This window comes from Dama dama, chromosome 19 (assembly GCF_033118175.1).
Source record: "Dama dama isolate Ldn47 chromosome 19, ASM3311817v1, whole genome shotgun sequence".
NCBI classification, from domain to species: domain Eukaryota; kingdom Metazoa; phylum Chordata; class Mammalia; order Artiodactyla; family Cervidae; genus Dama; species Dama dama.
Window position 1 is genome coordinate 66,068,119 of NC_083699.1, and position 244,076 is coordinate 66,312,194.

At 46.2% G+C, this 244,076-nt stretch overlaps 6 protein-coding genes across 14 annotated transcripts in view; 4 read left to right on the plus strand and 2 right to left on the minus strand.

Moving 5' to 3' along the window:
- EAF1 (ELL associated factor 1) overlaps positions 1-9,722 on the minus strand; it is a 14,133-nt gene extending 4,411 nt beyond the window's left edge. Inside the window, exons 1-5 of the mRNA XM_061167291.1 lie at positions 9,350-9,722; positions 7,333-7,427; positions 5,268-5,404; positions 3,504-3,694; positions 1,686-1,910 (exon numbers count right to left, since the gene is read on the minus strand). Of these exons, the coding sequence (XP_061023274.1) occupies positions 1,686-1,910; positions 3,504-3,694; positions 5,268-5,404; positions 7,333-7,427; positions 9,350-9,722 (1,021 nt within the window). The remainder of the gene's footprint in view (positions 1-1,685; positions 1,911-3,503; positions 3,695-5,267; positions 5,405-7,332; positions 7,428-9,349) is intronic.
- On the plus strand, positions 9,702-32,011 carry METTL6 (methyltransferase 6, tRNA N3-cytidine). Of its 8 annotated transcripts, XM_061167286.1 has the most exons (7): positions 9,702-9,781; positions 10,625-11,011; positions 11,736-11,870; positions 16,431-16,601; positions 21,692-21,833; positions 24,957-25,058; positions 30,689-32,011. In XM_061167286.1, exons 2-7 carry the CDS (start codon positions 10,787-10,789, stop codon positions 31,036-31,038), a joined length of 1,125 nt encoding a protein of 374 aa, XP_061023269.1. In that variant the 5' UTR covers positions 9,702-9,781; positions 10,625-10,786; the 3' UTR covers positions 31,039-32,011. The 8 variants fall into 8 exon arrangements, 5 of the variants coding, with proteins under 5 accessions (XP_061023269.1, XP_061023272.1, XP_061023270.1 ...); XR_009697010.1 differs by lacking the exons at positions 9,702-9,781; positions 30,689-32,011 and adding an exon at positions 20,104-20,245 and having other exon boundaries at positions 9,788-11,011; positions 24,957-24,976; XR_009697008.1 differs by lacking the exons at positions 9,702-9,781; positions 24,957-25,058; positions 30,689-32,011 and adding exons at positions 20,104-20,245; positions 23,831-23,924 and having other exon boundaries at positions 9,788-11,011.
- A 7,469-nt stretch (positions 32,012-39,480) lies between these two features.
- On the plus strand, positions 39,481-39,964 carry LOC133073980 (large ribosomal subunit protein eL27-like). The gene has a single exon (XM_061167960.1). The coding sequence runs from the start codon at positions 39,534-39,536 to the stop codon at positions 39,942-39,944; it is 411 nt and encodes a 136-aa protein (XP_061023943.1). The 5' UTR covers positions 39,481-39,533; the 3' UTR covers positions 39,945-39,964.
- Positions 39,965-63,260: 23,296 nt separating this feature from the next.
- On the plus strand, positions 63,261-64,493 carry LOC133073981 (KH domain-containing protein 3-like). Its single transcript, XM_061167961.1, has 2 exons — positions 63,261-63,892; positions 64,424-64,493. The coding sequence occupies exons 1-2, from the start codon at positions 63,403-63,405 to the stop codon at positions 64,435-64,437; spliced, it is 504 nt and encodes a 167-aa protein (XP_061023944.1). The 5' UTR covers positions 63,261-63,402; the 3' UTR covers positions 64,438-64,493.
- A 31,128-nt stretch (positions 64,494-95,621) lies between these two features.
- SH3BP5 (SH3 domain binding protein 5) lies at positions 95,622-171,851 on the plus strand. The gene is made up of 9 exons (XM_061167294.1): positions 95,622-95,802; positions 97,470-97,532; positions 124,777-124,905; positions 157,733-157,897; positions 164,913-165,043; positions 166,576-166,618; positions 167,229-167,448; positions 169,796-170,056; positions 170,421-171,851. Exons 1-9 carry the CDS (start codon positions 95,659-95,661, stop codon positions 170,618-170,620), a joined length of 1,356 nt encoding a protein of 451 aa, XP_061023277.1. The 5' UTR covers positions 95,622-95,658; the 3' UTR covers positions 170,621-171,851.
- A 781-nt stretch (positions 171,852-172,632) lies between these two features.
- CAPN7 (calpain 7) lies at positions 172,633-217,639 on the minus strand. Of its 2 annotated transcripts, XM_061167292.1 has the most exons (21): positions 217,391-217,630; positions 215,134-215,242; positions 211,548-211,705; positions 209,911-209,978; positions 207,686-207,886; positions 205,883-205,969; positions 200,543-200,669; positions 199,677-199,762; positions 198,341-198,434; positions 196,463-196,609; positions 194,984-195,090; positions 194,153-194,273; positions 182,439-182,583; positions 182,229-182,328; positions 181,279-181,414; positions 180,621-180,696; positions 177,405-177,550; positions 176,642-176,704; positions 175,966-176,096; positions 173,980-174,072; positions 172,633-173,890 (listed from the first exon to the last, which is right to left on the minus strand). In XM_061167292.1, exons 1-21 carry the CDS (start codon positions 217,490-217,492, stop codon positions 173,746-173,748), a joined length of 2,442 nt encoding a protein of 813 aa, XP_061023275.1. In that variant the 5' UTR covers positions 217,493-217,630; the 3' UTR covers positions 172,633-173,745. The 2 variants fall into 2 exon arrangements, with proteins under 2 accessions (XP_061023275.1, XP_061023276.1); XM_061167293.1 differs by lacking the exons at positions 177,405-177,550; positions 181,279-181,414 and having other exon boundaries at positions 217,391-217,639.
- Positions 217,640-244,076: the final 26,437 nt, after the last annotated feature.

The window sequence follows — 244,076 nt, forward strand, 5'->3', positions numbered from 1 at the left end:
TCATATGGCTGATTGTCATTTTTTTCAGATGAATTACTGAGTATTTTAAGCATTTCTCAGTTTTAATTTCTAATGTGGTAAACACTGACACAAGCTACAAACATAAAAGCTCCTCGGGGTCCTCAATAATTTTTATGACATAAAGAGGTCTGAGACCAGTCAAGGGGACCTCTGCTGTTCCAGACATGGGGAAGGAGCCCCAGGACCAGCAAGTAATCCCAATCAGAAGAGCCGAGCACCGTCACTTACGAAGAAGGCGACGTGCATGTGAACGGCTCAGCGTGACAGAGCTGAAGACTCAGTTCTGAGATTTCTTAACAGTTTATTTGACCCAGGTTCAAACTGATCCATTTGTTTTTTGGGGGAAAAGATATAATGCATGCTACCATCGAGGAAAACAATATTATCACTCTGTATGTTTTCACATTAGGGTTTAAGAGATTTGTGCTATTTACTGTGACTTTACGGTTTGTGAGTTGGTTCTGGTTGACGATCCTGGTTTAAGTAACTTCAGTACTTAATTGTATATGTGGTATGCAAAGATTAAGGTCTTGCCATTGGAAAAGATGCAAGCCGGGAAAGCTGATAAAGAGCCATAAAGAGCTAAATAAGAGTTTAAGGCACTGGTAGGTTAAGTAACATGCACTGAGCCATTTTTGGCTCTTACTTTCTGGAAGGAAAGGAAGTTTAGCACTGACTGGGTAAAACGAAGAGCTGAGTTACACAGTCACAGGAGCTGTGGTCATTCTCCAGTATGAATACCAGATGCCCAGTGTAAAAGATAGTATCCTGAACCAACGGGGAAGAGTGCTAAGTATACCTGAAATCCAGAAGCTCAGCTTGTACCGTGAGATGGCAGAAGACAGCCTTCACTGGCGTCACAACAGTGCTGAACTCACTTAGGTAGGAGAGTAGGGCCCAGCACATACGGGAGTGTGTGTGTGCGTTGGGGTGGGCAGGGGAGTGCTCTGGCCCCTAGCAGGCAGAGGCCACAAGGCCGGCCCCACACAAGGGGTCTGTTAGACGTCTACACTGTGGAGCTGAGAGCGACTCTGCCCTGCGCCACAGAAGCAGGGTTAGGACACCTCCCGAAGTCAGCCCAGGAGGACACCCAGCTCCAGGGACTCTGGCAAGAGGACAGCGAACAGACCCACGTCATCCCACCTCCAAGACTAAGACGGTTGCTCTCGGTGTCCTCTGCCTTACCACCACCAACTGTGCCAAAGGCCACCAGACACCACAGTGTCCCTTCCTTCCCTCCTGCCCAAGGTCGGCTGGTTCCAAACACATCCTAAGGGCACCCGCTCCCCTCTGTGGTGGTGGGACCCTGCAGTGTGCTGGCACTGGGCTTTCAGGACCAGACAAAGACCTGCATGGGGGCAGGCAGGGCCCTTAAAACCTGGGATACACAAAAACAGAGAACCCTGCCGCTCACACATCAGCACTTCCCAGAATCCACAAAATGTAAACTGTGCCAAGAGAAGGAACCGATTTTTAGTTTTGCACTTCCTGTTTTTTACTGCTTGGGGACTTGCTCCTTTCTGCTTTAAACTGTCTTTGCAGGACCCTTTCTTACGCCGTAAATATCTTCAGGTTTACAGACTCTGGCGTAAGACAGACAGAAGCCACCAATCCGACCAGCCCTCCCAGCTCCGCCCCAGCCGACAGCGGGAAGGCGCACTTACTGAGGGTGCTCATGAGCTGCGTGCTCCCTGGCGGCCGCGGGGCTCCAGTCCCGTTAGCCACCGCTGGCCGGCTGCCATAGGGCTGCGGGGGCGACGCGGGGCCGCTGTCCTCGCCGCCGCTGCTGGAGCTGTCGTCGTCACTCCCCGAGGAGCTCTCGGAGTCTGAGGAGCTACTCCCACTGCTGCTACTCATCTGCTCGATGATGTCCACCTCGGCCCTCAGCTCTAGAACAGACGACAGGGCGGGGTCAGCGCGTCGAGCTTGCCACACGCAGGGCAGGAGCAAAACCCAGAGCAACGATGGTACCTGAGATGAGCTCCCACCTCTCCAGCCCTCAAAAGCAAACAAAACGACCCAAACCCACAAACAAAAACACCTAACAATGGAAACACTTAATTCACCCAAAGTACTCAAAACGCACACTGGTTCAAGCTAACGATTCTTTTAAGAAACTAAGTTAAGTCTGTTTGGCCTTATCCACTTAAAAAAAAGAAAAAGAAAAAGAAAAAAAAAAAGATTGTGAATGACAGGATTAAACACCAAGTAGGAGAAGAGCAATATTCTGCTCAGGGGCTGAGAAGTATCTGAACAGGAACTGGAAGGTCTGAGCACTTGCTCTGGATTCATGTCTAGTCAGCTGGGAGACCCAGGTGGAAGGCAATGAATTTTCCAGGACACTCTGGAAAGAGGAAGGGCCAGAGCAGATGGCCTCTGGGGTCCTTTCCAGCTCGCATGGCCCACGAGGCTCACAGGAGGGGCCAAGGCTGCTGAAGAATGTCTTTCTCTTCCTCCTCTGTCCTCTTTACACATTTGACGGACAGCCATGCCTTTAGGTGCTGCGTTTGTATTAAACATAAAGGAGGGAAGGAACACGTTTTACCCGACCACTTCAGTGTCCGTGAGCATATTAAGAATCCACCACAGAACACATGGAGGAAGATGCCAGATTCACCTGTCCAAACACACCACGAGACCTTAAATGACTATGGCTCCTTTAAGCATAAATGGCAACAACCAACCACTCATGGCCCAATTCCTATTCAGCTAAATTGAAAACTTCCACAGAGAACATACCAATCTCCACGAGGAAAAACAAAATCTAGATGCTTAACAACTGTGCCCCACAGAGTGATCTCATTTGCAAAAAGACAGTATTTCCACAAGGTGGAAAAGGCAAATTTCCCAAGGCCAACTTTGTATCTTTTCCTGTTTACTGCTGTTATGGGTTTAATTTTATTTCATAAAACTTCACAAATATGAAATACAACACTTACCTTCATAACTTCCTAACAGTCTGGACAACTAAAACCATCCACCGTGTGGGGGAGAAAACCATGGTGAGCTCTGCCTCAGGCGTGCACTGGAGAGAGCCTGACCAGACAGCTAAGTCCTCGGAGGCCACTGGTCAAGGAGCTCTCCCACGTCACACCTGGTGTCAGTGCAAAGCAGTGGCTGAGGAATCTGACCTGCACACGGTATTTACATCGGCACACTTGGTTCTCACCCCCAGCACTGGGAATTCTCTTCTCCCAAAGGCTTAAAGGTCTGCCATATGGACCTTCAGATGGTAGTCAGGCTCGTTTACACCCCGGGCCTCTAAGCAGACCGCTGCAAAGACAGCCAGAGCTCAAGCCACTGAACTCCCTCTTATCAAATGAGGTGAGTGGTAACCCCTGCACACCCATCACCTCTGGAACGGTGACCCCTGCAGAAACTGCTACAGTGGCAGAACGCCCATGCTGCCAGCCCTGTGCCTCCACAGAAACATCAATGCCCTCCTCCAAGCTGCTACTGGGGCTCCAGAAACTGCTCTCTACCTCTTTTGATGTCATCCAGCTGAGGTTCAGGTGAGGGGTTATCCTTCAAGGGAGAGGTTTTGGGTCCAGCCGGAGGCTTCGTTGGTGCTCTGAACGGTATAGGAGGTGGTGGTGGCGGCGGCTGGGATGGCTGTGGGGGTCGTGGGGGCTGCTGCTCCATCCGGGCTTGGATTTTACTGCTCCCCTCAGCTCTGAAATGAGAAGCAGTCTGTAAATTAGAGGGGCAAAAACAGTGGTTCTCAGATCTGCCCCAGTTACCAAGCTCCTGGAAGCACCTGCAGAGCCCCAGGCCTCAGAAGACTGAATTTTATCACACAAACTACTCATTCTACTGCATTCCAGTTCTGCATCGTGCACCAGAGACAGATGGATACCACACTTGCCACCCTCAAGGAGCTCATGTTTTTTTATTGCGCAGCAGCTAAGGCACTGAGGTAGGATATACTGTGATTATGATAACAGAATAATGTAACTACTCAACTTCTGCACACTATAAAGTTATAACCACACGCAAATGTGTTATTAAAGAAAACTAGCTCTGGAAATACTGGCCTGTTCGAAGTTTTTTTCCCATTCTCTATTTACCACTCATTTTGTCACATGCCAGCTCTTGCTGGCAGACAGGCAGAGCATTCCACCCCAGACCAAGGAAGTACCATCAACAATTTATTTTGTAAATGGACTAGCTCAGCACTTTTCAAACTTTGGGGAATCTCATTAAAGTGCAGACTCTGACTTAATAGGTCCTGAAATCTTGTATTTTTAACAAACACTTAAGTGATAAAACACTGCTGTTCCCCAGAGGACACTGAGTAGTAACAGAAACGCCCACAACCAACAGCTTCCAGGAGGATAACCGCAGCCCCTGGCTGGAGGAGGTAATCTACCCACACACTGCACAGCAGGAGGGGGCTCCCCGCCAGCCCTGAACTTAGGGAGGCACCGGCGCACTGACCCCATCTCTCCATCTGTGTGCGTGTGTTCACAAGGATAACAACACCACCTTTCCAAAAGTTACTTGTAAAGGTTAGATAATGCATGTAAAACATCTAGCACAGTGCCTGGCCTGTGATAAGACCTCAATAAATGGTGGGTACGTTTACTTTTTGTGGAATGAGTAAAGAAAAACGGCTTGAGGAAGCATACACAGAAAAACATTGAACTAACACTCTCTTTAAAATTTATTTACTCTATTACAATAATTACTGTATCACAATAATATAACCACTGGGTTACTTCTATTTATAGAATAGAATTTGACTTTAAAGTAAAATCTAATTGGCCTCATATGACACATGTAATGCCTGTCAAATTAAAAATTAAAAGAGCTCACTATTCAAAAGAAATTAGATAAAGCTTTGATAATGATCTCAAATGTCTCTTGTAAAAATTTAATGTTGTCACTCTAAAAAATAATATATATTACTCAATTATTCTTTCATAATTTTAAGTCTGTAAACTTAAATCTTATCCCTTGGGTGGTACTGCATCAACTACCATGAGATTAATAAAATTGACTTAATCATAAAGTTCACCCCTCTCACCAGTGACTTCTATATTTCAAGTCTTAACAACATTATTTATTTTCATTGCCTTTGAAGAAAATATATTTTATTGACTTGTCTGAGAAGACACAGGTGGGAGTTGCTGAGACTGTCAACAGGACACTAAGTTCCCAGACATGCACATTCTTATAAAATAACTGAATAGACAAGGTAAGTCTACAGAAATGGCACAGCAACCTTTATCTGCTTTTTCACATACCGTGTCTTCTTGACCTGGATGCTGCTGCTGAGCTTTTCCAGCACATATTCTCCAGTGTCGTGATTGATGATCAGCACACAGTCCTTCTGGTAAGGCCGCTTGTTCCCCTTGAACACAGTCATCGGTGGTGTGGATCCCTTTTCCGCCACAAAAGAACAATTCAGACAATCAAACCAAATACTCCAGTTACGAATATCAAGACTGAATTTAGAGCTGGCTTTATCTCATCAAATCTTTTATCAGAACTACCCAAACAGGAATAGAAAGGGGACTTCCTTGGTGGTCCAGTGGCTAAGACTCTGTGCTCAATGCCAGGGGCCCAGGTTCGCTTCCTGGTCAGGGAACGAGATCCCACCTGCTGCAACCAAGATTCAGCACAGTCAAATAAACATTTTTTTTTTTTTTTAAAGAAACAGAATAAACTGATTTGTATTTTATTTTTGCTTGGGAAGCCAGGAGTTAAAGAGGAAGTAATATAACAAGACTCTGTAACTGTGCAACTAGCTCTAAGTAATCAAGAAATATACATAAAATTTTAAAATTACTGTACATTTTCCAGAGATTTGGGAAATGTACAAATAACAGTAAAGTGTGAACTGAGAACAGAAATGACACGTTCATGTCTGACACTGAATAGAGCTCTCACTATGAGCAGTAAAGCTAGTGAGTGATCTCTGCACTTCCTTGTAATAGGAGAGTCCGGGCTTCCCCTTCATGCTAAGTAACCACACACCTTCTCCAAGCTCACTGTTCTAGCTGGTTCAAGTACCTCAAGCCACTATCCTGCTTAAGGCCTTCCAAGACTGCCCAGTGCTTAAGACCCAAGAAGAAAACCTTCAAACCAGCCACCTGGCCCCTCCATTGCACCCGGCTCCTCTCACCCCGGGCTCTGCGGGTCCCAGAGAAGAAGGCACCAGTCCTCTCTCAGAACCGCAAGTTCTGTCTTGAAGGGATTTAACAAGGATTCTGTCTGCAACATCCCAACCCCTCCCTCCCTTTCAATTATTCAACCTTCAAATCTGCTTAAAGGTCACTTCCTCAGGGAAGTCTCCCTAGATTTTCTAAAGTAAGTGCTATGTTTTTCTACAGTTATTGAAACTCCCTAAAGGCAAGAAACACGCTTGTTTTCTTCAAGACTATATTCTCAGTACCTAGTAATGAGCCAGCATCACGGTGGGTGGATGTTAATATTTGTTGAATATATCATTTAATCCCCTTGATGGAATCAGAAATTGGTTGGCTCCTTGACTCCTGGTTCAGACAGTAAAAATTAAGAGCTGGAAGGGACCTTAGGGACCACTTATCTAACCTCTTTATTTTACATTTGGGAAACTAAGGTCCAAAGGGAGATGATGTAACCTGCCAAAGACAACTAATGAGACAGCAGTTTAAACTGGCAGACAGTTTTTTGTTAGCACAAAGCTTCCCAGGTCTCTGTCTAGAGCCTTTTCTTTCTCTCACTGGTTACCAAGAACTTATCATGTTCCAGGACAGGCCTCAGACATGCACTGACACATGTTCATTAAAGACTATTCTGTCTGATCCTTGAGATCACAGAGGTGCCTTGGTAAGGCTTCAGCAGTGTCTCTCTCTGGGAGGGTTCTCCACTCAGCTTTTAACCTGGGGCTCTGAACCGAGGCCCTGCCTGAAACCACCAGCCTGCATATCACCCCCTGCCAGATTCACAAACCACGCTGATCCTGCCCCTGCCTCTCCACGCTCCTAAGCTGTTGCTGTTTTATACCCATAGGGCACTTAGGCCTCTTTTTCTTCAGCTGTTGGGGGAGGCTACATATGTCTAAGGGAGGAGCCAGGTTCCACCATGCCTTCTTTGGAACAAAAGGGAAAAAGGGAGTTTGGGAAAAACGACAAAGAATTTTTTTGCTCAGGAGCCTAGGAAGCATGAATTCCATCCCATCCACTCCCCAGAGTTCCTTTTCTCCTTATGTTGCCACTTTGGAAATCTAGAAGTTTTTAAAAAGGAGGAAATCAAACTGCAGTAACAGAATATGAAGATTTACTGTGATTCCATATTGAAAAACAACAATGATGGAATAAAACCTACAGGGATGTGTGGCAGTGTAATCGTGACTTCATCGCCTTTGCCAACCTGAAGCTCTCCTTCACAGGAAGTGTCTATAGATGCCGGCTTAAAGTCATCTAAAGGGAAAGAAACAAAGCATTTATTCACCAGGTTACTTGTACCAAGTGCTTGCAGGGCATTTGCGTGTAAGAATGGAAATTTTTTGCAACTCAGATAAAAAAAAATACAAACCACTTAGAATTTCTTAAAATGTTATCTCACTGTGGAAAACTTCTCATATACAACAGCAAAGAGAATACTACAATGAGTCCTGCGTACCATCACCCAGCTTCATTATCAGTTCTGGGACAATATTGTTTCATCTATACCTCCATATACTTTCCCTCTTATCCCCACTGGATAATTTTGAAGGAAAAAGGCTAGACTTCAGATAACATTTCATTAAGCAAAGATACTCCCTTCCCCCAAGTGACAGATGAAAATTCATGCCTTATTACCCACAATGAGGTGTTTTATTAGGGTTATTATAAAGATGAAAAGCAACAGAATATGTTTTTAAAACGCTGTGATTGTAAAACACAATATGAAACATGAAAGGTCACAGCATGATATAAGTTGATTTCATTTTGATAAGAACTGTCAAAGTTAGGATTTGCCACACTCAAGTTCCATAGCTCTAATAAGAATATTCCTATAGATATCTGGAGTAGAAGGTTGAACTGTATTTCCAAAGGTTAATCCTGCCCATGTTTCTGAATTGCAGTTAAGGCACAGTGTGAACAGCCACGTTACTCCCTTTTAACACAAACCTGCCTCAAACAGCAGGCCAGGCACTTCTGTCAAGCGTCTGATTTAAACTGCACATTGCCCTTCATTCTGCTAACACATCAGCTTAGTAAACTGCTCAGGAAATGATGCTGCTCTTATGCCATTCCCAAAACCCAGCCCCTCAGAGGGTGATCTGCTGTCAGCAGGAAGCAGACTAATGGCCTGGCAAGTGACCACAGGAAAACAGAAGTTCATTATCTACTACGCCCTGTTTCAAGGTGTTGAGTCACATCTAAGAGCTCCTCGGACAAAAACAAGTCTTAACCAGTACTGGGGCTACCAGGACTCGAAACCAGGAGTCTGTGAATCACAGTGGGATGCGCCGGCGGCCAATTCTTCACCCAGGATACAGAGTGGAAAGGCCCTCCCTCAACAGAGTCTGTAATCATGTAGAAAAAAAGATGTCCAGCATAATGACTATTTGCACATTCCTTACGCCTGCTGGCTTTTGCTTCCAAACATAGATCGAGCTCTAACTTATTCCTGGCTCTCTAATTTTACTTTCCACCCACAAGAGACTGGGTCCGGAAGAAAAGTCAGGGATAGTCTGGTGACCTCAAAAAGACATCAAAGCATGAGACAAGCTGGCACAGATATATGGAGGAAAAGAAGACGGATGAGGTGCAGAGCTGCGGATTCTGGGGCTGCAGCGGGGCGTAGGGGAGAATAGAACCAAAGCGGGCAAGGAAAGAAAAGGAAAGAAGACAGGAAGGGAATGGAACAGGAGGGAGTGGAGGCCAACCCCGAGGAAAACGAGAAAACCTCCTGAAGCGTGGAGATCCCCAGTGGGGATCGGTGTGTGTGGGTGGGGGGGGGGCGGCGGGGGGCGGTGGGGGTGGGAGGCTGGAATACAAAGAAGCTGGAAACTGATGTGGGGTCGCAACCCTTCGGTAATAAGAGGGGAAGGTGGAGGATGCCAGCCCCGAGGAAAGAAGAAAAGCTCCTGAAGCGTGGAGATTGGGGTGTGTAGGGGGCGGTGGGGGCGAGGAGGGGGACTTGGAGGTTCAGGGCGCAAGAGGGTCCAATGACCTTCGGAAGAAGCATTTGGTAGCGCAAGGCGGAGAAATCCTGTGAGCTGCGGGAAGAGTCTGGTCTGAGAAGAGGGAGCTGGGAAAAAACCAAAGGGAAAACCCGAGGTCCCCCAAGGGAGGGAACGCCGGCAAGGCCCCCTGGCCTTTTGCGGGGCCGAGGGCGGCCGGTGCGGACTCACAGCGGATGGTGTGGAAGGAGGCCCGCGGCCGCTTCTCGAAGCTCTCCCCGAGCCGCAGGCAGTGCTCCTCGCGGTCCAGCAGCGGGTTGACCGTCCCGTTCATGGCCCCGCACGTGCCTCGCGCCCGCCCGGGCGCCCTCCTGGCGCGGCCCCGGCCCGAGCCGCCGACGCCGGCGTCCGGGGGAGCCGCGCTCCCGGGACAGCGCTCGGGGGCGCGCGGGTAGCCGAGCCGGCGCCCACTCGCGCAGGCCGGAAACGAGCTCGGGCCTGCGCGTCTGGGCGAGGGACGACTCTGAGGAGACCCGCCAGCGGAACTTCCGGCGCCGAGGAGGGACTTCCGGGCCCGCAACGGAAGTAGCGGGGGCGGTACCATGGCCGAAAGTCTACTCTGCCTGGAGAATCCGGATTCGAGGTCTCTCCGCGGGGCGGGGGGTGAGTGTTGACCTGTCGAAGGGTTTTGGTTGGTGATTTGTGTTTTTTTTTCCGCGGGGGCTCCCAAATTCTGCTTTTGAGGCAGCGCCTGGCTGGGGGCTCAGCGCGCCCGCCCCCACCCTTCAGGGGAACCTAAGAACTGCTGACGGGGGCGCCCAGCGCGCGGTGGACTAGGCTCACGCGGGTCGCCGCCGCCCCTCGCGGCTGGGCGGCCCGGCTCATCCGCAGGGTACTGGCGGCCCCACTCTCCGCGTCCCTGAGCCTCTTCTTCGTCCCTTTCGCGCGCCCAGGGCGGTGCGAGGGCCTCCGTTCCCAGAAAGGGACGCCCCCTCGGGTTCATGAGACAGATTCAGGCCACCCGGGCGTAGTAGCTCCGTTTTCCCCGGAAAACGCCGTGTCTCAAGTCCTTGGCGACGGTGACCGACCGCCTCCGGCTCGGACAGCAGTCGTGGTTGTTTTTAAAGACACCCCTGTTTGACGGACACCGAACCCTGAGGAACCGTAAGGTTTCTCTGTCAGTTCTGGAGAATGACTTTTTTCCCTGACTAAAGCGGCTTACTGACTGTTCCGGTTGGAATTAAGCCTTTCTTTGCGTGAGAGCCCTGGCCGCTGCATGTCAGCCCCCTGACGGCGGGGTCTATGTCTTGCTCTTTGTGACCTCTCTCCTGTAGTGGGACAGGGCTTTGTGTAGGGTCAGCATCTAGTAAATGTCTGCGGAATTGAAATGTTAAGTGAAAGAACTATTCTGGAACCGCTAACTCAGCATCTTAAAAAAAAGAAAAAACTGTTCTAGAACCGCCAACCGGAATTTTTTTTTTCTTTCCTGCGAATTATCTGCTTCAGTATCTGCGAAGATGCTGCTTCAGGCTTGAACCCAGCCTGAGGGACCACTTCTGAGAGGACCCTGCCTGTGTCTGTGGTATCCGCTTGAATTCCTCAGGTTGTTGAGGAATGGAGAATCTCCAGCAGTGTTAAATGTTCAATATATGACCGTCCACGTAGGAGATGGCTGCTTTGCAAAGGAGAGGACTGCAGACAAGGATTCTCAGCTCTGAAGAAGAGGAGAAACTGAAGCGAGACCAAGCTTTAGTGTCTGATTTTAAACAGCAGAAACTGGAAAAAGAGGCTCAGAAGAACTGGGACCTTTTTTACAAAAGAAATAGCACTAATTTTTTCAAAGATAGACACTGGACTACCAGGGAGTTTGAGGAGCTCAGATCATGTAGAGAGGTAAACTAATATTGCACCTTATTTGAGCGAGTCTTCATTTAAAATGTGTAGAAGAGGGGTGTTTTATTGCATTTCTAGGGCGAGTGTGAGGTAAAATTTATGAAACCTGTCAAATGTTTCCTGAATTTTTGTAGCTTAGATATACACTGTCTCAAATAGTTTTAGCAGTTGCTGAGTTGTAAAATACAGAGGAGAGAGGACTTTAGTGGGCATTTTCTGTTTCTTTAAAGCTAATCTGAAAGTTGTAAATATTAAGTTCATACGGAATGATTTCAGTGACAGGTTCATAATGATAATAATGATGAATACTTCACCACACCCCTTTACATGAACTTAACAGTAGTGTTCTGTAATTTAAACCTTAAAGTAACATGTTGAAGTTTGGCATTAGTGTTATTCCCACTTGCTGATGAAATTGAGGGACAAAGCTGTTTAAGTGATTTGTTCAGTGACGGAACATGGGGTGAGGGGAAGAGTTCAGATTTGAGTGCAGGCAATTTAACCTCAGAGCCTGTTTTGTTAGCCATTATGCTGTGTTTTCGCCACACCAGATTACCCAGTGTTGGGACAACAGACGAGGCATCAGTTGCTTTGGGTTATCAGTTCACTGGTTAATTGTCTACTCCATGGGGGCAGAGAGTTTTGTTTCATGTTCTGGACTTTTTAGTTTGTTTCTTCATTATGTGGATGTTGTGAACTGTAACTTTGGGTTCTCTTTCCTCAGTTTGAAGATCAAAAATTGACTATGCTTGAAGCTGGCTGTGGGGTTGGGAACTGTTTATTCCCACTTTTAGAAGAAGATCCAGATATCTTTGCCTATGCCTGTGATTTTTCTCCAAGAGCTGTTGAATATGTCAAGGTTGGTGCACCATCCATGTGTTGTTATGTTTCTATTTTCCTAGACTTGTTGTACCTAACTTCCACAACCGTTTTCCCAATTCGGTCCTCCTCCTGAAGGACCAGCTCTGATCACTGTATTCCTATTCCTGTGTATGTGCCTGTATAATACATACAGAAACATAACATTATTTAGAAAAGTAGAAAGAAATACCGGACAACATCCATAAACTTGTGTCCAGATTTAATGATTGCTAGCATTTCGCTTCTTTTGCTTTATAAACTTTGATAGTGTCGTTTATAGCTGTATTTAGTTAAGGACTGCATCTTACACTTTATTATGTACGTTAAATCTTCTTAGCCTAAAACATTCCTGCCCTTCCCCTTGACTTTTTCCCCAGTGACATTGAGTTTTGGGAGAACAAGCAAATTTATGTAATGAGGTCCCACATTCCAAATTGGCTGATGGTTTCTTTCTATCATTGTTTAACTTGTTGCTTTATGCCTTGTATTTTCTGTAAACCAGAAGTTAGATTTAAATCAGGTAAAATATTTTGAGCAAAAACACTTTAGTAGGTGATGATGTAGCTTTCATATTGCATCCTGTCAGGAGGCAGTGATCTAATCTCACTGTAAGTGATGCTAGTTTTGGCCACTGGGTTAAGGTGGCTTCCTAATTCCCCTGTTTCACAGGTGTCTTCTTTTTGTCATTAGCAGATATGTGAGGGATTCTTTGGCAACATGCAGATACCTATTTTTCCATCAACCTTTCACAATTTTAGCACCTATTAGACTTTTTTAATAGTGATATTACATTGTACTATAACCTACCTTCTTCGCTCTATATTATATCTTGCCAAGTTTTTTCATCCCAGTACATGTAGGTCTACTGCATTTCATTTACCTCTTATAGTATTTCACAGAATGGATATGCCATATAGTAATATTTGCATTGTTGATGATTGTTCAAATTGCTTCTAATTTTTGCTCTCACAAGTAGGATTGATGTAATCAGAATTATACACATGCCCCAAAACACATGTGTACATGTCTCTGTGGTGACTAATAGGAGAAATAGAATTCCTTGGAGGAAGCATACACATTAAAATTTAAATAGATAATGCCAGCTATCCATCCAGAAAATTATACCAATTTATAATTTCACCAATAATATAAAGATTTTTTTTTCCTCTGTGCCATCAACATTTAACATCAGTCCTTTTTTTTGGCTGCACTGTACAGCATGTGGGATCCTAGTTCCTCATTCAGGGATCAAACCCACTCCCCCATGCATTGAAAGCACAGAATCTTATCTCCTGGACCACCTGGGAAGTCCCACCATCAGTCTTTTCTATATCTCCCAATCTTATAGGCCAAAAGTACTGTCTGCATATTTTAAATTGTTTATTCTTTATAACAAATAAGGTTGAAGATTTTGTGATATGTAAATAAGCATTAGTTTTTCTTCTGCTTGTTTTTCTTCCTTTATTCTACATATGTTTATCCGGAGCCTAATGTAGGCCAATCACTGTTCTAAGCATTGGGATGAAGTAATAAACAAAACAAACAAAATCCTCACCCACATTGGGCTTAGACAGTAGTATGAATTGTCTATTCATACCTTTGCCCATTTTTCTGTCATTTTGTTTCCTATTTTGAGGATATATTCTGTTATATCTGTTGCAAACATTTCTTCCAGTTTATCAGGTATTGTTTTATTATAGAATTTAAGTGATCACATCAAATTAATAATCATTTCCTTTTGAGGTACTAAGGTTTTATGTCTTTTTGGAGTTCTATAATCACATAGATATGCCTTCTATAATTTTGGTTATGAGGATTTTTAATTAATCTGGAAAAGTTTGGCCATTATTTTTCGAGTATTTCTTGAGTTCTTGTTTTCTCCGAGGATTCCAGTTATCTCTCTTATACCATTTGCTATTGTTTCACAGCTCTTGGATGCTGGCTTTTTGGTTTGTTTTTTTTTTAATACTGGAGTGGGTAGCCTATCCCTTCTCCAGCAGATCTTCCTGGCCCAGGAATCAAACCAGGGTCTCCTGCATTGCAGGCAGATTCTTTACCAACTGAGCTATCAGGGAAGACCTGGTTTTTTTTTTTTTTTAACTTTTTTGCCCTTTGCATTTTCAGTTTGTGTATTTTCTGATGTCTTCACTATTCCTTTTAGGCAGTATTTCCTATTGATGAGCCTGTCAGAAGCATTTTTCATTTCTGTTACTATGTTTTTGGTTTTTAGCATTTCCCATTGACTTGTAGTTTCTATATCTCTGAAATTACCTATTTGATCTTGCGTGTTGTCCGCCTTTTTCATTAAAACCTATAATACGTTAATCATAATTTTTTGTTTTTTAATGTCCAAACCTGTAGTTCCAGTGTCTGTGTCCTATTTGAATCTGGTTTTCATGATTGTCTCTTCAGACCATGTTTTTTTCTTGCCTTATGGTGTGCCGTGTTCTTTTTTTGTTGAAAGCTAGGTATGTTACCCAGGGCAGTGGATAGGTAATAAGGATTTGTGATCATCTAGACAGGAGTTAGATGTTAGCAGTCTGTGTTAAAGTCTGTTGTTGTTATAGTTACCTGTGAGGTTTGTTGTTGCTATGGGCCCGTGAGACTTACTCCTCTGGTGACTTTGTTGCTCCTGTTGGCTTCGGGTCTTCCCTCTGTGCTCCTCCCCGTGACGAGCCTGTCTCTTGCAGCTTTCCCACAAGTGTTTCTGCCTCTCCAGGAATAGAGCTTTTCTTTCTCATCCCTTCCCCTCCTCTGTCATCCTCTATGGTCATGAGGCCATTCTCTCTGCAGATTAAGACAAAGTTTGGGCAGAGCAGTGCCCTCCCCCAGGGGCAGTGATAGTCCACCAGTGCCCCAAGGACCCAAGTCTCAGATGGCTTTTCCCCTGCGTATTAAACCTTTTCTCCCTTAAAGGAGCTGAGAAAGTCCAGCCCCAGAAAGAGCCCCGTTCTTTCTGTGAGTCTAAGCGATGTCCCTGGGGAAAACACCTGCAAGGGCGGGCCTCCCGATGGCTTCAGCCCTGGGAGCTTCGTGCTGTTTGTCACATTGCTAGTTTTCTCTCTCCAGACTGGAGGCTCCTGCCTCAGGTAAGCAAATGCTTGGGTCCTGCATCTTCCTGAAAGCACCGCTCCTTCTCCAGATCTGGGGGTGGCTGGTGGTTCTTTGACCTCTGCTCTCTCGTGGGTTCACATGAAGTTGCTGTCTGTCCCGCTCATGGGCCTGTAAGGATAGGCTCTTCGTCTCTCCACCTCTGCACTGGAGCTGAATTCTTTTATTTCTCCTAGCAGTCTGCTGTCCTTTAACACAAGTGGATAGAGCTAGCTGTTCAAACAGTGAATTGAGGGAGAAATTCATTTTCCATTCCTGGTGATTGTAACCTTTGTTCTCTATCTTTTTAAAAAAGTTAATGTCATTTTTGTCACCTATCTTCTGTCATATACACTACTGATCCCTCTAAATACATGGGTCTGTTTGGGGACACTCTTTAGTCTCACTGATATGTTGGCCCCCATTCTCAAACCACACTGTTTAGTACTACATTTTGTAATGTGTTTTGATGTCCTGTGGTATGCCTCCTCCTCCATTGCTTTTCATCTAAAAATTGTCTTGGCTGTTCTAAAGGTTTTTACTTCCAGATGAATAAAATTCACCTTATCAAATTTCTTGAAATCTGTGAGGATTCGGTTGAGATTGCAATAAACTCCAATTTATAAGCAGAGTTATAGGTAGAACTGACCCGTCCTATAACTTTATATATCTGCTTATTAAGGTCCTTATTTACATTAAATACAAGTTTATTATTTTTCTCTATAATGCTGTTATATATGTGTTGAAACCCATTACCAGAATATACCAGGAACACACTTGTATTTTAAAAGGGGGGTTTTCTTAGCTCGCTGCATCAAGGGAAAATATACCCAGAAGACGTGTGGGAGCATCTCAGTAAAGGGAGTTGGAAGGCCTTCATAGGATTCAGGGTTATAGTGGATGATTCAGAGGAGGGCTGAGGGAGCAGAGGCAGATTTTGATTTATCATCCCTCTGGAGTTACATGCTTCTGAAATGCTCAGTTTGGAATATGTGATAGACAGTATACGCAGTTAAAAATAATTCGTTGATGTGTTTAAAAGAGATCCATCAACAAGGACCTACTGTATAGCACAGGGAACTCAGCCCAATACTCTAATAACATAAATGGGAAAAGAATTTGAAAAGAAGATACATGTATACGTATAACTGAATCACTCTACACCTGAAACTAAGGCAATAGACGTTGTTAATCAACTATACTCCAATATAAAATTTAAAAATTTAAAAAAAAAAAAAAAGGAACAAAATTATTTGTTAAACTGAGATCTTGCCCCTCGTAGCAGTATTGAATGTTACATGCTTTAATGTGAAAATGACCTGTTCCTCAATTTACCCTGTAACAGTGACTGTTGAGTTCTCTGCAGCAGTGTGCACATGGAAATAGCATCTCCATGTGCGTTGTGTTTTTCTGTATGTATCAGCATGGATGTTGTGTTTAAGTTATTTTGTGTTTTTCTCCTCTCTAGCAAAATCCTCTTTATGACACAGAAAGATGCAAGGTGTTCCAGTGTGATCTGACCAAAGATGACCTTCTGGAGCACGTGCCCCCAGAGTCTGTGGATGTTGTCACCTTGATATTTGTGCTCTCTGCAGTTCACCCTGATAAGATGCACCTTGTCTTACAAAACATTTACAAGGTTAGTGATTGCGAGCCTGCATTTGAGGGTTCGACATCCTGACTTTTCACTTACCTTCCCTCTGAGGCTCACATGCCATCTTAATTCACAGTCTCCCTGTTCTTACAAGGTGGGCTGTGTAGTCAGTGTATGAAAAGAAGTTCTCCTGCGTAAAACATCCACCTTAAGTTCTGATTGGCTTAGTGGCCATAGCTGCACTTCAGAGCTTGGCCGGCCTTGGAGCAGCTGCCTGGGATCTGTGGAGCCCTGCGGTAAAGCCAGAGGGAGCAGGGGCCAGCGCACAGAGCACACAGGCTGGAGTCAGCGTGCCTCGAGTTAAGCCTTACTTCCCTCCGCAGGCCGCTGCCTTTACCTCTCTGAGCCTCCGTTTCATTATCTGTGGAATGTTGAGATAATGGTTCCTAGATCTTGGGATTTGGGGCAGATTATATGAGATGTTTTTGCAGTACCTAGTAATGGTGAGTGCTCTTAAAAGTCAGCCATGGTCATTGTTGCCTCTCCCATCGTTGCTGTTAGAACCTAAGCTACTGTGACTACCAGCAGGCTGCTGCAGCACTCAGGGAGTGAAGTCGCACTTCCAAATAATGGGACTTGAGACAGGCCACCTTATCGTCCTTCCCTTTGACGGTTCAGGTGAACGTGAAGGATTGAGAAAGCTGGGGATTAGACCGATGGAAAAATGGTGAGGGTGGTCAGAGGGTGACTTGTGTGACATTGAGAGTATGAAGGGGTTATCACACTTCATGGTGTGGGAAGACTTTAGAACATTACTGTGGGAGTGAGTGATTAAGGTAAGGTGAAGGATGAAATCTTTGAAAAAGAGAAGCTCAAATCATTGAATCCAGCATATTTGGAAGGGTAATTCATGTGTATGTTCATATTAATTGGAGTTAAAAATGGAGTAGTGTACGGATAAAAGCATAAACCAGAAGAAACATTAATCATGAAATCGAGGGAAACGACCCTGGAACTAATAGATGCCCTCGTGGCTCAGTGGTAAAGAATCCATCTGCCAGTGCAGGAGATGTGAGTTCGATCCCTGGTTTGGGAACATCTCCTGGAGCAGGAAATGGCAACCCACTCCAGTACTCTCACCTGGGAAATCCCATGGGCAAAGGAGCCTGGCAAGCTACAGTCTATAGCAAAGAGTGTCGCAAAGAGTCAGACATGACTTAGTGACTAAACAACAGCAATGATAAGGGGTAGTGGGTGGTGGTATGAGCTGACGACAGGAGGTTCAGAGCTGAAACTTGAGGGGAGAAACAGGGATGCACAGAAAGAAGCAGTGGGGGCAAGGAGGACCCTGTCCCATCCCCGCACTCGGTGATACTTGGGCCATGGGCGAAAACACTGACTGCATGAGAGGTGGCAGGGAAAACTGTCCTCAGGGGACAGTCAGGTTGTTAGCACAGGAATGTGAAGGGAGCATTCAGGATACCAGTGATTTCACTGATGAAGGGTCCAGGGACTAGGAAGGAGCGGGAGACAGGAGTAAGGAATGTCTGGGACTTCGTGGGGAGGACAGTGCCCACTGTCAGTACTGTTCATCGTTGTGCTAGAGATCCCAGTCAGCGGGAAAACACCAGAAAGAAGAATGAGAAAGAAATACATTGTTTTCAGATAGTATAATTGTCTATTGAGAAAATATTAAAGAATATTAATATTAAATAATTACACAGGTATAAGATGAATGCCACAGAATTGTATGCTTTATTTAAAAAAGTAACATGCACTGTGTAATCATGTTCCACTTCATGATATATTTTACCCTGTTGTTTAAGTTTGAGGTTTTTGGTAGACTTTTTCTTTTTTTTTTTTTTGAGGAAATTGACAAGTTGATTCTAAATTTACATCAAGGAATAGAGTCAAAACATTCCTGAAGAAGGAGATGGGCAGATTTATACCTTACCAGATATAAAGGCTCATTACAGCTATAGTTACTAAGACAGATGGTATTTGCAGAGGGACAGAAAAATTGACAAATGAAATATGATAGCTTAGAAGAAGATCCATGTATGTATGGAAATTTGATAGTTGATAGAGGTGACATTGGAAGATGACTGGGAAAAGGACTGCTCAGGAAGTGATTCTGGGACCATTGGTGGTCCATGTGGGAAAAATCCAGAATTGTTTTCCTGCTTCACATCCTTATGCAAAAGTCATTTTGTATGGATTTAAAGGTGGATTTAAAGACTTACCTGGAAAAGACAAAAAATTTAAGCCTTTCAGAAGAAACTGTAAGAAAGAAATCTTTGACTTCAGAGTGGGGAAAATTTTCTCAAAGACTGAAAAGCATCTGTGCATAAAGATGATATAATAAAATTAGGAGTTTGTTTTCTTCAAATGATAAAATGATACAAAGAAATTAGAGAGACCAGGTGGGAAAAGTAACTTAAAATCTACTCAACTGAGAGCCTTCTCTGGTAGTCCAGTGATTAAGACTCCTTCCTTCCACTGCAGAGGGGCATGGGTTTGATCCCTGGTCCTCTGTTTGGGGAACTAAGATCCCACATGCCACTCACTGTGGCAAAAAAAAACCCCAAAAAACTATTCAGCTGACAAAGATTAGTATTTCAGAATGTATAAAGAGTTCTTGGGTAACGGTAAGAATGACAATGGAAAAACAGTCTTTTTATAGATGAGAATATACAGATAGTAAGTTAACATATGAACAGATAACCTCAGTAACCCAGGAAATGGAAAATAAAGCCTTAATGAGACACCATTAGATTATAATAAAGTCCAACAGAGCCTGGTATTAATGAGGAAATCCCTCTTCTTGATTTAAATGAAAACATATAGCATGTTGTGTGTATTTTAGTAATAATGAAATGTTATGTTAAAAAAAACAAAAATGCTGACTTGAGCTGTCTCAGTCCACACCTGGCCTCTGTTGTAACCTTTCTTAGGCTAATAAGTTCCATTTCAGCCTCCTCCTGTTTTAGCCCTCAATAGAATTCCTTTTTCAGCTGACCTGGAATGAGTTCATAACAGCAGTGTGAGGCCCCCATACACGGTGACTGGTTCATTAATTGGATATCATGTGCTTCATCAGAAAGTTAGCGGAAGAAGCAGCCTCTCAGCCTCTGACAGTCAGACACCCTTTGGGCAGCTCTCCAGTCCTGTATGAGCAACCACAGTAACATGGTTTTCCATGGTAGAGCTAATTACACTAGGATGGTAACACCAGAGGAATTTTAAAACCACTTAATTTTAAACTGAAAGGGAACCTTAAAGTTGGGTTCCCTCATTTTTGGAATGAAATGGTGGAGTAAAAATCAACCAAATCTGTCGTCAGAAGACAGGATTTTGGTTTTCCCTGTGCCACTGACTTGCCCTGAAAGTCTGAGCAAATCACTTGTACTCTGAACCTCACTCACCAAGAGTGGGTCTGACTGATCTCACCTGCCGTCTTCATGGAGCTGTTGGGAGGATGAGAAACCCAGCAAAGGCACAATCCTGCCTCAGAGGAGGTGTTAGTACCGTAATTTCTGTTTTACAGACGAGAAAACACATTCAGAGGGATGGAGTAATTTGTCTAGGGTCATTCAGCCAGTTAACAGAAGAGCTGGCCTATGGATCAGGAGTTCCCAGATTCCTGAGCGAGAGTCCCATGCGGCCTTCCCTTCCTTCTGAAAATAAGAGTGAGTCTCATACAAATTAAAGTTTTCAGATTGTTTTCTTCTCAGTTAGTCACATTTTAAAATTTAGCATTTCTGACCAAAGTAAGAATGTTTTTATCCAAGAGGCTCTTTATTGACAGTATTTTAAATGCATGCTAGTGTTGATAAGAATTCGCTAAGTGAGAAAATCTGCAGCACACTTGGAAGTATTATGGACTCTTTCATACTCTATTCAGGAAGAGGAAATATCAAATTACCTCAGATATCTACTGTAATAGGTAGTATATGTCATACGTTGTAAAGATTATCTTGCAGATGTGATGAGTCAGAATATACTTAGTAGTAAAATCAATGCCCCCTTTTGAAGACCACTTTCACTTGGTAATGTTACACAGTTTGAAAGAATACCCACTTAAAAAACAAGTGTCACAGCAAGTACCTTGTTCTTTTCATTCTGGAAAGCATATGGCTGTTTGCTTTGTAGGAGAGGAGCTGTTATACGATGCTCTGCAGATTTTACCTTCCAGTTTTTGAAACGCCTGCTCTGTGACAACTGTTTCTAAAACCTGGGGTAAGGGACTCCCACCGGGGCCTGACACTTGTCCCTTCTCTACACACTGCGCTGGCCTGAGGGTGCTCCACCTCAAAGCAAGAAGTGCAGCAGTAGGGGGAGAATGGGTAGTGTTAGCCCTTCCCTCCCAGCCTCTCTGGTCTTGGTAGGAGTGAGGACAGAATTGGACTGACACTCCCCCTCCCCATTGCTGCCCGGGACTAACAAACATCCCTGATCTTCTAGTGTGATGCCATTTGACCCAAGTATGAGCTCGGACTCTGCTGTTTAACAGCTGCTGTATGATTGTGGGCACATCACTTCCTTTTTCTGCTACCAGTTTCTTAGTCTCAGGGGATAATCACACTTTTCCTCCCAGAATTGTTTGAAGACTTAGTGAGAAAATGTCTGGTCAGCTGTAAAGGGCTTAGCATGGTGTTAGCATGGTGGGCAAGCCATACAGAACTGCAGTGCAGGAGACCAGAACTGACACTCAGGATGAGGAAGGCCAAAACATGACTTCGTATTGATTATATATATATATTTAAAGAAGCAGTTTGACTTACAGGGTCATGGATTAGGAGATGGCTGATAAAGTGATGGGAGAATAATATATTAGTGAGGGTACGTGTTTTTTCCTCTGATGTCTTTAGCGTTTTGATTATGGCACTGGACCTTCGAGAGTGCTCTCCTCAGAGCTCAGGAAGTACCCCCACAGCACATGGGACTCTGCCAGGCCTTACCACACCTTTGCTTGGCAGGCCCTTTTCCTTTGTAGTACGGGTATTTCAGTCTGGCCCTTTTCATCTTGTCACAAATGTAAGCTATTCTCATCCGTAAAATAATCAGGTTTTAATTTATAATAAGTTCTGTCTGAGTGGGTCCCTGAGTTATGTGCAGCCTGTTTTGTTTTGTAGGTATTAAAACCAGGCAAAAGTGTCTTGTTTCGCGACTATGGGCTGTATGATCATGCCATGCTTAGGTTTAAAGCCGGGAGCAAACTTGCAGAAAACTTCTATGTTAGACAAGATGGAACCAGATCATATTTTTTCACTGATGGTAAGATTGCTGGAATTGGTCATGATTTCTGTTTCCTTGATTGCGTTGTCACTGTAGTACTGCTTGGGGTTGGGGGCGACTGGACTCCACACACAGGCGCACTCATCAATGGTGAATGAACACACCAGTGGTATGTGAACCAAACCCATTCACACACATCACTTACCGCATCAGCCGTGAGCTCACAGGCTCTCTAGTGAGGGTGTTCATTTAGTGACCCGGGTCAGTAGACAGGCTGTGATGCGCCATGTGGATGAGGCCAGGAGCAGTGTTGGGAAGGCTGGGGGGGCAAACCAGAATCTTCACTTTATTCCCTCAGAAATCAAGCAAATAGGACAGGATAGTGCCTTGAGATTACTAGAGTCTCACAAAGGTAAGAGGCCTTTTTCTATAAAAGTGATTGAAACTTAAGTACATAAACTTGCTAATAGGGTGGTCTTTAAAAGGTCATTTTTGATAAGAAAACAATCCAAATGTTGAATATGACTTTAGTACTTTGAACATTAGTTTTAAGCCTATTTTATACAGGCATACCTTGTTTTATTGTGCTTAGCAAACACTCCAGTTTTCACAGATGGGAGGTTTGTTGCAACCCTGTGTTGAGCAAGCCTATTGGCGCCATTTTTCCAATAGCATTTGCTCACTTAATGTCTTGCAGTATTTCAGACTTTTTCATTAGTATTATATTTGCTATGGTGGTCTGTGGTCAGTGATCTTTAATATTACTACTAAGATTCACTGAAGACTCAAATGGTGGTTAGCAGTAAAGTATTTTTTAATTAAGGTATGTGCATTGTTTTTTTAGACACAATGCTCTTGCATTGTGTCTACACCACAGTATAGTGTAAACATAATTTATATATACTGGAGAACCAGAAAATTCGTGATGCTTACTTTATTGCTTTTTTCGCCTTTTTTGCGGTGAACTGAACCCACAGTATCTCTCAGGTATGCCTGTAATATGAACTGTAATATAATTACCTTCTTAAGCTCTAATTTTTATATTTGTTACACACACACACTGAGCACACACAATGAGTGAACACACACTGTATGAGTGAACATACACTGTATGAGTGAGCACACACACTGTATGAACACACACACTGTTTGAGTGAGCACACACACTGTATGAACACACACACTATATGAGTGAGCACACACTGTATGAAGACACACACTGTATGAGTGAGCGCACACACTGAGTGAGCACACACACACTGAACGAGCACACACACTGTATGAACACACACACTATATGAACACACACTGTATGAGTGAGCACACACACTATGAGTGAGCGCACAGAGTGAGCGCACACACTATGAGTGAGCACACACACTGAGCACACACACTGTATGAACGAGCACACACACTTTATGAACACACACACTGTATGAACACACACTGTATGAGTGAGTGCACACACTGTATGAGTGAGCACACTGTATGAGTGAGCACACACACTGTATGAACACACTATATGAGTGAGCACACTGAATGAGTGCACACACTGTATGAGTGAGCACACACACTGAGTGAGCACACACTGAGTGAGCACACACACTGTATGAGTGAGCACACACACTGTATGAACGAGCACACGCACTTTATGAACACACTGTATGAGTGAGCACACACACTGAGCGCACACTGTATGAACACACACACTATGAGTGAACACACACACTGTATGAGTGAGCACACACACTGTATGAACACACACACTGTGAGTGAGCACACACACTGAGTGCAGGGTCTGGGGCTGTGCTGCTGGTGGGGAATCCTGATGGGACAAGGAGCGTGTGATCCAGGTTGGTTAGCCTCTTGGTGATCATTTGGGAGTTTCTGCTGACAGGGAGAAGTGTGTTCACTCCCAGAGCAGAGCCTTCTCACCTCCTCACGGTGAGGTTCCCTCAGCCTCCCACTATACTGACTGTTGCTCTGGGTGCAGTGCCATCCAGACTGCAAGCGCTGCTGATCTGCTTGTCTTCCAGAATTCCTGGCGCGGCTCTTTCTGGACACAGGTTACAAAGAAGAGGTGAATGAGTATGTGTTTCGTGAGACGGTGAATAAAAAAGAAGGACTGTGTGTGCCGAGGGTTTTCCTTCAGAGCAAGTTCCGAAAGCCTCAGAATACCCAAGCTCCTGTTACCCCAGACCTGGGCCATGAGTCCTGACCTTTCACAAGGTTGATCTCTGTGCCTTTCCTTGACAAGCAGAATTTAAACTCACTCTTTATTTTGTGTATTTTTGTATTTTAACTTTTTTAAAGGGATGTGTATACAAGTAAAAATACAAATAGCAGTGCCTGAAAAGGAAAGTTTTATGGTATAACATAATATTCCACGTAGAAATGCAGAAGGGCCCTGAGCACTTAAGCACCCCTGTTATTCATTGTTCCTGCAAGTCTAAGTGTGTCTCCAAGCAGCGTGTCAGACAATGTTGTGGAAAAATGAGGCCAAATAGACCAACATAACACCTCCAAATGTATTTTTAGCTTGAAGGAGTGCTCTTTTTCCACTGCCTCATATTTGCCCATTTTCCTCTGCTTTGACTCATTTGTGTGCCACCTCAAGACCAGTGTCTACAAATTCCCTTTCTGCTATGTCTCAAGAACACCCCCTGGCTCCCTGCCTCGTTCTCAAGACCCTTCACCCATCCCTGAGGGAGAGGGGGAGGTCGTCCCCTGTCCCCGCATTCCACTGGGACATGAGGCGGTGGCCGCTAGGCCGTCAGGACCGCCTGGCCCAGTGCTGAGGTGGCCCATGTGACTGTCCATAACCTGTTGCCCAAGGGCTCCTGTGTAACAACGTTTACTTTACATAATCGGAGTTCTTTTGGTCTGCCAACAAAAGTTGATCCTGGAAGCCTTTATGTTTCCCTTTTTGCAGAAAGCTCTTGATGAGAACATGTGTCTCAAGTGTAATGTCTGGGCTGTCCACACAGTCAACCAAGGCCCTAAAACCCCAGTCACCTCTGAGAGGGGGTGGCCCCCACGGGGAGGGGCTGGACACAGTCATAAGTATTCTGTGCAATGAGCTCTTAGAGGGGAGAAGGACACAGTGGGCTCAGACTGTGCTCACCAGGGGTCCTCCGTCTGCCGTCTCCCCCTGACTGGAAGGATCTGAGCAGCAGCGGAAACAAGAGGAACTGCTGACTGACTGCTCTGTGGCTCTACGTATTCTCTCCCTTTCCCTTGAAGGCTGGAAGATGGCTCGCCCAGGTAAGCGCAAAACTGAGGAGGGCTTTGAAATCAGAGTTGTACTTTGAAATCAACCTGTAAAGAAACCAAGGGGAGAGCGCTCACGGGCCTTCTCGTTAAGCAGGCCCAGCCCCGGAGAAGCTGGTTAGCAGAGCATCTCCACTAGCCCCAGGCTCCCCCACCCCAGTCCAGGCTCTTTCCCCTTTATCCCACACCCTGTTTCAGCCCTGGCACACCTCTCAACATCTGCTCCTTAGAGCCCCTTTCACCCTTTTCCTCCACTGCTTCTGACCAACGTCCCTTGGCTTTTAATGGCTGAGCTAGATAAAAACAGGATATTTAAAGTAGGAAGTGGAGAGCAGTGGTGGAAGGGTAAGGTTGGGTTTTTGTTATCGGAAGTCAGTTGTGGCCTTACTCTGTTAGAACCTCGGATTCCTTGTAAGGCATGGGTAACTGTCTTGAGACCTACTGGAGGTTGCTGACCTGGCCCAGCACGTGCCCTGGAGTCAGGAGTGGATCTAAAGCATGCTGAGCAGGCTGACAAGGACCTGGCTCTAAGACCAGGCCCCTCTGCTGGTGGTTGGCCTGTGAACAAGGCACACGGTTTCCTCCAAGCACAACTTGGAGTTGTCTCCATCCTCAGGAGCATTAATGGCCCCAAACTCCTGCCCTGTAAACGAAAGGCTGCAGATTTTTCACTTGGAATGTTTAAAGCTGGCCTAAGGACATGTGCGGCTCTGACGCTGAGCCAGGTAACCTCAGTGACCCCAGTTTAAAATACATTGGTTGTAAAATATACTTAGAGTTGAATGAGGTCCCATAGTTTGTCACGGTTTGGGCCAGTAGACTGGTGTAAGAGACAATAAAAGCTGGCCTTGGTTCTCTTGCCTCGGTGTCCCATGTCCCTTCTCCCTGGGACCCCCCCCCCCCCATTACTGCACCCCAAACTGACAGAGATGCAGGGTCTACTGCAGGTAGGGTGCCCAGAGGATCCAGGAAAAGAAGCCACAGTTGGTTTAGTAGCGAAACTCTGTAACAACATTTGCTAAATCATAGACTGCCAAGAGTCAGCCAATATTGCCCTGTCTTCACAGGCAGGAAATAGCCCCAGAAAGGTAGTGAATCCTGGTTTATAGTGCTATAATAAAAAATAACACAGGTGTTATCACCTTCTCGAGTAAGGTTTATACTATATATAGTATAGGGTATTTATTATACTACATGTGTTTGCTAAGTTGGTTCAGTTGTGTTTGACTCTGCAATCCTACGGACCATAGCTCACCAGCCTGTTATGTCCATGGGATTCTCCAGGCAAGAATACTCAAGAGGGTTGTCATTTCCTCCTCCACGGGATATTCCCAAACCAAGGGTCAAACCCACGTCTTTCATGTCGCCTGTATTGGCAGACAGGTTCTTTACCACTAGTCCTACCTGGGCAGCCCATTATATTACATACATACATACACTGTATACCATATACAGTGTTTGCTGTACACAGTCAGCAAAAAGAATGCCGAGAGCTGACTGTGTCAGAACATGAACTTATCGCAAAATTCAGACTGAAACTAAAGAAAGTAAGGAAAACCATTAGGCCATTCAGTTATGACCTAAATCAAATTCCTTGTGATTATTCAGTGGAAGTGACAAATAGATTCAAGGGATTAGATCTGATAGAGTGCCTAAAGAATTATGCACGGAGGTTCATGACATTGTAAAGGAAACAGTGATCAAAACCATCACTCAGAATAAGAAATGCAGGAAGGCAAAATGGTTATCTGAGAAGGCCTTACAAATAGATGAAAAAAGAAGAGAAGCAAAAGGCAAAGGAGAAAAGGAAAGATATACCCATCTGAATGCAGAGTTCCAAAGAATAGCAAGGAGAGATAAGAAAGGCTTCCTAAGTGATCAATGCAAAGAAATAGAGGAAAACAATAGAATGGGAAAGACTAGAGATCTCTTCAAAAAATTAGAGACATCAAGGGAACATTTCATGCAAAGATGGGCTCAATAAAGGACAGAAATGGTGTGGACCTAACAGAAGCAGAAGATACTAAGAAGAGGTGGAAGAATACACGAAGAACAATACAAAAAAAATCTTCATGACCCAGATAACCATGATGGTGTGATCATTCAGCTAGAGTCATACATCCTGGAACACGAAGTCAAGTGGGCCTTAGGAAGCATACTATGAACGAAGCTAGTGGAGGTGATGGAATTCCAGTTGAGCTATTTCAAATCCTGAAAGATGATGCTGTGAAAGTGCTGCACTCAATATGCCAGCAAATTTGGAAAACTCAGCAGTGGCTACAGGACTGGAAAAAGTCAGTTTTCATTCCAATCCCAAAGAAAGGCAATGCTAAAGAATGTTCACACTACCGCACAATTGTACTCATTTCACATACTAGCAAAGTAATGCTCAAAATTCTCCAAGCTAGGCTTCAACAGTATATAAATTGAGAACTCGTAGATGTACAAGCTGGGTTTAGGAAAGGCAGAGGAACCAGAGAACAAATTGCCAACATCAGTTGGATCACAGAGAAAGGAAGAGAATTCCAGAAAAGCAGCGACTTCTGCTTCATTGACTACGCTAAAGCCTTTGACTGTGGATCACAACAAACTGCAGAAAATCCTTAAAGAGATGGGAATACCAGACCACCTGACCTGCCTCCTGAGAAATCTGTATGCAGGTCAAGAAACAACAGTTAGAACTGGACATGGAGCAACAGATTGCTTCCAAATTGGGAAAGGAGTAGGTCAAGGCTGTATATTGTTACCCTGCACATTTAACTTATATGCAGAGTACATCACAGGAAATGCTGAGCTGGATGAAACACAAGCTGGAATCAAGATTGCCGGGAGAAATATCAATAACCTCAGATATGCAGATGACACCACCCTTCTGGCAGAAAGCAAAAAGGAACTAAAGAGCCTCTTGATGAAGGTGAAAGAGGAGAGTGAAAAAGCTGACTCAAAACTCAACATTCAAAAAACTAAGATGGTGGCATCTGGTCCCATCACTTCTTGGCAAATAGATGGGGAAACAATGGAAACTGTGACAGACTTTATTTTCTTGGGCTCCAAAATCACTGCAGACGGTGACTGCAGCCATGAAATTAAGATGCTTGCTTCTTGGAAGAAAAGCTATGACCAACCTAGACAGACATATTAGAAAGCAGAGACATCACTTTACCAACAAAGCTCCATCTCGTCAAAGCTATGGTTTTTCCAGTAGTCACGTAAGGATATGAGAGTTGGACCATAAAGAAAGCTGAGCTCCGAGGAATTGATACTTTTGAACTGTGGTGTTGGAGAAGACTCTTGAGAGTCCCTTGGACTTCAAGAAGATCCAACGAGTCCATCCTAAAGGAGATCAGTCCTGAATATTCATCAGAAGGACTGATGCTGAAGCTGAAGTTCCAGTACTTTGGCCACCTGATGTGAAGAGTCAACTCATTAGGAAAGGCCCTGATGCTGGGAAAGATTGAAGGCAGAGGAGAAGGGGACAACAGATGATGGGATGGATGGATGGCATCACCAACTCAATGAACATGAGTGAGCAAACTCCGGGAGATGGGTGAAGGATAGGGAAGCCTAGCGTGCTGCAGAGGTTGCAGGGTTGGACGCGACTGAGCGACTGAGCAACAACATACCATATGTGCTGGAAGCCGTTGTGGGAGATCCCACCCATGACGAGGTCATGAGGAGAAGACCTGACACGCAAGGCCTTTCAGGACACAAGGGACCCTCCAGGTTGGCCTCGGCCTCTACCCCACCCTGTATCCTCCCCGCCTTTCTGCTGTTGTTCTTGTTCGCCCTGCTGCAGATTCTTGTGTTGCCTGCAGGAGAGCAGGAGAGCTCTCCTGCTGCTCTTTCACTGAATAAAGACCAACTTAAAACCCTAATTAATAAATCTCCTAGACGCTGGTACCCTATGAAGGGGCCAGGGATGAAAGAAATGCTTCAATTCAAACCCTTTTGCTGGCATTCTGGCTTGTTTGATAAATGTGTGCTCCCATTGCAAAAAATGCTCATGATTGTTCTAAACATCCTAAGCACAGTACGCTAACAAAAGAAACCATTAAGGATAGGCCCCTCTGCGGGGTGAGAAAGGCTCCACAAATAAAATAGCCACAAATGTGCCTAGTAGAAAATACTTGAGATAGAGATTAGCTGGTGATTTCTTGGAGGTAGTTAACTTTTAGACTAAGAGCCTGTTTTGTGCTATATCTGCTGTTTTTGCAATCCTTCACATTTCTGTTCCATAAAAATGTAATCCTATCTGGTTCCCATAGAGATGACACCTATCGAAAAGAAAATAGACTAACCACAAGAGAAACAAGGTCAGCTACTGAGGCTGCTTAAGTCACACCTGGAGCAAGCCATAAAATGTTAACAGGCCTGAAGGCCAAATGATAAAAAAGACTCTTGTAAACGAGAAGTATGTGGATGACATCCTGTTTCTGTTGAAGGTCAAGTTGCTGTAATGTTTTGAGCTGATCCTTGTGTAAGCAATATGCACTTCCCCCAAAACAGATGTTGTTAAGGGTATAAAGGGGGAGTGCAAAAATAAACTTCAGACTTAGCCCCGAGCTTTGTCTCACTGTGTCCTTTGTCGCCGACGCCGTTCATCCTGAGGGTTCCCCTGGATCCTGCTGGGGCTGGACCCTGGCACATATGCAATACAATATGGTACTATTAATTTCTTTTGTGTTTTTATGTATACTACATGCAACAATCCTAACTGTGTTACGCTATTTAGAATATGAACATCTGGGTTCAAGTCCAGGACACCCCATGCAAGTAGCCAACCTCTTCCAGCCTTGGTCTTGATGTTTCTAGGACTGAGATCCTACTACTTGCAGCATGGGACTGCTACCAGGACTAAATGAGTGCTTTGTTTACTGTATAATTACACTTAAGTTTTAGTTATTTCTGTTAGTTTTTATCGCCTAAGAAAAGGACTGTCAATCCTCGGTCCTACAGGACCCTTTGAAAGGGCCTGGGATTTGAATGAGCCACCACAAGGTGGCGCTAGAAGCCAAATAGTCCCCCTGGCCTTCCCCAGCCCCAATCTTAATTGCATTTAAAGTGTGTCCACTTTTGTTGGCTTTGAAGAGGAAGGGCAAATCTTACAAATAGGGCAACTTTAGCTCGTAAGATAAATTTTTGCCTCACTGTGGGGATGAGAAAGCAAGGGTGCTTCTATCCAGCATTCACCCTCCTTTGCCTACTGAAGACAACATCTTTAGGCAATGGACTCTGCAGTGGTCTGCAAGTCCTCTTCCTCATCCTCAGATGGTTCTGTGGATTGGCTTTTATGATTGTCTGGGTTTAAAGCAAGAGAGAGAACCACAGCGTGGACCCTTGTTTGCCTCCCACGTTATTCAGTTAAACGTTGACAGCCTTTGGCTCCGTATTTCACAGTCATCCATCAAGGGAGGGGAAATCGTGAAATGAATTATGTCCACCAAGAGAGTAAAACAGTTCAGGACCAAGTTTGCTGTTGAGGAACAAATATTTAACAGAAACTTAAGTAGGCTCCACTACCGAAAGCAAAAGTAAAATTAGCTGTTTTTTTTTTTTTTTTTTCTTTCATTTTTGCTTTCTGCCCCTCTCTGATGTGTGACATTTCATTGGATGGTGTTCTGTAGGTGCCAGCTGGACAGAGAAGTCCGTGGGGTCCCTGTGGCTGAAGCACAGGGTTGGAAGGGAGGAGATGCAGGCACGTGCTGAGGGGCAGCCCTGCCATGTCTTCAGTAAGCCAGAGCAACACAGAGAGGAACCCAAACCCCCACAACACCAGAGGCAAGAGGAACAGGAAGACAGACTACCGGAAACCCGAGTGCGGCAACTGGCATCGCTTAGAAAGAGCATTTCCACACGTTCACAGCAGAAGCATTGTAGGCTGCAGTCTGGGATGGCCGTAGAGATGAGAAGGTGGCACACAGCTCCTCTAGGATATCTTACCAAGCACATCGAGAAAAATATCGAAACTAGATGATTCCCAGAGGAATTATAACTGCTAAAAATACAGTCAACTCTATTGAATCACAGCAAGATCCTCTATGACTCACCTTCCAAAGTAATGGAAATAAAGAGAAAAATAAACAAGTGGAACCTAATTAGTTTTGCACAGCCTAGGAAACTACAAACAAGGTGAAAAGACAACCCTCAGAATGGGAGAAAATGAATAATGAATGAAACAACTGACAAAGGATTAATTTCTAAAATATGCAAGCAGCTCATAAAACTGAATTCCAGAAAAACAGCCCAACATAAAGTGGGCAAAGACCTAAACAGACTTTTCTCCCAAGAAGACATACAAATGGCTAATAAACACACGAGAAGATGCTCAACGTGGCTCATTAGAGAAATGCAAATCAAAACCACAAACAGAAATCACCCACACCGGTCAGAATGGCCAGCATCAAAAGAAGCACAAATAATAAATACTGGAGAGGGTGTGGAGAAAAGGGAACCCTCTTGGACTGTTGGTGGGAATGTAAATTGATACAGCCACTATGAAAGACAGTATGGAGATTCCTGAAAAAACTGGGAGGAGAACCACCCTATGACCCAGCAATCCCACTCCTTGGCATATACCCTGAGGAAACCAAAACTGAAAAAGGCGCGTGTACCCCAATGTTCATTGCAGCACTGTTTACAATAGCTAGGACATGGAAGCAACCTAGATGTCCATCGACAGATGACTGGATAAAGAAGTTGTGGTGTTTACACAATGAAATATTACTCAGCCACAAAAAGGAACACATTAAAAAAAAAAGGGAACACATTTGAGTCAGTTCTAATGAGGTAGATGAACCTGGAGCCTATTATACAGAGTGAAGTAAGTCAGAAAGAGAAGAACTAATATCCTGTATAAATGCATGTGTATGGAATCTAGAAAGATGGTACTGATGAACCTGTTTACGGAGCAGCAATGGAGACACAAAACAAAGAACTTACAGACACGGGAGAGGGGGAGGGAAGGAGGGGGAGGGATGAATGGAGACAGTAACATGGACGCACACACACACCACATGTAAAACAGATAGCCAACGGGAGTTTTGTGTGTGACTCGGGGAGCTCAAACCAGGGCTCTGCAACAACCTAGAGGGGTGGGAAGGGGTGGGTGGTGGGAGGGAGGGTCAAGAGGGAGGGGACACGTGTACACCTTTGGCTGACTCACGTTGATGTATGGCAGAGGCCAACACAATATTGTGAAGCAGTTCTCCTTCAGTTAAAAATGAGTGTTTGGAAACAAAAAAATACATAGTCAACTCTAATTAGAAATAGTCATAAATAAATTGAGACTCCTTTTTCCTATGAAAGGAATAAAGCTTGAGAAAGAAAGTTCCATGCTGGTAAAGAAATAAATGTTCAGATTTTTTTTTTTTTTTTCAATTAGAGCTGATGCTTTTTCTTCTTTATACTTTTCTGAAATGTCCATGTTTTCTGTAATGAGCATATATGGCTTCTACAGTAAGGGAAAATGTGATCTAGTCCTCAGAACTCCTTTCAAAACCTCTTGGGTTAAGTGAGCTGAAATCCTCGTGACAAATCTGCTAGAATAAACCTTTTCAGCCTTTGAGATTCTTACAGACCAGGAGCTGGAAGACACCTCCCAGGAGTAAGAGAATGGGTGTCTCAGAACTGTCTTTTTGCTCCCCGTGCTCTGGAGTCTTGGGGAGGTGCCTTGGAACGGGGTTTCATTTGCTGGTCTCAGCTCTCCCTGGCTGCTTTGAGTTTGGAAATGCATATTCTTCAGTCCCTTGGAGAAATTTACTCAAATTATTCATTTAATTATTCTTCACCACTAAAACAAACACACACATACCCCACCTGTGTTTTCTCTCTTTCTGGAACTTTCATTAATAAAATGTTGAGCTTCCTGAACTGATGCCATAATTTTCCAATCTGTCCTCTCCTTCTCTGCCATCTTCTTTCTAAACATTTTGCTTGCTGGGAGATTTTGTTCACAATCCTTTCGTTGAGTTTTTTAATTTCTGCTTTTATAATTTTAATTTCCAAGAATGCTTTTTTATTCTTTCAATGTCCATTTTTAAAATAGCAACTGAGTCTTATTTCACAGAAGTAATGTCCTCTCTGATTTAAGGCATACACTTTGCACAGGGGCAGTATTGTCTCCCAAAGGAGCAAAAATCAGTTCTTTGAAGGCTGGTCAAAAATGTTAGATATTGCAATAACTTATGACTCTCCAAAACTCAACCCTTTTCATACTGTTCATGGGGTTCTCAAGGCAAGAATACTGAAGGGTTTGCCATTCCCTTCTCCAGGGGATCACGTTTTGTCAGAACTCTCCACCATGACCTGTCCGTCTTGGGTGGCCCTACACCATGACTCATAGTTTCACTGAATTAGAGAAGGCTATGGTTCATGTGATCAGATTAGCTAGTTCTCTGTGATTGTTGTTTTCTCAACCATATTTGACAAAATCATATTCTTTAATATTTAACTTTTCATTGGGAAAAAATATTTTGATTCTCATTTTTCCCCTTAGAGGTGAGGTTTAGGTTTTCCTCTCCCTGTATAGTCTCTGTATTAGTCTGGATTCTCTGGAGAAAGAGAACCAATATATATAGTTATATATAATATATATTGTATGTATAATATATATATTTATAATTATATAAATATATTTTTTTTATTTAGTCCGTGTTTTATTATAATTTTGTTATTTAATTTCATCCACACAGTTAGATGTTCTTTATCTTCTCAAACAAGTGAAGACATTTAACAGACAAATGGATGGATTTGGGGAGTTTATTAAGGATAATGTAAACTGTTAGCAAAACAAGTAAATGTCTGACATTTAAGAGGAAAAAGCAGGAGGGGAATAGAGAAATTCACAACAAAGCAAAGAGATGGGTAATTTAAAAATAAATGAGAGAGAGAGGTTGGTTTACTATAAGGAGTTGGCTTACACAGTTATGGAGGCTGGGAAGTCCAGGGTCTATAGTTTTCAAGCTGGGGACCCAGGGGAGCAAACAGGATAATTCCAGTCTGCATCTGACAGCCCGAGATGCAAGACTGTTGATGTTTAAGTTCAAGTCTGAGTCTGAAAGTGGGAGGAGATCAATGACCCAGATACAGACAGGCAGAGAGAAGAATTCTTTCTTATTCAGGCTTTCATCCTGTGCAGGCCCTCAGCAGATTGGGTGAGGCCCACCCACCGGGGGAGGGCAATCTGCTTTACTCAGTCTGCTGATTCAAACGTTAGCCTCATCCAGAAACACCCTCACAGACACACTTAGAAATAACATTTAACCTATCTGGATGTTCAGAGGCCCAGTCATCACACTCCATTTCCTTTTTTTTTTTTTTCCCCTTTCCTGTTTTGGTCTCTACCTTGATTGTTAGGGGCTTTTCCCAGATTTGTGGTGATCCTTGGTTTTCCATTCATATTTTAAAATGGGGAGCTAAAAAACTGCTGAGAACTTTGAGCATCAGGGGGAGTTGACAATGTGGGCTTCTCTGTATGGCAATCCACCTGTTGCCTTACGTAACCCACATTTTTATATCTTTAGGTCTCTGCAGAAAGTATCTTCCAGTATGTGCCTGGAAGATACCGTCCTAGCTAACCATGGTCTGGGAGCCAAGCCAGCGAAGAGTGGGGAGGCTCTGAGCCCTTGGCACGTAAGCTTTCTCTCGGTTCACTGTGCGAATCTTTAATATCTTGCTGTCTTCAGTCTGGTGGGCCATCCTCACGGCAGCCTGCTCTGCCTTTATCCAGAGACCTGTGTTTTCAGCCATTTGGTCTTGTCGTGGGCTTGGGGACATGCAGTGGTCTGGCTGTGTGACCATGCGGAGGAGCTTGGGGGTACAGACACTCTCTAATGACTTTCAACCAGTCCTTCTGTTTTCAGTCCCATCTGCACTCACACTTCTAGAAACAGGTGATACCACCAAGTCCTGGGCCACAGAGCCTGTGGGAGTTCTCAGTGCAGACCGAGCTGCTCCTTGCCTTTCCTCACCATGGGCTTCAGACAGCATCTCATCTACAAGTCAGCAGCTACTCATCCTTCTGTGTTCAAACCCCACCACGTTTATTGTCTCTGTGTAGTTCCATGCAGTACAGGATCCTTTTGCTGTTGTTTAGAGGGGTTTCCAGAAGGAGCTGGAGTAAGTCCCTGTGTGTAGTCTGCACATGAGGACTGATTGACTTGTTGGGCTGGGAAGGAAAAGGTAGCACACGGGCTGGTGGACAGTGTAAGCAGGAGGTAGATGGCATGCTGGCTGAGGGTAAAGGGCCTGGCCGACCTGGAGGAGCAGAGACAACGCGGGGGAGCTGAGCTGGGTGCTGCAGCCTTAGGACTTAGGAGAGCTTCGTTCCACGTACTGCCTCGGCAGAGCCCAAAGGTGTTGCTGAATCAGGATCAGAAAGCTGCCTCAAGCCATATCCAAGGGTGTGCATCAAGGACCTTAGAAATAGCCATAATTTTCTTCTATTAACTTCGTTTGTAGAATTCTTTCCTAAGAAGAGAAAGCATATAATACATATATACTTTCCTAAGATAAGTTACTATATATACATAGTATTACTGTATATATGGTATATATAATATACAGGCTATTATATCTAGGCTTATTTCACTTAGCATAATGTCCTCAAGCTTCATCCATGTTGTAGCATGTGACAGAATTTCCTTCCTACTTAAGGAAGGAAATAAAATAAAATTCCATTTTATGTATATGCCACACTTTGTTCATCTGTCTATCTATCTATATATTGTTATTGTTGTTCAGTCACTAAGTTGTGTCTGACTCTTTGTGACCCCATAGACAGCAGCACGCCAGGCTTCTCTGTCCTTCACTATCTCTCTGAGTTTGCTCAAACTCATGTTCATTGAGTCAGTGATGCCATCCAGCCATCTCATCCTCCGTCACCCCCTTCTCCTCTTGCCCTCAATCTTTCCCAGCATCAGGGTCTTTTCAAATGAGTCAGCTCTTCACATCAGGTGGCCAAAGTATTGGAGCTTCAGCTTCAGCATCAGTCCTTCCAATGAATATTCAGGGTTGATTTCCTTTAGGATTGACTGGTTTGATCTCTTTGTAGTCCAAGGGACTCTCAAGAGTCTTCTTGAGCACCACAGATCGAAAGCATCGTTTTTTCAGGGCTCAGCTTTCTTTACGGTCCAACTCTCACATCCATATATAATTACTGGAAAAACCATAGCTTTGACTATATGGATTTTTGTTGGAAAAGTGATGTCTCTGCTTTTTAATTCACTGTCTAGGTTTGTCATAGCTATTCTTCCAAGGAGTAAGCATCTTCTCATTTTGTGGCTACCACTGTCCACAGTGAATTGGCGCCCAAGAAAATGAAATCTGACAGTTTCCACATTTTCCCCATCTATTTGCCATGATCTTCGCTTTTTGAATGTTGAGTTTTAAGCCAACTTTTTCATTCTCCTCTTTCATCTCCATCAAGAGGCTCTTTAGTTCCTCTTTACTTTCTGCCATTAAAGTGGTATCATCTGCATATCTGATGTTGTTGATATTTCTCCCAGCAATCTTGACTCCACCTTGTGCTTCATCCAGCCCAGCATTTCCCATGATGTACTCTGCGTAGAAGTTAAATAAGCAGGGTGACAATATACAGCCTTGATGTACTCCTTGCACAATTTGGAACCGGTCCATTGTTCTGTATCCAGTTCTAACTGTTGCTTCTTGACCTGCAAACAGGTTTTTCAGGAGGCAGGTAGGATGGTCTGGTATTCCCCTCCCACTAAGAATATTCCACAGTTTGTTATGATCCACACAGTCAAAGGCTTTAGTATAGTCAATGAAGCAGAAGTTGAAACCTTTTCTTAGGAAAGCATATATATTATATAAATAATAAATAATATTATAAATATAAATAATATATATAGACTTTTCCACAAGACATTCATTCACAGCATTTTTATAATATTAGAATATTAGAAATTAGAAATTTTAGAAACAGTCTAAACCCGGGCTCAACAAACGATTTGACCATTGGTCAAATCCAGCCCTCCTCCTGCTTTGCAGATGCAGTTGTACCAAAGCACAGCCACCCCCAAGGACACATTGTTCACATCTTTCCTGCTGTAACAACAGAGACTATGGCCAACAAAGCCTAAAATATTTACTCTCTGGTCCTTTAAGAAACAGTTTGCTGACTTCTGGTCTGAATGATGAGTAGAAGAATTGTTAAGCCAATTAAGGTGCATCACACCAGTTTACCAGCTTTTTTTTAACTGGTAAAGAAAAAAAATACCATTTTAACCATTTGTAAGAGTTCAGTTCAATAGTGTTAACTAGACTCACATTGTTGTAAAATAGAACTTCACCTTACAAAACTGAAACTCTCTACCCATTAAATAACATTTCCCTTTCCCCAGCCTGTGTTCTTCTTTCCTGTTTCTATGAATTTGAATACTTTAGATACCTCAGATGAGTGGAATCATACAAGTTTTGTCTTTTTGTGCCTGACTTATTTCACTAAGCATAATGCCCTCAAGCTTCATCCATATTGTAGCATGTGACAGAACTTCCTTCCTACTTGAGGAAGAAAATAAACTTCGAATTCCATTTTATGTATATACCACACTTTGTTCATCCATCAATAGATATTTGGGTTGCTTCTGCCTTTTGGTTATTGTGAATGATGCTATTGTGAACATGGTGTACAAATATTTATGTGAGAACCTGCTTTTAATTCTTTGGCTATAAACTCAGAAGTGGAGTGGCTGGATCATATGGAGTTCTGTTTTTAAGTTTTTGAGGAACCTCAGTGCTATTTCCATAGCAGTTGTACTATCTCCCCTTTTTACTGAAGTATAGTTGACGTACAGTATCTTGTTATTAGTTTCAGATGGACAGCATAGTGATTTGACATTTATATGCAATACAAATTGATCACCGCAATAAATCTAGTAACTATGCCAAGTTACTTATGCCAAGTTACTGCCAAGTCATTTCAGTCACGTCCAACTCTGTGAGACTCTATGCACTACAGCCCGCCAGGCTCCTCTGTCCATGGGATTCTCCAGGCAAGAATACTGGAGTGGGTTGCCATGCCCTCCTCCAAGAATCTTCCCAACCCAGGGATCGAGCCTGCATCACTAACATCTCTTGCTTTGGCAGGCAGGTTTTTTTCCCCACCACTAGCACCACCTGGGAAGCCCCCTAGTAACCATCTGCCACCATAAAAAGTTATTACAATTGACTATGCCCCCTGTGCTGCTACATGCATTACAGTCCCATAATTTATTTATCTTGTAAGTAGAAGTCTGTACCTCTTAATCCCTTCACCTATTTTGCCCAAATCCCCTCCTGCTCCTCTCTGGCTGCCAACAGTTTGTTCTCTGTATCTAAGAGTTTCCATTTTGTTGCGTGTGTTTATTTCTCTTTTTTTAGATTACACATATAAGTGAAACCATACAGTATTTGTCTTTCTCTGTATGACTTACTTCACTTAGAATAATACTGTTAATCCATATTGTCACAAATGGCAAGTTTTCCTTCTTTTTTTTTTTTATGGCTGGGTAATACACCCTTGTGTATACAGTTAACCCTTGAATAACCCCAGGAGTTATAGGCACCAACCCTCTGTGTGGTTGTAAATCCACGGTGGTCCGGTGGTTAAGAGTCCAGCTGCAAATGCAGGGAACACAGGTTTAGTTCCTGCACTGGGAAGATGCCGCGTGCTAAGGAGCAACTGAGCCTGTGCACCGTGATGATCCTGTTCCCTGGAGCCTGCGGCTGCAGGCCCCGAAGCCTGCATGCCTGGAGTCTGTGCCCCACAAGAAGAGATGCCTCCAGAAGGAGAACCCCGTGCCCCGCCACTAGACAGGAGCCCGCGCTCGACAGAACGAGAGAAGCGCTCTTGCAGCAAAGACCCAGCACAGCCAAAAGCAAATTTTAAAAATCTGTGTATCACTTTTGATTTGGCCCTCTACATCCACAAGTCAATCTACAGGTAAATCTACAGATTCCACCAACCGTATCCTGTAGAGTACTATAGCAGTTATTTGTTGGTGAAAAATGTGTAAGTGGACCCATGCAGTTCATACTCATGGTTTTCAAGGGTCAACTGCATATATCACCCTTTATCTATTCATGGATGGATGGACACAGGTTGTTTCCATATCTTGGCTGTTGTAAATAGTGCTGTAGTTAATGTAGAAGTGCATATATCTCTTTGAATTAGTGTTTTCATTTTTCAAATAATTTTTTTTTTTTTTCAAGTAAGTACCCAGAAGTAGAATTGCTGGGTCATATGATAGTTCTGTTTTTAATTTTTTGAGGAACCTCCATACTATTCTCCATAGTGGCTGCACTAATTTATGTTCCCACCAACAGTGCATGCAGGTTCTGTTTTCTCCACAATCTTGCCAGTACTTTGTTGTCTGTTTGATAAAAAAATAATAGATAGGCTCCCGGGGGTGAAAGGTTAGCGGAAGTGCCCTTTCTTCCTTTCTGCTGTAGTCCTGAGTGGTAGCTGCCGAAATGGGCAAGTTCATGAAACCCGGGAAGGTGGTGCTGGTCCTGGCCGGTCGCTACTCCGGACGCAAAGCGGTCATCGTGAAGAACATTGATGACGGCACCTCAGACCGACCCTACAGCCACGCTCTGGTGGCTGGAATTAATCGCTATCCCCGCAAAGTGACAGCTGCCATGGGCAAGAAGAAAATCGCCAAGAGGTCAAAGATCAAGTCTTTTATGAAAGTTTATAATTATAATCACCTCATGCCCACAAGGTACTCCGTGGATATCCCCTTGGATAAAACTGTTGTCAACAAGGATGTCTTCAGAGACCCTGCTCTCAAACGCAAGGCCCGGCGAGAGGCAAAGGTCAAGTTTGAGGAGCGGTACAAGATGGGCAAGAACAAATGGTTCTTCCAGAAGCTGCGGTTTTAGGTCTGTCTCAGTTAATAAAAATATTGAAAAAAAAATAATAATAATAGCTCTCTGACAGGTGTGAGGTGATATCTCCTTGTGGTTTTGATTTGCACTTCCTTGATGATTAGTGATGTCTATTCATATGTCTATTGACCATCTGTATAACTTCTTTGGAAAAATGTCTATTCAGGTTCTCCGCCCATTTTTTAATTATTTTTTTCTCAACGTTGAGTTGTGTGAGTTCTGTTTATAGTTTGGCCATTGAACCTTTATTGGACATATTGTTTACAAATATCTTTTCCCGTTCAGTTGGTTGCCTTTTTAATTTGTTGATGGTTTCCTTTGTTGTGCAAAAGCTTCTTAGTTTGATGCAGTCTCATTTGTTTATCTTTGTTTTTGTTTCCCTTGCCTGAGGAGACAAATCCAAAATAATATTGCTAAGATCAATGTCAAAGACATACTGACTATGTCTTGTGGTTTCAAGTCTTACATTTAAGTCTTTAATCCATTTTGAGTTTATTTTTGTATATGGTGTATGATAGTAGTACAGTTTCTTTTTTCTTTTCCTTTTTTTTATTTTTTGCATGTAGCTGTCTAATTTTTCAGCACCATTTATTAAAGAGACCGTCTCTTCCCCTCCTTCCTTTGTTGTAAATCAACTGATCATGTACATGTGGGTTTAGTTCTGAGCTGTCTATTCTGTTCCATAGATCTATGTGTTTTTGTGCCAGTACTATAATTTTGATTATTATAGCTTTGTGGTATAGTTTGAAATCAGGGAGTATGATATGCTCAGTATTGTTCTTCCTTATGATTGCTTTGGCTATTTTGGGTTCTTTCATAGCTCCATACATATTTTAAGATGATTTGTCCCACTTCTGTGAAAAAGGCCATTGGTATGTTTATAGGGGTTGCATTGAATCTGTAGATTGGTTTAGGTAGTTTGGACATTTTAACAGTATCAACTCTTCCAGTCCATGAATACAGTGTATCTTTCCATTTATTTGTGTCATCTTCAATTTCTTTCATCAATGTTCTGTAGTTTTCCAAGTATAGGCCCTTTACCTTACCGATTAAATTTATTCCTAGGTATTTTATTCTTTTTTTAAAAGATTTATTTATTTATACTGCACTAGGTCTTGGTTGCTGTGGGTGGGCTTTCTGTATGCAGTGAGCAAGGGCTACCCCGAGTTGCGGTGCGTGGGCCTCTCACTGCCGTGGCTTCTCCTGCCGTGAGCTCTGGGTGCTGAGCTCGTGTTGCTCCAGGGCCGCAGGCCCAGGGGCCGCTCCAGGGGCGCAGACTCAGGAGCCGCTCCAGGGGCGCGGGCCCAGGAGCAGTGGTGCACAGGCTTAATTGCTCCTTGGCTTGTGGGATCTTCCTGGAGCAGGGATCAAACCCATGTCCCCTGCATTGGCAGGCAGATTCTTTACTGGACCATCAGGAAAGCCTGGTGTTTTATTTCTTGATGCAATTGTAAATGGGACCGATTTTTTAATTTCTCTTTCTGACAGCTCATTATTAGTATACAGAAATGCAACAGATTCCTGTATATTGATTTTTTTTATCTCACAGCTTTACTGAATTCATTTATTAGTTCTAATAGTTTTTTTGTGTGTGGAGTCTTTGGGATTTTCTATATATAGTATCATGCCATCTGTATAATGACAGTTGTATTTTTTCTTTTCCAGTTTGGATGCCTTTTTATCTTTTTTTTTTTTTTTGGTGGTCTGATTGCCTTTGTTAAGTCTTCCAATGCTATGTTGAATAAAAATGGAAAGAATTGGTATTCTGGTCTTGTTCATGATCTTAAAGAAAAAGATTTTAGCTTTTCACTGTTGAGTATGATATTGGTGATAGATTTGTATATATGGCCTTTTTATGTTGAGGTATGGTCTCTCTATACCCACTTTGTTGAGAATTTTTAACATAAATGGGTGTTGAATTTTGTCAAATGTTTTTTCTTCTAGTGATATGATCATGTGGGTTTTATGGGCTTCTCTGGTGGCTCAGACAGTAAAGAATCCACCTACAGTGTGAGTTTTATCCTTTTTTGTTAATATGGATATCACAATGATTGATTTGTGAATACTGAACCATTCTTGCATCTCTGGAATAAATCTTGCTTATTGATAGTGTATGATTCTTTTACTGTACTGTTGAATTTGATTGATTAATATTTTATTGAGGATTTTTGCCTGTGTGTTCATCAGGAATTTTGGATTGTAATTTTTTTTGGTAGTATCTATCTTTGGTATCAGGGTGATGTTGGCCTCATAGAATGAATTTGGAAGCATTCCTTCATCTTCAGTTTTTTGGAATATAGTTGACCCTTGGAAAATGTTCAGATTAATTCACATATAACTTAGAATCAGCCCTCCATATCCAGGTTCTTCACATTTGTGGATTCAGTCAACCACAGTCCATATAGTACTGTAGTATTTACTGTTGAAAAATATCTTCAAATTAGTGGACCCATGCAGTTGAACCTGCATTGTTCAAGGGTCAACTGCAGTTTGAAAAGAATAGGTATTAAATTCTTCTTTACAAGTTTAGTAGAATTCATCTGTAAAGCCATCTTGTCCTTGGCCTTTGATTTTTTGGAATTTTTTACTTATTGATTCAGTTTCATTACTAGAGCTCACTCTTCAGATTTTCTAATTCTTCCTGATTTAGTCTTGGAAGAGTGCATGTTTCTAAGAATTTAACCATTTCTTCTAGATTTTCCAGTTCATTGGGGTATAATTGTTTGTATTAACCCTCTTATAGTCCTTCATATTTCTTGGTGTCAGTTGTAATTTCCCTTTCATTGCTGATTTTATTTATTTGAGCACTTTCTCTTTTTTCTTGAGTCTAGCTAAAAGGTTTCTCAATTCTGTTTATCTGGTGATCTTTTATTTTCTTTTTAGTCTCTAGTTCATTTATTTCCATTCTGATCTTTATTATTTCCTTCTGTTAACTTTGGGCTTTGTTTATTCTTGTTTTTCTACTTCTTTTAGGTGGAAGGTTAGATTGTCTATTTGAAATTTTTCTTGTTTCCTGTTGGAGATCTGTATCACTATAAACCCACCTCCTTCTTAGAACTGCTTTTTCCGTGTCCCATAAATTTTGGAACACTGTGTTTCCATTTTCATGAGTCTCAAGGCATTTTAAAATTTCCTTTTGATTTTCATTGATCCGTTGGTTGTTAAGAAGTATGTTGTTTAGCCTACATGTACTGGGAGGGGTGGTTTGCAGTTTTTCCCTTGTAGTTGACTTCTAGCCTCATGACATTGTGATCAGAAAAGATTCTTGATGTGATTTCAATCTTCTTAAATTCATCAGAACTTGTTTTGTAGCCTATCATGTGACCCATCCTGGAGAATGTTCCCTGTGCACTTGAAAAGAATGTGTTTTATTGTTTTCTGGTGGAATGTTCTATAGATATCTGTCAAATTCATCTGTTATAACATGTCATTTAAGGCCAATGTTTCCTTATTGATACTCCAGCTGGGTGATCTGTCCTTTGGTGTAAGTGGAGTGTTAAAATTCTCTACTATTATTGTATTGCTGTCTATTTCTCCCTTTATGTCTGTTAGTATTTGTATTTAGGTGTTCCTATGTTGGTTGCATAGATATTTACCAGTGTTATAGCCTCTTGTTGGAGTGATCCTTTTATCACTTTGTAATGCCCTCCTTTTTGATGAGTTTTTTTCTTTTATAATTTTGTTTCTAGTTTTGACCTTTCTTTTCTGTTTAAAGATGTCCCTTTAACATTTTTTTATAAGACCAGTTTAGTTGTGATGAACTCCTTTAGCTTTTGCTCATCTGGGGAACTCTAAATTTCTCTTTCAAATATGAATCATAACTTTGGTAGGTAGAGTACTCTTTGACTGTAGGTTTTTCCTTTCAGCACTTTGACTATATCATTCCAGTCCTTTCTGACCTATAAAGTCTCTACTGAAAAATTAGCTGATAGTCTTTTGGGTGTTCCCTTGTATGTAACTAGTTGTTTTTCTCTTACTGCTTTTAAGATTCTCTCTTTAACTTTTGACACTTCAATTATAATATGTCTTTATGTGGGTCTTTTGGTTCTTTTCATTTGGGTCTCTGTGATCCCTGGACTTGGATGTGTTTCCTTCCCCAGTTTAAAGAAATCTTCAGCCGTTGTTCCTTCAAATAGGTTTTCTGTCCCTTTCTGTCTCTCTTCTCCTTCTGGGGCCCCTATAATGTGAACATTAGTATGCTTGATGTTTTCCCAGAGATCCCTTAAACTATCATTTTTCTGAAGTCTTTTTTCTTTTCCAGTTGGATGATTGCCACTATTCTGTCTTCCAGACTGATGACTCATTCTTCTGTGTCCTCTAAACTGCAATTGATTCCTCTGGTGTGTGTCTCATTTCAGTTGTTATAGTCTTCATTTCTGACTACTTCTCTTTTATATTTTTACCTCCTTGTTGAAGTTCTCACTGAGCTCATCCTTTCCTCTCCCAGTTTGGTGAGCATATTTATTACTTTGAGCTCTTTAATCTGGTGAGTTGTTTGGCAGGTATCTTTCATCTCATTTTGCCTAACTTTCTGGGATTGTTCCTGTGGATCAGGTATGTCAGCTATATCTCCTGGCCTTGAAAGAGTGGCTTCATGCAGAAAGTGCGCTGTGGAGCTCAGTGGCACACTCCCCCATCACCCGAGCTGGATGCCCCCGTGGTGACCCCTGTGTGGACACCTGCGTGTGTCCTCCTGTTGTGTGTGGGCCGCAACTGATGTGGGTGTGTGGGTGTCGGGGGCTGGTCCCCAGAGCAGAAGCCACTTTGGAGGGGCTTGATTTCAGCCAGGGCCACCTGCCAGGTGGGGTGGGGTGGGAGCTGCTTTAGGTGGGACAGGTTCTTGGGGGATCACTGAAGCAGGGTGCATGGTTTTAGCTAGGTTGATGGGGAGTGATAGATACGGTGCTTGCCAGCACCAGGCCATATTGGTGATACTGTTTTCCATAAGCATTAAAAAAAAAAGGGGTGTTTTCCAGCACTTCTATCCCCAGAGAAAGTTCCACCAGATACAGGATTGCCTCTCTGCCCCACTTTCCATCTCTGTGTGGCCTTTTCTTTATAACCTTAGTCACGGGAAATCTGTTCAGTTTGCCTTTGGGTCAGTCTCAGAGATACTTGTTCTATATGTAGTTGTAGTTTTGCTGTGTCCTTGGGAGGAGGTGAGTCCACAATCTTCCTACTCTGCCATGTTGATCTGGAACTCAGTAGTTGAACCATTTTACAATCCCACCATTTGGAACAAGGATTCCGATTTCTCCACCTCCTTTGAAACACTTGTCATTTGTGTATTTTTGATAGTAGCCATCCTAATGAGTGTGAAGTGATATCTCATTGTGATTTGATTTATATTTCTCTGATGATTAGTGAAGTTGAATATTTTTCCAATACTTATTGACCATTTATGTATCACTTTTGGAAAAATGACTCTTCCAGGCTTTTTCCCATTTTTAATTGAGTTGTTTGATTTTGCTGTTGCTGAGTTATAGGAGTTACAATGGACATAAGTTTGGGCAAGCTTCGGGAGATGGTGAGGGACAGGGAAGACTGGTGTGCTGCGGTCCATGGGGTCGCAAAGAGTTGGACATGACTGAGTGATTGAACAACAATGTAATTCTAGCATCCCCTTTTTCTGGAATCCCTTCATGGTTTTACAGTGGTTTGGGTGTTGCAGCTTCTCAATTGGGTACTAGAATTCCCATGGAGGGGTTCTGGTTTATATATTCTGGTTAATTAGGTGTCTCTGTGAGGGAAGGAGGGTCTACAGCTTGCTGCTTGGAAGAAAAACTATGACAAACGTAGATAGCATATTAAAAAGCAGAGACATTCCTTTGCTGACAAAGATGCATATTATCAAAGCTATAGTTTTTCCAGTAGTCGTGAATGGATTTGAGAGTTGGACCATAAAGAAGGCTGAGGACTAAAGAATTGATGCTTTTAAACTGTGGTGTTGGGGAAAACTCTTAAGAGTCCCTTGGACTGCAAGGAGATCCAACCAGTCCATCCTAAAGGAGATCAGTCCTGGATGTTCATTGGAAGGACTGATGCTGAAGCTGAAACTCCAATACTTTGGCCACCTAATGCGAAGAGCTGACTCATTTGAAAAGACCCTGATGCTGAGAAAGATTGAGGGCAGGAGAAGAAGGGGACGGCAGAGGACAACATGGTTGGATGGCATCACCGACTCAACGGACATGAGTTTGAGCAAATTCTGGGAGATGGTAAAGGACAGGGAAGCCTGGCATGCAGCAGTCCATGGAGTCACAAAGAGTCGGACACAACAGAGCAACTGAACAACAACATAATTCTAGCATCCCCTTTTGCTGGAATCCCTTCTTGGTTTTACAGTGATTTGGGTGTTACAGCGTCTCAATTGGGCTCTAGAGTTCTCATGGAGGGATTCTGGTCTATATATATATTGTGATTAATTAGTGTCTCTGTGGGGGAAGCAGGATCTATAACTTCCCAGCCTGCTATCTTGCTGATATGACTGTCACAGGAAAATGTTTTTAGGATTTAAATAGAGTGTTCATGTTGTTAAGTTAAAAAAAGAAAATCCAAATATAAAACTATGCAGTCTGTTCTGAACTGTGTAAAAATATTCATAGAAAAATTACTGGTAAGAAATTCAGTCCCATAAAATGTTACTACTTTTCTGTGCTCTAAATATTCTACAACAAATAAACATTCTTTTTTAGTCAGGGAGGGAAGGAAGGCAACTAAATAAAGCAACCAGGAACTCAGAGGTGTACCTGGGGTCTGATTAGGAAGGGAGCCTTTTGTATTCAGCCATCAAAAGAGCAGAGAAGTAGTGCTCTGAGGGCCTGCAGGACAGAGGTAGGAAAAAAGAACAGAGTGGTGCAGAGAGGAAATGCACAGATGTTAAGCCAGCACCTTTGGGACAGAGGGATGGGAAGAAAAAGAGTGAATTTCTAAGTCAATCAGGAGGTCTGAGGCGCTGACGCCAGAGCATCCCCAGCAGAGGCACACTTTGCAGGATCGGGCTTCTTCCCTCTGTGATGTCTGTGTCCTTTAAACACAGGGGTCACCCCCAGGCAAGGAAACCACAGGGAAAGAGAAAGGGGAAACGCCAGGAATTTCACTCCATCATGAAGTGACAGTCTGAAGGTGCCCAAAGTGAAAAAGTGAAAGTGAAGTCGCTCAGTCATGTCTGACTCTTTGTGACCCCATGGACTGTAGTAGCCTACCAGGCTCCTCCATCCATGAGATTTTCCAGGCAAGAATACTGGAGTGGATTGCCATTTCTTTCTCCAGGGGATCTTCCCCACCCAGAGATCGAACCTGGGTCTCCCGCATTGTAGACAGACGCTTTTACCATCTGAGCCACCAGGAAAGTCACCCAGCTAGAGGAAATTCCCCAAAGTGGGGTGGCCAGCCATGCCAGTTTGCCCGGACTGTCCTGGTTTCAGCATCACAGTCCTGCAACACAGGGCCCTCAGACCAGGTGAAGCTGGACAATGAGTTAGCCTACAAGCCATGCCCTTACACACACACACACACACACACACACACACACGCATGCACACACATACACACACACACACACACACATGCGCGCGCGCATGCGCGCGCATGCACACACAGGGCTACCTAGCTTTGGCAGGCCTTTGAGGTAACTGAGAAGGAATTTTTCTTTTATTAGGCACTTCTCCAGTGGACAGTTTGGTGGAACCCCATTAAGGAATGAGCACTTTTGTGCAAAATTAATAAAAGTCCTGCTTAGGGCAAATGCAGCCAGAGTGTTGCGTGGTGTAGTGTGTTTGTGTAGAAGGCGCCCTCTGACTGATAAAATGTCTTGCTAGGGCCCACAGCTTGGCAAGCAGAACTCTGTCTGGTCTCAAACCCCCATCGTCTTAGCAGGTATTTTCATGTGGTGTACAAACCACACAGTCACCAGGGGCGGGCCTGCCACTCAGCCTCCACAAAGGATTTGGTTTCCGTCCTAGATGTTTCTAGCATCAGCAATGCCAGAAAAAGGGAAAACACTTTCATATTCACTGAACTATATATATATTATTTTTTTGCCTAGGAACTATGTCTGTGTGTAAAATCCAAAATAAACACTGGATTTTAAAAAATTTTCACACATCGGATAAGGACCTACTGGAAATAGATGAAAGAGAAATAAAAAGACATCCAGAGGGGAAATGCTGTAGCCGAGGATGAGACTGGAGGGGGACTCAGTCCTTTGATCTGCCTCTCTGATTCCAAGGAGAAGGGACCTGCCTGTAAGCACCGGCGTGGAGACTGTCCTTGTTTTTTCAGCCCACCTCGGCTCTGTCAGTGCCGTAAAGGCCACCTCGTCAGACCTTCTCCTGCCTCACTCTTTTCAGGCTTCTGATGAAACGTTTGGTTAGGCTTTAAAAACATTTTGTCTATGTCTCTTTTCTTCTGTATTTTCCATCTTGTTGTCTCTTGGAATGACAGTCTGGGTCATTTCTTCAAACCTGTCTCCCAGGTGTGAATTCTCTAATTCCTTCTTCGGCTGTATTTCTCTTGCTGTGAAGCTTCCATTAAAGTTAGTATGTATTAATAGGTATGTGTTTCGGTAACTGCATTTTTCTTTTGTTGTTGTTAGAAGTTCTACTTAGTTCTGGGAAGACTACTCTACATGATGGAGTTTCCGGTTCCCAAAGGTATCAATAAAACTGCCTTGTTCGTTTGCCTCATTGAATTATTTTAGGCATAAATTGAAGATTCCTTTCTTCAAGAAGTATTTGCCTTTGCTTCTGTGAGGTGTATAGAGGTACCATGAGTCTCAAAACACCTTCAACCAAATTCAAGGATTGAGATTCCCTGACCCAGACGATTAGCAGTGCCCACCGTGTGAAGGAATGAACCAAGGAAATGAGAGAAACACAGAAGATGGGAGCGCACTGTGCCAGAGGCTGTCCTGGGACTACAGGCGCCAGGATGCATTTAATCCCTCCTCTGCAGCGGCAGCGACTGTGTCAACAAGAGCAGGGAGACCAGTGAACTCTCAGGAGCATACCAATGTGGTGGGAGGCTGCCAGAAAGTAGTCAAACCGCCCCAAACAGCGGGCAGAACGCTGTCAACAGAGGAGAATTGTCAGGGCCCCCGAGTGCTCGCTCACCCGATAGGTGAGAGCCCCTGGCGAGTCCTCCAGGGCTTGTTGTGTAAAAATGCCAGCCTCGTTATGTGATTCAAACATCTCAAATATGCTCATCTATGGAAGAAAGATATTTGCAAGTTGGGGTTGGGGGCTTAGATCTGGGACTTTCTTGGTTCTAATTGCTGTGTCATCATGGAAGGATCACTTCCTCTCTCTCTGGGTCTTGGTTTCTCCAGCTCTGAACAACGGCACTGTATTTGATCAGTGTTTTCTGGTTTTTAATGCTCACACGAATCCGCTAGAGCTCTTGTTACACTACGGGTTTTGATTCAGTGAGTCTGAGATGGGCTCTGAGAGCCCCTTCTAGGTAAGAAGCTCCCAGATGATCTGCTACTCCTGATCCGTGGCCCACAGATTGAGCAGAAGCTTTTAACACGAACTCCCCTCCCAGGGGAGTAAGCTCCCCTCCCAGGTAGGTCTAGGCAAATAGGGATGCTTTGGAGGCTTGCTGTCTAAACAAGCCCCCTCCTCCTTGACGGGATGATTCTGTTGCATATTTCAGGGCTGAGTCAGAGTCACCTTCTCCAGGAAGCGGATCGCTGTCACCAGAGCCTCCGACCAGGACCCAGCTGGCTGAGTGTGGGCGTCACAGCACTGTCTCCAGCAGCTGCACAGTTCTGGGCCCAGCTGAGACCCGATTAATGTTTGAGGCATAAATGAACGGAAGGACAAAATAAATGTAATGGTGGGATAAAGTGATGGGGGCAGGGGTGACTCAGCATATTCCTGACCGGGCCTTAAGAGCCGAGTGAGTCTCTCTTTACTCTCAGAATTGGAGATATCCATCTGGCTCCTGTCATGGACTGAACTGTCTCCCCTGCCCCATCCTGACCTTAGCTGATGCAGTGAAGGCCCGTTGTTGTTGGTCTTTAGAAGCTAAGTCGTCTCTGACACTTTTAAGACCCCATAGACTGTAACCCACCAGGCTCCTCTGTCCATGGAATTTCCCAGGAAAGAAAACTGGAGTGGGATCTTCCAGGGGTTGAACCCGTGTCTCTGCATTGGCAGGAGGATTCTTTACCGCTGACCCACCAGGGAAGTACTATTATACTTTGCCACAAATGGTACACAAGTTTCCGTAATTGGTTTTCTTAATAACAGCACTTCCTCTGTGGGATCATGGAACTTCCCCAAAGAGGTCTGAATATAAAAGGCCTTGGGTGCCCTATATATTATTCACATTTGGCAATATTAATAAATTATTGAACTGTAGAAGTTACACTAAGGACTGGAGGTGATGTATCTTCTATCCCTAACTGAACTTCAGTCATAAGTGTAAGTCATATGCCCCTCTGTGCCTCTGTTTACCCATATAAAGTGTTTTAATTACATAGTATTAAGCATAATTTGGTATGGACCTAATAGAAGCAGAAGATATTAAGAAGAGGTGGCAAGAATACAGCAAAGAACTATACGAAAAAGATCTTAATGACCCAGAGAGCCATGATGGTATGATCACTCACCTAGAGCCAGACATTCTGGAATGCGAAGTCAAGTGAGCCTTAGGAAGCATCACTACGAACAAAGCTAGTGGAGGTAATGAAATTCCAGTTGAGCTATTCCTAATCCTAAAAGATGATGCTGTGAAAGTGCTGCACTCAATATGCCAGCAAATTGGGAAAACTCAGCAGTGGCCACAGGACTGGAAAAGGTCAGTTTTCATTCCAATCCCAAAGAAAGGCAATGCCAAAGTGGGCTCAAATTACCGCACAATTGCACTCATCTCACATGCTAGTAAAGTAATGCTCAAAATTCTCCAAGCCAGGCTTCAGCAATACGTGAACCATGAACTTCCAGATGTTCAAACTGGTTTTAGAAAAGGCAGAGGAACCAGAGATCAAATTGCCAACATCCACTGGATCATTGAAAAAGCAAGAGAGTTCCAGAAAAACATCTACTTCTGCTTTATTGACTATGCCAAAGCCTTTGACTGTGTGGATCACAACAAACTGTGGAAAATTCTGAAAGAGATGGGCATACCAGACCACCTGACCTGCCTCCTGAGAAATCTGTATGCAGGTCAAGAAACAACAGTTAGAACTGGAAATGGAACAACAGACTGGTTCCAAATTGGGAAAGGAGTACGTCAAGGCTGTATATTGTCACCATGGTTATTTAACTTATATGCAGAGTACATCATGTGAAATGCTGGGCTGAATGAAGCACAAGCTGGAATCAAGATTGTCGGGAGAAATATCAATAATCTCGGATATGCAGATGCCACCAACCTTATGGCAGAAAGTGAAGAGGAACTAAAGAGCCCCTTGATGAAAGTGAAAGAGGAAAGTCAAAAAGTTGGCTTAAAGCTCAACATTCAGAAAACTAAGATCATGGCATCTGGTCCCATCACTTCATGGCAAATAGATGGGAAAACAATGGAAATAGTGAGAGACTTTATTTTCTTGGGCTCCAAAGTCATTGCAGATGTGGACTGCAATCTTGATGTTAAAAGGCTTGCTCTTTGGATTAAAAGCTATGACCAACCTAGACAACATATTAAAAAGCAGAGACATTACTTTGCCAACAAAGGTCCATCTAGTCAAGGCTATGGTTTTTCCAGTAGTCATGTATGGATATGAGAGTTGGACCATAAAGAAAGCTGAGCGCCAAAGAATTGATGCTTTTGAATTGTGGCATTGGAGAAGACTCCTGAGAGTCCCTTGGACTGCAAGGAGACCCAACCAGTCCATCCTAAAGGAAATCAGTCCTGAATATTCTTTGGAAGGACTGATGCTGAAGCTGAAACTCCAATACTTTGGCCACCTGATGCGAAGAACTGACTCATTTGAAAAGACCCTGATGCTGGGAAAGACTGAAGGCAGGAGAAGGGGATGACAGAGGATGAGATGGTTGGATGGCATCACCGACTCAATGGACATGAGTTTGAGTAAGCTTCAGGAGTTGGTGATGGATGGGGAGGCCTGGCGGGCTGCAGTCCACGGGGTCACAGAGTCGGACCTGACTGAGCGACTTAACTGAACTGAACTGTAGCAGAATTCAGCTCTGAAACTGTTTCTGAGATTACCTCTTTGGTAGTGTATCTCAACAGACTCTTCTGGAGTCAAAAGCTCAACTCAAAACCAGAAAAATGGTGACTTCTCTGGTAGTCCAGTGGCTAAGAATCTGTGCTCCCAATGCAGGTTCAATCCCTGGTCAGGTAACTAGATCCCACATACCTCAGCTAAGAGATCAAGTGCTGCAACTGAGACCGCCATGCAGCCAAATAAATAAATATTAAAAAAAAACAAAACAAAACTGGAGCTTAAGGATTAGTCAGTCACAGATGTTTGTTTGATTGGAGTAATATTTTTTAAACTATTTATTTTTGAATTGCTGTAATTACAGATACAGGAGAGTTTAAAATAATGAAAGAGACCATTAAATGCCACTCTATGATAGTCAATTTGAAAACCTAGAAAAAAGACTCCTCACAAAATGTTAAATACCAAAATTGATGTAGGAAAAAATTTTAAATAAAGCATTTATAGAATGGAATAGTAACAACATTTGATGTGGAAAAGGCATCAGAATGAAATGGCTGTGTAACTGGATTTCATTTAATCTTTAAAATACAGAGGGGCTTCCCTGATGGCCCAGATGGTAAAGAATCTGCCTGCAATACAGGAAACTCAGGTTCCATCCCTGGGTCAGGAAGATCCCCTGGAGAAAGAAATGGCAACTACCCCAGTATTCATGCCTAAAAAATCCCACGGACAGAGGAGACTGGTGGGCTACAGTCCAATGAATCACAAAGAGTCGGACACGACTGAGTTTCCCTAGTGGTCCAGTGCTTAAGAATCTACCTGCCTATGCAGGGGACATGGGTTCAATCCCTGGTCTGGAAAGATTGCACATGCCACAGGGCAACGAAGCCTGTATGCTGCAATTACTGAACCCACTCTCTATACCCTAGAGCCCATGTTTCACAAGAGAAGCCACTGCAAGGAGAAGCCCACGCAGCAAAGAGTAGCCCCTCTCACCACCACTAAAGAAAGCTCACAGGCAGCAGTGAAGTCCAGTCCAGTTCAGCTGCTCAGTTGTGTCTGACTCTTTGTGACCCCATGGACTGCAGCACACCAGGCCTCCCTGTCCTTCACCAAATCCCGGAGCCTACCCAAACTCATGTCCATCGAGTCAGGAATGCCATCCAACCATCTCATCCTCTGTTGTCCCCTTCTCCTCCTGCCCTTAATCTTTCCCAGCATCAGGGTCTTTTCCAATGAGACAGTTCTTCACATCAGGTGGCCAAAGGATTGGAGTTTCAGCTTCAGCATCAATCCTTCCGAAGAATATTCAGAATTGATTTCCTTTAGAGTTGACTGGTTGGATCTTCTTGTAGTCCAAGGGACTCTCAAGAGTCTTCCCCAACACTATAATATAATTCAAAAGCATCAGTTCTTCAGCACTCAGCTTTCTTTATAGTCCAGCTCTCACATCCATACATGACTACTGAAAAAAAACCATAGCTTTGACTAGATAGACCTTTGTCAGCCAAGTAATGTCTCTGCTTTTTAATATGCTGTCTAGGTTGGCCATAGCTTTTCTTCCAAGGAGAAAGCCTCTTTTAATTTCATGGCTGCAGTCACCATCTGCAGTGATCTTGATTCCAGCTTGTGCTTCATCCAACCCAGCATTTCTCATGATGTACTGTGCATAGAAGTTAAATAAGCGGGGTGACAATATACAGCCTTGACGTACTCCTTTCCCTATTTGGAACCAGTCTGTTGCTCCATGTCTGGTTCTAACTGTTGCTTCTTGACCTGCATACAGGTATACCTGCATACAGTTATATTAAATAAATAAATTTACTTATTTGTTGGAATTATTTTATTTAAATTTTTAATTTATTTTTGGCTGTACTGGACTTCATTGTATGTATGCATTACATACAGTGTATACCTTGTATGCATTACATACAGTGAAGTCTAGTACAGCCAAAAATAAATAAATAATTTAAAATACAGATAATTACAATGTTATTCAAATCCTTGCTACTCAAAGTGTGGTCCATGGGCCAGCAGCATCAGCATCCCTGGGAATTTGTTGGCCCCCATCCTCGCTGTTAAATTAATTCTGTGTTTTAATAGGAGTTAATCTGGAGAAGGAAACGGCAATCCACTCCAGTGTTCTTGCCTAGAAAATCCCATGGACAGAGGAGCCTGGTAGGCTACAGTTCACAGGGTCGCAAAGAGTCAGACAAGACTGAGCAACTTCACTTTCAATAGGAGTTAAATCCCCTAGAAAGTGATGCATGCATATTAGTGGTCAAGAAACACTGGGCTGAGGCAGTGGTTCTCAACTTTGGCTGAATATTGGAATTATCTGAAGAGTTTTTTAAAAAATACTGACATTTGAGTCCCACCCCCAGAGATTCTGATTTAATTAATCAGGTGCATGCCCTGGGCCCCTGCATTTAAAAATATTCCCTAGATGATTGAAAATCAGAGATATAAACTGGCCTTAGAAAAATATGGAAAACTAAGAAAGAAATTTTACAAAGAATGTATCTCAAAGCAAAAAACAAAACAAAACTACAGACAAATCTCATTTATTATTAAAAATAAAATCCAGTAATGATAAAAATAGAGTAAGACCAGGCAGAGTTGATCTCAGGAATACAAGCAATAATTTGCTGGTTTAATAACCAGCTCTGGGAAAGATTTTTAAAAAGGCCTGATTTGGAGCCTTTGTCAATTCTTGTGGTGTAAATACTCCGACCTGGACTAATTTTAAGCATCGTTCATTTTAAGCTAATTTTGCTTCTAGCAAAGAATGGTGCTAATTTTAAGCTAGCAACAGGATCTTAACTGGCTTGAAAATTTCTGAAAATGAAACAACTGGCTCTCACAATCTGCTTGCTGCCTCACACCACTAGAGATTGATTCAAAATTAGGACACCCCCCCATGAGCCCATTCCGTCAGCACTTTGGAGAGGAGAGACGTGTGATGTCAGAGAGCGTCCCATCACAGGTGTGTTCAGGGGGGACTGCCTGGGGTAGGCGCCACCTCCATGCAAGCACGTGCTTCATCCCTCTATGCTGACTCTCATCCAGCAGGCTTCACTCAGGTCCTGACCCGCTCCTGAAGGCATGGGACTCTCTGACACCTGCTTGGCTGCCAGAACGAGCCTGTCCCAGACTTGCTGGGACCCCTTGGCCCCTATGGTCCTGACAAGGCCCAGGTTTGATCAGGTCCTTCAGAGGTGGGTGTCAGCATCGCCTCTGATTCTCAACAGGCAGATCTGGCAGGGCTCAGCGTGCTGCTTCGTTAATCCACAGGCATCGTTTCAGATAAGGTGGCCCTTTCCCTAACCTGAAGGGAGCCGCCGAGAGAGAGCAGGGGCCCGCCTAACGTCCTTGGGACTCGGGGTGGGTTTCCTGCCCGGGGGGCGTCCTCCGAGGTTCGTCTGCTCTGCCTTGCGCTTCCTTGCTTTCTTGGCTTAATCGTGCCAGTTCCATTTCTCTTTCTGGAACTGCGCGCCTCTTACAGGATTCCAGGAAACTCCCATTGTATTGATAACCCAGAGTCCATTCTCACTGCAGCTGAACTCTCCGGAACAACACCATCACTTTCGACCTAGGCGGCCGCCTAGAGCGGGCCTCCACCTCGGCGTTCACGCCGCTGTGGTGACGGCTGCGAGCGGTCACTCTCCCCGCCTGGTAGGAGGGCTCCGTGGCCGTGGGGCCGTCAGCAGCTTCCCGGGTTACCCTGTGGTGTCAGGGGCCCCTGAGAGCTCCTGGGAGCCCTGCCCTGTGCGGAGTCACGGCCGCCCCTGCCCAGGGGGAACACCGCCCTTCACACCGCTGTCTCCACCCTGCAGCATTGGTGGCAAGGGGTTGGCAGAGATTCTGCCGCGCGAGCTTGTCTGTTCTCCTTGGGACAGGTTTTATCTGTTATTCACCAAACCAAATGATGACTGAGCACCTCGGAGGGGCCCTTTGGGCCGGGGAGAGAGCAATGAACCACGTGGATGTAAATCCCTGAACGCTGCGTGTCATCAGGGGAAGGGAAAATGAACAAAAGCAGACCAGAAACAAATAAGGTGATCATAAGGATATGGAGAAAATAGAGTGCGGAGGCTCAGAGACAAAGGGAGGGCGCTCCCGTAGCTCAGAGTCGGGGAAGGACCCTGCGGGAACGGAACCGTTCTAGTGCAGGAAGGGTCAGCCCCGGGAGGAAGGGGTGGGGAGCCACAGAGGCCGCGAGGAGGGCATGGGCTTGGCATGTCTGTGCATGCCAGTCTTGCGGGCGGGCAGGGGCTGGGTGCTGAGTGCCGAGGGCGGCCTTTGGACTCTCACGGGAACAGGGCTGGGGGCGGTCAGAGGTGGGAGGTCAACAAGACCACATTCGGCGGGGAGAGGGCCCCGTGGCCGAGATGTGGAGAAGGGAAGGGGCTGGGGCGGTCACTGAGGCAGGACCCAGGCTGGGGGACAGGGTCACTGGCCCTCCGGACCGCGGTAATGCCTCGCCGAGCTCAGTCATCTGAGCTCGCTCGTCACAGACACCTCTGCGGTCAGAGCCTGCCACCGCGGCCCAGAAACAGCAATTACCTGTCAGAACGAAAACACAGCAACGTGTGTTTATGCCGAAACAACAGCAATCACAGCGCAACGCCTCTCCGGGCTGTGCCCGCCGACCCCGCTTGCCCTGACCGCTGACCCCTGCAGCCTCACGCTTCACGTGGCCCACCGGCTCCGGGCTTGCGGCTTCCTGACCGCGCCCCCCAGGCTCGGCCGCCTCCGCCCGCTCCCCCAGCGTGGTTGCTGCCGAGATGCTGGCAGTCAGGGTCAGAGATGCAGGGGGCAGACGTTTTTGGAGATGAGTTTGTCACATGGTACACATCATTAATATTTGATTGCTTTGACATAACTTATTCATCTCCAATCCTTTATCATTCTGGAAGAAAGTAGTCTCTTGCCTCTTTATCCATTTGTTCAGTCTACAGATATTTGTTGAATCACAACTGCAAGCCCCCTGGGTAGGAGGTGGAGATACTAAGGAAAGGTACCCTACCCCCACCACTCCCAGGGTGTATCTGCCTGCAGATATCACTGCCACTTCACAGGGCATCGAGGCCAGCCAGAGTTTCAGACCACAGAGCTGACCTCTCTCCAGTAGAAGGAAAGAAATGCAAATTCACGTTTCTTATTTACTCTGTGCCAGATACTGAATAAGGTACGTGCATCTGCAGACCTCACCTTTGTTCCTCACAGCATTCTGGAAAATGGATGTGATCGTTCCCGTGTGCCCTGATGAGTGTATCGTGGCCAGGAGCGGTGACACCGTCTGGACCCTGTTACACAGCCAGTCAACAGCGGAGCCAGGGCGACGGCCAGCTTTGCTCAGCTCAAAAACCCACGCTCTTTCCACTCCACCGAAGTTAAACCATAAGAATGCAGATCAAACTCAGATTAAAGGAAGGACTTGGGCACATGCTCAGGCCCACCTCAGTCAAGGAAAAGGGTGAGGACAAGAAGGAAGTCACGTGTCAGGGGTGATAAAGTCTCAAGAGCCACCAAAGAATCATGAAAACAAGAGTAACAAACACGAAGAAACATCATGGAAAAACCCAGCCAGCTGGTTCATGTCACAGAGTGAGTCACCCCCGAAAGACCTTGGAGGAAGATGAGAAAATGGATAGGTTTGGGGATAATTATCTGAACTTGCTGGGAGGCAGAGTCCTGCCAGATGCGGCATGTTTAGCATCCAGCTGTCTGGAGGTGGAGAGGGCGGAGGGCTCTCCTGGGCCTCCTAGTAAAACTCAGCCAAAGGGTGCCCTCATCTCTGGGTCTAGAGGAGGAGCCCTAGATCCCTGCTGTCAGCCTGGATACCGGCACCCACAGGATTATCAGAAGCAGAAGAAGACACAGGAGTAAGAGGACAGATTTTTTAAAAGAAAATGTCCATTTTACTTAAAAATTTGAGCAAAACCAGTGACATTACTTTGATAGCAAATGTTAATTTATTATGCAAGAGATAGCCAGTTTCACATGAAATTTGAAGATAACCCATTTTCAAGGAAGTTTCCTGATTTAGGTGGATCACTTGAAGCTTCATTCCTAGACATCTAACGATCCATGATTGTTTGCTGGGAAATACTGAGACAGTCCACATGGTTATCTCAAATTTGTGACAAATCAGCTACTCACATCCCACCCTCAGATCGGTTTTAACCAATGATAACTGAACTCTCATCCTGGGCTGGATGTTCTGCTGGGTCCTGTTCAAGATTAAGAAGGTATTGTTCACGTAGTAATCCCGAACACATGCCCACAGTAACCGCAACATTATCTGTTACTTAGGCTATGGTAGAGGCCTGTGTAAAGAGCTGTGTGCACTCAAAGGAATGATTAATTTTACCTGGGAGGGGGAGCCATGGGTGAAGACTTTGAAAAGAAGTTTCCTCTGAAGGGAAAGGATTCTGCCATGGGGCTCTCCCTCACTCTAGACAGAGAAAGCAGGGAATTTACTCCAGTTGAAGTGTAAAGAACACAGGAGACACTGGTCAGAGGTTATTAAGCTAAATCTTTGGGTTCAGGTGATGCAAACCTTGAATGTCACCTTGGGCATCCTAGACTTTATTGTGGAGACAATGGAAGGTCGGCATTGAAAGATTTGAGATGGGTAAGAAATACAACCAAACCTGTATTTTAGGAAGTTCATGAAGGTTGGAGGGTGACTTGGAGGGAAGAGGTCTTGTAAGTCAGATTCTGGGCCAATCATTGAGGTCTTTCCTAAAGGCATCCATCCCAGTCCCTTGGGCAGCTCGGTCCATTCCCATCACATGCAGATTTGAGACATTTATGGAGTCCATTGCATTATGTAATCACCCCTATAGGATGGATGCATATACTGCTCTGTCACAATTGTTGGTAGTATTTTGATAGATGCATTTTAATACAATTGGTTTCCTCTGTAATCTTATATGTTTTCTTTTATGCTCTTGAAAATATTGATTTGGGGACTTCCTTGGTGGCCCAGTGGTTAAGACTCCACGTTTCCACTGCAGGGGAAGCAGGTTTGATCCCTGGTTGGGGAACTAGAATCCCACATGTCTCACAGCATGGCCAAATATATATACATATACACATGGCCAAATACATATATAGTTTTGGGAAGGACTCTATGGACTTTACAGACTGCCAAAGGGTTCATGATCAAACATTTGAAGGTACTACATAGACCATCTTTCCTTTCTCCACATGCAGTAATTCCTCAGTCAAGTGCTCATTTATCAAACGCCTCTCCTGGGCTCAGGTCTGTGTCAGAGGCTATGCTTTGAGGATCTGAAACCAAGCTGCCTGGGCTGGATTCCTGCTGCTGCTTTTTTGAACCATGTGATTGTGGCCAAATTAACTTTCACCTCCCAATTTTCTCCTTTGTAGATGAGGATAATAGTAATCCTATACTTCAGGGGGCTGTTTTAAGAAGGAAATCAGCTAATGAATGTGAAGTTTTGGGCAATGTCCAGCCCCCTGAGCCCAGACCACAGTATGTTTACTGTAGAATCAGGGAGACATTGTTACAGGGAGGAGCCCATTTTGACTCCATGCAGGATCTGTTTCTTTGACTTTAACCTTTGCTTTTCATTGCCTTTGTTACTATAATCATACATAATGGCCTGCCTCAGGGAACTCTGCTGCTCTGCCTGAATGTTAAGCCAAAATTGCCTTTTTTCAGGGAAACACCCTGACTCCCTCCACCTGTGGAAGACCACAGTTCAGTTCAGTTCAGTCACTCAGTTGTGTCCGACTCTGCGACCCCGTGGACTGCAGCACGCCAGGCCTCCCTGTCCATCACCAACTCCTGGAGCTTACCCAAACTCACATCCATCAAGTCGGTGAAGCCATCCAACCATCTCAGCCTCTGTCGGCCCCTTCTCCTCCTGCCTTCAACCTTTCCCAGCATCAGGATCTTTACAATGAGTGAGTTCTTCGCATCAGGTGGTCAAAGTATTGGAATTTCAGCTTCAGCATCAGTCCTTCCAATGAATATTCAGGACTGATTTCCTTTAGGATTGACAGCTTGGATCTCCTTGCAGTCCAGGGTACTCTCAAGAGTCTTCTCCAACACCACAGTTCAAAAGCATCAATTCTTCGGTGCTCAGCTTTCTTTATGGTCCAACTCTCACATCCATACATGACCACTGGAAAAACCATAGCCTTGACTAGACGGACCTTTGTTGGCAAAGTAATGTGTCTGCTTTTTAATATGCTGGATGGCTACAGGAAGGAAGAAATTAACATATCCCATCCTGAGGCTGGCCATTCCAGGAGATATTTGCAAGACTGATGGCCTTTTACTTTACCTCCTCACCTCTTCCCCCTCTCTGTTTTATAAAAGACCCTGGCATCCAGACCCTAACAAGATGGTTATTTTGAGACGTTAGTCTGCCATCTTCTCAGTCCGCCAGCTTTCTGCATAAAGTCATGTTCCTTCCCTCAACACCTTGTCTCTCGGATTTCTTGGCCTGTTGTGTGGTGAGCAGAGTGAGTTTGGACGTGGGAACATGGTAACCTCAGGTGACACCACGCCAGAACAGAGCTGTTGTTTGCTACGACTCTCATTGCTTCGGTTTCCTGTCTTCAGGTCTTCCTAAGAAGGACCCGAAAAACTCAGTTGAAAAAGAAGTAGTCACAGAATCCCTTCAAAGTCTATACTTATCTAAAAATTTGGTAGCTGTCTTAGTTAATGTCCCCAAAAAGCAGAAACTGAGGTAAAGGATTTGTGGCAGGTTGCATTTGGGAAGTGATTCCAGCCCGCACAGTAGGGGAAGGTGGAAGTGGTGGAGAGGAGGGAGCAAAGCTACAAAGGTTAACCAGCAGGCTGCCTCCGAGGGCAGCGGGTCCCCTCTGAGAGGTCGTGCAGAACACGCCCAGCTGTCCTGCCAGGGTGAGGGGTGGTGGGCTCAACCACCAGCAACTCTCCCTCATCTCTGAGGGCTGGCCTGGGGGTCTCACGTGTGAATCCAGACAACTGCAGTGGCAGAAGCTGCCCACAGACGGGCCACGGGTGCCTGGGGAATAGCCCGTGTGTGGGGGAGAACGCTGCCTTTGAAAGCTACCCGCCCCCGCATGGTGTCGCTTCAGTGGGGATGGCAGGGGAGACACGCCATCACGGGTAAAAGAGACAGTAAACAGATGAGTCTGTCCTTTATTTGATTTTAAAATGTTACTGAAAGAGGTTTAACTCCACCCTGCATCTTTCAGCGGCTTCCGGCCCTCCCCTTCTTGTTGTAGCCTGTGATTTTCACCCCAATATTGCTTCAGCAACTTATGTGTGATTTGGTCTTTATGAGTGTGTTTATCAAAAATCCCAGCCACCCACACACTTCAGAGCCATTATTATGGTTAAACTTATCAGTGATTTGAAGGCAGGGGGTGGGGGGAGGAGGGGAGGGGTGGTTGTGTCAGAATATATTCATTATTTTGGTACCTGCTTATTAGCAAAGAAAACTGAGTTCCCAGAGTGTTTCTTCTTCTGTGTTGTTGTCTGTTAATCAAACAAACACCATGACTTGCAGTGTGAAATCTTAGGACCGTGGGATGTTAGTTTCATATGGCTGGATTTCAATGTAAGTGGAGTCGTAAGAACGCGTACTTCTTTGAACAAATGAGTGACTGTCACGCTGTTAAATTCCATAAAAAGCAGTTATGTCTGCTCAGTTTCCAGGTGAGAGAGCATGGATACTGAGGAGCAGATTTATCATCATTATTTTAAAAAGCACTCAGTAAAGGAGAAGAACTGTAGGATATCACAATTTTATCTACACTATGAGTACAATAGTGGAGGAATTATGTCACTTTATGGGCAAGACCAGGAAGGTAAAATGGAAAAATGAATATTGTTTTCCAATGCAGTCCATTTTCTTTTTAAAACAGGAGGAAAGACAGACCGTCAGTGACTTATCATCACATCCCAGTGTGACATGAAATTCTCAATGTGCTTTTATTTCCCTCAGCAACTTTTCTAAGCTCATACAAATTCTTTGAGGAATGTCCCCAAATTTCCTTCCACCCCTTTCTCTCTCCTCTAGGCTAAAACATTGGAGCTGGCCACTGGGGCCCTGCAAACATGGATAAACCTGGAAACCAATACGTTAAGAGAAAGGAACCAGACACAAAAGACCACACATTGTTTGATCCCATTTACATGAAATTTCTGCAAAGAGGAGATACTATGGCTATGGAAAGCAAATTAGTGGTTTCCTAGAGGCTGCTGGGAACAGGGATTGAGTATAAAAGAGCGTGAGGAAAATCTTCAGGGTGCTGGCATTGTCCTAAAACTGGATTGTGGTGGTGGTTGCATAGTTGTGAAAATGTATGATAAGTCAATTACACAATCATGCTTTTTGAGGGAGAAAGAAAAGGAAAGACAAGGCGGGAGGGAGAAAAGCCCTGGGAATTGTAGAAAACAACTTCTAGTTACTGTAGGGTTGATGAGCTCCCTGTTGAATGAGTTACAGCACCTTCACTCACAAGTAACATCCACCAGCCCCTGAAAATAAACCTTTGCCTCCAACACACCCTCTAGGGGAAAATAGCACCTGTTTTTGCAAAGGAACTTCAAGACGAACCTCCTCCCCTCCCCTCCAACAGACTGACCCTCAGCTGCTTCAGGACAAGCCAGTCAGCATAGCACCGTCCCCTAGAAACAGAGGGGGAGCCAAGCATTTGGGCTTCTGCATTTTCTAGCAGACACATTGAAAATGGAAGCAGAAACAGATTGCATTAACTTTAACAATATGTTTCCTTTAACCCAGTATGTCCAAAGTATGATCGTTTCAGTGTATCATCAATATAAAAATTATTGCGATATCTTCCTTTCTTTCTTTCATACGAAGCCTTCAAAGTCTGTTACAAGTCGAATGGCATGTTTCAAGTTTGACCAGCTTCATTTTCAAGTGTTGGAAAGCCACAGGTGGCTACGGCCTTGGACAGCACAGGCCTAGAGGCATCTTGTTGATACTCCAGAGACTTCAAATTGTTCGAAGAGAGAATGGTTTTCATGCACACGTCCACTGCCAACTAAACAAAAAAGAAAGGTATATATTGGATTTGTAAAATCACACTCTGTGTGATCCTCACTTTTTTAAAATTTAATTTTTCAGGGCTTCCCTGGTGGCTCAGTGATAAAGATCCCACCTGCCAATGTAGGAGACACGGGTTCGATCTCTGGTCTGGGAAGATCCCACAGGCTGCGGAGCAACTAAGCCCTTTGCCACACTCCTGAGCCTGCGCGCTGCACCCCGGGAGTCACGACTGCTGAGCCTGTGCGCTGGAGCCCGGGAGCCACGACTGATGAGTCTGCGCGCTGGAGCCCGCGAACCCCAACCACTGAGCCTGCGCGCTGGAGCCCGGGAGCCAAGACCACTGAGCCTGTGCGCCGGAGCCTGCAAACCCCAACCACTGAGCCTGCGCGCCGGAGCTCGCGAACCCCATCCACTGAGCCTGCGCGCTGGAGCCCGGGAGCCACGACTGCTGAGTCTGCGCGCTGGAGCCCGCGAACCCCAACCACTGAGCCTGCGCGCTGGAGCCATCGAACCCCAACCACTGAGCCTGCGCGCTGGAGCCCGGGAGCCACGACCACTGAGCCTGCGCGCCGGAGCCCGGGAGCCACGACCGCTGAGCCTGAGCGCTGGAGCCCGGGAGCCGCAGCTACCGAAGCCGGCGTGCTCCAGAGCTTGTGCTCCTCTGCGAGAGACGCCACTGCAGGGAGAAGCCCGCACACAGCTGGTCGCCACAGCTAGAGAAAAGCCTGAGCAGCGAGGAAGACCCAGCGCGGCCAAAAGTAAATAATAAAATTGTGTTAAAAAGTAAAGTCTCAAAAAATTAATTTTTCACATAGTCCTGAAGAATTTTTTAACGTACTCAGTGAGTTTCCTATTCCAAGTCTTGGCAGTTAAATTCCTATGGTCAGCACACATAGCTGCATTTAAAATTAACATTAAGTGGAGGCATTTTGAGACTAGGAATTATGAAGCAAGGATTTTAGTTAAGATTAAAAGGTTAATCCTTCACTAGGAAACTGCATTCTGGCCTCACAAGAGAACAACCGTGATGATCTACAGTAATAAATCTGATTATTGTCATTATGGAACTCAAATTATTTGTCTAGAAATGACAGTATCACAGACAAAGACCAATAGGTTGAGAACGTCTCAGGTGGAGTTTTTTTGGTTTGGTTCGATTGGGTGTGGGATAGAGGTTGTACAGTATTGGAAAATATAACCATTTAAAGTACTGTTAAAATTCTTACAAAATTCTTACTGTCAAAATTCCTAGATTCATGGATGGGTTCTGATCTGCTGTCTCGTTGCAGGAGAATCTGAGTAATTCTGCAATATTCACTGTCCCTACTTTGACAATGGTACTTGTAGCTGACTACCCAGCTTTCTTGTAAAAATAAAAATTATTCTGCTGCTGGAGCACCTGAAAAAAATATTTCTTTTCCCAGTAAGACTAGAACTACTTCTTCTCTGTCGACTCCAAGAGCCGAAGAATACAGCGACCTCATAGAGTCAGCCGGAAGGAAGGCAGGTGATTTTGTTTTCTCCGTTGTTGTTGACAGTTCTCGGAAATCCCCCTTTGCTAATAGTCACCTTTTGTTCTGCTCTTCCTTTCTGGGGGTGAAAACTGTACCCTTGGGCTGCAGGTGTCTCTCTCAGGCCCTGCTGGACTGTTTTTTATCCCTGCCCCCTTCTCACTTCCTGCTGTACAAAACAGCCCCGAAGCCAGGGTCAGTCTTGTCGTTGGAGCCACGAGGGGCTGACCGGCTTGCTGTTTCAGGGCCGGGCCCTCAGCAGATGGGGGGGTGGGGTAGATGTTGTCACCCTGGCCTGCAGCCCTGGTCCCTGCAGGTAACCCAGACCACCTCCCCTTCACGTGTCCACCCTGCCCACTTTCTTTCTGACCCTGGGACCTCCATCCAGGCCTCCCAGGCCTCCACGGTCCTCTCGGAACATTCATCTCTCTTTCTCAATCCACAGCTTCTCCCTTCACACCGTCTGCACTAGAACCAGCGTAGAGAAATGTGTCCCCCAAGCCCAGGATGGGCCAGACTTTCTTCCCCTCGCCGTCCACAGTCAGCTTGGTGGCCTCCCTTTGTTAGCGGCAGGCCCAGTTGAGCGCACGCTGCCACGGCCTCTGGGATTCTCCGCTTGCCAGCCAGCAGTCTCCCTCTGTGCTCTGGTTCAGCCGAGGAGCAGTTTTGTTTCTGACTGTTCAAGGAAAACAAACTGTTCACTGAGACATGTTTTAGTTCAGGTTCTCCCTGAAACAAAGCCTCAGACTGAGACCTGGATCTTGGGTGCAAGTAGCCTTTAGGGGCGGAGACCTGGGGCCAGGAGTGAGGGGACGCAAGAGGAGGAGGAGGAAAGGCCTGCAGAGGCTGTGTGCATCACTGGCTCTCCTTGTGAGCCATGGGAGCCCGCTCTTGCTGGGGACCCTCCAAGGGATGCTGTAGAATGTCTCCCAGAATTGCCCCCCTGAAGAAGCAGAGACTGAGGCCTTTGGTCCCCGACTTTCCTTCCCCCCGGGGTTGAGGACTGCCCTGGGAATGGTAACAGCCCCCTGTACGTTGGGCTGCCGGTGTAAGGGTGAAGTGAACCACCAGAGCTGCAAAACACCCCGAGGACAGGGCTTGAGGTTCCATGGCGGTGTGCACAGAGCATGCCCCCTCCTCCTGAAAGCCCAGACGGGTGGAGGGGAGGTGAGCAGAAAAGCCAGGGACCAGAAAAGTCCTGGCTTTTGTTCACGATCCTCACCCCCTCAAAAAACAAAGCCTGACTGTTAGATGGAAATGTCCGTAGGACCTGGTATAACTTCTGCAGCTGCTGCTTTGTGTCAAGAGTCTGGAAAGGGCGAAGGTGGCTGACTCACACGGTCAGGTCAGGGCCAAGGCAAGCGCCTTTCCCCCGGAGGGCCCGGCCTTCCAACTCCTGTCTGTTCTCAGGACAGACGCATTTCACAGCCACGGCCAGGCCCCAGCGAGGGTCCTCCCTAGCCCGGTTGTCACCCTTCGTCTGTCTTTAAGAGGCTGACCCAGAGTCCCACGTCGCTTGGGGACAGAACCTTCCCTCCAGAGAAAGCTGTGGCTTTGGGAACATTGAAAGCCAAGCTGCAAACTGGCCCAAACTGGGGTTTCCCTTATTTCCACCTCCCGGCAGTCCCCACGGTGACGTCCTCAGAGCTAGAGAAAACGAGGGAGAAGTTCCTCTTCATCGGGGCGACGGACGCAAGGCCAGGGGCTGCCTGGAACTTAGGGTCTGGGAAGAGGAGAGCTTGGGGCTCTTGGCAAGGAGCCCTTGGGGGCCACATAGGGGAGACACTTAAGTCAACAGGTGACTTTCCAGAGCAAGATGCTGGCTTAAAACTACACTACTAATCACAGGACTTCCCTGGTGGCTCAGATGGTGAAGCGTCTGCCTACAATGCAGGAGACCTGGGCTCAATCTCTGGGTCAGGAAGATCCCCTGGAGGAGGAAATGGCAACCAACTCCTGTATTCTTGCCTGGAAAATCCCATGGATGGAGGAGCCTGGTAGGCTACAGTCCATGGGGTTGCAAAGAGTCGGACATGACTGAGCGACTTCACTTCACTTCACTAATCACAGGCTTCCCAAAGCACAAGGTCATTCTTACACAGACAGACAAACTGGACCGTAGGATAGGATAACACAGGAGATCTGGGGTCCTTACTAGTCATGGCATAGCTTGGCCCTTTCAGTGAGGGTTGGGTGTCCTCATAGATACTAATCCTTCATGATAGCTCCTATTTATTGTGTTCAGAATGCATACAGACTGTTTCTCTGGTGGCTCAGATGGTGAAGAACCTGCCTGCGATGTAGGAGACCCGGATTTGGTCCCTGGGTTGGGAAGATCCCCTGGAGAAGGGAACCACAACCCACTCCAGTATTCTGGCCTGGGAAACCCAAGGACAGAGGAACCTGGTGGGCTACAGTCCATGGGGTTGCAAAGAGTCGGACACGACTGAGTGACCAACACGTTTATTTATATTAGCTTATGTAATACATGACAGCAGAGTAGATCTGTTATCAGTTGACAGATGAGGTCACCATGACTTTCTGAGGTTGAGTGCCCACTCAGGGTCACACGGCCTTCTAAGGAGCAGACCTGGGATTCTAAATCAGATCATGGGCCAAGATGGGAACGCGGTATGTATACGACTGTATATGCACATTTTCCATGACACAGGAAGACAGGCAGCCTAAAGCATTGGCCTGCACCTCTATAAAATAGAATTGCAAATGGTTCAGAGCTCTGACTTCGGGGCCACATCATCTCTTGGAAGTCCTGCGGGATAGAATTAGATACAAAATGATCTCCTCTACAGTCTGTGATTAAGTAGTTTTAAAAATAACAATAGGTTCTGTGTGCATGAGTGTCTGAGTGTTTTGTCCTGGATGTTCCTCATAAGAAACTAAATGTTTCCCAGGGAAAAAAAAAAAAAGAACCGAAACAAAAAGGATCCTTTGTCTCCTTCTGCAAGATACATTTGTGTCCCAGTTCCAGAAATCTGCTTATCCTTTAGGTGGCACGTTTATATTTGGCAGCAGATTTCAGAAGTTTGCATGAAGGAGCTTTCTTGGAAAAGTGAAGATGGAAGAGCTGTGTGTCCACCCAGCAGAAATGAAACTGCTGGCCTTCTGGGTTTGCAGCCTTCTGACGGCGGGAAGAAACCCTTTTGAAAATCTACGCTCATCTCTCCGTGCCTGCAAGCTTTCCTTTTTCTTGCATCTCTACGTGTGGGTTTCTGATATCTCCCGTCCAACTTCCCAGCAAACCATCAGGAAAAGAATGCCTCATCAGGGTCACAGACAAGTAATAAGCCGGCCCACAGTAGGCGCTTTGTGGGGTCAAAACTCCGCAGGAGCGAAAAGGACTGGCCGTGAGCCTACAGCCAACATGCGTGGTTTTGAGTCATTAGTCAGCAAAACTCATCAAAAGCAGCTTCTATGTATTTGCTGTCTCCACTGGCCCACATCCACATTTCCGGTGTCCATCAATCCCGTCCAGCCAGTGCCCAGGACCTACTTGCTGAAATTCCTCTGGTCAAGGTTTCAGACAGACCTCCTGTCACCAGATTTGGTGGTCACCTGTCTGTCTACCTGTCTCTGCACCAACCAGGGGCTTTCAAGCCAGTGGACCACCCCTTCCCTTCACCTCCCTGTCCCTCCTGCCTTCCCAGATAACTGTCTCAATCTCTCCATTGATTTCCCTGCCTCAAGGCCTCCGGTTTCGCCCAGCCTAGGGGTCTCTCCTTATTACCTCCCAGAGATATTTCTCCCCGGCTTCTGGCTTTTAATAGTATCTGCTCCTGCTGCTGCTGAGTCGCTCAGTTGTGTCTGACTCTTAGCGACCCCACGGACTGCAGCCCACCAGGCTCCTCCGTCCATGGGATTTTCCAGGCAAGAATACTGGAGTGGGGTGCCATTGCCTTCTCCGTTAACAATATCTATTTACCGCTTATTCTCAAACTTAGACTCCGAGCTGCAGGCTCAAGTGTTTAACTGCTTACAAGACATTGCTTCTTAGATGCCTCACAAACATCTCAAACGTAGTATGTGCAAAACAGAACTCTTGACAGCTCTTTTTCACCCAACCTGTTCCTCCTGGGGCCTTTTCTCTTTGTCGTTAATGGGACCACTGGCCCAGTTGTTTAAGCCAAAACTTGGAAGTCATGTTTGATTCCTCTTTCCCCTCATCTCTGAAGCCAATGATCCAGCAAGTCCTGTGAGCCTCCTCTTCCCCACATGTGTGCCAAATTCATCTCCTCTTGGCTTTTCGCTCTGTCCTCGCTCATCTGGATGATCCCATAGCCTGCTCCTGTTTCTCCACGTTCACGTGTAGCCTCCTGCAATCCATTCCCAGAGCAGGTCTTTTAGAATTGAAGGTCAGGTCATCTGAATCGCTGGTTTAAAATCCCCCAGTGGCTTCCCACGACTTAGAAGAAAATCCAAATCCCTCGTCATGATGTATAAGGCACCCCCTGGCTTAACCCGGGGGTCAGTCAGCAAACTTTCCTGTGAAGGGGCGGGGGGTAGTACCTGTCTGGGGCTTTGTGAACCACATGGTCTGTTTTGGACCACGATCGCAGCCACAGGAATATAAGTGTGGCTTGTTCCAAGAAAACCTCATCTACAAAACAGGCTATGGGTGGGATCTAGCTTGTGGGTCACAGTTTGCTGACCCCCGTCTAGCCTCTCCTTGCCTTTCCAACCCCGCTGCACGCTCTGTGCCTTGCTGTGACCAGACAGCCTGGCTGGAGTAGGAAGCCTCCCGAGACATCTGCCACGGTTCCTTTGGTTCCTTTGGTCTCTGGACACCGATGTCACACCCCCCGGATATGCTGACCCCACGCTGACTTGGGCCAGTGGAATGCGGTGGGAGGGATGTTCCAGGACTTCTCGAGCTGAAGATTTAAGACATTTGGCAACTTCTGCCTCCTTTCTTGGAATCCAGCCACCAAGCTATGAAAAAACAAAAGCCACATGGAGAGGCCACGTGCAGGAGAACATTGCTCTGGGCTGTCATCCCAGGGGGCCCCCAGCTGTGTGAGTGAGCTCCTTGGGAGATCCCAGCCTCCAGAAGACTACAGTCAGCTGGGATCACTCAATGCTGCCTGGTAGGACTGGACATTTCACAGACAGTGAGAAGGAAATGGTTGTCGTCTTAAGCCATTAAATTCTGATGCTTTGTCTTAGCCAGAGATCATGGATACACTGGTCTTCTTTCTGTCCTTCATACCCATGCTCATCCCTCCAACCAGCTCCAGCTGCGCTCTTTGCCTGGAATGCACCCCCCCGGACCTTCACGGGGCTGGTCCTTTGCATCACTCAGCTCGACCTCACTGTTTGTTCTGCAAAGCTGCCGTTCCTCTGCTCAGGCTGTGTGGCAAGTCCCACTCTTATCATCCCACCCTGTCTGGACTCCAGGATCAGCTCGCAGTGAAGGCCAGGCCAGCGGCTCATTCCTCTTCTCCCCGTCCCCACCCCTCAGCCTCAGTGATGGATGCAGGGATGGCCCAGGTCAGTCCAATGAGAGTCGGCACAGAAATTGTGGCTGAGAGTCGTCAGGCTGGTTCAGCCCAAGCCTGGAGCTGCTGGGGCCCAACTGTCCATGCCAGGGGCAGGCAGGTTTGGAAACAAGGCCAACAAGGTCACAGACGAGAGGTGGACGCGGTGAGAGAGACGCCCGGACTGAGCGGGACTTGATGCTAGAATTTCCTTGGATTTTTTTTTTTTTATTCTATGCTATTTTCTTATAGAGAAAAACTTTTTTTTTCTTTTTCTAGCTTACTTCCCCCGCCACAAACATTTTTTTTTAATTTTTTAAATTGAAGGATAATTGCTTAACAGAATTTTGTGGTTTTCTGTCAAACATCAGCAAGAATCAGTCATAGGTATACCCATGTCCCCTCCCTACTGAACCTCCCTCCCATCTCCCTCCCCACCCCACCCTTCTCTAATTCCCACTGGCTATTTACATGTGGTAACATAAGTTTCCATGTTACTCTTTCCATTCATCTCACCCTCTCCTCCCCTCTCCCCATGTCCATAGATCTGTTCTCTGTGTCTGCTTCTCTATTGCTGCCCTGAAAATAAATCCATCAGTGCCATCCTTCTACATTCCATATACATATGCGTCAGTATACGATATTTCTCTTTCTCTTTCTGACTTACTTCACTCTGTATAATAGGCTCTAGGTTCGTCCACCTCATTAGAACTGAATCAAATGCATTCCTTTTTATGGCTGAGTAATAGTCCATTGTGTATATGTACCACAGCTTCTTTATCCATTCACCTATCGATGGACAACTTGGCTGCTTCCATGTCCTAGCTATTGTAAATAGTTCTGCAATGAACATTGGGGTACATGTGTCTTTTTCAATTCTGGTTTCCTCAGGGTATATGCCTAGGAGTGGAATCGCTGGGTCATGGTGGTTTTATTCTTAGCTTTTTAAGGTATCTCCATATGTCTTCTATAGTGGCTGCATCAGTTTACATTCCCACCAACAGTGTAAGAGGGTTCCCTTTTCTCCACACTCTCTCCAGCATTTGTTGTTTGTAGACTTTTCAATGATGGCCATTCTGACTGGTGTGAGGTGGTATCTCACTGTAGTTTTGATTTGCATTTCTCTAATAATGAGTGATGCTGAGCATCTTTTCATGTGCTTGTTAGCCATCTGTATGTCTTCTTCAGAGAAATGTCTCTTCAGGTCCCTTTCTCACTTTTTGATTGGGTTGTTTACTTTTTTGGATTTTAGTTGCATGAGCTGCTTGTATATTTTGGAAATTAATTTTTTGTCAGTTGTTTCCTTTGTTATTATTTTCTCCTATTCTGAGGGTTGTCTTTTCACCTTGTTTGTAGTTTCCTTTACTGTGCAAAGGCTTCTAAGTTTAATTAGGTCTGCTGCTGCTGCTGCTGCTAAGTTGCTTCAGTCATGTCTGACTCTGTGCGACCCCATAGACAGCAGCCCACCAGGCTCCACTGTCCCTGGGATTCTCCAGGCAAGAACACTGGAGTGGGTTGCCATAATTAGGTCACATTTGTTTATTTTTGTTTTTATTTCCATTTCTCTAGGAGGTGGGTCATAGAAGGTCTTGCTTTGATTTATGTCACCAAGTGTCCTGTCTATATTTTCCTCTAAGAGTTTTATAGTTTCTGGTCTTACATTTAGGTCTTTAATCTATTTTGAGTTTATCTTTGTTTATGGTATTAGGAAGTGTTCTAATTTCATTCTTTTGCATGGAGCTGTCCAGTTTTCCCAGCACCACTTATTGAAGAGGCTGTCTTTGGCCCATTGTATATTCTTGCCTCCTTTGTCAAAAATAAGGTACCCATAGGTGCATGGGTTTATCTCTGGGTTTTCTGTCTTATTCCATTGGTCTATATTTCTGTTTTTGTGCCAGTACCATACTGTCTTGATGACTGTAGTTTTGTAGGATAGTCTGAAGTCAGGAAGGTTGATTCCTCCAGCTCCATTCTTCTTTCCCAAGACTGCTTTGGTTATTCGGAGTCTTTTGTGTTTCCATATGAATTGTGAATTTTTTTATTCTAGTTCTGTGAAAATGTCATTGGTAATTTGAAAGGGATTGCATTGAATCTGTAGATTGTGTTTGGTATATAGTCATTTTCACAATATTGATTCTTCCTACCCAGGAACATGGACTATCTCTCCATCTGTTTATGTCGTCTTTGATTTCTTTCATCAATGTCTTGTAATTTTCTGTGTACCGTTCTTTTGTCTCCTTAGGTACCCTGGATTTTTAAGTTACGTGAACCCTACCATTCCATGGTCATCCCTCCCTTCCTTTCTTAAGCCAATTTGAGTAGCATTTCTGTCACTTGCTCAACTGTTTGACTCACCCTCCACCATCTCCATCAAGGGTTAAGTTAAGCCATATGAAATTGCTGTCTTTATAGGTAAAAAATGACTGAACAGCAATAATTTCATCTGGATAAGTTATTTAAACACTCCAAAGACAGGGAGCTCACTATATATTATGACAGCTCAACTGACATTTAGATAAACTTAATCAACAAGAACTTCCCTGGCAGTCCACTGCTCAGTTGCGTCCAACTCTCTGCGACCCCATGAACTGTAGCCCACCAGGCTCCTCTGTCCATGGGATTCTCCAGGCAAGAATACTGGAGTGGGTTGCCATGCCCTCCTCCAGGGGATCTTTCCGACCCAGGAATCAAACCCACATCTCCTGCGGCTTCTACATTGCAGGCAGATTCTTTACCACTGAGCCACCTGGGAAGCCCAGTGGTTAAGATACCTTACTTCTAATGCAGGGGTTATGGGTTCAAACCCTGGTTAGGGAACTAAGATACCACATGTCACACAGCCAAAAAAAAAAAAAAACAAGCTAACCAACAGAAAATTATTTTTCTAAAATGAAAATCTATACCCTGGTCCCTTCACCTTGAACACACCTCATGCCCAGGCTAGCACTTGACTGCAGACTCCAGGAAGGGGTCTCCCTCCAGGGTCTTCATTCTAGACGTAATATCTTCTGTAATGCAGCCTAAACATCCAAATTATTTTTCAGATGTTCTATCTTAAGCCATGTTTCCCCATCTTGTTCTAGATTGTCTCAGACTAAGTTCAGGACCTTGTATTTAGCCCCAGTGAATTTCACTCTGTTCTCTATAGCCCACCTTCCCTGAAGGTTGTAGGGAATGATGACCATTGCCCATTAGGTCAGAGTCTTTGTCAATCACTTTCTCTATAGCACACCACTATGATGGAAATTCAATTCCAAGATCTGTATGAACCTCTTCCAGCATTGTGGACCCTGCAGGTTTGAGAAGCATGCCTTCTCTATACTCAGCTGAGTCATCCCTGCAAATGTTCAAAGGGACAGAGCTGAGAGTTCAGCCCAAAGGAGAGTGTGTGGTTGGACAGTGACTCATTAGCTGTTGGGTTTGGTTAAGTCAGTCACGACTTCTGTGTCCTGGGCTAGCACATTTCTCAGCATTTCTGTAGGAAGTCACATGACATCTGCCACGTGTCTTACTGAAACCTGTAAAGGGCTCCTCGTTACTGGGTACGCTGTATCTCATTCCTGAAGAGAAGAGGAGCAGTGTGTTATTTGGGATAAATGAAGCCACGGTAATACACAGACCCAAATATTCAATAGCTAATGGCAATGGAATTCCATCCGTAGCTTAGGTAGCCACTCAGGGCACTCAGGTTGGGACTCTCATCTAGGCAGCCCGTGGGACCCGGGTGCCATTCTTCAGGGCTTTGCTGTCACCGGCATCCAGCCCGGAGGAGCACAGCGCATAGAAGAGCACACGCAGGGAGTTCTTGTGGGTCGGGCCTGAAAACAGCCTATCACTGCTGCTCACTCAGCAAAGCCATGTCCAGCCAAGCAGGCGGCAGGAAGATGCTGTTGAGCTAAAAGCTTAAAGACAGGGAGAATGAATTTGGTGAAGAGCTGGTAGAGTGTGCTACAGGCAACTAATGGCATCATGCCACAAGATTAATCACTAAAAATCGACCTCACCCACGCACATCCCTTCCTGAAAAGCCAAGCTTCTGTGCCTGTCTCGGGGGTTGAAATCTTTGCCCAGTAGCCTCTCTAGAGTAGTCAGGCTACAAGAACACAGTGCACACACAAGGGAAATAACATCAGCATTGACGGCAATGCGGAATGTCCTTCTTGCAAAAGAAACAGGATTTCAAGATTAGGAAAGCCATTTTGGGAAACTGCCCTCGTCACTGGCAAAGTCACTGACACATGAGGAAATGGCAGTGTTAGATCAGGAGGATGGGGCCCATGAAGACACTCTGAGTGAGAAGATACTAATGTCGAAAGAGTAAGGGGCACCTGGGAAAAAATCAACAAACTCCTCAAATATTTTTGCTGAAGTTGTACCGTTTATTTTTAAAAGTTTATTTATTTTTGGATGTGCTGCGTCTTTGCTCCTGTGTGTTCTGGCAAGCAGGGGCTTCTCTTCGCTGTGGAGAATGGGCTCTAGATGCCCAGCTTCAGTAGTTCGAAGGCTCCATACGTCAGGCTCAGTAGTTGAGGCGCACAGGCTTAGTCGCCCACCCCCAGAGGGTGGGATCTTCCCAGCCCACGGGTCAAAACTGTGTCCTCTCAGTTGGCAGGCAGATTCTTAATCACTGGACCACTAGGGAAGTCCCAAGTTATACAGATTATGACTGTGCTATAAATGTCAAATCGTATTTGAAGAATTTCATATTATATGATATTAATGGTGTATCAGAAAAAAATTCTTCAACAGTCGATCATTTTTGCGGTGGTGGGTGTTGCTATTCTAACGAGCTGGTGGCAAAACTCTTCTCCAAGGCCCTTCCTCCAAAGGTTGGGGAGCCCCCAGCTTTGTCCTGGTCCTCTTCCCTCCCATGTTTTCCACGTCCTAAGTGATCCCACCCAGTCCCCTGGCTTTAAATATTATCCAGATGCTGTCGACTCTCGAATTCATATATGTGGACCTGGCCTTCAGATGGGTATCCTCCTATCTACTCGACACCTCCACTTGTGTGTTTAACAGCCTCGCGGACTTAGATGTCCACAAACACACTTCATTTTTAAAAATGTATCCTATTGAGGTATGGTTACAATGTTGTGTCAGTTTATACCATACAGCAGAGGGATTCAGTTATACACATGTGCATTCTTTTCCGTATCCTTTTCCTTTATGGGAACTGAGTTTTGCTTGATGTGCGGTACAGTAGGACCTTGCTTATTCACTCTATACGTAATAGTTTGCATCTGCCAATCCCAAACTTCCCATCCCATCCCTCCCTCACCCACCCTTGGCAACCACAGGTCTGTTCTCTATGTCTGTGAGCCTATTCCTGTTTTGTAGATAAGTTCATTTGTGTTATAGTTTAGATTCCATGTATCCGTGATATCATATTTATCGTTCTCTGTCTGACTTCACTATGGATGCTAATCTCTAGGTCCATCCACATTGCTGCAAATAGCATTATTTCGTCTTTTTTATGACCAAGTAATATTCCATTGTATAAAGGTACCACCTCTTCTTTATCCATTCATCTGTTTATGGACATTTAGGTTACAAAAACATACCTCTTAATTGCAAATTTTTTCAAGTCTTCCCTGCATCACTCAGTAAATGACACCACCTTTTAGCCACTTTTCAAGTCAAAATCTTGACAGTCATTCTTAATGCCTCTGTCTCTGCCCATTCCCACATCTAATGAAAGAGTGTCGTCGGATTTGTCTTCAAAATACGCTCTCAATCAACTCAGTCCATCTCCCCGCTGCCACTTAGCCTAGGGGCCACATCCCTTGCTTGGGCCCCTGTGACAGTCTCCTAATTCGTGTTCCTGCCCCCACTCTTGCCTTCATGGCCATCCCATTTCCACAGAGCAGCCACGATCATCTTTTGAACATATAATGGATCTTGTTCTTCCTCAACGTCAGTCCCTCCAATGGCTTCTCATATCACACTGATAATAAAATCCAAGCACTTTCCGGTGGCCCCCCAAGCCCCACATCATCTGATGTGTCACCGTGTTCATTTCAACACTGCCTCCTCCCTGTTCACCCTCTGGCCATATTGAGGGCGGGCCAGCCGGCCCCCTTCTCAGGGTCTGTGCCGTCTTGATCACTCTTTCCTGCAGATCCATCTCGATCACTCTTTCCTGCAGGGTGTGACTGCCTCACTTCTCTTCCTCCTCAAATGTCAGCTCACACACCACATTCACAGAGAGCCTTCTCCAGTTCCTGCCTGAGGCTGCCCCCACCCTCACGCCTCTTGATTATCCTATTTTTGTTGTTGTTATGTTATAGCCACGCATTCCAGGAAACAAACTCACTCAGAAGGATGATGCAGATAGTGGAGTGCAGTTTATTACACCGGTGGGCCCAAGGCAGAGTCTCCTCTTAGCCAAGGACCCCAACCAGCATTTGTGAAAATCTTTTATACCCCCGTGTATGTGTCTGAACCCACCACCTCAAATTCCTTGAGACTTACATAAACAAAGGAAGGGTAAATACAACCACAATAACCCCATCATTCATGTGTTATGTGTTCAAACAGTTAATAATCAATAAGCCCACAGTTACATTCCAAACAGTTAATAATTGATAAGCCCACAGTCACATTCCAACCAGTTAATAATCAATAAGCTTGTGGTTACATTCCGATAGATATAGAAAAAATTTATGACCTGTCCAGAGGAAGGGGTGATTAGATTATGTTTTCTCTTAGGTGATGAGTAACCTGGATATGATCTTCAAGGTTCCCCTGTGCAGAGGGGGTCTTACCCTTCTGTTGTCGTTTCCATAGGCACTAAGCACAGAGTTCAGAGTCCATTGGAGAGGTGGCCGAGCACGATCATCATGGACAGGCCTGAGATGGAGTCCAGGCCCTATGCAGTCCTTCTTCATTCCCCCCTCTTCATGCTCATAGTTTCCGTAACGAGCATCGTTCATTGAGATATATGTTGTACCTTATCCTCCTAGTCACCCACATGAGAGAACACTATCAACGTCTGGGTTACAAAATTCACAAGGCATTGTTGGAAGCAGGGCCCACAAAACAGTATGATTAAGATTACTATAACAACAGTTACAATGGTTTTCCACCAGACTCCCCTTACCCAGGATAGGACCAAAGTCCAAAAGGGAATATTTTCCTTAGACATGGCTTTCCCTTGATTTTGCATATCCTCCAAGGCAGTAGATACATTTCCAGACAGGTCAGGGATGTATACACAACATTCGGCTTTAATTATGGCGCAAGTCCCCCCTTGGGCTGCTGTGAGTATGTCTAATGCCATCTTATTTTGAATTACTGCCTTCCTCATCTGAATTTGTTCTTCGTTCAAGGCTTGAATGGCTTTTGAACTGTCTAAGAGGGCCTGTTTAGTGAAATTAGTTAAGGCCTCTACCTTAACCATGATATCCGTTGTCCCTACAGAGGGTACAAACAAGGCAGCAAGATAGTCATACCATTGGAACATGGATCATGTCCATCTTGCATGCAGATAAGGCAGGTTTACTGGAGCCTGGTGTAGGCTAGGCTTAATTCTGCCATGGGCGAAAGCAAATCCTAATGTGCAACCCCCACCCAGCCAACTGGTAACCATGGCCATAAGTTAAGCCAACAGAGCCACTGGGTCCCATTGGGGGCTACCCAATGGATTCTGGGATTATATTTCCAGTTGGAACCAGGCCACTGAGCAGACCGATTGGGGTGATAGGTAACTTCCAAGATTTGTTTACATTGTTCAGGGGATAAATAACCCATATATTTTAATTCTTTTGGGTCTAGGGGGCGGCCTCCAAATCCAACTTTGTGTTCTTTTTGTTCCCAGCAAATAGTAGCAGGAGCAATCAACTGTCCTTTCTCAGGAGTCATCCAGAAATATTCATCCCAGACCTGGTAGTATTGCTCAAGGTACCCAGAGGCCTGTCCCCCTTTTGTAAGGGAGCCCTTCACCTTTTTATTTTTCATATATGAGGTATAAGCCCTTGTTACCTTCATAAGACTAGTGTTCATGTTAAATGTAACCCTATGTCCCTGGCCCATTGATGGCTTTTTCTTACACCAGGAGAGCAAAGAAAGGTTATGATTGTTGAGAGAAAGGAAAGTTCCTTTCTGTTGTTCCAAAAAGGAGCACAGTGGTATAAAGTCTCCATTATGAAGTGGTGATACCCACCAGGGGAGTCCGTCCATTACTGACAGGGGCATGGCCCCACATACCCAAAAGTTGGAGGAGTTGTGGGATTTCGCGTTAAGAATGTGCCCACAAGATGAAGACATTGCCCTGTGCAGGGACAGTGGTCAGGTTCAGCATTGCATTGGTGAGGCCGAGCAGCAGGAGTCGTTTACCCAGCTCCATCCTGTAGAGGGCTCGTCCGGGACCTCGTTTTTTTCTTCCTCTTCAGAATGATCTTGGTTTCCTGTGGGTCAGTGGGGTCCTTCTGGGTGGTCCACTCGGCGTCTTCCAGGTCAGCGTGGTATGCTTTCTTCACTTTGGTGTGATGGATCCAAGGGGCAATGCCTGCAACGTTAACTGCGGTAGGGGTGGTTAAAAAAACAGTATAAGGACCTTTCCACCAGGGGGCTAGTGAGTCATGTTTCCAGTCTTCCATGCATACCTGGTCCCCCTCATGCATTTGCTCCCCCAAGGGGAACGGTATTCTTTCTTGCACAAACTTAGTTACTTGATTAATTACCTTACCTAGTTGTTCCATCTGCTGTGGTATCCCGTCTTCTCATACCTGAAGTATATCAGTTGTTACCTGTCTTATTATGGGAGGAGGCCTCCCATACACAATTTCATAGGGAGAGTAGCCGTGGGATCGTAGGGTCATCCTGAGTTTGAGCAAGGCCATGGGAAGTAAATCCACCCAGGAACAGTCAGTCTCTATAATCCATTTAGAAAGTGTCTCCTTTAGCGTCCGTTTAGTTCGTTCTACCATTCCAGAGCTCTGAGGCCGGTAGGCAGTGTGTAACTTCCATTTTATATTCATGGCCTTCCTTACTTGTATCAGATCCAATATGAAGGCTGGGCCGTTATCTGATCCTATGCTGATGGGGAATCCAAATCAAGTAACTATCTCCCTGAGCAGGCTCCGAGCCACTTCTGATGCTCTTTCAGTTCTGGTGGGGAAGGCCTCCACCCATCCCGAGAATGTACATGCCAAGACCAACAGGTAGTGAAAATGGCGATATGGTTTCATCTCAGCGAAGTCCACTTCCAGATGTTCAAAAGGAAGGGTACCTTTTAATTGGATGCCTGGGGGTTTTGGTCTGCACCCTGGAGCGGCGTTAATCTGAGAACAGGCGTTGCAATTTTGGGATTCCGTTCTACATTGAGAGGAGAGGCGAGGAACCAGAAAATACCTTCGGATCAAGTCCTCACGTTTGTCATGTCCTAGGTGAGTCATACGATGAGCTTGGCTCACCAGAGAGGGGGCCATCTCTTCAGGCACTAGTAGCTTACCTCCTGGTAGCTCCCACCATCCTTTCTCTGTTTTGGTGGCCCCCTCAGCTTCAGCTAGCTGGTTTTGAGCCTCAGTGTATGTAGGGGAGTCTAGGGTCAGCTCGGGTAGCTCAGCTCGGACAAATGTTCTCATGGGGATTTCCCCGGATTCCTTCCTGTCCTCGGCTGCTCGTCTGGAGGTCTCATCAGCCAGCCTATTTCCTTGAGCCTGTGGGGTGTCTTCCCTCTGGTGCCCACGGCAGTGCATGACTGCTACCTCCGTGGGGCTCCAGACAGCATCTAGCAGAGTCAGGATCTCCTCCTTATTCTCAATGTCCTTTCCATTGGCCGTTAGAAGTCCTCTCTCCCGGTATAGTGCCCCATGTACGTGGAGTGTAGCGAAAGCATACTGGGAGTCGGTGTAGACATTCACTCTCTTGCCATTTGACAACTGCAGCGCCCGGACTAAGGCCCATAACTCAGCTCATTACGCTGACCAGTGCTGTGGTAAGGGGCTGGCCTTGATAACAGTCCTCTCTGTAACTACAGCATAGCCTGACAGTTGCTGTCCTAGCTTCATCAGGCTGGTGCCATCAGTACACAGAGTCCAGTCAGGATTTGAAATTGGCCTGTCTTGGAGGTCTGGATGGCTAGCATAGACCTCCTCTAAGACTTCCTTGCAATCGTGGGTGGGTCCACCTTTTCCCATTGGGAGAAGCATTGCCGGGTTTAAACCCTGGCAAGGCTCAATATGGAGGTTGGGGTTTTCACATAGCAGTCCCTGGTATTAAATAATCCGGGAATTTGACAGCCATTTGTGGGGGTCTCCTCGAAGGAGGGTGTTGACTTCATGTGGGATCTTTATGATCAAGTCCTGGCCGAAAGTCAGCTTTGTGGTTTCACGTACCAGTAAGGCAACCGCGGCCACTGCCCGCAGCCAGCCAGGCCAACTGGTGGCAACATTATCAAGTCGCTTTGAAAGATATGCTATTTGCCTTTCCCATGTTCCCAAGGTTTGAGTCAAAACCCCCATGGCTGTTTTATCTTTCTCGGTCACATAATAAGGTGAATGGTTTGGTGAGGTCTGGCAATCCCAAGGCGGGGGCAGAGGTGATTGCTAGTCTTAGCTCCTCAAAGGCTTTCTGCTGTTTCTCAGTCCAATTTACTGGATTCTCTTCAGGCCCTGTCAGGAGCTCAAATAGGGGTTGGGCTATTTGAGAATACCTTGGAATCCAAATCCTGCAGAATCCAGTGGCCCCTAGGAACTCCCTGACTTGCCGCCGAGTCTTAGGCATGGGGAGCCTCAGAATTACTTCCTTTCTAGATTGGTCTAGCAACCTTGTGCCTTCCCTTAAGACAAACCCCAAATACCTTACCTCCTTCTGGCAGATTTGTGCATTTTTCTTCAACACTCGGTATCCCGCCTCTGCCAGCAATTGGAGGAGTGCTTGGGTCCCTTCCCAGCATTCCTCCCAGGTATCATCGGCCAGCAACAGGTCCTCCACATATTGCAGGAGCCAATATCCATACCTTTCAGGGTGGAAAGTTTCCAGGTCGGAAGCCAAGCCTTCTCCAAAGATGGTTGGGGCGTTTTTGAATCCTTGCGGGAGGCAAGCCCAAGTGAACTGCTGCTTATTGCCTCTGATGGGGTCCTCCCATTCAAAGGCAAAGATGGGCTGTGACACAGGTGCTAGGCTTATACAGAAAAAGGCATCTTTGAGGTCCAAGCAAGTATAGACCCTTGTCTTAGGTGGGAGGAGGCTAAGCAAGGTATAGGCGTTTGGGACAGTCGGGTGCAGAGTTACAGTGGCCTGATTGACCAATCTGAGATCCTGTACGGGCCTATAGTCTTGTTCTCCTTCCTTCTTTACTGGTAAGATTGATGTGTTCCAGGCTGGTTGACATTCCACCAGGATGCCTGCCTGTTTTAGCCTGCCAGTGTGAGGCAGAATCCTGATTCAGGCTTCTAAAGGTATTGGGTATTGACGCTTTCTCACCGGGGTGGCGCCAGGTTTGAGTTCTATTATTACAGGGGCTTGGTGTCTGGCTATAGCCCAGGGGGGTTTTCTTCGGCCCACACCTCAGGGAACAGCTGAGTCAGCCTTCTCTCCAACTCTGTTGCCTGGTCTTGTTTATCTCCAGGGGGCTCATGTAGCCTCCATTCGTCTTGAGGGGGCACAGAGAGGGAGAGTAAGTAGGTAGTTGTGCCCACCCGAAAAGTGGGCCTTTCTTCAGGAGAGAAAGTCACTTGTGCTCCCAGTTTGGAGAGTAAGTCTCTCCCCAGCAGGGGTACTGGGCACTCAGGGATATAGAGGAACTCATGAGTCACTTGGTGACCCCCCATCTGACATTTCCTGGGCTGGCAAAATGACTTAACCATTTCTTCTCCCGAAACCCCAGTTACGGCAGTGGTCCTTTTAGACAGTGGTGCCATGGGTTTAGTTACCACGGACAATTCTGCCCCAGTGTCCACCATAAAGTCAATGTCTTGGTCCCCAATTTTCAAAGTTACCATGGGTTCTCAGGGACCTGATGTCTTTGAGCCCCAGCATCCCTATTCAGTCTCTATGTTAGTGAGTTCTGCAACCGGGAGGGGTTTATTCTCTCTTCTTCTTTCTGGGCACTCATTCTTCTAATGACCAAACCCACGGCATCGGGCACATTGATTTGGCTGTAATGGAGCCCAAGGCCTTCGTTGGGACCGGTTGGAGGGCTGTCCTGACCTCGAAGCTGGGGGGGGTTTCTTTGCTTTGGCGGTGGAAAAGTCTTCGGAAGACGTTCCAAGTGCAGCAGCCAACATTGCAAACCTCTCATCTGTTCTCCTCTACTCGTCTTTATACCTTTTCTCGTATTTCTTTTCTATTTCTGTGTCCCTATTCCGGAACACCTTATCTGCTATTTCAATCAGCTGAGAATTAGACATGGATAGAACTCCTTCAGTCTTTTGAAGCTTTCGTTTTGTCAGGAAGTGCTTGCGAGATAAATGCCGAATTGGTAACAATCTGGGAGCCCGTAGCTTCTGGATCCATGGGTGTATAGAGTCTGTAGGCCTCACAAAGTCTCTCGTAAAATTCGGAAGGTGTCTCATTTCCCTTCTGAACTATTCCGGCCAGTTTAGACATGTCCATCGGCCTCTGGGCTCCCCTTTTAATTCGTTGTATAATTGCCGTCTGGTATCTGTCTAATTGGATTTTTCTTTCCTCTGTATTGTAGTCCCAATTAGGTCTGTCAGTGGGGAAGGCTTGCTCTATCCACCTCTCTGGGCTAGCGGTGCCCTCAGGAACCATCTCCTCTAACCATTTCCTCGCCTCAGTGTGGATCCTATATCTCTCTTCTGTACTGAAGAGGGATGCTAGTATGCATTGTATCATCCCAGGTTGGTCAATGAGTGCAGAAAATAGTCTCCATTAGTCCAGTCATGCCCTGGGGTTCCACCGAGTAAGAGGGGGTGTGTTTTTGCCAGTTCAGTATATCGGTTGATGAAAAGGGCTGATAGTCATAGGCTACAGGAGCTTGGTGATAATTACCATCTTCCCCTATCATTGGAGGTTGCTGGACTTCTCTGAGGGGCATCTGCAAGGGTATTTTTTCCTCTGGCTCTTTGGCAGAGCGGAGCCTTTGTTTAATTCCAGTGGTTCCTCCCTCTTGTCTGGGAGTACTTAGTGGGAGTTTAGGGAACGTAATGGCAGCATCCGGGGTGGTAGAGTCCGGTGGGCCCACTGTCCCTCCAGTTGAGGCTGGAGCCTGCCGGGAGGGCGGCTCTACAACCTGTGAAGCTGTCGGGACCTTTGAGGAATCCAGGAGGCTTACCGGTCTTGGGCTGGTTCCTCCACTTGGGCCTCTGGTGGCCGCAGTGATACTAGCTGGCTGATACTAGCTGATCATCATCCAATATAGCGGTGGGGGAAGCTCATCTCCTTCAGGGTCCTGTAAAATTTCCTCCTCATCCTTGGTTACCTTTTGGGCCATCAAGATTTTTCCTTCCCCACCATGAGCATAAAAACGGGCCCATCTGGGGGTGTCTTGGGCTGTTCCTAGCCAAGAGTCTATGTACGGGAACTGGTTGGGGTGTCCGGGCTTTCCCATAACTATAGCATAGACTGCCTTTATGAGATTTAAGTCCATAGTTCCCTCTGATGGCCAGCCAAATCCCACTGAAGGCCATTCGACTTCACAAAGGGTACAGAGCCGGCCGGGCATCGTTTTCTTCCCATAGTCTCCATCGAATCCTTTCTTAAAATTCTTAATCATATTCTCAAATACGGTGGCCTTAGATCCGCTTCCTCCCATTTTCTTACCTCTGGATTCCTATGTCCCAGGGCCTTCCTGAGAAGCCAATCTACCTGTCTCCACTGGCAGGGGAGATGATGGGTCACACAGCAGATGGGTACCTCCTGGGGGAGGGCAGAATACGAGCGCGCGGAAATAGATCTCCTCATTCTAAAACCCTGTGTCAACAACTCAGCACATTCCCTAGGACGGCGTGGACACACCTCCTGACTGGCTTTCTTAAACCCTAAGTTCCCTTTCTTTATCCCTGGCACAGCGTCGACCTGAGTGCCGAGCAGCTGTTGTCGCCAACCTAAACCAGTTTCCTATGCGGCTCCCTTCTGGTCCCTCCCAGGGGGGTGATCAGGCCCCCTCTTCCACCCTGCCGGGTGGGTTCCTCCTCACCTGAGCGCTCAGTTCCCTGCTGCCGTTCACTACCTGCCAAAGTGAAGAAACTGGGCGTTGAAAGGCTGAATTCTTCCAGAGGGGCGAGGCGCCTTCCCCCTCTAGGAGATTCAAGCCACAAAACCTCAGGGTGGCCTCAAAAGGGACCTGTCTCCTCAAAGTGAGGAGTTTCCCGGCCCATGCACCAATTGTTATAGCCATGCGTTCCGGGAAACAAACTCACTCAGAAGGACGATGCAGATAGTGGAGTGCAGTTTATTATAACGGCAGCCCCAAGGCAGAGTCTCCTCTTAGCCAAGGACCCCGACCAGCATTTGTGAAAATCTTTTATACCCCATGTGTGTGTGTCCAAACCCACCACCCCAAATTCCTTGAGACTTACATAAACAAAGGAAGGGAAAATACAACCACAATAACCCCATCATTCTTGTGTTATGTGTTCAAACAGTTAATAATCAATAAGCCCGTGGTTACATTCTAACCAGTTAATAATCGATAAGCCTGTGGTTACATTCCGATAGGTACAGAAAAAATTTATGACCTGTCCAGAGGCAGGGGGGATTAGATTATGTTTTCTCTTAGGCGATGAGTAACCTGGATATGTTCTTCAAGGTTCCTCTGTCCAGAGGGGGTCTTACCCTTATGTTGTCATTTCCATAGGCGCTAAGCAGAGTTCAGAGTCCATTGGAGAGATGGCCGAGCACGATCAGCATGGACAGGCCTGAGATGGAGTCCAGGCCCTATGAATTCCCTTTTCAGTTGTTCATCATAACAACTCATCATTATCACTAACTGTTAAGCATTTTGTTTACTTTTGTATTTAATTTTTTTCTTCCCTTAGACTCTCAGCCACAATGAAGGCAGGGATTTTTGTCTAATTTGTTCACCGATGTGTCTTCATTGCTGGAGGCCGTCGCATAAACGATGCTCAGTAAGTAATTGTCAATAGTGTTTCAAAGAGAAGAAAAAAAACTTGTTTTCATAATTTTAAGCTTATTTTGCCAAGTTAAGCCCCAATAAAAACCCTCTTTTCATTATTTAATGTAAAATTTTGCTTTCCTTTATAAGTGGGGTAATTTAAGTGGCCCTTTCCTGTACCATCTGTCTTGGAACAATGAAGATCTCCTGTCTGGCGCGCTTCCTTCCTTGCCTGAACTAATAAACCTGTGGAATAAGGAAGGGAGGGCAAGGCTGACGTGATTTGTTCTTGGCTAACTCAAGCCAGGTCACGGTGATCATTTTTCTTCCGTGGCACAGAAACACCCTTTCCCCTTAAAATCCACTCTGGAAGTGTGTCTGCAGTCTGTTATGCTCACTGAGTCGCAGTGTATGGAACCTCTTTCTTTTATTTATTTTTAATTGAAGGATAATTCCTTTACAATATTGGTTTGATTTCTGCCATACACTGACACGAATTAGCCAGAGGTGTACATATGTCCCCTCCTTCTTGAACCTCTCTCCTGCCTCCCACCCTTTCCTACCCCTCTAGGTTATTACAGAGCCCCAGGTTGAGTCCCCTGATTCATACATCGAATTTCTGTTGTCTCTGTGCTTCATATATGACAGTGTATATACTTCCATGCCACTCTCTCTGTTCATCTCACCCTCTTCTTCCTCTCCCCAGCCCTTGTCCATAAGTTCTGTTCTCTGTCTGCCTCTCCAATGCAAATAGGGAACCTTTGTCTTTTTAATGGAACACTTTTTTCTGTCTTCATGATTCCACCACCATTTAAAATATCTGCAGGGCCCTTTACTACCAGAGATAAACAATGGAAGTTTCTTTCCTGGGTCCTCTAAGTACTCTAGCCTTCAATTTATCCAGGTCAAGAGACTTGAGCTTAATTCCATTTAGGACACAATAAAGGTTCTCATTGGAGGGGAGCAGCCACAGTGCAAGACAGTCAGGCGAAATACCCATGTCACTGAGCCACAGAGTTAAACAGACGCTTTGTGATCCGGAGGCCCTGATCCCTTTCAAAGACCAGGCTTCTGCTGCTCCTTGAGATCCGAGAACCAGTCATCTCAGGCGTGCAAAGCATCGTTGAAGGGTTTGAGGTCTGCTTTGAAGTTCTCTTCCCCTTTGCCCTGTACCACAGTCCTTTGAAGTCGGTAGGAAGAGAAGGGAGGGCAAGAGGAAGGCAGAGGGCACCTGCATCTCTTCCTCATCTTTCGGCATCACCTTAGGCCAGGGTGTGGCTTGTGAAAGTGACGGGGGTGGCCTGCCAGGCTCTGAGGCTAACATATACTTTCCAAGTGGTCAGCCATTCCTCACATCTCTAGACTCTTGCAAACCAGAGAATGCGAATTTTCTTATTGTATTGCCTGCATTTAAATTGCTGGATTTTAACTCCAATCTAGAGAGCTCTGTGCCCATTGGACCACACGTGCTGTTGGTTTGATCCATCCAGGAGCTCCCAGCTCGCCACCTCTGACAGGTAAGGATGCAGGATGGCACGTGGACCAGGAGAAGATGCTGATGTCAGCTTCTCCCACCGCTGCCACCAGGATGAGTGCGGATACAACCCGTTCTTTAGTCTGGAAGAGCACTTTCCATTTTAAAGGGGCTAACAAGCAGACACAAATAATTTTTTAAAAAATCTGTGTTGCAGGGACTCTTCACTTAAATGACATTAACATTTAGCAGAAAGAGCCTTAATTTCACAGTAAGGAAATCTGCGGCTGCTTCCTTGGGGCACAAGTCTAGTGGTGGTGTGTCTCGCCAAGTAGAAAGACCCTATGACTTTATCATCTGCATGTTTGGGGTGCTCGAACTGGGACCTGGAATTGTGCATACATGTCAGAGGTGCTCAAAAACCTACTGAATTCGTATTGCTGACGGCTTTCAGCAAATTTCACTTTTAAACACTTTAAAAAAAAATCTCTTGCACAACATACCTGGTTTCCTCAGGTTTAAGCCATGGGGTGGAGGAAGAAAAAACACAGAAAGCCCCATGAAGTGAAGCTTTGTCGTGTGCCAGGAATTCTGTAAATGTCATTTGATTTAATGTCCACGTCTCTGACCGGTGCCCTTAGCACACAGGCGAGGACACTCAGATTCAGAGAGAACAGACAGCTTGTCCAAAGTCAGCTCAGAAAGGGTTCAGCCGGGATCTGAACCCCATGTGGATATAATTCTTGTTACTGTAAGTGTCCAAGAGCCCCACCAAAATAAACTCCACTGCATCTGTTTCCCGGAGGCCCCCAGGGTCAGGAGTCAAACCGGTGTGACCCTCGAAGACCAGGAGAGTTGTGCTCACTTGCTGTGGCAGGGAAGGGTATTGAAGCCTTCCAGAGAGTTTGGTTCAACCCTTGGGTAACTCGGATCCCTATTTCCAAATACAACAGATCGTCAAACTACCCAGGTCTTCCCTTTAAAATCAGTGAAGTGAAGTTGCTCAGTTGTGTCTGACTCTTTGTGACCCCACAGACTGACTATAACCTACCAGGCTCCTTCATCCATGGGATTTTCCAGGCAAGAATACTGGAGTGCGTTGCCATTCCCTTCTCCATAGATCCCACGAGCCACCATCAAACGCTTACACCTGCTGTTACCTGCAAGCCACACACCCCTGCTCTCCACCCCTGTGGGAACCCAGCATAACCCTAACCCTGGTGAAATCCTGTGTTCTTACAAACTTACTTCTATACCCAGAGGCTGAAGCTCGGTCGGCAAAACCACTCACCCTTGCTGACTAGTCTCCAAAGTCTCCAGCCACAGGAGGGGCATGCGCAGCCGGCCTTCTAGAACACACTGCCCCGGTTCCCACCTTCCCGCTCCACCAACAGCCACTCCCTAGTCTCTACCCTGCCTCCAGGCCTGGGCCGGCACCTCCCACGGCCTCCTTATTCATGGCTGATGACCTTGCTCACCATTTCACTGAGAAAAGGGCAGTGTCCTCATCCCCGGCCAAACTATCTTTCTTTCTCTCCTCAAGTTCCTGGGACCCCCGCACATCCTCAGGTGCTGGAGTGCTTTCTCCAAAGGGATGCAGGATTTGCACTCTCACTTCTTTGGGGTCTTGGCTTCAAGTGCCCTCCTGAGAGAGCCTTAGAACCACAATAGCACCCCCATTTCCCCTCCCCATCCATCCTCTGCTTGGACCCTTGGTCCTGATCGCCCTGACCTACTTATATTGTATACTTATCTGTTAGCCCCATGACAGCGGGGGAGGTTGTGTCTTTTGTTCATAGTGATACACTGACCTCTGGCCTATGAAGTTCTCAGTAAATATTCTTTGGATGAATAAATCCACAAATGAATGAAGGCCTCTCGCTGTCCATGGTCTAGAGTCCAGAGGTTGAACCTGGCACCCATGGCCCTCGATGACCTGCCCGACTCTGCTTTAGGATTATTTCTTCCTCCAACCACCCCACACTGTCTCCCCTGTGTCCCAGGTCTACATGGTCTCTCTTCCTGCTATTACTGACCGGTCCAGCCCCTCCATAATTTCCCCATGTATTCCCTGTCTGGAAAGCCCTTTCTTTCTTTGACAAACTCCTCCTCTCTTGTTAGGCTTCCCTGGTGGCTCAGCTGGTAAAGAATCCACCTGCAATGTGGGAGACCTGGGTTTGATCCCTGGGTTGGGAAGATCCCCTGGAGAAGGGCAAGGCTACCCACTCCAGTATTCTGGTCTGGAGAATTCCATGGACTGTACAGAGTCCATGGGGTCGCAAAGAGTCAGACACAACTGAGTGACTTTCACTTCACTTCCTCTCTTGTTTGTGGAAATACTTTTTGTCATTCAAAGCCAAATGTCGTCTTCTCCATAAAACCACCCTGGCCTTTGCAGGCAGGAGATGGATGACCTCCGTGTTCCCACAGTGGGACACGCAGGGCCCTTTGCAGCAGCCAGGAGGGAAAGGCTGCTCCTTCAGTGGCTTGAACAGCCAAGACCATCCCTCTTTCTGCCCTGATCCCCATCCAAGCTCCATGAGGTCAGCAGACCACCTTGCTTCCTCTCAGGCCTCTGGTCCCAGGTTGTTCAAGGGTTTGGGGGAAAAGGTCACTTTCTCTTTTCACAAAAAAGGCCGACAACACTTAAACACAGTTGGAGACCCTCCCTTCCCCTGAAGACAGGAGAATGAGGCCCCTTGAACACGGCAGGATTTTCCTTGAGTGTTTATTACATAAGCTGGAGTTCCTCTCCACACCCATGGAAATAGAAATATCCCTACGCACTCACTCCAGCGGGAGACGAGATGGGGAGACTGTCTCTCTCTGCTGGACACCTGCTTCCTTTATCATTCAGGGAGGAAGAGGCTGGGACGACCCCAGCGAGGAGGCAGGGTTATAAAAGGAGAGGTTGATGTTAATGCATGAAAGAAACCAGATCCTGACAAGTAAGGACCCATTCTGGAGAAATCTGTAAACCCAGGCCCACCCAGTCAGCTGCCCTTTTCCCTCTTCTTTCTAAAGGTCAGCCAACTGTCCTCAGGGGCAAATGGGATGACCCAGAGGCTGCCATTGTCACCCAGGACGGTTTTCAGCTTGAGGAAGTGGACTAACAGGGAACAGACACAATCGGCCTACTTCCCCCCAGTTTAACCAAACTGCAAGGAGATAGTGAAAGTAAATTGAATCCAGTGGCCAAAGAATGTCACCTGCCATTCCAGTGGACAAAGAATGTGGCAGCCATCAGCCATGCAGCCACCTCCCAGGCAGCCCCGAGGGGATTCGGGTGGAGAGAACCCGAGATACTGGCCCTAAGTAGTGAAGATGCTTATCTAAGGAATCATTTCAATGAACCCAGACTCTTGCATTTAAGCACTAAAGTCTTACCTCGAGAGTTCCCCTTTTGTGCTTAGCAGTCATCTTTTGATGTTTGACCACAAGGGCCACCTGCCCCCACTCCCAGCACAAACTTTTTATTGTCCCGGCTGCACCCTTACCTCTTTGCGGCAGTTCCTTCAGAGCTATCCGAGAGGCTGCCTCTCCGTCCACAGGCCTCAGTGAGCTCCCTGGGGAGAGAGCAACTTTAATAGGCTGAGCATCTTTCTTCAGAGGACAGCAGGGAGCATGTCTCCAAGTGAAGGAGTCCCTGGGGTTCTGCTCCGTTGTCAGCCATCCCCACATTTGCCCACACCATGCACCAATGTGATCAAGCTGCCCCAAATCACAGCTCTGGTTACTGTTAGGGAAACCACGGGCTGAAACTGCTCACCCTGGCCAGGCCTGATAGCAACCAGGTGCATGAGTCAGCTTAAACAGGAGATTCCGGTAAGGAAGGCGCAACTAACAAGCGATCACCAACTGAAATAATTTAAAGTGAGAAAAGAAAGTGAAGTCACTCAGTCGTGTCCGACTCTCTGTGACCCCATGGACTGTAGCCTACGAAGCTCCTCCATCCATGGAATTTTCCAGTCAAGAGGACTGGAGTGGGTTGCCGTTTCTTGAGAAAGGTCAAAAACAGAGAAGAGATGGCAGCGCATAGGTCCTACCAGCCTCCCAGGATCCTGGAATCCATCTGTGCTGAACTCCAGCTTGAATCCATCCATCTCGCCTCGGGAAGGACCCTGAGTCAGAACGACTGGCCAAAGAAAACCTGGAAACTAAGTGCCTCACAGTGAGACCCCGGACTGTGAGCCTCAGGCAGGGCAGCCCCCTGGGGTCCATTCTCCGCCTGCTCTCCACCCAGGGGCCCCTTCCCAATAGAGTCTCCTGCTTTGCCAGCCTGTGTGACTCCTCAGACGATTCATGTCCCAGTGCCAGACCAGAGCCCCCTCTTGGGTCCTGGAAGGGGTCTCCCTTCCCGCAAGAGTGCAGCGCAGGTGTTCCCCCCACCACTCCGACCCCTCCAAGCCCGGCAAGGCACAGCTGTGTCCTTGGAAACCAACGTCACACACACACAGCACTAAAAATCTGTTTTCTCCAAAGGGGGCAATGCTATAATTGGGCAATGGATTCTTCAGAGGAACTGAAAAAATGTAGATCCCAGGACCTAATCCCATATGAGCAGCACCTTATCTACTGATCACAATCACTTTAATTGCTAAGTTGTATTTAAAGGCTCTTGAAATGGGCAGAAATGTACTGTGCCCCAAATACTCCACCAATGGCCAAATTCGAGGTTTTGGGAGTGAAAATCTTTTGACAAATCTTTTGAGTGAAGGAGGCAGTGGGACACTTGAATAGAAATAAAAAAAGATAGCTCCAACCGGAGGATATGTTTCCTCTAGCTCAATGTTTCTCAAACTTTTTATTGCCAGTACTTCTTTATTTTTTTTTTTAAGTGACTGAAGACCTCAAAGAGCTGTTGTTCATGTGGTTATGTCTACAGGTGGTTGCTGTGTCAAAATGAGAACCACTTAAAAAACTTTCATGAATTCATCTAAAAATAAGAACACACTTATTACATATTAATGTGAATATAATAATTTTATTAAAGATAATGCTAGCTTTCAAAATGAAAAATAAAAGTTTCCAAAAGAAAATAAAATATAGTGACAAGGGCATTGTTTTCCATTTTTGCACATCTCTTTAACGTGTGGCTTAACAGTCGATAGCTGGATTCTCATATCTTCTGCATTTAATCTATTGTGATATCATGTGTCATGTAACTTTTAGGAAACTCTAGTGAATACTGATAAGAGAATGAGAGTGAGGAAGGCAAGTCTTGTCTTTGTATTTGTCTGAAAGTTTTGATCGCATGTGTATCCTGAAAGTTCTCAGAGACTTCCAGGGATTCTGGCCCATCCTTTATAGAGTCATTCACCCAGATCAAATATGGCAGCCAAAATAAACATTAAGCATTTATTTGGGTTCCAAGCCCCTTATAAGGCTTGCCTCCTTAGTACTCGAGGTAGACAGAAGTATACCTTTGCCCCATTCTTGTACATATTCCTGTAAAATGCTGGGAGCTTGTGACTGTGATGGGACAGCCACCCCCATGATTATGCTGTGAAGATGGCACAGTTGACTTTATCCTGTGTGGACCTGACCTACCCACACGAATCCTTAGATGGGACTGGGCTCCCCTGGAAAGGGAGACTGAAGTGTGAGATGGACTCAGCACAAGGGAGGTCCTCTGCTGCTGGCTTTGAAGATGCCGGGGGTCACATTGCAAGGAACGTAGGCGGCCTCCAGCAGCCAGGGATGTCCCTTGGCTGACAATAAGGAAACGGGCATCTCAGTCCCACAACCGCAAGGAGCTGAATGCAGCCAACAGCCTGAATGAGCTTGGAAGGACTTTTTCCTTAGAGCCTTCAGAATGGTCTGCAGCCTGGTCAACACACCCAGGTTTGGTCTGGGAGACCCTGAGCAGAGAAGCTTGTCACACTGTGCCTGATCGTCAGGCCTACACTTGTGGTTGTTCAGTTGCTAAGTTGTGGCCAACTCTTTGTGACTCCATGGACTCCACGGGGTTCTCCAGGCAAGAACACTGGAGTAGGTTGCCATTTCCTCCTCTAGGGGATCTTCCCGACCCAGGGAATGAATTTGTGTCTCCTGCTTTATTACATGGATTCTTTCCCACTGAGCCTGCAAGGGAAGCCCCCCTTCCCCGCTATAAAACTGTGAGTTAATAAACAAGCCCTGTTTTAAGCTACTAAATTTGTGGTATTTTGTTACACAGCAATAGAAAATGAATACAATATGCATTCTCTTAGAATTACACAAATAATCATACATATATCCTCCTGATAAAAATGAAAATATTACCAAGACATGAAAAGTTCCCTCTGACATCTCCAACCCCCAATCCTGGCCAGTCCTGGGCCCTTCCCTACCCCCCTTTCTAGGGCTGGCCACTCTTTGTTGGGTAGAGTCTTCCCTGCAGATCTCTCCTATGCATTGATGTGCATATAATGTATCCATAGAAGTACATAGTAATGCTGTCCTTTATTTATTTTCCTTTTTTCAAATTTCAGAACACTTATTGGGATCCTTGCTATAGCTGGCCCAGGTCTTTTAAAAATAAAGCAACAAAAGTCTACACTGATGTTCAGAAGCCGTTTCCCGTGTCCCATAGAGGCATTTGAACTACCTTATTGCATATTAAAAAGCAGAGACATTACTTTGCCAACAAAGGTCCGTCTAGTCAAGGCTATGGTTTTTCCAGTGGTCATGTATGGATGTGAGAGTTGGACTGTGAAGAAAGCTGAGCGCCAAAGAATTGATGCTTTTGAACTGTGGTGTGGAGAAGACTCTTGAGAGTCCCTTGGACTGCAAGGAGATCCAACCAGTCCATCCTAAAGGAGATCAGTCCTGGGTGTTCATTGGAAGGACTGATGTTGAAGCTGAAACTCCAATACTTTGGCCACCTGATGCCAAGAGCTGACTTGTTGGAAAAGACCCTGATGCTGGAAAAGATTGAGGGCAGGAGGAGAAGGGGATGACAGAGGAGGAGATGGTTGGATGGCATCACCGACTCGATGGACATGAGTTTGAGTAAACTCCGGGAGTTGGTGATGGACAGGGAGGCCTGGCGTGCTGCGATTCATGGGGTCGCAAAGAGTCGGATACGACTGAGCGACTGAACTGACTGACTGATTGACTGATTGCTCTTAAATCTAAACTTAAAGAGAAACGTATTCTGGAGGCTGCTGTTCGAATGGTGACGATGAGGTTCCACCACTTAGGAAGCGTTTGGATCAGGGCTGACCTCACTTTTCTTGTTTTTAGCCCCTGTCTCAGTTTGTCCACAGCTGGGGGCCGTCTGCTCAGGTACAGGCTTGATTCCAAGCTGACGAGGAAAGAGTGGTGGCTCTTGTGCCCCAAAGTGACTCTTAATGGCCATCTTGACCCTGCCTTCATCCATCACTGGGAAATGAAAAGCAACTCTGTCCTTAGCAAGGAATTTGAGAACATCTCACAAAGAACTGCTGACTCTCTCTTGATTTAAAGAGCAACGAACAGGTATGACCTGTTCAGAAACAAACCCACAACATACACCTGTATTACCTCCAGAAGACAGTGAAGCTCCCTCTGATGGGGGGACCACGGTACCAGAGTGTGTAGGGTTGAACCTTGCTCAAGGAGTAACCCCCCAACTTCGCTTCTGATAAAACCAACCATAAACAGGTTTCCCAAGGCTGGCTTTAATGACAAGCCCAGAAAGAAGCTCCTTTCTCAAGGAAGTCTGCCCTCCAAACTCAACAGAGCCCACGGGCCACAAGCCTTTGCGTATAAAGAGCGTACACTCTGCGTTTTTGTAGTGAAAGAGACATTAGCAATGGCCAGTGGCAATGTCCTTGCCTGCTTTGCTAAGGTCATCTGCCCTTCTGCTCCCCTGACATCACAGTGGCCCTGACATTTCATAAAAGCGCAGACATGACCCTTATTCTTTGGATTTTTTTGAGTTTGCTGGGCAAGTTTTGGCACCCCACTCTGTTCAGGGTGGGCAACACACCTCCTCAGTCAGTAACCCCTTGGATGGAGTGTGCCCATTAACGGGTTAACACTCGCATCTCCTGGAGAAGGCTAAACGCACACATGCAACCGCCCACAACCCTGATCAATGGATTTTCCATGCTTCCCAGCTATTCAGGCAGGGCCGTCCCACAACTCTGCAAGTGGAGCTTCTTGGGCGTGGAGCTCTGCTCAGGGCCGGCACAGCCTTTGGACAAGGAATCCACCCCTGGAGCTGGAGCCGGCTCCCCTCTGGGTCGGTTTGTGTCTATGTGAGCACATGTTTCCCTTCCCTTTTCTGGGGACATCTTCAGGGGGATACATTTCCTCAGGTTCACCCAAGGGGACAGAAGTGCTTGGAGTGTACACAGGGGTTTGAGTCTTGCAACTGGTCCAAGGTCACGGAGGACAAGCTTTTAAAGGGGACTTCAGATGGTGGAAATACCCCAAACTTTCCTTCCACCGTGCTTCCCTGGTGTCTCAGACCGTCAAGAATCCGCCTGCAATGCAGGAGACCCGCGTTCCGTCATCGGGTCAGGAAGATCCCCTGGAGGAGGGCAAGGCAACCCACCCCAGTATTCTTGCCTGGAGAATCCCCTGGACAGAGGAGCCTGGGGGCTAAATCCATGGGGTCGCAAAGAGTCGGACATGACTGAGAGATTAACAATTTCCCTCCACGGAGTCACTTCGCCTTGGCAGAGGCGGGAGGGGGAAAAGCACCCGGACACCCGGCGGCCGACCTTGGGGAGCTGGCGATCTCTTCCGGCTGCTAAGTTAAAACTGGGGTGAGGGCTCCCCCATTTCACTACCTACGGGCTTGCTGGTGGGGAGGTTTTGTGACGGAGCACGGTTCCCCCGGCGGCCGGGCCGAGCCGGAGCGGCGCGGGGCGGGCCGGGGGCGGAGCGGGCGGCGCTGACGGCCGCGGCGGAGAGGGGGCGACCGCGCCCACTTCCTCCCGAGCCCGGGGACCCGCGGCCGCCAGCGGCGCCCAGCTCCCCCGCCCGGCCGTGGCCAGGAGGCTCCGGCGCGACCTGCGGCCGCCAGCCCCGCGCGCCCCCAGCCGCCCCCGGCATGGACGCGGCGCCGAGGCGGAACCGCCCGGAGGGGCCGGCGGAGCGCCCGCCGCCTGCCCGGGACTCGGAGGAGGAGGAGGAGGAGGAAGCCGGGATGGAGCCCGGGCTGGCGGACGAGGAGGAGGTGGACCCCCGGATCCAGGTGGGGTGCGCGGGGGGCGCACGGGGGCCCTGGCCTCCGCGCTCAGCCCGCCTCGGAGCTCCGGGTGCCTGCGCGCAGGGGAGCGGCCCGGGGAGGCCCGGGGCTGCGGGGGAGAGAGGCTTCGAGCGCCGGGTTTCGCCCGGTTCCTGGGGAGGCTGCGGTGTCCGCGCGGACGCGGCCCGACTCCATCGCCGGGACCCCCGGTGGGATCCGGGGGTCGCCCGCAGCTTGCCCTGCGCTTGGGGCGGGCGTGCAACAAAGAGGAAAGGGGGCGGGGGCGCCTCGCCGGGTTCGGGGTACCCGATCTGCTTGCCGCGCCGCGGGCTCTGCGCAACCTCCGGACGCCGGGTGCCCGGCCGGTGGCGTAGCGCGCGCCCCCGGGGCGGTGGCCCCGGCCGCCCCCTACACCTGGGGCGGCCGCCTTGCCCGGGGGTCGGAGCCCTCACCTGGCAGAGGGGACCGTCCGGAGCCATCCCCCCAACCCCCGATTCATTGTTAGCAAACCGGAGGGTTTATTGTCGCCCCCGGCTGCCCTCAAATGGTTTAAAACCCAGCTTTTCCTCCTAGTGAGGTCGAGTGTGAACAGAAATCAGGGCCAACTGGTGCGCAAAGCTGACGCGCGAGAAGGCGAGAGGGTTGGCCTGCTTCCTGCGCCTCCATGTCTCCGGGAGATGATTAAAAAGCAATTTCCTAGCCGAGATCTCAAAGTGACAGCTTAACCTCTTCACCCTCTAAGCAAAAAGACACAGCACATCCCTTTGCAAGACCCATTTTTCTACTCTTCCATAAGTCACTTGTAACAAAATGCTGCTTTTCAGCATGCGCTGCGATTTCTGGAGACCTAATTGGTTTTTCAGTGCGCAGATCTATTAAAAAGCTCATTTAACTCAGCTGTTGTGTTTAACTGAATTGTTATGGCAGGTGAGCAAGATAAAAATCAGGTGGGAAAAGCTTCATATTAGGAATTCTATTAAAATCAGTTCGGTCTCCTAAATTTTGTTTTCTTGGTAGGGGAATTCTGTTAACAAGATCCTTTGTTTGCAGAGTAAAATGAGTTAACTTCATGCTGGGCGCTTTTTACAAAATGTTAGCTTGTAAATTTTTAAAGATTAGGATTAAAGCTAGTTTTAGTTGTTTTGTAAACAGCTAGGTAGATTGAATAATTGGCAGTTTGAGAAGAAAATGCTCTCTACAGAAAAATGCTCAACTATGAGTGAGTTAATGCCAGAATTCCACCCTTGGTTTGCATGATTTCATTGAGTTTATACTTTAGGCTTGGCTTTGTTTTCTTTTATTATCTTTTCTGCAAAATTCCTGCTCTAAAACAGAAAGCACTATTTTGATTTAGCCTCTAAACCATTTGTAACAGGTGGGTTTACCGGAAGGCACATACCTGCAATAAATAATTGACCTTCTAAGAAAAGACAAATTCCTGGGACCTTAAGTCATTTTCAAAAAGGCCACTATCAAGAAAAAGTTTTCAGAAATGCTGACATTCATTTGTTCTTCCAGGCAAGGCACAACTGTTTTCCTTGACAATTAGTATGGACTGGTTCCTCTTCCTACAAACTGGCCAGAGTAATTTTGCAGGTTTTGGGGCTGAGTCACAGTGGAAACCAAAGACATGCATCCCTGAAGTCTTTTTTTCTATCCCTTTTCTTCATCAGGGGGAACTGGAGAAGCTCAATCAATCCACGGATGATATCAACAGACGGGAGACTGAACTTGAGGTACAGAAAGCTGGGTTCCGAAGTGAAGGTGGCCTCTGTCCTGCTGACCCCAGGCTGGTTCACTCTGTTTTAATAACTGCAGAGTGGCTGCTGGCGTTCCCTCCTTGAAGTTGAGCAACAGCAAGCTGCCCGACAGAGTAAATTACACCACTGAGGCCAGCTAGTGGGTGGAACACATGTGGATCCAATTTCACGTGGTTTTCTTCCTGGAAGCTCAGAGGGGCCCAAACCAAGGGCTTTACACACTCTTAAGCCCTAAAGTTAACGTGGTCTGTTGCAAAGTTAGAAGGACTAAGGGGGAAAATTAGCTGTGCCCTTTAATGGATAAGAATGAATGAGCTCACAAAATCTCTTATTAAATCTTTTACGGTGACTCCTTACATTGCTACTTGGAAATATCATGTGTTTCCTCAAAAACACTTAGATCTTTTTTGACTTTTGGGCCCTAACCATTTCCCCCCCACCCCGCCCCCACCCTTCCACTCTTCTGCTTTTTTTCTTTATTGTCTGCTTGGGTGTAGAATATTAATGACCTTAATGGTAAAGAAAAGCTGTTTAGTCTCGGAAGTGCTTTCCTGCCTGGAAAAATGTGGGGAGCTGAGACCTCGATTTGAAGTTCATGGGCATCTTCCTGCCTGAATAAACAGATTAGTGCTCTTCATGGCTCCCACTTAGCTCCCATCCCTTTTCAACAGGGGTCGGTTTTCCCACCACTTCCCAGCAGATTTGACAACCCCTGCTTGTGTCTGGGAGCTGTGGGAGGGCCTGCGTCAGTAGCAGAAGGAATGGCAGGGAAGGTCAGCAGAAGGGGCGGGCCGCCGCTGGTCCCTCCAGGTGAGGGGGTGGGAGGTCTCAGGAATGTCATCCACCAGCCAGGCAACCCTGCATTGTCCCTGCATGTCGAGGCCAGAGGTGGCCCGGAGAGGCAAAGCTGGTTTGCCGAGCTGCTTCTGAAGGACTCTTGCTGTGTTCTGGTTCATCTGTGAGCCCTCTTCTCCCCCAAATGAAGTACCTTCTGTGTGTGGAAATTTTTTGCACTTATGATGAATCAGGACTGTTGGTTGGGCAGTTGAAATCTCTTAGAATCTCACATTTGGAATTCATTCAGCAGCACGACCTCTTTCATTTCTATCAGGATTTGATGTTTCCAAAAAGTTTTTTGTTTTTTTTTTTAATGTTTCCCTTTCTTTGGCTGCTGTGAATCTTGGTTACAGCATGCAGGATCTCTAGTTGTGACGTGCGAGTTCTTAGTGGCAGCGAGTAGGGTCTGGTTCTCTGACCAGGGGTGGAACCTGGACCCCTGCATTGGGAGCACAGAGTCTCAGCCCCTGGACCACCAGGGGAGTCCCCCAAGGGTCCTCCTTCCTCCTTGTCACAGCAGCCCAGAGCTATGCTGTTCATGATGGCTGCCTCTTGCCACCTGTGGCTATTTGAACTTAATTACAATTAAGTAAAATTAAAAGTTCACTTCCTCAGTCATAGTAGCCACCTTTCAGGGGCACAGTGGGCCTGGTATTGGACAGATCAGAGAAAACTCCCCTCATCATAGCCAGTTCTGCTGGGTGGCTTGGTCCTGGTAGGCAGGATGGGAGGCAGGGACCACCTGTTCTCCAGGGGAGGATGTGGAGGTTCAGTGTCCTCACAGTTCAGCCACACGGCAGAGCCTAATCATTTTTCAGATCCCCTTCCATTTCTCATGTTCTGCGATCCCAAATACCAGCAGATAAGTTAGAAATAGTTTTTTTTTTTTTTTTTTTGGCAAAGTACTGATCTATTCAGGGCTTCTCAGGTGGCCCTAGAGGTAAAGAACCCGCCTGCTAGTGCAGGAGATGTGAGAGACATGGGTTCAGTCCTTGGGTCGGGAAGATCCCCTGGAGGAGGGCATGGCAACCCACTCCAGTGTTCTTGCCTGGAGAATCCCCATGGACAGAGGAGCCTGGCGGGCTATGGTCCATGGGGTCACAGAGTCAGACACGACTGAAGCAATTCAGCACGCATGCATGATTTATTCATCCAACACATATTTATAGGGCTACTCCATGCCCGCCCCTGTCCGGGTTGTGTTCCCCTGCTGAGGGCACAGTTGTTTTATCTCAACTCTTTTCAGCCCTGATTTCCGAATCCCCTTTCTGGACACACTTAGGTCTTTGTGCGTCACAGGAAACTCTGACAGGTGTTTCCTGCCTGGCTCTGGAGAGCACTTGGCAGCTGCCGGGAGAGGGGGTCAGGGCTGACCCGTGTCACCGGCTGCCCTTTCATGGCCTTATTATAACAGGGTGTGTGTGTGTTAGGCGCTCAGTCATGTCCGACTCTCTGCGACCCCGTGGACTGCAGCCCGCCAGGCTCCTCTGTCCATGGAATTTTCCAGGCAAAGGATACTGGAGTGGGTTGCATTTCCTTCTCCAATAACCAGGGTGGACTCAGGCAATTATAGTGCAAACTCTGGACGTCATGAAAACTTCCTTAGCAGCCATGTTAAAAAGTAACAAGAAACAGCTGAAGCTAATTTCCATCCAATTTCCTTTAACCCAGAATTTTTGAGATAGAATAATTTCAGTGTGGAATCAAAACAGGAAAATCACGAATGAGATGTTTTGCATATATTTTTGTATCAAGTCTTGGAAGTATTGTGCATCTTTTATACCTAGAGCACGTCTCACTTCAGACCAACCAGGTTTAGGAGGGCAGCCCAGGTCTAATCAGTGGGGTTTCAGCCACTGTGCAGGTTCTCTGGATGCTGCTCACGCTCCCAGAGCCCACCGGGGAGCTGATGGCAGTTTCTGGCACGCTCTGTCCCTGCGGGCAGGCACTGGGCACCCACCTGGTGTCAGGCTTGCAGCCTCTGCAGATCCAAGCAGATTGGGATGTTCAAGACAGAGGCCGTGCCTCAGGGAGTTGATGTCTCAGTTGAGGCTGGGGCGTGGAGGGGTGGCTAGTAATTGCAGATTGCCGTGAGTCTAGTAGAAGAGTGACCTGACGAGGGTCTCCGGAAGACACTGAGCAGAAGGCTGCCATGCAAGGGAGCCTGTGTGCGGAGCGGCAGATGGAGGGATCAGTGGGGTGCCAGGGGAGGGTGGGCACCGAAGGGTGTGGACCAGGGAGCAGCCACCATAGCACATGGATGGTCCTCCCTGTTTGGACAAGTTTCCACTAAGCTTGCGTGAAGCCGTGGCTCCCAAGGGAAATGTCGTGACCAAAGGCTTTCAGTAACTTCAACCTCATTAGGCTCCCGTGAGCCTCTGGTCCCCCAGTGTCCACTGATCAGTACCTAACTTTGTGTTTCTGTTCAAAGACACATTCGGTTTAGTCGCTCAGTCGTGTCCGACTGTTTGTGGCCCCATGGACTGCAGCACGCCAGGCCTTCCTGTCCATCACCTGAGTTTACTCAAACTCGTGTCCATTGAGTCGGTGATGCCATCCAACCATCTCATCCTCTGTCATCCCCTTCTTCTCCCGCCTTCAATCTTTCCCAGCATCAGGGTCTTTTCAAATGAGTCAGCTCTTCGCATCAGGTGGCCAAAGTATTGGCATTTCAGCTTCAGCATCAGTCCTTCCAATGAATATTCAGGACTGATTTCTTTTAGGATGGACTGGTTGGATCTCCTTGCAGTCCAAGGGACTCTCAAGAGTCTTCTCCAACACCACAGTTCAAAAGCATCACTTCTTCAGTGCTCAGCTTTCTTTATAGTCCAACTCTCACATCCATACATGACTGTTGGAAAAACCACAGCCTTGAGTAGATGGACCTTTGTTGGCAAAGTAATGTCTCTGCTTTTTAATACGCCCATGATTTTATTGTAAAGATTTTTTTTTTTAACATGGACCATTTTTAAAGTCATTATTGAATTTGTTAAAATAGTGTTTCTGTTCTTTGTTTTGAGTTTCTGGCCTGTGGGATCTTTGTTCCCCAGCCAGGGATGGAACCTGCACCCCTGCGTTGGAAGGCAAAGTCTTAACCACTCAACCAGCACGGAGGTCCCTAAAGACACCTTATTTAATGTGTATTTTCGGTTCATTCATGTTGAGCTTGGCCATCAGCACCATGACTCAGTTTGATCAAAGCTCATTCAACACGTGTTTTCTCCGTTAGGCTCTTCACAGCTTTCCTGGGCTTAGGACACCAGCCAGCCCTTTAGCCCTAGGCTTGGGGTCCGTTTTAAGCAGGAAAGTCACGAACACAAAGCCCAGAAATGCAGAAAGTGTGGCACTAAATGGACTGTGTCGAGGATGCCTGTTTACGCATGAGAGCTGGAACGGGGCAGAGGGTGTCTGTCCCTCCTCCCCAGGAACAGGCCCCGCAGGCGACCGAAGTATCTTGCCAGTCTGAGCAGGTCCATAGGTGGCTGTAGACCAGCACAGTATTTTTTGGAATTAAGTGAGTAGACAGATTCACAGATAATGACGATTGACTGTCTATATTTCAGAGCCTCGAGGGGCGGGTCTTCGGCTGTCCGCATTTTCTTTCCTCTGCTTTTTGATTACAGTCCTCAGGGCCCAGCACCCCTCGTGGCTTGGAGCGATTCAGGTGAATTGGTGAGCCCAGTGCTCACTGACGGGTGAATGGGTAAAGAAGAGGTGGCCCAGGAGTTAATCCAGGTTTGCACTGCAAGGGGCACAGGTTTGATCCTTGGTTGGGAACTAAGATCCTGCGTGTGGTGCGGCCAAAGAATTTTTGGTACGTATACACATAATGGAATGTTACTCAGCCGTGAAAAATGAAATTCGCAGCAACATGTATGTACTTGGAGGGCATTACGTGAAAGTGAAAGAAGTCAGACAGAGAACGACGAAGATTGTATGATACTGCTTATATGTGGAGTCTGAAAACTACAACCAACTGGGGAATATGACAGAAGTGAAGCCGACTCACAGGTATAGAGAACAAGCTAGTGGTTATCAGTACAGAGTACTGGGTGTAAACTAGCCTCAAGGATGTTTGTACAACGTGGGGAATATAGCCAATAACATTTTGTATTAACTATAAGTAGAAAGTTCAGTTCAGTTCAGTCACTCAGTCGTGTCTGACTCTTTGCGACCCCATGAACTGCAGCACGCCAGGCCTCCCTGCCCATCACCAACTCCTGGAGTTTACTCAAACTCATGTCTATTGAGTCGGTGATGCCATCCAACCATCTCATCCTCTGTCGTCCCCTTCTCCTCCCGGCCTCAATATTTCCCAGCATCAGGGTCTTTTCCAATGAGTCAGCTCTTCGCATCAGGTGGCCAAAGTATTGAGTAGAAAGTAATTTTTCAAAATTGTATACAATTTTTTTTAAAGAAAAAAAAGAACTGGTGACAGTTTGTGTCATGGTTGCCTCTGGGCGTCGTAGCCGAGGCATCAGCTGGAATGTACCCCTGCATCCCATTCTGTGTCTTGGTGATTTAAATGGGAGATGATCAAAGGTGTCTGATGCCAGACTGTTGTCAGGTGACATCCGCCCCTTCCTGCGATGTTGGTTTGCCTCTGACCTTGTCTGGACAGTGTGGTAACCCCTTTGTCCTCTGATTTCTGTTGGGAGAGCCAGCCTTTTCAAGGCTGTTGAAGGGAGTAACCTTTTATCAGAAAGAAAGTGAAGTTGCTCAGTCTTGTCTGACTCTTTGCGACCCCATTGACTGTAACCTACCAGGCTTCTCCGTCCATGGGATTTTCCAGGCAAGAGTGCTGCAGTGGGTTGCCATTGCCTTCTCCAGGGGATCTTCCCGACCCAGGGATTGAACCCAGGTCTCCCACATTGCAGACAGAAGCTTTACCCTCTGAGCCACCAGGGAATCCCAGCCTTTTATCAGAGAGGCTCTCGAATATGAGCCTGATGTTTCAAGTTAAGAAAGCACACGTATTTTCCCACAGGCGCATGGGTTAATCAGCTTTAACCATTAACTCACGGAGTCTTTCTTGAGTACCCACTGTGTGCTTCCCGGAAGGCCTGTCTGAAGGGGGCGTGCCTGGGCCGGGAAGGGCACTTCAACCCCGGGGGAACAGGAGCACCGGTGCCCTGAGGGTGGGGCGAGCCGCGGCTGGAGAAAGAGAAGCAGCCCTTCTGTCCCGGCAGCCTTGCCCCGGGCTGCGGCAGGCAGGGAGACGGGCGATGCACTTGGACCTGGCCCAGTGATCTGTTCTCAGGTTTGATACAAGAGGCAGCACAGAGAACTTCTAAGTCACTGTCATCAAGATTTGTAAAACTCCACGCCCAGTTCCTTCGTTTTTCCACCGTGTGTGGTGTTTCCTTATCCCCTGCTGCTCTGAAGGTGGGCTTGTCTTGGGCTGAAACGGTCCCTGAGGAGCAGGAAGGGCCCTCCAGGCCCAGTTACTACGCACATTTTTCTGGCTCCGAACATCCATCGCTCGCTGACTTTTTCAGCCTGCCCTTCCCAGCGGGGGCAGAGGTGCTTCATTGTAAACGGCCATGCTCTTTCCCTGGGTGCTTGGGTGGAGGCGGTTTGAAAAAGCATCCAGATTCCGGACATCTGTGTTCCTCAGACTCACAGAAGGCCTGCACCCAGCATCAGCCTTCTCCTTTGCCAAAGCCTAGCAAACAATTTCTCTTTAAACAACTGTCCCAAGCTTGGAAACTTGGGGTGGGGGAGGAGAAGAGGGGGTGAATTGGGAGCAGCCTGTAGTCTCCTAATGGATTATTAGCACAAGTCAGGGGAAGAGAAATTCTTTTCTCAGAGGACAGTGTTGTAACACTTTCTCCTTTAAGATGTGTGTGTATGTGTTTGTGTGTGGGGTGTGTGTTGCATGACTGTGTGTGTGTGTCTGTGTGTGGTGTGTGTGTGTGTGTTGCATGACTGTGTGGTGTGTGTGTGTGTGTGGTGTGGTGTGTCTGTCTTGTTGCAGGGTGAGGCTGACTCTGTCCCCGGGGGGATCCAGTTGCAGGGTGCCATGTCCTGGAGGCGTCCGTGTAGCCTGCCCCGAGGCCCTCCTGTGGCTCCGTCCTGCTGGGTCCTCACCGTGCTGGAGGCGTTGGCCACAGAGTGGGGGCCCCGGGCAGGGTCTTGGGAGCTGGAGGGCGCTCTGATGTAACGGGGGCTTTGGCATCGAGGCCTGGGGGCTCAGGTTTTTGGGAGGGCCAGCCGCCGGCAGGGGAGGGTGGAGAGTGGCCGGTGCAGACGCCTCACAGTCTGGACGGCACGGCAGGGAGGGGAGCCTGGGGGGGAAGACCCTTTGGTCACTGTCTGTGTGTGAGGGCTTTTCTGGGCCTCTGGGGAACCCGGCTCTGACCCGAAGTTTGGCCATCGGACCAGTAGGACTTGGGGCTGCCTGCTTGGGTGACCGTCCCCACATTGCTGCTGGAATGTCCGTGACTTTTGACCCAGCAATTGCACTTGGAAGAATTGATCCTAAGGGGGTAACTGGGCACAGATCCAGGTCCAGCAGGGTTCACCGCAGCCTTGTTTGAAAATGTTGGAAAATTGTGACTCCACCTGACTGTCAGTAGGGGGTTGCTGAAATAGATGAATACCAAGCCCAGACGCTGGTTGAGAGAATGTGTTGACCAGCTTGTTATTAACCAAGAAATGCATCTGAATGGGAAAAGGCAGGTTCCAAGAGCATGGGTTCATGATTTAGAATCATGGTGCTATTCTAAAAAATACATTTATGTGCATAAGCAGATCTGGAAAGAATTACCTGCCAGCTATTATATCTGGTGGAGAGATGAGTGAGATGTATTCTCTATATTTTTCTATATTTTCTGAGTTATTTGCTTTGATCCCTTGTGGCTCAGCTGGTAAAGAATCTGCCTGCAGTGCAGGAGACCTGGGTTCGATCCCTGGATTAGGAAGATCCTCTGGAGAAGGGAAAGGCTACCCACTCCAGTATTCTGGCCTGGAGAATTCCATGGGGTTGCAAAGTGTTGGACACGACTGAGTGACTTTCACTTCACTTCATAGTCAGAGGGGGAAAAGAAAACCCAAAGTCACGGGAAAGGGGCGCATGGAGGGACATCTTGGCTTCAGGTGGTGTGGCTAGAACTTGAGCTCTGCTGACTTTTGGGGGCACTTGCCCCTTTGGAGCCTGAGTCACCCCGTCCGTGAATTGGAGTCGTGACTCTCCTGGGGGGTCTGGGGGGCCTGGGGGGCAGGAGGAGACACTGTGGGTGGGAGGGCTTTGCTTGCTGCCCAGCCCCAGGTGCGGGTGTGGCTTCCCACAGGCGGGGCTGGCCAGGAGCGTGGGGACCCCCTGGATGTTCAGGATGGATGCAGGGAAGGTTCCAGCGAGATGCTCCACCCTCCTCCCCGGGGCCCTGCCATGAGGACCCTGTGTCAGAGACAGGCTCCAGGCAAGGGGCCAGAGAGAGGGCTCCTAGGGCCAGGATTACAGCGGGATGGACTCTGCGGGGTCTGGAGCCGTGGACCTTGGGCTCTGGAAATCAGCTGTTTCTCCGCCTGAGCTGCGCTGTGTTAGGCTGTGTCTCCTCCTGGGATTTGCCTGGCACGTAGTGGCTGCTCAGTTGATGTACGAGCGGATGAAAGTTGTCAGAGTGCCCCTTGATGGCTGTGTGGCCTGGGGCAAGTTACTCAATGTCTCTGAACCTCAGTTTCCTCATCCCACTGATGTCGCGTAGTAAGGCATCAGTATCATTGCTGCTGTTACTGGGAGAGGGAAGGCCAGGGCTATAGCATGGCGGGTCCTTGCAGGAAGGACTTGTGTCCATCCTGGCATGTCCCTGACTCCTAGCTGCTCTTCAGTAATAACGAGAGCTCATAATAGTAATAATGGCAATAAAAAGTGCCTCCCGTGTGCTAGACCCTGTTCCAAGCACTTTGTGTAAGATCCCTGAATCCTCAGCAGGACTTTGTGTGATAGAGCCGATCATCCCTGTTCTGCTGATAAAACCGAGGCCTTGAGTATCTTGCTTTCAAGGAATTGCCCAGCTGTGCTAGTGATGTTGTTGACATTCTTTGTTGTGGGGGGCTGTCTTGTCCATTGTAGGATGTTTAGCAAGCAGCCACTCACTAACTGAGACCCCTTCTTGCGCCCCCCGCCCAGTTGTGACACCCACGCACATCTCCAGCCTTGAAAGTGTCCTGGGGAAAGGGGACAGGGTTGCCTGGCGGGGGGAACCCCTGCCCTCGAGAAATGCCATCAGGCGGTGGTCCTTGCAGAACCAAGTTAGGATTGCCCGGTCCTGGGCCCATCCAGACCTGCTGACTCAGAATCTCTGGAGGCGAGGCCCCCAGGAGTCTGTTTGAAGCAGCACTAGCCATCTCACGCGTGTCTCTCAGGCTGTATTCTGGTCATTTCTGTACCGGTCTGGCTCTCCTTGCCCTGGACTCAGCCCCTGGAAGGAAGGGCTTGGCCTCCCCATCTTTGTACCCCAGTATCTCCCACAGTGCCTACTCATGATGAGTTGGGGAATGAATGGCTGGAGTTGCATTTAGAGCCTGATGATCTGTGGACTCACTGTGGCTCCTGCCACACGCAGCATCCCGCAGAACGGGCAGGGCCCTTTTCCCTTGTGCCTGCTCTGAAACTGCATCGCCCCCTGGGCCGTGCCTGGGCAGCCTTGATGCTGGGCACAGAGGCAGCATTGGTAAAGTACAGGCTGTGACCTCTGCCCTCCCCCAAGCCCCTCAGTCCTAAAGGTCAGAGCTCATGGAGGTGTAGGACTCTGCCCTGCTTGGAGATGCTCAGGTTTTAAGAGTGTTTCACACTGGAATAGGATGACGTGTGGATATGGACAGATGGCCATAATCTATTCAGTGGGAAAAAATCTAGTGGGAAAAATGCTTGTATAAGACTATGCGTAGAGTTTATGTAAAAGCATATATACATGCAGTAAAAGAACATGGACATAAAAGAGGAAAAAAGGCCTAGGAGAGACTCATAGCCTGGTCCACAGACTCTAATCTGCTTGTTACCAATTGAGGTGAAGTACTCACAGAAATTGCGAGTAAGATTTTAGAAGTTTTTCTTTTTAGCCATTTGACATTGCTGTGACATCCCAGTGGCTTTTCACTTTTCTACTTCATTGTATTCTGCAAAAATGTTGATTCATGTTGGTTGATGGTGGAGTTGGGGGGATGCAATATCATAGTTTCAGAAGCATGTAGCCTCACAAGTTTTTAATGCTTACTGCTAAGAATGCTGCTGGGGGGTTTAATTTTTTCATTTCTCAATGTTTTCTGCATTATTTGCAATGACCATGTTTTATCATTTTCATAGGCAGGGCATGAGGGTGGAGGATGCAGCGCTATTATAAAAAGGTACCTTTATGAATCAAAGAAATGAATTTCTATGGAAGGAATTTTAGGAACGATGAGGGCTGGTTGGAAAAAAATTTCTAGATTGGTAGTCCCTGCCCTACCTGTAGATAAACCCTGATGTTGGTGGGTTTGCTTGGTGAATTATTGTATTGTTAACTTCTCACATGGTAATTCATGGAGGGTTGAAAAGAGCCTTAAAGGCCTTTTAGGATTGTTTGCAGCCAAGACACCCTCATCTATAAAAATACAAAACAGTCACCAAGATAGAACAGTGGGAAACGTTCCAAACATTAAGGATGTTTAGATATTCACACTTACTAGATGGATTTGAGTAGTAGCATCCTTTCTACGTGGATAAAGACTTGCGGGTACGTATAGCCCTTGGACAGCGCTGATACTGTAGTGTCACTTAGGGAAAATGATATTGGTGCGGGCTGTTGGCTAGAATATAGAAATAGCTGTCAGTGTTGAGATGCAGTCTGCTGCCTTAAAACAAATCAGCTGTCTTCCTTTTAAACAATTATACAGATAGTATGTAAACTTTCCTGGCACCATTGTGGGAACCTGGGCACCTGCCGTTGCAGTAAAGTGACCCGACTGTGTCCCCAGCGTTATCCTGGTACCTTCCCCCTGACTGCAGGGTGTCTCGGGGTGTCGTCACCTCAAAAGAAGACAGGATCTGAGGACTGGTGGAGCTGTCGGCCCCACGGTTGAGAGAATCTTCAGATCCCCCTATTGGCAGAGAGCTGTGGGCCCTGTGGCCTTTAAATATTGAACTATTGTTTTTCCCTCTGAGCGTTTATTGTAGAGCCTTTTAACATAGCAGTGTATTGTGTGTGTGTGTGTGTGTTGACTGGATGAATTAAACATCTCTTGAACCTCATCCTTTGGCAGGCATCCCAGTATCTTCGCCCAGAGCTTGGTCTCTGAAAGTTACTTAATCTGCCTATCACCACATAGACGCTTCTAAAGTAGAGGCTGTACCCCTTTTATGCAACACATCTTAACCAAGAGTCTCACGATCGTTTGCAGCTTTGCAAAGGTGCTCTTAAGAGAGCTCAGAGAATCAGCCTCTTTCATTTCCTTAAAGGAAGGTGGAAAACAATTTTGATCTCTTCTGGCCTGACTTTTTTCCTTTGCTGTGTTTTGCTGGATTATCTGAGAGCCAGTAGCGTTTGTTCTGACAGAAAGGAATTGCCATCAGGAAGACAATCACAGAAGCGTCAGCTGTGTATTCACACTGCAGCCAAATCCGCTTAATGTAAATGCCTGTCGTGTGGGGTCAGAGTCACCCTGCAACCTGATGACTGGAGTTTGGGTGTCTTTGTCTACCTGACCCTTTTGTTGCTAGCACACAAAAGGCTTCAGCTTCATTCTGATAAATTTGAAACTGGCAGATTTGACATTTTCTCCCTGGTTTTTAGCTTTTTTTTTTTTTGGAAGAAGAGATGGAAGAGAGATTGTCCTTCCTCATGGTTCTAGTACCTGTTTGTACCTAACAAATTACCCCCAAGCTTCTTTATCCCAAATCAAATGCTTTCTCTTGCCCATGATTTGTGGATGGGGAATTTGGAGCGAGCTCCATGGGGTGGTCCTCGCTGGAGGAGTCTCATGCACTTGTAGCCGAGATGTGAGTTGGGTGTGCCCTGCTCTCCTCGCGGTGTCTGACTGCACCCAATGGGTGTCTCAGGATGACCATGTGGAAACACCAGAGCCTTGGGGGTCCCACAGTGGCACTTCCGTGGTGATCTGCTGGTCCAGGCAGCCAGGAGCCCAGCAGATTGAGGAGGACGGGCCTACAGTCCATCTCTGGACGGGGTCAGTGCCAAGGCAATTGAGCCCCTTCAGAGCGGCCATGCTCTGGGTGGTCACACCGAGACCGAAGCCAGCATAAGTCCTTTGGCTTCAGGAACAGCCTCGTTTCACGGGACCTTGCCGAGTTGCTTTAATGGATAACCAGCCAGCAGAGCAAGGACTTTGATTATTCCTCTTGGTGGCCCTTAAACCAGCCAGCAGCAGTTAAAGCAACAGTGCACTGTTTTGAGCCGTGCCATGGATTCTGCCATAAGGGATTCTTCGCTGCTTTGCCCCATTTCTTTGAAATTTTGTCTGAGAGAATATTATGCCGTGGCTTCAACACCTATTATAAAAAATTAGTGGAGCCCAGGGGCCCGGAGTACAGTAGCTAGACAGACACTTTGTAAATTCAGGGGGAAGGTTCTTAAATCCCTTGGGCAGCTTTTGACATGCTGCGTTCTTCCCCTACCCTGGATTTTGCTAGCATTCCCACTGCAGAAATAGGATTCTGGTGTTGCATGCATTGGCTAGAAAGTGGATCCACCCCCCCGAGGTTGGCACTTGTTCAAGCAAATCGTATTTGTATGCTATGAAACTTGGGATCGAAAAAGCATAGGAAAACTTGTTTTAGAGCTGATAGAGGAAAAGTGTGGACTGGGGCCTTCAGGAAATCTGAATTTGAATCCTCCCCCTGCCTCTTTGTAAGCTGTGCAGTCTTGGCAAGGTTTTTAGCTTTTCCAGGTTTTTCCTTTCCTTCTCTCGGAAGGGGAAAGGGCAATACCTATCTTGCAGAGCTATTAAGGATTAAATAAGGTGATGATTGTAAAGTGCCTGGCCCCGTACCTAGCATGTAAAGTGTTCAGCCAGCTTTGGTCCTTTCCTGTCGAACCGTTGCTGTTTATTGAATAACACCACCTCCATAAAAATCACTACTGTTTATCGAAAGCTGATTGCATTCCAAGCATTGTCCTCAGGGGTTTATGTAGGTTAGTTCTCGCAGCAGCTCTTGAGGACATTGCTGGGACACAGAGGGGCTGAGAGACTGAGCCAGTGCTCCTGGGCCACACGGCCAGTGGGATGAGGACCCAGGATTTCAATCCAGGAGTCTGAGGCTGGAGCCCAGGCGCTGAAGTAGTTTTAAGATGTGTGTTTGTGGGTTTGGAGGGTGCATCCTCTGAGGTCCCCACCGAGGCTGGTGAGGTGGAGGAGCACTGATCTAGGACTTGGGGACCAGGTGTTCAGTCTCTGCCCTGACACTCACCAGATACACATCCTTGGGAGTGGGGGAGGCTTCACTTACCTCTCTGTGCAATGGCAGTCTCTGAGTTAGATGACGGGCAGAGGCTTTTCCATTCCTGATAGTGAATGACTGAGACTTTAAAAAATAATCTGTTTTATTGAAATATAGTTGATTTGCAATGTGGTGTTAATTTCTGCTGCATGGCAAAGTGATTCAGTTATACATATATAGATTTATGTATTCTTTTCCTTTATGGTTTATCACAGGGTATTGAACATGGTTCCCTGTGCTGCATAGCGGGACCTTGTTGTTTATCCATTATATGTAAGAGTTTGTACCTGCTCATCCCAAACTCCATCCGTCTCTACCCCACCTCCCCCTCGGCAACCATAGACCTGTTCTCTGTGCCTTTGAGTCTGTTTCTTTTTGTAGGTGAGTTCCTTTTGTCATATTTTACTTGTTTCTTTTACTCGGCCATGCTGTGTGGGATCTTTACTGCATGTGGGATCTAGTTCCCTAACCTGGGATTGAACCCTGGCCCCCTGCATTGGGAGTGTGGAAGCTTAGCCACTGGACCACCAGGGAAGTCCTTTTTATTCTTTTGTTTTTTGGCCACACTGTGTGGCATGTGGGATCATAGTTCCCCAAGCAGGGATCGAACCCATCCCCCTGCAGTGGAAGAGCAGCAGTCTTACCTGCTGGACCACCAGGGAAGACCCTGTGTTATGTTTTAGATCGCACATATAAAGGATATCACGTGGTATTTGTCTGGTTTACCTCACTTGGTATGATTATCTATAGGTCCACACATGTTGCTGCAAGTGGCATTATTTCATTTTTTATGTCTGAGTAGTATTCCACTGGGTGTGTATTTATATACATGAACACACATGTATACACACACATACACACACACACACACACACACATATTGTTTAGTCACTAAGTTGTGTCTGTCTCTTTTGCGACCTTAGGGATTATAGCCCGCCAGGCTCCTCTGTTCATGGGACTTCCCAGGCAAGAGAAGACTTTTGCCATTTCCTTCTCCAGGGGATCTTCCCAACCCAGGGATCAAACAGGCAGATTCTTTACTACTGAGCCCCCTGGGAAGTCCCCCCCATATATACACATACACAGGCGTCTTTTTCTTCCATTCCCCTGTTGATTGACATTTACGTTTCCAGGTCATAAATCGTGTGGCTATGGTCACAGGAGCGCATGCAGCTTTTTGAATTATAGTTTTCGTTTTCTCCAGATAAATGCTCAGGAGTAGGATTGCTGGGTCAGGTGGCAGCTCTGTTTTTAGTTGACTGAGGAACTTTCATACTCTTTTCCGTAGTGGCTGTCCCAGTTTACGGGCATGACAGAGATTTTGATTTGAATCTAGCAACATGCTGAATGGGCTGAGTCCTCAGTCTTGATCACGGGGAAATAAAACACCTAGGTGAATCTGAGCTGCAGCCAAACTTTGATCCTTATTGAAGCCATACTTGGGCACAGCTGAAGAAAAGCCCTTGAGAAAATGAAAGTGCTCTGCCTCGTTCCTTCCCACTTCCAGGCCTGCTGTAGCAGCCTCTTTTGACGTTTTCAGCCGTTCCTTCTGGGTTCTTCCGCGTCTCTCGCCGCAGCGGCAGTGGGTTTTGACTTTGGTTCCTTTGCATCCTCCGGCCTCCCTCCCTTCTGCTCTGTGAGGGGGTCAGAAGGAAGGTCCTCCAGGAGGAGCCAGCAGCATCTTGCCTGCAGTGCGGGGCGGGCGGTGCGTGCTTTCCGGGGAGGCTGTGCTGCCTGGCCCCTGGCGCCCCCGAGGCCGGCCCTGAACTCGCGCACCGCCCGGATGCCCGCGCGCCTGTTCATTCTGATACAGGCCTTGTGATGCAGGACCGCTTGATGCATGGCTGACGCGTCACTGATCAATGTGCACAGTAGCGTTATGATCCATCTGAGATCTGATATCTGCAAGTGTGGGGGAAAGTGGGTCTTCAGGTTGAGGAAATATGTGAAGCCTCTCAGCGTAGACATGGAAAATAGTTCACTAGTGGTTGAACTCCTGTAAAATGCCAGTTTCAGCAATTCTGCCTCCTCTCACATAAAGAATCCTGGGGGTTTAAAAACACTGGCCCGGAATGAAACAGCAGCAAGTCCTGTCAGCCGTCTCAGCTTTGTGTGTGTGTGTGTCAGTGTGTGTGTGTAAGCGTGTGAGTGTGTCTGTATGTTTGTGAGAGTGTGTGAGTGTATGTGTGTGTGTCTGTGTGTGTAAGCGTGAGAGTGTGTGAATGTGAGAGAGAGTGTGTGTCATTGTGTGTGTGTAAATGTGTGTATGTATGTTAGAGTGTGTGTATGTGTGAGAGAGGTAGTGTGTGTGTCAGTATGTGTGTGTAAGTGTGTGAGTGTGTCTGTATGTTTGTGAGAGTGTGTGTATGTGTGTGTCAGTGTGTGTGTAAGCGTGAGTGTGTGAATGTGACAGTGTGTGTGTGTAAATGTGTGTGTATGTTAGAGTGTGTGTGTATGTGTAAGTGTGTATGTGTGAGAGAGTGTGTCAGTGTGTGTATGTGTAAGTGTGTGTGTGTATGTGAGAGTGTGTGTCATTGTGTGTGTGTAAATGTGTGTGTATGTATGTTAGAGAGAGTGTGTGTGTATGTGTGTGTGTATGTGTGAGAGAGGTAGTGTGTGTGTCAGTGTTTGCGTGTAAGTGTGTGTATGTGAGAGTGTGTGTCAGTGTGTGTGTGTAAATGTGTGTGTATGTATGTTAGAGTGTGTGTGTATGTTTGTGTGAGAGAGTGTGTGTCAGTGTGTGTATGTGTATGTAAGTGTGTGTATGTGAGAGAGTGTGTGTCATTGTGTGTGTGTAAATGTGTGTGTATGTATGTTAGAGAGAGAGAGTGTATGTGTAAGTGTGTGTGTGTGTGAGAGAGGTAGTGTGTGTGTCAGTGTGTGTGTGTGTATGTGAGAGTGTGTGTGTCATTGTGTGTGTGTAAATGTGTATGTATGTTAGAGTATGTGTATGTGTGAGTGTGTGTGTATGTTTGTGAGAGAGTGTGTGTGTGTCATTGTGTGTATAAATGTGTGAGTGTATATGTGTGTTAGAGTGTGTGTGTGTGTGTGTGTGTGTGGTTATGTAACTTCTGTCCCTCTTCCAGGGCCTCAAACCACTGACCCTTGTTCCTGAAGATGAAAGGGTTTTCTCCTTTGTGGAGCTTGGACCTTAGGCTATTTAGATATATATATATGTGCATATTTAATACTTTACAATTGTTAAATATATTTATTTTAATAGTTTAAAATGTGTTTGTTTATTTTTGCCTGGGCAGGGCCCTCCTCGCTGCTTGCAGCTTCCTCCAGTTGCTGGGAACAGTGGCTTCTCTCCTCCGCAGTGTGCAGTCTTCTCGGCGGTGGCTTCTCTTTTGGGGAAGCGCAGGCTCCAGGACCACGGCTTCCGTAGCTGCAGCTTGCGGCCTCGGTAGTTGTGGCGCATGGGCTTATTCGCCTGGTGGCTTTGGGCCCTTCCCCGGCCAGGGATCGAACCCATGTCCCCTTTATTGGTGGGCGGATTCTTGTCCACCACATTGCCAGGGAGGTCCTAAACATACATATTTTTTATTGTATTGCTTTGATTCCATTCTGGTGGCTCCTGCCTGTGTAATGTCAACAAAAGTGATTTGAAATTGAGTCTTTCTCAAAGTGACATTCTATAAAATAACTGATTCATATTATTGAAAACTATCAAGGCCGTGAAAACCTGAACACTTCCAGATTTGGGAGACTAGACAGAGTTTGACAACTAGATCCTGTGTGAGTCCTGGACTGGATCCTGGACCAGGGAAAAATACCTTTTCTTCCTTTGCTATAAAAGATGTTGGCTCAGATGGTGAAGAGTCTTCCTGCAATGTAGGAGACCCAGGTTTGATCTCTGGGTCAGGAAGATTCCCCTGGAGAAGGGAATGGCTACCCACTCCAGTGGGTAGAGTGGGAAAGACTAGAGATCGCTTCAAGAAAATCAGAGACACCAAGGGAACATTTTATGCAAAGATGGGCACAATAAAGGACAGAAACAGTACAGACCTAACAGAAGCAGAAGATATTAGAAGAGGTGGCAAGAATACACAGATGAACTATACAAAAAAGATCTTAATGACCCAGATAATCACGATGGTGTGATCACTCACATTCACCTAGAGCCAGACATCCTTGAATGTGAAGTCAAGTGGGCCTTAGGAAGCATTTCTATGAACAAAGCTAGTGGAGGTGATGGAATTCCAGCTGAGCTATTTCAAATCCTAAAAGATGATGCTGTGAAAGTGCTGCACTCAATATGCCAGCAAATTTGGAAAGCTCAGCAGTGGCCACAGGACTGGAAAAGGTCAGTTTTCATTCCAATGCCAAAGAAAGGCAATGCCAAAGAATGCTCAAACTACTGCACAATTGTACTCATTTCACACTCTAGCAAAGTAATGCTCAAAATTCTCCAAGCTAGGCTTCAACAGTACGTGAACCGAGAACTTCCAGATGTATGAGCTGTACTTAGAAAAGGCAGAGGAACCAGAGACCAAATTGCCAACATCCATTGGATCATAGAAAAAGCAAGAGAATTCCAGAAAAACATCTACTTCTCTGATGTGGAGTTGGACCATAAAGAAGGCTGAGCACCGAAGAATTGATGCTTTTGAACCGTGGTGTTGGAGAAGAGTCCCTTGGACTACAAGATCAAACCAGTCAGTCCTAAAGGAAATCAGCCCTGAGTGTTCATTGGAAGGACTGATGCTGAAGCTCCAATACTTTGGCCTCTTGATGAGAAGAACTGACTCCTTAGTAAAGACCCTGATGCTGGGAAAGATTGAAGGCAGGAGAAGGGGACGACAGAGGATGAGAGGGTTGAATGGCATCACCGACTCAATGGAGATGAGTTTGAGCAAGCTCCGGGAGTTGGTGATGGACAGGGAAGCCTGGTGTGCTGTGGTTCATGGGGTCGCAAAGACACGACTGAGTGACTGAAAAGCAACAGCCCACCCCAGCATTCTTGCCTGGAGAATTCCATGGACAGAGGAGCCTGGCGGGCTAGAGTCCATAGGGTTGCAAAGAGTTGGACACAGCTGAGCGACCACTTTCACTATAAAGGATGTTGGTGGGCCAGTTGATGCAATTTGAACAAAATCACAGATCAGATTAGTGGCGTTGTATCAGTTTTAAGTTTCTGATTGTAATCATCATACTTTGGATATGTAAGAGAATGTCCTCATTTTTAGGAAATACACAGTGAAATATCTCAGGCTGAAGGCCATCATGTCTGCATCTTACCTTCATTTCCCCCAAGTCTGAACTACTTTAAATCAAAAATGTTTAAAAGAGAGCCTTTTCTGCCTTCCCAGACCTACCACCTGTCTTAACCCAGGCTCCAAATGGCAGTGGCATCTTGACTTTGGCCAAGGCTGCGTGTCCCAGGGCAGGGCCGCTGTGCTGGCGGTGTGTGTCCTGGGGATGGGAGTGGTCCTCACCTGCTTGTTTGGAAACTTCCTCGAGTCAGAGTTCTAGAGCACAGCCTTCCTGCCTGGGAGGAACTTGGTTCCGCTTAGGCCTAAAAAAAAGCTTTCAGATGCTTGAACACCTCGGAGGAGGCCAGCTTGTACAGGAAACCGTGCTAACCCGCACCATTTCTTTCCTCTTCTCTCTCGGTGGGAGGAAGTTCTTGCTGGTGCAGAACCCGAAAGAGGAAGCGGGGGTCGGCCTTGTCAGCTGCCTGGGGCCTGCCCCTGGGCCTGGCGCTGGGGCTAGAATCCCCTCCACTTTGCCCCAGGCCACTCAAACAGCTTAAATAAAAGATGGGGTTTCTGAAAGGCGGGAGGGTGGGGGACCCCCGGGAAGGGAAGGGCATTGCAGAGCCTTGAGCAGGCGCTGCGAGCGTCCCAGCACCCGTGGGCCCAGCACGGTGACTCGCCACGCTGGGGGTCTCCCCCGAAGAGGAGCCTTGGCTGGGTTGCTAAGGGATCTGGCTGGATGGCTGCAGAATCAGGGTCAGGGCCCCAGGTCATCTCCTGCGCCCTCTGTCTGCTGCCTGCTCTCCTCTGGTTTGCTTTCCCTTCCCTCTCCGTGGTCCCCTCCGTGTCCTCGTCTTGCCCTCCTCTGGCTTCTTCCATACTGGCCCCTTTGTCCCTGTCTTCCCAGGCTCCCTGGTTGGGTGGAACCTGCTGATGGTGATCGCGCCTGTGAGGTGCTGGGCGGGGGCTGCTGTGGTCCCTGTGGGGCTGGCCCTGGCTCCCTGGGGGCCCCTGCCCTCGCACCCCGTCTCTGCCCCCCTCCCAGCTCCGCAGCCCTCTTGCCTTGGCGCCCCAGACCCTGGCTCTGCCCCAGGCACAGTCTTCCCGCTTCTGCCTCTGCTGCAAAATTCCTGGAGCTGAAATCAGATCGTCCAGGCTGCCCGTCCGTCCCCCAGGGCTGTGATGGCCACTCCCTGGGGCAGGAGAGGCAAGGAGGGCAGGCAGCAGGGGGACCCGTGAGCGTGGCCGGATCCCTGCAGGCGGTGCGCAGAGCGGAATCTGGGTTGAAGAGCCGGACCCGTGCCGTCCAGAATGGCAGCCACCAGCCCTATGGGGTGACTGGAGTTCTACTTTAAAAATGACAGTTTAGTACAGTATCCAGTCAGCCGCACGAGGCACACATCCAGTTTTCATTTAGCCACGTGTGGCTGGTGGCCTCTGTCGAGCCCCACACAGATTCAGAGCATCTCCGGTGCTGCAGAAAGCTCTGCAGACAGGCTGGGGGGTGCTTGATCCTTCTCACCGAAGCCCCGGGAAAGTGGTTTCTTTGTGTTTTAGCAGCTGCCACAAGTGCACTTAAAGAATAGAGTGGAGGGGTGGGGGGCGGGAAGTAACAGGATCTTTAGTAACATTAAAAACACGTCGGTCACCTTAGAACTGGTTGGGAAGTCGGAGCCTGTCTGATGGTGCCTTGCAACATGGAATTCTGGAACGTTCCTGCTACAAGAGACTTTACATCCCAAATCTCTTGTTCTTCTGCCTCTGTCATAATTTCTGCTTTATTCTTGTTCTGTATGTACTTATTCTACACTTTTTTTTTCCCACCTGGGTTCACATTTGTCCTTTGTTTGAAAGTGAGACTTAATGACTGCAAGTGAACAGCCATCAGAGGGGAATAACTTTGTTTAAAGCAAGGTTTTTAGTGAAGAATCACGTGGATGAGCCCAGCTTGCTGACTTTGAGAGCAGCGCTCTTCTGTTTCCAGTGACTTTATCGGTTTGCTTATCAAATTCTTAGCAGATTCCCTTCTCCAGGGAACGCTCTGACCCTGACCAGCTCCCCCTTTCTTAGAAGGGAGATTAGCAAATGTGAGGAGGCAGTGAAGACATATAGTGGTTCCAAATGCAGGCTTTCTCCTTGGGAAAATCAGAAGGGGTAATGGAAGGCCTGAGAAGGAATAGCTACTTCGCTGTTACTGAACACACACCCATGTTCCCCTCCGGCGGGGTCTCTGCAGGGCAGCCCAGGGTGTGGGTGGGGCGGGTGTGATTTGGTGACACCTGCTGACCTAGTGCTTTTGGGCCCTGGGTTCCTTTCATACTCTTGTGATCACTGAGCATTTCAGAGAGATTCTGTTTTTTTGGGTAGAATCTATTACCCATTTAAAAAAACTGTATTCACTTTTACATGAATTTTACTTTTAAAACCATTCATTAAAAGTGACAATAATAAACCTATTATATGTATATCTTATCAAAATAACTTTTCCCAAAACTCCCCAAAAAATTGTGAAAAGAAAGCTGTCATTTTATGCCTTTTGCAAGTCTCTTTCCTGTCAGGCTTAACAGGAGAGCTGGATTCTCATTTCTGCTCCTGCATCCATTCATTCTCATGATGTCATGTATCAAGTAGTCTCTGGAAAACTCCACTCAACACTCATGAGAACATGATTTTGACCGTGCAGAGTCCCAGAGAAGGTCTCAGGGAACCCCTGCCCCACCCCCGTGTTCCCCGGACCAAACTTTGAGAACCACGGGTGAGGGAAAGATGGATGGGATCTGTTGATGCTCTGTAGCCTGACGCTCCCTGTGTGAGACCTCGGGCCAGCCCAGCCTGCCTCCCCGGGGCCGAGGTCTCTTATCTGGGGCCTGGGGACCAGCCTTCTTGCTGAGCCTGGCCATGCTATCCTGCAGGGTCTTTGTGAGACTCTCGGAGCATGCCTGCAATATCTTTCCGCAAACAGAGAACAGTGTATTTATAAGTGGCGTGACTCGGGACCTTTTGAAGTTTGGTGTCTTAAGTTTGTAGGACAGTTATTTTTAAAACCTGACGTCCCATCCTCGCCTCGCTAGGTTCTGGGGATGCCTTTGTGCAGGGGAGAGGCTGCCCTTCTCAGCTTCCAGGCGAGATCATTGAAGCTTAGGTGGCTGGGTTGGCCAGAAAAAAGGGCTTGTCCCCGGTGTGACCACCCTGCCTGCCGCTTCCAAGGCGCCCTGGTGCAGGCTTCGTGTGGCGCGGTTTCTTGTCTGACCCAAGGCTGAGTTTCTGACACGCTGACACATTCACACGGGGAGACTGTGCCACCTTCAGCAGTTCTTTGCTTGCATAAATTGCCCTCGGTCTGAGTCACCTAATGGACGTGACACATTTTCAGACTGGAAGCTCTGAGGTCTCCTCCAAGCTAAGGATGGCTTAGAACTCCTTCAGATGCTGATCTAAAAAAAAATCCGCGGGTAAACAGCCTTGGCGGGAGTGTGGCTTATTTTTCTTGACCGGTGAAAGGTCTGCTTATCCTCCCGAGATGTCTTCTGAACTTATCCATGGATCGCTTAGCACAGGGAAACAGTTGGCTCTCCTCCCTGGACACCCCAGGAAGCAGCCCCAACTCTGATCTTGGGAGACACATTGCTTGTAATTGTAGATGACAGAGAACCGTGGTGGAGTGCTTTCTCAAACTAGGAAATAAGGCAAAAAGTACAAGTTCAGCTGTGGCCAGCTGGCTTTAAGATGGATTGAAAAAAAAAAAAAAAAAAGAAATTCTTTCTACAGAATAGGTTGAATTAAGTTCCCTAGAAGCTCCTTGTACGAATGGCTTTACTGTCAGGGACAGAAGCCCTCCAGCAATTGCCTGTATTTAGTTACAGAACTTTGCCACCTTATAGACTGTGACTGACTTTTTCCCTCCCTGAATACATTAGTATGACTACCTTAAGGCATACAGTATTTTTCAGCCTTTTTTTTTTTAAGAGACTTAGTTCAGTTGCAAAGGACACAAATCCAGTTCCAACTAGCTTAAACCATAAAGCAGGGGTGGCAGTTGTGTGCATCTGTGTGTGTGCCATTTGGCTCTGGGGAAGTGGAGTTTAGGGTTAGACTATAAAGCACTGCTAGGTCCAAAAGTTCAAAGTGTCACTGGGACTCCTTCCCTCCCTACCTCTGGTGGACCCTCCCCTCATGGTGCCAAGACAACTGCCATCTGCTCCAGCTTTTATTCCATCTTTTCAGCCATCTCAGTGCAAAAAGTTCCTCTTAACAGTTTCAGAAAAGTCCCAGAATGAAATCTTTCTGGGTCTAATGGGTCCCATGACCTTCCTTAACAGTCACTGAAGCTCAGAGTATCCCGTACTGATGGCCAGGTGTGGGATCAGTTCTGAGACCAGGGTGAGGTCCAATAAAATCAGAGCTGTTACGTGGGGTAGGCAGGGAAGATGTTGGTTTTGTGGGCTCCCACACCTCAGGATTTTATGGTGAATTATTACTCGGACAGCCATGCCCCTCTGTGGAATGGTGGAAAGACTAGGCCCACTCTCTTTTATCAGGGAGAAGGCTGGCTTTGTGTTGAGCATTTAACATGTCTTGGATGAATAGTTGTTGTTGGTTGGCTGCCAGCCAGCCCTGCGTCATCATCCCTGGCAGCACAGCCTCTTTGATGGAGGGAGACGCTTATGTCAAATGATATCTCTTGGACTCAGCAGCCTTTGACGGTCACGCGCTCGACCAGGCTGGTGGTCCCTGAGTCTGCTCACCAGATTCATGTGGGGACCCCAACCCAGATTTGATCTGCAGATGCTTCTGCTTAAAAATCCACTGTGATAATTTCCTGCAATTTTTAAAAAGGGCAAAAAACAAGACAAAACAACCCCTCCCAACTAGTATCCCATCCTCCCACCCCAGCCCTGTATTTCTCTCTCTCAGAGGCAATTTAATTGATCTGTTTAACACATTTTAGCTGGTTATTTAGGTATTTACTTCCGTTACTCTTAAACAGCAGGCTTTGTGTGGCTGCTTCTTGACATTTTAGTTTCAGCTCTTACCCCACCACGCTGCTCTGGAAGAGGAGGCTTCAGTCTCCTTCCTCCTTTGCCCAGCCCACCTTTCTCCCGGCAGGACCAGGTTGCAATCAGCCTTCAGTGTGTACATTGTTGTGGCCCGGAAAGTTGTGTTCACAGTCCCGAGGTTTACTTTTCTGTCTTTTTTTTTAAAAAAACAAAAACAAAACTCTTTTCTGTGCATATCCATTTATTTATTTATTGGTCTTATAGTCCGTGGGGTCAGGGATCGCACGTTGCCCCTCTGCGATGTAAGTGTGGATTCTTAACCACGGGACCCCCAGGGAAGAGGCAGAGCGGTGTTCAGGCATTACTGACCGCACGCGCTTGGGAGGTAAACGGAGGCTCCCTCGAAAACCTACCCTGTCTCCTGATGCACTTAGGATCGAGGTCAGAGCCTGGGAGCGGCTCCCATGGCCTTCCTCCCGCCAGCCCTCCCACCTGCCGCCCTTGGCTCTGCTGGCCCTTCAGCTGCCATGCCCCCTTCTCTCTCTGGTGAGATCCCCCTCTCTCCACGTCCTGGCTGGGATGACTCTCTCTCTCTGGGTGTGGCCATCCTGGGTGTGTGTGTCTGCTGTGGCGTGTAGACCAAGGTCTTTAGTACTTAACGCACTACGTGGTGCTTCCTTATTTACCACTTGAGGACGTCTAAAGTGAAGTCTTAGCTCTGCCGTCCATCTCCCAGCTTTGTGAGCATGGGCAGGCTCCCTGGGCAGGCTCCTGGCCACACTCGTCCGGTGTGGAGCACACCCATGGCACTCCGGGGACTGTTCTCAGTACTTTGCAGTAACCTAGGCTGGAGAAGGATCTGGGAGGAAGAGAGAAGTGGGTACAACTCGATCTCTGTGCTATATACCTGAAGCTGGCACAACCCTGAAAGTCAACTGTCCTTCAGTTAAAAAGAGAGAGCAGCCGAAGCACCTAGCTGGTAAGGTTATTCGTGACCGCATACACGGATGGATAAAAGCATCCGTGTCTGTCCCATGGGAAACTGGCCATCTGTTCCCTGCATGCCCCCTCACGCGGGTAGGTGGCTTACATCATAGTCGTTGGTGCCAGGCGTAGCTCTGGGCAAATCGGAAGTCTCCGAGGGCTGGGTAGGGGAGGTCAGTGGGTGAAGCCGGCTGGGCGTGGCTCAGGCACAGGGCGTGGGGCCAGAAAGGACCATCTCTAAGGGGTGTCTTCTCCACTTTTACCAGTGGCTGCTAGGTAGGAACGGGGGCCCAGTGTTGCCTGATCATCTGATTAAAAAAAAAAATTGTGTTTTTTTTTCATGAGGAATTTGGAATCTAAATTAAAATATATGAGTTTTCCTGAAATGGATAAATTATGTTAATTTTTCATTTAGTATATAGCATATAGCCAAGGGCACAAAGCCTGTGGGCCCATGGGCTCCTGGTTTGGGGCCCGATTCTCACATCCCAGAGAGGACGTAGAGTGGTGGTGTGACCCACCCCCGGTCACGTGCCGACTAATTTGGGCCCTGGTTTTCCCGTCTGTGGCCTAGAGATGCAGTTGTGCATGTGGGCGCATCTGTGAAGCGGGTTTTCCTCCCTTGGGTCAGCTGCCCCTCAGAGCCACCCCCTTGTAGAATCATGAGTCTCTTTTTATGCCGGGGGGGGAAAAATTGTGTGCATTTATTGAGTACCTACTGTGTGCCCAGGAGCTAGCTGTTAGGCACCCAGCTTTTATAGTCACTGGTGCCAGGAATAGCTCCGGGCAAATCGGAAAGGACCGTCTCTAAGGGATGTCTTCTCCTCTACTTCTAGCCCCTGGTTGCCAGGTAGGAATGGGGCGCCGTGTTCCCCGATCTAGGTGTTGCCCTCCTAAGAGCTAACAGCCCTCCCTATGAGATGGAAAAGAACCATTTTATAGGTAGTAAAAACTATGCATAAAGAAGTGACTCGATCAGAGCTCGCAGAAAGAGGTTTAACCCGGTTTAGATCCATCTCTCTGCTGAAAGCCTGGAGCTGCAGCCAACATGTTGCCTCCCACGGACTGCAAGTCAAGCCCGACAGCAGCTCAGCAGGGCTTTGCTTGTCCCCGGGCGGCCCGCACGCGCGTGCGCGGCGTGTCCTCTGGAGGACAAGTCTAGCTTGTTCTGTCCTCAGCAGCTGTAGCTGAAGCACGTGACTGCAGACCTGGCCAGGGCAGGGGGAAGGCGGAGCAGCTGCTGCTGATGAGGACACAGGACTGGGGGGAGGGACCAAGGATACAGGAGGGGGCTGCTCAGGGGCTGAGACGCTCCTGTGTAAGACAGAGGCCACGTTCGTATGTTTCAAACCCTCCTAGAAAGCCCACGGCATGAAATGATGGGGGAAGAGCAAGTTAGGCGTGATCGGGGCCTTCCTGACCTCCTGTGAGCTATCCCACTCACCCACGAGGTCCATATAATCTTCTGCTTAGAAGCAGTTTTCAGATAGTGAGGCAGCCCCTTTGCAGCCAGTGTGTACCAGCGGGGGGCGGGGGGGGTGGCCGGCTGCTCCTGGTGCCCCCCACGGCTGCTGGTCATGTGCTGTTCCTCCTCCCCCAGCACCCACGTCGCCCCCCTGATGCATGCAGACTCCCCAGGCTGCGGCCGTGGCAGGCCAGCTCCCTGGGGGAGGACGGATGGAGGGGACTGGGTCTCTGAGGCCCCGACTGACCCTCCCAGTGTCCTCCTAGAGCTGGAACCAGACTGTCTTTGTGATTCTTCTCCTCGTGGCATCCGTGGACCTGGTTTCCTGACTTTCACGATGCAGTGAAGCCTGGAGCCGCCCACCCCCTTCCCCGTTCCCCTCTCCCAGACACCTGTCCAGGCCCGCGTGGCTCGTGGAGTCTCCGGAGGGAGTGGCCGCCCTTATCTCTAGCCATTCCCCACATTACAGATGTCCAGCTTCCTGCAGTCTCTGGAAGATGCCAGCCCGATCCCGCCCCTCCCCTGTGGCTGTGGCTCTGCTTCTGCCCCGGACTGGGTGTTCCCCTCCTCCCCCAGTGCCCATCCGTGCTTCAGGCCTCTGTGCAGATGGCACCCTGGGAGCTCCCCATGAGTCCCCCTCTAAGGGCGCGTCTCCCACCGCCCCTTACCTGGCCTGCTGAGGCTCTGGGTCCTGGGCCCCATGGCAGCTATGCTGGTCCCATCCTCACACACTCTCCAGGGGTGGGCTGTAGGTGACCCCCTCTCACCCACCGGACTGGAGGCGTCCTGAAGGCAGGGACCGAGCCCAGGGCGGAGCACAGGGCCTGGCCTGTCGGAAATTGGCACACGCTGTTGAGTGTTGACCGTGTCACAGGACTGGGGACATCACGGGCATGTGACGAATACTGCCATCATCATGGACTGAAACTGCCAGGGATGACCAGGTTAGACGTCTTCCTTTGGACGGAGCTTTGCGGTCTAACCCGCGCTGTCTGATACGGTAGTCATGGCCTCGTTGATTGCTTCCGCATATCTAAATAAAATGGAATAAGTGAAAAGCTCCTTCTGTCAGTCTCACTAGCCAGGGTCAAGTGCTCAGTAGCCACGTGCGGCTGGGGGCTGCCATACCAGCCGGCATTGCAGTATCATGCCAGGTTCTCGCGGGGGCCGTTGTTGTAGACACGGGCTTGTACGCACAGGCTTCATGGTTGAGTGGAGGCCCTTCTGGATGCTTCTGGGGAGGTCAAGTGGATTTCCGCAGGCTCCTTAAGCCTGAACTCTGTCCTCAATTTCCTGTCCGCAGGATATCCGTCAGAAGTTCCGCTCTGTCCTGGTCGAAGCGACGGTGAAGCTGGATGAGCTGGTGAAGAAGATCGGCAAGGCCGTGGAAGACTCGAAGCCCTACTGGGAGGCTCGGAGGGTGGCGAGGCAGGTGAGTGTGCCGGCCTGCCCGCCGCCCTGCGTGGCGCCGTGAGCACCTCTGACCTCCAGGCCCCCCTGCTGAAGGTCGGGGCGCAGGAGAGCCGTGCCCGCAGCAGGAGGCGCGTCTGGAGTTGGTGCTTGTCTCCCCACCCCACAGCCTCCCTCCACTCCCGCTCTCGGTGCTGGCACTGCCATGTCGGTGCTGGCGTTTGGACGCCCCACGGGGGGCTTCCCTGGTGGCTCAGCTGGTAAAGAATCCGCCTGCAGTGCAGGAGACCCTGGTTCGATTCCTGGCTTGGGAAGATCCCCTGGAGAAGGGATGGGCTACCCACTCCAGTATCAAAGAGTCGGACATGATTGAGCTTACAACAGTATGTAATTACTTCCCTGGTGGCTTAGATGATAAAGCGTCTGCCTACAATGTGGGAGACCCGGGTTCCATTCCTGGGTTGGGAAGATCCTCTGGAGAAGGAAACGGCAAGCCACTCCAGTACTCTTGCCTGGAAAATCCCATGGATGGAGGAGCCTGGTAGGCTACAGTCCATGGGGTCGCAAAAAGTTGGACATGACTGAGCAGACTTCACTTTCACTGGTGGCTCAGATGGTAAAGAATCTGCCTGCAATGCGGGAGACCTGGGTTCGATCCTGATCCCCTGGAGAAGGGAAAGGCTACCTACTGCAGTACTCTTGCCTGGAAAATCCCATGGACAGAGGAGCCTGGTAGGCTACAGTCCATGGGATCGCAAAGAGCCAGACACGACTGAGCAGGGTCACTGGTCACTGCTGGGTAGTGCCTTGCTGCTGGCGTTGGTACCTGGTCCACTTCCCAGACGGCCAGGCCCACTCGTGTGGACGGGAGGCTGTGATTAGAACATCCGGCTTGTCCTCTGTCTCCCTAGTGTCAGCCCCAGGAAGAACACGCCTTCCCTCGAATTCTCCTTCCAGGTTCAGGAGGAACTGACCGCTTCCCTCTCTTGAAACGTTGGTTCCTCGTCCCGAGAGCATAGATAGGCAACAGAGGACCCGAGATCAGAAAGGGGGGCGGCTGCTGGGGCTGCCGGCTTCAGAGGGTGTCTTCCGTGGGTCGTCAGTGGTGTGAGGACCTCCCGGGGTCAGGTCGAGGCCCTGGGAACAGGGGAAGAGAGCTCCCGACACATGGCAGAGAGGGCCAGCTCACCGCCGGGGCACACGTGGGCTCAGGAGTTGGTCCATACTGAGGTCTTGTCGCTGCCGTGTGTCTGCTGACGGAAGATGCTGCCTCCCCGAGTCCCTGCCTGTAAGCCGATGCTCGGTGAGGGCGGGCTCCCCTGCGAGCTCCCTCTGCGTGGGCACCGCGTGTTGTTGGGCCCGGAGGTGGGGAGGCAGCGGGCAAAGGGGAGCCCCAGGGATGCGTTAAGATTGGAGCCATGGAGGATCCGGGGCCAGGACTGGGGCATTCCTCTCCCTGGCCCTGCTCCGGGCACCCCCTCAGACATCTCATCAGGGATCCCTTTGATGTTTGGTGGTCCTGCCAGGATCCTCGCTGCTGACTTGGGTTTTGCAGCTCCACACCCTGAGCTGAGCTTTCTGCTTGGAACCTGACGCAGACGCTGCCTCGGCTCCTAAACAGAGCGGCGGCCTGAAACCCGCCCTTCCCTGGCCTGCTGCCCTGGGCTGTGTGACGTCACAGGGCCTGGGCACCTTGGCCTGCATCTCAGCCACACCGCTCTCCTCCTCCCTCTGTGCTCCACCCGGGCCTGCAGCTTTCCAGGGAGAAGAAGTCCTTCTCCAGAAGGTGCTCACCAGTCCCCAGAAGCTCCCCCGCCGAGGCATCCCCCCTCCAGGGTGCCCTTTGTCACAGCCTTCAGGGTGACCCCTGTTGGGGGCCGTGTCTCACCCACCCTAGCCCAGGGTGGTAGTGGTCTTGACCTCGTAGTGTGAAAGGTTCTGGTTCGATTGGAGGAGAGGTTTCTGATACTGTAAACATTGGGTCAGTCCTGAGGAGGGCATGAAATCTCTTCTGAAAGTCTTCATCACTTGAATCCTTGGGCCTTTTGAGGCCACAGAGGTCCCCGTGCTGTCGGGGGACTTTGCAGGGGCCTGTGAAGGCGTCCCCTTGGAGCCTTAGTAGTGACGTCCCCACTGGGAGTTTCCCCACTGGGTCCCCAGCACTGAGATTTGGGAGCAGAACTGCTGAAGGGACCTCTGTGTTTAGGGGCCTCTGGAGGTGGGCCCTTCAGGTTACCAGCCCTGGCTGACGGGCAGTGACCTCCTTTGGCTGAGCTGATGCCAAACCTGATCCCGCCTCAGGGTCTTTGAACTTGTGGGTCCCTCTGTGTGTAGTCTTAATTGCAGGATTTGCCTGGTCCATCCCATCTCCTTATGGTTTCTGTTCAGATGACACTTAATGGTGGCTCAGAGGGTAAAGTGTCTGCCTGCAATGTGGGAGACCTGGGTTCGATCCCTGGGTTGGGAAGATCCCCTGGAGAAGTAAATGACAACCCACTCCAGTACTCTTGCCTGGAGAATCCCATGGACAGAGGAGCCTGGTAGGCTATAGTCCATGGGGTCGCAAAGAGTTGGGGATGACTGAGCAACTTCCCTTTCTTTTCTTTTTATCAACGAGGCCTTCCTGGGCTCACATTGGAATGACAGCTGCCAGCCCACCATCTCCATCACCCCAACCCCCGTTCCTTGGTAGGCCTTTTCTCCATAGCGGTTCTCAGCCTATGACCTCTTACCGTTTACTTGTTTATGGTAGTGAAACCCCACTGATTTCCAGACTTAGAGAATTTGATCTGCTTGGGTCATTTCCATGTCTGCAGGGCCAGCATACAGAAGGTGTTCAAGTCATGAGGACATGAGCAAATGAACCAGTAAGTGAATGAGAGGTTGACCAGATGTTCCTCCCAGCCCTCCCTTGGCATGCTGAGCTTTCCCTTTTGATTGTTGCGTTCCTCGCAGCTTCTCCCCTGCCCTGTGGCCAGGTGAGCAGACTGGCAAATCCGGCTCCATCTGGGTTGGGTTGATTCAAATCTGATTTGGTGGGTGAGTCCCCAGTTGGCTTTGATACATCTGGAATAGATTTCACACCACTCCCTTTTCTTTGCACCCCAGTCCTCTTAGATGGAAGAAGATGGGGGGAGCTGGGTTGGGCGGGCACTCCTGCTGGGCAGTTGTGAATCCTGGCTTTGCGTTTCCCTCTCATCTCTTTGCTCTCATTGCCAGTGAGCGCAATGGTCATGCAATGATTGAGTCCCGTGGGCAAGCCGCGGAGTCGTCAGGCCTCATCACACGGTACAGACGCTGGGGCTGGGTGCGCTCCATCAGCTGGCAGAGCCCAAGATGAATGTCGAGGGAATCCTGCCCAGCCTTATGCCTGCAAACCACCCTCCCACAAATTCCTTCCTCCTTACAAGTGGGCAGGAAGAAGGGCAGAGAAGGCTCAAAGTGACCCCTGCACCTCAGCCTCCAGGGACCTTGTTGGTCTCCGGCCGAGGAGCTGACAGGGCCCTCGAAGGCCGAGGCTGGGCGCGGATGTCCCTTTTTTCCTTTCTGCAGATGGTGGGCCATCTGGGCTTGGCCAGGTGGCCAGGTCTGTCGGTGCGTCCGAGTCCTCAGACCTTCCTGGTGGCGAAGGGGGTGGGCCTGCCTCTAGCTGCGGCGAGCTGGAGCTTCCGGTTCTCTCCCTCTGCTCTTACCTCCACCCCTTCCTGTATGTGTTTACAAGCCCCTCTGACTGTGTGTAGCAGCGATGGTGTCAGAAATGCCCTCAGAGCATCTCCGCCAAGTGTGTATTATAAGGCACTGTGCTCTCAGAACCTCAGCATCCTCATTGCTGTGGGAACAGTGATCTGAAAACAGTGAAATAGTGATGGTCGTGGACCCTGAGAAGTAGGAGGTGACCTTAGGACTTCGTGAAGTGAAAGTCGCTCAGTCGTGTCTAACTCTTTGTGACCCCATGGACTATACAGTCCGTGGAATTCTTCAGGCCAGAATACTGGAGTGGGTAGCCATTCGCTTCTCCAGGGGATCTTCCCAACCCAGGGATCGAACCCAGGTCTCCCACATTGCAGGCAGATTCTTTACCAGCTGAGCTACCAGGGAAGCCCCTCTTAGGACTTAAATGAGATAGTATTTGATGACGGAATCCCTGCATGACCTTGTTATTGTTGTTTAGTCACTAAGTTGTGTCTGACTCTTTTGCAAACCCATGGACTGTAGCCCACCAGGCTCCTCTGTCCATGGGATTTCCCAGGCAAGAGTACTGGAGTGGGTTGCCATTTCTTACTCTAGAGGATCCTCCTGACCCAGTGGTCAAACCCGCATCTCTTGCATTGGCAGGCGGGTTCTTTACCACTGAGCCACCAAGGGGAGCCCCCATGTGACCTTAGGCTTCATTAAAAAATGTTTTTAGAAAATTCAGAAGAAAATAAGTCCCCTTACCTTCTGTTGATATTTATATATGTCCTTTTTCTTGGCTGGAGAATCCCATGGACAGAGGACCATGGTGAGCTACAGTCCATGGGGTCGCAAAGAGTCAGATACCACTGAGTGACTAACACACACACGCAATTTTTCTTGAAAATAAAAAAGAGATAATATTGTGGTTTGGTTTTATGATGTCTGGAATGCACATATCCATCCATCTATAGTCTCGGAAACAACAGAGATTTATAAAGGGAAAGACTTATACAGCTTGGTTTTCCAAAAAGAGTTTACAAAGATCTGTGGTTGTTGGGCCAGTAGAAATTGTGTCTGTTCATCAGTAATTTGCACTGACTTTATTGTTCCTGATGTCAACTCATTTTCCTACCATGAGTCAGATCCAGTCCTGTGATCTTGATAACCTAATCTGGGTTCTGCTAAGAGGAGGCGGGACACTTTTTTTTTTTTTTCCCTGGGTTGAGCGGGGGCAGGAAACAGACTTTGATTTATTTGAGGGTTTTTGTCTGTGAGCCAGAGCTTGTCTTTAAGGTGGCTTTGACATATCTGCCAGCCTGTCTAGCCTGCAGTGTGTGACTGGGACCTTCTGATGGTGGGTGGAGCCCTGTGACTCAGCCCTGAATGACAGTTTCCTGCTTCCTCTGCTCCTTGGGATCTAACTAGTCTAACAGTGGCCCCAAGCCTATCATATTGTCACTGCCTGTCCCAGCCCTTGTTATAGTTTTCCTTCTTGAAAAATGATGGTAAACTGCATTTAGCATAGGTTTTACCATTTTAACTATTTCCAAGTGTACAATTCAGCAACATTAAGTAGATTCTTACTGTTGGGCAGCCTCACCGCTGTCCGTCTTTAGAACTTTATCATTTTCCCAAGTTGTGACCCTGTACTTCATAATAATAACTCCCCACTCTGCCCTTTCCCCAGCCTTTGGCAAGCACCATTCTGCTTTTTCTGTCTGTGATCTTGACTCCTCCAAGTACCCCATGAAAGTAGACTTGTATAGAGTTTGTCCTTTTGTGACTGGCGTTTTTCACTTAAGCATCATGTCTTCAAGGTTTATCCATGAAGGCTGTGTTGGAATTTCATTCCTTTTTTAAGGCTGAATAATATTTCCACTGCATGTGTAGACCACATTGTGTTAGTCATTCAACTCATTTTCCTATCATGAGTCAGATCCAGTCCTGTGATCGCAAACCTTCTGGCCGCCTTTGTTATTTTTAAAATGGTTAGAGTGTGTCAGGAGACTTTGAAACTCTGAAGTGCAGCATAAATGCAAAATAGTGAGGGTCATTCAGGGCTGACAGTTGCCCGTTTTGTATTTACGGGGCCACGACCAGCCCTTTAACCTCCTTTGGGGAAGCAGTGGGAGGGGAATGTTTGAAGCTTAGGTGACTTAACTATAGGACAGCTGGCAGAGCTTGGCCTCCGAGCCAGACTGCCTGGCTTTGAATCCCAACTTACCATGTAATAGCTGTGGGACCTGGGCAGTCTGCCTAATGTTTGAGCCTCAGTGTCTTCATCTCTAAAATGGAGCTGTAGGGACTTCCCTGGTCCACTGGTTAAGATTCCCAGCTGCCAGTGGAGGTGGCTTGGGTTCACTCCCGGTTGTGGAACTAAGACCCTGCATGCTACACAGCGTGGCCAAAAAAAAGAAAAATGGAATTGTATATCAGTTAGCTTTTGCTGTGAAACAAACTAAACTCAATGGCTTTATATGTTTATTTAGCTGATGGTTTTGCTGGGCAGTTTTCTGATCTCAGGTTTTGGCTGATCTCATGAGTATACAGTCAGTTGATGGGTTAGCTGGGGGTTGGTTGTTCTGTAAAAGATTTATTTATTTTATTTTTTGGCTCTGCTGGGTTTTGCTGCAGGCAGGCTTTCTCTGGTTGTGGCCCAGTGGTGGCTGCTGCTCTTTGCACTGTACGAGCTGCTCATTGCCACGGCTTCTCTGGTTGTGGAGGACGGACTCTAGGGCTCCGGGGCTCTGGAACCCAGGCTCAGTAGCTGTGGCACATGGGCTTACTTGCTCTGTAGCATGTGGGATCTTCCTGGACTGGGGATCAAACCAGTGTCCCTTGCATTGCAAGGCAGATGTGTAACCACTGGACCATCGGGGAGGCCCCTGGGATGGCTTTATCTGCCACGGAGTTGGCTGGGTGTCAGCAGAGGTATTGGGTGGCTGGCCTACAGGCACCTCATCCAACAGGCTGGTGTAAGCTTCTTCATGTGGTGCTGGGATTCTAGGAACAGAAAGTGAGTGAGTGTGAGTGAAAGTTGCTCAGTCGTGTCTGACTCTTTGCGACCCCAGGAGCAGAAAGGGCAACCCCTTTTCAGGCCTCCGCTTGCATCACATTTGTTAATGTCCTGTTAGAGTAAGTCACATGGCCAGTCCAAATGCAAGAGGTGGGGAAAAAAGATAAACTCCATCCGCACAGCACCTGTAAAGGATTACGGCCATTCTTGCAGTTTCACACAATGATTATAAGTTAGTTCATGTAAAGTGTTGGATGAAAGAAAAGGAATGTAAGTTATTGCCCCAGATGTATTTTTCCATCAAATAATATCTTTCTAAGGTGAGTCTGCTACATTAAAAAACAAAACCAAACCACCACTGCCACCCCTAAAATGCCCATGGGTAGAAGAGGAAATAGTCCTCCGCTGGTTGGTGGGGACATAGAAGATGTAGATAGAAGGGTGACTCCAGGCAGAGCAGGTAAGAACTCAGTTGCTTGTGAAGATGAAATCTGGCAGAGGACAATAAGAGGGTAGCTCTCTATTCCTGATAGAAAGCCCTCCAAGCCCAAAGGGATGGGCAAGTGCTGGGGACCTTGAACGGCAGGGAAATCATGTTTTCAATGAGAGGAAACTGGTCAAGTACCCTGAATTCCCATGTTAATCCCTACTGTAGTCTTCTTTTTTGGGAAATCTGGACATTGGTTTTGTTTGCAGAAGATCTTCCTTAAGTGGAGAATTACCTCTTGAGAAACCTGTATGCCTGTCAAGAAGCAAGTTAGAACTGGACATGGAACAACAGACTGGTTCCAAATCAGGAAAGGAGTATGTCAAGGCTGTCTATTGTCACCCTGCTTATTTAACTTATATGCAGAGTACATCATGAAAAATGCCAGGCAGATGAAGCACAAGCTGGAATCAAGATTGCCAGGAGAAATATCAATAACCTCAGATATGCAGATGATACCACCTTTATGGCAGAAAGTGAAGAAGAACTAAAGAGCCTCTTGATGAAACTGAAAGAAGAGAGTGAAAAAGTTGGCTTAAAGCTCAACATTCAGAAAACTAAGATCATGGCATTTGGTCCCATCACTTCATGGCAAATAGATGGGAAAACAGTGGCTGACTTTATTTTTTTGGGCTCCAAAATCACTGCAGATGATGACTGCAGCCATGAAATTAAAAGACACTTACTCCTTGGAAGGAAAGTTTTGACCAATCTAGACAACATATTAAAAAGCAGAGACATCACTTTGCCAACAAAGGTCCGTCTAGTCAAGGCTATGGTTTTTCCAGTAGTCATGTATGGATGTGAGAGTTGGGCTATAAAGAAAGCTGAGCACCGAAGAATTGATGCTTTTGAACTGTGGTGTTGGAGAAGACTCTTGAGGGTCCTTTGGACAGCAAGGAGATCCAACCATTCCATCCTAAAGGAAATCAGTCCTGAATATTCATTGGAAGGACTGATGCTGAAGCTGAAACTCCAATACTTTGGCCACCTGATCCAAACAACTGACTCATTTGAAAAGACCCTGATGCAGGGAAGGATTGAAGGCGGGAGGAGAAGGGGATGACAGAGGATGAGATGGTTGGATGGTGGTGGCTGGGTGTCAGCAGCTGGGAGGGGACACTTACCTGGAGGACAGTGTGTGGTCAGAAGTCAAGGACGGTGGGAGGAGGGGAAGGAGAGTTGCAAGGCTCTTTGTACCCTAGGCCCTTTCTCAAGTGCTGCGCAAGCTCCAGGTAGCACATTTAAAAAACATTTTCCAGAGAAGGAAACAGGCTTAGAGGAGTTGGGTGAATCAAGGGGCTCCCATAGTCCCCCTTTATTAGGATCTACAGGGCTCCCAGGCCTACAGGGGTGGGTCCCTTATGGGCATGAACCCATCGGGGCCACACAGGTTTGCCAGGCAGCAGAGGAGACAGGGACTGAGGCTCTGGGAGGTAAGGGAGAGTGCCCGGACCACAGACCCCATGGAGAGGAGCCGAGATTTGAAGCCCCGTCTCCCTCCTCCTGGCGGCAGGCCACTGCTGACGCTTCGACAGCATTTAGGGATGGTTGGCAGGCCTGAGCACAGCCTGGCATGTCCTGGGGGAGCAGGTACGAGAAGTGATTGATGCGCAGGGCCATCCTTGCTGCCCTGGGGTACCTGGGGGGGTCTTGCCAACCATCGGGCCCTTTGAAACTCCCTCCCCCACCAGGACCCCAGTGTCCTTCCGTCCTGCCTCCCTGGGTCCCTGTCGCTTGTGTTTCTGCTGAGCCCGTGTCTGCCTGGGGTGGGCAGCGCTCCCCGGGGCCTGGGTGAGGAGGTCTGGGTCACTGACGTCCTTGATCACATTCCCACGGGGTGGCTGCAGGCCGGGTCCTGGGAACGGCGTCGCCCGGGCTGAGGGCTGGGTGATGGGGTTGGTGATTTACAGCAGGGAGAGGGGTGCTGTTGACCTTCCCGGGCCCGCAGGACTGGGTCCTGCCTTGCAGTCCTGGTGGGTGATTCCCGGGAAGGAGCAGCTGTGTTTGGGAAACCTCGACTCTCGTGTTGCGATGGGGTCCTGAGGCGCGGGGGGAGGAGGGGCGGCCGCTCTGACCCAGGGTGAAGACCGCTGATGGGCAGCGGGTCTCCAGCCTCCCTTGGGAAGGGTCCACCCCCTCCACCCACCTTGGAGCCGTCGCCCGTCCTGCTGGGATGGCTGGGCCTCTGATGGTTGGACGTCCTCCCCTGGCTGATGGCTGGGAGGGCGGGGGCTGATCTGAGGTTTTCTCTCCCACAGTTCGAGGGCCGTCTCTACCTGCGTTTGACTCTTTCCTGCCTGGCAGGGCAGCGGGAAGCCAGGCTCAGGGCTGGTGGCCAGTGTGATCCCAGAGCACTGTCCCCCAACGCCTGGTCGGTTGGGGGGACTTCTCGGGGACTGTCCCTTTCCCTTTAGTGGCCTTTCACTGAGGCCTGCCTCCTTCCCGTAAGTGCTGCTCGAAGCTGACGGCTGTGGTTTGTCACCGCAGACCAGCGGGGGTGGAGATCTGCGCCGAATCTGAAACCACGAGTCTCCTTGAACGTTTCTCTTTTTCTCTTCTGTCTTCTCTGCCCCCTCTTGTAAATCATGGGCCTTCCCTGGGAGGGAGCAGCAGGGTGACTGGCTTTTCAGTTGATGGATAGCAGAGTATTCTTGCTACCAGTTTTGTCAATGTGAGTAGGCCTTTTATGTTGCCAGGCAACGGGATTTGGTCCCCAGCCAATGGTAGCATTCCTCCAGAGCATTTTGACTTACCTTTCCTCACCTGGGGACACCCCCTGCCCGCTCTGCTCTGCTCCTTTCCTCTCTCCTTCCTCACCCCTCCTGGTAAGACCTCATGTCCACACTTCCCTTCTAGGAAGACTTCCCGTCAAAGACTCTGATGGACTTATTCACGCTGAGAAGTAGATGACTGATAAGGTTTCGAGGTTTATGGTCTTTGGATGTTCAAGTCCTTCTGCTTAGAAACACCCCCATGGCTTGGGATGCTCTGCTTTGGGCCTGGTGGTGCGGCTGAGTCCCAGCTTGGGGCTCATCACATAGTGGGAGCTTCTTGAAACGTGTGTGAAGGAACCACCCTGTCACAGCGAGGAGGAGATGGTGAGGCGTCTGGGCCACAGGCGAGTTTCCTTTTATGCGTGGTGGAAGGTCCTGGTGAAGTTTAAGCCCTAAAGGTAACGTCAGCAGAAAGAACACAGGACACCCAGTTCAGTCTGAATTTCAAATCGTTGTTGGTTTTTTAAGCATCATTCTGTCCGATGCGCTACTTGGGACGCACTTCACTGAAACAGATTGTTTACCTGAAATTCAAGTGGACCTGGAAGTTCGGTGTTTTTATTTGCTAAATCTGGCAGCCCTGCCAAGGAGGGAAGTTGTGGTTTGAGTCATCAGCCAGATGGAGACAGTAGTAGTTTCAGACTCAGCCTCCGTTCTCAGGGCCCCCGAAGTCACAGCACTCAGAGCCGTGGAGGCGTGTTCCCAGCTTGCCACCCAGCAGGCTCATGTGTTAGGATTCCAAATAATGAAAGCATGCCCAGCTTTTGGTGCTTCTAGGTGGAAATGGGGTTTCTCAGATAGCTGCCTGAGTCTGAGATTTTTTTCTGTCCTTTCTAAAGAAATTTTTGAATTTATCAATATTTACTTTTTCATAGTGAATTCTTGTTTTACAGTTGCAACCCGAGGCATGCAGAATCTTAGTTCCCTGACCAGGGATGGAACTCGTGAGTTCCCCAGGCAGTGAGCGTGTGGAGTCTGAACCCCGGACCCTCCAGGGAAGCCCCTCTGTCCCTTCCTGACCCTCCCTGGCTTGATCGCTGCCTTTCACGGGGGTTGGTGGGAGGCCACACCCGCTGGGTCTCTTCTGAGGGACCTTCTGGCAGGCTCCCAGCTGTTCTTCCTCCAACTTCTGCAGCCTCTGCCCGTGGTCAGCCTCCCTCCAGCTCTCTCCCCTTTCCTGTCTTTGAGTGCCTTTATTTGTTAGTTTAATCATTTATTCATTAGCTTGTTTATTCATTTTCCCATTTGGAACTTACTTAGGCCCTTGGGAGCATGCATTCTCATAGAGTAAAGAGTGCTTCTTTATTTCAACTAAGGAAGTAATCTGGGGCTTCCCGGGGGACTCATGTGGTAAAGAATCTGCCTGCAATGCAGGAGACCCAGGTTTGATCCTTGGGTCGGGAAGATCCCCGGAAGAAGGGAATGGCAGCCCACTCCAGACTTCCCGCCTGGAGAATCCCATGGACTGAGGAGCCTGGCAGGCTACAGTCCACGGGGTCGCAAAGAGTCAGACATGACTGAGCGACGAACACTTTCACTTTCAAGCTGGTGATCGGCTGACTTAGGAAGCCTCACTTCAAAGATGTATTAGCAGTTTAAATGGAAGTAAAAACCAAAAATACCACGTGTTCATCAATTCATTACTGGTCTCAAGTGTCTTCCTCAGCCTCTTGGCAAAGTGCCATATTGCAGAGACGGCGCCAGGCCTCTTTTATTTCTAAAAATCATGGTGTATCTCCCAAGATTCTCTCATTTCTTTGAATTTAGGTCTCTTGATCTCAGGCTGAAACAAATTCTCTTGATACAGAGACTACTGGGAGGTGTTTTCATACTGGCCTGGGCCCTCAAGCAGGGAAGCTGCAGGCATCTATAGTGGGCTCTCTTGAGGGCGGTTGTTGGAAGGAAATTAAGTGTACTGTATTAGTTTATATCAGTTCCTCTTCAGTCTGGCCCCATCTCCACCCCAAGCCTGTAAGAAAATACCTAGATTAACCTCTACAGCCTACAATTCTGAAATTTAAGTTGCCTTATGCACAAAATAATGGCCTCATGCTCTATCAAATGGAAACTGCATTTTGCTGCAAGTAACAGAGGACTTAAAAACAGTGGCCAAAACACACAAGAATCCTCTTTTTTTTTTTTTCCACCTGAAAAAAGACCTGAATGAGGCAATCTCGACTGATGCTGTGAGTCCAGGGTCATCTGAGATCCAGCCTCATCTTTATTGCTCAATCTTAGCACGTGAGTCCTATTCTCAAAAGTCCCTTCATGGTCCAGATAGCTCCAGCTGTCACATCCTGTGTTTCGGGACCGAAGGGGAAGGAAGGGATGCCCCTTCTAATGAAAGCATCTGCCTGAAAGTCCCAGAGAACCACGCTGCTTCCCTTTCATTGCAGGTCCGCTCATTCTTTGAACCTAAGTCTCTTAATCTCAGGCTCAAGCCAGCCAGAGCAGAGGTTCCCTTTGAACAGAGAAGGCCGAGGGGTATTTTCCCACTGAGCCTGGCCACAGCCATGGGGGCTGAATAAAGGCTTGGCCTGGAGGGTTTTAGCTAGCAGCTTGTTGCTAAGGGTGGAGGGAAGCGTGGGTCTTGGGAGGCAGCTAACCAACTCTGCCACATCTGTGCTGTGATTTATTTATCTCCTAGAGAGGCTCTGGGTTGGAAAGAGTTTGAAGTGGGTGAAGGTGACCCAGAGTCAGTGTAGTAGGACTCCTCGGAGGCGGCAAATGCCGCACGCCCTGTATCTTTCTGCTGCATCACTTCTGTCCCTTTCTGCTATGCAGAAAGCTTCCTTCCCGTTGTTTTGTGTTGGACTCCTGGGAGGAAATGCTAGTTTCTCATAAAGGGTGTGTGTGTGTGTGTGTGTGTGTGTGGTTTTGTCAAGTCACAGAACCCATTCATACTTCCTTTGAGTACATACAAATTAAAATGACTCATTGACCATCGTCACTTCTTTGGTGGAAGCCCTTGTTTCTTGCCTGGTTCTTGAAACCGCCTGTCATTTGATATTCCTGCCTCCTGGAGCCCCCTTCTCCAACTCATCCCTCCCTAACTTCCCCACTGACTCTTGACAGAGACAGTTCTGCTGATAATCCTGCTCAGAAACTATGGTGGATGTGATGGTTACTTTTGTGTGTCAACTTGGCTGGACTGCAGTGCCCAGATACATGGTCAGACATTATTCTGAATGTTTCTGTGAGGGGATTTACTGGATGAGAGTCACACTTATACCATGGAATTCCAGTAAGCAGATTGTTTTCCGTGCTGCGGTGGGCCTCACCCAATCAGCTGAAGGCCCGGACTGGAGCAGAAGACCCTCTCCCCGTGAACAAGGGGGATTTGTGCAGCAGAGACCTGTGGACTTGACCTGTAATATCTGGGAATATCAGCTGCAATATCAGCCCTTTTCTGGGTCTCCAGCATGCTGGTCCAGCCTGTAGATTTTGAACCTCTGACTTCCATCATCATGTGAGCCAGTTGCTTAAAATAAATCTCTTTATATGCACACATCTTTCTCAGTTTACAATGGGATGACATCCTGATAAATCCATCATCAGTTGAAAATATCGGTTGAAAGTGCACCTAACACGCCCAGCCTCCCGCACATCCCCGCTCAGCCCAGCCCCCCACGTGTGCCCAGAGCACGCACATTAGTCTGCCGGTGGGCAGGACCCTCTAACACAAGGCCTCAGGCAGGCAGGCAGTTCAGTCGCTCAGTCGTGTCTGACTCTCTGCGACCCCATGAACCGCAGCACGCCAGGCCTCCGTGTCCATCACCAACTCCCGGAGTTTACTCAAACTCATGTCCATTGAGTCGGTGATGCCATCCAACCATCTCATCCTCTGCCGTCCCCTTCTCCTCCTGCCTTCAATCTTTCCCAGCGTCAGGGGCTTTTCCAATAAGTCAGTTCTTCACATCAGGTGGCCAAAGTATTGGAGTTTCAGCTTCAGCATCAGTCCTTCCAATGAATATTGAGGACTGATCTCCTTTAGGATGGACTGGTTGGATCTCCTTGCAGTCCAAGGGACTCTCAAGAGTCTTCAAGGCCTAGTTTATCATAAAGGATTGACCATCTCACGGAATTTCTGAAACACTGTACTGGAACGGGAAAACCGAGCAGAGTGTGGGTGCAGATGGTTGTCAGAGCACGGGTGGTTCACCCTCGTGGTCTCGGGGCTGCGTCTGCCCTGCGTATGGTTAGAGAGAGGGCCGTGCTTCACATCTCTCGCCCCGAGAAAGGCCCACCTTCAGAGTAAGTGTCTACTGACTGTGCATCACGTTTGCCCTGTCGTGAAGCAGGTAACTTATAAGTTGAACCGTTGTGAGTCGAGGACCGGCGGTGTCTACACGGCCCGTTGGTTCTGTTTCTCCAGAGAAAGCTGCCTGACCCAGCACTTCTTCCATCCTTGGTGACCAGCCCAGATCTGACTGGAGCACGCAAGGCTTTTCCTAGCCCCTCTCACCTCCATGTCTGCTCCTGTGCGTGCTGAGCCCGCGTGGGCCCACTCCCTGCCCCGGCCACCTCTCTTAGCTGCCAGCCGTATCGTGTTGCTTCACGCACAACCTTTGGGTCCATCAAGGGGTTTCACATCCATGCCCACCCTATTCTCTTTGCCTGGGATGTTTTCCTGCCAGACTGATGACTGTGAGGTTCAAAACAGTGGCCAGTAGCCCCTTAAATATAAATCATAAAATGAAATGTAACTCAAAGGTCAGTGCTTCAGTTTTACCAGCCACATGTCACATGCTCACTCAGCACAGGTTGCCGACAGTGGCTGTTTGAGGACGTTGCAGACAGAGGGCCTTTCCATCATTGTAGACAGTTCTGCCGGAAGCTTTCACCCTTTGCCTGATGGCCTGATAAAATGAAGAGACCGGTCAGTGCACCTCCTGGAGACTTCCTGCAGGCTCCCTCCTGTACTGAGGTCTCCTTCAGCTTTGCTTTGAGAGTTTGCTGAAAGCTGTGGATGTCATTCTCTGAGAACACACACATGCGCATGGGTGCGTACATCATAAACAGCATTTCAAGGTGTAATCATCAGCTCCCCTTAGGGGTCAGGCCTGTCCCGTGGGTTAATAATAACCCACACGATAAGCTAATATTGCAGCCTGAGACCTGCTTGCTGGTATAAAAAGCTGACGCTTCTGTCCTGCTCACGTCCGCCTGTTCTGTATTTTACGTGGTGGTGGTTTTATTTTTTTTTTCCTTCACGTGTTTTAACTCACTTGCTTCTCAGAGCAACCCACGAGGTGGCTTCTGCTGTCCACGTTTTGCAGGTGAGGAAACTGAGGCCCAGAGCATTCGAATGCTCAGGGTCCCTCAGCTAGTGAGTGGCCTGGCTAGGGTTTGACCCAGGCAGCCTGAGTTCTGCATCGGGGTTCCTAACCTTTCCGACAGGGCTGAGAAAGCTGCCTGCCCCCACATGTGAGCTCCTAAGGACTCAGATTGCATCTTGCCTCCCTGGCCTTTGCGGGTCTCCGTGGTGCCTGGGGTTCCGTCGAGGGGAGACGGGTGCTGGGGGAAGGGGGTCCTGGGTCTGCTGCGGTTTCGCAGCAGCTTCAGGTAGAGTGGTCTCAGCCCCGAGACCTTGAATTCCCCTGCCGCCTGTCTTTTTCTCTCTTCCTTCCACTGGCTGTGATTTGTTCCTGAGCCCCTAGGGCTGGGAGAAACCCTGAGTCCCCGAGACCGGCTTCGCCTGGCAATCCCTGGTGGAAAGCCAGCCAGTGCCCAGCTGGCCCTCCTAAGCCGAGAGCCCCGCTGTGCCCTGTCCCGAGCCTCCTGTCTGCCCCGGAGCCCTCGGTGCTCGAAGCGGCGTGGGCTCTGGGCATGTGTGCTCCCATGTCCTCTTGTGGCGATGGCCTCCTCAGGCCAGGGGCAGCCGGCTCTCCCGTATGCTGAGCCGGGGAGGAGGGGTGTGTGTGTTTACTTTCACTTCCTTCCTTCCTTCCTTTTTCATCTGTGTCCCCCTGACCTTGAGTCCTTTGCGGGTTCATCTTGAGCTGGTAGTTAAAACTGAGCCAAGTCACGCTGACCCAGAGGCGGAAGAGGGCCTGGTGGGGAGGGGATGACCTTTGAGTGAATCAGTTGCTCCTTTGGCTGTGCTTAAGTGTCCCCGGCAACCTCTGGTGCCATACGATCCGGGGCAGGCTGAGGCCTGGAGAAGGTGGGACGGGGGCAGCCAAGGTCCCTGACTGATGAAGGGCTGGGAACAGCACCTGTTTTCATGTCGCAGTCCTGCTGGCAGGGACTCACAGACATAGAGAAAGCATCCTTGCCTTCACGGAGTTGGCTGTCTGGTCAAGAAGGCCAAGTGAAGGATGACGTCATTCAAGATGTGCTGTCAGTATATTTGGGAAATTTCCAAAGGGTTTTTCCACCTATACTACCTTATAACATGGCAAAATGCTGTAATACAAGTATAGACATTTGGTCCCATGAATTCTGAGGGGGTAAGATGTCACCCAGGACAGAATTTCTCAAAAGACGCACTGGGACCTGCATGGTATATTGTTCAGCTTGGAGGAGGTGAGGTCCAGTGGAAGGAGAACTGTTTAGATCTTGAGAGAATGGCGTTCCTGCCTTTTCACGTCATGGCAACGGACACTTCTGAGGATACGTGCGCCCAGAGAGACGTTGATTTAATAGTGGGAGACAGAAGAAAATCATAAGGTGCGTTAGGATGGCCGACCACTAGGAAGTCATTTGTGGCTTATCATTTGTACCTGAATTAAGCAGGCATTACTTTTTTTTTAGTATGGAGGATAGCGGCTTTGCAGTGTTGTGTTTCTGCTGCGTAACAACCAGCTGTTTGTATCCACACCCCATCCCACCCCCCAGGTCGTCACCCAGCCCCGAGCTGAGCCCCTGCGCCACATAGCAGCCTCCCACCAGCTGCCCGTCTTACGGTCGTGCACGCCTGCTACTCTCCCTGCTTGTCCCACCCTCTCCTTCCCCTTCACTTCACGGCAAATAGATGGGGAAACAGTGACAGACTTCATTTTTTGGGGGCTCCAAAATCACTGCAGATGGTGACTGCAGCCACAAAATTAAAAGACGTTTGCTCCATGGAAGGAAAGTTATGAGCAACCTAGACAGCTTATTAAAAAGCAGAGACATTACTTTGTCAACAAAGGTCCATCTAGTCAAGGCTATGGTTTTTCCAGTAGTCATGTACGGATGTGAGAGTTGGACTATAAAGAAAGCTGAGCACTGAAGAATTGATGCTTTTGAACTGTGGTGTTGGAGAAGACTCTTGAGAGTGCCTTGGACTGCAAGGAGATCCAACCAGTCCATCCTAAAGGAGATCAGTCCTGGGTGTTCGTTGGAAGGACTGATGTTGAAGCTGAAGCTCCAATCTTTTGGCCACCTGATGCGAAGAGCTGACTCACTGGAAAAGACCCTGATGCTGGGAAAGATTGAAGGTGAGGAGAAGGGGACGACAGAGGATGAGATGGTTGGATGGCATCACTGACTCGATGGACATGAGTTTGAGTAGGCTCCGGGAGTTGGTGATGGACAGGGAGGCCGGGCGTGCTGCATCCACAGGGTCACAAAGAGTCAGACACGACTGAGCGACTGAGCTGAACTCCTTCCCTTCCCGTGTCCATAAGTCTGTTCTCTGTGTCTGTGTCTCTATTCCTGCCCTGCAAGCAGGTTCATCGGCACCATTTTTCTAGACTCCATATACATGCGTTCATACCCACTAGTTTTCCGTTTCTGACTTCCTTCCCTCGGGTGACAGACTCTAGGTTCATCCACATCACTTACAAATGACCCGATTTTGTTCTTTTCTGTGGCTGAGTAATAAACAGGCATTTCTTAGGCGTCTGCAATGTACATTGGCTAGGTTTGGGGAATGAACCGTTCAGTAATGGTCTCTCCATCACGGAGGCTCCCTGGGTCGCTGGGTGATGCTCTGTAGAGAGATCCTGCAGCTCCCTGAGAGCTTATTTAACGCTGCAGCACCAGCTCCACAGGCCCTCGGCCTGGAGAGCTGCCCGGGTGTCTGGCCACCCAGCGTGTGTTGGGGGTCCAGGGGTTGAGGCCTCCTGCTGTTCCCCCTCCTCCTCACCTCCCTTCAGGGCCCCCCTGTGGGTGACTTCCAGGCTTTTAGGTCAAGGCTAGAAAGCTTTGAGAAGGCTTCCCAACCGTCCGTCCCGCATTGCCCAGTGAGTTAAGGGAAGTCACTTTGTCTGGATTGGGTGTGTCCCCTGCCCCTTGGGAGTGAAACCAGGCAGCTATGTGAGGGAGACACGGACTGGTGGAGGCCAGTCCCAGCCCGTGTCAGGAAGCTGTCCAGGTGATGAGCCCCTCTCTGGATCCCAGCCTGGCAGGGAAGGGGCCATCCACAGATACTCCTCTTAACAGCATCTGAGTATTTCCTATCTCAGAGGCAGGAAACCTGTTCTTGAACCCATTTCTTTTCATCGTGTAGATGCTGCAAACATCTTTGGAGCCCATTTGGTCCTTGGTATAGAGCTGGAGGTGTAACCATAAATTTACCAAAGGGTGTAACCCCCTTTGCTAACCATAAATTGGTTTTCTGTGTCTTTGTGTCTCTTTCTGCTTTGTAAATAAGTCCATTTGTATAATTTTTTAGATTCCACGTGTAAGTGATATTATGTCTTATTTCTCTCTCTGAGTTACTTCGCTTAGTATGATCATTTCCTGGTCCATACATATTGCTGCGAATGGCATTATTTCATTCTTTTGTATGGCTGAGTAATAGTCCATTGCGTATCTACACCACATTTTCTTTATCCTTTCATCACTTGATAAACATTTAGGTTGCTGCAGTCTCCTTTCTAGCTGTGTGACCTTGGATCAATTCCTTAATCACTGTTTCTTTGGGTGTCAAATGGATATGGCAATATTTAACAGCAGGGCTGCAGGCTGGATTCCGTAAGTGAATCCTGGTCCAGCAGAGGTCCGATAAACACTCCTGCGCTGGTTCCTTATGCCCTCCTGGCAACAGGAGTGAGGTGCGGGGCGGGCAGGCTTGATTACTGCCCTTTTTGTGCAATGATGTGCTTTGTCCTTGTAAGTGGGTGTTTTCCTTCCCCTGCCTCCATCTCTGCCCGGAACAGAGAGAGAGCTGAGGTTTTCAGTCATAGCAGAACAGATCAAGATTAGAGATGACAAATTCTGCACAGCTGCGGTGGTTTGGCCACTCACAGGATGTCAGGCTGCTGTAGGACTCTCCACAGTTTTGATACATTGTATTTCAAGGTTGCACAGGGGCAGGGTGGGTTTTGACAGATCTGGAGCCCCTTGGTATTGTATATCTGTCTCTTTCTTGGCCCTTTACTTCCCCTTATTGGCAATCCTATAGGTATTTTATTTTTCCTAATTTTTATTTATTTAAATTTTGTCTTTCGTGAAGACCACCCTTGACAAAATACATTTGGTTTCCCAGATTTATTATTGATAGTGAGCAGCATTTTCTGGAGTTTTATAATTACTTGGCAGGTTCAGTTCATTTGCTCAGTCGTTTCTGACTCTTTGCTACCCCATGGACTGCAGCACGTCAGGCCTCCCTGTCCATCACCAACTCCTGGAGTTTACTGAAACTCATGTCCATCGAGTTGGTGATGCCATCCAACCATCTCAGCCTCTGTCAGCCCCTTCTCCTCCTGCCTTCAATCTTTGCCAGCATCAGAGTCTTTTCAAAAAACTCAGTTCTTCGCATCAGGTGGCCAAGGTATTGGAGTTCCAGTTTCAGCATCAGTCCTTCCAATGAATATTCAGGACTGATTTCCTTTAGGATGGGCTGATTGGATCTCCTTGCAGTCCAAGGGACTCTCAAGAGTCTTCTCCAACACCACAGTTCAAACGCCTCAATTCTTCGGCGCTCAGCTTTCTTTATAGTCCAACTCTCACATCCATACATGACTACTGAAAAAAAAATTACTTGGCAGGTAAAATAGCAATAATGATAACTGATGGACCAAAGGCTTCAAAAAGTACTTTACCCCTTTCTGTTATGGAATGCTTGAAGTGTACACGAAAGTAGAGAGAGTTATCAGTGAACCCAAGCACCTCTCACCAGCGTCAGCAATGGTTAATATCTTGCAGTCTGTGTTCCCGACACTCCCCAGTTTTTATTTTAAAGCTGTTCACAGATACTGTATCACTTTACCCATAAATACTTAATTTTTTTTCTCTAACAGATAAGAAACCTTAAAAGTATCACATTTTTACATCTAACAAAATGGATAAAAGTTCTTTTTGTACCATCTCCTACCCAGTTCTTTTTCAAATTTCCCTGGCTGTTTGAACAGCGTCCTTTCTCATGGTTGGTTTAAAACATTTGACTGGAAATGGCGGTTATATTTTTCATGTGATAAATGGTGTGGGGGCCCCCCTTTTTCCCTCATGTGATGCTGTTACTCAACCCACTGACATAACTCTGAGTGTAAGGAGAGAACTGTGTGGTCGATAAATAATAAAGCAACAGCCAGTTAAGAAGTGCGTCAATAAGCAATTTTATAAGCTTTTTATTATGGAAAATTTGCCAGTGTAGACAGTAAAGATGACAGCAAAAGCGCAATAGCTCAGTGGTAGACTCACCTGCCGATGGTCCGTTTGTCCAAGGTTAAGCCAGAAAACTGCATTCTAGACTGTGGCCTCAAAAATTCCTGCTGTAATTACGCGTCTTCAGTTCTTGGAACCAGGCCCCCTGGGAGTTAGCGGTCCGGTCTGAGAAGTCCGGTGCCCTGCTCGAGGTCGAAGGCCTGAGTCCGTGGTCACTGTTGATGCCTGCTGCTCCCACTCTTTGGGCCCAGGACGCTGCCTCTCAGAGGCCCAGCTGTGTGGGGGATCAGTGCCTCTTCTGTGCGGGGCAGGAAGGCTTCTTTTGTTGGCACCGTGGTCCTTGAAGAGCCCGGGTCCCTTGGCTTGGAGAGCCGCGAGGGGCCCTGTTTGTGCACGTGGCCCTGCTGGGACCACCTTCTGGAGAGCAGGCCCCGGCAAGGTTGGCATCTCTGCTCACAGCCTGCAGGTGGAGGAGGACTGTGTGCCCCCAGAGGGCCGGCTGGCCCCCACGGGGGAGGAAGGGGAGGTAGGGGGCGCGGGCAGGGGCGGCGCATTGTCAAGGCCTCTAGTCTCTGGGGCGTGACTGGCCGTGGCTTAGCTGGGGGCGTGTGGGTCCCACCCTGGCAGATGGTGCTTTATCCAGGCTCCTCCCAGCTCCCATGCGCCCTCCTCCCACTGGGAAGCCAGCAGTGTATTCATGAGCTCGAAGGGCTATCACCAGGTGTCATTGCAGGGAGGGGGGCCCACACTCAGCATCACACTCTCCCCCCCAAATTCCCCAGTGTGACCAGGCCCCTTGTCATGTCGGGTCTGTGCTGCGTTTTCCTGGGAAGCTTCCCTGACCTTGAGGCTTGGTGGTGCTATGCTTCTTGTATTCTGGGGATGACGGCTGTGATGGGGGAGGCAGAGCTGGAAATTGGTGGGAGGACGGTATAGCCCTGCCGAGTCTGGGGAGCCCTCCACAGCAGAGAGGCTCCCTGAGTTAGCGCACATTTGCAGGAGTTAGAGGCAGCACGTGACTTGTCCCTTTGAGCAGGCCAGTTCACGTCTTCAGTTCAGTTCAGTCACTCAGTCATGTCTGACTCTTTGCAGCCCCATGAACCGCAGCATGCCAGGCCTCCCTGTCCATCACCAACTCCCAGAGTCCACCCAAACCCATGTCCATCGAGTCGGTGATGCCATCCAACCATCTCATCCTATGTCTTCCCCTTCTCCTCCGGCCCTCAATCTTTCCCAGCATCAGGGTCTTTTCAAATGAGTTGGCTCTTCGCATCAGGTGGCCAAAATATTGGAGTTTCAGCTTCAACATCAGTCCTTCCAATGAATACCCAGGACTGATCTCCTTTAGGGTGGACTGGTTGGATCTCCTTGCAGTCCAAGGGACTCTCAGGAGCCTTCTCCAACACCACAGTTCAGAAGTTCAGAAGCATCAGTTTTTTGGCGCTATCAGGCACTGAATTTCTTTTCTGTAAAATGAAAATGCTTGGTCTCCATTGTTTGTGTCTCCTTGGACCCAAAGACTTGGTGGTTTGAGCCCCCTGGGCCGGGGGTCTGGGTGTGATGGTGGCTTCCCGGGTGCTGCTGAGTCACGGGGGCCTTGGCCTCGGGCACTGTCTCCTGCCCCGGGCCTGCCCTGGGGTAACTCTTGCCGGCTTGGAGCCCGACCAGCTTGGAGCGAGGGAGGCAGAGGAAGCCCCGGGTGGGGGGTATGTGGGGGCGCCCTCCTGGCTGGGGTGGGGGTGGGAGAGGCTTGGCGTCTGTTGTTCTGAGTCGCAGCAGCGAGGCTCTGCTCGGGGAGCCCGCGTGGCTGGCAGGCTGTGTGAGCTGCCGTGATCGCGCGGGGGAGCAGCGTGTGAAGGTCGGGAACGCTGCAGCTGAACCGCTTGACCTGCTGGCTTGGCCTAAGCGCCCTGTGCCCACTCCCACCGGCACCTCTTGGCTGGACTGGGGGCCTCCTGTAGGAAGGCAGTGGTGCCCACCGGCGGCCCGGGGCAAGTGGCCCCTGAGTGGGGCAGGTGTGGACGTGCGTGCTGGTCCCAGGGGTCAGGAGCAGAGCCACGCATGGCCCAGGAAACAAGGTGCTGGGCTCCGTCCTAGGTGAACTTCCTCAAAGCTCCCAGATGAAACCGAGTCAGACCCAGCCCTGGTCAGTCCGGAGCCTTGGATGACCAGGGGAGGCGGGCATCGTCCTGCCAGAAACTGGGTCATAGCACCCTACTGGGTGTCTGGGCCTTCCTCACCCAGGGTCTCAGCACAGTGTATCCCAGGGTTCCCTTCTTACAGGTTTTTAACTGTGTGATTATTTATAATACAAAGCAAGGATGAAAATGCTGCTTTACACATTTTTATTGTATTGAAGTATAGTTGGTTTACAATGTTTTGTTAATTTCTGTGTGTGTATGTGTATGCTCAGTCATGTCTGACTCTTGGCAACCCCATGGCCTGCAGCCCGCCAGGTTCCTCTGTCCATGGAATTTTCCAGACAAGAATTCTGGAGTGGGTGGCCATTTCCTTCTGCAGGGGATCTTCCTGACCCAAGGATCTAACCCGCGTCTCTTGGGTCTCCTGTGTTGGCAGCTGGATTCTCCACCGCTGTGCCACCTGGGAATGCCCTTGTTAACTTCTGCTGTGCAGAGAAATGATACATCCCTCCTTTCTCGTGTTCTTTTCTATTATGGTTTATTACAGGGTCTGGAATATAGTTCCCTGTGCTACACAGTAGGGTCTTGTTCACCTGTGCTATCAATACATGTAATATAAATAGTTTGCATCCGCTGATCCCGGATTTCCACTCCACCCCTCCCCCACCCCTTCCCCTTCAGCCTGTGCGTCTGTTTCTGTTTTGTAAATAAGTTCGTTTGTATCATATTTTAGAGTCCACAGATAAGCGTATCACGTGCTATTTATCTTTCTGACTTTGCTCAGGATGACACTCTCTGAGTCCATCCATGTCGCTGCACATGGCATTATTTCATTCTTTCTAACGGCTGAGTAATATTCCATTGTGTGTATGTACCACATCTTCTTTTTCTATACGTCTGTCCATGGACTTTAGGTTGCTTCCTGAGCAGCGATTAGGTTGTGTATAGTGCTGTGTGGCCAGAGGGGTGCGTGTATCTTTGGGAATTAGTTTTCTCTGGATATGTGCCCGGGCTTCCCTTGTGGCTCAGCTGGTAAAGAATCCGCCTGCAGTGCAGGAGACCTGGGTTTGATCCCTGGGTTGGGAAGATCCCCTGGAGAAGGGAAAGGCTACCCACTCCAGTACTCTGGCCTGGAGAATTCCATGGACTGTATTGGTCCATGGGGTCACAAAGAATCGGACATGACTGAGCAACTTTCATTTCTGGATATATGCCCAGGAATGGAATTGCTGGATCCTATGGCAGCTCTATGTTTAGTTTTTTTTAAGGGGCCTCCATACTATTCTCCATTGGAGGAGGAAACGGCAACCCATTCCAGTATTCCCGACTGAAAATCCCCATGGACAGAGGAGCCTGGCAGGCTACCATCCATAGGGTCACAAAGAGTCGGACGTGGCTGAGCGTGCCTGCTATTCTCCTAGTGACTGCACCTACCTACGTTCTCCCCAACAGTGTAGGAGGGTTCCCTTTCCCTCCACACCCTCTCCGGCATGTATTATTTGTGGACTTTTTAATGATGGCCATTCTGACCCGTGAGAGGTGGTGCCGCCTTGTAGTTTTGATCTGCATTTCTCTAATAATTGGTGGTGATGAGCACAAAGGTACTGTTTTGATGGACACACACCAGAGCTGGTGGATGGCAGCTGAGACCTCCCACCAGCCTTCATTCATGGTGGGTCCATGTCTCGGACAGCCTGTGCAGTGGAATTTCTGTGATGTTGGAAATGTTCTGTGTCTGCGCTGACCAGGGTGGGACCACTGGCCATGCGTGACTCACGAGCACTCATCAGTCTGGATCCCCTCAGTGTGGCCGATGCAACCAGGAAAACTGAAAACTTAATTTATTTCATTGTAATTAAATATAAGTAGCCACCTGTGACCATTGGCTCCTGATGCTGCAGTTCTAGAGAATTAGTAAGTAGGTAATTGCAAGTGAGAATAGTTTTACTTTGCTATAGGAAATTTCACATATATATTGAGTAGTATGACCGCGTATACCCTTCATCCAGCTTCTGTAAAAACTAATCCATTGGCCAATCTCACTTCACCTTTACCTCCCCACCACCCCACCCCCTAGCTCTCACTTCTGTGTTACTTTGAAGCAGACAATAGCTTTTGAATTTTTGTTTTTAAACAACTCATCTTTAACCCCAGGATAGAATAAAACTATTTGACCTTGATTTTTTTCCTCATCCCTTGTGGCTTTTTTGCCATTTATTGAAGAGCTTTGTGGGCTTCCACTAAACCAGCTGCAGGCCCCGAATGATGTCTCTGAAGACTGCTCGAGGCATTCTCATATTTCTGTAATGAGAAATATGCACCACGGATCTCTTATTTAATTTGTAATAATATTGTTTAATATGTTTTATATTATACAGTTTAATATTAACTGATTATGGCTCAAACTGTACATGCTGACATTTGGGACTGATTAAAACTTGATGTCCCATATGTTCAACCAATTTTTAGATCTGCAAAAAATTGGTCCAGGAAAATTGTTTGACAGAAATAATGGAGAACTCCATGGCATAGGCTGTAATGAGTAAAGTTTGTTGATGAAACTGCTCAGTGGTTCAGATTGATTTGAAATTGAAAAGAACTGATCCAAGTGAAAATGATTTTGACAAAATAACATGAAAAAAATTAAGAACACTGGATATGAAAATGATCAAGCAACTAGAAGGGCTGCCTGGTTTAATATCCTCAGGGTCAAAGCGGCCGCTGACCATCTCCATCTACTCTTCCCTTAAGCTCAGATCCATCTGGAAGGGTGTGGAAAGGGGAAGTTTCTGCATTCGAATGTCCCAGACTCTGGCGACTGCCCATCCCTAGGATGACTCAGAACGGACGACTGGAGCTTGAGTGAAAGCAAGAACAGCCGCCCTGCCTGCTGCCTGCTTGGACCTTCCCCCTGGATGTCCCTCCCTCTCTGAGGGCCTCTCCTCTTCCTTGGGTGGCTTAGAGAAGCCTCTCGGGTTTTCTCCATGAGCCTCTAGCCTGGGGGCGAATTCTCCCAGCAGCACGTGCAACAGTCCCCGTGAAGAGGCAAGGGCAGGATGCTCCTGGTGCTCCAGTGGCTTAGGACTCTGCCGCGCTCCCAGCGCAGGGGGCCTGGGTTCAATCCCTGGTCCGGGAACTCGACCCTGTGTGCCACCACGAAGACCACGTGTGGCCAAATGAATAATTTTTTTTAAAAAAGAGGCAAGGGCGAAAAAGCAAAGACAGGGCTTCCCCCCAGCAGTTGCCTGGTGCAACGGGCACCTGGCCCTTGTCCTGAGCCCTGAGGAGCAGGAGCCGTCCCAGCTGGAGCCCTCGGGCTGCAGAAGCCAGGCCTCCCGGTGGTGTTTCCCGGAAGGCCCCACGGCCAGCAAAGGGCCAATGATGCCCTCGCACTTGGGGTGGTCTCTGCCCTCCCAGGCCAGGGACTTGCCAGGTCTCTCTGGGAGGCAGTGGGCGCCCTGTGTCCATTTCATGTCAGAGTCTCCAGAAGCCTCTTGTGGATCCGTGACTGCTCCCGTCGAGCGCTGGGAGGTGTGTACAGATGGAGCCTACTTGTTCCTTAAGTAAACCCGGAGCATCCTTTTGGGTTTCAAGTGCTACAGGCTTCAGAAGGGGATAGGGAAAGCCATCCGGAAGACGATAGATATCTTGCTGTATCCGGAGCAAGATAGAAATGGTGACGGCCTGCAGCGCAGGAGTGGGGTCCGAGGGGAGGGAGCAGTGTTGGGGTGCAGGAGAAGTCCATCTCAAGAGTGTGCAGCCTCAGCCTCTGCACACCCCACCGTCGGCTCCCCTGGTTCCTGACTGGGAAGGAGCTGGGCTCTTACACGGAGGTGGGGGGGTCCCACTCCCCCGCACTCCCACTTTGTGGAAGGGAAATGTGCTGTCCTTGGGGGCTACCATCTTTTCTCCCTGTGACCCCCAACCCGTCCCCATCTATTCAGCAGCAGCCAGTGTGGCCCCAGGATTCAGAGAAGAAGCAAGAGGGCCCTCGCTGAAGCAGTGCCGCTTGCTCAGCAGTGTGTAACCCAGCGGCTGGTTTTTTTTTTTTTTAGAAGTTTTGCATGAAGGCCCTGGGTCAGGGCTTGACTCTAGACCTACCCTTGCTCTCTGCGTGGCCTTGGGCAGTTTCTTTAACCTTTCTGAGCTGATCTCCTTCACGAGGTGGGATGCCACTTGGACTAGCTCCCAGGGTAGTTTTGAGATCCTAGTGCGGCCTGTCCCAGAACATCTCATCCTGTGCCGTCTGACTCAGAGTGGACGCTCCAACAGTAGCTGCTGTGATCTTCCTCACAGTTATCTAAACCCACACTGAGCGTTCGTCGGCAGTCAGGTACTGGGCCGGTCTCGTCTTGCAGACTCTCTCCGGGATCTGGAGCCGCCCCAGCAGGACCACGGCGTTGGGCGGCCCAGTGACCCCACCCCTAGGAGTCTTCTTCGGTTTCTGCGGCTGACTGGCTGGGGGGCATCCGGGGTGAGGTTCCCATGCGGTCTTTGGTCCTCAGCGGCCCCTCTGACTGTGTGTGATTCACGGATAGACCGTCCACTTGCCCGCGATCGTGCCGTTGGTGACACTGCCCAGGGAGCAGACACCTCATGGTAGAACGGAAACAGCCCCGCCCAGGGTCGGCGGGCTCTGGTTTCCTGGTGCTGCCCGGCTCCCAAGGAGCTCTGTGAGATTTAAAAGGTGGCCGTGCTCCTTTGGGCCCTTTTTTTTAAAATGAACGGTTGAGTTGGATGGCCCATGAACCACCTCCACTTCTGCTGCACCGAGCACGAACATCTGGTGCCCAGCTGTGGGCTGGTGTGGGGCAGAGTCAAGGCTGCGACTGCGGCCTCGGAAGAGGTTCCCTACCTCCTTTTTTCGAAGACCGGGGGAATCCACAGTTTCCAAGCTGGTGGGGCCAGTGTTTAATGAAGGTCCCTTTCAGTTCAGTTCGGTTCAGTCGCTCAGTCATGCCCGACTCTTTTCGACCCCATGGACTGCAGCACGCCAGGCCTCCCTGTCCATCATCAACTCCTGGAGTTTACTCAAACTCATGTCCATTGAGTTGGTGATGCCATCCAACCATCTCATCCTCTGTCGTCCCCTTCTCTTCCTCCTTCAATCTTTCCCGGCATCAGGGTCTTTTCAAATGAGTCAGTTCTTCACATCAGGCGGCCAAAGTATTGGAGCTTCAACTTCAGCATCAGTCCTTCCAGTGAGCACCCTGGACTGATTTCCTTGAGGATGGACTGGTTGGATCTCCTTGCAGTCCAAGGGACTCTCAAGAGTCTTCTCCAACACCACAGTTCAAAAGCATCAATTCTTCAGCACTCAGCTTTCTTTAGAGTCCAACTTTCACATCCATACATGACTACTGGAAAAACCATAGCCTTGACTAGACGGACCTTTGTTGGCAAAGTCATGTCTCTGCTTTTTAATAGGCTGTCTAGGTTGGTCATAGCTTTCCTTCCAAGGAGTAAGCATCTTTTTATTTCATGGCTGGCCCCTTACCAGATCCATTCACGGGCCGCCTTTTAATGCTCTCTGCATAGAGTGGTGTCTGTGAAAGCCGTTACGTGTTCACAGGTCGGGAAGGCCTGTCACCTTTTTCCCATGTTGCATCTTGACACCTCTGCTGGTGTTTCCTCCTCAGAGCCGTGTTGGGCGGGCCTCGCTCTGGTCCGGTTTGCTAACTGGCTTGGGCCCCCGTGCGCACCAGGGAGCCCTGAATTAGCTAATGAATTAACATCGGGACTGGAGTCCTTTGTTGGAGTTTGAAGGTAAAACTCAGTTGGTTGTGCCAAAGATTTCTAGGTGTCATGTTTCATACGATGGTGAAAACCGGATCGCCTGCTTTTTTTTTTTTTTTTAACCTTTTACATTTTTTTTTAATGAAGGGTAATTGCTTTACAGAATTTTGCTGTTTTCTGTCAAACCTCAACATGAATCAGCCACAGGTAGACATATATCCCTTCCCTTTTGAACCTCCCTCCCATCTCCCTCCCCATCCCACCCCTCTAGGTTGACACACAGCCCCTGTTTGAGTTCCCTGCATCATACAACGAATTCCCGTTGACTATCTGTTTTACATATGGTAATGTAAGTTTCCATGTTACTCCCTCCGTACATCTCACCCTCTCCTCCCCTTTCCCCATGTCCGTAAGTCTGTTCTCTATGTCTGTTTCTCCATGGCTGCCCTGTAACTAAATTCTTCAGTGCCATTTTTTCTAGATTCCGTGTATATGAGTTAGAATACCGTATTTATCTTTCTCTTTCTGACTCACTTTTGGACTCTCAGTTGGCTTCTGATTTTCGAGGTCACATGTCCTGTTAGGACGCAGGCAAGCAGTCTGAGTGAAGCCTCCTCACTCTGACGTGGGCGTGAGCTCTCAGATGCCCCCATATTTCCATGGCCGAGCCTGGTGCCTCACTCCCTCTCCATCAAGGACTCTGCCCTAAGAAAGCTTTGATTTCACTCTCTTAGCAACGGTCCCATGTGCTTTACACCTGTCACTTGTCACTGTCTGTCTGGGAATTTGTAATGAATGTGTCTGTTTTCCCAGCTGAGCTGGAACTCATTATTTTGCTGTGGGCTGCATCTCCCCTTGCCCCCAGAGCTTAGCGTCCAGGAGGTGCCTCATCGATGGCTGATGGCCCGTGTCCTGCCGGGGGGCGGGGTCTGATGCCTGCTCCCCTCCCCATGTGTGTGCCTTCCTGGCTCTTCTTCATGTATGTGAAAATGTTTACAAAATTCCCTACAAAGAGGTCAGGCACTTTGGGGTTCTTTAGGAAGCGCCCAGTTTGTCTCCTTGGACTTAAAGGTGTAACATGGGCTGTGTGCAGCTAGAAGGACGTTGAGAGAGATTAGACCGGTGTGTGCAGGCTGCTGTAGTCATGTCTATCAAGTTTGCAGAATAGCCCAGCTGTGTGGAGGGAAAGATACATTATCATGTAGGTTTAGATTTGGCTGATTATCCCTCCTCATGTGGTGGCTCAGATGGTAAAGAATCCGTCTGCAATGAAGGAGACCCGAGTTTGATCCCTGGGTTGGGAAGATGCCCTGGAGAAGGACATGGCAACCCACTCCAGTGTTCTTGCCTGGAGGATCCCATGGAGAGAGGAGCCTGGTGGACTACAGTCCATGGGGGCATAAAAAGCTGGACATTGCTGAGTGACTAACACTTTCACTTTGGTGGAATGTTAACAGAAAACCCTCAAATGACACTGGCTTAAACATGAAACTTTATGTTCTCTGTTGTGTGAAAAGTCAGGGCAGGGCCTAATTTTCTGTTTTTTTCATCCTTAAGGGAATTGCCTCATGATACAAAACGACTGTTGAAGCACCAGCCATTGTATTCATGTCACAGATGGAAAGACAATCCTGGAAGTCTCACTCCATGTCCTTTTATATCTCATTAGGTAAAAGTAACAGAGGCACTCACTATAGTGACAGCTGGGAAGAAGGGTCTTAGCTGGGACATTGCCTCACCTGGAGACAGGAAGGCTCTATTTCCAAGAAAGATGCAAAGAACAGACAGTGTGTACAGAACACAGGCCCAGCACTTAACTTGAGTGAATGAATGGATGAGGGGATAAGTGATGGAAAGATGCCGTTTGGTTTCTGTGGGTTAAATGTCGACCAAACCATCATGTTAGCAGGATCTGCGATACGACAAGGAAAACCCATTTCTGGTATCACAGGAGGGAAGGAACCTTGGGGAAAATCCCCAGGGACTTGACAGAGCTCGTGTTCTTCTGCAGGGCCACTTCAGGTGGCCTTCCTCTTTTCCTTCCTTGTAGGGTGTGGTTCCCTTATTTGGAAGGCAGCAGATAACACGGCAGCCGGTGACGATGGGCTGGACCCAGATCACAGTAACCACATTTCAGAAGGTCCCTGTGAGAGCATCATCTTTTTTTGTTTGTTTGAAGAAAGAAAAGTTTTATAACTCAAGCAGGACAACCTGGGAGAAGAGAGTTTATCCTTAAATGTTGCTGAATTGAAATACTAAAGTGAAAGTGAAAGTCGCTCAGTCGTGTCCAACTCTTTGCAACCCCATGGACTACACAGTCCATTCTGAGTCCATTCTGCAGGCCAGAATACTGCAGTGGGTAGCCTTTCCATTCTCCAGGAGATCTTACCAACCCAGAGGTTGAACCTGGGTCTTCCACACTGTAGGCAGATTCTTTACCAGCTGAGCCACCAGGGAAGCCCAAGAATACTGGAGTGGGTAGCCTATCCCTCCTCCAGCAGATCTTCCCAACCCAGGAGTTGGACCGGGGTCTCCTGCATTGCAGGCGGATACCAACTGAGCTATCAGGGAAGCCCTAAACTAAAATTTCCCTACATACAAATCCCTTCTTAGAAAAAGTCCTGCGGGGTTAATTATGGTCTGCTGGCGCTGGTTTGCAGCCTGTAGGTCGGCCTGAGGTTCGGTGTTGGGCTGCGTCTCGATGCTGCGGGCCCTCCAGCACGTCTGGGCCGGCCGTCCAGGGCTGTCCCCGCCCTGGAGGGGCACTGTGGAGCTGGGGCCCAGGCCCTGCAGCGGTGAGTCTGCTGTTGGCAGCGGACCACGCTGTCTTCTTGGGGGGTCTGTCAGCTCTCAAGGGTGGCCCCCGGCTGCTAGAGGCGCAGCGGGAGGGCCCGGGGCCACACGATGGGAGTGGGTCGCAGAAGGCAGGTCCCCTGGTAACCTGACATGCGCTCAAGGCCCCCGTTTTTTTTTTTTAAATTTTGGCCGTGCTGGGTCTTCCTTGTGGCATCTGACTCTGAATTTGCAGCACATGGGCTTAGCTCTCCGGCGGCATGTGGGATCTTAAGCTACCCCGCCAAGGACGGAACCCATGTTCCCTGCCTTGCAAGATGTCTTCTCAGTCACTGACCCCCAGGGAAGTCCCCCAAGGCCTCCGTCCTTGATTCCCCTTTAAAATCCTGATCAGGGTCTTTGTCACACCTCCTGGAGACGCTCTGTTCCCTCTCTGCTTCCTCTCAGCACACACCCCTACCCCAGCCAACTCTGAATTTTCAGATCATCCCAACTCCCAGCCCTCAGTTCAGGATTGTCCTTTAAGAAGCCATCCTGGGTCCGTGCCCCCAGGCTGGGTGTGACCTGAAGTGCAAAGTGATGGCCCCGAGGTGGGGGTCACACATCCCTCCCTCCCCGCCCCGGGGCTGATGGACTCCAAGTCTGAGTTTGCTCTTCTTAACCACCTTTGGAAAAAGGCCGGTGGTTTCCAAAGACTTGCTCTGGGTCACAGGAGGCTGACTCGGGATGGGGGAGGGCCTGGTTCCCTGACTGTGAATGAGCTAAGTAACGTTCAATTTTCTAGTCCCAGTAAAAAAAAACAAAAAACAGCAGGTGGAATTAGTTTTAATAATATATTTTAACCCAGTAGGTACAAAATACTGTCATTTCATCATGTAAGCAACACGGATGTTAGTTAAGGAGATCACTTTTCTCTCTCTGGGTTGAGACTTTAAAGGGTGGGGTGTTCACACTCATTTTAGATTAATGACGTGTTACCTTCTCAAAAGGTCCAGAGCTTGGCTGCTGTTTCTATTGATTCTCCCACTTGAGGGTCCTTGAGAGCAGGGACGGCGCTGTGACCATTAGGGTCTTCCCTGCACCCGGTCGCTGGTGTGGGTGCGTGTGATGTGAGTGGGGTCCTGTTCTGAAGCATCCCCACTCCAGGGGCCAGGACTCCGAGCGGCTGGAGTCAGGTCACAGCTGCAGTCAGGTCACAGCTGCGTGAGCTTGGGAGTCAGCCTGGGCCTCCTGGAGCCAGGGTCCCCACCCAGAATGATGCTGCTGCTGGACTGTTTTCTCCGGGGCCTTTCGGATTCTCCCGAGCTGTGAACTAGACCACGGGTCTGGGCAGGGTGTTGGGGGGTGGGGGTTGGGGACACTGCCCTGGCCCCACCGGCAAATGCGAGCATCTCTGTGAAGGCCCGCGGTCAGCACACCTGCCGCACGTGGGCTACTCTGCTGCCTCTTAACTCCGATCCAGAGCCGGCCGGTGCATCTGGGTCCGCTGGGTCCCAGGCTGGAAGACCCTCCACGCGCCCCATCTGGCGTCTGCACGCGCCTGCGGGTGCCCGGCCTGTCCCCGCCCCCGGCTGCACATGCAGAGAAGGACCGCGCCCGTGCAGACCCTCGGGACGCCCACCTCCTGGGGCGGAGGTTATAACGGGCCCCGGCCGGGTCTGCGGTCTCACGCGGTCTCTCCTGCGCAGGCGCAGCTGGAGGCTCAGCGGGCCACCCAGGACTTCCAGAGGGCCACCGAGGTGCTCCGCGCCGCCAAGGAGACCATCTCCCTGGCCGAGCAGCGGCTGCTGGAGGACGACAAGCGGCAGTTCGACTCGGCCTGGCAGGAGATGCTGAACCACGCCACCCAGAGGGTACGAGTCTCCGCGGGGCGCGCCTGTGTGCACTCACCTGCCTGTGGGCGGGCTTGCGGCGGGGAGGGGGCTGGGCTTGCCCCCGCCTGGGGTTCCTGCATCCCTGGGGTGCGTGTGCCTCTCAGACCCCCGATTTCCCGCTGGTTTCCCTGAGCAGAGCAAACAGGCATGTTGTACACCCACAGGTGGTCATCTCCGAGGTGGGGTTGGGGGGGTCTCCACGGGCCTGGTACTAAGCCGTCCTCCCTGGTGGCAGCCTCCTGATGCCAGGCGTAGCGGCCCCATCCTTGCCAGCTGAGGTCCCTCTGGTTCAGATCATCCTCGACAGTCCTGACCAGTGGGGGCTTCCTCAGGGGACCCCCGGTCCTTCTCCAGGGTCTCCTCCCTCTGAGTCCCCGGGGTCCGGCAGGGTTTGGAGCTCGGGGTGGACGATCTGGATGACCTGGCAGGCCTGGCCTTGGGGCGTGTGTGCCCTCAGTGAGAGGTGGGACGTGGCGGCTGAGGCCTGAACCCCGGGGGTGCCCAGGCTGGGTGCGGTCTGGGGAACCAGAGTGCCTGCAGGAAGCGGGCTCTACAGGCTCTGGGCTTCACTGGCTGTGCTTACTGGGTTTGAGGTCATCATGGGGCATCATTCAGCAGCTCCCGGGACCTGCTCTCTGACCACAGGCCTGAGTATCAGCAGTGATGGGTGTTGCTGGACGCCTCGCCTCTCCCTGACTCACCCAGGCTCCAAAGGGTCCTGCGGGATGTTCAGTGCTCCTCCCCCTCCTCCAGCTGGTTTGCTGAGGCCTTGGATATGGGGTGACGTAGGGGTGGGGGCTCCCGAGAGGCCGCCTGAGGGGCTAGAACAGAACTTTTTCCAGTGTCACCTGCCACTGTGGGCTGAGGTCCTGGAGGACATGGTGATTAAAGATGGCCTTGAGCTTCCCTAAGTAGAACGCCTGACTCACAAAGGGCTGGGACTTGGTGTTGAATCCACGTTGACTCCACCACCGCCACCCCCCTAAAGCCCAGACTCCCAACTGGGCTTGTGTGGCCTGGAGCTTCCTGCCCCCTGGTGGACACAAGGCCTGGACAGCCAAATGCAGGCCGGGACAGCTTTCCTGGGTCCACTGGGGAGCATCCACAGGGGAGGTCGGGAATCTTGGAAATTTACAAGTAGCCTGACAGAGTAAAAAGGATGGGGGAGGGGGGGAAAAAAACCTCCTTCCAAGAACTTCACTAAAGGCCTGACTTTTCTTCCCGCCCTCTCTTTCACCCCAACCAAGATCCATATCAGCTAGTTAGGAATCATTGCAGAAATCACTTAATGTGTTCTTTACAAAAATAACAGACCATATTTCTGCTTTTTCTCCTCCTACTTGTTAAATTCCAGGGCCGTAGTAGATTGTGATGGCAAGTCCTAGAGAGGTGTCCCCAGGACCTCCACATCCCGTGGCCGAGAACATCATTCACACCCATGTTTGGGAATGGTGCTCCTTGGGGTTGTGCAGTGCACAACCCGTGGAGCTGTCCAAGGCAGCCCTGGGCCTCCTGACATCATGTGGGAGGGCATCTGATGTGTACCCTCACTGAGGCCGCCCATGGTTTCCTGCTTGTGGGGACGACCTCTGTAGATGAGCAGACTTCCTGGGTCACGGGCCAGGATTTCCACCCTGGGGGGCTCCTGGCCCTCTTCCCTCAGTTCCTCCCCAGTTTCAGGGGGCTCAGAGGCTGCTCCTTGACCCGAGGAGAGAGAAGGAGGGTTGCAGAGTGGCACCAGCAAGAGGCAGAGCACACGGCAGAGCTGTCTGGGACCGTGTCCCTGTGTCCCTGAGAAGCGCAGCCTGGAGGGGGCACGCTCTGTGGCCGTGACGGGTGGGGCAGAAATGCTCGTGGGTGGCTTTGCTGTGAGCTGCCGTCCCGGGGCCCTGGCATACCTGGGCTTCTTGAGTGTGCTGGTGGACGAAGCAAAAGGTCTAGAATGTGTCCTTGCCCTCAGCTGACTTCTCAGTCCCCTGGGAAACCTGTTTCTTCAGGAGAAGGGACCTCTTCTGCTGAAGAAAGTGCCAAGGAAGCGTCCAGAGAAGGATGTGGAGCTCAGCAGGGTCCAGGCCATCTTGAAAAAGCGGCCCTGCTTTGGGCGGGGTGGCCCCCACCCCAGGCACGGTGGAAGGACCCTGTGGTCCCCACATCCCCTTCCCCGGAGTCCTCTGGGTGTCCCTTCTGCTCCTCCAGACTTCTAGTGACGGCCCCAGCTGTGGTCGCTGTGGGAGCCCCGGGGTCTGTATTGCTCAGCCACTTGCAGGGCCCCAGGCGGGGGCAGAGGAGCGGTCCTGCGCTCAGCACTGGGGTCAGCTGAGCTCCAGTGTGCTCGAGAGGCCTGCCTGGGGGTGCGCGGTCCCTGCTGCTCCCACTTGGGCTTTAGGCAGCCGATGCCGCCTGCCTCCCCAGCTCCACCTGGTTTTGCTGAGTGGCGGCCCTGAAAGGGAGGTGATAGGTTTCCACCATCCAGGAGGGAGCCGTTGGTCTTTCTGTTTGTGCAGACAGGCCAGAGAGGAGGAGGAGGAGGACGTGGCTTGTCGTGGGGAGGTGTGAACTGTTAGAACCAGCGGCTGCTGGGAGGAGAGGCCTGGGGTGTGCCCTGCACCCTGGGAGGCACCTGAGCCATCAGGCCTGCTTTTCTGTGCTGGTGGGCGGGTACCACCTGTCCCCAAGGCCCTGAGATGCCACCTCCTTGGGCTCACACGCCCAGGACCGCAGGAAGAATCAGAAGGCGGCCTGAATGGGCTGAGAGGCTGAGCAGGCCACGATGCTGCCTTCCTGGGAGTGGGGGGCCCTGCTCTTGGCTTTGGGATTCTCCGGTTGAGAGTGCGTGTTTCAAGAGGGCTAGGCGAGATGGACAGTGAGGTGAGGAGCCCAGTTCGGGTCGTTCTGCTGGCAGGGCCCCCAGTCCGACTGACACACCCGTTCAGTGCTCGCTGGTGTCCCGGCAGGCAGTGTCTCTCTGAGCAGCATCTGTGTGTCTCTGTGAGCAGAGGGCTTGGGCTGTCCTGTGCCTCCCGGGAGGGGGCCTGCTTGGCCCCCGTGCTCCCTGTCCTGCTGGCCCTGGAGGAGGCCTCTGGCGCCTCAGGCTCCTGAGCACCGGGGGCGGCTGCGTGGCATGCCCCCCAGGTCCCACTCGCTGCCCGCCGGGCCCGGGGCCCGGCCACTCGGGCCCCAAACCCTCCCGGTGGGTGGCAGTGGGTGGTCGGTTGTTGGGCATCTGGAACCAACCTGTAGGGGCAGGAGTGCATGTCTGTGAGTTTTGGGGAACCCCAGGGAGGCTGACTTCTTTGTTGTTAGAATCCACAGAGGTTGGTGCACCCAGGGGTCAGCCCAGGAACACAGTTCCCTTGGGGGACGTGGGAGCCAGAAAAGAGTGGTTTCTCTAGGAGTCTGTCAGCCCTGGGAAGGAGGTAGGCAGCTGCACGCTTCCCGTGGAGAGTGGATGCTTGGCTGTGCCAAGCCCCCCTAAGGGCTTCCTCACTCATGCCTTTCCACCAGCACCCTGCACCAAGTCCCCTAGCACCCTGCACTGAGCCACCCAGTACCCTGCACCGAGCTCCCCCAGCACCCTGCACTAAGCCACCCAGCACCCTGCACTGAGCCCCCCCAGCACCCTGCACTGAGCCCCCAGCACCCTGCACTGAGCCACCCAGCACCCTGCACTGAGCACCCTGCACCGAGCCCCCAGTACCCAGCACCCTGCACCGAGCCCCCCAGCACCCTGCATTGAGCACCCTGCACCGAGCACCCTGCACCAGTCCCCCAGCACCCAGCACCCTGCACCGAGCCGCCCAGCGCAGCCTGTGCTGCCTCCCCCTCGTGGCCCCCCACCCGATCCGAGGTAGCCCTAGCAGCTTGGATCTCAGCTGCCTGAGTGACGTGGTGCTGCTGAGTGTCTGCACCGTGAGGCTGGCGGCCCAGGGCTCGGTCCCCAGTTGCTCCGAGCACCCAGGACGCACTTCATCGGTGTACTTGGCCTGGAGTTGAGCTGGTTGGTGGACACTGAAAAGCAGGGTGTAGAGCGGCCACAGGAGACCGCAGTCCAGCCCGGGAGCCTGGTCTTCGTGGAGGTCTGGGCGCCGCACTGGCTCCTTGGGTCTGGGTTGCAGGTGTGTCTGGGCACCTCGAGGCCTGCAGGGACCTCTTCATTCCGTTTTCGTGGCCTCCACCTTCCCAGCACCCGCCCACTGTTTTCTCAGTCCTGGGCACACAGTTCACGCCCGAGTCCAGGTTTTAGGGGCTGCTGAGTTACCGAGGAGGTGTAACCAAGGTGCACCCCTGGTGACTTTCTCCCCGGAGGCAGGAAGCAGAGCGAGGGGCTCTCCTCTGACAGCAGGCGCTTGTGTGCACGTGGGGTTCGGGAGTTGGGACAGGGGGTGGTCGGTGTGGCCGGTGGGGGTGAGGCAGAGGGCAGCGTGCTTGCTGCTGTCTCAGTCGGCGCTGGCAGCGTTGCCAAGTGCTTGGATTCTTCCGAGGGTTTAACTTTAGAAAGCTTTTTCGCAGACTAAGGACCAAGGAAAAACGAGGGCCTGTGCGTGCAGTTGGTGGGAACCCTGCTTCTTGCAGGGGATGCTCTTTACCGTAGCCTCAAATCACAGCTTCTGTAGGTCTCTCTTTAAAATGCTTTCAGGGATTTCCCTGGCAGTCTAGTGTTTAAGACTTCACCTTCCAGGGCAGCGGGTGCAGGATCCATCCCTGGTCGGGGACCTAAGATCCCATATGCCTCGCGGCCAGAAACCAAAGGTTGAAACAGAAGCAGTATTGTACAAATTCAATAAAGACTTTAAAAACAGTTCATATCAAAAAATGATTCCAAAAAAAAAATCCTTATAAAATGCTTTCAGAGAGGTCCTTAAAGGTGAACTTTGCACTGAATCCCCTTGTAGTAGAACCAATCACCACAGCATGTCTTCATCTGTCTGATATGCTTGGGTTTTGCGTGTTCATAAAGGTTACAGCAGTAAATCCTTACAGCTTTAGACTGAAGAGTTACTGCTGTTTCCCTCAGTGACGAAGCTGGTGAGGTTCTATGTTCATTTCATGTCTCTTTGACGTCTTTGATGTGAGAAGCCAAGCGGAAGGGTTTCCCAAGCCCCCTGATCTTGATTGAGAGGTCATTTTGGCAAGCTTGTCTTGGTTCCCTATTTCCCTCTCTGACTTTGTTCTAATTCTGTTTTTAAAAGTATCTCAAGCATTAAAACCATTGTTAAAAGCATATATATATATATATATTTTTTTTTTTAGAAGAAGGTAAAGCTTTAACTCTGGTAAGTGTAAAGTGTTCTTTTATAAAAGATTTTATTTAACGCATTAATTAAGAATGGAACGAATCTGATGTTACAGCTCTTTGAAAGGAGAATTCAGAAAAAAGCACTCATGCTTAAGTTCAAGAGTGCCAAGGTGAATTTACAGACAGATACAGCATTGGTCAGTATTTACAGGGCAAGCAATGAGCAAATGCATCTCCACACACTTCCTCTTGATTTCTAGGGATAAGAATCATTTGTATTACTATCAGTTTCCCACAACTTGTAGGGCCATGAAATATCTCCAAGACAAGGAAAGGCAGAGATATCCTGGAGAAGGAGGCAATAGACAGGATGCCTAGATGTTTTCTGCTCATGTCAGAGTCTTTCAGAGTTTCTCCTGATTCTTAAAAACCACCTAATTTTAAGTGCATAAGGAAACTGCCCTGGGCTGACTGTGGCCATTTCCTGGAGCGGGTGATGGACTGCAGGCTGCCTCCTGGGTGATGTCCTCCTGAAACAGTCCTGCTTGGTCTGAGACGGTGGACCAGCAATCTGAGGGCCCTCTGGGCTCCTCCGTGCTGCTCTTTGGGTAAAATTAAAAGTTGGCCCTGTGTCCCCCTTTCTAGTTCATTCCATACTTGGGTGAGTTGTAAGTAGAAGATGGGAAGGAAGTGCTAGCCGTTTCCATGGCCCAAACTGCTTTTTCTCTCCTGCGTCCTCTCTCCTCCCAGCAAGCTTTGTTCTGATGCGTTTCTAGGTCAGTGGGGAGAAAACCAACACTGTCCCTGCTTCTGGGAATGTGCCTTTGAGCCCCCATAGAGGGCCCAGGACTCTTGGGTTTTGAATCCATTTTGAAAATGTTCCCCCTAGCATTCTAGCTGACGAGTTTTCTGGCCACAAAAATCTGTGTGAGCCCCAGAATCCATTTCTGCTTAATCCTTCTGGGTCCTGGATTCTTCTGCGTCCACCAGTTAAGCCGGAACATTTGGGAAGGTGCCGGACCGCCGAGGTCCTCATCCTCCCTCTGGCCTGCTGCATACACCTGGCTCTGGAGGGCTCCCAGGCCCCTGAGGTCCGAGTCCCTCTCGTGTCTCCTGCCCGCCCGCTGGCTCCTGACCTGCGGTGGGACCAGGAGGAGCCCACGGTGGACACTCCGTGGAAGTGGGCGCCCACTGGCTCAGAGGATGCTTCATATGGTTCTGTCCTTTTCCTGCTAGTCGCCTCAGCCGATTGGCAGTTGAGTCTTGTCTGAAATGACTTTTCCATTAGAATAGATGAGTCGGGAAGGGTGACCTTCTTCTCTTTGCAAGTTTGTTGGATCTTAAGTTTCCCCACTAATTTCCTCATTTAATTTTTACATTTTTATTTTAAAAAATTGAAGCACAGCTGATTTATAACGTATCATTTTCCGGTATACAGCATGGTGATTCAGTTGTATGTGTGTACATGTATATGTATGTTTGTGTGTATATATACACAAATATATATATATATATATTCAGATTCTTTTTTTTTTTTTTTATATTCAGATTCTTTTCTGTTATAGGTTATTACAAGATATTGGGCAGAGTTCCCTATGCCATACAGAGGTCCTTGTGGTTGATGTGCTTTACATAGTAGCGTGTATGTGTTAACCCCCGATTCCTCATCTTTTTGAAACGATGGAGTAAGTGGTCCTGCCGCAGGGGGCCGTTCTGGGTGTGGCCGCGCTGACCCCGCCCCTCTGCTGTGCGCCGCAGGTCATGGAGGCGGAGCAGACCAAGACGCGGAGCGAGCTGGTGCACAAGGAGACGGCGGCGCGCTACAACGCGGCCATGGGCCGCATGCGGCAGCTGGAGAAGAAGCTCAAGCGGGCCATCAACAAGTCCAAGTGAGCGGGGCGCGCGGGCCCCGGGGCTGGGCTGCTCTCCTCCCACACCATCTCAGCCTTTCCCGTGGCCCCAGCAGCGCCTGCGCCTGCCCCGGCTCCCTCTGCGTTCTCTGCACCCCCGGGTGGGGCGCCTCCAGGCGTGACCGAGCTGCGAGCACCGGAAGGAATCTCAAGGGCAGAGCGTTACCTGGGCCCTGGGCTGCGGTTGCGTTCTGGGGAACTCAGGGGTGTGTGCCCTTGGCGCTGTGGCTGACGGTGTGGACACGGCCCTTCCCCTCAGGTTACCTGTCCGCACGATGGGGGTGAGCTTTGTAGATAATACACATCCTTCGTAGATGCAGAGCTGATGAAGTGGCGTAAGACTGCTTTCTTCTCTGCTTTTTTGGTGACAGGATGTGTATTTCCAAAGTTTCCTACAGTGTTCAAAACTAGGAACAGTTAAACTTGTCCAACAGTAGGGTCTTTGGTTAAATACGTAGTGATACTTCCAAACATCGGACTAGTTTATACCAGTTAAAATCATGATGACATAGGTTCTGCCTTCATTACTATATGAATATGTTCGTAACATTTATATGTAATAAAGGCAGGCCACAAAACACATTGAAAGCACAATTCGTTTGACACAAATTACATGCACACACAGATGGGCCCAGAGGAATAATTTTTTAAATGTGTGCGTGTATATATGTGTGTATATATATATTTATTTGAACTGTTTGTTAGTTGATTTACAATGTTATGAAGACTGGTTGCAATGGAGCTTTTCTCCATCTCTTCTCATCACTCCTGTATTATCATCTGACAATGACCTTGGGGAAGACTCCCTGCGTCCCTCACAATTGCTGGGCCTGCAAGCAGAGACCTGGAATGGCCTCAATTGCTCAGCCACAGACAGACCCCCAAGCTTCGCTGTGGGTGAAGGGCTGCCACCTCACGGGCCGACCCCCAGGCTCCTGAATGGAGCAGGTGTGTCCCCGCCGGCTGGCCCAGAGCCCGGGGCGTGCTGGCCTCTCCCCGGCCTGTGGCCTGGGGGGTCTACGTACAATCGGCTCCCTCTAGTCCCGCAAGGAGTCCTGGAGGCCAACCCGAGCTCCCGATGGCAGCGGCCCCGCTGTGCGGGCGGCTCTCTCCCTCCCCGAGTGAGCTCGGCGGAGCTGGCGTGCGTTGGGGCAGGTTCTTCTCTGCGGTTCCTTCCTGGGAGGGGAGGTGGGACGCCCTCCCTGCCGGGCGCCCCGAGTGGCCTTAACACCCTGCAGGGAGGACGGGGCCTGGAGGTGGGGCCCCGGCCTGCGTGTGCCCACGTGTGGGGCTCCTGTGTCTGGAGACGGGCCTTCTGGCACCTCTGCCCTGTGTGAGCTTCAGTTATGGGTCAGGCCCGGGAACTGGATCTCTCCCCGCTCCCCTCACGGCCCCGTTGGAGCCGAGTAAATGCTGGAGGGCGGCTCAGTTGCTGCCCCAGAGGTCCCCATGGAGTGTATGGGGGTCACTGCTGCCCAGGCTCTCATGTCCCTTCTGTCTGCCTCCCACAGGCCTTACTTTGAACTCAAGGCAAAGTACTACCTGCAGCTGGAGGTACGTGTGGCCTTAGGCTTTGAAGCGGGTGGGTTGGCGATGTCTGTCTTCTGAGCCCCCCCCTTCTGTAGTGGGCCTTCGGACGGCCCCATGGCCGCCAGGTCGGGGGACACTGTTCTTGACCGAGGCTTTGGCTGCTTGCTCGGTGCTGTCTGCCGCCCGCGGAGCCTCTGCATCGTCTCTGGCCGAAGCGTCCTCGGTCCGTGGTCCTCCGCACAGCCCCGGGGAGCTTGCCGACAGTGTGGATTCCGGGGCTGCCCCAGACCGACCGAACTGAGGCCCAGCCCTCCGGTTTTTCACACGCCCGCCGGGGGCTTCCGACACAGCCAGGCGTGAGGTCCACGGCTCGGGGCTCAGATGGCCGCGCGGTGGGACCGTGTAGACCTGGACCCCTACCGCTGCCTTTCTGGGGGGCGGCTGGGCGTAGAGCCGGGGTTGTCACCGGACTGGCAGCTGATGTCTGTTGCGTGCAGACCTGCGGAAGGGGAACCAGGACCCCGGCTGCGTCCTGGGGGGTGAGGGACCCCGTCACTCGGGAGCCTGGGCGGGCCGGCGGGGGCGCGGCCTCGCTCACCTGCTCCCCCCCCCCCCCCCCGCTTCTCCCGAGCAGCAGCTGAAAAAGACGGTGGACGAGCTGCAGGCCAAGCTGGCCCTGGCCAAGGGCGAGTACAAGACGGCGCTGCGGAACCTGGAGACCATCTCGGACGAGATCCATGAGCGGCGGCGCTCTGGCGCCATGGGGCCCCGCGGGCGCGGCGTCGGCGCCGAGGGCGGAGCTGTGCCGGCCGAGGGCCTGGCGGGGCGCAAGCCTGAAGCCGACGCCGTTTCCGGTGAGTCTGGGGCCCCGTGTTCCCCGCGGGCGGGACACGGTTCACTGGGGAGCTGCTAGCATCCTGAGTCAGCAAGCTGTGCTTAGATAAGTTTGGGAAGGGACGCGCTTTCACCCCCGAGATTCCAAGCCCTTATCAGGGCATCCCAGGCTGTGAGAAGTCCTGCAGGGAAGGCGAGCCCTCGGGCGCGGGGACTTGGGAGAAGCTCTGACTGAGTCCTGGCCGCCCCGCCATGATCAGGACACACGTGGGCCAAGGCCTGACTTCCCGTTCCTTCCCCTGTGAAGGGGGGCACGTGAGAGTCGGTCCTCGCTGTCTGCGGCAGAGAGGGGTGCTCAGGACTAAATGAAGGCCCGATGTCCCCGGGGGTCACTCCACACGTTTTGTCTGAGCACCGGGACCTATTTACCAGGGCCATCCCTGGGAAGTAAATACAGAGGGCTGCTGTAGTTCCTTCCATGTCAGTTCAGATACCGACTGCCCCAGCCCTGTCTGTCTGCATGCCCTTCTTTGCCTTTTCTGAGGAATATTGGCTGTTGGCTTTTTCCCCATGATGTTTCCTCAGTTCAGTTCAGTCACTCAGTCGTGTCCGACTCTTCCTGACCCCATGGACTGCAGCATGCCAGGCCTCCCTGTCCATCACCAACTCCAGAGTTTACCCAAACTCATGTCCACTGAGTTGGTGATACCATCCAACCATCTCATCCTCTGTTGTCCCATTCTCCTCCCACCTTCAATCTTTCCCAGCACCAGGATCTTTTCCAATGAGTCAGCTGTCTGCATCAGGTGACCATAGTATTGGAGTTTCAGCTTTAGCATCAGTCCTTCCAATGAACACCTAGGACTGATCTCCTTTAGGATGGACTGGTTGGATCTCCTTGCAGTCCAAGGGACTCTCAAAAGTCTTCTCCAACACCACAGTTCAAAAGCATCAATTCTTCAGCACTCAGCTTTCTTTATGGTCCAACTCTCACATCCATAGATGACCACTGGAAAAACCATAGCCTTGCCGAATGGACCTTTCTTGGCAAAGTAATGTCTCTGCTTTTTAATATGCTGTCTAGGTTGGTCATAACTTTCCTTCCAAGGAGTAAGTGTCTTTTAATTTCATGGCTGCAGTCACCATCTGCAGTGATTTTGGAGCCCCCCAAAAGTAAAGTCAGCCACTGTTTTCCCATCTATTTGCCATGAAGTGATGGAACCAGATGCCATGATCTTAGTTTTCTGAATGTTGAGCTTTAAGCCAACTTTTTAACTCTCCTCTTTCACTTTCATCAAGAGGCTCTTTAGTTCTTCACTTTCTGCCATCAGGGTGGTGTCATCTGCATATCTGAGGTTATTGATATTTCTCCCGGCAATCTTGATTCCAGCTTGTGCTTCCTCCAGCCCAGCACCTTAATTCAGCCAACAAACATTCAAGCGTGAGGCCCCAGGTCAAAGAAAACTGTCATTTGAACAGCAGGGATGAGTCCTTCAGCGTACATCATCCTCTAAGTCCTGTGTGGAGAGGGACATGAAGCTCAGAGACTCTGAGTAACTTAACCAAGGGTACGCAGAAGGCAGTGAAGGTGGGCTGTGAACTCGGATCTGAGCCCATTCTCTGTGCCCAGCATTCCAGTACTTCCATGGGACGCTACAGACTGTCTTTACAGCCAGGGGAGGAGGAAACGGGACCAGGCTGTTGTTCAGAGCTGAGGTGGCCTGCAGGCTGTGCCTCTGGCCTCGGTTAGAATGAGTTCCACAAACCACGTGAGGCACGAGCCCCAGAGCGCCGCCTGGGAACTGTGTTCCTTCGCGGCAAGCGGTGATCTCAGTGGACTCTGAGCGCGTCTCATGAGACGGCGGGTTACTGAGAAGGTGACCGAGGAGGTCCCAGCCGACACCCGGCACAGGGCTGTCCGTCAGCGCTCCCGCGGCCCCTCCCGTGGGAGGAGGCATCCCCGAGTCCTGGCCGGCTCTGTCAGGACGCGTTGCGCAGGCCCGCCCTCCTCCTGGGCCTGCGGGACTCCGTTTTGGGGCCCAGGGTGGAGGAAAAAACCCGACCTGTGGCTGAACTCACCTTCCATTCCACCTTAGGCCGTGTCTGGTAGTGGCGACTCCTGGGACAGGGGCTGCAGAGTGATGTGAAGGCCCCGGGCCGCCAGTGGGTCCAGCCTCCTCCCTCCAGGGTGCTCTGGAGTCTGGGCTCGCGAGCTGAGGAGGCCCACGGCCCTTTTCTCAGGTCCGGTGGCCCGGTCCTGCAGCGGCCTGGCTCCGTCTCCGCAGCGGGGATGCCCGGAGGTGTGTCGGGGGCCAGGTGGCCCTCGGTCAGACCTGAGTGACGGCTCTTCTTTCTCTCCCCTCCCAGTGGCCTCCGAGGCCTTCGAAGATGACAACTGCAGCACCTTTGTATCTGAGGATGACTCGGAAACCCAGTCCCTGTCCAGCTTCAGCTCGGGGCCCACGAGCCCATTGGAGACGCCCGAGCAGTTCCCCGCGGCCGTGCGGCCCGCCAGCCTGGACCTGCCCAGCCCCGTGTCCCTGTCGGAGTTCGGGGTGCTGTTCCCGGGGCTGGGCCCCCGCAGCGAGTGCAGCGGGGCCTCGTCCCCGGAGTGTGAGGTGGAGCGAGGTGAGTGCAGCCCCCGGCCCCGGGGTTGGGGCGGGCGGGGACCCCAGCCTGGATGCTGCGATCAGGGCCTCTGTGGACGCGCCACGGTGTGGCTCCCGATGTGATTTGGTCTCTCACAACAGTCCTCTTGACGCGCACCCACTGGGGAGGCTTCCGTTTTCCAGCTGTTAGCGGACAGGTCTCATCTCCGAGGGTCGGGGGTGTCTGCAGCTTCTCAGGGAGGGAAAGCAGGGGGCGCTGCTGTGGCAGAGGTGCCTCTGTGCCCCCTGGGTGTTTGGAGGTGCAGGTGGCTGGCCGGCCGTGGGGGGCCTGGGGGACCCTTGGGGCTGTCAAGGCTCACTGCAGGGTCTTTCTGTTTCCACAGGGGACAGAGCAGAGGGGGCAGAGAATAAGACGGGTGACAAGGCAGGCGGCCACCGGGGGCTGGGCAGCAGCAGCGGCGATGGCAGCAGGAGCCCCCCAAAGCCCGCGGGCCAGGCCCTGGAGGAAGGGGTGCGGCGGCTGTCCCTTCGGGGCCCCGGGCGTGCGGGCCTCACAGACACACACGTGGTGCAGATCGGCTGACACGCCCTGGCCCCGGCGTGGGTCAGCATTTATACATGAACTGGACAGAGGACGTTGTGCCAATAATCACAAAATATATGCCAAATCCCAGCCCTTTCGTCTAAACCGCACGAATGACGCTTCAGTGGGCTCGCGGGCTGGAGGTCTGTCTGCGGGGTGAGTGCGTGCTCCTGTGCTGGAGTGTTTCTCGGTGCAGAGTCAGTTGCTGCAGGTGGGCTGTGACCGGGTCCACGGGCCTTTGTTCAAACGGTCCCTGTCACGGTGTCATGCAAGCAGTAACCTGTTCCCAGAAAAGACCCTGAGCCAGCTGGGGCCTGGGGAGCTGAGCCCCCAGCGGCCTCAAGGGCCCACTTGTTTGGGAAAACGGCCTTGTTCCCTCCTTTAAATCCCGGGCGGAGGGGATCTAAAGGAAAACAGGTGCATGCAAGATGAAACTCAAATATTCGCAACAACACTTTCTGATCCAGTGAAGTCTTAAAAAAAAGAAAAATCCAAGAACAGAATTCATTTGCATTATCTCCGGTTTTCAGACGGGGGCTTTAAAAAAAAAGTGTGTTTGCTGGGACGCCCGTTAAAATCTTTTTCTTTATCAAAGGTTGCCATGAGCTGCACTTTTTGGGGTGGGAAGGGTGAATGCCGCGTGGGGATGGGGGACTCGGGCAGGGGCCTGTTGTGGATGGGGTCTGTGGCTGTTGGGAGGGGAACAAGCCCTGTCGCGTAAACCTCATCCCACCAGCCAAGGGGATTTATTCTAAGACCCGTGCATGAGGAATGGTGGCCAGTGTTGTTCTAGATTGACAAGGTGTTGATTTCTCTGTAGGCTGTAACTTTTAAAAATAAACAGTTATTTAAGGGTTATGCTGCACTAGTATTTCTTAAGAGGAAGCTATTCCTTAGGCTAGGAGAGGGAGTGGGCACACGGTGGCAGAGGCTGTTAATAGAAGCAATGGTGTCTGTTATGCTAATAGTGTTAAGTGTTGTAGGACTGCTTTTCTTGTTTTCATGGCTACCCGTATTTAGAGCATTGTATTTTATTTGTCCTTTTTTGTTAAAAAAACAGCATATCTAAAAGAAAAAAAACACAGCCTGTCAGCTTATATATATGTCATTTGTAAATCTCTTCACACTGTCCTGTTCTCTCCTTTTTTAATGACTGATACACTATCCTGATTACAAGGTTATTTTGTACTTGTCTTAATACCTTGAGTGTAATAAAAATGGCTTAAGAAAATGTCTTTCTGTGAGTTCAGATAAAGAATCCTGATACTGCCCGAATCTTCTGCTCAAGGCAGCCCTCTTGCCATCAGGAAGAGCTTGGAGTGCAGTGGTCACCCATTCTTGTTTTCAGTTAAGGCCCTGGGTCCTAACAGTGTATGCCCTGATTAGCAGGTGTGAGTTAGAATTCCACTTCTGCTGCTACTGAAGCTGAGCAGTACGGAGACGCAGTGGTCGCAAAGTAAAGAGGACGCGCTTCGGTGAGGCCTGGGCGTCTCCTGGGTCTCGGCCGTAGGGGCTGGTGAGTGATGCGGGCAGCCCCAGGCACTGGGCTTTGAAAAGCTCCCCAGATGATTCTATTCTGTTTCTATGTCGGTCCAACCAAAGTTAGTCATCGTGCTCTGTTTAGAGCTCTGTTACAGAACTCAGCGTTACAACACAGTAATTGTTTATGTAGGTCTCCTCCACTGGGTTTTTTTTTCCCTTTTTTTTTTTCCCATTGGGTTTTTGAAGGCAGGGATTAGGTCTCAGTTTGAATCTAAGATAAGATCTTTAACACACAAGGCTCAAATCATGTCTATAATAAATATACCTCTTATGCTTTAGATTTTTCTTTAAAGTCACGGAAAATTAATCCACCTAAAATATGTTAAAAGTGAAAGCACTTTTCATCTTCCAAAATGAAATCTCACTAATACAACAACCTGCCATTAGCCTGAATGAAAAACAGACTTGTTTTTTTTTTTGGTAAAAATTTAATTTTCATGCAAGTAATGAGTTCTCTTTTAGATGGAACATACCACATGAAGTTCTTTAATAATTTCTCTAGGTTAAACTATGCAGTTTCCATAAGTATAAACATTTTATGCAGTTTCCATAAGTATAAACATTTTATGCAGGTTCCATAAGTATAAACATTTTATTTCGATTAAAGATAATAGAAATACAAAAGTTTTAATAGAGATGAAAAATTCCACTATTTTTAGATCTTAAGATCTTGACTGAGCATCATTCTACTCTAATGGATTTTTATGTAAACAACTGGGAATTTACACATAACAGTAGTATCTTGCAACCCAATGACCATATGTTAAATTCTTGACCATGTTTTTTAGAGTGCGCCTACCATAAGAACACTGAACTATATGGAGCGATTTAAAGAAAGACTATAGAAACTAAACTATAATGTCTTTGATGTCTCAGACTACTACTTTCCTCAACCTGATAAAGCTGCACCTCAGTCCTCTTCACATGAGCCAGGGGAGACAGGTGTCCAGCCTCAGCAGCCTTCGCTCTTAAGCATGAGCATCTCCATGCTATAAAGTGAACTGTGTCTCTTCAACGCTTTATCCTTTCATGACCTCTGGGCAACGGTAAACACTTAAAGTCATGAATAACACAGAACTAACATCTCATGGTAACACGATTCATTTGGTCATTTGTTGTCCAAGACACACAGGAGAGTTAACACCACAAGCAGGTTTACCTTATGACATGTGCTGCCAGAAGACAAACAGCGTGCATGTTCCAGAGCAGCACCCCAGCCCGCTGTTCCACTCCACGCGTCTGCACCCTCACTTCCCTCACCTGGCCTCAGGTAAGGGCTATCTCAGTGCTTGACTGCGTCTAACCTTTATAACCATCTATACTTTTTTATATAACAGGGCCCCTAAGTGCAAGCCCACTCTGTATACACACAAAACCACGTAAACAGTACTGACTGACGGAGGACAATTCTGACTACACACAGTTCTCACCACACACCCTGACTTCAGCACCAGATTCCACAGGAACGTTTATAGAGATGTCATTCTGTTCTGACTTGGGTTACAGTGTCCTGGAGATCTGTGTCCCCGGTTGAAGAGATGATGTTTGGTGAGTTTAAGATCCAGCGATCGCTGAAGTTTCTGTCACTGCAGTTGTGTTGTCTTGATGGGGATAATACTATTAAAGTCCAAGAAAAAGGGTCCTTCTTGTTTAGGCAAGAAAGTACTGGGAATGATATTGTAGATCCCAGCAGGTATATTTTCCAGTTCCAGGTAGCAAAACCCGCACCTACATTCAGGGAAAATGAGAACAAGGTTTTTAAGTGAGGATACCACAGAAAGTAGAGTATGAATTAGCAACCAAAAGGCCAACATTACCTGTAGTCACCGCTAGATTTCCTCTGGAACCCATGGGGACCAGGGTCTCCCACCACGGAAACTGCTACCACTTCAAATCCAACACTGTACTGCCTAGAAGAAAAAAAAGAGTAAATTACTGCTGTTATTAAGTTGTCTCAAACATATACCCAAAACAACTATACCTAAAGTGCCGATAGACTATTAAGTACATGCTTCTAGAGCTTCAGTAGGAGGGAACAGCACTCTGAGGCACATGCATACTATTTTTACTCTTAATTACAGAAAACATCATTTATGTTTTTAAGTTGAAGCCATAAAGGTGGACATTTTATGAAATTTAGAAGAGACTGTATTTTTATCACAGGCTCTCAGATAATAATGTTAAAATAGTATATTAGGCAAAAAAAGTGAAAAAAGCAGAGAACCCTGAAATAAAATCTAAATTTACAGAAGAATTAGCCTATGGTAGACGTAACATTGCAAATCAGTAGGGAAAGGATTATTTACACAGGTGGTGATGACAAAAACTTAGGGAAAAAATTGTTAAACTGTATTTCACAACAAATATAAAATAAAATCCATATGTATTTAAAAAAAGAAGACCATGAAAGAACTAGAAGAAAATACAGTGAAACTTTATTTAATATTAGGGCAAGACTTCCTCGCCACAGGAAAATAAACCAAAAGAAACATTTGATTACTTTATAATGAAAAAAATTTTTTTGTTATGTGAGGAAAAAAATTTTGGAAAAATACCTGCAAATATACGAAGGAGTTAATATTCTACATACCCTTCCTTATTCATGCTTACAATTAAGAAAAACGTGACAAGTACAACAGAAAAATGGGCAAAAGATATGAATAAATATGTAAAGAAAGAAAAAATACACAGTCAATAAACATTTTTCCATATTCAAGCTTCCTAGAAATGAAATACAAAAGGGCAATTATGTACCTTGTTTTGCCTATCAAACTGGTGACATTTTTAAAAATGACTGTAGAAAAATAGCTCAGTCCTAGCTAAAGGATTATTAGTTTCTTTCAAAACAGTTTGTAATTATAGGCAGGCAAAATTAAGCCTAGTTTTATTTAGAAGCTGGTACTATTTTTATTTGTATTCTCTTTTTCTAAACCTTTTAAAACTGTGAAATATAACACAATACACAAGAAATATGAGCCAATGCACATGAAACATACGTAGCTTAACAAAAGTGAAGAAATGCCCAGTCACTCCGTCAGTTGACAAAAGCCTCTCAGCACCGTGAACAGAGTCCGTGCAGCCCTCTGATCACAGCTTCTGTCCCCAGAGCCAACTTGTCTACTGATCCCCTTCCTGCTCTGTCTACAGTGTGACTACCTAAGTGTGCCTCCTTCAGCGACAGTTCAGCTCAGTTTCACCTCTTGACTTCATGCGAGTGGAATCACAGTATATTCTCTGTTGTGTGGCTTCTGTCGCTCAGCTCAGCCTCAGTCCCGAGACCCATCCAGCTGTAGGGAGCTGTAATTTATCTTCACTGTTACGTAGGACTCTACTGCACGACTTTTTTATAATCTTAAACGCCACTGATGAACCCTGGCTGTTCTAAAGTTTGGCTCTTACAATCTGTTGGCTGTTTGGATTGTGTTTCTCTTATGATATGCCTATTAAAGTTTTTATTTTTGTTATTTTTTAAAGCCTATAGACTTTTCTTACTAGCACAGGATATTTACAAATCTTTTCATGGGCTTGTTGTGTCTTGAGATGTCTTTCCTTATCCTGAGGCTATTATCTCCTGTTATCAGTAAACTACCTGGAACTGAATTTTAGACTGGATGTGAGTCAGAGGTCTGATCACCTTTCTGGTACATGGATATTAATTATTCCAGCACCTCTTCCTCACTTTTATGCAATACCGTCTTTAATCACAGATTGAGTGTCCATACAAATATATGTTTCAAAATCCTGTTCCACTAAGCTCATTTTTAACACAATACCATTAATTTAAGAAAGTTACCATCACAAACCTTGGTCCTCTTAGCTCAATCAGTAGCGGCCCAGTCTTTTCTATATGGAATTGGTAAATGGGGTTATTTTTGTGAGTCTCTTGGAAATTTCCACATCCTCCGGCACTCTGACCAATCCACTTTCCATTAATCTAATAAAACAAAGCCTTTGTATTAACAAACCTTCACATTCTAGAATTCTGCTTTAAAGACAATAAAGTTCCTCTGCGCCTTTAAAAAGAAAAAAGGCTCCACTGTGGCTCCATCAACTCTTCAGGGTAACTCTCCAAGTCAGCCCGGCCACTTTGCTATCTCAGACCTGTCTCCACCCCCAGTCTTCGAGTCCTCCCTGCCAAGAATTCTCCCTCAAATCCTCTTGCCCATGTCCAGCCCACCCTGCAGAGTCAATCTCAAATTCTGCTTAAAAGGTTCATCCACACCGCCTTCCCTGCTGACCAAGGGTTTGCATGAATCTTCTTTCTCTGAATTCACTTTTCCCCACAGAATCACTCAGTGCCCACTGAAGGTTGTGTGTTCCAACCCAGACTGGAGACTATACTGACAGTCAAATCCTAGAATGTTTTTACTTTGTAAGAAACTCTTAAATATGAAAAAAAAAGGGGGGGGGGGAGAAAAAAAGAAAGAGAATGCTAAGATTTCAATGAGACTGTGACCCAAAGAAAAAAAAATCTTTTACCTGTTTTGATACAGTGTATGGGGAAGGAATTTTTGAAAAAGTAAAGCTGCATGCTGAGTATACCTAGAGTGAAAAAAAAAATTACTATAGTGATACAATTTATACTTACAAAAACACACTTTAGAATGTTCTGGAAGACTAAGAAATCAGCCGGGGTAGTTGACAGCCCCGATTCCGCGGGCCTCCTGTATCAGGGCAGGATTAAAGGACTGTAGGTGGGCAGCCAGGGTGCTTATCTTGACTCTGCCTGCGGACTGCAGCTGAGGACACACCACACCCCCCAGGCCTTGGCTTCTACATCTTAAGAGAGCAGCTCCCCGGTGTCCCTTTCATCACTAAAAATCTATTAAAACTGAGCCTCTTTACTAAGTTACGGCAAACAAATCTATGAAGAACACAATTACAATGACCTTCCCAGTTACATGAGAGCAATAAGTCAATAAAAGTATTATGTAGACTAAAGGAGTTTTTATTGCTCTGTGAGTTTACTGGTCCAATATACCACATTACCTCAGGACTAAACCACTACTCTAAAACCTATAATATTCATTCAAAATGTTATTCAAAATAAAAACATTTCATTACTGTTCAAAAGCATTTTCTGCATGAATCATCATCATAATTCAACACAACTGTTATACAGATAAGCACACTCAGCAGTATATAAAGATCAGTCTTTATAAATGAACCTTTTTGTATATAATCTCACAAGCAGAGACGTTACGTGCTTTTTATCATTATTCTGTCGTGTTGGTTTACTTACCCGAACTGTGTAATGGATTGTGTTCTGTTTTTCATACTGGGAAACCACTAACGTAAAGGTGTGGGTCCCCGGTGTGGTTAGCTTTATCTTAGTCAAATAGTGAGGGCTGTTAATTCGAATCCCATCAATGTATGGAGGTGGGTCAGCTGCAAATAAACAAGTAGGTTTACAGAAGATGGGACTTTATTCTCAGTAGTTTTCAAGTTTTATGGCTGATGGTAGGAAAAATAATTAAATGGATGGACATTCCCTTAATTAATTCTATCTTTAAAATATAATGGTATTAAAGAATTACAATTTCAATTTAAAACTTTAAACAACTTAAAACTTGTAAATTAAATAATTTCTAATACACAGAAAGCAATCTTTTGGAATACATTCAACGAGGTATACGATAATCCCTGCTATTTGCCCTGTGTCATATTTCTCTCCTGACAGAGGATTTTAAAATCAAGATTAACTTCTTTTTTCCTTTTGAGGAAGTTTTTAAAAAGATACAAAGAAGTATATAAACATGTTATCTATATTCTCCACCACTCAGGATTCAATTATCTTTTTTTTGTCTTACTAGCTTCTTTGTAAAACAAAGTTCCTTTTAACCACCACCGTTAAGTCTTATTCCATTCCACTCTGATGGATCTGATAGGCATCTTTGCAGACTTTTACACACACACACACTCATGAGCATGTATGTAAAAAAACAAGCAGTATGTGTCTTGTTTTACACCTTATCTCTCACTCAGGATTTTGAGATCCATGTTGGTCTACACAGGTTTACTCTTTTCAAATCTGCGTGTGCAACAGCATGCCCCATCATGTGAAGCGGACACTGTATCTATGCTTCCCCATCTAGTTGTTGAGACAATGTGGAGATTTGGTTTGGTTCCAGTATTTTGCTGCTACAGGCAACGCTGCCTGAGATATTCTTTGACAGGCTCATGAATCAAGGCTGATACAATAAAGTCATTTCATGCATATCAAGTAAGTCATTTAAGATCAATGCTATATTGCTGACATTATTCGGGAACACTGAATCTATAACGTAACTTGTGGAAAAATTTTAGTATCTCAAATGTAGTAAGTCTCTTGTGTTTAGAGGTGGTGTGACCTACTGTGAGGGGAAAAGGACTGGCAAGTCTGTGATCCTGGACAGTCTGACCCGCGTCTCAGTTTACTTTTCTGTTGGATGGAGAACAGTCCAATTTACTTCTGAGTGTCGTGATCAAAATAAAAATGTGAACCACTAAGTACCCTGGAATGGCAAAGTCACTCTGTGTAAGAGAGGAAGGAAATTGTTTTTTAAAAAATCCAAGTACAAAGAGTAACAAGTTCTTCGAAATTCAAAAGCCGTGTAACATGTTAATGCTAGGAATGTAACTCACAACCTTTGTGTTCTGGATGTATAATGACCAACATGGAAAACGTGGCTCGTTTCCGTTTAACTCGATGTTTATCTCTGGACCGACTGTGTGCCGTGCCCATCCCAGAGACCCTCATGATACCCCCAGGCAGCATAATGGGGAATAAAGCCACCTTCTCCTAAGATCAAACAAAACGAAACTTGACAAGACCACTTCTGATCCCACCTTAGCCACCGGCGCCTGCTTCTCTGCACAGCCTTCTTGACAGCCTCATCTCAGGCACACCCAATCCTTTCCCCTGGGATCCCAGCCCACCTGTGGCCACTCTGTCCTCGTCAAGGTCAAAGATGCTGCCGGGGCACGAAGTCCACCTGTCTCTAACCTGACCTCAGTAGGTTACGGCAACGGGAGCGCTAACAGGGATCTCACATTTATCAAAACCCAAAAGTAACTTCTGCTTCACTCTGCAACAGATCTGCTCCCTGCCTGGTTCCCGCATCGCAGTCACCGTTACACATTTCTGTTTTCCAAGTCAAAAATTCAGGCGTGGTCCTGGACTCCTACCACCCCCCACTGACCCAGCAAGTCCTGACAATCCTAACCAAACCCAAACCTATGCCCTTCTCATCTCCACTTTACCACAAGTTCAAACCACCATCGCTTCTCACAGAAATAAAAATCACCTAATTGGGTCCTCTGCTTCCAAGTTTTGTCCCCTCCAATACATTCTGCAAAGAATTTTCTTAAAACACACACACACACACACACACACATCAGATAATGTCATTTTCCTGAGACCCTCCAAAGATTTCCATCGTGCTTGGAGCAAAATTCCAACCCTTTCCTGGGCTGGGCTGACAGCACCTCACGTGATCTGAGCCTGCATACGTCTGACACTTCTGACCCCACACTGCCCAGGCCTCCTGGTCTTCCTTCTCTTCCCAGAAAACATCCATCTTTGGCCCATGTTAGGGTCCTTGCACTGGCTGTTCCCTCTGCTTGCAATGCTCTTTCCTCCGTCTTTGCATGACTAACTCCTGTTCGTCATTCAGTTTCTCGTCTTCCTTCTCCAAAGGCCTTCCACGGCCACCCACCCAAAGTGGCCAAGCAGTCACCAATACTCTATGTTATTTCTTTCTACATGAGTGTCATTATTAAGGGTTTTTTCCCTTTTTGTCTCCCAAACTAGAACATAAACTAATAGTTCCTATCACTCAGTAAATGATAAAAAATTTTCTTTTGATATGAAAGCAAAATGGTCTCAACACAGTTAAGTTAATGCCTCAGGGAAAGATTGACTGTATCCGGCAGGAAGGCTGTCAGAGTAAATAACATAAACTGGATCTTAACCACATTCATTACAAAGAATAGAGTAAAAGGAATATGTGGGCAGAAGCCAGGGAGAAGAGACTCTTGGCGGAAGAACTGAGAGAGGAGGGCAACACGGGCGTGACGTGTTCAGAAGCAGCTAGACCTGCGCTGAGGATGCCTTAAGGAGAAGGCCAGAGTATAAAAGCCTCAGACATCTCACTCAAGAGCCTGGACTTTATCCAAGAGTCTGTAGAAAGCCACAGAATTTCTGATCAGAGAAAAAGACAGGATTTAAATTTTAGAAATAAAGCTCTGACAGCAATGTGTGAGAGTGCAGAAATTCCAAATACCTGAGGTCTCTAAATTAAAAAAAAAGAAACACATGTAGCATAAATAGCCACACATCTGTTTGAGTGGTTTCTATCAGTCTTATCAGCATAATTATTAATGTATGCTTATTACCTACATAAAATTTGTCATTTTTCAAGTTAATCACACAAATAGAATTTTAATGTTTGTTTGAATGTCTGTTTACTAAACATACCTGGGTAATAAACTTTTTTCCCATCAGTCTTGTATACAACCATTGTGATAAATTCTCGGTTATTTGCAAAATCATCCTAAAGGCACAAAGAATTCAATATGATTAGGAAAATCGACTCACAGAGTTCCTGTGTGTGTGTGTGTGTGTCTGTAGGTGGGTAGGGGAGGAGAAGGAGATTGTTTCTAAGTTTAACAGCGGTCTATTACTGTTATAAAATATGTCAATTAAACTGTAATTTCAGTAGATGAGCATGCTGTATGAAGGAATATACTACAAAAACACTCTAAAAACCATTAAAATTATGGTTACCCTTTACAAAACCAGGCCTAATGAATTAACATTTCCGAAACCCCTTTAGCATATTTTTATGTTAATATTCTTAAGATCTAAAGAGTATATAATCAACACTAAAACTCTCACTAGAAAGCATAGATTCCCTCATGCTGTTCTTCATACATGATTTCTGCAAGAGATTTGAAGTGTATAATTATAAATTCCCAATTTCCTTTGAGGAAAATATTCATTTATCTAAGAAAACACTATTTTCGAGCCACCTTTTAAAGGGAACAGGCTGGTGATCGAGTTGCGTATCTTGCTCATGTTGGTCTAATTATATTTGCAGGAATGTCTGTATGGGATGTAAGGAGGGTACCAGTACCTTGTCCGTTATGTGTCGACTAAGCAAAACCCAGACCGCGGCGCCCCCCTGCGGACACTGCACCTCCAGCTTGTACTGGGGGTTGTTGGCCAGGCTGTAGGCGTCCTTCACTGGGCCTTGCTTAGCATCCCAGGTGCTAAGAGACAACATCAGTGGGGAGGCCGTGATTAAACTTCTCACAGAGCTCAGCGGAAACGCTATTTTAAAAATCTTTGTTTCAAACACAATTAGGTTATAAGGTTTTCTTGTTTTTTAAGTTTTTGGCATGATCAAGAAGCATACAATGAAAGTGACTATTACATGATAGTCCTCTATGCATGCTGCGTGCTTAGTCGTGTCTGACTCTCTGTGACCCCATGGACTGCAGCCTGCCAGGCTCCTCTGTCCCTGAGGATTCTCTAGGCAAGAATACTGGAGTGGGCTGCCATGCCCTCCTCCAGGGGATCTTCCCAACCCAGGATCGAACCCAGGTCTCCCGCATTGCAGGCGGATTCTTTACCATCTGAGCCACCAGGGAAGCCAGCAGGGAAGCCCAAGTTGCTCAGTCGTGTCCGACTCTTTGCAACTCCATGAGCTATACAGTCCATGGAATTCTCCAGGCCAGAATACTGGAGTGGGTAGCTGTTCCCTTCTCCAGGGAATCTTCATCGACCCAGGGATTGAACCCAGGTCTCCCACATTGCGGGCAGATTCTTTACCAGCTGAGCCACCAGGGAAGCCTAAGAATACTGGAGTGGGTAGCCAGTCCCTTCTCCAGCGGATCTTCCCGACCCAGGAATTGAACCAGGGTCTCCTGCATGGCAGGCAGATTCTTTGCTAGCTGAGCTACTAGGGAAGCCTTCTATGGGCATAATAAAAAGAGGGAATACTAGTCTTCCCAAATAATTTCATTTTAAATGAAAGAAGGGATACTACTATGAAGCATATTTTGAAATGTGCAAAAAACTTACCTGTGAATACATGTTGATTCTTTAAAAAGACCTGGATTCCAACTCAAGTAAATTACATCATAATACTGGCAGAGATCGTCCCATGAAATCCAAAATATTCCTAAAAATTAGATGTCTTTGTTAGTCTAAAAAAACCTTAATGACTTGTCAGTTGAGTACATTTTACACTGGTAAGGCATGTTAAGCACATATTATTAAAAAGATATTTACCATTGTCTATTTTCTGAGCTGTTCGAGGATCAAAGTTTAAATACTTTTGCAACTCTGGGGTCCAGTTTTTTACATCATTTTCACTGTATCTTCCTTTCCAACGTAAATGACTCCAAGGATTTTTCAGTTGGATAAACCTCAGCCCCTATTAAAAAAGCCAGGAGATAACAAAGTTACAAAACAGTTTTACCACATTTTTATTAGTTATATCATTCTCCAAGTGAGGATGCAGTTGGAATACTTATCAATTCCTTTCAAATACATCTGAAATTACTATTCTTTAATCAGCACTTGCCTGAGTTCTATATCCGATCAAAAACTGTAAACGTCTACCTATCCTTAGAGCTACGCTATGCACATGTAATCACTACTCACACGTGGTTATATATAATTAAGTTTACAAATCAGCTCCTTAGTGGCAGTAGTCACATTTCAAGAGTTTAAGGACCAAGTGTCCTAGGAGCTAGATCACTGCACAGCACAGGCACAGAGCATTTTCATCCTGGCAGGAAGTGCCTCTGGGCCAGGCTGCCCTAGAGCGTTAGGTATTTCCTGTCCTCTCAAAGCCTCCTCTACTCTGGCCTCACCATCTTAAGTACCATATCCCCATATCTGGCTCTAGCTGGTCCTGTCTCTCTCAGCCCCATGAACGACCCTCACTGGTTTCCCCTCCGAATGCCTGTGCTCATCCTGCCCCTGCTCCTGGAAGGCTCCCTCTGGTCCCCTCTTCTCTGAGATGCTCTGTAGCACCTTCCTCCACTGACTGTCTCTCAGTGAAGACTGGAGCAGTGAAGAGCACACGGACTTTGGCGGCAGAATGAAATGGTACCGAATGTCAGCTCTACGGGCCCGAGTTGGTCACTGCGCTCTCTGAGCTGCCGTGAAGACTGACTGGGGGACACAGGCATATTCCCCAGCACTCAGTAACCAGACACTGCACACAGGCCTCCCCAGTTGTGGCAGGGGGGGCTACTCTCTAGCTGCACTGCACGGGCTTCTCACGGTGGAGGCCTCCCTTGGTGCGGAGCACCAGCTCTGTAGCCTGCGGGCTGCAGCAGTTGTAGTGGGTGGGCTCAGCAGTCGCGGTATCCAGGCTCCACAGCACAAGTTCAGTAGTTGCGGGGCAGGAGTTAGTTGCCCCGTGGCATGCAGAGTCTTCCCAGACCAGGGATCAAACCTGCGTCTCCTGTACTGGCAGGCGGATTCTTTACTACTGAGCCCACCAGGGAAGCCCCTTTTCATTTTAATTACTAGCTCTCCTTTAAAGTTCACAGGACTAACAATCTGTATTACGTTAGTTTACAACGAGCAATATCCTATCTTACATCATTTCCTACTTCTAATGCAGGAGCCTCGTCTCCCCAATGCGACTATAAAATCCTTGAAATGGTTAACATTATTATCCTGTTTCAGAAGTCTCTACTGAGTTTATAGAACACCATATATGCACAATAAATATTGGGTGTGTCTACAGAGTAGATCATATTGACTCAGAAAAATAAAAGAGCTTGTAAATCCAAAAGATTTGTCTTATTTCAACAAATCAACTTAGAAACCTGCATTCTTTTTCTAATGATGTCACAAACCAAACAATTTGGAAGATATTAAAAACACACACACACACACATTTCTTTGCTATTTTAAATGTGGCAAATTATGGACTGGAGTAGATGTGATTTTTGGACATAAATCAGACTTAATTCTCTAAGGCCATATTCCCGAGATGCTCATCAACACAATTTCTGTTCTCAGTCTCTTATGTATCACTTGTGCCTCACCCTGCCCCTGCCACACATCAACCAACAAATACTAAATTCCTTTCTAATTCATGAAACTTATTTCTACATGAGCAGAACATCTCTTTATTTCAGGACTTCATCACTCCTTAACGTAAGGAGTATAAAGGAGTAAAAAGTATAAAGAAGAATTGCTGCTAAGCTTTTCAGAGGAAGGTTCCAGGTATCACTAGCATTCAAGGGCATGAAGACATGGCTGCAAATTGTGTCTGGAGAGAAAACCAGCAATTCAGAGGGACCTGAATGGGGCAATAAATGCTAGAGAACTAAAAAAAATAATCAGGTTTATGATGAAACATTCCATGTGCAGTTAGTTCCAAGTGGCAACAAAGAAAAAGCCTTGGACAGCCTCAGGGATCCCTTGGTAAGATTTGTCTGAATTTAAAGACAGCAGCTTAAAATGGAGATGTATCATCAAAACAGACTATGGAATATTAACCCAAGTAGACAAAAAAAATTACTCAAACAAGAATAACTGAGACTAAAGTGAAGACTATAAAATACAAGAGAGGTTTGAGGCAGTCAAACAAAAGGATAACACTTTCACTCAAGTATTAATAAGAAAACATCACTAAGTAAAGAAAGTCACAAATGATATAAGATTAGGAGTAGTTTTAGTCAAAGATGAGGCAACTCTGTATGAAAGAGTTCTAGACAAAAAAGCCTGAATAGATCAATATGGAAATATTTTGAAATAGAAAAGGTATCTCAAAACTGATAGCACAAATGATGAACCCAGGAAATTCTTCAAATCTGTACCCGAAGATAATAAAGAAACCCTTGTAAATTTTAACACAGATGAAGAAGCGTTTAGGGCAAGATCAACCCTGACTACAAAGAGATCACATAAAGAAAAGGGAGAGGGTAACAGGCAAGAAAGCCAGAGGTTCCCAAGTGGCAGATGAAAATTAAAAGAGGCGTCTTTTAATTGTGTGTTGAGGACACCTGGTTCTGCCTTGAGCTAACCAATGTTTTCCTCATGGAAATGTTTTTCTTAAACTATGTTAATGAAACTATGTATTTGCTTTGGAAATTGCCTTTCTTCAAGATAGTTCCGCCTAAGACTAACTTTTTTCTTTTTCTCAAACTTGGGCTGATAATGGCTCAATAAGCCAGTATTCCTGTCAATTGATTGATGGCTGGGGGATGACACACCTCTGCCATCCTATCTCAAAAACGCCTACTGTGGGAGCGGGACCTGGTGAAACTCCCTCAGCCTTGAGGTGTCTCTCTTATCTGATAAATGGCTTGCTAAGAGACATAAAACACCTTGCTAACAACTAGCAAGGGGGCACGCTTTCTGTCCCCTTCTGATGTCTGTCAGAAGCTTTCTCTGCCTCTGTTATACTTTAATAAAACTCTGCTACACAAGAAGCTCCAAGTAGTCACGCTTCATCTCTGAACTCGGATGGAAATCCTCTCCTCCGCAGATCACAAGTACTGGCATGACACACGGCTCGCAGCAGCAACCTTTCAGAAGGAAACCGGCGCCAATTCCATGGTGTGAGAAACCTGCTCAGGCTGGTTTTGTTTCTGCTCAGTAACTTTCATAGAATTTTGACGTGAATGTGAGCATTATCACAGTGAAGAAACCCATCACCAGGCCACACTTCACTCCACCTTCACACGCTCTGAAGTGCCTTAATCTTGGGACACAGCCCGACCCATCAGCAGGCCAACACCAGCTCTAGGCACTCCCCCTGGGCTGCTCAGACAGCTGTTCTGGGACCTGACTGTGCACACCCGTGGCTGGCAGCCTATGCGTGAGGCAGGGCCTGGCGTCCAACTGGGCTCGCAGTGGTCAGCCCCACAGAGGGGCCCATGTAACACGTGCAGGGCACCTCTCGGGCACAGAGCTTGGGTGAGTGGAGGGGTGTGCCGCTGGGCACACAGTACGTCTCCTCCACAAGGACATCTCCACTTCTCCAAGACCAAGAAACACAAGTGACATAGTTAATACAAAAAAATAAAAACAAAACGAGGCAGAAAGAGGCAAAAGAAGAAAATGTCCCCAATGAAGGAACAAAGAAACCCCAGAAGAAGAACTAAGCAATCTACCCGATAGAGAGTTCAAGGTAATGATCATTAAGATGTTCAAAGAATTCAGGAGAATGCATGAACACAGTGAGATGTTTAATAAATAGTTAGAAAAGGCAAAGAAGAAATAAACAGCTGAGGAATACAATAGTGGAAATAAAAAATACACACTAGAAGTAATCAAAGCTAGATTAGATGATACAGAGGAATGAATCGCTGAGATGGAAGACAGAGAAGTGGAAACCACCCTAGTTGAAGAAAGAAAAGCATTTTAAAAAATGAGGATACTTTCAGAGACTTCTGGGACAACATCAAACATATTGACCTAACATTCACATCACAGGGGTCTGAGAAGGAGAATAGAGAAAGGGGTAGAGAACTTAAATGAAGAAATAATAGCTGAAACACTTCCCGAGTCTGGGGAAGAAAACAGACATTCAGGTGCAGGAAGCTCAGAAAGTCCCAAACAAGATGATCCCAAAAAGGTCCACACCAAGATACACTGCAATTAAAATAGGAAAAACTGTTAAAATCTTAAAGTCAAAAGAGAAGAGCAAGGAGATTCCTATACGACCATCAGCTGACTTCGTAGCATAAACCTTGCAGGTCAGAAGGGAAAGGCACAATATATTAAAAGTACTGAAAGGGAAAAAAGCCTATAGCCAAGAATACTCTACCAAGTAAGGTTATCATTTAGATTTGAGGAAAAGATAAGACAGTTTCACAGATAAACAAAAGCTAAGAGTTTGGCACTACTAAACCCACTTTACATCTCTAAGCACATCTCTGAGTGAAAAAGAAAAGGCCACAATTAGAAATTAGAAAATTACAAAAGGAAAAATCTTATTGGTAAATGTAGGTATACAATAAAGGGGGCTTCCCTGGTGGCTCAGATGGGAAAGAATCTGCCTGCAATGCAGGAGACCAGGGTTCGATCCCTGGGTTGGGAAGATCCCCCAGGAGAAGGAAATGGCAACCCACTCCAGCAACCCTGCCTGGAGAATCCCACGGACACGGGAGCCCAGCGGGCTACAGTCCATGGCATCACAAAGAGTCGGACATGGCTGAACAATTCACGCATGCGTGCATGCACACACACACACACACACTACACAGAGTAAAGCCAGTAGATAAATTACTGAGAAAGCTAGTAGAAAGGTTAATAAACAATAGCAGTAAAATCATCTATATCCACAATATGTACGGTTAAGGGATACATACATAAAAGTATGGTAAAGGTACATACATGCCAACAAAGGTCTGTCTAGTCAAAGCTATGGTTTTTCCAGTGGTCAGGTATGGATGTGAGTATTGGACTATAAAGAAAGCTGAGCGCCAAAAAATTGATGCTTTTGAACTGTAGTGTTTGAGAAGACTCTTAAGGGTCCCTTGGACTGCAAGGAGATCCAAACAGTCCATCCTAAAGGAAATCAGTCCTGAATATTCATTGGAAGGACTGATTCCAAAGCTGAGGCTCCAATACTTTGGCCACCTGATGCGAAGAACTGACTCATTGGAAAAGACCCTGATGCTGGGACACTGAAGGCAGGAGGAGAAGGGGACGACAGAGGGTGAGATGATTGGATGGCATCACTGACTCATCACATGAGTTTGAGCAAGCTCCCGGAGCTGGTGATGGACAGCGAAGTCTGGCATGCTGCAGTCCATGGGGTCACAGAGTCAGACACAACTAAGCGACTGAACTGAAGGGATACATAAAACAAAAAGATGTCAAATATGATACCAGAAACATGAAATGTGGACAGTGTCAGTAAAAATGCATAGTTGTTAGAATGCATTTGAACTTAAAAGGATGTGAACTTAAAATAATCATATATAAATATATGTATACACACACACATGTGTATGTATTGTTATACGCACACCTTGGGGCTTCCCAGGTGGCGCTAGTGGTAAAGAATCTGCTTGTCAATTCAGGAGACATGAGACATATGGGTTCAATCCCTGGGTCAGGAAGATCCCCTGGAGGAGGAAATGGGACCCCACTATGGTATTTTTGCCAGGAGAGTCCCATGGACAGAAGAGCCTGGCAGGCTACAGTCCATGGGGTCACAAAGAGTCAGACACGACTGAGCGTTTGAGCACAGCTTACAGCACACAAACCTCACGGTAACCACAAATCAAAACCCTCTAATAGATACACACAGAAAGGACAAGGAAAGAATCCAAACATAACACTAAAGACAGTAATCAATCACAATGAAAGAGAACAAAAGAAGAAAGGAACCAAAAAAACTACAAAAATAACCCTAAACGATGAACAAATGCCTATCAATAATTACTTTAAATGTAAACAGACTAAATCAGAAGACATACAGTGGATAAAGAAAATAATAAAAATAAATAATAAAAAAATAAAGACAACAAGACCCATATTAAGTGCTGCCTGTACAGAGACTCAGTTCAGATCTAAAGACACACACAGACTCCAAGTGAGGGTATGGAAAAAGGTATTCCATGTAAATGGAAACAAAAAGAAAGCTGGGATAGCAGTACTTTGTATCAGACAAAATAGAGTTTAAAACAAAGACTGTAATAACAGACAATGAAAAGCATTACATAATTTTAAAAGGGTCAATCCAAGGAAAAGATACAATTTTAAATATATATGCATCCAACCTAAGAGCACCCAAATACATAAAGCAAATATTAACAGACATAATGGGAAAAATGAACAGTAACACAGTATTACTAGGAGGAAGTAACATGCCACTTGTATCAATGGATAAATCACCTAGGCAGAAAAATCATCATTAAGAAAATCACTTATATTACACATTAGACCCAATGGACTTAATAGATATCTACAAAGCATCCCATCCAAAAACAGTAGAATACACATCCTTTTCAAATGCACATACAACATTCTGCAAGACAAATCACACACCAGGCCTCAAAACAAGTCTCAATAAATTTAAAAAGACTGAAACCACATCAAACATCTTTTCTGACCACAAGAATCTATGACTAGAAATCAACCACAAGAAAGAACTGCAAAAACCACAAACACATAAAAGCTAAGCAATCTGCAACTAAACAACTAATAGGTCACTGAAGAAGTCAAAGAGGAAATTTAAAAATATCCTGAGGTAAATAAAAATGGAGACACAACAATCACAATCTATGGGATGCAGCAAAGGCAATTCTAAAAGGGAAGTTTATAGTGATATAAGACTACCTCAGAAATAAAGAAAAATCTCAAACACCTAACTTCATACCTAAAGGAGCTAGGAAAAACAAACAAACAAAACCCAAAGTTAGTAGAAGGAAAGAAATCATAAAGATCAGAGCAGAAATAAATGAAATAGAAACTAAAAAAAAAAAGAAAAAAGAAAAGTGAAACTAAGACCTGGTTTGTTGAAAATATAAACAAAATTGACAAATTTTTAATTAAACTAATCAAGAAAGAGAGCCCAAATAAGTCAAATAAGAAATAAGAAGGAAGTTACAACTGACATCACAGAAGTACAAATGATCATAAGAAGTTACAACAAACAACTATACACCAGTAAAATGGACAAGCTGGAAGAAATGGATAAATTCCTAGAAACGCACAATCTCTCAAGACGGAATCAGGAAGAAACACAAGACATGAACCAATCAACTACCAGACATGAATCAATCAACTACCAGTGATGAAGTTGAACCAGTAATTTACAAACTCTCAACAAACAAGGTCCAGGACCAGATAGTTTTTGGGTGAATTCTATTGAATGTTTAAAGAAGAATGAACATCTATCTTTCTCAAAGTATTCCAAAGAGCTGAAAATGAAAGAATGTGTCCAAACTTATTCTCAAAGACCAGCATTTTTTATACCAAAACTAAAAATACTACAAGAAAAGAAAATCACAGGCCACTATCACTGATGAACATAAGATGCAAAAATCCTCAACAAAATATTAGCAAACCAAACTCAACAATACATTAATAGGGAACACACCATGATCAAGTGGGATTTATCCCATGGATGCAAGGACGATTCAACATTTGCAAATCAATCAAGGGGTAACACCACATTAACAAACTGAAGAATAAAAATCATATGGTCATTTCCACAGAGGCAGAAGAAGCTTTAACAAAATTCAGCATCTGTTTATGATAAAAACTCTCAACATAGTGGGTACAGAGGGGCCATAACATAACAAAGGCCGTATACGACAAGCCCACAGCTAACTTCCCACTCAACAGTGAAAAACCAAAAACATTCCCTCTAAGATCAGGAACAAGACAAGATACTGCCACTTTTATTCAAAGCCCTAGCCACAACAATTAGACAAGCAAAATAAATAAAGGGAATCCAAATTGTTAAGTAAGAAACAGAACTGTCACTGTTTGCACAAGACATGATACTATACACAGAAAATCCCGAAGATGCCACCAAAAAACTATTAGAACTACTAAATGAATTTGGTAAAGCTACGGGATACAAAATTAATATACAGGAATCTGTTATGCTTCTATACACTAACAATGATCAGAGAAATTAAGAAAATAGCTTCATTTCCAATTGTAACGAAAATAAAATATCGAGGAAAAAAAATAACCAAGGAAGTGGAAGATCTACACTCTGAAAACTCAGACACTGATGCAAGAAATTAAAGATGACACAAACAAATGGAAAGCTGTATCAGGTTCATGGACTGAAGAATTAATGTTGTTAAAATGACCATACAACCCAACGCAATCTACAGATTCACTACGATCCCTGTTGAAATACCAAAGACAATTCTCCCAGACCTAGAACAAATAACTAAAACTTGTACAGAAACATAAAAGACCCCAAATGGCCAAAACAATCTTGAGAAAGAAAAGCAAAGCTATGAAGTCTCACAATTCTGATTTCAAACTGTACTACAAAGCTACAGTAATCAAAACAATATGGTACTGGCACAAAAACAGGCACATATATCAATGGAACAGTACAGAGCCCAGAAATAAACCCATACTTATATCATAACTAATTTATGATAAAGGAGCCAAAAATACAGATAGGGAAAAAAAGTTTCTTCAATAAATAGTGTTAGGAAACCTGGACAGTTACACGTTAAAAAGAGGAACAGGAACAATATCTTACACCATATACAAAAATAAACTCAAAATGGATTTAAAGACTTAAATGTAAGTCCTGAAACTCCCAGAGGAAGACAGAAGACATAAGCAGTATGGTCCTTAGAAGTATTTTTTAATCTGTGTCCTCAGGCAAGGGAAACAAAAGCAAAAACAAACAAATAATGTTACATCAAACTATAAAACTTTCTAAGGTGAAGGAAATTATCAACAAAATGAAAAGGCCACCTACTGAATGGGAGAAAATATTTGCAAATAATATATCTGATGAGGGGATAATATCCAAAACATACAAAGAATTCATACAGCTCAACATGAGAAAAATAGAACCTAATTTAAAAACTGGGCAAAGGACTTGCACATTCATTTTGTCCAAAGATGATAGACAGATGGCCAACACATATATGAAAAGATACTCAACATCACTAATCAGGAAAATGTAAATGCAAACCACAATGGGATATCACTTTACACCTGTCAGAACAGCTACAGTAAAAAAGACAACAAATAACAAATGTTGGCAAGGATGTAAATAAATGCACTTTTGGTGGGAATGTAAACTGGGTGTAGGCATTATGAAAACAGTACGGTGACCCCTAAAAAAATTAAAAACACAACTGCCATATGATCAAGCAATTTCACTTCTGGGAATTTGTCCATAGAAAAATAAAAACACTAATCTGAAAAACACATATGCACACCAATGTTCACTGCAACATTATATACAAGAGCCAAAATACGGAAGCAACTTAAGTGTCCATTGATGGATGAATGGATAAAAATAAAACAAAACTGGTATACATATATACAATGAAATGTTGTATATTAAAAAAGAATGAAATCTTGCCATTTGTCACGGATCCTGGGGAATATGTATTATGCTAAGTGAAACTGTTAGAGAAAGAAAAATACCATATGATTTCAATTATGTGTGGAATCTAAAAACCAAAACAAATCAGCAAACAATAACAGATTCACACATACAGAAAAAAAATAGGTGGTTGCCTGAGTGGGATGGGGTGGGGGGACTGTGAGTAAAATAGGCGAGGGAGATAAAAAGGCAAACTGCCAGCTACAAAATAAACAGGCAATGGGGATGAAATGTTCAGCGCTGGGAAAGTGAAGTCGCTCAGTCGTATCTGACTCTTTGCGACCCGTGGACTGTAGCCCACCAGGCTCCTCCATCCATGGGATTCTCCAGGCAAGAATACTGAAGTGGGTTGCCATTTCCTACTCCATCAGCACTGGGAATGCAGTCAATAATACTGGGATAACTTCGTATGGTGACAGATGGTGACTGACTGCGGTGACTATTTTGTTATGTACGGAACTATCACATCACCATGCCGTTCACAACGCAGGACTGCACATCTGTCACACCTCAATTTAAAATAAAGTATAAAAAAAAAACAAGCAACCTTAATCACTACACAATAACTGACACATCAAACTGATACTATGTGAATAATGCTACTGATTCTTAACAAGGTTATTATTTGAGAAGCTTACTTCACTGAAATTTAGTAATTTTTTAATGCTTTGTTTTCAAGTCAAACCACAGGTACCTATTTTTCTCTTAAATATGTTATTTTTCCAGTTTCTCTTAAACAATCAGAACAAATACTTATTTCTTGAAATAAATGATGTATCTTTACAGAAATTTTCCTCACATTCAAGCTTACTTTCATACTGTTTCATTGTCTAAATTTAAATCTCTTGCCAGACATATTCATTAACAACTATCTCAAAGGATATTCTAACAGTAAAATTATTATTAAATAATATCAACTGTTATTCTCAATGTTTTACTTGGTTTTTGTGGCAAAATACATTCCTGAACAAACACAGATATCTCAGTTTATTTAATCTCACATAAATTTTTTTATTTTTTTGCTTTATACAGTCAATTTTTATGCCACTTTTAAAGGGAGAGACAATTCTATACAGAATGGTTAGTGGCATAATAGTGGCTTTAAGACTATAAATTTGTAAATGTTGCAGCACATCCCTATTGCCTTCATAATTCATACAGTTCCATGTGCCACATAAGAAAATCAATTTAAATACACAGTAGTACCCTGTTCTTGGTGATTGATCACTACTTCTTTCTGTAAGTTTAAGCAGGAAGACTGGAATATACAGCTAGTTAAACTTTTTAGTAACTAAACAGCTTAGTTTCTATACCATGAGGGAAAGAGAGCTCTTTCCTTAATGACTTTTATATTTTCTAATCCATTGTACAGACATATTTTTCAGTGAAAAATAACTAACCAGTAACACGAGAAGTAATAAAGTCAACGTGCCAATATCAGAACACAGAGAAAGGGTCTGAAACAAGGGCTCACAGCATGCAAGGGCTGCTAGGAAGACACTTGCAAATCCACTTGCATGTTTCTTATTCATAGGTATCCTCTTATTTTTTCTCTGTGCACAAGTATTCACTGAATGCTCTACAGTCTGACATTGTGACTGAGCTCCAAAGCCAACAGACAGCCCAGAACCTTGAGGGACTTGTGTTCACCTCAACCCTACTACTTTTATGGGAAAAAAAAAAAAGAGGCATACAACGTCCCTGTTCCATTGTCAATATCTGTATCCACTGTCGTTACATTTCCCACCTTTTTATTCATAATCTCCAGTGGTAGTCAAGTCATTTAATAGGTAGAATGGTTTTCAAACTTGGTCTAAATCTTGACTTATCCGTATTTAAAAAGCTCATATGTTATTTGGAATGCTTGCAATGTTTTACTAGCAAAAGAGAAAAGCAAGGGAAATGAAATGTGAGGCAGAACCTTGAATTCTCTGATGTCCAGCACAGCGTACGCGTGTGTGGGGACCAGGCCCCACTTCTCGCCTTCAGCCTCGGTCATCACTCCAGTGGATGCAGTGATGAGGACATCTCCTTTGTGAAATCTGGAATGGACCCAACAGATCAATAACCAAAGGTAAACACATCTGTATCTCAGATTACACCATCCTTCCTTTCGTCTTGTGGTTTACATGAAAATTTCCACAAAGTGGAAATCTTTTCTAATACAGGCTATTCTCAACACCCACCAGTGAAGTACATTTTATTTTACAGCAAATCAGAAAAAACTATCACATTTATTTGTTTTCCCTCCCTGTTTTAGACAAACTAATTCTCAGAAACCTATCAATGAAGAAAAATAAATGCTAAATTTTCAAATGATTTACAAATAAAGGTGAAGATGGGAAATACCAAATGCATTCTCCCAAAGCCATATCATTTTATTTATCAAATCACTGAGCTTTCTGGTTTCAAGACAGTTTTCCAGTTCTTCACATGGATGATCCATTTAAGGCTTAAGCTATATTTATGTTCTCACCCTCCTCTTTTCCCACCTTCCCTCAAATTGGTAAGTACTCAGGAAGTACAAAATAGCCTTTCCAATATTCCTTTATCCAAATGTTTTGGATTATCTACCATCTGGATTAACTCTAAGAGTCACTGAGGGCTGGCTGGAGCGAGTGCATAAAGTGAATATTTTAAAAACACAACGTCCCTAATAACTGAAAATGACAGCCTCTGCAGGATCCATTCTCAACAAGACATGAAGTTTTTAAATGGCCTCTTTTAGTACAAAAGAGAGAGAAGTGTTTACCTTTGGTAAAGCATTCGGAAAGAATTATCCTTGCTGAAAGTCTGGCTGTCTGAATGCATGGCAATCCTTTCTGGTATCCACCCAGTCAGGGCATGGAGATCAATGTTCTGCAACATAAACACAGTCAGCACTGTCACTGTGGTTTTCAAGCTCTTAAATAAGTCCCCAGGGTAAACTGTTAAATCTCACTCATCTGACACGATGATTCTGATAGGAATAAATCAGAAGGTAGTAAGTAAGTAGTAAGTAAGTAAGTAAGTAGTAAGTAAGGTTGGGAAAATCAGTATGAATCTCTTGTATGTGTATGCTCAGTCGTGTCCGCCTCTGTGACCCTGCGGACTATAGACCACGAGGCTCCTCGGTCCATGGAATTTTCCAGGCAAAAATACTGGACTGGGTTGCTATTTCCTTCTCCAGGGATAATAAATCTTTTATTACTGGTTGGGCTGCATTTTCCTTCTCCAGAAAAATAAACCTCTTACTTAACTCAAATTCCCATCTGGATTTAAGCACAAGCCTGTCTTTTCCTTACAATCTCTTCTGCTTTTCCAGAATACATTTACTGATAAATATGATGAAAACTCAAACCATTTAATAGAAAAAACTGCTTTGATGATGATGATGACAGTTGCATTTATGTTCATTCCCTCTCTAAGCTGACTCAGTAAATCAACAGGCAACGGATTAGAAAGCTAAACTAAAAACATTTGAAGGACAGAGCAATTGAACACGGAGGTTGGGAAGAAAGTTTAACATCCTTCTACCTTTAACTATGACCTATACACTCTTTGAGTAGCATTATAAGAACCAGCAGACGGAGGAGGCCAGGTACTAGGTGAGGACACTAACCAGGTATAAGAAATAGGTGATTTGGGTATACTACCTCATTTAATCTTTACAGTTCTTGAGAGGTGGGTATTATCCTCATATTACAGACAAGCAAAGAACCTAAGAAAGGGTAAATACCTTTTCTAAGGCTACAGGCTGATTAGTGTTATAATTTAAAGTCATGCTAGTCTGAATAATTTCTGGCATAGGGCAATAGTTGACAACTAAAGGACACTGGCAGATACCTTGATTTTACAGATAAAGTTGTGTTAAAGGTTGGGAAAAACTAACCCCAAACTCCTTGAACCTGAATTTATAAATAAAAAAAAAAAAATACACAAGGATGACAATATGACTCACCCATTTGATTTGCAGAGGCTTCTTTGGAAAGGGACACTACATTTATTTGGCCCTGTGTCCCACCAGAAAAGTAGACACATACACTATAGGCTTTCCTGAATACTAAATCTGTACAATGTGCAAATAATCTTACAAAAGAAAACATGCACTCCCATAATAAGTGATTGATCAATATTTTTCAGGGGCTGATAATGTCTTCATTTAAGCCAAACACATAATCTATAATCTTTCAAACTCAGAATAATCATATTAGATAGCATAAGCCTGTGTCTGGATCATCTTACTACTTACTGAATTGGATCCTGGGAAATCATATCCTCCCATGACTTTCATGTAAGCTTTTTCTATGAGAGAAACCCATAATTCACTTTTGTTGTTAGAATAAGAACAGAGCAATTCTCCCTTGTGATCAACAGGTAACTGGTCATCAATTATCACCTGGAGAAAGAGAACATTAATTTCCTTAGGTGGTACGAAATATCTTAAAATCTTTTCTATCAAAAAACTTCCACACCTCTTATACTGATAAAATACATGATAAACGGTATGCTATGTCAATTACTAAGATAATGGTAGTTTCATATTTCTGGAAACTGATCAATTATAAATGTTTTGTGATGCCTTTCTTAAGGTTTAAAATTTGATCTCCCTCTCAGGTATTAACTTTGAGCCAACGGTTGGAAAATGTTATGGATCTACCAACAAAATTATTACGGATTCTAGAAATGTACTTTATATCTAAAATAATTATAAAAGGGCCTCTCACTATTAAGGTAAATAACAACAGTACCCTAAATCTGCAAAAAGATTCATGCTGTACTTAGTAGTAAAACATTATGACTAAAAAAATACATTTAAATAATATGGAAGCATAGAAGTAATCACCACAAACATGCAGCCTCTAATTCACATTATAGAGTGATTTCGGAAACAAGAGGATAAAAAGAATTTTGATCTATTAATAGAGAAACTATGCAACTGCATTTTCAAAGATTCTTTAAACCAGAGATTATTTACAAATTATAGTTCAGAAAAACCATTCTCAACAATTTTGTTTAGATGGGAAATTGTTTAGTTCTTAAAGTCAGCTAGAGCAGTCATTCTGAAAGGTTGTTCTCAGACAACATCACCACCACTATCACCTAGAAACCTAGATATGCAAATTCTGGCCCTTCTGCAGACCTACTGAATCAGATGCTTTGGGGGTGGAGCCCAGGAATCTTTTTTAACAAGCACTCCAAACGATTTTGTGCACGCTAAAGTTTGATTCTTATTCAATTAGAGAGTAATTCTAAGCTTCCCACACTAGAATTGGTATGGAATCTTGTTTAAATGAGCATTCTGATTCAGCAGGTCCAGGATGAGGCCCAAGTTCAGAAATTCTAACAAATTCCTGTATGCATGAAGGCTAAGTCGCTTCAGTCGTGTCCGACTCTTTGCAACGCTATGGACAGTAGCACCCGGGCTCCTCTGTCCATGGGACTCTCCAGGCAAAAATACTGGAGTGGGTTGCCATGCCCTCCTCCACGGATCTTCCCGACCCAGGCATTGAACCCATGTCTCCTGTGTCTCCTACATTGGCAGGAGAGTTCTTTACCTCTAGCACCACCTGGGAAGCCCAACAAATTCCCAAGTGATACTAACATTGATCCCCAGACTTAATGAGTAGACAGGAGCTAGAGAATCCTAACAAAACAAGGCCCTTACAACATGGTTCGGAATCCTTAAAGAAAGATTTGCAATTTAAAACTATGTATCTATTTCACAAAGGAAAACAATATTAAAGGTGTCTTACATCTTGATTTACACACATAAATTGTTCTAATGGACTTAGTGTGTCTGATGTCTTTTTAATCAAAAAGGTAACTAATGACCACCAGATTAAAATTCATTTTAAGCATAAGCAATCATAAGCTCAATGCTACTTCTTGGAGCTTTCTATAAATTTTCCCAAATTCATTTTTTAAAAGACTTTATGCTTGTCATGATTTTTTATTTTTAATTATTATTGATGATGTTATTGGTAGTAACATGTATAATATCACAGAGCCAAAATCAACTAAACTGACTTTTCAAATGTTTACATAAATAACATTGCTTAATGACTCTACTCAAGATTCAAAGGCAGGGAAGAGAGAAGGGGTTGACATGGAGAGAAACGTTATTCACCTTTCTGGGGACACCATTGAGGTGAAGTTTTACCATGTACTTTCCACAAGGATTGTACTCTGGCTCACCATCCTTATTCTGAGGGTAAATTATGCTTTAGTAAAGGAAAGAAATGGTGAAATACCAACATTAATATTCAATATAAACTACTATGCAGAATATTAATTTTATTTAGACATATGCTATTGTCTTAGTAATTTTACAAAAATAAATGTAAGAATATTTGTCTATAATAGACCTGTAATAGAAAAAGAATTTCACCTCAAAGTTTTTATTTAATATAAATAAATGAAGACAGTATCTTAGGAGATCATACAGTAGGGCATACATTTCATAATATTCTGAAAAATGCTCATTTTTAATTATATCCTCTAATAAATTTTCTAGTAAGTGGATATATTTTAAACTAGTTAGAATAATCTACTATTGGCTCTAAAACATAAAGAGACCATTTCAGTTAACCACAACTAAGGAAACTATAACTCTGACACAGAGATAAAGTTAGCAGAGCACTGATAAAGTACACAAAATTATCTAGTGAGATACTTGTAGAAACTATCAGTATCAATTTTCTTTTTCAAACTGCATACTATTCATTTACATGCTCTGTTTATCCAAGATGGCAAATGATTTCAAACTAAGGTCTGTATCTATTTACCTTTCTTCTTTCAGGACTTAACATAACAAAAACAAGTCAGGAAAAGCTGTACAAAAAAATTATAATGCTTAATTTTTATAATGAATAACTTTAAGCTAATAAAACTTCCAAAAATTGAAAAAGTATTTCATGGTAACATTTCAGTACACTGTTCTGGCCAACAAAAATGTTATATATGTTGTACTATATTACAGACCCATATAATGCTGTATTACATAATGTTTTATATTAATGTCTTATTTAACCCATTAAAAACATTGTTTCAGTAAATGATATAAAAATTTGAGATATTTTCCAATAGATATGTTTTTGTGTGTTAAGTTTTCAAAATCAAAATGGATTTCAAAATCCATTTTACACTTACAGCCTATCCAAATTCAGACTAGCTCATTTCAAGTATGTAATATCCACATGAGACTTGTGGCTACTATGTAGTAAGTCAAATTATAAATGTGATTTTAATCTGACCACTCATTTATTTCATTTATATTATTCTAACTATATGTGCATATGTTCTTAGATTGTCTTAGCAAATCCTTCCACATTCACAAACCATCTGCTTAACACACAAAGGCCGTAACATTCTAAGTGATATGTGCAGACAAACCCTAAGCTTCTAATTTCCAATTAAGAGACAATTCCATGAAAAGGGCTAAATGGACAAATATAAAATCCTACCTGGTAATCAACTTCTTATTAAATCGTCTTTCATAAGCTGCACTGATAGCCAGTGATGCCACAAATGAACAATCTGATACTATTGTCTGTTAATAAGAATTATTAATACATTCATTTACTCATGCAATTTCAACATTACCAAAATATTTAAGCATTGCATCCAGAGTCTAACTTTTTATACTAAATATCTTGACTGCTGCTTGAACAGGAAAACAATAAAACAGAAATGCCATAGTGCCAACTAACACATATTTTGTTCATACAAATCCCCAGAAAAACAAGCATTTCAATTAAGTTACTTTGGAATAATTAAATACGCATGATGCATTCTTACATGAATAAAAACATATTCAATTGAATTACACTATTTAATGACAAAAAAATTACAGGCATTTTAAAAACGTTGGTTAATTACAATGACAAATTAAAATCAATACACACATCAAAAAATTTGAATTACAGTATTTCAGGAGCATTATTTTCATACTAATGTGAAAAAATCTATGACTTCAGGGCTAATGTGTCATTAATAAAGTCTACAATCAAGTCACAGAGTTGTTCTACTGCCGAAGTGTTTTAAATAAGCCCAATACCTTTCTGTCTTTTCTATTTATTCTCTCATCAAACATAATATTCAGATTCTCAGTTATTCTCATCTGCAAGCATATATCAATAGGGTGCACAAAAATCTATAACTGTTCAAGAGTCATATCTCAGTATGTCGAAGTCAAATGTGAGATGAATAATTTTTCCAATCATACTAATGCATCTGAATAAATAAAAACCTAAGAAAAAAGGCAAATGTATATTCAAATTACTTTAAGATGTTAGTTTTTCATATAAAATTATACAAAATAAATGTTTACCTGCTTTATGCTGAAACTAGACACAGTATAAATCATTGTAGGATTGTTGGTGAGGTCTTCTGGTCGTACCCATTTAGAAAATGTAGCTTTTTGTTTAGGTGATAATGGTAACTTGCCACATCTATCACTGAGGTGATAATAAAAATTAAATAATAAAATTAACCTTAAAAAATGACTTAAAAACAAGAATAAATTTCCCAGAGAATTTTTTTTTTGTATAGTGATCACAGCTATACAGCGAATTCTAAAAAACATCTCTGGTCAAATTTGGTTCTTTACACTTGACCTTGAATTCAATCTGATCATCCAACCCAATTAAAAAAAAAAAAAGTAGACAACTGACAATAGAAGAGCAACTAAACTCTTTTATATTTAAGAATATACTTTAAGAGTTAAATTGAGCATGGTTATATTCAAGAAATTCAGTTTCAATAAAATGGAGCCATTTGATTCATTCAAAAGAAGCAAGGAAGCTACAGATCTTTATGTTGGCTCTTGACAAACTCATCTCTGCAGGACTAATAATGAGAATACCTAGTTACTGAGTAATACACAGATGGCAACAGTGGTAAAGAATCTGCCTGCCAACGTAGGAGACGCAAGAGACGCGGGTTTGATACCTGGGTCAAGAATATCCCCTGGAATAGGAAACGGCAACCGACTCCAGTATTCTTGCCTGGAGCATTTCATGGACAGAGGGGCCTGGCAGGCTACAAATCCATGGCATCACAAAGAGTCAGACACGACTGAGCACGTACCCACACACGAAACATGTGCTAGGCATCACACAAAATATTTTACATATCTTATTCATTTAACCTTCAAAACGATTCCTTATTAGAGCAAATTTTTTAGAAAAAGTTTTAAGTGATCAAATAAGCTGTGACACTGTTGAGCTAAGACACAGAAGAAAGGGTATCTGATTCCTGGTCTTTGGTGCTAAATCCAGCATCTTATCCGTTACTCTCTACTCAAAATGTGTAGGGAATATATGTGAAGTATTTCTCTATAATTAATGTACAGCACAAAAGTCTGCCATTCTTCAAAGTGCTTCTAGAGCAAGGGCAACAAATCTTTGGTTTTGAAAGATTTATAGGCTAATATAAGGTGAATGATTCGCAACCTGAAAAAAATATGTTTTTTTAAAAAACAGAATGTTGACAGACATTAGGAGAAAGAGGGTTTTGTGGTGATGTGTGATCTGAAAACTCCTGGCTGAAGTATTTTTTCTTTTTTTCCATTGGAAGGACACCTCTAAACCTTTAATAAGCCAGTATTTACTGGAAATCTCTTGGAGTATAATATGGTATACAACACTTCTCAAACTTTTTTGATGATCACCTCATACATCTCATAGAACCACTAGCATTCTAGGCAGCATTTTGTACCTTTGTAGTAACAGGACCTGACTGGAAACATACAGTGAGCTGAATGAATTTAGAAGAATTTAAGAACTGCCATCACAAAAGTTTGAGAAGAAAAAATAAGGCTGACTCAAATCTATAAACACATTACTCAATATTATTAATCCACCATATGAACCATAATTCAGTAAATCCAAGACTCCTTAGTACTTGTTCTTTCAAAAGTCACCACTGAATTACCAAATTTAACATTCATTTCTTAGAACTTTGAAATATTTAAAATACTTTATAATTTATAACATGACCAGAAAAGAAAAAAAATTCGTCACCCAATCTTCCTAAAAAAGATTAAATAAAGCTCAACATTCAGAAAACTAAGATCATGGCATCCAGTCCCATCACTTCATGGGAAATAGATGGGGAAACAGTGGAAACAGTGGCTGACTTTATTTTTTTGGGCTCCAAAATCACTGCAGATGGTGATTGTAGCCATCAAATTAAAAGACTCTTACTCCTTGGAAGGAAAGTTATGACCAACCTAGGCAGCATATTAAAAAGCAGAGATTACTTTGCCAACAAAGGTCCATCTAGTCAAGGCTATGGTTTTTACAGTGGTCATGTACGGATGTGAGAGTTGGGCTATAAAGAAAGCTGAGCACCGAAGAATTGATGCTTTTGAACTGTGGTGTTGGAGAAGACTCTTGAGAGTCCCTTGGACTGCAAGGAGATCCAACCAGTCCATCCTAAAGGAGATCAGTCCTGGGTGTTCATTGGAAGGACTGATGTTGAAGCTGAAACTCCAATACTTTGGCCACCTCACGCGAAGAGCTGACTCATTGGAAAAGAACCTAATGTTGGGAAGGACTGGGGATAGGAGAAGGGGACGACAGAAGATGAGATGGCTGGATGGCATCACTGACTCGATGGACATGGGTTTGGGTGGACTCCGGGAGTTGGTGATAGACAGGGAGGCCTGGCGTGCTGCAGTCCATGGGTCACAGAGAGTCGGACCCGCCTGAGTGACTGAGCTGAACTGGACTGAGTCTTTCTAACCAAACATTCATACACTGGGGAGCTTTTTGCCATCAGTCTGCTATCTTTGAATTTTAAAATGTTTACTGTCACTATTTCTTCTGATTATTCTCACTGTAAAATAACCCAGAAAACAAGAAAGGAAAAATCTTGCCAGTTACAGCATTTAATTTTACTTGAGTTTTCTTAAAATTTAACTAACTTGGTAAGTAGTCACTGAGCACCGCCACACGGGACACCGTGTAGGCGTGCACTCTCTGTCCTCACGGCGCTCAGGGTCCCTCCCACGTGCAGGACAAGCAGAGAGCATGGGGTCAAACACAACGTAAAATCCCAGCTTTGCTAAGGGCACAGTAATTAGAAGAGTTACATTTTAACAACTGTGGTAAGACAGTTATATTTTTGTTTGGATAGTTATAAGATAGTTATATTTTTAATTACAGTGTAAGCATTTTCCTGTGTTACTTAATTTTTTGAAAACTTGATTGTTCATGAGTGTATAAAATTCTTTCCAGGGACATTCTGTTGTATCAGCACTAAAAATATGATTTATCTTCATCTGTTACACAAAGATTGGAACTACAAGTTTATATCTCTACTTGGATGTTGCCATTTAAGAGCATCCTAGAATAATTGATTTACATTTTCATAAGTATAATAATATTGCTAACTATCTTTTATATAAATCTTTGACTAGATCTGTAAATACTTTTTAAAATTGGTTTCTTGAAGTAAAATCACAGGTCAAACGTTTTTAAAGTATTTGAAATGTACAGCTAAATTATATAATTTAGTATTCTGCAAGATAGTTATTTCCTAACAGTTAATTCTTATTACAAAGTGCTTTCTAGAGAACAAGCACCACTATAAGTGCTTTACATTTCATTAACTCATTTAATCATCACAGTAACACCAGAAGGTGGATTCTGTTATTACTTTAAAGTCTGAAGCAGTTTAGAAAGCTTGCATGGTGTCACACAGGATACGACACTGGACAGCATGGGTCTGGAATCTGTGCCCTTAATGTTAGTGCTATAAGCGTCTTCAGTTCAGTTCAGTTCAGTCGCTCAGTCACGTCAGACTCTCTGCGACCCCTGAATCGCAGCACACCAGGCCTCCCTGTCCATCACCAACTCCCAGAGTCCACCCAAACCCATGTCCATCGAGTCGGTGATGCCATCCAACCATCTCCTCCCCTGTCGTCTCCTCCTCCTTCTGCCCCCGATCCCTCCCAGCATCAGGGTCTTTTCCAACGAGTCAACTCTTCGTATGAGGTGGCCAAAGTATTGGAGTTTCAGCTTCATCATCAGTCCTTCCAATGAATACCCAGGACTGATCTCCTTTAGGATGGACTGGTTGGATCTCCTTGCAGTCAAAGTGACTCTCAAGAGTCTTCAACACCACAGTTCAAAAGCATCAATTCTTTGGTACTCAGCTTTCTTTATAGTCCAACTCTCACATCCGTACATGACCACTGTAAAAACCATAGCCTTGACTAGACAGACCTTTGTTGGCAAAGTAATGTCTCTGCTTTTTAATATGCTGTCTAGGTTGGTCATAACTTTCCTTCCAAGGAGTAAGTGTCTTTTAATTTGATGGCTGCAATCACCATCTGCAGTGATTTTGGAGCCCCCAAAAATAAAGTCTGACACTGTTTCCACTGTTTCCCCATCTATTTGCCATGAAGTGATAGGACCAGATCCCATGATCTTAGTTTTCTGAATGTTGAGCTTTAAGCCAACTTTTTCACTCTCCTCTTTCACTTTCATCAAGAGGCTTTTTAGTTTCTCTTCACTTTCTGCCATAAGGGTGGTGTCATCTGCATATGAGCATTTCCTAGATCCAGATTAACCACTAGCATCACACAGGTGCCTGAGTGAAAACCTTATGCTGATAACTTACTGGCCTTGAGACATCTACCTTCTGCCCATCCAAGAACAACAAACACTAGAAGTGTGAGAGCAGGTCTTCTGTTTTTATAGTCTTTATGTATTCTGTACACAATAAGCATTTAATTCCCTAATGCTTTCTTATAATAAATATGCTGATGGCAGAAATTTTAAAAAATAAAAATGTTTTAAAAAGTAAACCACCTAATTTTGCTATTCAGAGATAATCATTGTAAACATTTTGATGTATCACTTTACATCATTTCATTCTTTATATGTATAAATACATAAAAAAATAAAATTTGGATATCATGTATTTATAATTTTCTATCTTTTAAAATTTTTATATATTACAAATATTTCCCCTATATTTTTCAGAGTTATTTTTTTATGGCTAGCATAGTATGTAACAGAATAATATGAATATGCCATTATTCAATCACTCCGATATTACTGGATACCAAGTTTGTTTCAATAATTTTTTGCTGTAACAAGCACTCTGATAAGTGCTCTTATGATAGACATCTTTGGCCCAATTTTAATTTCCTTAGGATGACTAGAACCTGGGAGTCCTGAAACAATGATTTTAGGGTTCTTGACATAAGCTGCCACTGTCCTGAAAGGCTATGCTAACACTTTCATAATGAACCCTGTTTCTGAACTGGATCTTCTTAGTAAACAACAATCCTGTCATTGTTCTCCACCTTTCCATTCAATGCCTTGGCTGACTTGCATTTCTGTGTGATCCAACCCAAAATGGACAAATATTTACTCACTGCTTACTTCTCTGGTACTAGGTACTGTGTTTAGACACTATGAGCATGACCTTAGACTAAAGAAGACCCACAAGTCCTGTCCCCAGGAAAAGGTCAGAGGCACTCTTGCCACGTTGTCCCACCTCCTTCCCTGAGCTTCGTCGCTTTTCCAATCAGAATTTTTATTACAAATTTTAATTTCAAGGCTATGGATTTAATTAGACTTCAGCAGATGGGAAAAGTACTGAAAAATTATGAAATTAATTTTGAAAAGTAAGAATTGCAATAGTGCTTACTTACCAGAAAGGCATTGGATAAGCAAAACGTTCCCTCAGATCAATGCTCATGAAAGGAACATATTCAATACCATTTATTTTTGATGTTGTCCTATAAAAAATAAGAAAGAAATCCAAAGTAAATGCTCAAGTCAACCTTAATCACCAATTTTATTTAAACTCCTTAAAATTTAAGTGACAAGATATGCTATTGTAATAAAATTAAACTGATAATCTCATGTAATGTTGATAACTTTATTTGAATACAATTTTCATTAAATAGTTGAATACCAAAAAAAATTAATCCAATTTAATCCCAAAGTTGTTCTTTTGAGACTACCATCCTTTACAACAAAACAACTGTCTCAAAATAGGCTTACACCAGAGGCAATGAAATTGTCCCCAGGACACAAAGCAAATTGTAACCTCAGCCTAAACAAAGAAAGCAGTTGCTTAATTATTTGAGGATTCAAAGGATTCTTGGAAATAAATTCTTTATATTTTTTGGTTATGAGACTAAGGAATGGGTAGTGACGAAGAAAGAGGCACAGATAACAGTTAGGGCCTCTTGACAAATTTAAGAAATGTGGCTTGTAGTAGCTTTGTATATTCTCTTCCTACTTTGTGTCACACGTTTATTTGTACATATTAGCTATTTCCTTCAGTTCCTTCCCCGCATTTTATTTAGGAGGAGTGGCAGAGTAACTTCACAATTTAGCCTCCATGTAACAATATACAGTGAGACTGTGAATTTGAGGGCTAATTAACACATGAATATAACATTTGTGTGTATCCCCATCTGGAGATGGAGAGAGCTTTTGACTTGTGTGAAGGACAGCTGCGTCCTGTTAGTAGAAACTCAGAGCTGTTCTGTAGTAGTGTGGAATTTCAAACGTGTGTAGAAGGGAACAAGTGGACGCTGAGTAGCCAAAGTGCTGGACAGTTATTAACTTGTGTCTCAGGTCCAAAACCACTCTTTTTCTCCTGCTTTGTGTTGTGTGGTTTCATAAGCATTTTTTCCTAGGCAGGCAGCGCCATTTTTTCTAGAAGCAGAATTAAAATCTTCAGCAGGAAAAGAGAGAAACGCCCTCAGGCGGCTGCTATAGAGGAAGGAACCATTCCACAACTGCAGGAAATTAACAGAAAGAGCAACTTTACAGCACACGCCGCTCTAAGCTGGCTGATTTTCAGAGCCCAAGTGAGGAGCAGCCGCGCTGGCTCAGGATGCGAGCAGAGAGTCCCACAATCTTGTTCTTTTGCATTTTTAATATCCCCTGAAGCTGCTTCCAGACACTGAGTTGGCTTCCCAGCCCAGGGGCTGGCAAGCTATTTCTGTAAAGGGCCAGACAGTATATAGTTTTGGCTTTGCAATGAGGTCTCTGTCACATATCCTGGCTCTTTCTGCTTTCTTTTTTGCAACCCTTTTAAGAAATATACAAAGGCATTCAAAGCTTAAGGCTGCCCTTTGCTGACTGGCCTAGACTGCTGTTTCAAGGTAGCAATTAGGGCTCTGGTCAGAAGGCTGCAGAGGTGACGAAAGGGCCGCCATAGTTCTACTCCGCCCCATAAAATTATTCAACTTTGAAGAGTGTTAAGATTTTCAGGGAAAAAAAAAAAAAAAAACATCTAGAGGAAATGTGAATACTAAAATACATTAGAACAGATTTCAAATATTTCAAGTTGTGACTGTGTGACAATTTACAGTCACATGATAATAGCATGACACATTACAACAAAGATGTATGACTCATCAAACCTAACGAGCATAACCTTATCTGCACTGATGTTAACAAAATTGTTCATTACAACAAAGCATAAACCAACTTACCTGAGAACTTCTATTTCTTCTGCTGTGTATCTCTGCCCCTGTGCGTCACATGACTGCGGACTTATAAACGGCTGAGGTCTTTCAAGGAAGGGATTAGTTCCTAGTGGAAAGTGTGCTCTCGTTGGAGGTGGCTTTGGCTTTATATTTGTTGCCTTGATTTTGCATGACGGCTTCGTTAAAGGCTCACTCAATGCTTCTGCTCTATAACAGAGGTATAAAAACACCATTCTAGTTTTTCTCCTCACATTTAAGCTTTTCAGCACACAGTGCTTACTTTGAGAACAGTCAAGCATCCCTAAGGTAAAATTACTATCTAAAATTCTTACATTCTAGTCAATAGTTCACTACTTAAGCTACTCCCAGAGGTAAGGTATTTTTGCAAACATTTTACTGAAACAGTAATTTAGCACTTACAGCATTATCAGATCCTACGAAAGGCAAGGGGCCTATATGAATGTAGAGAACACAATCCCTACTCTCAAGGTCCCTCTAGGTTTGCAGGGAAAGTCAGTTGCATCAAAAGTGGGACATGAGGCTGGACGCGTTCCACGCAGGTGAATGCACAGCAGAAGTTACTGACTTAATGCAGGGAAGAGGGTAAGTGAGGGAGCGTTTTTCCAAACTGACATTTGAGCTGTACTTGGCGTTGAGCTCTGAGTCGACCTGGGGAGCTAGGAAGGGTTCTAAGTAGAGAGAAGAGCGTGAGCAAACGCGCACATCTGTGAAACAGTGGAGTGAGTCACTGTGATTTCAGAAGAATGTAGGGAGCCCCTGTGAGCAGGGCACAAGCGAGGCAGCAGGAGACGAGGCCAGGGGCAGGGACAGATCATGGAAGACCTCGCTTGGTATGTAAGAGCTTCTGGACTTTGCCCTGTCAGAGAACTGACAAGCTAAAAAACAGAAGTTTTTAATCTGAAGTCCTTATATGCGATTTAGCAGTCTTGTTAACACTCTGAAATGGTATGCAGATAAAATGTCATGCTATCTTCTCCCTAGAGTGTATCCATTCTTCTGAACTAGTCCTCACAGGAAGCATTCGTGACTGAACATGTCCCTGTGCTGAGGGCGCACCCAGAGAATACGAGATGAATTACCCACAGAGGTAGCAGGGGCCATCCATGATTCTGACTGGTGACAGACATCAAAAGGGAGAAGGTAACGATATGTCAAGTGCCCACAGCTTCATGAATTTGGAGAAACAAATGATGCTAGATGATAGCAATGAAAAGGAGGGGTGACCCCTATATCTCAATGCAAAAGAAGGGCTGGGGGTATCACAGTTCCCTAGTCTGAGCCTCAGAAGGAGGTACTGTACTAATTCATGCTGTAACTATAAATGCCACTCCACTCTTTTCCTTTGTCTATAATGCTTTGTACAAGAGGTATAATTCTCTTGTGCAAATACACTCATTATCTCAACAAATGCCTGTTGAGCACATACTGGATGTCTGGCAGTCTGCTAGGTGCTTGGTTACAGCAAGGAACAAAGACAAAATTCTCTGCCCTCACAGAGCTTCTATTTGGAGGACAGGGGTTAGGAAAGACACACACATTGTTAACAAATATGATAAACTGATCAATTTTATATATCTTAGAAAATAGTAAAGAGTTATGGGAAAGAATATTACAACAGAGGAAACAGGATGGAAGTACCAGTGTAGATTTCAATTTTACACAAAAAGCCGAGCACAGGCCTTATTGAAAAGTTGACATTCGAGCAGAGTTAAGGGAGCCTCACGCACGTATGATGTGGGGTATGTGATAATGTGGGGTATGTGAATGGCTGGCTCATTCTCAACGTCTCCATTTCTAGTAGTGGCTTTGGAGGGCTCTCGCAAGCTTTCTCTTTGGAAGTTTCATATTACACAACACAAGGGAAGTATTCTGTTTTACATACCATAACCATCTTTGTTTTAGACACAGCAAAAACTAAGTGAAACGTTTCTTGACTGATTTGTTACTTTTTGAGTTTAAAGCAGGGATGAGGACACAGAGATGAATTAGCTCTCTGTTCCCCTAAGGAGTTTACCATCTAATAAGCCAAAATGACAGGGGAAAAAAAACAGCAGGGAACTAGGGAGGAGCAAATTCACTCAGAGAAAGAAGGCAGACTTGCTCTGGATGTCAGGTTTGTTACCACGAGCTCCACCATACATTCGGATAAATACGTCACACTGAAGTTACACCATACACTGTGGGGACCAAAGCTGAGGAGCCAAACTCACCTGTCTAGTGCCTGCCGAGCCAGCTGCTTCAGCTTATTTTGCAGAGTTTTATCAGCAGTTTCGTAAGACTTAAGAAAAAGAGAGACAGACATTCTAAAGCATAAGTATTAATCTGCTTGATCCATGATATTTCTAAGCAAGAAAAAAAACTTACAATGCACATTACACTTCTAAAAATTATGAGAATAAACCAGCACACTTTATTTTTATCCTTAAAGGTATCACTTAAAATTGTGTTGAAACTCATCACTGAGGTAAACCCCAAGACCACTTAATGTGGACGGGTGGTAAGTGGGACACGACTGAAAAATCACGGTGCTGCAGAAGGCTGGGCAGCAGGAGCCCCAGCAGGGCAGGGTTACTGTACTAAGTGAAACAGGCCAGGAGAAGACCTTAGGACTCCACTTATACGTGGAATCCAAAAGCAAAACAAATAAACAAAATAAACCAAATGCACAGACACAGAGAGGAGATTAGTGGATTCCAGAGGGGAAGGGGAAGGAGGCTGGGGACGGGCAAAATAGGTGAAGGGGGTCAACTGCGTGGGACAGAAGGTAACCAGACTTGCAGTGGTTATCACTCTGCTGTGTGCGCAGATGTCGAATTATAATGTGGCACTGTACATAACTAAAACTGAAAACCCCCAGCACTTACCAGCAGTCTCAGGTACCTACAGAAATGAGGCTAGACGATTTTTCTGGATAAGAGACCTGGGACAAAGAGCCGGCCCTCGTAACAGTTCTGACAACCCCACTCTCCACTACCTCACACCCTCCTATCACTTGCTCTTACGCACTAGATGACCCTTAGAGCTGACTGCTTCTCCTCAGGAAGCAGTAAAAACCAGTCACCATACAGACTCCACACTGTAAATTAACAAAACCACTAATGATTTCTTAGTGTATGAAACTGTATAAAAGGGGGAAGAGCTTTATTTATTTTCTTTTATGACGAACCAAATTTTTTCCCTTTTTTAAAAAAGTTGTAGTTGATTTACAATAGTTTCAGGTGTAGAATAGACTGATTCAGCTATATATATACATATATTCATTTTTTTTCAAATGTTTTTCCATTATAGATTATTGTAAGATATTGATCTAGTTCCCTGTGCTACACAGTAGGGTCTCTGTTGTTTATCTATCTCATGTACAGTAATGTGTATATGTTAATCCCAAACTCCTAATTCATCCCTTTCACAGGAACTTTATTTTAAATTCACAGATTGTGATGAATTCTTCCTGTAATGTTAATTTTAGTTACAGGAGTATAATATGGTCAAAAATGCTACCTGTAATTTAAAAAACAATTGCCAAGTGATTCAATTAACACTGTCAAATTTTTAACAAGGTGTTAAAAATCCATTATTAATTCTACTCTTCATTAGCTTTTTTTAAAACTTATTTTTGTATTGGGGTATAGCCAATTAACAATGTTGTGATAGTTTCATGTGAAAGTTTTGGGACTCAGCCACATATATACATATCCCGTTATCTTTTAATGAGGAGTAACTTAAGTTACATGTATAATAATAGGATTTTTTTTTTTTAACGAATTTGTTACATAAAATTCACTAGTATGGGGAGAAATTTCTTAGGACAATTCCACCAAACTTAACTTGTAAGTATTATTATACATACGGTTTTCAGACAGAGATCTACAGCTTCTGTATACAGTTCTATAGCATCTTCAACATTCCCCTTTTCATCTTCATCAAAAGCTTGTGTCACGAGGAAATGGGCACGCTCTAAGTCCAACTGATGTTTTGATTTCAAAGGATCCGCACTCTTTGACTGAACTAGGATCAGAAAAAAGCCACATACCTATATATACATCCAGGGAATAACCTGTCATTTTAATACACTCTTTACCAAAATTCTGTAATCCTTCATGTAAAAAACTTAGCAAGGTAAAAAAAGAAATCTTTAAATTTTCCCTGAACTCCTCTTTGTCCCTACTAACACTTTTCATCATTTAAAAAAATAAAATGAAAATTAGCATTCTCCCACAAAAAACAAGACCGAAACTTAGAAAACACTAAATCTAAATAAACTCAGTCATGCTCTAAAGTAATTTTTTTTATACAGACAATAATTATATAATCTACTAGGCCTTGATGATAAAATTGATGCTGTTTCCTATTCATCAGGGTCCAGAATAAGCTATATTTTTATTGCTGTTCGACATAAGTACTTCTGTTTGTTTTTAATATAAAGATACATATCCATAAGAGACTTTCATCTAGAATATATAAAGATCTCTTACAACTCAACAACAAAAAGACAAATCCAATTTAAAATGGGTGTGGTGATTATCTCATCAACTTGTGTCAATTCGACTGGCTCACAGGTTACCCAGTTGTTTAGCTAAGCAAGATTTCTGGGTAGCCTACGAGGATGTTTCTGAATGAAATGAGCATTTTGAATTGGTACTGAAAGCAGACTGCCCTCCCCAGTGTGGGTGGGCATCATCTCACCCACTGCGGGCCTGAACTGAGCAAAAGGCAGAGCGGGAGAACCTGCCCTTACTGCGGGACTGCTGGAGCCGACACACTGGTCTTCCCCGGCCCTTGGACTGCAACTCACACCACCAGGTCCCCTGCTTCTCAGGTCTTTGGACTTAGACTGAACCACACCACTGGCTTCCCTGGGTCTCCAACTTGCAGAGGGCAGACGGTGGGACGTCTTAGCATCCATAACTGCATGAGCTAATTTCTCATAATAAATCTCCTTATGTACACCCTACTGGTTCTGTTTCTCTGGAGAACCCTGACGTATATAATGGGTAAAGAATCTGTACAGTCATTTCTCCAAAGTAGATATTCAAATGGCCAACTGGCACATGAAAAGATCATCATCTGCCATCAGGGAAATGAATACCAAAACCACAATCAGATGCCATTTTATCCCCACAATGGTGTCTAAAACAAGACAGAAAATAACAAGTGTTGATAAGGATGTGAAGGAACTAGAACATTGCTGATATAACTGTAAAATGGTATAGCCACTGTGGAAAACAGTTTAGCAGTTCCTCAAAATTAGACATAAAGCTACCATGTGTGTGCATGCATGCTCAGTCACTTCAGACATGTACAACTCTTTGCGACCTTATGGACTGTAAGCTGCCAGGCTCCTCTGTCCATGGGATTCTACAGGCAAGAATACTGCAGTGGGTTGCCATGCCCTCTTCCAGGGGATCTTCCCGACCCAGCAATCAAACCTGGGTCTTCTGCAGCGCCAGTGGATTCTTTACCACTGAGCCACTGATATGTCCAAAGCTACCATGTGACCTAGCAATTCTACTTTTGGGTAGAATTCTACTTCTGGGTTTCAAGAGAACTGAAAACGTATGTCCACACAAAAACAGCATTACTCACAACAGACAAAAGGTGGAAGCAAGCCAACATCCACCAAGTGATGACTAGATAAATAAAACGTGGTATATTAATACAATGAAATATTATTCAACATAAAAAGAGACACTGATACATGCTACCACAAGGATAAATGTGAAAAATATTATGCTAAATGAAAGAAGCCAGACACAAAAGGCCACATACTGGATGACTCCATTTACAACAAATATCTAGAATTGGCAAATCCATGGAAACAGAAAATAGATTAGTAGGATTAAAGATGAGCAGGATTAGTGGCTGCTAGGGCCTAGGGGGAAATAGATGGTTAGATAGCATCACTGACTCAATAAACATGAATTTGAAAACTCCAGGAGATAGTGAAAGACAGGGAAGCCTAGCATGCTGCAGTCCGCAGGGCTGCAAAGAGTTGGACACGAGTGCAAATTGAGCAGCGACACCAGGGGGTTGGGAGGAATGGGGCGTGACTACTAAAGGCTAAGAGGTTTCTTTTAGGGTGAGGAAAATGTTCTGCAGTTAGATAGTGGTGATGGTTATACAACTCTGGGAATACACTAAAAACCACCGAACTGTACACTATAAAAAGCTGAATTTTATGATGTGTGAATTATATCTCAACAAATGTTTTTTTAAAAAGCTTTAGATTTTGTCTCAAAATTGTGCTTGATCTTTTAAAAAAAACTATAACCCTCAGTAACACCTCTCTGAACCATGTATGGCGCTTTGTTTTGCTGACAAGTTTTCATTCTTCAAGAGATTAGGGCAGTCTCATTCTGTGCCTGAGAATCATATAAACATCACATTTATAAATTTAAAAACTTCATTTACTTAGCAAGGAAAATGAAGTGTCTCTGAATTCCATGGTATTTTGAATATATGGATCAGTATAAACTTGTATCAAGTGAGAGCTTGACACATAAGCAGTTTAGTTTTCAGTGCATGCAGTTTCTGGGCACTGTCTTAAAAGGAAATACTGTGTCTGTAAGGGGACTGTCATAACGAGAAACCCAACAATTAAATCTACTTTATCTTAACTATAAGCTGGTTGGTAACTGCTCCTATCTGTTCAGAGTAAGTGGTGGAAAGTAGCACAAAGTCTGTCAGAGAAGGCTGAATAAGACCTCTCTAAGTTTGCAGCTTTATTAGATAGCCACAGGGGGAAAAAAGGTCAAAAAAGAGTCCTCAATGACATGAATACATTCTTGAAACAAAATATCGACCGATGATCATTTTCTTTCCTATCATGTAAACAACAGATTTTGCCAAGAACCCACCTACTTCTAACAGAACTATGAACATTAAGCCTGGGAACTTGTGCCACAGCATTTGCCATGCTGTTTACAAAATTAAACACAGGTTGTCCCAGGTCTCTGCTTACATGTCACTTTCCCAAGATACTGCTGGCAAACTCTCTAAAAAAAGAGTTTAACTAAGGTCTTGAGGTTGAGGCTACTGATACGGTAAAGACTATGAACCCACTGCTGAAGTCTTTAAACACTGAAGGGAAAAGAGTCATTTAATTTTAATAGCAGGAGAGGGTATGTGACAGATATTTAAAGGCAGATTTTAACAGGATTTTAATCCCGATTCTGCCAATGATACACTGTTTGAATGTCCATTTCTGGGAAATTAGGATATCACCTTACATGACCTCTGAGGTTCTTCTTCATAGATCACTTATTTTCATATTACGATTTTCAAAGATGTGATTACCAAAAGAGGAATGAGCAACAAACAAGTGAAGATCAAGAATCAAAGATGAAAACAAAAAGGAAAGAGAAACATGAGGGAAAAGTAAGATGGGATAGGAAAGAAGAAAAAAAAAAATAGTGACATGGTTAGTCTTTACCAACCTGCTGAATGTAAAGCCTGCACTCTTTCCAGATACTCATTTATTTTCTCTTGAATATGTTCTAGACTTGATCCTGCCATCTCAGCATAAATCAAAGCTTGTGCAGCTTCCTAAAAATAAAAAAAAGAATTCAAAGGAATCTAACAGATGAATTACAATTTGAATTTTCTTTACTGCTTTCTAACTCATGGTTGGGTTTCTATGAATGATAAAACAAGAATGTCTTTAAGATACTAGAAATTTTTTCATACGGTAAGTGAATAATATAGTCCTTTACTACTTCTTTCAGTTCTCGATGCTCTCAATTTTCTCAGACTGTTGAAAATTTACAAAGTCAAATAGAAGGGGTTGATTTTAAACATTTTCTTAGAATAACTGTGATTTATGTTGTTTTCCTTTTTCTCAATGCAGTAGGTCAGACGAAACTACATACTGTGAAAAGGTGATCTGAGTCCTGAAAGCATTAGAACAGACAATACTCATAAATATCAACAAAAGATTATAAAGGTTAATTGTCTCTCTGCGAAAGAAAAGTTTTTCCTCCAAAGAAAACACTGTCAAAGGGGGAGACATGTTAAGGCAGATTTCAGTTGTATGAAAGAAACTTAATTAAGAACACCGGGATTCATTTTCCAGTTATTCCATGACCTCCTCAGCCAGTCAGGACATGCTAGTGAGGAAAAGTCTCCGTTCTCGCCATCACCATTCCAGGAGGGTGGCCAGAGCTACCACAGAGACCCCTCAGGCACCACCACCTTCCCTGCAGTCATCTAAGCCTGTGCATTTCAAGGAACCTCATGCCTCATTACTTGCATCCAAAGAAGTCATCCCTTTTTGAATCCAGTTACTGGAGGAATCCTTTCTCTGAACCTACAAAATCAATAAGAAGAGTACAGCTTTGATCCAAATGGAAATTGGGGGTAGAAAACATGTGTTTTCCTCAGATCCTGCAATTCAGATATTTCAAGGGAGGAAAATACAACTGTATATGTAAATATTGCAGCCAATTTTTATAACTTTTGGTATCAACTTTATTTTGCTCATTTCATTTACACTTGAAAGTGATTAACAAGGAATCCCAAAGAGATCAGCATGAAGACCAAAAACACTAAATATCTGAAACAGTTTACGTAACAGCTCTTAGAAACACCACCACTTTTCTGATTCTCTCAAGGAAAAGAAATTCTTCATAACAACATGTATGCAATTTTACAGCAAAACAAGAGGTGCTGTACAGCATTTCCTTTCACTTTAGAAAAAGCTATTTCATATGGCACTGTTTACTTATGAACGTTTGTCATTATTTCACAAAACTAATAAAACACAGTTCTACTTTTAAAGAAATACCACCATTATGAAATTGCAAAGAAAATAAAGTTCAAAAAGAATGACTCTGAAACACAACCGAAATCTCTAAATACAGGTTATAAAATGAAGGCAATCAAACATTAATCTGAGAACAGTAAATTACACATTATTGCAGCATATAGGTTTGTGGAAGAAAAATGACTACTACTGTATTTTCAAAGTCTGACATTCTTCCTAAAAGAAAAGGTGACTGTCTCTAGAGGATACAGCTCCTTCCACCGGAGTGGGTATGGGCCAGGACTGGAGCTGGAGAGGTGTGCGTCTGCAAATCCTCAGAAGTGGGGAGCAGGCAGTGAACTGGGAGCGCCTCTAATTCTGGCCTTAGCAATTTATCCAAAAGAAATATCACAGAAACGTGTAAAGCATTAGCTACAAGGATATTATGATGCTGAAGAAACAGAATGCACGTTAAAATGGTCAGGAGAGTTTCTCAACAAACGATGGCATACCCACATAATGGGATACTATGCATCTAGCCCTTAATATTATTATTGATAACAAGATCATATCAAGAAACTTTTAAAAAATTCGTAATTTTCTTAAAAGTTCCAGAAGGACAGGTTTAAAAAAATCATAGACAATATGACCCCAGTTTGTTTTTTGAAAAAGGATGTGTACACAGACACTGGGGAGATCAAGACGTGCGGAAGTCAAGCACTAGGACGCGCAATGCTTTCTTCTTCACTGACTCGCGGCGCTCTCCCGCGTGCCTCCAGCTCGTCTGCGGCGGTGAGCCCACCTCTGTGGAGCCGAGCGCCCCGCCCCGCCGCCGCCCTCAGGAGCGCCGAGCCGGGAGATCGGCGACCCAGCCCCCGGCGGGATGGCCCCTCAGCCCCGCCCCCGGCCCGAGCGGGCCCGCCCCCCGGCCCCCGGCCCCGCCCCCGGCCCACCTTGTAGTAAAACACGGCCTCCGCGTAGCGGCCCTCCTGATCGCGCTGAACCGCCAGCCGCGCGAACTGTACCGCGTCCCGCTCCAGCGCCGCCGAGTCCATGGCCGCCCCGCGCCGGAGCCCTCCTCGCGTCGCCGACCGCCGCGCGCCCAGGGGCCGCGAGAGGTCCCGGGCCGCGCGGAAGGCGAGCCAGAGCTCACTTCCGCCGACTGAGGGAGGACGGCCAACAGCCCACCTCAGGCTCCCAGCCCGCCGGCACCCTCGCGCCGCGGCCGCCGCACTCCCAGACCGGCCCACCGGCCACACTGCGCAGGCGCAACCAGGCCCGCGCAAGTGTTCTGGGAGCCACGGCGACTGAGGGAGGCCCCGGCTCGCCGGAGGGCGCGGGCGGTGGGCGGGGCCCGGCTGCGCCGCGCCGTTTGCACGTGACCACCAGGGCTCCGGGGATTGGGCAGGCCCAAGCGGCGCCACGTCGGCGCGGCCGCGGGCTTCGCCGACTGTCTGACGGAAATGTGAGTGTGAGGGCTGTTGCTGGCCAGACTGGGTGCAGGAGCGCATGCGCCTCAGGGAACCTTGTCCCCGCTTACTATCCGGGTAAGGTGAGCCGCGCTTCCCGCCCTCATCTGAGCTGGCTTTTTTAAGTCAGGGAAGTGAAGTAAAGACATAGCGTCACATTACCGGTCTCTTCTGAGCTGACTTTTTAAAATTAGGGACGTGAAGTAAGGACAGAGAGTCCTTATGTGATACTTTTATAAGGTTTCTAACCATGTGTACCTCCCTGAGTGTATGGTATTGAGTGAATTGTCGACAAGTAAGGTAATGCGTTTTCTTGTGTACTTATCCTTAGGTTAACTTAATGCTGTTGTCATGACTCAACTAGGTGATTATTTGATTAATTTCTTTCTCTCTCAAAACTCTGACTTCAGCAATACTAATGAAGGAACTTCACATGTGGTGGAATGGATAAGAATCTGCCTGCCAGTGCAGGGGACACAGGGTGTATTGTTGTAGCCGCGCATTCCAGGAAACAAACTCACCCAGAAGGACAATGCAAATAGTGGAGTGCAATTTATTACACCAGGGGGCCCAAGGCAGAGTGTCCTCTTAGCCAAGAACCCTGACCGACTTTTGTGAAAACCTTATATACCTTAAGTATATAAGTACTGCTGAAGCCCATATCCCCAAATTCCTTAAACCTAGCCTGGAAAGTGTTAAAGGGAGATACAATCAGGTCACAGCCATGATTCATAATCAGAAGGGTCAGCTGGTTATACATTGTAGCCTACACCAATGGGTACCATAAAGATTACAAAGGTGATTGACTACATAGGGGATTATTGTATTCTTTTTGGCGACGGGAAATCTTAGTATGGAATCTGGTGTCTATCAGTCTGGGAAGCCAGTTCAGCTGTAGGTATGTTATGCCCATGGCTACCAAGCACATAGTCCAAAGCTCACTGAAAGTGCAAGATGGAGTTTCCTTTTTTTTCAAGATGGAGTCAGCATGGCCTGTTCCTCTCCTTCTTCAATATCACTGGTCGAGAAAGACCCCACGTGCTGGGGAACAACTAAGCTGGTGTGCCACAACTACTGAAACCCGGTTGGCATCTAGAGCCTGTACTCCACAGCAAGAGAAGCCACTCAATGAGAAGCCCTAGCACTGCAACTGAAGAGTAGCCCCTCCTCACTGCAACTAGAGAAAATTCTTGCAAAGCAATGACGCAGTACAGCCAAAAAACAAATAAATATATAAACAACAATAACAAAATGAAAGACACCATGATGTGAACAAAACTCAAAATTCACTGTAAGTCAAAGAAGCAAGATGTGGGAGAACAGACTTTTATTTTGTTTACAAGGAACACCGGCAAATACAAATCTTACCAATAATGTGAGAAGTTGTTAGGGAACAGTTGACCAACAACACTGCCTGCCCTGACTGCAGGGCACCATAATAACACCTTAAGTCTCGTACATCAGGATGCTTCAAAGAACATAAAGCCAAAGAAGGGCCCAAAACCAACCTGGGGAAAACCCAGGAAGGGCCAAGAAGGGGAGAAGTGTGTGTTAGTCACTTCAGTTGCATCTGACTCTTTGTGACCCCTTGGACTGTAGCCCGCCAGGCTCCTCTGTCCATGGGATTCTCCAGGTGAGAATACTGGAGTGGTTTGCCATTTCCCCCAAAGAAGGGGAGAAGAGACCAGTCCATAAAATCTCTTGCCAACCTCCCAGACTCTCTTATGCTGAAAATCATTTTGATTGAGGGATGCACATGCCACCAGGAAGGGCCCTGTGTTGGACTGAATGAAGGCATGAGCAAGATGACTGGCCAGAGACAATCCCAACTCACCTAACCCCACCCACCAGAAAACTTGAGACTGCGAACCACAAGTTAGAGCAGTTCTCCTGGTCTCCCTTATCCTGTTGCTCTCCGTTCCAGCGCCACTTTTCAATAAAGTCTTTCGCTTTGTCAGTACCGTAGCTCCTTGGACAATTCATTTGAGCCTTAGACAAGGGCCCACTCTCAGGCCCTCAAAGAGGTCCCATCCAGTGACAAAATCACATCAGTGATTGAGAATGGATAAGGGAAACTTTGGATATGATGGAAATGTTACATGTCTTACTGGTGGGTGATGTCGAAAGTTACATCCACTTGTGTAAAATCCACCACACTGTGCATTTTAAATGCGTGTTTTAGCTGTCCATGTTTACTGACGTTATTAATAATAACTATCTTACTGGACTGTTGTAAAGAGCACAGGTGGAGAATTCGACTCTGCTTGGCACAACGATGGTTCCTATCATTAGCTACAACAGTTTTATAACTGAGCAGGGATGGTTTCTGTCTTCACCAGTTTTATCCCAGAATTAAGTCCAAGCTTTTGTCCAGTGCAAGTGTTGAATGAGTATTTCAAAATGTTGAGTACTGAATATACTCTGTGCCCTTTTGCATCTTGGAGTTTGAACAATGATAGAGAAATTCCTTAGCACAGGGTAGGAGGGCCTTCAGAACAGGAGCTCAGGGTGTATTCCCAAGGTATCTGCAGCCACTGTCTTGTAGAAGCTGATCCCCAAGCTACAGCAGATGAATGCAGTTTTAACTGCTCATAAGAGGACTTCTGTGTCTAGTGTCCCCCCCCCCCCCCCCCCCCCATCTCAGCTTATAGAACTCCTAGCTCACCTTGCAGGCGGCTTTTCTAGCTTTCCCAGGCAGTTGTGATCCCTCTTGGGATCCTCTCATTTACTCCCTTATTCCTTGTTCATTTATTCACTGAACACCTGCTTGATGCCAGACACAGAGTGACACATTAAAGAGACAAAGACAGTAAGAGAGAGTAAGGTAAAGCTGGGTAAAAGGGAGTTAACGCTTAAAAGTATCTGCAGTCTCTAGCACCATTTAGACTTCCAATCCATGAACATGGTAAACCTGTTTATTCAGGTCATCTCTTACTGTTCTCGGCAGTGTTCCATATGGCACAGGTCTTACATAACCATCTTTGGACAGATTTACCGCTAAGCATTTCATATTTCTAATGCTATTTTAAATGGTGTTGTTTTTAGTCTCAATTTCCAATTGTTTTTGCTAGTATGTAGGAATAGAGTTGATATTTTTATTTTTACCATATATTCTGCACTCATGGATTGTCTCGAATGATGTGGTGGAGCCTCATGACAGCTGCCTCCAGGGAACATCTCCCAGGATGTCCTCTATCACCTCCACCTGCTCCACCAGGTCTGTTTGTGACATTTACCAGGGCAGAATTTGTTCAACGTTAAACACTCAGAAGTGCTTATCAAAATGCACTCATCCTGCAGTAGGAGCCCCCATCCCCCCAGAACTGGAGACACCCAGAGAGAGGGGTGAGCTCCAGAAGACTGGTTGCACCCCTGCTCAGGAAGCCCATGATGTTTTTGAATCCCTGGCTCCCTTCCTACACACGCTTCACAGAAGGAAGGAGCAAAGCATCCTTGTGAAATCCAGGCTTCAGTCAACAAATAGTAAGAATTCTGTTGGCCATACATTGGGGTTAAAACAAAATGACTCAAACAGCTTACCGTGGAGTGCATAAGCCAACAGTTCAGTTCAGTTCAGTCTCTCAGTTGTGTCTGATTCTTTGCAACCCCATGGACTACAGCACGCCAGGCCTCCCTGTCCATCGCCAACTCCTGGAGTTTACTCAAACTGATGTCTATTGAGTCGATGATGCCCTCCAGCCATCTCATCCTCTGTCATCCCCTTCTCCTGCTTTCAATCTTTCCCAGCATCAGGGTCTTTTCAAATGAGTCAGTTCTTTGCATCAGGTGGCCAAAGTATTGGAGGTTCAGCTTCAGCATCAGTCCTTCCAATGAATATTAAAGGTTGATCTTGCTGTTCAAGGGACTCTCAAGAGTCTTCTCCAACACCACAGTTCAAAAGCATTAATTCTTTGGCCCTCAGCTTTCTTTATGGTCCAACTCTCACATCCATACATGACTACTGAAAAAACCATAGCTTTGATGAGACAGACCTTTGTTGGTAAAGTAATGTCTCTGCTTTTTAATATGCTGTTTAGGTTGGTCATAACTTTCCTTCCAAGGAGTAAGCGTCTTTTAATTTCATGGCTGCACTCACCATCTGCAGTGATTTTGGAGCCCCCCAAAATAAAGTCTGTCACTGTTTTCACTGTTTCCCCATCTGTTTGCCATGAAGTGATGGGACCAGATACCATGATCTTAGTTTTCTGAATGTTGAGCTTTAAGCCAACTTTTTCACTCTCCTCATTCACTTTCAACAGTTCACACAGTTCACGCAGCGTTTAATAATTGCTGAGAGAGCGGTAAGTTGGGGGCTGGGCAGCACTCACATCAGCCCAGTGGACCCTCACACTGTGTCCCAGAAGAAGGGATGCTTGTCACCTGAAAAAATAATGCAGGAGGCTGTAACTGAGAACAGAGTTAATCTAGGGTTGTGTTTAGTGTGGCCACCTCTATGAAAGTCTTCGCTGGATCTTCTAGATAACGTGCTGCAGTTTCCACATCAGCTCTTGCTGTTTCTTGCACTTTTATGTTATGGAGATGGTTTCTTTACTTAAACCTCATGAACCAACCTCTGCTAACTCCAGACTTTTCTTCTGCAGCCTCCTTGCCCCTCTCAGCCTTCCCAGAATTGAGAAGAGTTGGGGCCTTTCTCTAGATCAGGCTTTGGCTGGTTTGATTTTCTATCCGGACCACTCAGACTTTCTCCATACCAGCAATAAGGCTGTTTCGCTTTCTTTTCATTGGTGTGTTCACTGGTGCAGCCCCTTTCATTTCCTTCAAGAACTTTCCATTTGTATTCATGCACAACTTGGTTAACTGTTTGGTGCCATGAAAGTGAAAGTGTTGGTCGCTGAGTCATGTATGACTCTTTGTAACCCATGGACTGTAGCCCGCCAAGCCCGTCAGGCTCCTCTGTCCATGGGATTTTCCAGGTAAGAATACTGGAGGGGATTGCTATTTCCTTCTCCAGGGGAACTTCCCGACCCAGGGATCGAATCTGGGTCTCCTGCATTGAAGGCCGACTCTTTACCATCTGAGCTACCAGGGAAGCTTTTGGCCAGTCTGGGCTGTTGACATGCTTTTCTCACTGAGCCGAATCATTTCTAGCTTTTGATTTAAAATAAAGATGTGCAATTCTTCCTTTTACTTGAACACTTAGAGGCCATTGCAGGGCTGTTATCTGGCTTAATTTCAATATTGTTGAGGCCTGAGGAGAGGAGGAGAGAGCAATCAGAACACACACAACATTTATGGATTAAGTTCACCACCTTATATGGGTAGAGTTCTTGGCACCCCCTAAATTACAATAGTAACATCAAATTTCACTGATCACAGGTCACTGTAACAAATATAATAATGAAAAAGTTCATAATATTGTGAGAATTACCTAAATGTGCCACAGAGACACCAAGTGTCTCTGTGGGAATGCTGTTGGGGAAATGGTGCTGATAGACTTGCTCAGTGCAGAGTTGTCACAAACCTTCAATTAAAAAAAAAAAATCCACTATCTGCGAAGTGTAATGAAATGAGGTCTACCTATATTGGAAAAATGAAGTAATGTCCTTTCCTACAAATAGCACCCTGTGACCTCCCACATAGGAAGAGCAGAACCATCACTGGCTCCTGTTTTCTGGCTAGAGTTGCACCCAAGTATGATCAGGGACCAGTTTTTCAAATCACTGACAGATTGAGGACACTGGAACTAGAAACAGAGAACAGAAGATTCCAGGGGAAAACTGTACAAAATGAGCTTAATTTTCCAACAAATGTGATTACTTTGGTCCATATGAAATATTAAGCTTGAGCATATAAAATTGCCATTTTTGTAGGTCAAAAACAGTTGAATATCTGCTGAAATCTTTAATTTCCTATAGTTCAACCTGAGTATACAGTTCAGTTCAGTCGCTCAGTCGTGTCCGACTCTTTGCCACCCCGTGAACCGCAGCACTCCAGGCTTCCCTGTCCATCACCAACTCCTGGAGTCCACCTAACCCATGTCCATCGAGTCGGTGATGCCATCCAACCATCTCATCCTCTGTCATCCCTTTCTCCTCCTGCCCTCAATCTTTCCCAGCATCAGGGTCTTTTCAAATGAGTCAGCTCTTCGCATGAGGTGGCCAAAGTATTGAAGTTTCAGTTTCAACACCAGTCCTTCCAATGAATATTCAGCACTGATTTCCTTTAGGATGGACTGGTTGGATCTCCTTGCAGTCCAAGGGACTCTCAAGAGTCTTCTCCAACACCACAGTTCAAAAGCATCAATTCTTTGGTGCTCAGCTTTCTTTATAGTCCAACTCTCACATCCATACATGACCACTGGAAAAACCATAGCCTTGACTAGATGGACCTTTGTTGGCAAAGTAATGTCTCTGCTTTTTAATATGCTGTCTAGGTTGGTCATAACTTTCCTTCCAAGGAGTAAGCATCTTTTAATTTCATGGCTGCAGTCACCATCTGCAGTGATTTTGGAGCCCAGAAAAATAAAGTCATTTTACATGTATATTCTAATTATTTTTATATCCCCAAATGTATATATAGCTGTTATATCTCTATAATTCAATTATATATCTTAAATATATTCCAATTATATACCCATATCTTAATTTTATACATAACCTAACTATATATAAATTATATATTAGTTGAGTATATATGTAATTTACACATTATATGTAATGTTTTATATCTTATTTATATACTCTAATCAAATATATACCTAAAACTAGAATGTATACATCTATACACACAATTAAAAGAAAGACAGTTAGAATATGTATGTATATATATATTTCATATATACAGAAGTATACAGATATCTTAATTTTGCTTTCTAATTTTTTCTTTATTCTAATTTTAAGATATATCTTCACTATATATACATGCCCTCATATCTCCTAGCTTTAGATCATCTTAATATTATACATATCCTAATTACATGCACATACACTCAGATGATCCTGAATTTGAAGTCTGGTTGGTAATGAAAATTGAGAAAGGGCTTATGTGGACACAGCAGTACCTTGCCATCTCACCAAACAAACAAGTTCATTAAGAACTGAAAACCAAAAACCAAAAAAGAAGGGTTTGTAGGACAATTTATGCTGTTAATTGCAAAGCATTACCTGCCACGATGGATTTGTGAATTTATAAGACCATACTGCCACCTTGTGTTTTCATATGGTACTGCAGCTGTTTGGAGGTGAACCACACAGATATTTTTGGTTACTGATTTATTCTTTCCTTTTTTTTTTAAATTGTTCCTGGTGTTGTTTAGTCTGTAAGTCATGTCCAACTCTTTGCAACTCCATGGACTGCAGCACACCAGATTTTCCTGACCTTCACTACCTTCAGAGTTTGCTCAAATTCGTGTCTACTGAGTCGGTGATGCTGTCCAACCATCTCATCCTCTGTTGCCCCTTCTCATTCTGCCTTCAATCTTTCCCAGCATCAGGGTCTTTTCCAATGAATCGGCCCTTCAAATCAGGTGGCCAAAGTATTGGAGCTTCAACTTCAGCATCTGTCCTTCCAATGAATATTCAGGGTTGATTTCCTTTGGGTTGACTGGTTGGATCTCCTTGTAGTCCAAGGGACTCTCAAGAGTCTTCTCCAACACCACAATTCGAAACCACACCAACAATTCGAAAGCAAAGTTCTTCTGTGCTCAGTTTTCTTTATGGTCCAACTTTCACATCCATCCATGACTACTGGGAAAACCATAGCTTTGACTAGACGGAACTTTGTCAACAAAGTAATGTCTGTTTTTTAATACGCTGTCTAGGTTGGTCATGGCTTTTCTTCCAAGGAGCAAGCGTCTTAATTTTATGGCTGCAGTCACAGTCCGCAGTGATTTTGGAGCCCAAGAAGATAAAATCTGTCACTGTTTCCACTTTTCACCCATTTATTTGCCATGAAGTGATAGGCCCAGATGCCTTGATCTCAGACTTTTAAATGTTGAATTTTAAGCCAGCTTTTCTACTCTCCTCTTTCACCCTTATCAAGAGGCTCTTTAGTTCTTCTCTTTCTGCTGTTAGAAGGGTATCTGTTAGAAGGGTATCTGCCTACCTGAGGTTGTTGATATTTCTCCCTGCAATCTTGATCCCGGCATGTGATTCATCCAGCCCAACATTTTGCACGATGTACACTGCATATAAGTTAAATAAGCAGGGTGACAATATACAACCTTGTCACCTCGTGACAGCCTTGACACACTCCTTTTCCAATTTTCAACCAGTCTGTCACTCCATGTCTTGTTCTAACTGTTGCTTCTTGACATGCATACAGGTTTCTAAGGAGACAGGTAGGGTGGTCTGGTAATCCCATCTCTTTAAGAATTTTCCACAGTTTGCTGTGATCCACACATTCAAAGTCTTTAGCATAGACAATGAATTCTTTGAATTCTCTCTCTTTTTCTATGATCCAATGGATGTTTTCAATTTGATCTTTGGTTCCTCTACCTTTACTAAATCTAGCTTGGACATCTGGAAGTTCTTGGTTCACTTACTGTTGAAGCCAGCTTGAAGGATTTTGAGCATTAGATTGCTAACATGTGAAGTGAGCACAATTGTATATGAGTTTGAATGTGCTTTGGCATTGCCTTTCTTTGCAATTGGAAAGAAAATTGACCTTTTCCAGTCCTGTGGCCCTTGCTGAGTTTTCTAAATTTGCTGGCATATTGAGTGCAACACTATCTGTGGTTCAGTTTAGTTCAGTTCAGTCACTCAGTCGTGTCCAACTCTTTGCGACCCCATGGACTGCAGCACGCCAGGCTTCCCTGTCCATCACCAACTCCTGGACCTTACTCAAAATCATGTCTATTGAGTCGGTGATGCCATCCAACCATCTCATCCTCTGTCGTCCTCTTCTCCTGCCTTCAATCTTTCCCAGCATCAGGGTCTTTTCCAATGAGTTAGTTCTTCACACCAGGTGGCCAAAGGATTGAAGTTTCAGCTTCAGCATCTGTCCTTCCAATGAATATTCAGGACTGATTTCCTTTAGAATGGACTGGCTGGACCTCCTTGCAGTCCAAGGGACTCTCAAGAGTCTTCTCCAACACTACAGTTCAAAAACATCAATTCTTTGGCACTCAGATTTCTTTATAGTCCAACTCTCACATCCATACATGACTATAGGAAAAACCATAGCCTTGACTACATGGATCTTTTTTGGCAAAGTAATGTCTCTGCTTTTTAGTATGCTGTCTAGGTTGGTCATAACTTTTCTTCCAAGGAGTAAGCATCTTTTAATTTCATGGCTGCAGTCACTCCAATCTGCAGTGATTTTGGAGCCCCAGAAAATAAAGTCTGTCACTGTTTCCATTGTTTTCCCGTCTATCTGCCATGAAGCGATGGGACCAGATGCCATGATCTTAGTTTTCTGAATGTTGAGCCTTAAGCCAACTTTTTCACTCTCCTCTTTCACTTTCATCACGAAGCTCTTTAGTTTTTCTTCATTTTCTGCCAGTAGGGTGGTGTCATCTGCATATCTGAGGTTATTGATATTTACCTGGCAATCTTGATTCCAGCTTGTGCTTCATCCAGTCCACCATTTCTCATGATGTACTCTGCATAAAAGTTAAATAAGCAGGGTGACAATATACAGTCTTGATGGATTCCTTTTCCAATTTGGAACCAATCTGTTGTTCCATGTCCAGTTCTAACTGTTTCTTATTGACCTGCATACAGATTTCTCAAGAGGCAGATCAGGTGGTCTAGTATTTCCATCTCTTTAAGAATTTTCCACAGTTTGTGGTGATCTATACAGTCAAAGTCTTAGGCATAGTCAATAAAGCAGAAGTAGATGTTTTTCTGGAACTCTCTTGCTTTTTTTGATAATCCAACAGACACTGGCAATTTGATCTCTGGTTCCTATGCCTTTTTTAAAACCAGCTTGAACATCTGGAAGTTCACGGTTCATGTACTGTTGAAGCCTGGCTTGGAGAATTTAGAGCATTACTTTACTAGTGTGTGATATGAGTGCAATTGTGTGGTAGTTTGAATATTCTTTGGCATTGCCTTTCTTTGGGATTGGAATGAAAACTGACCTTTTCCAGTCCTGTGGCCACTGCTGAGATTTCCAAATTTGCTGGCATATTGAGTGCAGCACTTTCACAGAATCGTCTTTTAGGATTTGAAATAGCACAACTGGAATTCCATCACCTCCCCTAGCTTTGTTCGTAGTGATGCTTCCTAAGGCCCACTTGACTTCACATTCCAGGATGCCTGACTCTAGGTGAGTGATCACACCATCATGATTATCTGGGTCATGAAGATCTTTTTTGCATAGTTCTTCTCTTGCCACCCCTTCTTAATATCTTCTTCTTCTGTTAGGTCCATACCATTTCTGTCCATTATTGAGCCCATCTTTGCATGAAATGTCCCCTTGGTATCTCTAATTTTCTTGAAGAGGTCTCTAGTCTTTCCCATTCTATTGTTTTCCTCTATTTCTTTGCACTGATCACTGAGGAAGGCTTTCTTATCTCTCCTTGCTATTCTTTGAAACTCTGCTTCAAATGTGTATGTATACCTTTCCTTTTCCTCTTTGCCTTTCACTTCTCTTCTTTTCACGGCTATTTGTAAGTCCTCCTCAGACAGCCATTTTGCCTTTTTGCATCTCTTTTTATTGGGGATGGTTTTGATCCCTGTCTCCTGTACAGTGTCATGAACCTCCCGTTATCAGTGGTTATCTGAATTATTAAAACCTTTTTTGTGTACTTCTGTGTATTCTTGCCACCTCTTCTTAATATCTTCTGCTTCTGTTAGGTCCTTGCTTTTCTTTCCTTTATTGTGCCCATCTTTGCATGAAATGTTCTCTTGGTATCTCTAATTTTCTTGAAGAGATCTCTAGTCTTTCCCATTCTGTTGTTTTCTTCTATTTCATTGCATTGCTCAGTTAAGAAGGCTTTCTTATCTCTCCTTGCTATTCTCTGAACTCTGCATTCAGTTGGGTATATCCTTTCCCTTCTCCTTTGCCTTTTGCTTGTCTTCTTTCCCCGGCTATTTGCTTCTCAGACAACCATTTTGCCTTTGCAAAATGCCTTTGCATTTCTTTTTCTTCAGGATGGTTTTGGTCACTGCCTCCTATACAATGTTATGAACCCTCATCCATAGTTCATCAGGCACTTTGTCTATCAGATCTAATCTCTTGAATCTATTCTTCATTTGATTTAGATCATACCTGAATGGCCCAGTGGTTTCCCCCACTTTCTTCAATTTAAGTCTGAAGTTTGCAATAAGGAGCTCATGATCTGAGCCCCAGTCATTTCCTGTTTTTTTGTTTTTTGTTTTTTTTTCTGACTATAAAGAGTGTCTCCATCTTTGGCTGCGAAGAATATAATCAATCTGATTTTGGTATTGACCATCTGCTGATGTCCGTGTGTAGAGTCTTCCCTTGTGTTGTTAGAAGAGGGTGTTTGCTGTGACCAGAGTGGTCTCTTGACAAACCCTGATAGCTTTTGCCCTGCTTCATTTTGTATTCTAAGACCAAACCTGCCTGTTACTCCAGGTATCTCTTGATTTCCCACTTTTGCATGCCAATCTTCTGTGATGAAAAGGACACTTTTTTTTGGTGTTAGTTCTAGAATGTGTTGTAGGTTTTCAGAGAACTGTTCGATTTCAGCTTCTTCTGCATCAGGGGTTGGGGCATAGACTTGGATTACTGTGATGTTGATTGGTTTGCCTTGGAAACGACCTGAGATTATTTTGTTGTTTTTGAGATTTCACTCAAGTACTGCATTTCAGACTCTTTTGTTGACTATGAATGCTATTCCATTTCTTCTAAGAGATTCTTGCCCACAGTAGTAGATATACTACTGTATATCTGGTCATCTGTATATATATATATATATATATGTGTATATATATATATATACTGTATATACTACTGGTCATCTGAGTTAAATTCACCCATTCCCATCTGCTTTAGTTCACTGATTGCCAAAATGTTGATGGTCACTCTTGCCATCTCCAGCTTGATCACATTCAATTTACCTTGATTCATGGATCCACTATTCCAGGTTCCTACACAGTATTGTTCTTTACAGCATCGGACTATACTTTCACCAATAGACACCTCTACAACTGAGTGTTTTTTCTTCTTTGGTCCAGCCTCTTCATTCTTCCTGGAGCTATTTCTCCGCCCTTCCCCAGTAGCACCTGCACACCTACTGGTCTAGGGGGTCACCTTCTGGTGCCATATCTCTTTGCCTCTCATACTGTCCGCGGGGTTCCTGATGAACGATTACTGATGGTTCGCCTTTTCCTTCTGCAGTTTACTACTTTTTTTGTTTTTTGTTTTTTTTTTTTTAATTTTTTTTGGCTGAGGTGAGTCTTCGTTGCTGTGGGCTTTTCTCTAATTGTAGTGTGAGGGCTTCGCATTGCGGTGGCTTCTCTCGTCGCGTGGCACAGGCTGTAGTGCGCGGGCCTTGGTAGCCGTGGCTTCCGGCCCTAGGGTGCAGGCTCCATAGCCATGGCTCCCGGGCCCAGGGCACAGGCTCCGTGGCCGTGGCTCCCGGGCCCCAGGGTGCAGGCTCCATAGCCATGGCTCCCCGGCCCAGGGCGCAGGCTCGGTAGCCGTGGCACGTGGCCTTAGTTGCCCCACAGTATGTGGGATCTTCCCGGATCGGGGTCAAAACTGTCTCCTGCACTGGCTGGTTGATTCTTTACCCCTGAGCCACCAGGGAAGCCCTGATTTATTCTTTCAACAAACATTTTCTTAAAATGCAGACCAGGATCCCCAAAGAGGACATGATTCACAGTGCCAAGCCTCCCTGGAGCTCTATGGGGCTAGCAGCTCCATCTGTGACGCAAGAAGTAGAGATGGGAAGCAGGCTGGGAGTGGACGTCTGAGTTGGAGAGTAGGTTCCCCTCCTAACCGGAGCCGCCACTGCTTAGCTCTAGGCAGTTCAAGGGAATATGGTCCCGAACTTTTTTTTTTTTTTTAAACAAGAGAAGCCAGAAATTCGAAATTGAGTGTTAAAGATCGTGAGGGAGCAGAAGTAAGGCAACTTAGATTAGGAGTAGGCCTTCCTACTTGGTAAGATTATCAGGTAGCTTTCGCTTAACAATGACCACTGTTTGCCAATTAGGACCAATTAGCATTCACTTAACACTGACCAATGTTTGCCAATTAGGAAATTAGGAACGGGGCGGAAACCCCCAGGAAACTCCCGCGCGCGTGAAAGTATTGACCAATGAAATTGTTTAACCAATCTGCTTCTCACCCTATAAAATTGTGTAACAGCTTGGGCTCGGGGCTCTCTGACCAGCACCACTGCGTTGGTTGCGGGCGGAGAGTCCTGGCTCGAGTCAGTAATAAACTTCCCTTCCTGCGAGTTGCATTGTCTTGGAAGCCTTCTCTCTTCCCGCTCGGGGATTCGGACATCCGGCATAACAAAGATCGCTGATCTTTAAATGAGCACAAATTCTGACATGAGTCAACAGTGGAGGTCTGCAGCTACCTCAGGCCACGTCTTGCCATTTTGATCCTCTGGCCTGTACTTTATTCCTCTTCATAATTTTAGAGGTTTCTCAGGGAGGAGGCGGGTGACCGCTGTCAGCCGTGGATGCAATAACATGTGGAAATGGGAACAGGCCTCTTCTCATAGGGCCTTTGGCCTCCCAGGAGACACAGACCCTTCCCCCACCCCCCAAAAAAAAAAAAAAAAAAAGCACTCGTGAACAAACAGTTACAGACAGAAAGGAGTACCCCAAAGGTAGTAACTGCATCCTGAAAGAGCTTATGATAAAGAAACTGACCCAGGCTTGGTGGCCAGCAAAGGCGGGCCTCCGGAAAGAGGGACCCGCTTGTACAGGGACCCTGTGACGAGACTGAGCAAGATTGCGGAGCAGGCCAGTGTGGCCGGAGCAGAGACTGTGAGAAGGTCAAGATGCAGAGAGAGCCCATGGAGGTGGCAGGCAGCAGGGGCTGACGTGCGGGGCCTTGTTAGCCAAGCTAAGGGTTTGGATTCTATCTCAACCCTCAGGACACCATTATGGACTGCTGCTGCTGCTGCTGCTGCTGCTAAGTCGCTTCAGTCGTGTCCAACTCTGTGCGACCCCGTAGACGGCAGCCTACCAGGCTCCCGGTCCCTGGGATTCTCCAGGCAAGAACACTGGAGTGGGTTGCCATTTCCTTCTCCAATGCATGAAAGTGAAAAGTGAAAGTGAAGTTGCTCAGTTGTGTCCAACTCTTAGCGACCCCATGGACCGTAGCCTATCAGGCTCCTCCGTCCATGGGATTTTCCAGGCAAGAGCACTGGAGTGGGATGCCATTGCCTTCTCCGAATTACGGACTACTAGATCCAATTTCAGTTTCTGAGTTGCTTTATCGAGGAAATTTCAGTTATTTGTATGGATTGATATTTCAGTGACTTTTCTTCTTCATTAAGTTGTTCCAAGGAACCAAGAAAAAAAAAATTCCTATCATGTATTGATCTATCCATCTATCTATCTAAAATCTATCATTCTATTTAGCAATTATCACATGGGTCTATTGGATCTTTTTAGAGATCAAAGCTACCTTTTAGTATCTAAGCAATCTTTGGGCATCTTTCTCTCTGTGTTATAAGATTTTGCTATTGTATCACTCTATAACTTACTTTATTATTAATTCCAATCGATGCTTAAGCAATACTAAGATAAGAAAACAGAAGGTGGATGGAATACACAGATCAATGAAGTAATAATGAAAGAAATCACCATTATTACATCACCCTTCAGTTTTGTCACTGCATTGCTAAAGTACTGCGTTGTCTCTCATAAAGGTGTGAAAGAAGTCTAGCGAAGCCATCTTTGTAGGACAGTTTTAGTTTTTTTAAATTAAAATTTAATTTGAAATAATTTTAAATTAGTATGTTGTAAGAAATGATACATAAAGATTCCACATACCCTTCACCCAGTTTTTCCTAATGGCAGCATCTTGCAAATCTACTGTGCGATGTCTGAGCAGGAAATTGGCATTGTAACAATCCAGCAGTCTTACACTTTTAGTTTTTCATGAAACAAAGTTGAGAGTTCAGCATCTTAAATTTCCACCAGAATAGCAAAGAGCAGAAAATTGACAGAGAAAGTCAGGTCACAATTTTTATGACAGTTTTCTAGTTGGCAAACCTGAGCACACTGCAGTATCTGTAATCCTCAGGTTCCTCATCTAAATGGGTACAAGTGGGCTGATGTAGACGGGGATTTTAGTACCTCCCTCATAAAGCCTCTGGGAGGTTGGGTGAGATGAAGCCTTTGGCACAGTGCCTGGAGTCTATGAGACATTTGCCAAGGCTCTGCCCTACTCCATTCAACTACCCTTGTTACTCTTGTGGCTGTTTCAGGGAATCATCTGTCAGCACAGAGGCAGAAAGTGTGGTCCTGGAACAGTCTTGCCTCTGAGCTTCTTGGAATCCCACTTCCTGGAGACTGATCTCTGTGGGGAAACAGAAGCCACAACTGCAGCATCTGAAAAATCTCCATTATTAATAGGCAATGTGAGTGTTTACCAGGCCGTTTTCTTATGGTCTGTGACTGCGGGCCAACCATCCTCTTCCACATCCTTGGAGCCAGACGTGCTTCATAATTTGGGATTCAAAGGACCCAACCCTCTTAAAATTGGAGGCCCAGAAGTTACTGAATCAGATCTGGTTGCTTGCTACTCAAAAATCAATACTCAAGAGACAAATATTGGTAGAAAGAAAAGTTGCTTTTAATCAGAATGCTGGAAGTTGAGTAGAGATGGTGGACTCAGTGTAACCAAAAATCACCTCTGAAGATTTTGTTTGAACCTGAAAGTTTTAAAGGGAAAAGAGGAATAATCTTGTGCGAAGATATAGATGGGTCTTAGGCTGAGCCGCTGGAATCTGTCTCCTGTGGACAGATACTTCACAATAAAGATAACAGCTGGGGCAAGGAGGAGCCGAGTCCTGCTTGGATGAAAGAGACTGCATGTTTCTCATCCTTGAGGCTAAGGAGACCTCCCACACTACACGTGTGCAGAAGGGTTTCTCAGGGGTAAGAGAAGGGAGCGGGTGTCACGCTGTAATATGTTCTGTCAACTTCCCAGAGACCCTCGCTCTGGAATCCATCGTTGGCTAAAAGACGCACGTGCACACGGAGGAGGGCCCTGAGCCAGACCACACGTGGACTCAAAGCCAGACAAATCACGGCCACTGGCCAAAGGAAACCCAGAAGCACCTCCCCTGAGTCAGGCCTCGGTTCTTTCTCTGAACTCACCTGTGTGTATGTCTGCAGGTACTATTTTTTTTTCTCCTGACAAACACTTTACTTATTTCACTATTTTCTTTTTTTTATTTTTTTTATTAGTTGGAGGCTAATTACTTCACAACATTTCAGTGGGTTTTGTCATACATTGATATGAATCAGCCATGGATTTACACGTATTCCCCATCCCGATCCCCGCTCCCACCTCCCTCTCCACCCGATTCCTCTGGGTCCTCCCAGTGCACCAGGCCGGAGCACTTGTCTCATGCATCCCACCTGGGCTGGTGATCTGTTTCACCATAGATAGTATACATGCTGTTCTTTTGAAATATCCCACCCTCACATTCTCCCACAGAGTTCAAAAGTCTGTTCTGTATTTCTGTGTCTCTTTTTCTGTTTTGCATATAGGGTTATCGTTACCATCTTTCTAAATTCCATATATATGTTTTAGTATGCTGTAATGTTCTTTATCTTTCTGGCTTACTTCACTCTGTATAAGGGGCTCCAGCTTCATCCATCTCATTAGGACTGGTTCAAATGAATTCTTTTTAATGGCTGAGTAATATTCCATGGTGTATATGTACCACAGCTTCCTTATCCATTCATCTGCTGATGGGCATCTAGGTTGTTTCCATGTCCTGGCTATTATAAACAGTGCTGCGATGAACATTGGGGTGCACGTGTCTCTTTCAGATCTGGTTTCCTCAGTGTGTATGCCCAGAAGTGGGATTGCTGGGTCATATGGCAGTTCTATTTCCAGTTTTTTAAGAAATCTCCACACTGTTTTCCATAGCGGCTGTACTAGTTTGCATTCCCACCAACAGTGTACACTACTTTCTTTCTCTTTGCTGAATTCCTTCCTCAGAGCAGACAAAGAGCTTGGGCTCTGCTCCTGGCTAACCAGCCCTGGTGGGTCCAGCGGCTAGGATGCGGTACAGTCACCATCGTGGCCTGGCTTCACTCCTCGTTGGTGGAACTGAGATCCTGCTTCAGCCGGCCACCCTAGACCCATTTCAGTTAATCGCTGAGACAGGAGGTCAGAGCTGTTGCCGTGCCCCACTTTGGGCAGGCTTGTCCACTCCTTGCAATCTCCACCGAGATATTATCTTGTTCATGCAGTTTGTGAGATCACCGAAGACAGAGTGAGGAAAGAGATCTGGTCATCTGTTAATTACTTATTCTTCCTTTCTACTTCCTGGATCTGTGGAAAGAACCAGCGATTTAGACAAAGCGTTGTGTGATTAAAAGATTTGAAAGTGTGCATGGGCCAGAGATGCGTAGAGTGTGGGGGTGTCTGGTTTGAAAGTAGTGACAATACAGCTCTGCTGAAGGAAAGGGGCTCCTACTGAGGGCAGTTTCCTGCAAAGAGCTGCTTGCACACAGCTGGGTTTCAGAGTAAGTGTGTGCCGTAGCTTCCCTTCCTCACCTACTTTTGAATGGGATTTTCTGTAATCACCATCCCATACGTGTCTTGTATAGGGTGTATGTTGGGTGTGATGGGGGAGGGGAAAGGAAGCTGATTACTTGTGTCTTTAATCAACAGCTCTCTAATTTAAGAACTCGTATTAAAGGAGCAGCACCCAATGAATTGCACCCAACAGGTCTCAACCACACCTGAACCTGATGTAGATGGTGAGATGAAGCTCATGCCATGATGGCTGGAAACAGCTTTCTCACGTGGACCAGTCCCTGCCCAGACCCTGCAGCCAGTTGCTCTGATGGGATGCACATCCCTCTGCAGCCAAAGAGACCTGCAGCCCAGCCTTCCAGGGCCAGCGGCTCTTGCCTAAGTTTCTCAGATGGCCCTTGTTCACCTTCTCTCAGCCCCAGGAGGAGTAACTGCTTTCTTGCAAAATTGATACCATAAGCAGATAGGTTAGGGGGTCCCCAGACAAAAAGAACAAGGAATGGTTTTCTTGACCTAAGAGAAGTCACTTCTGGCCCAAGTTATTTTATAATCAAAGCCGGGCCTCATTGCTTGCCCTTGAACATATCTCAGTAGTTAATGATCTTCAGGGAACAAAGGAATGTGGGAACAGAAAAGAGGTGGCCAAACAACAGTACAGTGATAAAGCAAAGTCCTAGTGCCTCATCAAAGGATATTCATAAAAATACATATTTGATTGCAGAAATGAAGACCCCCCCTCCCCCCCCCACACACAGGTGGAGGATGGAATAATGACATTGGCCCTCCTTACTTCAATTAACTCAAGCCTGGACTCTGTCAGCCTTTGCCAGAATTCTATGCTGAATTCTCCTCTGCTCAAGACCCTTCATGAAGATACATGTACCCTGAGCTTAAAACTTCCCCAGTTTTGTTGTTCAGGGAGACACTGCTTTGGAAAAGATCTTTGGTATTCTACTTACTTGCTGCAACTAATAACAAATTCTTCCTTCTCCTGATCTTTGGGTTGGTTGTGCCCTATTGGCTTGACACCCACCAAGAGGCAAACCCAGTTTTTGGTTAACATTACTTCTATAGGACTGAGAACCCTTAAAAATTCCCTGTTAGTCATTTACCACCTATTAAGAGCTAGCATTTTTTCACATTTAATTTTCCTATTCGAATTACTGATATGGTTTCTATCTCCTAGTAACTTCTATCTCATAATGTAAATACATTTTTAAATATACAATGTAGTCAAGTATGCCAACTGATTGGAGGATCTTTGACAATAAACAATTGTTTACATCGTTTCCAGCAAAGAAAGTAACAATTTCCTGGGACTAGATGATAGGGGATAGGATCCTACTTGTTTTCATAATTATGGCATCCACCTTGCTGACATCTAAAATAGTACTCACAGTCTCTTTCTGGGTAGCCACTTAAAAGTGCCTCCACTCTACAAATTCCCATAGGTGGGCTGATTAAAAAAAAAAACAAAACAGAACCACAACATAAAAGTTGAGAATTATGTTTTGTTTGGTGGACTTTTTGAGGACTTAAGCCTGGGAGACAGTCTCACAGATGGCTCTGAGGGAACTGCTCTGAAGAGGTAAGGAAGAAGCCAGGGTGCCTAGGAGTTTGGCAACAAAATTCAGGTAGTTGTAACATCAAAAGATTACTGTTAATTAAAGAAAAAACAGACATTTCAAGTTAATGAATTTAGTGCTTTCCTATGTATAGGAAGATGCAAGAGTCTGGGCTCATTGAAGTCATCTTTTGATATGTACGCCAGCTACCTGGAGCCAGTATTCTCCAATCTGAATCCTCTCAGGGTACACAGTCAGGGCAGGCTGCAGTGGCTGCTGGCTTGATGGCCTGATGGCCTCAGCATCCTTTGTTTATTGACGTGGCCACTGACCTTTGTCCACATGTGAAATGTGTCATAATATCAAATTAAGGGTCTCAAACTGATTTATTCAGTAGAAACTGAAAATATTGTTTCCCCATTTTCCCAGAGCAATTGTATTTTGCTATAGCAGATATTCCTATTGTCCAATTGGTTGCAATTGTGTTGGTTTATACACAATGTTTTTCCTAGGCAGGGGGAGCCAGGGTATATAAGCAGAATTAAAAACCTCAGCAGGAAACAAAAGGCAAAGCTCTCAGATGGCTACTACCCAGGCAGAAGCCTTTTCAGCTCCATTTTAAGCAAATTGACAATGAACGCCTGCATGATTTGCACCCTGCTTGATGGTTGTACCTCTTCCTCTGCTGACCCTATGTAAGAGCAGCCACTGGCTCAGAGAATGGAGATAGCCCCTGCTTGTCTCAGAATGCCATCCAGAATCCCCACATGGGGTGTTTCTGCATTTACCAATATCTTCTGAGGCAGCCTCTAGACATCAGGGAAAACTGCCAAGGTAATTATTTCAAGGTAACAATGATCTCTTTTGTAGGGCTTTGGTGACAAAGTTGCTTAGGTTCTAAGTAATCCACTCAGCCATGTTTTTCCCCATAATTCTTCAGTGCTTAATTTTTCAGAATGCCAGTTTTGCCAGAAACATGTATTATGTGTAGAAGGAATGCATGCTGTACAGTAGTAGAAGTAATAAATTTTATAACAAATGCTGGAGAGGATGTGAAGAAAGAGGAACCCTCCTACACTCTTGATAGGAATGCAAATTGGTGCAGCTTCCGTGGAAAATAGGATGGAGGTTCCTCAAAAAACTAAACGTAGAGTTGCAACATGCTCCAGCAGTTTCACTCCTGGGCATATTAATACACCCGTGCTGCAGAGAAAAACCAGTTCTGACTCCATTTTGGAAATGTTTCTTTGACTTGCTTTTCGTTGCTGTTGTTACTATAATCATACACAATGACCTGCCTCAAAGGACTCTTTTTCTTAAGAAAAAGAAATGCAAAAAGGAAAAATGGTTGCCTGAGGAGGTCTTTCAAATAGCTGAGAAAAGAAGAGAAGTGAAAGGCAAAGGAAAGACATACCCATCTGAATGCAGAGTTCCAAAGGATAGCCTTTAGTTAAGAGGCCTTCTGAAGTGAACATTGCAAAGAAATAGAGGAAAACAATAGAATGGGGAAGACTAGAGATCTCTTCAAGAAAATTAGAGATACTGAGGAAACATTTCGTGCAAAGATGGGCTCAATAACATACCATTAACATGTGGTTAGGTCCACATGGCATGAACCTAATAGGAGCAGATTATATTAAGAAGAGGTGGCAGGAATACACAGAAGAACCTCCCTCCCATCTCCCTCCCCATCCCACCTCTCTAGGTTGATACAGGGCCCCTGTTTGAGTTTCCTGAGACATACAGCAAATTCCCATTGACTATCTATTTTACATATGGTAATGTAAGTTTCCGTGTTACTCTTTACATACATCTCACCCTCTCCTTCCCTCTCCCAATGTCCATACGTCTGTTCTCTATGTCTATTTCTCCATTGCTGCCCTGTAAGTAAGTTCTTCAGTACCATTCTTCTAGATTCCAGATATATGTGTTAGAATATGGTACTTATCTTTCTCTTTCTGACTTACTTCACTCTGTATAATAGGTTCTAGGTTCATCTGCTTCATAAGAACTGACTCAAAGGCATTCCTGTTTATGGCTGAGCAATATCCCATTGTGTATATATACCACAACTTCAAAAGGGAGGGGATATACGTATGCCTATATCTGATTCATGTTGAGGTTTGACAGAAAACAACAAAATTCTGTAAAGCAATTATCCTTCAATAAAAAAATAAAAAGAAAAAAAGGTACAACCCATTAAAAAAAAAAAAAAAAACACCATATGACCCAGCAATCTCCCTCCTAGGCATGTATCCTGAGGAAACCAAAATTGAAAGAGACACATGTATCCCATTGTTCATTGCAGCACTATTTACAATAGCTAGAACATGGAAGCAACCTAGATGTCCATCGGCCGATGAATGGATAAAGAAGTTGTTGGGTTTTTTTTTTTTTTTTTTGTCTTTTTAATACAATTCATGAGGTTCTCACTGCACATATACTGGGGTGGGTTGCCATTCCCTCCTCCAGTGGATCATGTGTTGTCAGAACTCTCCACTATGACTCGTTTGTCTTGAGTGGCCCTACACAGCATGGCTCATAGCTTCATTGAAGTACGCAAGCCCCATCACCACGACAAGGCAGTGATCTGGAAGACCCAGCAGTGGCCACAGGACTGGAAAAGGTCAATCATCTCAATTCCCAAGAAGGGTAGTACTAAAGAATGTTCCAGTGAAGTGAAAGTCACTCAGTCATCTCTGACTCTTTGCAACTCCATGGACTATACAGTCTATGGAATTCTCGCAGCCAAAATACTGGGGTGGGTAGCCTTTCCCTTCTCCAGGGGATCTTCCAAACCCAGAGATAAAACCCAGGTCTCCTGCATTGCAGGCGAATTCTTAATCAGCTGAGCCACAGGGGAAGCCCAAGAATACTTTAGGCGGTAGCCTATCCCTTCTTCCACAGATCTTCCCGACCCAGGAATCAAACCTAGGTCTCCAGCACTGCAGGCGGATTCTTTATCAACTGAGCTATCAGGGAAGCCAAAAAGAATGTTCTAACCATTGGACAGTTCTACTCATCTCCCATGCTAGAAAGGTCATGCTTAAAACCTTACAGGCTAGGCTTCAGCATTATGTGAACCAAGAACTTCCAGATGTCCAGACTGGGTTTAGAAAAGGCAGAGGCACCAAAGATCAAATTCCCAACATTTGCTGGATCAAAGAGAAAGCAAGGGAATTCCAGAAAAGCATCTACTTGTTTCATCGACTATGCTAAAGCCTTTGACTGTGCGGGTCATAACAAAATTGTAGAAAGCTCTTAGAAAGATGAGAATACCAGTCCATCTTACCTGTCTTCTGAGAAAGTTGTATGAGGGTCAAGAAGCAACAGTTAGAACCCTGTATGGAAAACTGATTGATTCAGGATTGAGAAAGGAGTACACGGGGCTGTCTGCTGTCACCTGTTTAATTAACAGATACGCTGAGCACATCATGAGAAAAGCCAGACTGCATGAGTTACAAGCTGGAATCAAGATAGGTGGGAGAAACATCAACAACCTCAGATATGCAGACGATACCACTCTAATGGCAGAAAGCAAAGAGGAACTAAAGAGCTTCTTGAGGTTGAAAGAGAAGAGTGAAGGAGCCGGCTTAAGACTAAATATTAAAAAAACTAGGATCGTGGCATCTGGCCTTATTACTTTGTGGCAAGTAGGAGGGGAAGAGGTGGAAGTGTGGCAGATTTCCTCTTCTTGGGCTCTGAAATCACTGCGAACAGTAACTGCAGTTATGAAACTAGGAGACGATTGCTTCTCGGCAGGAAAGCGATGACAAACCTAGACAGCGTGCTGAAAAGCAGAGACATTACTCTGCCAACAAAGGTCCATATAGTCAAGGCTATGATCTTCCCAGCGGTCACACACGGTTGTGAGAGTTGGACCATAAAGAAGACAGAGTGCCAAAGATTTGATGTCTTTGAACTGTGGTGCTGGAGAAGACTCCTGAGAGTCTCTTAGACTGCAACATCAAACCAGTCAGTCAATCTCAAGGGAAATCAACGCTGAATACACATTGGAAGGACTGGTGCCAAAACTCCAGTATTTTGGTCATCTGATGTGAACAGCTGACTCACTGGAAAATACCCTGATGCTGAGAAAGATTGAGGGCAGAAGGAGAAGAGGGCGGCAGAGGATGAGATGGTCGGATGGCATCACCGATGCAATGGAGATGAACTTGGGCAAACTCCGGGAGTTGGTGATGGACAGGGAGGCCTGGCGTGCTGCAGTCCCTGGGGTCGCAAAGAGTCGGACACGGCTGAGTGAACAGCAACAAGAATTAGCTGTTATCTAAAACCCGGGGATTTTCGCACCAACATTTGAATTTCTGGCTTCTCTTGGGAAAAAGACACCAGCCCCGTATTCTCTTCTAGAAGCCACCATCTAGGGCTGAGCATCGCTGTCCTAGCTCTGTGGGACTCTGCACTCCCTGGTGCCGGCCCTCCATTCAGCCGGCTTCTCAAGCTGACGTTCTTTGCCTGGGGGTTGGAGCTAATGTGCCCGGAGGGACTCAAGGAGGCTTCAGATTGGAAATCGTCAGTGGAAATCATGCTGTCAGTCTCTCCCAGTGCAAGGTTCATAGCAGGCACTCCGTAACTGTTTATCAAATAAATAGGCAAGGGCTCACACGCCCTTCCTAGGGCAATCTTCCGATGCTCACATGTAGTTCCACAGGGAGACACACGGTGGCGCTGTGCTCTCAGAAACCCTCATGTGCCCGCGGTGCAGACCCCATCAGTCCTGGTCTTCCTTCCTGGCCGGACTGTATTCCGTCTGCCCTGACTGTGCGCAGGTAACTTCCATAGTATATCATAATTTTACATATATCCTAATTGTATATGTCTTTTACATACATCCTAATGTATATGTCTTTATCTGTCTACACACACACACATATGCATATGCAATATGGAAGTTTAAAATGAGAAGATATATAATACTATATATATGAACACATGTAAGGGCTTCCCAGGTGGCACTAGTGGTGAAGAACCTGCCCGCCAATGTGGGAGACATAAGAGATGCAGGTTCAATCCCTGGGTCAGGAAGATCTCCTGGAGGAGGGCATGGCAACCCACTCCAGTATCCTTACTTGGAGAAGAATTCCCATGGACAGAGCAATCTGGCTGGCTGCAGTCCATAGTCACAAAGAGCCAGACACAGCTTAAGGGGCTTGGCATGCACACACACATATAAAGGGCTTCTGTGGTGGCTCAGACACATATAAATAACATATATGTGATTAAAATATGCATATGATTTGCACATATATAAGGATATATAATATATATGGCTTAAATATATTTAAAATTAGATGCATGTCAATACATATTATTTATTAAAATATATGATTAAGATATATGTGAAATTATCCATATATATGCAATAATATACTATATTGGTGTTTCTCTTTCTGACTTACGTCACTCTGTATAATAGGCTCTGGTTCTGTCCACCTCATTAGAAGTGACTCAAATGCATTCTTTTTAATAGCTGAGTAATATTCCATTGGGTATATGTACTACAACTTCCTCATCCATTCTTCTGCCAATGGACATCTAGGTTGCTTCCATGTCTTAACTATTGTAAACAGTGCTGCGATGAACATTGGGGTACATGTGTCTTTTTCAATTCTGGTTTCCTTGGTTTGTACACCTAGCAGTAGCCTTGCTGGGTCATATGGCAGTTCTATTTCGAGTTTTTTAAGGAATTTCTACACTGTTCTCCATGGTGGCTATACTAGTTTGCATTTCACAGCAGCAGTGTAAGAGGGTTCGCTTTTCTTCACACCCTCTCCAGCATTTATTGCTTGTAGACTTTTTGATGGTAGCCATTCTGACCGGCGTGAGATGATACCTCATTGTGGTTTTTATTTGCATTTCTCTGATGCTGGGAAAGATTGAGGGAAGGAGGAGAAGGGGATGACAGAGGATGAGATGGTTGGATGGCATCACCAACTCAATGGACATGGGTTTGGGTGGACTCCGGGAGTTGGTGATGGATAGGGAGGCCTGGCATGCTGCGGTTCATGGGGTTGCAAAGATTTGGACACGACTGAGTGACTGAACTGAACTGAACTGAACTGAACTGAACTGATAATAAGTGATGCTGAACATGTTTTCATGTGCACATTTGTTTATCTTCTTTGGAGAAATGTCTGTTTAGTTCTTTTGCCCACTCTGGGTTGTTTGTTTTTCTGGTATTGAGCTGCATGAGCTGCTTGTATATTTTGGAGATTAATTCTTTGTCAGTTGCTTCATTTGCTATTTTTTTTCTCCCAGTTTGAAGGCTGTCTTTTCACCTTGCTTATAGTTTCATTCGTTGTGCAAAAGCTTTTGAGTTTAATTAGGTCCCATTTGTTTATTTTTGTTTCTATTTCCATTACTCTGGGAGGTGGATCATAGAGGGTCTTGCTGTGATTTATATCAGAAAATGTTCAACCTATATTTTCCTCTAAGAGTTTTTTAGTTTCTGGTCTTACATTTAGATCTTTAATTCATTTTGAGTTTATTTTCTAGCACCTATATGGTGTTAGAAAGTGTTCTAGTTTCATTCTTTTACAGGTGGTTGACCAGTTTTCCCAGCACCACTTGTTAAAGAGATTGATTTTTCTCCATTGTATATTTTTGCCTGCTTTGTCAAAGATAAGGTGTCCATAGGTGTATGGATTTATCTCTGGACTTTCTGTTTTGTTCCATTGATCTATATTTCTGTTTTTGTGCCAGTACCATATTGTCTTGATGACTGTAGCTTTGTCAGGTAGGTTGATTCCTCAAATTTTTCAGGCAGGTTGATTCCTCAAGTTCCATTCTTCTTTCTCAGGATTGCTTTGGCTATTGAGTTTTTTTGCAGTACAGTAGAAACACAACATTGTAAATCAACTATACTTCAATAAAAAACAGTTTTATATTAACTTTAATTAATTAAATTTCCTAAAATGCACTCTTTTGCCCATGTATTTAAAAAGTTTAACTTGCATGGGAAGCAGGAATAT

What these genes read in the sequence shown, in the direction of transcription:
- LOC133073980 (XM_061167960.1), top strand. Translation starts at nt 39,534, where the DNA reads ATGGGCAAGTTCATGAAACCCGGGAAGGTGGTGCTGGTCCTGGCCGGT.
- SH3BP5 (XM_061167294.1), top strand. Translation starts at nt 95,659, where the DNA reads ATGGACGCGGCGCCGAGGCGGAACCGCCCGGAGGGGCCGGCGGAGCGC. An exon ending in CGGGCCATCAACAAGTCCAA is followed by an intron (nt 165,044 to 166,575) that starts GTGAGCGGGGCG and finishes TGCCTCCCACAG; the next exon opens with GCCTTACTTTGAACTCAAGG. An exon ending in AGTACTACCTGCAGCTGGAG is followed by an intron (nt 166,619 to 167,228) that starts GTACGTGTGGCC and finishes TCTCCCGAGCAG; the next exon opens with CAGCTGAAAAAGACGGTGGA.
- LOC133073981 (XM_061167961.1), top strand. Translation starts at nt 63,403, where the DNA reads ATGAGTCTGCGCGCTGGAGCCCGCGAACCCCAACCACTGAGCCTGCGC.
- METTL6 (XM_061167286.1), top strand. Translation starts at nt 10,787, where the DNA reads ATGGCTGCTTTGCAAAGGAGAGGACTGCAGACAAGGATTCTCAGCTCT. An exon ending in AGCTCAGATCATGTAGAGAG is followed by an intron (nt 11,012 to 11,735) that starts GTAAACTAATAT and finishes CTCTTTCCTCAG; the next exon opens with TTTGAAGATCAAAAATTGAC. An exon ending in TCTTACAAAACATTTACAAG is followed by an intron (nt 16,602 to 21,691) that starts GTTAGTGATTGC and finishes TTTGTTTTGTAG; the next exon opens with GTATTAAAACCAGGCAAAAG.
- CAPN7 (XM_061167292.1), bottom strand. Translation starts at nt 217,492, where the DNA reads ATGGACTCGGCGGCGCTGGAGCGGGACGCGGTACAGTTCGCGCGGCTG. An exon ending in CTAGTTTCAGCATAAAGCAG is followed by an intron (nt 199,763 to 200,542) that starts GTAAACATTTAT and finishes TCTTATTAACAG; the next exon opens with ACAATAGTATCAGATTGTTC. An exon ending in TGGACATCAGAGAATTCAAG is followed by an intron (nt 182,584 to 194,152) that starts GTTCTGCCTCAC and finishes CTTTTTTAATAG; the next exon opens with GGGCTGAGGTTTATCCAACT.